The sequence below is a fragment of the Schistocerca serialis genome, chromosome 9 (assembly GCF_023864345.2).
Source record: "Schistocerca serialis cubense isolate TAMUIC-IGC-003099 chromosome 9, iqSchSeri2.2, whole genome shotgun sequence".
NCBI classification, from domain to species: domain Eukaryota; kingdom Metazoa; phylum Arthropoda; class Insecta; order Orthoptera; family Acrididae; genus Schistocerca; species Schistocerca serialis.
In genome coordinates, this window is record NC_064646.1 from 148,913,377 (window position 1) to 149,201,734 (window position 288,358).

Sequence of the window (288,358 nt, forward strand, 5' to 3'; positions counted from 1 at the left end):
TACACAAACAATTTTTGCAATAATAATGTCGGCTATAACAATCTCTAAAATTAATCTATGACTTAACCTAATATAAAATCAATTTTAACAAGCATCTTACTAAAATATGCAAACAGCATTAAAGATGGCCCTTTACATTTATAACTTCACCCTATCACGTAAATTCATGTAAACCATGGTAAGAGCACAACTTTAAACGGTGTACTTTCTGAAATAAATATTCACATTTACTTGATTAACGATACTGTTTGAAGTGCATTTGCTTTCATGAACATATTAAGGACCTTATCTGAGCTATAATTACGCACATCAACTTCAGATTTGTACTAATAGGTCCTGGTATGAACACGGCACACTGTACTATATGTGGCAGCCACGTTTATATCACTTGCGGCTGTTAAATGCACACATCTCGACAAAGCTGCCTTTAGCGAAATTAGCCTTTGTGAATTATGATAAGCAATATGCTTGCGTTTTGTATACATACCATTACTCACCACCCTAAAACACCTATTAGGTAATAAATTTTTCGGTGGATATCTGTTAAAGTGCCACTCATACCGTAACTTGACAGCTATATTGCATCATTGTACTGAAAAGCAATACATACTGCAAAACTCGAATCTATTGGCAACGTTTCCTATGATTGCGGTCCCATACAAGTATCAATGACTGACAAAGTGTCCTGTTGGCTGCTTAGAGAAGTACACTTCTATATAATTCAAGCTTACACTCCCTCTATTGTTTACAATAGATAAAATTGTATATAAGCTCCTTAAAGTTTTTACGAGACGTTGATAACGCGGAATGTACCGAAAATCAGATATGTAGCACTTGATTGCCGCTATTAAGAAGTCTAGCGGAGAGTAGTTTCATCATTTAATCCTCGCTATACGTGCATATTGCAATAAGCGACTTGCATTCGCAATCCTCATGTGAGTGTAGAAATGCTTTTACTTGTCGATCAGAGCACAGACGTGACGCTGTCACCGCAATCCAAAACGAGAGTGATAGCTACTTCTATACCATATAATAGCCGCAATGCGCAACATATTCGAATTCCAGTACTGTGACCAACGTTCTGCGAAAGCTGTGGGGCAGGTCTACATCAGTTCTGCAGCGCTGGCATACGGATCGTACTGATATGTGATTTGTAATAACTTCTGCCCACAGTAGCGCAGACAACTGGGCCGATAAATCCTTGGCTATGGATCGGTAGGTCGCAGTTTTCAATCCCATATCAGTCAGTCGTAGAATCTGTTTCTGTCACTTCTTTCATTTGTTGTAATGTTTCTTTGTGTAGGCTCAAATGTAGTATTATAAATCGAAGCCTAATAGTCAGGGCACTTTATAAACTCTGTATGTTGGCTATTAAATCGTAAATAGTGTCGTCGGAGTCCGTGTAAACGTTTTACACGTAATTTACAAGTAAGTTAACCTCAGAAAAATAAATGTTGGTTAAATAGAACTGTTTCAGAGGCTTTAAAAACTTGGCAAACTGGTTTCCAGCTTTAGATGAGTAATATGGTATTCTTATAACCCCATTGGTCACATTGTAGAACATTACACAAAATACTTGTTAGTATGAAAAATACCTAGCAACATCATAAAATTATAAACGACGGCTTAATACCGTGCTATTTGGTCAGCAAGACTTGTATTGGTATGTTTTATACACCTAAGATTGGTAAGGTGGTTACCTAAATCCAAACTCTAGAATTGTCATGTGAAGTAATGTGTATGGATATACGTCCCAATAGTGCTATGTTTTATCGCCAGAACACTTAGAAGATGTACTAAATCTACCAAAGACACTGCACACAACTAGAATTACCATTGTATGCATGCTGACGCTGAATGACGCAGCAGTGGCCATTTATGAGCCACGCGTATTTCTCTACTGCTGTAGAACAACTGAATTCTAATTGCAGTGCTATATATGTGTCTCATGCTCGAAATTTTTAGTAGGGAATGGTATAAATCTGTTCAGACCATTGTGTTTTCGTAAGACCTGCAGGATACAATTTTTTGTAGGAGCAAATCGCAGTATATATATATATGTAATATGTGTATTTGACAGTATTGTGGAGAAGAACTGAGAAAAGTATGTTACTCCAAGTTTTAATATCTTCTTCTTTCTTTTACTTGTGCCTTGTTCCCGCAATGACGCAGGGTCAGCATGTTTAATCGGAATTGGCAAGGTTAATTTAAGGGGTGGCTGGATGTCCTTCCTGCCGCCACCCCGTAACCCCTGGGAGAAGTAATGTACGGCAACTGTCTGTGTCTAGTGTAATCCATGGAATAGTGCGAATGTGTTCAGATGTCTGCGAGCTGTGTAACTGAGGCGGAACGTGGGGACCAGCCCGGTATTCACCTAGCGGGATGTGGAAAACCGCCTAAAAACCACATCCAAGCTGGCCGGCACGCCGGCCTCTGTCGTTAAGCCGCTGGGCGGATTCGATCCGAGGTCGGCGCGCCTACCCGAGTCCAGGAAGCAGCGCGTTGGCGCTCTCGGCTAGCCTGGCGGGTCAAGTTTTAATATCTCACATCTCTATAGTACTTATATCACCTTTGTTGGAGTCTATGGTAACTATCTCCACGTAGTTTACAGGTAAAGAATTAAAACTATATAGGCAGGCAGAACATAGTTTACAAACTTTGTTAGTTTATAATTTTGTTAGAACTGGCTGGGATGACATTGAGTGGAATATACGTGCCGGCTATATAAAGGTGAAATATCCAATGTCAACACTCAGAAGAACTGAAGTACGCACAGACAGCGAGATTATTGCGTCATGGTGTGTGAGAGTGGACGCCAAGAACCCCTGACTCACACAACAGTGCAGACCATACACAATGCTCCTCTATAAAGAGGCTACACGTAGTATCTCCTCTTAGGGATGACATAGGAACGCCTCTCAGGCCGCAAACTTTGCATAAAGGAACGCTCTGAAGCTCTGAAGTTACTGGGCCAACCAAGAGCGCTGACAGGCTCAGAAAACGGGAGCAGATCTGGTCACCCGTACTGGGGGAATCACATCATCGACTGCTATGAAACCTTCGATTTCTATCCATTCACACTCAGAGGCTATTCCATCTGCATCACGGAAACCGATGGAAAGTCAGCTCTACTAGTTGCAGGATGCTCTGGTGAATAAGACGCTGCTGCCACCTTGGAGTCTAGTGTTATGAGTCCGCAGCCATCTGCTGTAGAGAGAACATCGACTCTGTGAGCTGCTCTCCTGTCGGTCGCCATGGTGACTGATGGAAGATGAGGGCTGGGCTGATCTTCCGTGAATGAAGAATCGATCTGCCCGAGTTGTTAAACATGTGAGCAGGGAGCCTATCCCGCCACACCTGGCATTACTGGCTATGTGCCGAAATCACTTCTCGAGCTGCCTTCCATGTCAGTTTTGGGTCTTCCATCTACTCGCCAGTTCGACAACTGACAATAGAGGCATGCAGATTTCTGGGGCTGAGCTTAAGCACAGCTTTACGGAGCAATATCGGTGAGGCTCGAACAGACGTACAGTGCTGATCTGTAGTGATGTGCTGTCAACTGGACCATTCTACTGCAGCACGAGGCCGCAGCTCTGACCGCCAACAACGACCGTGCCTGCACCTGCAAATTCCTCACCAGGTGCTGACGTGATATTCTGAATATTTGTGGAATGAGGGCTCTGCGTGTCTGGTGCTAGGCAGAGCCACAAAGAAGACGGAGTGAATGTAAAACACTTGCTAATAAATGGTTGTTAATTGAAAGGTGTCTCATTAGTGCTCAGATGCTCAAAAGGACTCCACCACCGGACCGCTGCTAATCTATTCTAGAGCAAAGTAGGAGGCCGCATCTGGTGGTCTCCTACAGTATTAATAATGTGGTGTCACCGCCAGACACCACACTTGCTAGGTGGTAGCCTTTAAATCGGTCGCGGTCCGTCAGTATATGTCGAACCCGCGTGTCGCCACTATCAGTGATTACAGACCGAGCGCCGCCACACGGCAGGTCTAGTCTAGAGAGACTCACTAGCACTCGCCCGAGTTGTACAGCCGACTTTGCTAGCGATGGTTCACTGGCTACAGACGCTCTCAATTGCAGAGACGACAGTTTAGCATAGCCTTCACCTACGTCATTTGCTACGACCTAGCAAGGAGCCATATTCTTCAAGAATGTATTCTGAACAGATAATATTGTGAATCATGTACCGCCAAGAGCGACGTTGATGATTAATGGATTAAAGTTAAGTATGAAACTAATTACTTCCGCTTTCTGAATTCTCATTCCTTGTCATGTACCAGACCTCACGTCAGTATAGTTCTTCCCTCTTCACACCAGTCTGCGTGAGCTAAACGCGTGCATTTCGGCCTCCTCTAGTAACACGGTGTTGGCTCTTCTGCCAACACAACACATAAAGCCAACGAAACTGCAAAGAATCTTCTGGTGAATGAAGAACGGATTTAAACACATCGTTTACGAATCAAATAAAGAATTATGGCCTAAATGGCTCAGTACAGGCGTCAACATCTTGCATCAAAACTGTACGATAACCAGCGCATTTGCAGGAAATATTTCCTTACATCTGACTGTTCGTGCACAGAAAAATTCAGGTCGCCGTTCTCATTAAAAGTTTACACAAGCAGGTTGTAGTCACCAACCAATCTCTTTCACTGTCAACATGCCTCAGAGCAGCCATGCTTCCTCCTTACAAACCACACCACAGAATCAACAAAAAAAGTAAAAAAAAGCCTAGTTCCTCTTTCAAACACACAGGTGCACAAAATTCTCACTGGTATATCCTATTATGCCCCGAAATTAGATTCGACGTAGGAAAATTGATGCCCAGGTAGACTTATTAACAAATTTACTAACGAAAACGAAAAGCTTGTTATCTCCCTCTTCACAGCTTAATCCAGAAACATAGGAAGTACTCTACGCACCAGAATTAAAGTATCACTTTTTCGAACTCCCATGAGTCTCACCCATTGAGACACTTCAGTTTGAAATTTGCCTCGATGTACATACAACGTTCTTCTGAAACGTTGCAGCTGCGCGGGATTAGCCGAGCGGTCCAGGCCCCGCAGTCATGGACTGTGCGGCTGGTCCCGGCGGAGGTTCGAGTCCTCACTCGGGCATGGGTGTGTGTGTTGGCCCTTAGGACAATTTAGGTTAAGTAGTGTGTAAGCTTAGGGACTGCTGACCTTAGCAGTTAAGTCCCATAAGACTTCACACACATTTGAAGATTTTGAAACGTTGCAGAAGCGTAGCGCCCTACGACGTCAGCCTCCGGCTCGATGACGTTACACACAGCAAGGCGTCGACATATGCGGAAAAAAGGTCACAGTTCAAAAGTTCAAATGACGTGTAAAATGGATTAGTGATGTCACATTCCCAACATACTTCATTACAATTCTGTCTAATGCCACCTTGGACGTGTGACTCATCGTAAGGTCGTTACATCCTCACTTACCAACGTTTAACCTATTTTTTTGGCGCCTCTGCGACAGAGGTCAGAATAGCGACGCCCAGCGTTGAAATCAAGCGGTTTTCTATGAGGAGTCAGGAAAACGTTCCAGACAGACCACCCCTCAGAATCGGCACTAAAAGGCCGCAGAGGGTGGCAATGAAACAACCTCTTGATTCCCACACATTTCGCGGTCAAAAACGACAATTCACAATGCGTTGAGTAACAGGAAGACGCCCTTCACAATCTTTGACACTGTCGACACCTTCGGACGTTACACTCTCTAAGGACATTGTGAGCCTGCAGATTAGATTAGATTAGACTAGTTTTTCGTTCCATAAATCCGTGCTGAGGAGATCCTGGTGGATGTGCACCATGTCAATTTTTTTTTAAGCTGAAATATCAATACTAATAGTATGAATATATACAATACATCATTTGTTTCTATTGAAAAAGTCGTCAATGGAGTAGAAGGAGTTGGCCATTAGTAAGTCTTTCAGGCTCTTTTTAAACTGATGTTTATTTGTAACTAAATTTTTTATGTTTGCTGGCAAATTATTGAAGATGAGTGTTCCTGAGTAGTGGATCCCTTTTTGAACTAAAGTAAGTGCTTTTAAGTCCTTGTGCAGATCATTTTTGTTCTTGGTATTGTATGTATGAACTGAGCTGTTTATTGGAAAAACAGATATATTAATTAGAACAAATTTCATTAAGGAGTAAATATACTGAGAGGCAGTAGTTAGTATACCCAGTTCTTTGAAGAGGTTTCTACAGGACGTCCGTGAATTTACTCCACATATAATACGTATTATACGATTTTGGACTCTGAAAACTTTTGTTTGACTTGAAGAGTTAACCCAAAATATTATACCATATGACACTATAGAATGAAAGTAGGCAAAGTATGCAAGCTTTTTCATTTTTATGTCACCTGTGTCAGCTAACACTTGAATTGCAAATACAGATTTGTTAAGGCGTTTCTGCAGTTCTGTGGTGTGCTCCTCCCAACTGAATTGTAATCCGAGGAATTTAAGACTATCAACCTCTTCTATCTGCTCTTCTTCATACTTTATGCATATGCTGGGTGGAAACCTCTTACAGGTTCTGAATTGCATATAGTGAGTCTTTTCGAAGTTTAATGTCAGTGAGTTGGCTTTAAACCACTTATTAATATCCATGAAAATATCATTAGCAGATCTTTCTAGAACTACACTCGACATACTACTTATTGCAATACTTGTGTCATCTTCAAGTAAAACGAACTCTGCTTCTGGTAGTGTAACTAATGAGAGATCATTAATGTACAGAAAAAAAGCAATGGCCCTGAGATGGACCCTTGTGAGACACCATATGTAATTTCTTCCCATTCTGATGATGACTGATGACTTAATTCACTAGTCCCTTGCACTGACACCCTTTGTTTCCTGTTAGCGAGGTATGACTTGAACCATTTTGAAGCACTGCCCGTGACACCATAGAATTCTAATTTATTTAAAAGGATGTTGTGGTTCACACAATCAAATGCTTTTGACAAATCACAGAAAATACTTTCTGCTTGTAATTTGTTATTTAATGAATTAAGTACATTTTCACTGTAGCTGTAAATAACCTTCTCGATACCAGAACCCTTCAGAAATCCAACCGAGCGAGGTGGCGCAGTGGTTAGCACACTGGACTCGCATTCGGGAGGACGACGGTTCAATCCCGCGTCCGGGCATCCTGATTTAGGTTTTCCGTGATTTCCCTAAATCACTCCAGGCAAATGTCGGGATGGTTCCTTTGAAAGGGCACGGCCGACTTACTTCCGCGTCCTTCTCTAATACGATGAGACCGATGACCTCGCTGTTTGGTCTCTTCCCCCAAACAATCCAATCCAATCCAATCCAGAAATCCAAACTGTGTTCTTGATAATATGTTATTTGTCGTCAGATGGTTGAGAAGCTGCCTGTACGTTACTTTTTCTAAAATTTTTGAGAATGCTGGCAAAGGTGAAATCGGTCTGCAGTTTGATGGTATCTCTTTATATCCTTTCTTGAATAGAGGCTTAACATCTGCATATTTTAGCCAGTCAGGAAATGTCCCAGTTATAATTGACTGGTTACACAAGTAACTTAGAACTGGACTAAACTCACAAGAACATGCCTTAATTAACTTTGTTGATATTTCATCTTAACCACTAAAATGCTTTGTTTTTATAGATTTTATCATGGAAGTTATTTCTTTTGGTAAAGTGAGTGACATATTCATATACCTGAAGCTATTTGTAAAGGCATTACCATTGAAAGTGATCGCTCCGGTTTGGAGCGAAGCGAAACCGCTGTTTTTGCTGTCGTGTACAGATTGGAACCAATAGGGGCTGTGCAACACCATTCAGCGAAATTGGAACATGATCTTAAGCAGACGCCTTTTCAGCCCTTCTACTTTGTGCCATCCTGTGGCGTGGTACTGGGGGGATAAAACATTGCAACATGCATGAATACAACTGCGAAAGGCCCTTCTATAAGATTCTCCCCCCTACCCCCAGTTCGGTAAACCCTTTGTGGCATCTTGCGAACCATGGACGAAGGGTATCAGACGGATGCCATATTCCTTGACTTCCGGAAAGCGTTTGACTCGGTGCCCCACTGCAGACTCGTACCTAAGGTACGAACATATGGGATTGGTTCCCAAATATGTGAGTGGCTCGAAGACTTGTTAAGTAATAGAACCCAGTATGTTGTCCTCGGAGGTGAGGGTATCATCTGGAGTGCCCCAGGGAAATGTGGCAGGTCCGCTGTTATTTTCTATCTACATAAATGATCTTTTGGATAGGGTAGATAGCAATGTGCGGCTGTTTGCTGATGATGCTCTGCTGTACGAGAAGGTGTCATCGTTGAGTGACTGTAGGAGAATACAAGATGACTTGGACAGGATTTGTGATTGGTGTAAAGAGTGGCAGCTAACTCTAAATATAGATAAACGTAAATTAATGCAGATGAATAGGAAAAAGAATCCCGTAATGTTTGAATACTCCATTAGTAGTGTAGCGCTTGACACAGTCACGTCGATTACATATTTGGGAGTAACATTGCAGAGCGATATGAAGTGGGACAAGCATGTAATGGCAGTTGTGAGGAAGGCGGATAGTCGTCTTCGGTTCATTGGTAGAATTTTGGGAAGATGTGGTTCATCTGTAAAGGAAACCGCTTATAAAACACTAATACGACCTATTCTTGAGTACTGCTCGAGCGTTTGGGATCCCTATCAGGTCGGATTGAGGGAAGACATAGAAGCAATTCAGAGGCGGGTTGCTGGATTTGTTACTGGTAGGTTTGATCATCACGCGAGTGTTACGGAAATGCTTCACGAACTCGGGTGGGAGTCTCTGGAGGAAAGGAGACGTTCTTTTCGTGAATCGCTACTGAGGAAATTTAGAGAAACAGCATTTGAGGCTGACAGCAGTAAAATTTACTGCCGCCAACTTATATTTTGCGGAAAGACCACAAAGATAAGATAAGAGAAATTAAGGCTCGTACAGAGGCGAATAGGCAGTCATTTTTCGCTCGTTCTGTTTGGGAGTGGAACAGGGAGAGAAGATGCTAGTTGTGGTACGAGGTACCCTCCGCCACGCACCGTATGGTGGATTGCAGAGCATGTATGTAGATGTAGATGTAGATCTTTATTGAGAATTTTAAAAATATACCTGTAGAGACAGAAACCGTGATGAAGTCCTAGGCGCTTGCTGACCAGCAAGCCTTTCGACATTAGCCGGTTCCGGATGGCCTATTTTCAGGCGCAAGAGCTTCAGTGTTGTGACGAAAGACCATCACCATATCCCGCTTGCAGGGGCCTGGGATTCTCGTCACAGAGTCTGTCTGAACAACTACATTTTTAAGATGGTCAAGAAAGGGGTTTGGTTGGCCCCGAGGGTTTTGCCGAAAGAAGGGGGGTTCCTGGAAGGAACCTTTGTTGTTATATTCATGGATGTGGCAATGCCGCACCTAAAGGATGACGCGAAATAGGACGAATGTAAAACTGTAAGCTATCTTTGCTGCTTCGAATCACGCTCAAATTTCATTGAATGGTATTGAACGGTCCCTAGTTGTGCCAACCTGTGTACAAAAGCAAAAACTGCAGTCACGCTACGCTCCAAAGACCACGTTTAATAAGGATGCAGCCCCACAATGTCATTATAGAAGCGTTGAAAGGTCAGAGGGCGTCAGTAGTCTTGTGAGAATCAACGCTCCAGGGAAATGAGAGGCTCCATTGAGGTCTTTTCCACCTCCTGCGCCCCTTTCGTACCAAGTTTGAGCGACGGTGTGTCTGGAGTGTTTTACTGGCCACTCATTGGAAAGAGAATGATCTCAACTCTGGACGTCGTGGCTCTAACCTCCAGCGCAGAAGCGTCAGAAGAAGGTATGGCATGTTGCTAAGAAGTACTGTGACGACCTTCTCGTCGCGTGACACATCTACGACGACGTTAGGAAGAATTGTGGTAAAGTTTGGTGCGAATGTGACATCGTTCACCCACCCTACAAGTCATATGAAATTTCAAGCTGTAGCGTTTTTTGGCATCATTGTAGAGGAAGATTTTATGCATCTTTGAGGCAAATTTAAAACTTAAACGTCGCATGGGTGGGAATCATGGGGTTTAGAAGAAGGGATCCGTTGAAGAACAGTTTATTTCTCAATTAAGCCTCGGTCTTAAAGTGCGTGAGATCCAATAAGTCCAGTAAACCATCTACCACGAAAGACTCAATTCCATTTACTATCACTGCTCACTAATTGTCTCTGATGGCACAATCACCACGATGATCCATAACACTAAAGTCCGGAAGAGCCGCTGCGGAGGCCAAGTCTCAGTGTAGCATGGTCACGGCTGTTGAGAGTTCCACGAGGGGTTGACAGACTGACTGGCGCTAGGGAGCAGTCCACAGGACATTCCAGCTGACACGCACAGTTGACCCACGGCACCAACTGGCATGCAGTCCACAAAACGTGTCTGTAGAGAGCTTGTTGTGAATTTCGTTCCGTATCTGTGTACCAGCATAAACCTCGTCGTAGCACATGGGTATGGTGTGACCTACTTCCAAGCCCCTGACACACTGTAATACCGCAGTGCTCATGAACATGCGCCCTGCTCTCGGTGAGCCTGGAGCCTCCTATGGCGGCTACCGAAGATTCTGTGGATGACAAAACAGTCTCTTGGGTTCCTGTCCAAGATATTTACTAATTACTGATATGTAAGCTGGCTGCAGAGGGTGACACATGACACTTGGTACATAGTCACAACAGGGATGGCCCCGTCCCCCATCCAGGGAAGAGCGATCGAAGTCATTTTGGAGGAGACCAACAACCCAGTTTTCTTGCTAGCTGCTGAAAACGATGGCGGCGCCATCAGGAGACCGATGTCGCGGAACTATCGTGGCAGCTGACTGGAGAAAGCAGCTCAGCGAGACAGAGATCTCATCCAGCAGCCAGGTCTGCAGGCTGTGAGGCTGGTGTAGGCAGACTCCAAGCGGCTGGGCCAGCCAGGGAGCGAACTGTCAGAGCGAATATGCAAGGATAAAAGAAGTAGTAACAAGTGTACTGCTCCCAGAGGCCTGACAGTGGTGTGCGAGAACCTTTGAAATATACATACACTATTGGCCATTAAAATTGCTACACCATGAAGGTGACGTGCTACAGACGCGAAATTTAACCGATAGGAAGAAGATACTGTGATACGCAAATGATTAGCTTTGCAGAGCATTCACCGGTGGCGCCAACTACAACGTACTGACATGAGGAAAGTTTCCAACTGATTTCTCATACACTAACAGCAGTTGACCGGCTTTACCTGGTGAAACGTTGTTGTGATGCCTCGTGTAAGGAGGAGAAATGGGTACCATCACGTTTCCGACTTTGATAAAGGTCGGATTGTAGCCTATCGCGATTGAGGTTTATCGTATCGCGACATTGCTGCTCGCGTTGGTCCAGATCCAATGACTGTTTGCAGAATATGGAATCGGTGGGTTCAGGAGGGTAATACGGAACGCCGTGCTGGATCCCAACGGCCTCGTATCACTAGCACTCGAGATGACAGGCATCTTATCCGCATGGCTGTAACGGATCGTGCAGCCACGTCTCGATCCCTGAGTCAACAGATGGGTACGTTTGCAAGACAACAAGCATCTGCACGAACAGTTCGACGTCGTTTGCAGCAGCATGGACTATCAGCTCGGAGACCATGGCTGCGGTTATCCTTGACACTGCATCACAGACAGGAGCGCCTGCAATGGTGTACTCAACGACGAACTTGGGTGCACGAATGGCAAAACGTCATTTTTTCGGATGAATCCAGGTTCTGTTTACAGAATCATGATGGTCACATCCGTGTTTGGCGACATAGCGGTGAACGCACATTGGAAGCGTGTAATTGTCATCGCCATGCTGGCGTATCACCCGGCGTGATGTTGTGGGGTGCCACTGGTTACACGTCTCGGTCACCTCTTGTTCGCATTGACGCCACTTTGAACAGCGGATGCTACATTTCAGATGTGTTACGACCCGTGGGTCTACCCTTCATTCGATCCCTGCGAATCCTACATTTGAGCAGGATAATGCACGACCGCATGTTGGAGTTCCTGTACGGGCCTTTCTGGATACAGAAAATGTTCGACTGTTGCCCTGGCCAGCACATTCTCCAGATCTCTCACCAATTGAAAACGTCTGGTCAACGGTGGCCGAGCAACTGGCTCGACACAATACCCCAGTCACTACTCTTGATGAAGTGTGCTATCGTGTTGAAGCTGAATGGGCAGCTGTACCTGTACACGCCATCCAAGCTCTGTTTGACTCAATGCCCAGGCGTATCAAGTCCGTTATTACGGCCAGAGGTAGTTGTTCTGGGTACTTATTTCTCAGGATCTCTACACACAAACTGCGTGCAAATGTAATCACATGCCAACTCTAGTATAATATATTTGTCCAATGAATACCCGTTCGTCAACTGCATTTCTTCTTGGTGTAGCAATTTTAAATGGCCAGTAGTGTAGAATGATCGGAGGGTGGGGATTGTTTCAAGAGCACACACATGAGTGCGAACGCACCAGAGCAGTAAGAATATTGCGCCCCGAGAGCGTACAGGAATGCCAGAATACTAGAGGAATGTTCTACCTTGAGGGCGTGAATGGATGCAAGTGCTCTTGAAAAGTAGATATTTCGCACCTAGAGTGCGTAGATGAGCACAACAGCCTTTGAAAAGTAGAAGCGTTGCACCTAGTGGGTGTACATGAGTGCGGAAGCACTTGAGAAACAGGAAGTTTGCTCCTGGAGGGAGTAATGCATACTAGAACACTCGAAAAGTATATAAGTGTGGAAGCATTTGAGAAATTTCAGTATCATGCCCGGAGCGTGTATATTCGTACGAGAACATTTCAAATGTAGAAATGTTGTGTCCAGAGTGCGTATATGAATGCGTGGGCATTTGGGATGGGAAATTTGATAACGAGTGAGGATTAGTAGGGAGTCCTGGCATATCGGTAGTGACGCCTGTACCGACTGGGCAGAGCACGAAAAAGTGCATTAAAATGAGGCTCCAGGAAGAGGGTTGACAGCTGAGATCTCTTGATGACAGTTATCAGGAACATCGGGCGTAACAGCATCAGTGACTAAAGGCCATTAATGGATGTCACTCGAAGGTTCATACGTGATAAACTGCAGGAAGAAGCTCGGAGCAGAGGAGTACCATGGAGATAATGCTGCAACAAAATACACTACTGGCCATTAAAATTATTACACCAAGCAGAAATGCAGATGATCAACGGGTATTCATTGAACAAATACATTATACTAGAACTGACATCTAATTAAATTTTCGCGCAATTTGGGTGCTTAGATCCTGAGAAATCACTACCCAGAACAACCACCTCTGGCCGTAATAACGGCCTTTATACGCCTGGGCATTGAGTCAAACAAAGCTTGGATGGCGTGTATAGGTGCAGCTGCCCATGCAGCTTCAACACGATACCACAGTTCATCATGAGTAGCGACTGGCGTATTGTGACTCGCCAGTTGCTCGGCCACCGTTGACCAGACGTTTTCAATTGGTGAGAGATCTGGAGAATGTGCTGGCCAGGGCAACAGTCGAACATTTTCTGTATCCAGAAAGGCACGTACAGGACATGCAACATGCAGTCGTGCATTATCCTGCTGAAATGTAGGGTTTCGCAGGGATCGAATGAAGGGTAGAGCCACAGGACGCAAGACATCTGAAATGTAACGTCCACTGTTCAAAGTGGCGTCAATGCGAACAAGAGGTGACCGAGACCTGTAACCAATGGAATCCCATACCATCACGCCGGGTGATACGTCAGTATGGCGATGACGAATACACGCTTCCAATGTGCGTTCACCGCGATGTCGCCAAACACGGATGCGACCATCATGATGCTGTAAACAGAACCTGGAGTCATCCGAAAAAAATGACGCTTTGCCGTTCGTGCACCCAGGTTCGTCGTTGAGTACACCATCGCAGGCGCTCCTGTCAGTGATGCAGCGTCAAGGGTAACCGCAGCCATGGTCTCCGAGCTGATAGTCCATGCTGCTGCAAACGTCGGCGAACTGTTCGTGCAGATGGTTGTTGCCTTGCAAACGACACATCTGTTGACTCAGGGATCGAGACGTGGCTGCACGATCCGTTACAGCCATGAGGATAAGACGCCTGTCATCTCGACTGCTAGTGATACGTGGCAGTTGGGATCCAGCACGGCGTTCCGTATTACCCTCCTGAACCCACCGATTCCATATTCTGCTAACAGTCACTGGATCTCGACCAATGCGAGCAGCAATGTCGCGATACGATAAACCGCAATCGCGATAGGCTACAATCCGACCGTTATCAAAGACGGAAACGTGATGGTATGCATTTCTGCTCCTTACACGAGTCATCACAACAACGTTTCACCAGGCAACGCCGGTCAATTGCTGTTTGTGTATGAGAAATGGGTTGGTAACTTTCCTCATGTCAGCACATTGTAGGTGTCTCCACCGGCTCCAGGCTTGTGTGAATGCTCTGAAAAGCTAATCATTTGCATATCACAGCATCTTCTTCCTGTCGGTTAAATTTCGCGTCTGTAGCACGTCATCTTCGTGGTGTAGCAATTTTAATGGCCAGTAGTGCAGGTAGGTTCCCGTGGAACCACCCGGCGTCTACGGACCGAGGAGGCTCTTTACAGGACGTGGTTAGGTCCCTTTGGATCTGTGGAGATCACCACCAATCACAGTACTTACGTGTGGTGCTGCGTTGATGTAAAGCCTAGAGAAGTCGTCCATGCAGTTCTCTGTATGAATGGCTTTCTGTGCTTGTGCTCTGGCATAGACATGATCGCAGCACATCGATATGGTGCGACCTATTTGCAGGCACGTGACACCCGTAGGTGAAATATGGCCTGTGATGGCAGTGCCATGGTTGTGAATGCTCGTGCAGCTGTCAGCGAGACTGGCGCACTCGTGAACGCTGCTGAAGATTTTGTGGACTTGAGGCAAGCAATGGTCGGTGGTGGATTTGCTGACGTGTAAGCTGGCTAAAGAGGATGACGCCTGATGTTTGGTACCTGCGAGAGACGAGTGTGTGACTGGTTGCTGATGGTAGGCACGTAGTTGCAGGTACAGTAGAGCCACCGCTCACCCCAAAGAACTCCATCGGACCAAACCACCACAGGTGAGTCAGGAATTACTACTCCACAGATATGGCCCAGTGGACACAAATTATCATAGTAAAACTGCTCGCGAGTAAAACACGAGATACTGGAAGTTGACAGTTGTGACATGAAACTTTCTACTTCATTAAATATTGGACTTTGCGAGTGACTAATATCCTAATGTATCTGATCTTTGAGGCGGAGAATATGTGTGATTTAATCGTCATTTCTTTTTACGTCTTTCAAATTATATGTTACATGATATTTACAGGTCAAGTGAAAGTGAAGTGCTTCTAATTTACATCTGTATTCTTTATCGAAAGTGGTAAATAACACACTATTCGGTATTTCTTTGCACGGGAAATATCTTTTCTATTTAAATAGATGTACTAAAACACAGAAACACAGAATTTATCAAACGCTAGTCCTTGAGAATGCATGTAACTCATTGTATAGAACAAGAGCATTCTTATACTCCAACAGCTGAATGAGTAAGTCTATTACAAGTTTGTCCACTGCAGTAAGAGATAATTTAGCTTTTGGCTATGGATGACAAAAACTAAGAGCTGGATGTTATTGTGTAGTTATTTTACAAGTTATTTACCGCAATTCTAGACCGTGCGTATTCGATTCGACTTACTAGAACCAGGATAAGAGTGGACACCATGATTCACTGTTGTAGCGGTGTAGTCTCTCCGTGGTATTCTTTATCTTTGGGTAAAACATTGTGACTTTCTGTAAAGAGAAATTGCTGAGCGACGCAGTAAGGCAATTTAGGATTTACAGTGTTTGTTCTCTTCATAGGAGACATGGGCCCCACGAGTGGACCTCATCACGGTAGCTTCGTCAACGGCTTGCTCGATGGCGGTGATGGCGAATATGGTGTCACTGATGGCGCTGCTGAAGATGGTGATTTTGATGTTACAGGTGAGTGTTCACTTGTTTCTGCAGCACTTTATGAAAATGGTCCAGGGAAAACTTGAGGCGTTGCATCTAGTGAAATAACTGACAAGGGAACAGTCTAAACCAACTTGGAAACCTGCCCTGAAATATTTTATGCGTGCCGAATACACCGAAAGACACAAAATGTGAAAATTTTAACTCGTAAGACATGCTGCGAATGTTTTTAAAAAATGTTGAAAAACACCAACTTTAGGCAGCTGGAGAAATGTTCACCGCTGCGTTAACTGTAGCAGAGAGCGCATGTGGAACACGGGAGGCACATGTCCTTGGTTGACGGACATCAGTAAACGCATAACGCGACACAATGCGATCGTAATTTGTAGAGCGGCTGAAGGCCCATTGGTGGATGTCACTCAAAGGTCCATATGTGATAAACTGCAAGTAAAAGCGCGGAGTAGAGGAATACCAGGGAGCCAATGCTGCGCCGGAAGAGGCAGGCTCCAGAGCAACCACCCGGCGGCTGTGGAGATCCAGTATGTCGTCCCAAATGACAGTACTTGTGTGTGGTGCTGCATGATGCATGTTGTGCGCGAGAGACAGGAGTAGAACGCATGTTGGTGTCAATGATGAACGTACTCCAAAGAAAACAGGAAGTTATCATACAAAGTTATAGAAAAAGTAGGTCTTTTCTATGTGGTGAGTAGCGTAGAAGTCAGAGCAAGTTGACAAACTACTTTGCTACTAACTGAAGTGGGCCGAGATAATTGGAAAGTAACCACTGCTAGGGATGAAACTTTGAAACCCGCGAAGGCGTCGCCAATGGTGTGACGGAGCTTGAAGTCTTTGAAACCGTCTTCAGTGATAGGCTCAAATTTGAATAGTTACTCTGAAGAGAGCTGTAGTGCTTTAGCCAGTGAATTTATTTACCCTCATCGCCAATTGTTCTGGGACGAACGTCAAGTCGTAGCACTGGAACCAGCGGCGGCGCTGGAGCTGGTGAAAATAATCGTCCTCATCGGCAGTTGTTGTAGCCAAACAACATGTTCGACATGGGAAATTGATGCCCAATAGACTATGGATAGAAAGTTTTATTGACGAAAACATAAAAGCTTCTTTTCTCCTTCTTTAGAGCTTAATTACACAAACACAAGAAATAACGCTCAATCGAGTCTCAATATGAATGTGCTTGAGAGCCAAAAACATGGCGGATTGTCAGCCATGAAAAAGTGAATCACAGTTACTGAAATCGCTTTTAATGTCTCACATGGTGCACTGTCTCTGATTGCGTGGACACTACGACATGCGAATGTTCTCGAAGTCAGCACTAGCGGCTGTCTTGGTGTCCCAGACTCCCGCAGCTCCAATTAGTGATGTAGGCGAAGATCCAGCCAAACTCAGTAGACTGGCGGGCTTCAGAGAGCAAGTAGGAAGAGGTTCCACGAGAGACTGGTAGACGGACCGAGGCAGCGGTTGACATAAAGCCCAGAGAAATCGTCCTTGGAGTTCTCGGTGTGAATTTGCGTTTTGTGGTTGTGCCCTGGCATAAACATGGTCGCAGCACATGGATATGGTGCGACCTGTTTGCAGGCATGTGACACCCGGAGGTGCCATGGTTGTGAATGCATGTGCAACTGTCAGCGAGACTGTCACATCTCGCGAAGAGTTAGTGTACTTGAGGCAAGCACTGGTCAGTGGTGGAAATGCTGAGGTGTAAGCTGGCTGCAGAGGATGATGCCTGATGTTTGGCCAGCTGTGGAACGCTAGTGTGTTGCTGGTTACTATTTGTAGGCACGTAGTTGGTGCCAACGCTAACCCAAAGAACGCCATCGGATCAAACCACCACAGCTGAGTCAGGACTTACTACTCCACACATACGGTCAAGTGGGCACAAATTACCGTAGCAAAACCGCTCGCATGTCCACAGAAGAGTAAAACTGGAGAATCTGGAAGTTTACATTTATGACTGAAAATTTCCAACTTCATCGCATATTTGGGTTTGCGAGTGACTTACATCATAACGCATCTGATCTGCGAAGCGGAGAATCTATGTTTGAATCGTGATTTCTTTTTTCTACTTTTAAATGATATGTTGCAACATGATACTTACAGGTCAATTGGAAGTAAAGTGCAATCTTGTGTTATGATGACATGACTGGAGAACGTGGCTGGTATTTGAAGACAAATGTCGATGGTGTCGAGACAGTAACCAGCCACAAATTTATTTACAGTTCCTGTATTCAAAAGGTACCGCTACTGGCTTCGAATCATTACCATTCATCTTCAGACACATGTGAGAAAGATGCACTTGCATACAAGTCAAATAAACTGACAATGAAACAACTACAAACAAATAATACCCGCAAAAATACTGAACTTAATGATATGAAAAATATTAACAGCAAACTATCTGAAAGTAAAGCACTCATAGTAAAAGCTGATAAAGGAAATTCTTTAGTCGTAATTCATGAAAGAAAATACGTAGAGAAAACCTTGCAACTTTTCCATAGCAGCAATATTACTGAACTAAAATCTGATCCAAGAATAAAATTCCAAACTAAACTCCATAAGCAACTACAAAACTATAACTTTATACTGAACAAATATGAAATATGTAACTGCATAACAATGAATCCTTCAGCACGAAAACTACGTGCACAGCAAAATTTAATAAAGAAAATTGTCCCATTCGCCCGATTGTTAACTCAAGAAACAGCCCTGCATACTTCATAAGCCGTAAACTAAAAGACCTCATTACCAAATACTATACATTTGAAAAAACTACACCATACATAAGACACCTGAACTCATAAGCTTAATTAAAGACATCGCCATCCCACCAACAGCTGAATTAGCATTACCAGACATAGTCAACTTATACACGAACATCCCTTTCAAAGAGACTATTAACATTATAATAAACAATCTGCTAAAATAGAAGAAAATTAGTATTGCAGAGAAGTATGAACTCATAGAAATATATTAAAACAAATAAGCCCTCGGTCACAAACATTAAGTCAAAATTGACCAGGTTTCGACGCTACTATGAGCGTCGTCTTCAGAATTAAACTGTTCTAAAACATATTAGGTATATAATACGTTAATAAAATTAAAGTTTGTACTGACTGGAAAGAGATGCAGTACTTACAGGTCACATATTAAAAAATGTAACCCGGAAAGGCGACGTCATGAATAGTTGTAAATAAGATGGCGAGCCGCTAAGAGCTGCTCGTACTTGAGTGAACAAGGGTTGCAACACTTATTCTACAGCGTAATTACTTTAGCTTCAACAACAAACTGTACCAAGAATATGATGGTCTGGCAATGGGAAGTAGCTTAGCTGGGATATTGGCTGATATTTACATCAACCACATAGTACAAAAATTCTTCTCAACCAACCAGCACATCTCAAACAAAATAATATACTACAGAAGATATGTTGATAATACAGTTCTGCTTTTTGATGGTACAAACAATGAAATTGATACATTAGCAGCAGATCTAAGCAAAATGCACAAAAATATTAAATTCACAGTTGAACATGAAACTTATAAAAGCATTAACTTTCATGACCTGAAGATTTGCAATAGTAATTATAAACATCAATTTAGTATTTACAGAAAATCTGCCACCACAGATGTCAGTATTGACAACTCATCTTGCCACCCCCACCAACAAAAAATGGCATATTTCAGAGCCATGGTACACTGAATTAAAAAAGTACCAATGAGTAACACAGACCAACAAAATAAAATCAATATAATAAAACAGTTGCTCATAATAATGGATATAAACCCATAATAATAGAAAAACTCCACAACAAAATGCAAACAAAAACCATAGATCCACTTCACAGCAATCCACACAACATGCACTCCAAGCCAAATCAGTGTGCCACAGAAGCCAAACCTAAATATTCTACTCTCCCACACATAGGCCCACTATCATACCAAATAGCAAACTTACTTAAAAAGAATAATATCACAATCAGATTTTTCACAAATAATAAGTTACAACAGAAAGTAATTCATAATGTAAATACCTCCTAGAGTTCCTGTAGTAAATTAGGAATATTCAAACTCAAATGCGATACATGCCCAAAATTCTACGTTGGACAGACAGGTAGAAGTTTTGAAGTTAGATACAAAGAACACATTGATGCTATAAAGCTTGGAAAATTGAAAAAACCTGCATTTGATACCCATATTGCTGAAGAAAACCATTCAGTGAGAAACATTGATAATAACTTAAAAATTTTACATCCACCAGAAAAGGAGCCACTATGAACACATTAGAAAAAATAGAATTACACACATACAAAAACAGCACCCCCAACTATATCATTAATGAACAAACCGAGTTAGCTAACACCCCATTCCTGAAAAATTTCCAACAATTATTTTCCACCCTTCAAAGCAAATAATATTCCTACGCATATCTGCAGATCAAGTAGCAAATTTATAAGTAACTACAATTCTCATGATGCTAAACGTAAATAAATAATGTACTACACAGTACTATAAGAATGGAATAACTTTATAATTAATGTAAGAGTATTCGCTCTAAAACTCACTAAATCAATGAATCTCCGTACTAGTGTAAAAAGCGTTTCAGTTGCATACGTGATCTTTTTCCAAACATGGGACATCTATATAATGTTACGATATACCATAGCACTCATATGTTTGAAAGCACGTTGTATGTATCAAAACATTTGGTGAGTGTTAGAAATCTATTCTGTGACAAATCTAAAGTGTTCAGTGAGAAAAATTTACGTGTGCAACGATAAGAATGTAGTGGGAATGTATTCACATCTCTTAGACTATGAAAACAAAACACTACAAACCGCCACTTCACGTAAGTCACATCCAACGCAAATCTGCAACGCAACCATCTGTGTGGCGTGCTTATAATTATGTATTATTTATATTTTAGGACAACTGACCTGTAAAAAAACGCACCACATGTAATGAAAGCATGAAAACCGTCTGAATATGAATCGCAGTCATTCGAAACCGGTAACGGTACCTTTTGCATAAAGGAACTGAAAATAAATTTGTGGCCGGTTGCTGTTTCAACACCATCAACATTTGTCTTCGAAGTAAAGTGTTTGTAATTCACATCTGTATTCTTTATCGAAAATTGTAAATAACACATACACAATTCGGTATTTCTTTCCACTGGAAATATCTTTTCTATATAAAAATATGTACTAATATACAGAAACACAGATCCAGGTGTGAATTTATCAAACTCTATCTTGTCCTTGAGAATGCATATAACTTATTGTGTAGAACAACAGTATTCTTATACAGGTTACTCGAACAGCTGAATGACCAAGTCTATGACGTGTTTGTACACTACAGTTTTTAGCTTTTGGCTATGGATGCCAAAAATTAAGAGTTGGCTGTTATTGTGTAGTTATTTTACAAGTTATTTACTGCAATTCTAGACCATGCGTATTTGATTTGACATACTAAAACCAGGATAAGGGTGGACACCATTATTCACTATTGCAGCAGTGTAGTGTCTCCATGGTGTTCTATCTCTTTGAGTAAAACATTGTGACTTCGTGTAAAGAGAGACTGCTGAGCGACGCAGTAAGACAATTTAGGATTTACAGTGTTTGTTCTCTTCATAGGAGACATGGGCCCCACGAGTGGACCTCATCACGGTAGCTTCGTCAACGGCTTGCTCGATGGCGGTGATGGCGAATATGGTGTCACTGATGGCGCTGCTGACGGTGGTGATTTTGATATTACAGGTGAGTGTTCACTTGTTTCTGTAGCACTTTATGAAAATGATCCCAGGGAAAACTTGAGGCGTTGCATCTTGTGAAGTAACTGACAAGGGAACAGTCTAAACCAACTTGGAAACCTGCCCTGAAATATTTTATGCGTGACGAATACACCGAACGAAACACAATGCGAAAAATTTAAGCTCGAAAGACATGCTGCGTATGTTTTTAAAAAATGTTGAAAAATATCAACTTCAGGCAGCTGGAGAAATGTTCACCGCTGCTGTAGCTGTAGCAGATGGCGCATGTGGAACACTGGAGGCACATATCCTTGGTTGACGGACACCGGTAAACGGATAACACGACACAATGCGATCGTAATTTGTAGAGCGGCTGAAGGCCCATTGGTGGATATCACTCAAAGGTCCATATGTGATAAACTGCAAGTAAAAGCGCGGAGTAGAGGAATACCAGGGAGCCAATGCTGCGCCGGAAGAGGCAGGCTCCAGAGCAACCAACCGGCGGCTGTGGACCGGGCAGGCACTTTATGGAGGCTGTGGAGATCCAGTATGTCGTCCCAAATGACAGTACGTGTGTGTGGTGCTGCATAATGCATGTTGTGCACGAGGGACAGGAGTAGAACGCATGGTGGTGTCAATGATGAACGTACTCCAAAGAAAACAGGAAGTTATCACACAAAGTTATAGAAAAAGTAGGTCTTTTCTATGTGGTGAGTAGCGTAGAAGTCAGAGCAAGTTGACAAACTACTTTGCTACTAACTGAAGTGGGCCGAGATAATTGGAAAGTAACCACTGCTAGCGATGAAACTTTGAAACCCGCGATGGCGTCGCCAATGGTGTGACGGAGCTTGAAGTCTTTGAAACCGTCTTCAGTGATAGGCTCAAATTTGAATAGTTACTATGAAGAGAGCTGTAGTGCGTTAGCCAGTGAATTTATTTACCCTCATCGCCAACCGTTCTGGGACGAACGTTGAGTGTAGCGCTAGAACCAGAGGTGGAGCTGGAGCTGATGAAAATAATTGTCCTCATCGGCATTTGTTGTAGCCAAACAACATGTTCGACATGGAAAATAGATGGACAGTAGACTATGGATAAAATGTTTTGTTCACGAAAACATAAAATCTTCTTGAGGGCTGGTTTCTTAGGGTGGGGCAGAATAAGGTTACGATTATGGATAGGGTCGTTATCAGTTACCCTTGGTTGCATTAGCAGTTAAGTCATCACTCAACTTAAACATCCTGGGTTTGGTGTGCCACGAAGTCGTCGCTCTCGCAGGTACTCCTCCTTGACCTGGCCGTGGCAGCATGCCGCTAGCGGCCCCGGCTTGCCCACAAACTGCACAGACCTACTCGCTGCAGATCTGATGTCCTTTCGCAGCTCCCCGCTCCACACAACGCGGCCCAGAAATACTAGCGGTCGCTCCAAAGGTAGTACCACAGTACTCGTATGGATAAGCGCTTCTGCTGCCACTCACGGGCAGACAAGCTAGCAAACTTAGTGAATCCAGTTAATCAAATAAGAAACGGGATGCCATAACTGCAAAGACAAGATGCCAAGCAAGAAACGGCATAAACACGAGCCGCGCACGGCTCAACCTCCCACCCTCCCTCCCCCCAAACATCAACCCGAAGGTAGCCCTACTATTGGTCTAAGCCAACTTAACTATGCTAAGATGGACCCAGAATTGCTTTCCGGTGCGATTGTCCTTAACCAGAAGGTTAATAGGGCCTAAAATACGCATAACAGTATAGGGCCAGAGAAAACGGTTAGTGAATTTACCGAGGTTTCCAACACGCACCTCCCTCCCGGGAAAATTACGGACATACACCTGGTCTGCTGGCTTACCCATAAAGACTCGCCGATTACGATTATAGCGCACAGCCTACCTGTTGTGGGTCCTGAGAATATTGCGCCTGGCACAATTCCAATTTTTCCTGGCGATCTGAGGGGTAATATTCGCAGGGATTAGATCTTGAATTCCCCATAAGTTAGAAAGGGGGGAATTAACAGGATAAGTAAAGATCAAGGAGGCCGGAGTATCCTTCAGGGTCTCATGGCTGGCGGTATTGAAGGCGAGACTAAGCCAAGGGAGAATCCCACTTACTGGCCGTCTTCTGATGGGAAATTATCAATGCGGATTTGAGATTACGATTGACCGTCTCGGCAAAAGAGCCCTACGGGTAGCACGGTGTAGTGATCATTTGCTTGACACTGTTTTGAAAACAGAAAACCTTAATGGGAGCCGAAAGGAAGGCCGGGACATTATCACTAACGATTTGTTTAGGGAGCCCAAAAACACTGAAAACGTTAGTTAAATACGAGACAGTGGGACCAGCAGTTACGTTACGACTCGGAAGAAGCCAGGTAAACCTCGAAAACGCGTGAATAATAACCATTACGTACCGATGACCGCTCTTGGTGTGAGGTACAGGTCCCACATAATCGATATAAAGTTTGTGCCTGGGGCAGGTTTCGCGCTCAGAACTCAAGAAATCCTGTTGAGCAGTGTTCTTAGGTTTGGCCACACGACACAACCGGCACCGAGAAACCATCTCTCGAACGTCCCGGCGCATGGATGGCCAAGTCAAATGGCCCTTAATTTTTGCAAGGTCTTATAGGTTCCTGGCCCTGATGCTCGGCGACATCACCAAACCAATGAGGGTTTTCGCCTAACACGACACAACTAAGATCGCCTTCCTCCGTTACTTGGACGCGCTCATCCGGTGGGTGTTCGGTGAACATACTGCTGAGGACGTCCGCGAGTATGTTCTCAGTCCCTTTTATGCATTTAACCTCGAATTGAAACGCTGAAATGCGTACTGACCACCTGGCGATACAACCAGTTTTGCGCTGCCTGGCTAATACCCAGCTTAATGCTTGATTATCAGTTTCTAAAAGCGATACTTCTCCAGCGCAAACAAGACCGCCAATGACTCACATTCGTAAACGGAATATTTGAGTTCGGCACTGGTTAACGTACGAGACGCGTACGCTAATGGCTGCCTTTGACCTTCGGAATCTTGGAGGATGACGGCGAAATTCCCGCATTAGATGAGTCGGTTTGTACAATGAATTTTTTACTGAAATCCGACACTCTGAGAACTAGAGGGTTGGCTATAGCTGCCTTAATGTGCTCAAACGCGGCCTCCTGGGCAGGTCCCCATTCAAAACGCACCCCTTTCCGGCGCAGTTCATTCAAATGGTTCTGAGCACTATGGGACTTAACATCTATGGTCATCAGTCCCCTAGAACTTAGAACTACTTAAACCTAACTAACCTAAGGATATCACACAACACCCAGTCATCACGAGGCAGAGAAAATCCCTGACCCCGCCGGGAATCGAACCCGGGAACCCGGGGTAGTTCATTCAAAGGAGGCGCCAGCTGCGCGAAATTAGGAACAAAACGCCTAAAATAATTTGCCATGCCTATAAACCTGGCGATCCCACGTTTATCAGTAGGCGGCGGGAGAGCTCTCAATGCCTTAGTCCGCTCCTGGTCAGTGCGAAAGCCCTGGCTTGATACAAGGTGACCTAAGAAGGATACCTGCTGCCTGTATAATGTCAACTTACTTTGTTTAACAGTTAAACCGGCTCCCCGCAATCTAGCAAAAACTTGCTGAACGTGATCCAAACGCACCTGGAACGAACGGCTGTAAATCACTAAGTCGTCCAAATAACTATAAACAAAGACTAATTTCAAGTCTCCAAGAATATTATCCAGCAAACGAGTAAGAACGTCTGCGCCAGTGGCCAAGCCACAGGGAACCCTGTTAAACTCAGATTCCAATCAGTACAAAATGCAGTAATGTGCTTACATTCCTCAGTTAAGGGAATCTGATAATAGGCTTTATTCAAATCGAGCACAGTGAAACAATTAGCGCCGGCAAACCAAGTATAAGAGTTATGAAGATCAGGTAGAGGAACTGATTCGAAGACAACCTTGGTGTTCAGACGCCGGTAGTCAACAACAGGCCTAAAATCCCGCCCCTGATCTTTAGGAACAAGGAATATGGGGAAGGCATAAGCAGATGTAGAAAGCCTAATAATTCCTTGCTCAAGCATTTTAGGCCGTGAGAGGCGATACGGGGACTGCCTGACTGTAATATCATCAGAGAGACGGATATGGTAGTTAAGAGCACTTGACATTCCGCGCTGACCAGTTGCAGCTGTAGCGGCGCATCGAAAGCTAAGTACTAATTAATTGTTTGTGTATAGTGGTTTATTTAGGAACTTTAGTAGTCTTCAACCCGTGTTCTTAGTGTTTTCTGGTGAAATAATTTCAGAAGAACCTTTTGGGAACTGTTTACAGCTTCGTTACTGTGTCAGACGTTTGATTCTCTTTCTGTATTAGTCTTTTGTTATATTCACATCTGTTGTTTATTAACACTGTTAATAATAGTAGTTACTTCCCTTGTAGAGTAAGTTTGTGATTATTGTAGTCAGGTTTTTAACATCTTCTTATTGTAGTAGCGGAACTTAGAAAAAGTAAAATTTTACCATGAGTGAGAAGTGTGGGCTTTGCCGTAGGTTCGTGAGTAGTGGATTGCGGTGTGAGACTTGTTCGAAGTATTTTCACTGGGGGGAATGCAGTGGGGAAGCCAGTGGGCATTCTGGTGAGATCCTCTCCTGGAACTGCAGGTTATGTAGCAAGAGTAAATTGATAGAGGAGCAGGAGCGTAAGATCTGTGCCCTTCAGGTGCAGTTTAAAAACGCACAGGAGGAACTAGATAGGATGAGGAGGGAGAAGGGGGTTGGGGAATGGGAGCTGGCTGTTGGCAAGAGATCTGCTAGGAGAAGAAGATTTTCAGATAGTTTTGCTATTGGTGTTTACAATAGATATGACCAACTGTCAGAGTCTAGTGGAGAGGAATCTCTAGTAGCTGTAGATGTAGGAAGTATGCAGCAGACCTCAGTAGTTACTGTGCCTACAACAGTTGCAAAATCGAAGAGGAAGAAGAAGGTTTGCTGTTAGGTAGTTCTCATGGCAGAGGTGTAGGCCAGCAGTTGCAGGAAGTGCTGGGGAGTGAGTACCAGGTCACCAGCATTGTGAAGCCTAATGCAGGGTTGGCTCAGGTGACTGTTAACATAGGGGGGTTATGTATGGATTTTACTAAAGAGGATCAGGTAGTGATTGTGGGTGGGGCTGGTAATAGTATTGATAGGGATGGGGAGTATAACATAGATGGTGACCTGGAAAAGATAGCCACTCAGACTGGCAACACGAATGTGCATTTCGTGGAACTGTTTCAGCGTCACGATCGGCCTCATCTTAATACAGCCGTCAGGCGTAATAACATGAGACTTGGGCGTGCGCTGATGACAGAAAGCATGGGTCACATTTCAGTGGTGTCGGTGAGTCTATCAGCAGGACGGGTTTCACTAGAGACGGCCTGCACCTCAACAGGTATGGGAAGGGGAGGTTGGCAAAGCTTATAGGTGACAGCATAGGTGGGGTTGGTGGGATCACTCATGGGAAAATTCCTGCAGTAGTGGGTGTTAGAGCTGCACCTTTTTTAGATTGAAGTCAGCTGATAGGTATTCCTGCTTAAGGGAAGTCTCTCTAACAAGGGAATCACTTTTGACAAAGCTTAGGTATCCGAGTAATGAGGGAATTAGTATATTTCATCAAAATATACAAGGTATTAGAGATAAAGTTAGTGAACTGCTTATAGATGTTGACTCTGAAATTATTGGTATATCTGAACACTTCTTAAATAAGGAGATAATTCAGAGGCTTCCTTTACCAGGATACAGGTTGGCTGGCTGCTTTCCGAGGAGCTCTTTGCGGTGTGGGAGAGTAGCCATGTATGTGAAAAACGGCGTCGCATTTGAGTCAATTGATGTTTCAAAGTACTGCACTGAAAAGGTGTTTGAATGTTGTGCAGGTGTGGTTAAATTTAACGGAGCTAAACTTGTAACTGTTGTTATTTATAGATCCCCAGATTCCGATTTCACAACATTTTTGCTAAAACTAGAGGAGGTTCTTGGTTCACTTTATAGGAAATACAAAAAGTTAGTTATATGTGGTGACTTCAATATTAATTGTATAAGTGATTGTGCAAGGAAGAGGATGCTGGTAGACCTCTTTAATTCATATAATCTTATGCAAACCGTATTCTGTCCAACGAGATTGCAAGGGAACAGTAGAACAACCATAGATAACATTTTTGTTCATTCCTCATTACTAGAAGGGCATTCTGTTAGCAAAAAGGTGAATGGCCTTTCAGATCATGATGCGCAAATTTTAACTTTAAAAGATTTTTATGCTGCAACACGTGTTAAATATAGTCATCAGCTGTTCAGGAAAGCTGATCCAGTTGCTGTAGAGACCTTTGTAAACCTTATAAAGGAACAAGAGTGGCAAGATGTTTATAGCGCTGATACAGTAGACGATAAATATAATGCTTTTCTCAAGACTTTTCTGATGCTCTTTGAAAGTTGCTTTCCGTTAGAACGTTTAAAACAGGGTACTAGCACAAACAGGCAGCCTGGGTGGCTGACTAGAGGGATAAGAATATCTTGTAGAACAAAGTGGCAATTATATCAAAACGTCAGAAAAAGTCAAAATCTAAATGCAGCAGCCCATTACAAACAGTATTGTAAGGTGCTTAAAAATGTTATTAGGAAGGCAAAAAGTATGTGGTATGCAGATAGAATAGCTAAGTCTCAGGATAAAATTAAAACCATATGGTCAGTCGTAAAGGAAGTTGCTGGTCTGCAGAGACAGGTCGAGGATATAGAATTAGTGCGTAGTGGGAATGTCCGTGTTACTGATAAGTCGCAAATATGTACAGTATTTAACAATCACTTTCTGAATATAGCAGGTGAACTAAATAGAAACCTAGTCCCAACAGGGAATCATATAGCGCTCTTAGAAAAAAGTGTTCCGAGACTGTTGCCTGAAATGCTCCTCCATGATACTGACAAGAGGGAGATTGAGTTAATAATTAAATCACTAAATACCAAGAACTCTCATGGATATGACGGGGTATCTAGCAGAATACTGAAGTATTGTTCTATGTATGTTAGCCCAGTTCTCAGCCATATCTGTAACTTTTCCTTTATGAGTGGTCGGTTTCCTGACAGATTAAAGTACTCGGTAGTGAAGCCACTTTATAAAAATGGAGACATTGATAATGTTGACAATTTTAGACCTATTTCTATGCCATCGGTGTTTGCTAAAGTTATCGAGAAGGTTGTATATACAAAGTTACTGGAGCATTTAAATTCACATAATTTGCTGTCAAATGTTCAGTTTGGTTTTAGAAATGGTTTAACAACTGAAAATGCTATATTCTCTTTTCTCTATGAGGCTTTGGACGGATTAAATAAAAGGTTGCGAACGCTAGGTGTTTTCTTTGATTTAACGAAGGCTTTTGACTGTGTTGACCACAAAATATTACTGCAGAAGTTGGACCATTATGGAGTAAGGGGAGTAGCTTACAATTGGTTCGCCTCTTACTTTAAGAACAGAAAGCAGAGGGTAATTCTCCGCAATATTGAGAGTGGTAGTGATGTTCAGTCTCAATGGGGCACTGTTAAGTGGGGCGTTCCCAAAGGGTCAGTGCTGGGTCCACTGCTGTTTCTTATTTATATAAATGATATGAGTTCTAGTATTACAGGTGATTCAAAAATGTTTCTGTTTGCTGATGACATCAGCTTGATGGTGAAGGATCTTGTGTGTAATATTGAAACAGTAACAAATAATGTAGTTCATGAAATAAGTTCGTGGCTTGTGGAAAATAATTTGATGCTAAATCACAGTAAGACTCAGTTTTTACAGTTTTAACTCACAATTCAACAAGAACCGATATTTTGATCAGACAGAATGGGCATATTATAAGCGAGATGGAACAGTTCAAATTCCTAGGCGTTCGGATAGATAGTATGCTGTTGTGGAAAGCCCATGTCCAGGATCTTGTTCAGAAGCTAAATGCTGCTTTATTTACCATTAGAACAGTATCTGAAATAAGTGACACTTCAACACGAAAAGTAGTCTACTTCGTATATTTTCATACGCTTATGTCGTATGGTATTATTTTTTGGGGTAATTCTTCTGATTCAAAAAGGGTATTTTTGGCTCAAAAACGGGCTGTTCGAGCTATATGTGGTGTAAGTTCGAGAACCTCTTGTCGACCCCTATTAAAAAATCTGGGAATTCTGACATTGCCCTCACAGTATATATTTTCTTTAATGTCGTTTGTTGTTAGCAATATTCGCCTATTCCCAAGAGTTAGCAGCTTTCACTCAATTAATACTAGGAAGAAATCAAATCTGCATGTAGAATGCACTTCCTTGACTCTTGTGCAGAAAGGAGTGCAGTATTCTGCTGCATCCATTTTCAATAAGCTACCACAAGAACTCAAAAATCTTAGCAGTAGCCCAAACTCTTTTAAGTCTAAGCTGAAGAGTTTCCTCATGGCTCACTCCTTCTATTCTGCCGAGGAGCTCCTGGAAGAGCTAAAAAATTAAGCAAATTCCAGTGTTACATTGTTGATTGTCTTCATTTAAACTTACGACTTGTCACCTGAATATGTTTTTTTTATATTTCATTTTATCTGTTTCTAATATCGTGTTATAATTTCATGTATTGACTCGTTCCATGACCATCTACATCTACATCTACATCTACATTGATACTCCGCAAGCCACCCAACGGTGTGTGGCGGAGGGCACTTTACGTGCCACTGTCATTACCTCCCTTTCCTGTTCCAGTCGCGTATGGTTCGCGGGAAGAACGACTGTCTGAAAGCCTCCGTGCGCGCTCTAATCTCTCTAATTTTACATTCGTGATCTCCTCGGGAGGTATAAGTAGGGGGAAGCAATATATTCGATACCTCATCCAGAAACGCACCCTCTCGAAACCTGGCGAGCAAGCTACACCGCGATGCAGAGCGCCTCTCTTGCAGAGTCTGCCACTTGAGTTTATTAAACATCTCCGTAACGCTATCAAGGATACCAAATAACCCGGTGACGAAACGCGCCGCTCTTCTTTGGATCTTCTCTATCTCCTCCGTCAACCCGACCTGGTACGGATCCCACACTGATGAGCAATACTCAAGTATAGGTCGAACGAGTGTTTTGTAAGCCACCTCCTTTGTTGATGGACTACATTTTCTAAGCACTCTCCCAATGAATCTCAACCTGGTACCCGCCTTAAAACAATTAATTTTATATGATCATTCCACTTCAAATCGTTCCGCACGCATACTCCCAGATATTTTACAGGCGTAACTGCTACCAGTGTTTGTTCCGCTATCATATAATCATACAATAAAGGATCCTTCTTTCTATGTATTCGCAATACATTACATTTGTCTATGTTAAGGGTCAGTTGCCACTCCCTACACCAAGTGCCTATCCGCTGCAGATCTTCCTGCATTTCACTACAACCCAGAGTCTGCCACATGAGTTTATTAAACATCTCCGTAACGCTATCACGGTTACCAAATAACCCGGTGACGAAACGCGCCGCTCTTCTTTGGATCTTCTCTTCTCCTTAATTTGGTCCCACAGAACAATAAATAAATAAATAAAAAATAAATAAAAGTAACTCCCAGTCTATCACAGAGTAGCTCAGGGAACACCCGCAGCAAATCGCCTAATTCAGAGGCCAGCTGTGACGACAAATGAGTGAGATCAAACTTATTAGCATTAGCATCAACAGCTAACATTCCGCTATGCGCTGTACGCTTCGCACTTTCACAAAATCCAAACTTCTGAGCAGAAGCGAACTTGAAGAAGAAGATGTGCCCGGAATAATCCAAGACCAGACCGGTTTTATCGATAAAGTGACATCCCAAAATCAAGTCAACCGGCAGCTTCTTAATCGAAGCCAAAGACAAGAGCCAGCAGAAATCGCCAACCGAGATACTCCCTCCGACCCAACCATCCAGAGGCAACACCTGGTCCTTGGCAACTCGACATCTCATCACTGGAGAAGGGAGAGACCGAAGTCTCGCAAGATGAGCAATTTCAAGAAACCATTCCAAGCTCAACAACGAAAAAGAGCTACCAGAATCCAAAAGGGCACAAATAGGTTCGCCACCTACCCGAGAACAAATATAAGGCAGGGGCGGTGATGATGGGGTGACGACACCGGTACACCAATGCTTAAAGGCTCGATTCCGAAGGCTCTGCCCAGCCCGGCGTCAGTTATTGGCTCTGGGCGCGCGCGGCTGAAGGCAAGAACGAACTAAATGACCTGTCTGACCACACCTGAAACAACACCGCGGTTCCCTCGTAGCAGTCTCCGCCCATGTCGCTAATTCCGAGTTTTCCTTGACAACGCCCGCGGGCTGAAACTTAGCTTATGGCATCCCTCCTCCGCGAGCGGTAAAGCAGATGTCGCTGCAACAGCGGACGAAGTTCTTCCCAGGTTGAAGGACGATCACGAAAACAAAGCGCGACTTATCCACGGCGCGCATTCCCCTTAGGACAATAGAAACTAACTCCGTTTCTGGCAAATCAACGAACAAGGCCAAGCAGGCAGTCTTGATTCTGTCCACATATTCATGTAACTCCTCTTTCTCTTGTTGCATCTGCCAGATATAGCGACACCCGACCTGATGGTCACTCTTTCATTAATTACCGACTGCCTCAATTGCTGCAAAGAGAACCACTCTGCCATTGCTCGGGACACGGGGGTCCTCAATTCGCTTCTAGCTAACGGATAGAATAGCGACAAAACTACTTGATGCGAAATGCCAAAGGCAGCAGCGTGTTGCTCAAGGCGAACCAACTACCAAAATAAGATTTCAGTTTGCTCGAGTCGTTCTATAACTAATTCTGTGATGTCACGAAGGAGGTGCACCAGAGGGTTAGGCTACTTAGCAAACGCTGTGTCCAGCTTCTCGGAAGGCAAATTTCAAATGGCTCTGACCACTATGGGACTTAACTTCTGAGGTCATCAGTCCGCTAGAATTTAGTACTTAAACCTAACTAACCAAAGGACATCACACACACCCATGCCCGAGGCAGGATTCGAACCTGCGACCGTAGCGGTCGCGTGGTTCCAGACTGTAGCGCCTAGAAGCGCTCGGCCACCCCAGTCGGCTTCTCAGAACACGCAAAAGCATCACTCCCGGACTGGCTCCCACGCCACTTTGGAGATAGAGATTCCTGATCCTCAGTCCTTTTTCCATCAAGTTCTAAACATGTAAGCTTAAACTGAAAATCATTAACCAAGGACCCCAATTCGATGGTTGATTTCTTATAACGCTGCTCCAACCTGAACGCCGCTAAATCGGCTACCCAGTTAGTTAAATGCATTAACTGTGTCCGCACCCTGTCTAACTGACTGCCACTGGGTGGAGTGCCTTCCAAAACGCCTATGGTGTCGTCAAGGCCCCTAATGGCCTTAAACAAAAACTCAATAGCTGCTTCTGCCTCATCCACAACATCTGGCAAGACGTCAAACGGCTGAAGAACGGTAGCAAGAGGCTGATGCCTTATCGCCAGCTCAGAAATGAGGCGGTCCTTCCTCAACAGGCCGATCCTGCGGCACTGCCTGACAGCCATTGGAATTAGTCACCCAAAAGAACAAAATGCCAAAATAAATACCCAGTAACACTGTCAGAACTACAATTGTACCGAGAGTAACTGAAATGGGAATATCACAATCGTAAACACGCTGTGCTACCAGTTGAGAGCTGGTTTCTCACGATGGGGCAGGATACGGTTATGATTGTGGATGGCGCCGTGAATCAGTTATTCTTGGTTGCATTAGCAGTTAACTCTACACTCAACTTAAACGTCCAGGGTTCGGTGTACAACGAATTCGTTGCTCTCGCAGCTACCTCTCCTCGATCCGGCAGTGCCAGCATGCCGCCAGTGGCCCCGGCTTGCCCTCGCGCCGCACAGACCTGCCCGCTGCTGCGCCCCAACCGAACTGTTGTCCGTTCGCAATTCCCCGATTCACACAACACGACCCGCAAATACCAGCGATCGCTCCAAAGGTAATACCACGGTACTCGTATCGATAAGTGCTGCTGCTGCCACTCACGGGCAGGCAAGCCAACATCTTAGTGACGCCAGTAAATCGAATAAGAAACGAGATGCCATAACCGAAATGACAAGATGCCAAGCAATAAATGGCATGAACACGTGTGCAGCTCACTTTTTTTCTCCTTCCTTAGAGCTTAATTACACAAACACAAGAAATAGCGCTCAATCAAGTCTCTATATTAATGTGCGGGAAAGCTAAAACTATGGCGGATTGTCAGCCTTGAAAAAGTGATTCACAATTACTAAAATAGCATTTTATGTATCGCATGGTGCACTCTCTATGATTGCGTGGACACTACGACATACGAATGTTCTGGAACTCAGTACTAGCGGCTATCTTGGTGTCGCAGACTCCTGCAGCTTCAGTTAGTGATGCAGGCGAAGATCCAACCTCAGTAGACTGACTGGCGTCAGAGAGCAGGTAGCAAGAGGTTCCACGAAAGACTGGTCGATGGACCGAGACAGCGGTTGACATAAAGCCAAGAGAGGTCGTTCATGGAGTTCTCGGTGTGAATTGGCGCTTTGTGGTTGTGCTCTGGCTTAAACATGGTCGGAGAACATGGGTATGGTGCGACCTGTTTGCAGGCAGTGACACCCGGTGGTGCCATGGTTGTGAAAGCATGTGCAGCTGTCAGCGACAGTGGCACATCTTGCGATGGCTGCTGAAGAGTTAGTGTACTTGAGGCAAGCACTGGTCGGTAGTGGATTTGCTGACGTGTAAGCTGGCTACAGAGGATGATGTCTGATGTTTGGCCACCTGTGGAACGCCAGTGTATTACTGGTTGCTAGGGTATTTGTAGGCACGTAGTTGTAGCCACCGTTAACGCAAAGAACGCCATCGGATGAAAACCACCACAGCTGAGTCAGGAACAACTATTCCACAGCTATGGCCAAGTGGGCAAAAATTACCATAGCAAAATTGCTCGCGTGTTCACAGAAGAGTAAAACTGGAAAATTTGGGAGCTGTCAATTATGACTGAAAACTTTCAACTTCACTGCGTATTTGGCTCTGCGAGTGACTTACATCATAACTCATCTGATCTGTGAGGTGGAGAATCTACAGTTTAATCGTGATTTCTTTTTATGTCTTTCAAATGATATGTTACGACATGATACTTACAGGTCAAATTAAGGTGTTTCTAATTCACATATGTATTCTTTATCGAAAGTTGTCTGTAGCACTTACACAAATCGGTATTTCTTTCCACTGGAAATATCTTTCCTATATAAAAAGATGTACGAAAACACAGAAACACTGATCCTGGTGTGAATTTATCAAACGCTATCTTGTCCTTGAAAATGCATATAGAACAACAGTATTCTTATACAGGTTACTCGAACAGCTGAATGAGCAGGTCTATGACGTGTTCGTCCACTACAGTAAGAGATAATTTAGCTTTTGGCTATGGATTGCAAAAATTAAGAGTTGGATGTTATTGTGCACTTACACTACTGGCCATTACAATTGCTACACCAAGAAGAAATGCAGATGATAAACGGGTATTCATTGGACAAATATATTATACTAGAACTGACATGTGATAAACATTTTCACGCAGTATGGGTGCATAGATCCTGAGAAATCAGTACCCAGCACAACCACCTCTGGCCGGAATGACGGCCTTGATACACCTGGGTATTGAGTCAAACAGAGCTTGGATGGCGTGTACAGGTACAGCTGCCCATGCAGCTTCAACACGATACCACAGTTCATCAAGAGAAGTGATTTGCGTAATGTGACGAGCTAGTTGCTCGGCCACCATTGACCAGACGTTTTAAATTGGTGAAACATCTGGAGAACGTGCTGGCCAGGGCAACAGTCGAACATTTTCTGTATCCAGAAAGTCCCATACATGCGGTCGTTTCGCAGGGATCGAATGAAGGGTAGATAGAGTCACGGGTCATAACACATCTGAAATGTAACGTCCACTGTTCAAAGTGCCTTGATTGCGAACAAGAGGTGACCGAGACGTGTAGCCAATGGCACCCCATACGATCACGCCGGGTGATACGCCAGTATGGCGATGAAGAATACACCCTTCCAATGTGCGTTCACCGCGATGTCACCAAACACGGATGCGACCATCATGATGCTGTAAACAGGACATGGATTCATCCGAAAAAATGACGATTTTCCATTCGTGCACCCAGGTTCGTCGTTGAGTACAGCATCGCAGGCTCTCCTGTCTGTGATGCAGCGTCAAGGGTAACCGCAGCCATGGTCTTCGAGCTGATAGACCATGCTGCTGCAAACGTCGTCGAACTGTTCGTGCAGATGGTTGTTGTCTTGCACACGTCCCCATCTGTTGTCTGAGGGATCGTGACGTGGCTGCACGATCCGTTACAGCCATGCGGATAAGATGCCTGCCATATCGACTGCTAGTGATACGAGGCCGTTGGGATCCAGCACGGCGTTCCGTATTACCCTCCTGAACCCACCGATTCCACATTCTGCTAACAGTCCTTGGATATCGACCAACGCGAGCAGCAATGTTGCGATACAATAAACCGCAATCGCAATGGGCTACAATCCGACCTTTATTAAAGTCGGAAACGTGATAGTATCCTTTCACGATGCGTCACAACAACGTTTCATGAGGCAACGCCGGTCAACTGCTGTTTGTGTATGAGAAATCGGTTGGAAACTTTCCTCATGTCAGCACGTTGTAGGTGTTGCCACCGGCGCCAACCTTGTGTGAATGTTCTGAAAAGCTAATTATTTGCATATCACAGCATCTTCTTCCTGTCGGTTAAATTTCGCGTATTTAGCACGTCATCTTCGTGGTGTAGCAATTTTAATGGCCAGTAGGGAATTTCCAAGTTATTTACTGTAATTCTAGACCATGCGTATTTGATTTGATTTACTACAACCAGGATAAGGGTGGACACCATGGTTCGTTGTTGCAGCCGTGTAGTCTCTCAGTGGTATTCTTTCTCTTTGGGTAAAACATTGTGACTTTGTGTAAATTGCTGAACGAAGCAGTAAAAAGTTTTGGAAGTTTGTGGTAAGGTTTTTGTAGCAACCAAAACCAATCGCGGGAACGCCTTGGGCTGTGGATCGGAGCCGCCAGGCTGGGTAGCTGCCGGCGGTGGAGCATGCACCACCGGGTAAACACAAGGACGAGTTGGACGACAGACCAACGACAACTAGGACCGACACAACAAGGAAGAGATAAACAACGGAGGCTTGTGGAAACCACAACACCAAACACCACCAGTAAATCCAATCGGAACCAGAGCCAGGCAAATGTCAACAACGAGCAACGACCAGAACGCAGTACCGCCGAGATAGAAACGCAATCCAGAGCGAGTACCAGACTGCCTGGACTAGTTTCTTTTTTTTTCTTTATTGTATTTCAATTCCCCATCAGGGCGGGCTGGCAGCAGCATATGCGCTGCTCTTCAGCCGAAAGACATAGAACAAACAGTAGAAGACATTTAAAAATAACAAAGGAGAGAATATGGTGAACATAGATATAAAAAAGGGGAACATAATGGAAGGCAATAGAAAAAAAACAGGGTGACTGTAAAATGGAGATAAAAAAAAGCTGTTTAAAAATAGCACACACAAAAAGCCACACACTGCGACGATTAAAAGAACACAAGGCACAGTATGACTGGAGCATTAAAAGGTATCGATGGATGGCGTAGCACATAACAACCACTGATGGCGAACCTCAAGGCAGCACACAATTAAAATTACACCTCTTGACGCACAGGAGAAACAGCACTAAACACAACACTGACGTGGCACACTGATGATGATCAAAACGGAGGATCTGCCAGGCGCAAGGAGAGGAGGGAGACCTGAAGAACGGAGGGAGGGGAAGAGATGGGGGAGATGAGCGGGGGGTGCGCTGAAGAGGGCCAGGTAGGGAGGGATGTGGGAAGGACAGAGGCAAGTATGGGGTGCAGGGTCTCACGGGAGGGGGGATGGAGGAAAATCCGCTCTGGGAGAAGGAGGGAAGAGGAAAAAGGGGACCCTGGGGAGAGGGGGGGGGGGGGGGGGGAACAAGGCCAGGTTATAGTTGGAAGAAAGGGTAGATGTCACTGCGAAGTTCGTCATCCGGGAGGGGGAGGCATTGGAAATTGCCCTGATGAAGGAGATGGAGGGTGTGGAGGTGGAGAGAGGGAGGGATACAGCGATAGAGGCGCGGCAGCGTGCGGGGGGTGGAGAGGAAGGAGGAAACCAGAGGGTGGGGGGGATCAAGCCTGCGGACAATGTAAAGGATGTGGAGATGTTGGAGGAACAGGAGGAGGTGGGGGAAGGGGATCATTTCATACAGGAGCCGTGTGGGGAAAGGAAGGCGGATACGGAAGGCAAGGCGGAGTGCATGGCGTTCAAGGATTTGGAGGGCCTTGTAAAAGCGGGTGGGGGTGGAGATCCAGGCAACGCTGGCGTAACAGAGGATAGGACGGATGAGGGATTTGTAGGTGTGGAGCTGGACTAGGTTTTTCTTTCTTTATTGTTATTTTAAAACCTGTACAACAGGCAGGCTGTCAGCAGCACTCTACGCTGCTCTTCAGCCATAGAATACACAATGAGAAAAAACAGTGAGAAGACACATAAGTTACAGAATGGTGGGCAAGAAAACAGTAGACACATAAAGACAAACACGGAGCCGTTCACACTCGAGACGATAATCCACACTGCAAACTGTTGATACGACGCACAAACACTGAAGATGGCGATGGCGCAGGTGAACGATGGAGTGCGACGGTGAACACTAAACACTAAACACGACGGCACACACGAGACACTGATGGCGATGATCTCTGGCGCGCGAAAGTCCACGGAGCGTGTGCGAGTCCGGAGACCTGCCAAGAGAGGAGGAGGCGTGGAGGAAGAGGGAGAGGGGAGAGCAGAGATGCCATGGGCAGAGGAGATAGGGGGAAGGGAGGAAGGGGCAGGGGAAGCCCAGGGGAAGAGGGATGGAGGAAGGGGGATGGGGGGAAAAGGAGAGAGAAGGGAGGGAGGGTGCCTAAAGGAAAGGACACACGAAGTGGGGGGGAGAATCAAAGTTGATATGAGGGGTAGATGGAGGGGAGGAGGACATCATCAGGGAGGGGGAACTGGCGGAAGCCACCTTGGGAGAGGGTAAGGAGGGCGGATAGATGGAGACCGGGTGGGACGTGGGAATACAGGCGAGGCAGCGGGCGGGGGTGGGAGAGGATGGGTGAGAAAGCGGATGAGGAGGAGCGAGTTTGCGGGAAGTGTACAGGATCCGTATCCCTTCAAGGAAAAGAAGGAGGTGGGGGAAGGGGATGAGATCATACAGGATCCGCGTGGGGGAGGGGAGACGGATGCGATAGGCGAGACGGAGAGCATGGTGTTCAAGGAATTGTAGGGATTTATAAAAGGTAGGGGGAGCGGAGATCCAGGCCGGATGGGCGTAACAAAGGATAGGGCGGATGAGGGATTTATAGGTGTGGAGGATGGTGGAGGGGTCCAGACCCGACGTACGGCCAGAAAGGAGCTTGAGGAGACGGAGTTGGGAGCGTGCCTTGGCTTGGATTGTCCGGAGATGGGGAGTCCAGGAGAGGTGACGGTCGAGGGTGACGCCAAGGTACTTAAGGGTGGGAGTGAGGGCGATAGGACGGCCATAGACGGTGCGATAGATATCAAGGAGGCGGAAGGAAGGGGTGGTTTTGCCTACAATGATCGCCTGCTGGACTAGGTCTTTTTTTTTTTCCTTTGTTGTGATTTCATTTCCCTGGGCAGGGGAGAGCTGTCAGCAGCACAATCCGCCGCTCTTCAGCCGAGTGACACGACAACTAAAACAAGAATAAAATAATACATACATAAGGAGATAAAAAAGGGGAACATAAAACAGAGTAAGGGGAGAAAATGGAGGTAAAAAGACATGGACATGTAGACGTTCATGGGGGACAGTTAAAAAAGTCACCAGAAAGTTAAAAAACACAGTTGGCGATTCTTAAAACACAGAGAAGACACTGGATGCTCATGCACAGGTTAAAAGTTGGCCACAGTATTAAAAACACTCCGAAACAACACACTTAAAAACCCACTTGGAGACCACACGACGAAGAATAAAACTACCAGGTGGGACCTGCCGAGGGAAAGGTCAGAGAGGATGGAAAAGGAGGGGAGAGCATGGGGCAGCTGGGTAAGTGGCGGGATCTGGACTAGGTTTTTTTTTCTTTATTGAATTTCAATTCCCCCCGAAAGGGACGGGCTGGCAGCAGCTTAGTATGCCGCTCTTCAGCCTACAGACTTTGTTAGAAAGATGAAGAGAATAAATAATAAAAACAGGCGATAAAATCGGAGACTTAAAGAGTAAAATGGCGAAAAGAAATCGTGGACTTAAAACAAAGAACAGAGGGATGATGATGCTAATAAAATACATACGAAGCAGACAGGTAAAACAACAGACAGACAATTAAAAAACACGGCGACAGTCTGGATTCTGTTCGCAAAAGACATAAAATTCACACCTAGCGACAGCATGGTTTCTGTTCGCAACACAAGAAAGACGAACAACACTGAATAGTCACTGGAACACTGCACTAAAAAGTTGGCAAATGTGACATACCACAGTCGAGAGCAGGTGGGGGGAAACTGGACAGATGATGGGAAAACAAAAAAGGGGGGACTGGACTAGGGTAGAGCGGGTCCCTATATTCGAAAACGGAGAGAGCGGCTATTGGCCGCTGTTTGCACGTGACTTAGCGTTGGCGCCCTCGCTGCGCGAGAGCCGCTGCGCGGAATAGCCGCCGCGGAGGCGGAGCCCTCTATGGGCTGACCACGTCCATTTGTTCTGGCGCGTATTCGACTTCCGCAGCGGAAGGTACTAGAGTTTTATGGGACCAAATTGCCGAGGTCATCGGTCGCTAAGCTTACACACTTCTTAATCTAACTTAAACTAACTTACGATGAGGACAAAACACACACGCATGCCCGAAGGAGGACTCGAACCTCCGACGGGCGGAGCTGCGCAGACCGTGATAAGGCGCCCCAGACCACGCGGCTACCTCGCGCGGCATTTATGATTTACTGTCTTTCTATTCTTTATAGGGTACCAGGGCACCACGAGTGGACCTCATGATGGTAGCTTCGTCAACGGCATGGTCGATGGCGGCGATCAAGAATATGATGACAGTGATCACGATGCTGATGTCGGTGTCACAGAAAGAGATGATGTCGGCGACGCAGGGCTACACAGAGTACCAACCAGCGAATTTGATTTTACAGGTGAGTGTTCACTTGTTACTCCAGCGCGTAATGAAAATGATCCCATTGAAAACTTGAGGCGCTGCATCTTGTGAAGTGACGGACAGGGGAGCAACCTGACCCAACTCGTCGAAACCTGCCCTGAAATTTTTTATGTGGGAAGAATACAACGAAGGAAACACAATGTGAACATTTTAGCTCTTAAGACACACTGCAGGTGTTAGGAAAATTATTGAAAATTGCCAAATTTGTAGCTCTGCAGGCAGTCGTGCCGTAAGTATAGCAGACAGCGTGTGTGGAACACGGCAGGCAGATATCCCTGTCTGATGGACGTCGGCAAACGTTTAACACGACACAACGCTATCATAATTAGTAGAACGAATTCCAGTTTCCATTGACAGTTTCTGTGGCACAATTCTTCACAGTTGCTCTTCGCTCGAATTGGCAGCTCATTAAATATCCGTAATAGTTAGAAGTCGTTGCTAATAACATGTGTCTTTTGTGCGAATTCCAAGTAATACTTTCAACCTTGTAAAGACGAAATATGCAGAACTTTGTATGCAGTGAAACCAGCTACTGTTGCTGAATACATGTGTTCTTTATTAGTTAATTTCTAGAACATCAATTCGAATGATGTCGACATTTCGTTAGAAATTGTGGAAACATTAACAGGCACAGGAAATAACTAGGAAGATTCCGTGAACTGTGATTCGAATATGATTTTTTTGCTTATTAAGGTATAAAACAAAATTAAAGTAACATCCAAGCCCAAATAAATTGCTTTCAGTGACAACAATCTTTCGGTTAAACGAAGGAGGGAGAATGCGCTTAAACGTGAGCAGTGTGAAAGGTAAGTTTCGTTTCGCAAAATCAGACCATGAATTGTGTAAATGGAAGAAAGATTTACATGAAGCACGAAATATGCGCCAAAATGAAACTCAAAAAAGGGTGGAAAAAAACTGTTCGAAAGATTTAAAACTGCTCTTGAGAGTCAGAGCGCTAGTACCTAGGGAGATTTACGAAACTAGGCCCTCTGAATATGCAAGTGAGATGAACATCAATCGATGACTATCACTGACTGCTATTCGACTTGGTTTAGCCGATTCGGGAAATTATACGGAAAAGGAAGTCGCAAAATTACGACGTTTACCTGAATTAAACTTGTAGAGGAGATGCCATTAACAATTTATACTATAAGGAGATTCGTAGCTGACGTGAAGACGAAGCTTCTTGTTAGCGCTTAAAATGCTATGTATAAAGACAATAAGTCAGGTTACGTGCAAGAACTGCATGCAAACCGCACCTTATCATTTCGATCGAAAAAAAGACAAAGTCACTTGTCCAGTCGATGAATGCAGTTGTACATTCGTATTGACAATGCCAGTGATTTGTGTCTACATCTACATCTGCATCTATATTCCGCAAGCCACCCAACGGAGTGTGGAGGAGGACACTTTACATGTCACTGTCATTACCTCCCTTTCCTGTTCCAGTCGCGTATGGTTCGCGGGAAGAACGACTGCCGGAAAGCCTCCGTGCGCGCTCGAATCCATCTAATTTTACATTCGTGATCTCCTCGGGAGGTATAAGTAGGGGGAAGCTATATATTCGATACCTCATCCAGAAACACACCCTCTCGAAACCTGGACAGCAAGCTACACCGCGATGCAGAGCGCCTCTCTTGCAGAGTCTGCCACTTGAGTTTGTTAAACATCTCTGTAACGCTATCACGCTTACCAAATAACCCTGTGACGAAACGCGCCGCTCTTCTTTGGATCTTCTCTACCTCCTCTGTCAACCCGACCTGGTACGGATCCCACACTGATGAGCAATACTCAGGTATAGGTCGAACGAGTGTTTTGTAAGCCACTTCCTTTGTTGATGGACTACATTTTCTAAGGACTCTCCCAATGAATATCAACCTGGCACCCGCCTTACCAACAATTAATTTTATATGATCATTCCACTTCAAATCGTTCCGTACGCATACTCCCAGATATTTTACAGAAGTAACTGCTACCAGTGTTTGTTCCGCTATCATATGATCATACAATAAAGGATCCTACTTTCTATGTATTCGCAATACATTACATTTGTCTATGTTAAGGATCAGTTGCCACTCCCTGCACAATGTGCCTATCCGCTGCAGATCTTCTTGCATTTCGCTGAAATTTTCTAATGCTGCAACTTCTCTGTATACTACAACATCATCCGCGAAAAGCCGCATGGAACTTCCGGCACTATCTACTAGGTCATTTATATATACTGCGAAAAGCAATGGTCCCATAACACTCCCTTGTGGCACGCCAGAGGTTACTTTTGACGTCTGTGGACGTCTCTCCATTGAGAACAACATGCTGTGTTCTGTTTGTTAAAAACTCTTCAATCCAGCCACTCAGCTGGTCTGATATTCCGTAGGTTCTTATTTTGTTTATCAGGCGACAGTGCGGAACTGTATCGAACGCCTTCCGGAATTCAAGGAAAATGGCTTCTACCTGAGAGCCTGCATCTAATATTTTCTGGGTCTTATGCACAAATAAAGCGAGTTGAGTCTCACACGATCGCTGTTTCCGCAATCCATATTGATTCCTAGAGAGTAGATTCTGGGTTTCCAGAAATGAAATATACGCGAGCAAGAAACATGTACTAAAATTCTACAACAGATCGATGTCAGAGATATAGGCCTATAGTTTGTGCATCTGCTCGACGACCCTTCTTGAAGACTGGGACTACCTGTGCTCTTTTCCAATCATTTGAAACCTTCCGTTCCTCTAGAAACTTGCGGTACACGGCTGTTAGAAGGGGCGCAAGTTCTTTCGCGTACTCCCCCCGGTATGCACGCGGAGTGCACATTGGTTTTCTTTCCCTCCCTTGCAGCCGTATCCCTAAGGGGCCCCATTACGTGCCTGACGTTGGGGCTCCCAACTACCAGTAAGCCCACTCTCTGCGACTGCCCGGATATTGCAGACTGAGGAGCTACCTCTGGAACAAGACGAGCAGCCATGTCTGGGTGAAGATCAGTATCAGCCGGAGACAGAGCCTGAAACCGGTTCGTCAGACAAACTGGAGAGGCCTTCCGTTCAGCCCTCCAGAATTTCTTTCGCTCTTTGCCACACCTCGAGACGACCTCCCACTCTACAACAGGTGAGAGGTCAGCCTCAGTGTGGGCAGTATCTCGGGCAGCCACAGCCGTAGTATGATTGGGGGATGTGTGGGACGAGCTGGCCGTCCCCGACAAACCCCCGTCATGACCCCCACAGTGATGCCCATTGGCAACAGCCTCAAGCTGTGTGACCGAATCCAACACTGCCTGAAGCTGGGAGAGAAGGGATGCCAACGTAGCCTGCATCCGAACACAGCAGTCGCAGTCTCTATCCATGCTAAATACTGTTGTGCAAAGAACGTCTGAACTAATCTACAGACAGCAAGAATTATCATAAGAACTGTGCTACAGGAATTGTCATAAAACATGTCATCCAATTGAAGTCCCGACTGATGGAAGTCGTCTGTAATGAAATCGTACACTGCCCTTATTTTCTTTCCTGTGCTAGTAATTTGTGGAACAATTACATTTGAAATAGTTTAGTAGTCGAATGAATGATTTCAAACATTTTTCGTATGGTTAAAAGGCTTAAAATTCACGTGTGTGCACATCGGACTTCGAGCTAAGTGGCGCTACGTTCTCTTGTCATGGCCGTTGCAAGATAACACACACTAGAATGGACCGTAGGGTGCCGTGCACCTCTTTCTCGCAACACAATAAATAACTTTCCGACCGATTTTCCATCCAGATTAGCAGTCGGCATAATTGTATACGAATGCGTTAACGCATGGATGGTAGTAGATCTTGATACATTTTTCTTGGTACCTCTTAATTCCGGGGCTCCTTTCACATGCATTTCCTCTTCAAATCCCATTTGGTCGGAATTGAAAACAAACTCCGTACAGAATGATGGGATAAGTTTGTTTATCCCATCTATACATTTTCGAACCCATTCCGCAGTTTGCAATCGTCGAGTTGATACCTTGTTTGATATTTCGTTATCGTACATCTTCCATTTTTGTAGCAATGTTTGAAGTTTTACAACCATCGACTGCTTCCATTGAAATCACTGTAATGTATGTCGTGTGCAGTTTGATGTGCATAGTGTGATAGGTCGCTATCATACACATCCTGTAAACTGCACCGAGCATCCTTGAAACGCGCAAATATCAGTTTTTGTAACAAGTGCATCTTCTCCATCCTTGAATATCCGTAGGTTTTCTTAAACGCCATAGGGTCATATTGCTCCAGACTTATTCGATGTCTATTCATAATTGTTTGTTTAATATGCTGCGGATGATCTTGCATGTACGTAACTGTGTTTAGTACCTTCTCCTTGAACAGCGGTTGTCCTTTACTGTTTCATTGGGGACGGGGTTTGCGACCCCCTCTCCAAAAAGATGATGAACTACGTGGATCGGCACATGTTTCAGTATCACCTTCACTTGTTAAGCACGTCTCGTCATCATTGTACTCCTCATTTACATTGTCGGCACAGTCGGGCGTATACGACACCACTCATTCCACTGACTCATCTTTCAGAAACGTTGATGTTTCATCTTTCACTTCTTCCTGACTCAACAAAATTTCTTGGATTCGCTTTTGGCGAAACGTCAACTCCGGCAACTGTTGTTGTGCACTACTGGCCATTAAAATTGCTACACCAAGAAGAAATGCAGATGATAAACGGATATCCTTGGACAAATATATTATACTAGAACTGACATGTGATTACATTTTCACGCAGTTTGGGTGCATTGATCCTGAGAAATCACTACCCAGAACAACCACCTCTGGCCGTAATAACGGCCTTGATACGCCTGGGCATTGAGTCAAACAGAGCTTGGATGGCGTGTACAGGTACAGCTGCCCATGCAGCTTCAACACGATACCACACTTCATCAAGAGTAGTGACTGGCGTATTGTGACGAGCCAGTTGCTCGTGCACCATTGACCAGACGTTTTCAATTGGTGAGAGATCTGGAGAATGTGCTGGCCAGGGCAGAGTTCTAACATTTTCTGAATCAAGAAAGACCTGTACAGGACCTGCAACATGCGGTCATGCATTATCTTGCTGAAATGTAGGGTTTCGCAGGGATCGAATGAAGGGTAGAGACACATCTGAAATGTAACGTCCACTGTTCAAAGTGCCGTCAGTGCGAACAAGAGGTGACGGAGAAATGTAACCAATGGCACCTCATACCACCACTACGGGTGATACGGCAGTATGGCGATGACGAATACACGCTTCCAATGTGCGTTCACGGCGATGTCGCCAAACACGGATGTGACCATCATGATGCTGTAAACGGAACCTGGATTCATCCGAAAAAAATGACGTTTTGTCATTCGTGTACCCAGGTTCGTCGTTTTAGTACACCATCGCAGGCGCTCCTGTCAGTGATGCAGCGTCAAGGGTAACCGCAGCCATGATCTCCAAGCTGGTAGTCCACGCTGCTGCAAAACGTCGTCGAACTGTTCGTGCAGACGGTTGTTGTCTTGCAAACGTCCCCGTCTGTTGTCTCAGGGATCGAGACGTGGCTGCACGATACGTTACAGCCATGCGGATAAAATGCCGTCATCTCTACTGCTAGTGATACGAGGCCGTTGGGATCCAGGACGGTGTTCCGTATTACCCTCCTGAACCCACCGATTCCATATTCTGCTAACAGTCATTGGATCTCAACCAACGCGAGCAGCAATGTCGCGATACGATAAACCGCAATCGCGATAGGCTACAATCCGACCTTTATCAAAGTCGGAAACGTGATAGTACTCATTTCTCCTCCTTACACGAGGCATCACAACAACGTTTCACCAGGCAACGCCGGTCAAATGCTGTTTGTGTATGAGAAATCGGTTGGAAACTTTCCTCATATCAGCACGTTGTAGGTGTCGTCACCCGCGCCAACCTTGTGTGAATGCTCTGAAAAGCTAATCATTTGCATATCACAGCATCATCTTCCTGTCGGTTAAATTTCGCGTCTGTAGCGCGTCATCTTGGTGGTGTAGCAATTTTAATGGCCAGTTGTGTACATTCGATAAAATGAATATCACGATAGACTAATTTGACAGCGAGACACAAATCGAAGACATCAGCTGCCAGTGGGCATTAATTTATATCAGTGGGGCAAGTGGAAAATTTTAGAGGGACTGGGATTCAAACCCGGGTCTCCTGGTTGTCAGGCACATGCCTTGACCACAACGCCATTCGCACACGGTCTTCCCCACAACCTCACCGACTGCCGTAGTACGCCTCTCGTCAGACCCAAATTCTCAACTTACACCACACACTACTGACGAAGTGGGCCCGCCTATTAGCCTCATTACTTGCGGCATCTCGCCGATTCCAGTAAGAGTTCGAGCTTGGCGTGGATCTGCACATGTCCGAAAGAACAGAAACCACATATGTGTAATTTTGTACAGATTTAGCGAATGAGCAAGTAAAATTCCACTTTTAAAACCATTTTATTTGTAAAGGGAAACGAACCGACGCCCTGCGGTGGCGGTTTTAGGAGAATCATTCAGTACGTATAGGACGATTCAAAAATCATGTCCCATGGGAGAAATAGGTTGAATCAGAACACCACCGACAAATTTTCGGAGATGGTAGTACGGACTAAAACAAGAAAAAAAATCTAGTAAACATGGGTTTTAAAGTGTGTATCATAAGAGCTATGTGCACTTGTTCATCTTCGATATTGTAAAACCCTTTTTTTGCACTGAACAAGTACTTATAGCTCGTAAGGTACGCATTTTAGAGCTGATATTTGCTGGAGATTTCTATCTTATTTTGATCCTTACTATTACCTCTCAGAATATGGAAAGCAAAGTGCTTGCAATAGAAGAGATTTGTTTCACAGTATCGATGATGTTATCATATCCCATTAAGGTATGCATTTTAGAAGCCGTATAAAAACTAAACACCGTCCGAACAGGCCTTGGAAGGCCCAACGGCACCGACCGGCCGCCGTGTCATCCACAGCCCACAGGCGTCACTCGATGCGGATATGGAGGGGAATGTGGTCACCACACCGCTCTCCCGGCCGCATGTCACTTTACGAGACCGACAACCCATATTACTGGACTTTTTTCCTTGTTTTGGTTCATTACATCAGCTGTCAAAATATGGAATACTTTATATAACACGCTGCGTGGGGGTGTCGCTAAGACATAATATGCCTTTTATTTTATGAAACGATCAATATATCGGAACAATATTTCCGGAGTATGATAATATACAGAGGAGCCTGTATTTATGTCGAACGTCTGATCCTTTTAACTCTTGTGTCACTGCCAAGGGAACCATCAGACCCGTAAACTACTCATTTTGAGGAATCTGTAGTATGTAGTAGAGGATCCTGTCTTTAGTACCTCACTAGCGTATTTTCATGAGACGGCACCTAGTCTCAGAGAAAATCAAGTTGAACTTTCATGCGTACCTCCTATACCTGATATTTCAGAACTGTTGCAGGCAAGTGAGTAAGTGAGAGTAGCGCAACGGCTATATTTTACGGCTATCACGCTGGCGGTAAGAGTTCAGATCCCGCCCGTGTACGATTCTTCAATTTCACCATCACGTAGCAAATGTCATGCAAAACTATTCAAAAATAGGCATTTTCGCCGTAGTAATTTCATTAATAAATCAATCGTCACAGCAAACTTTCTGGAAATATGTATTACGTTCGTTACAGAATAGATTACACACTTGTCTTACTCGCTATCGATTTCATCGTTTGCTGTGTTAGATTTCCGGATGGAATTTGTAGCAGAAGCAGCCGAAACACAAATTAGTAGAGCACCGCGCATATATAATGAGAGCTACTACCTTGCAGGTACACGGATTTTTCGGAAGATAAATCCGAATTTTTAAATATTTTATTTGCTATTTTCTTTTAGTTTGTTGTCTATATAAAAGAACAGACCAAATGTTGCACATGAATTGGCATGAATATAGCACATAATATTTTAACATAATTTCAAACGTGTTAGTAGTAACTACGCATTTATGCTGCCGAAGAGGGAAAAAATCTAAACAGAATATCTGTATAGAAGAAAAATAATAATAATACCTTTATAAATGTCTACACACTATCATTTGGCCATTTGGCGCACAGATATCCAATCACCCGGAATCCTGAAGGCACACGCTACTCGTCTATTACACTATTCTGGACTACAATACTATGCAACGCTACACTACACTACATTACACTACTGTACTTGTTATCAGAACCAAGCTGGATTTCTCATTTGTGTGGATGGTTAGCCCCCGGTGTGCTGAGGTGCAACTCAGGATTCGCAGGGACTGCGCTCTTGTTCCACCCAAGGTGCGGAGATAGGGAGATGCCTTGTCAGGGTCTCAGGAAATCCTTCCTGGGCCTCTCCGAGGCTCATCTTCTCACTGCTTCCAGAAAATTGTTGCAGGTGTGTATTCTGCCATGGCGCGTCTCGTTACGCAGTTCATAGGCTGATACTTCAGCTGTCAGCGAGTTCAGATTATGCCACAGTTTTTCATTCCTTATTATCTCATAGACTGTTCCATTTCCAAATGCGTTTCTGTAACATCTCGTGTAACGGCACATTCCCATACCATGTGGTCCGCAATGCCGATAGCACTACATTCACAAGTGTCTGTGGTGCGCTGTCGTATTTTTAGTAACTAGCTGGGATACGGACCATGTCCCGACAGGTAGTGTATAGCTCCCTTGGTCGGAAGGAAGTATGTCATTCTAGTTCTTTCACGTATGTTAGGAAGGAAGTGGTAGGTTCTCCACCATGTTTCTGTCGTGTCCCAGATTTCTTGCCATTCTCTATCAATTCACCCCTTTATTTCCTTATTCCATACGGCTCTTGTGCCCAGTAATACCTATACCTTATCATATCCGCACTTTTTGAGCCAATGTCGTGCACCTTTCTTCCTTACTGCTAGGCCTAGATGTAGCAAACCACTAATATCAGCAGCAGCGCCTCAGTCGGCGTTGTTATACACTCGCCTAACAGGCTCACGAGTACATTCGTCAGTGCTCACCGTAGAGCCTGTGCTGTCCTTTCATTTAAGGCTCTATGAACCCAAACGCTCGACCGGTGGACCACAATAGCAACAGCAGTAGCAAATATCGGGAAAAACAGTTCGTTTCAATTCAAAACGATCGTGTTTTGTTCGAGCAGCTTTGATACGAACCACGAACCATCTCTCCTGTGAAAGCTGGTGCACTAAAGTGATGCAAAATTAAGGAGTGTATTTTTTATGGAACCTTCCCTCCTATCAATTACTCTGTTAGTCTTTAGCAAGTGAGGGGCATTTTGGATTTTCTCATGGAAATATTATCCTGTCTGTAAAAAATAAACATCGCAGGGTTGACAAATTGGAGTACATTTGGGTGGGTTAATTTTTACGGTGCAGGTGCGTGCTTCTCTGTCATCTACATGAATTTAATTGTAAGCTGTCTAATCGGTCTTGCCCTCCCAACGAATCAATAATATAAAAATATTTTTCTTGTCCAACGTATGGAAAAATGATAGATTTTAAGAACTCTTGGTATAGCTCTTTCGTGACCTTCCCTTCCGGTGTTACATGGGCCAAGAAGATTGGCTTACGCTACTAACGTAAGATAAAACAATTTTCCTCTTTACTTTACAAGACGTAGATATAGCGTCAGCTACAAGTCTTGTGAATGGAACTATACGCTCTATATGCTAACTTCTAAATTATCGAAATGTCCGCCGCCGTAGCTGACTGGACAGCGCGCCGGTTTGTCATGCCGGGAGGGGGGAGGGGTCCGGGTTCGATTCCCGTCTGGGTGTCTGTGTCGTCTTCATCATCCTCATTTCATCCACTTCGTCGCGCAAGTCGCCGAAGTGGCGTCACCTAAAAAGACTTGCACCAGGCGATCGGGCCTACCCTGATGGAGGCCCTCGCCACACGACATTTCATTTCAGGTACCAGAATGTGTGTACGTATTCATCTTTAAGTTCACTGGTTTTGTGGAAACAAATACACAATCTAAAGGTTTGGTACAGCGATGAACCCCCACTAAGCAGTGTTTACATGACAGTAGCTGAGTGGCGAGAGGACCTACTCGTCGTCACAGATTTCGTCCAAATTTATGGTGTACGCAGGTTGTGGCCAGAAATGAAAGTGACCGAAGTGGAGTTCTAGATGGCCAAACGTTTATAAAAATGTCGTTTTTAGAGCGGGTCATGTTAGGCGCCAGCCATTTATGTTAACGTAGTTTGCAGACAGCTGTTGGCTTAGCGGAGAGAGTGCTATGTGAGGCTCGTGAGATCGAGTCCCTCTACTGAATTTTTTTATTTGAAACTGCAAATAAACCAAAATAATGTTCATTATATACTGAGATTACGAAAGTCATGGGATACCCTCTAATGTCGTGTTGGACCTACTGCAAAAAAAAAAAAAAAAAAAAAAAAAAAAAAAAAAAAAAAAAAAAAAAAAAAAAAAGATTCAAATGGCTCTGAGCACTATGGGACTTAACAGTTATGGTCATCAGTCCCCTAGAACTTAGAACTACTTAAACCTAACTAACCTAAGGACATCACACAACACCGAGTCATCACGAGGCAGAGAAAATCCCTAACTCCGCCGGGAATCGAACCTGGGAACCCGGGCGTGGGAAGCGAGAACGCTACCGCACGACCACGAGCTGCGGACGGACCTACTGCACCTACATCTACATCTACGTGATTACTCGGCTATTCACAATAAATTGACGTCTATAGAGGCAGCATGGCTCAGTATTTCTGTAGGGGACTTCCAACGATTTGTTGAGCCCATGTCAAGTCCAGATGCTGCACTACTCCTGGCAATGAATTAGATAAGGTATCTGTATGGTGCGAAAAGTGGCAATTGACCCTGAATAATGAACCACCTTCAAGCTGTCTCTCTACCTTTCCACTCTCGGACGGCGCACGGGAAAAACGTGCACTTAAATTCTTCTGTACGAGCCATAATTTTTCTTATTTTGTAGTGACGATCATTTCTCCCTATGTAGACGGGTGCCAACATGATGTTTTCGCAATTGGAGGAGAAAACTGGTGACTGAAATTTCATGAGAAGATCCCGTCGCAACGAAAAACGCCTTTGTTTTAATGATTGCTACTCCAATTCACGTATAATGTCTGTGACACTATCTCCCCTATTTCGCGATAATACAAAACGAGCTTCCCTTCTTTGTACTTTTTCGATGTCATCCGTCAGTCCCACCTGATGCCGATCCCACACCGCACAGCAATACTCCAGAATAGGGCGGACAAGCGTGGTGTAAGCAGTTTCTTTAGTAGACCTGTTGCACCTCCTAAGTGTTCTGCCAATGAATCACAGTCTTTGGTTTACTCTACCCACAATATTATATATGTGATCGTTCCAATTTAGGTTATTTGTAATTGTAATCCCTAAGTATTTAGTTGAATTTACAGCCTTCAGATGTATGTGACTTATCGCTTAATCGAAATTCCGCGGAATTATCTTAGTGCTCATGTGAATAACTCCACACTTTTCCTTATTCAGGGTCAATTGCCACTTTTCGCTCCATACAGTTATCTAAATCATTGCCAGGAGTAGTGCAGCAACTGGACTTGGCATGGGCTCAACAAGTCGTTGGAAGTCCCCTACAAAAATACTGGGCCATGCAGCCTCTATAGACGTCCATAATTGCCAAAGTGTTACCGGTGCTGGATTCTGTGCACGAACACACCTCTCTATTATTTCCCATAAGTGATCAATGGGATTCATGTCGCGTTATCTGGATGACCAAATCATTCACTAGAATTGTCTAGATTAGCCTTCAAACCAATCGCGAACGACTGTAGCCCGGTGACATGGCACATGGTTATCCATAAAAATTCCATTGTTGTTTGGAGACGTGATTAGCATTCAAGTCTGCCTATAGTCTCCAAGTCAATGATCGTTTCCGTTGGACTAGAGAACCCAGTCCATTCCACGTGAACACAACCCACACCTTTATGGAGCCACCACGAGCTTTCAAATTGCCTTCTTGACAACTTGGATCCATGGCTTCGAGGGGTCTGCGCCACACTCTGCTACTGTTTAACAGTCGTCTAGGATCCAATCGATATGGTCACGAGCCCACGAGAGGCGCTACAAGTGACGTAGTGCTGTTAGCAAAGGCACTCGTGTAGATCGTCCGCTGCCATAGCCCACTAACGCCAAATTTCGCCACTCTGACGCATACATCCGACTTAAGTCCCACATTGATTTCTGCGATTATTTCACGCAGTATTAGTACTGACAACTATACGCAAGCACCGTAAAGGCCGTCGGCCAGTGAGTGCCTGAAATTTGGTATCCTCGGCAGACTGACGCTGTGGGTCTCGGAATTTTGAATTCCCTAACAATTTAGGAAATGGAATTCCGAAGCGTGTAGATCCATCTACCGTTCCTCGTTTAAAGTCTGTTGATTGCCATCGTGCGGGCATAGTCAGGTGGGAAACCTTTTCAAATGAATCACCCAAGTACAAATGAGAGCTCCGCCTACGCACTACCTTTTAAACCCCGTGCACGCGATACTACCATCACCTGTGTATGTGCACATCACTATCGCATGACTTTTGTCACATGAGTGTATTATATTTAGTAATATTTTCAAAAAAGACATGGAAAGGAGTGGAATGGCTAGCGAGGGACTGAGCTCCGAAGTCGTGACTAGCGCTGTCCCCAAGGGTCAATGGGCCTTTTTTATCTGCACCGGGAACCTATCGCTCGCGCTCAGCTACCGAGATCTGCTAGAAGATCAAAATGAAAATAACGGAATACGAAGTCCTGTACCCATTAATGTCAATCCCTTCTTGGAAAGTTATTTGCAGTGTCCTCGTAGACGTTGTCAGCACAATTCTTTCTTAGAAATTTACTTGCAATTCCTTGCCGCCTATTTAATGCCTTTTATGAAAATATTAGTACGATACATCGAACATTATTTCGGCATATTTGCAGTGTAAGTAACGTAAAAATTTGAAAAAACAAGTCTCCATCTATGGACTCAACCCCATGGGGCTGGAGTTACCTTTGTCTTCTTTTCCCGCTGTGCGAGCCACTACCTCGAAAACACACTGATATGAATAACTCCTACCTCACCCAGCCTGCGCCAGAAGTGTTATTTTTTCTATAGCTTAGCCATCTGGATGTCACACTTCTGTCACTTTCATTTCTGTCCAAGACCCGCATGCACCAGAAATTTGGACGAAACAGGTGGTGACGAGTAGGCGCGGTTTTACTCCGACTCCGGCAGCACTCCCTTTCTAGTTGAGAACATTTCCAGAAATCACTTGCAAAAAGTTCAACGCCAAAATTAACAAGCCCTATATAAGTGTAATCCTGTTTTTAAAAGGTTTCTGAATTACATTAAAAAAGTACGTTGCGTGAAAAAAATTTCTTCAGTATCGTGGTTGATGACATAGCTATGAGGCTTGAACAAAAGTACTTGTATCGCTAAATACTATCATTCTTCGAAAACCACATTTCAGTATCTTGAACCGTTCACGAAGTAAAAAGAATGTTACGTTTTACGTGATCTGTGCTGTATCTATACATTTTGTAAATTCAAGTCCCCGCAGCATGTTTCTATCTATATGTGGCGGCCAATCTTAGGAAGTGCTGTAGGGATTTTGTTATAGTTTGGGTACATAATTTGTTCAAAAAATGTTCAAATGTGTGTGAAATCTTATGGGATTTAACTGCTAACGTCATCAGTCCCTAAACTTACACACTACTTAACGTTAACTATACTAAGTACAAACACACACACCCATGTCCGAGGGAGGACTCGAACCTGCGCCGGAACCAGCCGCACAGTCCATGACTGCAGTGCCTGAGACCGCACGGCTAATCCCGCGCGGCATAATTTGTTGTTTATAGTATTGAAAAGTGCGTATAATATGTATCTTGTCTTTTCCATATTTAATTGGTGTCTGGAGCGATATTTAGTGACATTCATGGGAACTACGGAATGATCAGCTTGAGAGGGTGATGTTGTTGTTACGATCTTCAGTCCAGAGACTGATTTATTGCAGCAGCTCTCCATGCTACTGTATCCTGCGCAAGCCTCTTCATCTCCGAGTAACTACTGCAACCTACATCCTTCTTAATCTGCTTAGTGTATTCATCTCTTGCTCTCCCTCTACGATTTTTATCTTCCGCGCTTCCCTCGAGTACCAAATTGGTGATCCCTTGATGTCTCAGAACGTGTCCTATCAACCGATCCCTTCTTCTAGTCAAGTTGTGCCACAAGTTCCTCTTCTCCCCAATTCTATTCAGTACCTCCTCGTTAGTCACGTGAGCTACCCATATAATCTTCGGCATTCTTCTGCAGCATCGCATTTCGAAAGCTTCTATTCTCTTGTTGTATAAACTATTTATCGTCCATTTTTCACTGCCATACATAGCTACACTCCATACAAATACTTTCAGAAAAGACTACTTTATCATTTCTACGTTCAATGATTTTTTCATAATGCAGGGCCACAGTCATAATATATTTCTTTAAAGTCAGTATCGCCAATAAAAAAAAAAAAAGATTCAAGTGGCTCTGAGCACTATTGGACTTAACAGCGGAGGTCATCAGTCCCCTAGAACTTAGAACTACTTAAACCTAACTAACCTAAGGACATCATACACATCCATGCCCGAGGCAGGATTCGAACCTGCGACCGTAGCGGTCGCGCGGGTCCAGACTGAAGCGCCTAGAACCGCTCGGCCATTCCGGCCGGCAGTACCGCCAATAGACTGTTGTTTATTTACACTGTTACATTTACACTTACACAATCATGATTTCGGCTTCAGAGTGCCATTATATCAAGTGTTTTAGATATTATAAATTTCCAGGCAATTTATAACACTTAAAACACTTTGAGGCTGAAATCATGTTTGTGTAAGTGCCATTATATCAAGTGTTTTAAGTATTATACATTTCCAGGCAATTTATAACACTTGAAACACTTTGAAGCCGAAATCATGATTGCCGGCCGTCGGTGGCCGAGCGGTTCTAGGCGATTCAGTCTGGAACCGCGCGACCGCTACGGTCGCAGGTTCGAATCCTGCCTCGGGCATGGATATGTGTGATGTCCTTAGGTTAGTTAGGTTTAAGTAGTTCTAAGTTCTAGGGGACTGACGACCTGAGATGTTAAGTCCCATAGTGCTCAGAGCCATTTTTTCGAAATAATGATTGTGTAAGTGTAAATGCAACACAGTAAATAAACAACAATGTAATGACGGTACTGACTTTAAAGATTTCTATATTCGATTTTAACAAATTTCTCTTCTTCAAAAACGCTTTCCTTGCCATAGCCAGTCTACATTTTATATTCTCTCTACTTCGACTATCAGTTATTTTGCTTCCCAAATACCAAAACTCATCTACCAGTTTAAGTGTCTCATTTCCTAATCTAATTCCCTCAGAATCACCTGATTTAATTCGAGTACATTCTGTTATCCTCGTTTTGCTTTTTATTTATTTATTTATTGTTTCGTGGGACCAAATTAAGGAGAAGTCTGCACGGTCATGGAACGAGTCAATACATGAAATTATAACACGATAGTAGAAACAGATAAAATGAAATACAAGAAACGTATTCAGGCGACAATTCTTAAGTTTAAATAAAGAAAATCAACAATGTAACACTGGAATTTGCTTAATTTTTCAGCTCTTCCAGGAGTTCCTCGACAGAATAGAGGGAGTGATCCATGAGGAAACTTTTCAGTTTAGACTTAAAAGCGTTTGGGCTACTGCTAAGAATTTGAGTTCTTGTGGTAGCTTATTGAAAATGGATGCAGCAGAATAGTGCACTCCTTTCTGCACTAGAGTCAAGGAAGTACATTCCACATGCAGATTTGATTTCTGCCTAGTATTAACTGAGTAAAAGCTGCTAACTCTTGGGAATAAGCTAATACTGCAAACAACAAACGACATTAAAGAAAATATATACTGTGAGGGCAATGTCAGAATTCCCAGACTATTGAATAGGGGTTGACAAGAGGTTATCGAACTTACACCACGTATAGCTCGAACAGCCCGTTTTTATGCCAAAAATACCCTTTTTGAATTAGAAGAATTACCCCAAAAAATAATACCATATGACATAAGCGTATGAAAATATGCGAAGTAGACTACTTTTCGTGTTGAACTGTCACTTATTTCAGATACTGTTCTAATGGTAAATAAAGCAGCATTTAGTTTCTGAACAAGATCCTGAACATAGGCTTTCCACAACAGCTTACTATCTATCCGAACGCCTAGGAACTTGAACTGCTCCGTCTCGCTTATAATATGCCCATTCTGTCTGATCAAAATATCAGTTCTTGTTGAATTGTGAGTTAGAAACTGTAAAAACTGAGTCTTACTGTGATTTAGCATCAAATTATTTTCCACAAGCCACGAACTTATTTCATGAACTACATTAGTTGATAATGTTTCAATATTACACATGAGATCCTTCACTGCCAGGCTGGTGTCATCAGCAAAAAGAAATATTTTTGAATCACCTGTAATACTAGAAGGCATATTATTTATATAAATAAGAAACAGCAGTGGCCCTGCACCGACCCTTGGGGAACGCCCCACTTAACAGTGCCCCATTGGGACCGACCGTCACTACCACTCTCAATATTGCGGAGAATTACCTTCTGCTTTCTGTTCTTAAAGTAAGAGGCGAACCAATGTTGTTGATGTTCATTTACTTCCTGCCTTCAAGACACTGTCCATTCCGTTCAACTGCTCTTCCATGGTGAGGCATCTGACGGGAAACACAATAAACAGCCACAGCAACTCCAGGGCGTACTGAAGTCTCCTCGCCGTTTTACTGTCGGTATTTGAAGGCTAATCGCAGGAAGAGCTGCAGGGATTTTGACACGGTTTCACAAATATTAGGTTGGAACGTAAGGTCCCAACATTTTTGTTTTACATATTGATATTGTGGTTGCTATGGGGTTATTTGTCGACTGTCGTTTTTTATTTGTAGTCCACTATCGCATATATATTGTCATTTTGTCATTAGGAAGTAGTGACAGGAGCTGTGGACGCTAGAAAATGGAGTGCCAAGTGGAGAAATCGGAACAGCTCCAACATGTTCTTCAATTTAACTTCAATAGGGTGATAACAGCTGCACAGACAGCCAGAAACATTTGCGCCTTATATGGGGATAATTCCAGTGGTCAGAGAACGGCAAGACAAAAGATTTTCTCCTTTTATGGGAGATCGTTTTGTCATTAGTGACTTCCCACGTTCACTAAGACCCTAGGGGTTTGATGAAGATCCTTTAAATGTATTAATCCACAAGGGGGAAGGTTCAAAAATAAGGTGTACGGGAACCGCATGCTGTAAGCCAGAATCACAAAAATCAGCAGGTGGTCATATGAGCATCTCTACTTGCTTGTCATCAATTGAATCATGAAAATCGACCACCATTCTTTCCTGCGTCTTTACTGGTAACAAGAAATGGATCTTTATGTAAACATAAGGAAAAGAAAGGAATGGTTGAGTCCAAACAAAGAAGCAACTCGCCGTACGAAGATTTGTGCGCATACAAGATCATAATTTTTGCGTATTGTGGAACAGCGACGGCATGGTTTACTACGAATTTCTACCCCGATGGGTAACCGTCGCTGCTGACAGTTATTGTCGACAACTGAGATGTCTTACGTACGCAGTCTAAGAACAACAACCGGAAGACTGCGTGAAGTGATACTATTTCACTATAACGTCTGCCTGCTTTCTTCTAGACTCATAAAAACCCTTTACAGGAATTGGGTTGGGAAGTCGTTCCGCATCCACCTCATTCACCTGATCTTGTGCCCTCAGATTTTCGTCTTTTCCGCTCCCTATAGAACAACCTTCAAGGAACTTCCTTTCCTGATGAAAATTCGCGCCGAATATCGCTCGCCGAGTTCTTCTTCTCAAAAGCACGCGATTTCTACGGTCGCCGAATCGAAAAATTACCACAGCATTGGAAAGCTGTTGCAAATAGTGAAGGAGAATGTATTATTCACGACAAAAGTCTCTGTTACGTGTATCTGTTGTGTTTATTAAACTTATACAAACGCTACCAAGTACATCGACTGATTCACGAGGAAGGTTTGTGAGTATCACTACGAATTATAAACAAGTCGTCCGGCCGTAAAAAAAAAAAAAAAAAAAATGGTTCAAATGGCTCTGAGCACTATGGGACTTAACTACTGAGGTCATCAGTCCCCTAGGACTTAGAACTACTTAAACCTAACTAACCTAAGTACATCACACACATCCATGCCCGAGGCAGGATTCGAACCTGCGACCGTAGCGGTCACTTGGTTCCAACCTGAAGCGCTTAGATCCGCACGGCCACACCGGCCGTCCCGGCCGTAAATAGGAGGGCTATTCGTTTATTATCGTCAGATCGGCAGTGAATCGAAAACCAAAGTGAAAACAAAATTGTTTTATTTACAACATTTAACTTCTCTACAAAGTCCCAGCTCCGACTACATATTTGTCGTTAAATGCCGGCCGGAGTGGCCGAGCGGTTCTAGGCGCTACAGTCTGGAACCGCGCGACCGCTGCGGTCGCAGGTTCGAATCCAGCCTGGGGCATGGATGTGTGTGATGTCCTTAGGTTAGTTAGGTTTAACTAGTTCTAAGTTCTAGGGGACTGATGAGCTCAGAAGTTAAGTCCTATAGTGCTCAGAGCCATTTGAACCATTTTTTTGTCGTTAAATGGCAGCAACTTTCCAATACCCATAGAAGGGAGCCGCCCGTGCTTTCAACCAACACTCTGCTATGGTCTGCAGTTCGTTGTGAGTGCCAAAATGGTGTCTTCATAGCCAGCGGTCCATGTGAACAGAGCTGAACATCAGAAGGAGCCAAGTCCGGGCTTTATGGTGGACGATCCAGTACGCAGGAGCGTCTTTTGTTCATGCAGTTGCGCCGAGAATTGTCACGAAGAAGAAAATGCATGATAGTCTGATAGTCACGTTATGTGGGCTCGCATGAAATCATGCGAAATCCCTCGCCACACTCTCATCCATGGTGGGAGATACTATTTCCTAGACATCTTCACGTGATCACTGTGCGCTAAGAACTGAAAGGCGCGACGTGACGCTATAGACGGACGGCCCAGCACGCCTGTACAAAGTTTCATCGAGTTTTCGCTATTATTTCTGTTTCACGATCGATCGCGCCTTAAAAGCCCTCGTACTTAGCGATACCAGTGTGAAGCCGGGGGCAGGTTGCTAGTATGACGTAGGAAGGGCGCCTGTCCTAAGAGTCGTCAGATGCATTTTCTCCGGTGTTTCAGCAGATACTTGTGCTTTAACGTGTGCGCTGCATATCTATCATCAGCCCAAACAAGTAGTTGTCACTTCGTCTTTCATGCAACGCCCCTTGTCAATGGATATCGACGGTTTCTCTCCCGTCAGAAACAAAATGATTTTTCAAACAGAATTTCACGTGTCCATTCGATAGAGTGGTCCCTGCTTAGAGCGGTAAAACACGAAGATTAATCAATACTCGAGCAGAGAGTGAACCGCCCTCTCTCATGCTGATTGCAGCCACCATGCATGCAGAGCTACCGAGACGCTGTTGGATTGTTGTTTATCCTTCGTAGTGTTTTACTGTCCCTGTTAGTACATGTCGATAAAACGAGTACGGGACTAGACTAATTTTGAAGCGCTCTAGTATACGGGCACGAAAATGCCGATTTACAAATAATTTAGTTTGTAATGGGAAACAAACCGATGCTCTCTATTGAGACTGGGCGTCGCCTGAGAGACGTGACCAGTAGTAATTGTTTAGGCTGACTACAGCTAAAAAATGCGAAAAGCAAATTGCAGTTTCCTGCCAAAATACCAGAGAAAATGAGTCTGATCGCTCTTAAAAGGGACGCACTGCTCACAATTTCGCAGGCTTACGTTCAATCAGGTGCTGGAAGGTTTCTTGGGGAATGAAAGCCCATTCTTCACGGAGTGCTGCACTGAGGAGAAGTATCGATGTCGGTCGGCGAGGCTTGGCACGAAGTCGGCGTTACAAAACATCCCAAAAGTGTCCTATAGGATTCACACACCCAGCCCGAGGGAGGACTCGAACCTCAACGGGTGGAGTCGTACGGACAGTGTAAGGCGCCTTTGACCGCGCGGCTACCCTGCGCGGCGTGGTATGAACTCAAGAAATCGTTGCACGTCTCCTGCAGAAATATTTATCCATTCTGCCCCTATAGACGTCAATAACTGCGAAACAGTTGCGGTGCAGGATTTTGTGCACGAACTGACTTCTCGATTATTTCCCATAATGGTTCCACGCGATTCACGTCGGGCTATCTGCATGGCCAAATTATTCGCTCTAATGGCCCATTGTTGTTGTTGTTGTTGTGGTCTTCAGTCCTGAGACTGGTCTGATGCAGCTCTCCATGCTACTCTATCCTGTGCAAGCTTCTTCATCTCCCAGTACCTACTGCAACCTACATCCTTCTGAATCTGCTTAGTGTATTCATCTCTTGGTCACCCTCTACGATTTTTACCCTCCACGCTGCCCTCCAATGCTAAATTTGTGATCCCTTGATGCCTCAAAACATGTCCTACCAACCGATCCCTTCTTCTAGTCAAGTTGTGCCACAAACTTCTCTTCTCCCCAATCCTATTCAATACCTCCTCATTAGTTATATGATCTACCCACCTTATCTTCAGCATTCTTCTGTGGCACCACATTTCGAAAGCTTCTATTCTCTTCTTGTCCATGGCCCATAATGTTCTTCAAACCAATCGCACGGTGCACTGTCATCCGTAAAAATTGTTTGTGAAAATTGAAGTCCATGAATGGCTGAAAATTATTTCCAAGTAGCCAAACATAACCGTTTGCAGTCAGTGATCGGTTTAGTTGAACCAGAGGACTCAGTACGTTCCATGTAAACAGAGCTCACACCGTTATGGAGCCACCACTAACCTGCACAGAGGATTGTTGACATCGCTTCGTGGGCCCTGCGCCACTCTCCAAGCCTACCATGAACTCGCCAACTGAAATGGGACTCTGGGCCATCTGTCGCCGTACCCTATTAACGACAGATTTCTCCCCACTGTCCTAACGGATGCGTTCGTAGCACGTCCCACAGTGATTTCTGCGATTATTCCACGCAGTGTTGCCTGTCTGTTAGCACTGACAACTCTGCGCAGACGCCGCTGCTCTCGATTGTTAAGCGAGGGCCGTCGGCCACTGCGTTGCCCGTGGTGAGAGGTAATGAGTGAAATTTGCTATTATCGGCACTCTCTTGACACTGTGGATCGCGGAATATTGAATTCACTAACGATTTCGGAAATGAAATGTTCCATGCGTCTATCTCCAACTACTATTCTGCGTTCAAAGCCTGTTAATTTCCGTTGTGGGGCTGTAATCACGTCTGAAACATTTTCACGTGAATTACCTGAGTAGAAATGACAACTCCGCCAATGAATCGCTCTTTCATACCTTGTGTACGTGATCCTACCGTTATCTGTACGAGCGCATGCCGTTATCCCATGACTTCAGGCACCTTAGTGTATGCTGGCAAAATGGAGCGGAATATCGCAAATCAAGTGTCAACATGATCGCCAGAATAACTGGCATGTGTAAATCTCGCTACGATAGCAAAATCGAACAAATGAATATATGAAAATTAGAACCAATGCTGAGAGGTCACTAATAACAGCCAACATATGTTAACCGAACATCTTTATTTAAGCTCGTGGATATTCAGATCAAGATATGGTACACAAACTTATGTCACGCATTACAAAGTAAGTTGTACAAATGATACGTACCAAGTAACAAAGCCGCCCGGTGTGGCCGTGCGGTTCTAGGCGCTTCAGTCTGGAACCGCGTGACCGCTACGGGCGCAGGTTCGAATCCTGCCTCGGGCATGGATGTGTGTGATGTCCTTAGGTTGGTTAGGTTTAAGTAGTTCTAAGTTCTAGGGGACTGATGACCACAGATGTTAAGTCCCATAGTGATCAGAGCCATGTTGAACCAAGTGACAAAATTGATGGAATGATTTTAAAAATTGTAAGTGTAGCCCGTACAAAATCGCTGTTTTAAGCTACTAGTACGAAGCGAACAAGAACAACGTCGATTCACATTTGAAAGAAATATTGCCTACAAACATTAACATTAACAACTACACACACTAGATGGCGAGCTGACAAGCGGGTCTACATAAGCCCACGGAAGAATTTTTTTGTTTTTATTTAAATTAATTCATTAGATTTGTCTGCAAAATGCCGTGATTAATTGCAAAGAAACCAGGGAAACAACCATACAAGGGTGAATGGCAAACAACATACAGACGAGAAAAGTAGCTAAAACGGTGAAAACACTGCTATACAAGCCACCATCAGATGGCGTTAAAACTAAAAGACCAAGTACAATTTGCAAATTTATTTCTGTAAAAAATATATTGCAAAGAGATACAAACTAATAAAACCGGCAAAACAACAGGAATCTACCAAAACATAAATGAACACAGTCATATGTTACTTCCGCATATATACGGAAATGCGCTAAGGCTAAACATCTAGCGCATCATACAATTTCAGAACATCAGAACAATAGCAGCTGATGCAAATACATACCAAAAGGATTTTTTTGTTGTTGTTTTAAATATGACAATTACATATTTAAAATTGTCACACTAAGCTTGTTCTGTTATTCTAAAAGTTAGCATGCAGTTACATATAAAAAAAAATCGCAAATGAGCATATGTCTTCCACGAACAAAGCAGCAGCAAGATGAAAATACCATATGCGATCAAAAGTATCCGGATACCTATTCTCAGGAAATTTCACTCACCAGTTTTCTCCTCCGATTGCACCCACGTACACAGGAAGAAATTATCATCACGATAAAGTAAGAGAAATTCGGGCTTGCACAGAAAAATTTAAGTGCTCGTTTTTCCCACGGCCGTTCGAGAGCGGAATGGTAGAGAGACAGCTTGAAGATGGTTCATTGAATCCTCTGCCAGGCACTTTATTGTGAATAGCAGAGTAATTACGTAGATACAGATCTAGATGTAGTGGACATAAATAGGGGGTGTGTCCACACTTGGCCTTTATGACGACTTCAACTGTACTGGGGACACTTTCGTTCAGGTGTCTTTGGAAGAGTGGCAGCCCATTATTCCTCAAGAGCCGAAACCACAGAAGGTAGTGACGTTGGGCACCGAGGTCTGGGTCGAATTTGACGTTCTAACTCATCTTATACGTTTTCCATTAGGTTCAGATCGAGACTCTCGGCAGTCCAATCCATTTTAAGAATATTATACTCCACAAATGATTTCCTCACAGATTCCATCTTATGACAGGGTCCAGTATCATGCTACTACACTCGTCGTCTCCGAATTGTACCTCTGTTCTACGCATTACAGAACGCTGTAAAATCTCTTCATATCCTTCCGCATGTACAGTTTTTGTAAGCGCCATATGGAGATCGCAACTAAGCAGGAAAAGTACACCCATACTGCAAAACACTTCTCCGTATTTTACTCTCGGCACTACAAACGATGGCAGGTAACGTTCTCCAGGAATTCATCAAACCGAAATCCTTGCAACGGACTGGCACAGCGTGCGCGTGATTTTCCATTAGAGATCATTCATTTCCAGTCACCCACCATTCACTGGAGTCGCTCTTTATACCACCTGATGCGTCGCTTAGCATGCAGTACAGAAATATACAGGGTGGTCCATTGATCGTGACTGGGCCAAATATCTCACGAAATAAGCGTCAAACGAAAAAACTACAAAGAACGAAACTTGTCTAGCTTGAAGGGGGAAACCAGAAGGCGCTATGGTTGGCCCGCTAGATGACGCTGCCATAGGTCAAACGGATATCAACTGCGTTTTTTTTAAATAGGAATCCCCATTTTTTATTACATATTCGTATAGTACGTAAAGAAATATGAATGTTTTAGTTGGACCACATTTTTCGCTTTGTGATAAATGGCGCTGTAATAGTCGCAAACATATGGCTCACAATTTTAGACGAACAGTTGGTAACAGGTAGGTTTTTTAAATTAAAATACAGAACTTAGGTACGTTTGAACATTTTATTTCGGTTGTTCCAATGTGAACTTATCATTTCTGAGAACGCATGCTGTTACAGCGTGATTACCTGTAAATACCACATTAATGCAATAAATGCTCGAAGTAATGTCCGTCAACCTCAATGCATTTGCCAATACGTGTAACGACTTTCCTCCAAACAGCGAGTAGTTCGCCTTCTGTAATGTTCGGACATGCATTGACAATCTGCTGACGCATGTTGTCAGGCGTTGTCGGTGGATCACCATAGCAAATATCCTTCAACTTTCCCCACAGAAAGAAATCCGGCGACCTCAGATCCGGCGAACGTGCGGGCCATGGTATGGTGCTTCGACGACCAATCCACCTGTCATGAAATGTGCTATTGAATACCGCTTCAACCGCACGCGAGCTATGTGCCGGACATCCATCACGTGGGAAGTACATCGCCATTCTGTCATGCAGTGAAACATCTTGTAGTAACATCGGTAGAACATTACGTGGGAAATGAGCATACATTGCACCATTTAGATAGCCATCGATAAAATGGGTCTCTATGGTGTGCGTACTGTAAGACCTTCGGTACACACACCATCAGATTATTTGACTTGTCTCTCTAACGAAGTAGGCGAGTGTCAGCAATATGTCTCTTGGTCTTATCGTGGCGTATTTATCTTCTGCCGTTAGGTCAGACGATAGAAATGCACTTGCACGCTTAGAGTAGCAGATTGACAGTGACCAACTTTAAACAGAACTTGATTAGTGTTCACACACATTTATTAAAATAATAACAAGCATAAAAATAACTTAACTTGGTTCTGGATGCTATTTACAATTGACAATCTGAAGTTCCTTCGGTCTTGTTACGTTAATCTTATTCTCACATATCTGTGATACTTGACAAAGTGTCTATTCATTTATCTTCATGGTTATGTACAGGAATATGGCAATCTTATTAGGTGCAGACTGAAACTTGACTACAGACTAATGCAGACTAATGCAGACTGACTACTCGGACGTCTGTACACTCGTTATAATACCTCACGCGTTCAGGTATCACTGCGCGAGTGTGATTCGCGAGGAGAAAAGGTTCTATGTTAGCAGCAATCTCATTGGCTGCGTTACATATCAATACGCGGATCGGCGGAAGCAGAATTTGGTCCGTCTCTAAGACAGCGCCATCTCGTAGTGCGGAGATGGACGAGCGCTGCGCCTGCGCTGTTGTGCTTAGCGGGGCACGCTCTATTGCGAAAGTTGTGTACGCGCTAACTACGCGGAACTATGTACACAACAGGGGGCCAATTATCCTTCCTCCCATAATGCCGCACCATACATTAACCCACCAAGGTCGCAAATGTTCCACTTGTCACAGCCATCGTGGATTTTTCGTTGCCCAGTATTGAATTTATCCCGGTTTACGTTACCGCTGTTGGTGAATGACGCTTCGTCGCTAAATAGAACGCGTGCAAAAAATCTGTCATCGCCCCGTAATTTCTCTTGTGCCCAGTGGCAGAACTGTACACGACGTTCAAAGTCGTCGCCATGCAATTCCTGGTGCATAGAAATATGGTGGGGCTGCAATCGATGATGATGTAGCATTCTCAACACCGACGTTTTTGAGATTCCCAATTCTCGCGCAATTTGTCTGCTGCTGATGTGCGGATTAGCCGCGACAGCAGCTAAAACACCTACTTGGGCATCATCATTTGTTGCAGGTCGTGGTTGACGTTTCACATGTGGCTGAACACTTCCTGTTTCCTTAAATAACGTAACTATCCGGCGAACATTCCGAACATTTGGATGATGTCGTCCAGGGTACCGGGCAGCATACATAGCACGCGCCCGTTGGGCATTTTGATCACACGATATCGTCCTTTACCGCAATTGGTAAACGGTCCATTTTAACACGGGTAATATATCACGAAGCAAATACCGTCCGCACTGGCGGAATGTTAGTGATACCACGTACTTATGCGTTTGTGACTATTACAGAGCTATCTATCACAAAGCGAAAAAGGTGGTCCAACTAAAACATTCATATTTCTTTACATACTTCACGAATATGTAAAAAATGGGGGTTCCTATTTTAAAAAACGCAGTTGATATTCATTTGACCTATGGCAGCGCCATCTAGCGGGCCAACCGTAGCGCCATCTGGTTTCCCCTTTCAAGCTAGACGAGTTTCGTTCTTTGTAGTTTTTTCGTTTGATGCTTATTTCGAGAGCTATTTGGCCCAGTCACTATCAATGGACTAACCTGTACAGCCCAGGAGGAGCTCTTCGACCATTGTACGACATTATTTTAACTCCCTGCATACAGCTATCAGCGCTGGTAGCACTTTGGAACTCTTGAGTCCGCAGCTTATGATCTAGTGGCTAGTGTTCCTGCCACTGGGTCACGGAATCCCAGGTTCGGTTCCCGGCCGGGTTGGGGATTCTCTCTGCCTGAGGACTGGGTGTCTCTGTTGTCCTCATCATATCATAATCATCATCATCATCATCATCATCATCATCATCATCATTCGTGGCAGTGGCTAGATTGGACTGTGAACAAATTGGACTGTGTACAAAGTGGGACCTCGTACGGGCGCTGATGACCGCGCAGTTGTGCGCCTCACAAACCAAACATTGGAACTCACGATTGATTCTTTCGTTGATTTCACGTAATGTTTTACAACCATCCTCCACAGTGTTCGACGGTTCCTGTCCGACAGCACTTGAGGACTGCCTTGTCTTGGAATTCCCGTGGTTGCTCCTTGGCGTTCCCACTTCATAGTCACATCACCAGCAGTCGGCTTGGGCAGTACTTGAGGATTAGCTTGTTCTGTGGTTGTTCCCTCTCGTTTCCACTGAACAACCGCAATGCCAAGAGTTGACTACGGCAGTTTTTCAAGGGTTCAAATGTCCTGATGGAATTGTTACTCTGGTTACATCCAATGGCTATACTGTGTTTATCATAAAAATATATCTGATGTGAACATTACACTATTATTCTTCCGCGTTTGCTGGAATCTCATTGGATCTCGTTTCAAGTGGGGTGGAAGCCCAGCTGTCTTCAGTACAGTCACAACGATAATAAGGATACGTTGTACGCTGTGCGTTACCCGCACGTCGACTGAGATACAATACGGCACGATAGCTTTACCGGTGCATTTAACTTGAACAGCAGTGGCTAGCCAGGTGGCCCAGTTAACCTGCAGTGATGTGAGCAGTTGCAGTTAAGACGTAAAAAGAGAAGAATTCCTAACTTAAACACTGTGTAATTTTTCTGAGCTAGCTATGTGGGACGTAAATGCGTATTGCAGGGAATTCACCTTAAATACTGAAGCTGCTGAAGCTGTTACTTACAGCCAGTCGTCTAGTAATCCCTGAACTCCTTCCATATCCGAATCCGAGACACAACTAATTAACGAAAGGCATTTAGAAATTTAGTGCACAACATACCAGGGGGAAAAAAATTGAACGTCACGAGTAATGACACAAAGAACATAATAAAAATTAACAAAACCGCAATAATTTAAAACACACAACCAATCACAACTGTATGACAATTACCTAATTGAAGTTATTATGTTTTCATACGATCAACAACCTTCTGAGGTCGCCTGGGCAGACACAGGAACAGGATGCAACAACAGGAGGCTGAACCGAGTCCGATACAGAAACAGCAAGACAGAAACACAAGCAGGAAGCGAATCAGTCACAAATGTTACGCTCACAGCGGGGAGCAAGATCGGTCTTTACGAATGCCACGTGGTCTTGGTGTCAAAGCAACGAGCTAAAAGTAATTCGCCGAGCATCCAAAGCCGCTGTGCGGTGACAAACAGTGGGAAAGCTTGGAGCCGCTAGGAATGCAAGACGACGACCCCACCCCTGTTTCAAAATCTTGTCGGCCAAAGGAATAACATGTCAACTTACGTTTCTGAGCACGTGACCTGAACCTCACACGGGTGACAGAACAAACAGTCAGCCCGTTGCCCGGCAGATCTGGGACATCCGTGCCGCTTCACTCACGGCCTCAACGGCACTCGCAGTTAACGTGCCACGCCCCCTTCACGACAAAGATCGTGTTCCAAGAGACGTGGCGCGAGCTGCCAATCGCGCAATTCAGGAAGTATCACATCATACCCTGATAGGAGGTGGTTATATTTTCGTTATTGGTTGTATTTACTACCGTTTCAAAGCTGACCACCTCACTGCCTGTTAGAAGAATTTGCAATGAGTTAAGAGTGCGAATTACGATTGCTCATTTCAGGTTCGAAATGCGTACCTCCACATTACTGAGAGGTGGATACTACACTCCTGGAAATGGAAAAAAGAACACATTGACACCGGTGTGTCAGACCCACCATACTTGCTCCGGACACTGCGAGAGGGCTGTACAAGCAATGATCACACGCACGGCACAGCGGACACACCAAGAACCGCGGTGTTGGCCGTCGAATGGCGCTAGCTGCGCAGCATTTGTGCACCGCCGCCGTCAGTGTCAGCCAGTTTGCCGTGGCATACGGAGCTCCATCGCAGTCTTTAACACTGGTAGCATGCCGCGACAGCGTGGACGTGAACCGTATGTGCAGTTGACGGACTTTGAGCGAGGGCGTATAGTGGGCATGCGGGAGGCCGGGTGGACGTACCGCCGAATTGCTCAACACGTGGGGCGTGAGGTCTCCACAGTACATCGATGTTGTCGCCAGTGGTCGGCGGAAGGTGCACGGGCCCGTCGACCTGGGACCGGACCGCAGCGACGCACGGATGCACGCTAAGACCGTAGGATCCTACGCAGTGCCGTAGGGGACCGCACCGCCACTTCCCAGCAAATAAGGGACACTGTTGCTCCTGGGGTATCGGCGAGGACCATTCGCAACCGTCTCCATGAAGCTGGGCTACGGTCCCGCACACCGTTAGGCCGTCTTCCGCTCACGCCCCAACATCATGCAGCCCGCCTCCAGTGGCGTCGCGACAGGCGTGAATGGAGGGACGAATGGAGACGTGTCGTCTTCAGCGATGAGAGTCGCTTCTGCCTTGGTGCCAATGATGGTCGTATGCGTGTTTGGCGCCGTGCAGGTGAGCGCCACAATCAGGACTGCATACGACCGAGGCACACAGGGCCAACACCCGGCATCATGGTGTGGGGAGCGATCTCCTACACTGGCTGTACACCACTGGTGATCGTCGAGGGGACACTGAATAGTGCACGGTACATCCAAACCGTCATCGAACCCATCGTTCTACCATTCCTAGACCGGCAAGGGAACTTGCTGTTCCAACAGGACAATGCACGTCCGCATGTATCCCGTGCCACCCAACGTGCTCTAGAAGGTGTACGTCAACTACCCTGGCCAGCAAGATCTCCGGATCTGTCCCCCATTGAGCATGTTTGGGACTGGATGAAGCGTCGTCTCACGCGGTCTGCACGTCCAGCACGAACGCTGGTCCAACTGAGGCGCCAGGTGGAAATGGCATGGCAAGCCGTTCCACAGGACTACATCCAGCATCTCTACGATCGTCTCCATGGGAGAATAGCAGCCTGCATTGCTGCGAAAGGTGGATATACACTGTACTAGTGCCGACATTGTGCATGCTCTGTTGCCTGTGTCTATGTGCCTGTGGTTCTGTCAGTGTGATCATGTGATGTATCTGACCCCAGGAATGTGTCAATAAAGTTTGCCCTTCCTGGGACAATGAATTCACGGTGTTCTTATTTCAATTTCCAGGAGTGTAGGTTAAGTAGGTTGAAAGGCAGAGTGAAAAAAAGTGACCCAGTCAGTATTCGACAGCTCAACCTTTCGATTTCCAGCCACAAACTCTACTTCTTCGCTGTGCCAATCGCGAACCGCATCACCCTTGCAGCGTTTTCCAGCCACTGCAGATGTCTAGAGTTCGCTAGGTGAAGATGGCACCGTTTTCACTACTTAAATTTAATTCATCATAATTCAGATACTATTTACGAAATGCACTGACGTAAAAAAACAGCACACCAAGAATTAGTTGCGCGACATAAACGAAAGTCGATAGGCGTGTTTCTCCATCTGAGAGATGATGTCTATTCAAATTTCGCGCCAGTCGAATAAGAGAATAAGAGTGGTGCTAGTAGCTAAATAGACGCTGCAACGGTCGTGAGAGTTAGTTACCTTTGAGATTGAACGTGGCGAGCTGATATTGGTCAAGAACGCCTCTCGAGTGATAAAAACGCCATTATCAACACCTGAGTTTAAACGAGGTCATGTAATATGGATACGAGAAGCTCGCTGTACCTTCTGCGATACTACAGAAATACGAGGGTCACTCGAGAAGAAATGTACACTATTTTTTAAAAATCCATCTTTTATTCTACATGTTTGGAAGTTTTATAGTGTGTAGATAGATCCTTTAGGAACAATATTTTCATTTCTCCACATAATTTCCATCCCTCTCAACTGCCTTACGCCGTCTTGGAACCAGCGCCTGTATACCCGCACTGTAAAATTCTGGAACAACCTGCTGGAGCCACTGTTTGGCAGTGTGCAGAAGAGAGTCATCATCTTCAAACCTTGTTCCACGAAGAGAGTCTTTCAGTTTCTCAAAGAGATGATAGTCACGTGGAGCCAGGTCAAGACTGTGAGACGGGTGTTTCAGTGTTGTCCATCTGAGTTTTGTGATCGCTTCCGTGGTTTTATGACTGACATATGGCCGTGAATTGTCGTGCAACAGCTAAACTACTTGCTTTTGCCGATGTGGTCGAACACGACTCACTCGAGCTTGAAGTTTCTTCAGTGTCATCACATATGCATCAGAATTTATGGTGGTTCCACTTGGCATAATCTCCACAAGCAAGAGTCCTTCGGAATCGGAAAACACCGTAGCCGTAACTTTTCCAGCAGAAGGTGTGGTTTTGATTTTTTTTCTTGGGTGAATTTGCATGTCACTCCATTGATTGTCTCTTCGACTCTGGTGAAAAATGATGGAGCCATGTTTCATCACCTGTCACAATTCTTCCAAGAAATTCATCTCCACCATTCTCGTACTGTTCCAAAAGTTCGCTGCATACCGTTTTTCTTGTTTCTTTGTGAGCCACTGTCAACATACTGGGAACCCACCTGGCACAAACCTTTTTTAACGCCAACACTTTCAGTATTCTGCAAACACTTCCTTCCCCTATCCTAACGTAGCGTGACAATTCGTTCACTGTGATGCGTCTGTCAGCAGTCACCAATTCGTAAACTCTCTGCACATTGTCTAGAGTGTGTGCAGTACGAGGCCTGCCGCTGCGAGGACAATCCTCAATATTGCCGTGCCCGCTTTCATCACGTAACCTGCTTGTCTGACGACTAACTGTACTGCGATCGACAGCAGCATCTCCATACACCTTTTTCAACCTCTTGTGGATGTTTCCCACTGTCTCGTTTTCACAGCCCAGGAATCCTATGAGAGCACGTTTCTTCTGACGAACGTCAAGTGCAGCAGCCATCTTAAAGACATGCTGTGATGGCGCAACTCACGGGAACAGGTTGAGCTAAGTTTGAAAACAAGCGGGAAGGATGTATCTACACACTGTAAAACTTTCACACATGCAGAAGGACAACTGTATTTTTACAAAAATAGTGTGCATTTCTTTTGGAGTAACCCTCGTACTTGGCAGGAATGTAGCCTCTGTACATTACTGCTGGCAACGACGCTCATGAGAATGTAAGGTGGGAAGAAGACCGTGGTCTGAGCGGTCACGTGACAGTACCGAGAGGGAAGACCATAGTGCTCGGCTTATGGCTGTGGCTCGTCGTACATCATCTGCATAAGCAATTTGTGCAGCTGTTGGCACCAGAGTGACACAACGAACTGTCACAAATTAGTTACTTCAAGGACAGTTGCGAGCCAGACGCCCTGTAAAGTCCATTCAACTGACCCAAAATCACCACCGTTAGGGACTTTAGAGATTTCAAGCTAGAGCTCATTGGAGGGCAGGGAGGAAGTCTGTTGTGTTTTCTGATGAAAGCTGGTTCTGCCTCGGTGCCAGGAATGGTCGCGTGTCGTTTAGCACGAGACCACTTTAGGACCTGCAATCAACCTGCCTGTGTGACAGACACAGTTTACGTACACATGGAGTTATGGTCCGGGGTGCGGACTCCTATCGCACCAGGAACACTCTCCTGATTATCCCACGCAACGTGACTGCAAATTGGTTCGTCAGTCTAGTAATTCGTCCTGTTCTGTTCCCATTGATGGTCAGCATTCCAGGGGGTGTTTTCCAACAGGACAACGCTCGCGCACATACCGCTGTTGTGACGCAGCATGCTCAACACAGTGCCGAAATGTTGCCTTGGCTTGCTCCGTCACCAGATCTGTCTCTGGTGGTGACGTGTGAGGCATCATCGAACGACAGCTCCAGCGTCGTCAACAGCCAGCGTTAACCGTCCCTGCATTGACCGACCAAGTGTAACAGGCGTGGAACTCCATCCAGCAAACTGACATCAGGCAGCTGTACAAGACAATGCACACACATCTGAGTGTTTGAATTCAACATCCTGGCGGTTACATCGGCTACTATTGTTCCAGAATTTCACATTTGCCATAGTTTGTCTCTCGCTTACATTAATCTGTGATCGTGCAATGTTAATCACTTAAATATTTACCTAGAGAAATGAATTCCCGAAATTTCATTACTCTACATTAATTATTTTTTGCTATTGCCATTCTTTTTTCCATCTGTGTATTTTATAAATTATATATAAAAATTTTCTTCGTAAACCAGTGTAACTATTAGTCAAAACTGAATGAAAATTCCTGTCGCAGTTCTTGAGATAAGTCTGCGTGTACAGACGGACGGTATCAAGCGACTTCAGTTCATAGAAACACAGATATGCAGAGCGGGTAAAGTCCTGTTATTTGCTAGTCATTCTGGGATTGTAATTTTAGCCGGCCGCTGTGCACGAGTGGTTCTAGGCGCTTCAGTCCGGAACCGCGCTGCTGCTACTGTCGCAGGTTCGAATCTTGCCTCGGGCATGGATGTTTGTAATGTCCTTAGGTTACCAGAATGAAATTTTCACTCTGCAGTGGAGTGTGCGCTGATATGAAACTTCCTGGCAGGTTAAAACTGTGTGCCCGACCGAGACTCGAACTCGGGACCTTTGCCTTTCGCGGGCAAGTGCTCTACAATCTGAGCTACCGAAGCACGGCTCACGCCCGGTACTCACAGCTTTACTTCTGCCAGTATCTCGTCTCCTACCTTCCAAACTTTACAGAAGCTCTCCTGCGAACCTTGCAGAACTAGCACTTCCGAAAGAAAGGATATTGCGGAGACATGGCTTAGCCACAGCCTGTGGGATGTTTCCAGAATGAAATTTTCACTCTGCAGCGGAGTCTGCGCTGATATGAAACTTCCTGGCAGATTAAAACTGTGCAGGAAGTTTCATATCAGCGCACACTCCGCTGCAGAGTGAAAATCTCATTCTGGAAACATCCCCCAGGATGTGGCTAAGCCATGTCTCCGCTGTATCCTTTCTTTCAAGAGTGCTAGTTCTGCAAGGTTCGCAGGAGAGCTTCTGTAAAGTTTGGAAGGTAGGAGACGAGATACGGGCAGTAGTAAAGCTGTGTGTACCGGGCGTGAGCCGTGCTTCGGTAGCTCAGATGGTAGAGCACTTGCCCGCGAAAGGCAAAGGTCCCGAGTTAGAGTCTCGGTCGGGCACACAGTTTTAATCTGCCAGGAAGGTCCTTAGGTTAGGTAGGTTAAAGTAGTTCTAAGCCTAGAGGCCTGATGATCTCAGATGTTAAGTCCCATAGTACTTAGAGCCTTTTGAACCATTTGATTGTAATTTTAACGGCCAATATTGTAGGAAGTAATGTGTAAGAACTTGGAAGAGCAGTTGAATGGAATGGACAGGGTCTTGAAAGGAGAATATAAGATGAACATCAACAAAAGCAAAATGAGGATAATGGAATGTAGTCGAATTAAGCCGGGTGATGCTGAGGGAATTAGATTAGGAAATGAGACACTTAAAGTAGTAAAGGAGTTTTGCTATTTGGGGAGCAAAATAATTGATGATGGTCGAAGTAGAGAGGACATAAAATGTAGACTGGCAATGGCAAGAAAAGCGTTTCTGAAGAAGAGGAATTTGTCAACATCGAGTATAGATTTAAGTGTCAGAAAGTCATTTCTGAAAGTATTTGTATGGTGTGTAGCCATGTATGGAAGTGAAACATGGACGATAAATAGTTTGGACAAGAAGAGAATAGAAGCTTTCGAAATGTGGTGCTACAGAAGAATGCTGAAGATTAGATGGGTAGATCACATAACTAATGAGGAGGTACTGAATAGAATTGGGGAGCAGAGGAATTCGTGGCACAACTTGACAAGAAGGAGGGACCGGGTGGTAGGACATGTTCTGAGGCATCAAGGGATCACAAATTTAGCATTGGAAGGTAGCGTGGAGGGTAAAAATCGTAGAGGGAGACCAAGAGAAGAATACACTAAGCAGTTTCAGAAGGATGTAGGTTGCAGTAAGTACTGGGAGATAAAGAAGCTTGCACAGGATAGAATAGCATGGTGAGCTGCACCAAACCAGTGTCAGGACTGAAGACCACAACAACAACAATGTAGTAAGTACATAATATACACTACTGGCCATTAAAATTGCTACACCACGAAGATGACGTGCTACAGACGCGAAATTTAACCGACAGGAAGAAGATGCTCTGATATGCAGATGATTAGCTTCTCAGAGCATTCACACAAGGTTGGCGCCGGTGGCGACACCTACAACGTGCTAACATGAAGAACATTTCCAACCGATTTCTCATACACAAACAGCAGTTGACCGGCGTTGCCTGGTGAAACGTTGTTGTGATGCCTTGTGTAAGGAGGAGAAATGCGTACCATCACGTTTCCGACTTCGATTAAGGTCGGATTGTAGCCTATCGCGATTGCGGTTTATTGTATCGCGGCATTGCTGCTCGCGTTGTCCGAGATCCAATGACTGTTAGCAGAATATGGAATCGGTGCGTTCAGGAGGGTAATACGGAACGCCGTGCTGGGTCCCAATTGCCTCGTATCACTAGCAGTAGAGATGACAGGCATCTTGTCTGCATGGCTGTAGCGCATTGTACATCTACGTCTCGATCCCTGAGTCAATAGATGGGGACGTTTGCAAGACACCAACCATCTGCACTAACAGTTCGACAACGTTTGCAGCAGAATGGACTATCAGCTGGGAGACCTTGGCTGCGGTTACCCTCGACGCTGCATCACAGACAGGAGCGACTGCGATGATGTACTCAACGACGAACCTGGGTGCACGAATAGCAGAACGTCATTTTTTCGGATGAATCCAGGTTCTGTTTACAGCATCATGATGGACGCATCCGTGTTTGGCGACATCGCGGTGAACACACATTGGAAGCGTGTATTCGTCATCGCCATTTTGGTGTATCACCCGGCGTGATGGTATGGAGTGCCATTGGTGACACGTCTCGGTCACCTCTTGTTCGCATTGACGGCACTTTGACCAGTGGACGTTACATTTCAGATCCCTGCGAAACCCTACATTTCAGCAGAATAATGCATGGCCGCATGTTGCAGGCCCTGTACGGGCCTCTCTGGATACAGAAAATGTTTGGCTGCTGCCATGGCCAGCACATTCTCCAGATCTCTCACCAATTGAAAACATCTGGTCAATGGTGGCCGAGCAACTGTCTCGTCACAATACGCCAGTCACTACTCTTGATGAACTGTGGTATCGTGTTGAAGCTGCATGGACAGCTGTACCTGTGCACGCCATCCAAGCTGTGTTTTACTCAGTGCACAGGAGTATCAAACGGCCAGAGGTGGTTGTTCTGGATTCTGATTTTTCAGGATCTATGCACCCAAATTGCGTGAAAATGTAATCAAAAAAACGTTCAAATGGCTCTGAGCACTACGGGTCTTAACATCTGAGGTCATCAGTCCCCTAGAACTTAGAACTACTTACACCTAACTAACCTAAGGACATCACACACATCCATGCCCGAGGCAGGATTCGAACCTGTAACCGTAGCAGTCGCGCGGTACCCGACTGAAGCGCCTAGAACCGCTTGGCCACCACGGCCGGCAAAATGTAATCAGATGTTAGTTCTAGTATAATAAATTTGTCCAATGAATACCCGTTTGTCATCTGCATTTCGTCTTGGTGTAGCAATTTTAATGGCCAGTAGTGTATTTCAGACAACCAGCTTCAGGAATGACATGTTTTATACTAATTCATCTATAAATGCAAACATTCAGAGTATGCTTCTCATCGGTGAACGAAGCTGGTGATAATGAATCGAAAGTGTCGCTGTTTGTGATAGTAGTCCGATTTCCGTAGTGGCTAAAAATGTTACAAATTTTGGTAGTATTCTTTCAGGTTGCGAATATCAGATGTCATTATATCAAAATACAGTTGGAAAGATGATCTTAAATTACATTTAGCAGATTTCTGAAGAACACTGAACGAATGGCGTTTCATTTTCAGATCTCACCAAACCTGTGGAATGTAGGCGAATGTCGATTAGCGTGCGAGGTAAGTATCTTAAGCATCTTTATAACAAACTAAATTTTGTTTGCAGTGAAAATATTACCGTTTGCTTAATTTTAATGAAAATTTAATTGATATTTCTTGAATCATAGACACAGGCAGATAGGGTGAACGCTGTATCTTGAAACATTCGAAAGAAGTTTTACACATTATTCACGCATTTGTTTATTTAGTTATTGTTATAAATTTATGAAAAGTTGCTTAGATACTATGACGGAGAAACATTCAATGAATAAGACGTAAATGTACAGTCTGGTCCGAAGACCTATCACCCGCCTTTTTTCTGGTCATGATATTTACTTATTTATTTTCTTATTTCGAGCGTGTCATGTGTGAAATTATTATTATTAACAAAGGTCATAATTTTGTAGGGTGTACTCATCCATTTATCTGGTGCTGCATCAGGCTCATGTAGTCGACTGCTACATGCTTGTTACAGCATGATTGAATAATACATACATTTAGTTTCAGAAATGTTTATTCTAAGATATTTTATGATTGTACAGACATGCTTACAACACTTACATCTTCTTTAAGTCATTATATGCTTCTTGTACGAAATCTGATAAAATACTGCTTCTCTATGCCAACATGGCTGCCCCTTTATATACAAATCCGAACAATACTTGTTATATAGGGTTATTTAATAAATTTACAATTAAAACTGTTGTCTTAACTTAAATGACAAGTATCATGTTGCACTAGCATTTATAGAACGAACACATTTATCGAACTTTAACCATTTAACATTTTATAAATGTGAGAATACTCAAATATGAAATATTAACAATGCTTTCACTATTCTTATAATATGCAAAAGATACAGGGAAAATGTTTCTACCGTCATAAATGTTTCCTAGTCACCTATTGAGTGTGGCGATATAAGTCTTTCACTTATTATTGACAAAATATTAAAGAACTAGCTATGTTTACACGCCACTTGACATTTTCGCTAATTACATTTTAATTTTCTAACCAATTCTGATGCTCTCAGTAGTTTTTTTATTTAAATACAACAGAATTTAATTTAGTTGATGTTTTGACACAAATCCATCTCAGTTCCAATGAAATGACTTTGACCAATGTCACCTAATTACGTTAATCCTAAATGCTTCTACCAATTACAGGACTTATATACTTTAAATGGGTTTCAATGGACTGTTACGTCTCACATGCCAGACGTATGATAAAAGAAATGCTTTACATTCCAGCTTGTTTAGTGACCAAGAACATCAGTATGCGCACCATCATCGTCGTGGCAGCAAATGAGGCGGTGCCAGGTGCTGTGTGAAGTTTTCCGAAGCATTGGCATTGTGATTTCCCTGAACGCCTCCTTAACAGCTTGCTTCCCGTCATCAGTTGTCTGGTATCGTTGTTTCGTGACACGCTGCTTCATTATTCCCTACAGGTAATTGCTGCATGATGTCAGATAAGGACTCCTCAGAGGCCACTCTATCGGCTCTGGCAGATGCACTGATCCTCTCCCTATCCACCTCTGGGGTAACTCTTCATCCAAGAACTTCCGATCACGGAGGGCGTAGTGAGCAGGAGCCCCATCTTATTGAAGCCAACTGTCACCAATAACGTTTAATCTCTGGAGATCTGGAATAAAACATTCACGTAACATTTGCAAGTAAGAAAGTTAATTCACTGCACCTTTAAAGAAATACGTCCCTGTGACATGCCAACGAGTGGGGGATTATTCTCTAACTCTTCATAATAACATGAGTTTTACTTCCTCCAGAGAAAAAATACCGCTAGGGGACAAGACCGATAAATTGTACATTCGTCTGAGAAGAAAATTTTGCCATGCTGTGGGACCGTCAGAAACACATCGAGTAATCTTGAGCAAGCTTCTTGTGTTCGCTACATGTCCTCAACACTCAAGTCATTTCCGGATGTTGGCCGACAAGACTTTAATTACAGATCTTTTTTATGTGTGTCAGCATATCGTTGTTTGAATTCCATGTTCAGCAGATCTTTTCCGCAATGCTTTAATAGGAGTCCTGGTCACGGAATCCGCCGGTACTGAATATATTTACTGTCCTGACCTTCCTCTTTCTACCCAAATGGATCCGGTTGTGATGGCCTCCTGTTGCCATCGCAGTATCGTTCGGTTTGGTGGAGCTTCTGTATGGAATCGTGCAGCAAACTCCCCTTGCACATCTCTTACGGTTTTCCCCGTGTGTGCACGTTCATGAGCCCATGCACTTGCCAGAACACTTTTTTTCACACTGTAGGTGCTTATGTGCGCCATCTGAGAAGAAAAAAAAAACATAGGAGGTGTACACTGATTAGACAGGGCATTATGACTACCAACCTTATATCCTTTGGCACGGATAACAGCTGCGACGCTTGGTGGCATGGAAGCTGTGAGGCCTTGGTAAGTCGCTGGAGGGAGTTGGTACCACATCTGCACGCACAAGTCACTGGCGTGGGGGAGAAGAGCTCTGACGTCACGTTCAATTACATCCCAGATGTGTTCGATCAGATTTAGATCTGGCGATTTGGGGGACCAGCACATCAAATGGAACTCGCCACTGAGTTCCTGAAACCATGCCCTCACACTCCTGGCCTTGTGACATGGCACATTATCTTGTTGAAAAATGCCATTGGCGTCGAGAGACACGATCGTCATGAAGGGGTGTACGTGGTCTGCAACCAATGTACCATGCTCCTCGGCCATCAGGATGCCTTCCATGCGATCCACTGGACACATGAATGTTTCCCGGAGCATAATGGAGCCGCCGCCAGCTTGTCTCTGTCCCACAGTACAGGTGTCAAGGTGCTGTTCTCTTGGAGGACGACGGATTCACGCCCTCCTATCGGCACGATGAAGAAGGTATCGGGATTCATCAGACCGTGCAACTCTCTGCCACTGCGCCAAAGTCCATTGCCAATGCTCACGTGCCATTTCATTTGTAGTTTCATTGGCATGTGCATGCATTGTCGGCTGCGTAGACCCATCATTAGAAGTGTTCGGTGCTCTGTATTCAGTCTCACTTGTGATCTGACCACCATTTAAATCTGATGTTAGTTCTGCCACAGTTCGCCACCTGTCGTGTTTTAAGAGCCTGAGAGGTGGCCTGCCATTAGATGCACACAGCGACTTGCCCCCTCTCCTATTTATATCTTACTCTGAGTAATTCGATTTGGGGAAGTATAGCCGAGTATTGTCATTACAAGGCTAGTATTGAGAAGTCAGAAGATATGAATATTTTCCTCTCTAATTGCATGTGGTGAAAAGATTTTATTGCTTCACATGCCGACTTCCCACGCAGCGTCTCTCGTCACCTGGGTGGTCCGGTGACAGGCAGGTTCTGCTGATCTAGAAAGGGTTATGCCGACGGGTGTGTGGATGCTTTCCAGATGCCGTCATTGTCATAGAACGGGGGCAAGACCCCCACAGGGGCCTGAAGGAGCGGCTGGGCTAGAGATTCCGTTACTTCGCCGAAACGTAGTGAAAACACTTTCTGACGGGCTACCAGAGAGGCATGGGAATGACTTGTGTTCCCAAGCAGTCTTGGCGGGCGAATTCCCGCGCTTTCTGCAAAATCATAACTGTGATTGGCTTCCTCAGGGGATAGCTCCGTGACGTAGCAAAATCGGCGCAGAAATTGGCGCCAAGTATCTCCATTGGTGGAATAGTAGTGCTTCGATAATAGAGTGGAATTTTTCCGCCGGTTTTCGAGTTGCTGATTGGGAAGTTTTAACCACAGCCACTGTCGTGGGGGCGGTAATGTTCTGTGTTCGGCTTGTATGGGTGCTCTAGAGAGAGTCGGCTCTCGCCTTTCGGTCAGAGTAGGTTACAAGACTGAGCTCTCGCTGCTCTGGACAGCCTGCCTTCCGTTTGCTGTCTAATATACTTTCATTTAATTGTAACTGTTCGACGAAGTTGCAGAAGTTTCGACTTCAACGTAAATTTCCGAGTGCAGTTGGCAATTGAACGTTCTGCGTACAAGCGGCCTATGTTGTCCGTCTTGAGCAGTTTTGGCTAAAGTTGACTGTATAGGAGTTACTGTGTGACTTCACTTGTTAAAATCAATCACTGTACCATCAGTGATTGTGTAGCGAGCCTTCTTCGTCTCCCTCTGAGGCGCATTTGTGTTGCTAGGAAGTCTTTAGTCTGGAACAACCAGACCAGGATAATTTGTTTCGGGCTATACTCGTGATATTATCATCACCACGATGGGACGTCGAAGCAACCAGACATCACCTCCAGTATGCCAGATCGTGTCCTTGCAGTTAAGAAGACAGCTTGGTAATGTGTGTCCACAGCACCGGCAGATTAGGGACTTAGCTATGTGACAATCAGGGCTCAGCAGAGCGCGCCTCTTCCCGTCTTTTCTAACATGGTTCTGTCTTGGGTGTTCATTGTCTTAGTTCTCGCTAATGTAGTAGTAATTAATGTTGGGTTGGCTGGGTGTTTCTCTTAAGATTTGAGTTGCAAGGAATTGGCTCCACGTACCACTTGGTCATAAATGTCACAATCTAGTTTATGGACAACTCCATCTTCACAGCATTTATTTGAGTATCCAATTTGACGTATTGTAAATGTTTCATGTGTTTTGTTTATTTTGAGTTTAGTCATAATAAATCAAATTGTTATTTTGGACAGAACTTTAATTCTTTTGATCGGTACAGCAACCCTTTCATTTCTTACTACGTTAATGAAACTTTCGTTTATCAAATTAATTTATATCAAATTAAATTACTGCAGGTGCCAAACTCTTTTCTACTCCACTTGCAGGATCGATTACAGTCAGTTCTCGTTTCTTCTTAATCCATGTGCAACAGCAAAAGTCGGAGTTAGAAAAGGGGGTGGGGGGCTCAGAGCATCATTTCCATATGAAGATTCTAGAAGAATTTAGTGTTAAATACACTGCTAGCCCCAGCACCTTGCATGGCCAGCACATCAAATGGAACTCGCCACTGAGTTCCTCAAACCAAGGCGTCACACCCCTGGCCTTCTGACATGGCACATTATCTTGTTGAAAAATGCCATTGGCGTCGGGAGACACGATCGTCATGAAGGGGTGTACGTGGTCTGCAACCAATGTACCATACTCCTCGGCCGTCAGGATGCCTTGCACGCGCTCCACTCGACACATGGATGGCCACATGAATATTCCCAGAGCATAATCGAGTCGCCGCCAGGTTGTCTCCGTCACACTGCACAGGTGTCAAGGTGCTGTTCTCTTGGAGGACGACGGATTCACACCCTCCTATCGGCACGATGGAGAAGCTATCGGGATTCATCAGACTGTGCAACTCTCTGCCACTGCGCCAACGTCCAGTGCCGATGGGCACGTGGCATTTCGTTCGTAGTTTCCGATATTATGGTGCTAACATTGGCACGTGCATGCATCGGTGGCTGCGTAGACCCATCGTTAGAAGTGTTCGGTGCTCTGTATTCAGTCTCACTTGTGCTCTGACCACCATTTAAGTCTGATGTTAGTTCTGCCACAGTTCGCCACCTGTCGTGTTTGAAGGGCCTGCCCAGTCTACGACGTCCTACATCTGCAACGAGGGATGGCTGCGCAACCCCACGACGTCTGGATGTGGTTGCACCTTGGTTTCGCCACGTGTCGAAAACTCTCACCCGACAAATCGTGCAGTTACCAAAATGCTCATGCCGAGCGTCCGAGCCATCACAACTTGCCCTCGGTCAAACTTACATAGGTCGCGCGCCTTCCCCATTGTACGAGTACATTCGGACAGCACGCTCACAGATGCTACATGCACGTGCGTGTGTCTGACTAGCAGTCTTTCCTCGCCATGTGACGCTGATATCGCCTGGACGAGTTTATATCGACAGTAGGTCGTTGGTCTCAATGTTGTGGCTGATCAGTGTAGATATACATCACGACCAAGGAAGAAGGGAGTAACAGAAATTTCGGACCGTACTGCACAACCTTAATTTGAAGAATAATCAAGCACTCCGTCTTCAGGCCACGAGTGGCCTACCGGGACCATCCAACCGCCGTGTCATCCTCGGTGGAGGGTGCGGATAGGAGCGGCGTGGGGTCAGCACACCGTTCTCCCGGTCGTAAGATGGTATTCTTCACGGGAGCCGCTACTATTCGGTCGAGTAGCTCCTCAATTGGCATCACGAGGCTGAGTGCACCCCGAAAAATGGCAACAGCGCATGGCGGCCTAGATGGTCACCCATCCAAGTGCCGACCACGCCCGACTTCGGTGATCTCACGGGAACCGGTGTATCCGCTGCGGCAAGGCCGTTGCAATTTGAAGAATAATATCACATAAAATTATTACCTACAATGACATTTAGATTTTATAAAGTAACTTGTATGTACAATAACAATTTGCGTAGTAACATCTCTGCTTATGTAGTGTCATCGTTCTGAGCTTCACTCCGAAGACTGGTTTGTATGTAACATAAAAATTCGTATAATAACATCTCTGCTTATGTACTGTTGTCATTGTGACCAGCCCGAAGGCTAATGTGAAACAGTTTTCCACGCTAATCTATCCTGAGCAATCTTCTTTGTATCTACATAGCTACTGCACCCTGCATCCATTTCAGTCTGCTTGCTGTATTGAGTTTTGGCCTCTCTCTACAATGTCCAACCGCAGATTTCCCACCGCTACCAAATCGACGTTTCTCCTCCATAGCAAGCAGGGGAAATGAAATTTCTCAGAGCAGTTAAGGGAAAAACAAGAATGGACAGAGTAAGGAATGTAGAGATTAGAATGGACCTTAAACAAGAAAGTATGAGGGAAGAAAGTGAAAGAAAGAGATTAAGATGGTATGGACATGTTAAGACTCCCCAAAATTATGAAAGGACTAAAGATGGATGGGAAAAGACCTAGAGGGCGCCCAAGAATACGGTGGAAAATGAGAGTGAGAATATCTGTAGAAAGGAGAGGTGTGACCTGGCAGCAAATGGAGGAAGAAAAGTGGTGGGAGGATCGTGCCAAATGGAGTGGACTCATCAGCACCCAGACCCGGCAGTAGCTGGAGCGGGATTCGGATATAGATAGACCAAATCGACGATTCGTTGAGACCTTCTATCAACTGCTCCCTTCTTTTAGGCAAGCTGTGGCGTAATTTTATTCTCTGCCCATTAAGATTCAATACCTCTTCATTGTTTATCAGATCTTCCCATTTAATCTTCAGTATTCTCCCGTTGCGGCACATTTCAAAAGCTTCTATTCTCTTTAGGTCTGAACTGCTTGTATATATAGATTTCATTTCCTTTCGATGTTACTCTCCAGACAAATTCTTTCACAAAAAACTTACTAATGCCAAAATTTATACTTACTAGATCCAAAAAAGTTTTCTTTCTCACAAACGCTTTTCCTGAAATGCCGGGGTACGTCTTACATCCTCTCTGCTTCGGTTGTCATCCCTTATTTTGTTACCCAAGTTCTAATCTCGTCTACTGCTTTTAGCGTCTCATTTCTTAATGTAATACCGCCATACTACATTCCATTATTCAAGATGCTACTCTAGGCGGGTGTAAAATAAATGTGCGCAACGGAAAATAATAAACGCTAAAATGATGATTTGGCCCTGTCTGACTATCCCTTGAAGCAGATTTTAGGATCTCTTCATTCTCTTTTTATATATAAATTACAATCTAAACATAAATGTATGATGAAGGCAATTAATACTACTAAATGATAAACGTTGTTGATCAATATATATTTATTATAGATTAAAATCAACCCTTTAAGTACAATTCTCTGTATTTCCTAACTAAAATTATTAATCAATTGCCCAACTCTGCCCCTTATTATGACTGCGCGATCTAATATCAATAACGCGAAATTGCTCACATCATCTACGTACCAAACACTAGAAGACACTACTTTCAAAGATTATCTACGCTGGTGTGGAACCTCAGTGGAAATAAACTAACTTGATCACAGTTGTTTAGCTTTATAGCCCTAATAAGCCGAAGCAATTTGCGATACCACCGTATGTACTGCGTCCGCTGTGTCGAAGCGATGGTTTTCGTACTCGTCTGCGACTATGGAAAAACTCCAGCCACAAATAAACTCTTTCAAACACTAGGACGGCAGAAGGCGGTCCTCTGACTAATATACTCTAATACAGTCTTCTCCTCTCTCTGTTCTACAGACGAGAAACGCGAACTCCCAGCCACAAGGACGGTGTTCAGATAACGTCTCAACGTAAGTATAGGCAGAGGAAGTGCTCTCAATTACTGAACGCTGCGTACCCAGCGACGACTTCCAACTTGGAGGTGAAGTCCAGAATCGTATAGGTTCGCAACAGTACAGTGCCTAACTGTTCTTACTATAAACTCTCCTGAGAGCAAAGACAGCAAGTCCGTCTGTACCAACAAAGCTGACATCGAGCGACCGTCACACACGGGTGCTCACAACAGAAGACCACGTCTCTCCACCGCTGGCTTCCCAGCAAGGTTCGGCTCCCCACCCTCTTAATTCCGAAAACGAATCATATTCCCGAAACCACGGAATATTCTCCCTCTCTACAGATTCTTCTGTACGCCCACCAACCATATTTTAGTCTTTTGTCGTCCAACGCGGGTAGTTTGCGAGGAAATACCTATTCTCGTACAATGGTGCGCTTCTGAGTAAAACTGCTTGGAAATAACCCAGCCTGCGTGATTTCCGAGGTGACACTTCTTCGTTCTTCTCAGCTGCGTCCAAGCTTTCTAGAGTTCGGAAGTATTATCCGGTTATCCTTCCGGCCCTACTACCACAGCGGCCGGCGGGCTCCGTATTGTGTCTTCGCGCTCAGGTGTCCAGACTGTCCATCTTGGCACTTCCTGTATGGAGATGGACCACCACACCTGCGTGGGCCTTCCACGCAAAGCTTGAGTTCCGCCTGCCATTTCATTTCCACTGTCGTTCCAACTTCTACGAGTACAGGCAATCATTCATTAGGCAGTTATGGTAATAAAGACACTCCGTCACCTTTCATGCAGTAAGCTTTAGCAATTATTTACAAGGCGTGCGTGTCAATGTCAGTCTCCTTTATATATTCATATGTACGATGTACAACCTAGCAGCAGTCCGGAACCGCGCGACTGCTACGGTCGCAGGTTCGAATCCTGCCTCGGGCATGGATGTGTGACGTCCTTAGGTTAGTTAGGTTTAAGTGGTTCTATGTTCTAGGGGACTGATGACTACAGATGTTAAGTCCCATAGTGCTCAGAGCCATTTGAACCATTTTGAACAACCTAGCACATGATACCTAATTGTGTTTTTGGATCACGGCAAAGTATGTGAATGAGTGCTTGTAAGGTGCGAAATTTTAGCCACCTTACATTTACCCTTGTTCTACTTTCGTGGACATTCATTCTACAATCTTTTTTTCAAGACATAATACATCCTGCTTGACATGTGTTGCAAGTGCTGTGATGTCTCCGCCAGAATTACGTTGCCATGGATAAATTCAAAACTTATAATTCCTCAACATGAAAGTTAATTTCCTCACAGATTTTCTCCTTAGTTACATTTACAGACTGTTCAGTGTACAGATTGAACAACAACAGACGTAGGCTGAAGCCATGACCCACTACCTTCTCAACTAATGTTTGCCTGTCACCTCCCTTTGCTTACGTACCACGCGACCCACTACCGTTTAAACTAAAAAAAACTATAAGCTATTAAGGAACTGAAATGTTTGATAGAAAATGTGATTCAATGCTATTTTTGTACGGAAATATTCATCACGTTACTCACTTTAATAGTAGTACATATTTGTATAAAAATTATCTATAAATGAAAATACATAATATTCTGTTTTTTTCATTTTCTTTCTATTTCTTTTTTCAAATCTTTCTTCTCGTATAACAAGTGCTTTAGATATCGTATTCGTCTGCTGACTAATACTGTCTGTTGGTTGGTCCTGTGTTGTGCATGTGATAACGTCGTGAACGAAAACTTTAAGTGAAATACCGACTTTGAAATAATGAAAATTAATTCAATTAAATCCAAATATAAACTATTAGTATACTTAGTGAAAAATAATTAACTGTATTTCATTACTGAAGTACGTTATGAAAGTTGCGTAACGTGACGTGCGAAGTTTGACTTGAAATATCCACGAAATAAAATACCACTCGACTCGGTAGAAAATAACTGTTAAATGTTACCTTCACTGTTCACTGTAAATTAGTGTCCTTAATAAGCATAATACCTGAAAATTCTGACTGTGCTCTGTTTGGTCACGAGAATGGAAAGTGAGATAAAAGTCTTATGTCTGATGTACTGAGGTTCTCGAACGCAAACAGAAAACACGAAATCCTGTAGCTAAAGAGAAACAACGTACTAACTACAAAATTTGTGTTTTATGCTTGTCAGAAAAAAATCTGTGTTTTCGTGTGGCGTAAGGTGCAATGCACACACGATAAAATGTGCAAAACGTTACTGAAAGTGATGGAGGAGAGATTTACTTTAAAGAAAGTCGTTCCTGAAAAATAAATTATGATTATTATCAGAAAATACAACATAAGCAGACTGTTATTACTAAAAAAAATTACAGACATTTAAGCTAACTGCGCTACTTGTGGCATAATGCAACCAAAGAGATCAAATTAACATTAATCGTAAATATTATTAGTTAATTGATGGACAAATATTTCCTTCAATTAATACTTCTGACAAACAAACGTTTCATTAATGCACATGCGTTGTTTACGCCGAAAAATTCTCCAAAATATGTTCTTCATCAATAGAAACGATAAGATAGGTTTACAAACCAAGTTTTCATCTACATAATTAATTATTCCAGATAATTTCTCTGAGATCTTCTCTAAAAATCAACTACTTGCTACTATGCCTCAAATAAGAATGCCCCAGCCCTGCGCAACTGACTGGCGATCCACATCACAGATTAAATTCAACACAGAGTCAAGGATCTTATTCACTGCTCATCCAGCGCGCTCATACATCTTTGCCCCAGTACAGTGAAGGTGAATATCTAGAACGGCAGAAAACATATGAAAACCTTACAATAAATGTAACTAAAAGACAGTCAGAGTAAAGGTGAAGAGTTAGCGATAAGGTTACCACGGCAGCCCTTTGGTGACTTGACCTGAGAATATACATCGAGCGTAGCCCCACGTCTTCCCGCCTCCACAGCAAAGACTGGAACGGGGTGCGCTCAGTATCGTGAGGTCGACCGATTAGAAACGGTTCCAGGGTCGAGAAACTCGACATTGGCCGGGAGAGCGGTGTGGTGACCACGTGTCCCTTCAAACTGCAGGACACATTTAGTTAGGTGTCAAAGAGTATGTAGTGAAATAGTTGGCCATTCTTGCTCAGCAGCTGAAACCAGAGAAGGTGGTGATGTTTGACCGTAGGGCCTCGAGCGATGTCGGCGTTCTAACTCATCCAAAAATGTTTCATTGAGTGAAGGTCGGGACTCTGGGCAGAACAGTTAATTTCAGGAATGGTTTGTTCACAAACTAGTGCCTCACAGATGCTGCTTTCTAACAGAACACGCTCCCGTGTTAACACAAACAAACATGCTCTCTGAACTGTTTCTCCGCTGTAGGCAGTGTTGTAAAAAGGGTTCATGTCCTTCCATAGTTACCGTCTTCTTAAGATAACAACGAATTACACCCCTTGCCTCAACACCATTCTTCTGTACTTCACTATTGCCACTACACATGATGGCAGGTAAAGTTCTCCACGCTTCGCTAACCTGAAACCCTACCATCGGATTACTACAGCGTGATTGAAGACTCCAAAGGACCTACTATTCAGGTTTATACCACTTCTCTTCTACATCTACATCTACATCTACATCTACATCCATACTCTGGAAGCCACCTGACGGCGTGTGGCGGAGGATACTTTGAGTACGTCTATCGTTTCTCCCCTCTATTCCAGTCTCGTATTGTTCGTGGAAAGGAAGATTGTCGGTATGCCTCTGTGTGGGATTTAATCTTTCTGATTTTATCCTCATGGTCTCTTCGCGAGATATACGTAGGAAGGAGCAATATACTGCTTGATTCCTCGGTGAAGGTATGTTCTCGGCACTTCAACAAAAGCCCGTACCGAGCTACTGAGCGTCTCTCCTGCAGAGTCTTACACTGGAGTTTACCATCTCCGTGACGCTTTCGCGATTACTAAATGATCCTGTAACGAAGCGCGCTGCTCTCCGTTGGATCTTCTCTATCTCTTCTATCAACCCTATCTGGTATGAATCCCACGCTGGTGAGCAGTATTCAAGCAGTGGGCAAACAAGTGTACTGTAACCTACTTCTTTTGTTTTCGGATTGCATTTCCTTAGGATTCTTCTGATTAATCTCAGTGTGGCATCTGCTTTACCGACGATCAACTTTATATGATCATTCCATTTTAAACCACTCCTAATGCCTACTCCCAGATAATTTATGGAATTAATTGCTTCCAGTTGCTGACCTGCTATATTGTAGCTAAATGATAAAGGATCTTTCTTTCTATGTATTCGCAGCACATTACACTTGTCTACATTGAGATTATATTGCTGTTCCCTGCTGCACCATGCGTCAATTCGTTGCAGATCCTCCTGCATTTCAGTACAATTTTCCGTTGTTACGACCTCTCGATATACTACAGCATCATCCGCAAAAAGCGTCAGTGAACTTCCGATGTTATCCACAAGGTCATTTATGTATATTGTGAATAGCAACGGCCCTACAACACTCCCCTGCGGCACACCTGAAATCACTCTTACTTCGGAAGACTTCTCTCCATTGAGAATGACATGCTGCGTTCTGTTATCTAGGAACTTTTCGCCCAATAACACAATTGGTTTGATAGTCAATATGCTCTGACTTTGTTCATTAAGGCCGGCCGGAGTGGCCGTGCGGTTCTAGACGCTACAGTCTGGAGCCGAGCGACCGCTACGGTCGCAGGTTCGAATCCTGCCTCAGGCATGGATGTGTGTGATGTCCTTAGGTTAATAAGGTTTAATTAGTTCTAAGTTCTAGGCGACTGATGACCTCAGATGTTAAGTCTCATAGTGCTCAGAGCCATTTGAACCACTTTTTTGTTCATTAAACGACTGTGGGGAACTGTATCGAGCGCCTTGCGGAAGTCAAGAAACACGGCATCTACCTGGGAAACGGTGTCTTTGGCCCTCTGAGTCTCGTGAACGAATAGCGCGAGCTGGGTTTCACACGATCCTCTTTTTCGAAACCCATGCTGATTCCTACAGAGTAGATTTCTAGTCTCCAGAAAAGTCATTATACTCCAACATAATACGTGTTGCAAAATTCTACCACTAATCGACGTTAGAGATATAGGTCTATAGTTCTGCACATCTGTTTGACGTCCCTTCTTGAAAACGGGGATGACCTGTGCCTTTTTCCAATCCTTTGGAACGGTACGCTCTTCTAGAGACCTACGGTACACCGCTTCAAGAAGGGGGGCAAGTTCCTTCGCGTACTCTGTGTAAAATCGAACTGGTATCCCATCAGGTCCAGCGGCTTTTCCTCTTTTGAGCGATTTTAATCGTTTTTCTATCCCTATGTCATCTATTTCGATATCTACCATTTTGTCATCTGTGCGACAATCTAGAGAAGGAACTAAAGTGCAGTGTTCTTCTGTGAAACAGCTTTGGAAAAAGGCATTTAGTATTTCGGCCTTTAGTCTGTCATCCTCTGTTTCAGTACTATTTTGGTCACAGAGTATCTGGACATTTTGTTTTGATCCACCTACCGCTTTGACATATGGTCAAAATATCTTGGGATTATCTGCCAAGTCAATACATAGAACTTTACTTTCGAATTCGTTGAACGCCTCTCGCATAGCCCTCCTCACACTACATTTCGCTTCACGTAATTTTCGTTTGTCTGCAAGGCTTTGGCTATGTTTATGTTAGCTGTGAAATTCCCTTTGCTTCCGCAGCAGTTTTCTAACTCGGTTGTTGTACCGCGGTGGCTCTTTTCCTTCTCTTAACGTTGGCTACAGCAATGTTCAATTTACAAGGTGTTTCTCGACTAATGTACTCTCTTCTTCTTAACCCCCTACACACAGTCATTGTACTAAATGTGCTGTTGGTAGCAGTTTGGAACTCATGCGTGATTCCTTTCGCTAACTTCATATGATTTCCTACAACCAGTTCTCGCAATGCTCAGCGGCCATAGTCCGTCAGTACATGATGTCTGCCTGGTCTTGGTTTAGCTGTAGTCTTTACTTTGTGTTTTCACTTCACAGTTTGAAATGTCCTTAGTAGATTTTTTTAGTCGGGTGACATCCAATGACTAGTCCACGTTCGAAGTCAATGTGCTTTCCAAACCAATGTATTTTGTTGTTACTGCTTCCCTGCTGACGACACAGTACCCCCTGCCACCCACTAAACCGGTGGGTCTGCCTTTTGTGGACATCTCGTAATCGATTCCACATTACATTAGGGTGTCCAGATACTCTTTATCAGCGTAAATATTTCTTGCTAGCATAACTCGTGCTGCCTAATGTCATGTTTCCTATGTTCCCTAGTATAGGAGCCTGGCCTCATACAGTCGTCAGGGAAGAGCCGACCGGGATGCAGTAGGAACAGCCTAGTTACTTATATTCACAAAGAATGTAGCAACCAGTCACAGAAACATAATTTATTTATATTGTTGCAAATCGATTTCGACTGACGTCAGTCATCATCGGTGCATTTCTATCATGATAGAAATCTGCCATGGACAGTACTTCTACTTACGGCATGTATCGGTTAGAAAAATGCACCGATGATGACTGATATCAGTCCGCTGCAGAGAACAGATTTTTTAATGAAGAATAAACTGCGTCCTCGCTACTACAAATTCTGATTGTAGTCGCAAATTTCTTTTGATTCCCCACCTGACAGTAGGTAAACGGAATGTAAGGTACCGCGTTCTGGTACTAGACGGCCCTATGGATCTGACCGATCGCCGTGTCATCCTTACCTATGACGTCACAGGATGCGTTATGATGGAGGGACATCTGGTCAGCACACCATTCTTCCGGTCTTTGGCGTGTTTCTTGGCCTTGGAACCGCTACTAATTGGTCGAGTAATTCCTCAGTTGGCTTCACGAGGCTGACTACACACCGTACCAGTTCTCCCGCCAAGGAAAAATCTGTGACAGTACAGGGAATTGAACCCGGGTCTTCCGCATGTCAATCCGCACTGGCTATGGAGGCAGATCATCTGACAGTGTTTCCGTTGACAAGCGTTGCTGTGGCGCTTTCGAAAGACAAGAAATACTGCTTTCGTGTGATTTCCTTGAAACGTGGCTCCGAGGACATGGTGTGAGAAAGGTGGCGCATGACCAATGGTTTCGGAATCCATGCTGGTTGATATGAAGCAGGCGATTCAGTCCGAGATATCTCATTATCTTTCACCTCAGCATATGTTCTAGGAGTCTACAGCAGACAGATGTCACTGACATTAGATATTATTTTTCTGGATCATTTCTATTGTCCCTGTTGTAGATGTGTGTAACCAGCAGTTTCTTCGAACTACTAGGCGCAGTGGTTTGTTCAAAGAAGTTTAAAGGCAGCTTGCAACAAACCTCAAATTGGAATCAAGTAGATATGCAACTTTGCCTTGCAGTACAACTCCACAAGGCAAGTAAGATTAACGCCAACTAAATTATACAGGATGTTTAAAAATTACTTTTACAGACTTTTGGTAACACGTTCCTTGCATCAATATAAGAAAAACTGGTAATATAAACATACGTCCGAAATTCCTACGTTTTCGGGGTATCAAGTACTGATGAACTTTGATGTTTAACGGCTCTCCGACACGCACCTTCTGTTTCACTTATATATGCACTCGTTTGAATCATTATATTCTAGATGGCGTTGTGTTGCCAGGGAGATTGTTTACATTTGTCATCCGTTTGTCTTCAACGTGTACATCTACTACATGTAGTGAGTTAACTGAAAGTGTTCCGTTCAGACATGGCAGGATATTTATTTCGTGAGCAGGCAGACGTGATTTTTGTGTACTGCCTCGCGAATAGGAGGCATTTTTATTTAAGCTTCCTGTGTAAAGAATTTTATGGCTTCTCGTCGCGCCAAATTAGAGCAAAAAATTTGGATTTTCGGCGATAACCTGCATCGTCTTCTTCAGGAACAACTAAGATTATCAGACGGCACCGCTATTGGTCCTCCTTTACTGTCCGACTCAAGAAAACAGCACGGGAGAAATAACGGTCCGTATGCCTCGCAGATGCAGTAATACCTGTCATTGTGTTTTTATGTGACTTATACGAGGTAAACGACGCAAGCATTAGATTCGTTTAAGTGTTCCCCCAATATAGGTTCTTTAAGCTTGCCAATAACATCTTCTGCCAAAGGTCCGTGAGGATCTCCATAATTGTACTGAACCAGCAAAATGCATTGATATGAGTGTGCTTCCGGATTTCTTCGACCTTCTCCTCTATTCCGAACTGGTTCGGATCCCAAACAATCAGTGAATAATGATGTGGAGGACAATTCGTGCCCCCATCGTGCACATCTTGTGAACCTTCAGGATAGCGACATCGCTTGGCTAGAGTGGCCAGTATGTTCTCCAGACACGAACCCTATCGAACATGCCTGGGATAGATTGAACAGGGCTATTTACGGACGACGTGACACACCAACCACTCTGAGGGATCTACGCCGAATCTCCGTTGAGAAGTGGGACAATCTGGACCAACAGTGCCTTGATGAACTTGTGGATGGTATGCCACGACGAATACAGGCATGCATCATTGCAAGAGGACGTGATACTGGTTATTAGAGGTACCGGTGCATGCAGCAGTCTGGACTACAATCTCTGAAGGTCTCGCTGTATGGTGGTACAACATCCAGTGTGTGGTTTTCATGAGAAATAAAAAGGGCGGAACTAATGTTTGTGTTGATCTCTATTCTAATTTTCCATATAGGTTCCGGAACTCTCAAAACCGAGGTGATGCAAAACTTTTTTGATGTGTGTATATTCATCACTTTTACGGCGCATAGTTTATCTGTCAGCTTATAAGGAACGATCAAAAAGTTTCCATTCGAAGGCCGTGCAGTCCTGAGACTGTATGCCATTCAGACAAAATCACTGTGAGTATTGAGGCAATCATTAAAACGCCGTGTCCTGCTGGGTAAAGAAATCCGTAAGTGCCTGCTACACATCCTCGTCCAGCAAGAATAGTCGACGTTCAGGACCTGTTTTAAGGCAGCGAATCCATCATAGTTGCATGGGGAGAGATCAGGACTCTAGGGCATTTGCGTTATGGGGACGTGCGATATGATGAAGCAGCAGCATCGCTTGGCGTAGCCTTCCCGGACGGTGACATCCGGCAGACATGCCGCCCCATACACATTCTTCATTCTCCGGTGCATATCTGTCGGTGTTTGTTCTTGTACAGCCAAGAAAAGAATAACAGCTTGTTGGTCCTGTTTGGACGAAGTTGGTAATTATGTCGCCATAGTTTACGTTTCCGCATTTACCGCAACCACGTCGTAAAACACGAATGCCTCACTAATCCCTTTCCATAATACCGGTGCTTATATACTCGCATCAGAGTCGCGCTATGTTGCATATACGCTGCAGCAACGCCCTCAAACGCAAACGTTTTGATTGTCCCTTATAATTTTGAACCTTCTTCGATGATACCATGTTTCAAATGTATCCAGTTAATTGCTCTCCAGATTTCAGGTTTTCCACTTTTCACTTTTATAGAATAAAATTTCAGGAACCTCCTCCACGTTTCCATAGCAATATCTGATATCAGTGGATACGTCTACAATGAAGAAATATTCTTTCGCTAGAGACAATCTACCTAACGTGTTAAATGTACAGAGATTCTGAATGAAATGCTTGCGGCTGTCAAGCATGAAGCCTTCAACGACTACAGTAGTAGCAGACCTTTAATAAAATCCAAAAAATTCTGGTCATATATGAAGGCTGTTAATGGCTCCGAAGTTAATGTTCAGACACTCGTAGAAGAGAGAGGAACTGAAATTAAGGAAGCAAAGCAAAATCACGAAAGCTAAACGCCCCATTTAAGGCTCGCAGCACTAAAAAATGAACGACTAAGGTATTAGTGCCAGTGCTGTTGAGAACAAAATCGCAAAAAGTGAACGGCGCTCCAGGGCCTGATAGAATCCTTATCAGATTCCTTAGCGAGTTAGCGGCTGGGTTAGGTTTTCTTTTAACCACAGTATCCATAGAGCCTTCGAACAATACACCTTGCTCAACAGCTGGGAGAAAACACAAGTCAAACAGGTCCGCAAGAAAGACAGCAAAAGTGATCCACAAAACTTCTGTCGAATAGCCTTGACATCCATTTGTTGTAGAGTCTAAGAACATATTCTGGACTCAAATGCAATGAGGTATCTAGAACGGAAAGACGTCCTATATGCAAACAAGCATGGATTCCGAACACATCCATCATGTGGAACCCAATTCGCACTTTTCCCACCTGACACCCTGAAAGCCAAGGACCAAGGTAGCCAGGGAAATCCAGTATTTATTGATATCCAAAAAGCATTTGACTCGGTAAAAAACCTACTATTACCATAAAAATACGGGGTATTTAGAGAAATTTGTGACTAAATACCGGATTTGTTGGCAGGAAGAATGTAGCGTATTATTTTGGATGGAGAGTCATCGATGGATCCAGAAGCTTCAGGTGTGCCGCAGGCAAGTGTATTGGGACCTTTGGTGTTCATCATGTATGCTAGTGCTTTGCAGAGAACATTAATAGTAACCTGAGACTTTTCACCGAGGATGCTGTTAAATGTCTGAAAAAAGCTGCACCAATATTTAGTAGGAGTGGATAAGATTTCAGAGTGGTGCAAAGATTGGCCACGCGTTTTAAATGTTCAGTAATGTGAAATTAATACATTTCGGAAAACGAAGAAACATAATATCCTTTCACTACAGTATCAGTGAGTCACAACTGTAATCGGCCAACTCCAGCAATATCTTGGTGTAAAAATATTGTGGAGGAGGGGGGGGGGGGGGGAAGATTTCAAACGGGACGGTGACATAGTCATAGGTAAAGCAGGTGTAGACCTCGGTCCACTGATATGATGTTAGGGAAATACAGTCAGTCTTCATTGAAGAATGCTTACAAAACACTGGTGCGATACGCCCTAGAATATTGCTCAAGTATGTTGGACCCATACCAAAAAGGATTAACATATTGAATGTATACAGAACAGGGCAACACGAATGATCACAGGTTTATTAGACCCGTGGGAGAGTGTCACGTAGATGCTGAAGAAATTGAACTGGCAGACTCTTGAAAATATATATAAAGTATCCCGAGAAAGCCTACTTACAAAGTTTCAGGAATCGGTTGCATAGGGATCGGGAGGACAAGATTAAATTAATTACATCACACACAGAGGAATCTGAACAATCATTCTTCCCGCACTCTATTCGTGAATGGAACGGAAAGGAGGAGGTGTTAGGGAAGGATGTGGAAGGCATCGGCCGTGATCTTTCAAAAGAGCCATCCTGGCATTTGTCTTAAATAATTTAGGGAAACCAGGGGAAACCTAAATCAGGATGGCCAGCTATGGGTTTCAACTATCGTCCTCCCGAATGCGAGTCCAGTGTGCTAACCACTGCGCTGCCTCGCTCAGTGAGAGGGAAAGGAGTCCTAATAACGGGTAAAATTAGAAAATACCTTCTGCCATGCACTTCACCGTTGTTTGCTGGGTGTGGGTATGGATGTACATGCGATACGTTCCTTACTTCATCAATCCGGTGGAACCTGGTTTCGTAAGTGGGAGAATGGTTTTACTTCTTCTGCTGATGTGTCTCATATGGATTGTGAGCATCTTATTCCATTTTACGTTATCGGAGTCCACAAATTATTGAGCACAATGCCAGATTTGCTTGTCTCATGCCTTTTCCCTCCCAGAAACCAAACGGATCTTCATCCAGTATTTTCCATATCGACAGTAAATGTGTTTGTACCTGCAGATTTAAAAAAAAATTACAATGCACTAAGTGTTACCCACGGTATAGCAGTACTTTTACTGTGATGAGTGATGCTAAGTAAGCTGTTTTACGTGTGATAACATCAGCTGCACTCACTTGTCTGCCTGTTCAGGTACACACAGCTTGTAATGTGACGCCCCCTCCCCAAGCTGCCCCAAACCATGACGTGGTGGCACACGCAGTATAGCTGCCGAGCAATGTGTGGGGAGGGTACGCATCTGTTAATTTTGCGGTTGAAGTAACGACACATTATGCAACAGATTTAAAGTTTTTTTAACATGGTTTATGTTCTCTGATGTAGAACAAGTTGTTTCATTGGCTATTTCACACTATAAGCGTCGACTCCTTTTTAAGTTTCTACTGTAGCTTACGTTGTTCCTCTATCCATATACATCTCCATTGCAAATTTAATAGAAATTGGTTCAGCGGTTTAGTCGTGAAAACGTAGCAGAGTTACTCTTGCATTAATGGTATTATTATGGAACTATCGATTAAACGCTTTGATAATTCTGAATGCATTGTAGTCACAACGTCGCTTCGCGTTATGTACGACATATCGGCCAATAAAAGCATTTTCACAAATTGACGGTGTTCATAAGTCAGAGAGTACACAACTTTTTGAAAAATACTTACCTATTTCACGCTACATTCTTCACACCAATAAATGTTTTGTGCTACACATTTTCTAAATTAGCCTCTGTTCTTCCTCAAATTTCAAGCTATCTCCATACCAAATTTCATCAAAACTGAGTCGCTTAGTCGCGAAAATAAAACAAAAATAATTTCTCATTTATAATATTAGTATGGATTTTAAAGGAATGTGGTAAATGTAGTGATTTAGGAAGCTTTTGGTGTTGTACGTATAAATAATCAACAGCATCTGTAAAAGTATGATATGACTCCACGTACACTGAAAGATGACCAGGTAGGATTCGGAGAGCTGCCTGGATTACTGAATCAAATGAAAAGAAATGTGAGTAAGAACAACATGCATTTATCACTGAAACTTCCCGACAGATTAACACTGTGTGCCAGGCTGCGATTCGAACCCGAAACCGTGCTTTCTGCGGACAATGTTCTTGCCGCCTGAGCTATCCAGACCCTCGAGCAACCCTCACCGGTTCTCTCTCATCTGTACCTCTCTTATTTTTTCTGTTTAAATGTGTGTTAATGGAGTTTGATAACTGTAAACATCTATAGATCCACAAAGCATTATCTGTCCAAAGCCACAATGTTTCTTTGTTTTGTTACAGACCAGTTCCAGATACTGAAAGAGCGACGTGGACTTATCGCCAGGGCCCTGCATTCAAGAACTGCACAAAATCAGAGTAAGTGTTCCTATACAGCCTACAGTGCCAGGTCCAGCAGAGGAATTCTGAGCTTTTCCTGGCACCACTATCTCACAATTAGTAAGCATATACGTGAGCTGCAGCTGAAACGCGACACTGCTTGGTATTTTTTACTTCTATATACTGCCTGACAAAAAAAGTGAAATTCCCGGAAGGGAGGAAGAAGCGAAATGAAACTTTAGGGAGCTATGTGATACTATTGAAGTAACTAGAAAATAGAGTCACATTTAGAAATATCATGGCAGTGTGAGAGGTAACACGAGAGATCGCGGGTTGTCCGTATGTGCCACTGTGACCTCAGAGTTCCTTCAGTGCGTACCAGCGGTGACCTGAACTCATGACAGGTGGCCCCTGTACACCGTGGTGCCAGGAGCAACACCGCGGTACGTCTCCAAAACATTACGACAATGTGACCGATCTGTCACCGGGTCGCCGCCATACTCGCAGACGATCGTCACATGGGTAACGCAGAAACACAATCCATCGCCGAACACAAATGTGACGCCAGTTATCAGCAGTCCACCTTTCTAGTCACGGGACCACGTCAAACCCAGCAGTTTGTGTAGCGGTGTTAATATTTGCGATCTTTGTACACATATCAAAAAAAGTTTTGTATCACCTCGGTTCTGAGAGTTCCGGAACCTGTACGGAAAATGGGAATAGAGATCAACATAAACATCATTTTCGCCCTTGTTATTGCTCATGAAAACAACGCATTGCATGATGTACCACCATACAGCGAGACCTTCAGAGGTGGTGGTCTAGATTGCTGTACACATCGGAACCTTTAATACCCAGTAGCACGTCCTCTTGCATTGATGTATGCCTATGTTCGTCGTGGCATACTATCTACAAGTTCATCAAGGCAATGTTGGTCCAGGCCGGCCGAAGTGGCCGTGCGGTTAAAGGCGCTGCAGTCTGGAACCGCAAGATCGCTACGGTCGCAGGTTCGAATCCTGCCTCGGGCATGGATGTTTGTGATGTCCTTAGGTTAGTTAGGTTTAACTAGTTCTAAGTTCTAGGGGACTAATGACCGCAGCAGTTGAGTCCCATAGTGCTCAGAGCCAATGTTGGTCCAGATTATCCCACTCCTCAACGGCGATTCGGCGTAGATCCCTCAGAGTGGTTGGTGGGTCACGTCGTCCATAGACAGCCCTTTCCAATCTATCCCAATCATGTCCGATACGGTTCATGTCTGGAGAACATGCTGGCCACTCTAGTGGAGCGATGTCGTTGTCCTGAAGGGAGTCATTCACAAGATGTGCACGATGGGGGCACTAATAGTCGTCCATGAAGACGAATGCCTCGCCAGTATGCTACCGATATGGTTGTACTATCGGTCGGAGGATGACATTCACGTATCGTACAGCCATTATGGCGCCTTGAGTGACCACCAGCGGCGTACGTCGGCCCCATATAATGCCACCCCAAAACAGCAGGGAACCTCCACTTTACTGCACTCGCTGGACAGTGTGTCTAAGGCGTTCAGCCCGACCGGGTTGCCTCCAAAATACGTCTCCGACGATTGTCTGGTTGAAGGCATATGCGACACTCATCTTTGAAGAGAACGTGATGCCAATCCTGAGCTGTCCGTTCAGCACGTTGTTGGGCCCATCTGTATCGCGCTGCTTGGTGTCGTGATTGCAAAGATGGACCTCGCCATAGACGTCGGGAGTGAAGTTGCGCATCATGTCGCCTATTTCGCAGAGTTTGAGTCGTAACACGACTTCCTGTTGCTGCACGAAAAGCATTATTCAACATGGTGGCGTTGCTGTCAGGGTTCCACCGAGCCATAATCCGTAGCTAGCGGTCATTTACTGCGGTAGTAGTCCTTGGGTAATGCATGGTTGTTTACATGTCTGGGCGGGTTTAGTGATATCTATGAACAGTCAAAGGGACTATGTCTACGATACGATATCCACAGTCAACGTCTATCTTCAGGAGTACTGGGAACCGTGGTGATGCAAAACTTTTTTTGATGTGTGTACATTACCAGAGTGCAGCCGTCTGCTCTGAGTGAAATCTAAGAGGGAACCTAGACAATCTAATAGGGCTTTTTGTGCCGTTATGATGTTAACAATAACAAGCCACCGGTGTCAGCGATTTCTGTCCGGGCCGTAGCGTTATTTTTCTGTTCAGCCGAGCTTTGGTATTCACTCGAAACAAGCGCAGATGTCTTACGCATCTTCCGGTGTAGCAATCAGCATTTCCTTGCGCTACTCCCTCCTTGAGCGCCGAGTTCATAATTATACCACATACTAATATTTGACGGAGATTTTACTTTCTTTTCGTGTTTACTGCTTAATTTTCTGGTGCCGATTGTGAATATACTGCCTGGTTATAATTAAAGTGCAGCTAAACGCGGAGGTCCAGCGTGGCAACGTTCTGAATTTGCTCTTACGCTTCTGGCACAGATCGAAGTTGATGACACATGGCCGGGAAATATTCTGTGGAGTAACGAGACACATTATACACTAGAGGGTGCAGTGAATAGACAGAACTGCCGAATTTAGGGTACTGTAAAATCGCGTGTTGTGTACGAAGAGCCGTGTGTGACTGTGTGGTGTGGATTCACAAGTATCTTTACTGTCGGTCCATTCTACTTTGAAGAGAATATACCCAGGGGTCATGTCGGGGGTACCGTGACGTGTGCATGTTGTCGAGCCTCCTTGAACAGCAAGTGGCTGATCTGAAAGCCAGTATACAGGAATACGTCTCTTCGATTCCACCGAAACTGCTGCGAGCAACTATTCATCACGTAGTTTTACGGATGCTGCATTCGTCATCTCCGGTGCTCACATTAAAAAATTTTTGTAAGTGGTAGTTACTAATGAACTCAAAATTATGCCTTTCTCACCTGACTGACCTTTCCTGCTTTGGAACAGCACAGCTGTGTGGAAGCCACTGTTCACGCGACATTTGACAACAAGTCATGTCTCTCGTCCCAGTGAAAGATCTGCTTCATGCAAACTTCCACGAAAGTGTTTTCTCCGCAGATTTTCCAGATGCATGGCCTGCAAGGTCACCTGACTCCATGTGAATTTTGGCTCTAGAGACATCTAAAAGTACGTATTTAACGGACACATTCGGTCTCTACCTGATCTGAAAGCCAGTATACAGGAATACGTCTCTTCGATTCCACCGAAACTGCTGCGAGCAACTATTCATCACGTAGTTTTACGGATGCTGCATTCGTCATCTCCGGTGCTCACATTAAAAAATTTTTGTAAGTGGTAGTTACTAATGAACTCAAAATTATGCCTTTCTCTCCTGACTGACCTTTCCTGCTCACGTCCCGTTCCTAATCCACTACATATGGAAAACAAATTCTGTACGTCTTTCTTGCATGAACAATGCCGGATTTGCACCTGGCGGCCAAAATTGAAACTATTTCTTTTCCGCCGCAAATCGGTTCCATACGACAACTGCAGCTTACACTGTACCTCTCTGAGTAGCTGCACTTTAATTATAACCAGCTGGTGTAAGTAGTTTTTCGTAAGTGTCAATATTATGGATGTTGTAATTATTTTTTTTCTATTTTCTTAAGAGCTACTAATATTGCACGCTTATTTAATATGACTAGAGTCCTGTAGAAGAAATGTAAGAAGAATTGCTGGGGATAAGTGCAAAAACATTGAATAACACCGAATCTTCATACAACAATGGTGAGATTAAAAAATATTCGTTTGATCGACTTTTCCTCTTATCTTCTTCTGACCCCTCCGATCGGACTTTCCCCCACACGTAGTCTCCCTTCGTAGCACAGTCTCAACGTCCCTGATACCTCCCTTCTATGCAGTGAATATCTTGGCGCAAGCGTTTGCTGTCTTCTTCACTTACAGCTCCTAAATCAGACCTAAGGAAACCTGTAAGAGAAAACAAACAGTGCACTTTCACCGCCGTTCTACACCTAAATACACGATAACTCTGTATCAAATTTTGTATCAGTTGCAAGTAGTTCTCACTTCTGTCGTTGACCATAAACTGTAGCAGCGCTATTTTTAAAGCATCCCAAGCATTTCGTTCATCAAGAGCCATTGTATATACAGGTTCTTTTCATTCACGGGAATGTGAGGTGGCCGGCCGGAGTGGCCGAGCGGTTGTAGGCGCTACAGTTTGGAACCACGCGACCGCTACGGTCGCAGGTTCGAATCCTGCCTTGGGCATGGATGTGTGTGATGTCCTTAGGTTATATAAGTTTAAGTAGTTCTAAGTTCTAGGGAACTCATTACGTCAGTAGTTAAGTACCATAGTCCTCAGAGCCATTTGAACCATTTGAATGTGAGATTTGGTGAAGATTCCATCGTTTAATTTTTGCTTCAGATAATGTGGCGAACATTTGTCTCATGAGGTTCAGAGCCTCAATGTTTCTATCTAAACATTTGATCTTTTGTTTAGCAAGGCCATGTTTGATATGAAATGGTGGTAACAGAGTATTCTACATAGACACATGGTGTTCCCCTCTTACGTTGTGGGCACTTGGAACGAGTTCTTTGCTGGCCATTCTTTCTTGCTGTAATGCTGACCATCTCCTCTGCTATCCTACAGGCAAAGGAAGCAAGATTATTAGGTATAGCCACCTTGAAGTCCCAGAATATATCCCAAAATCGTCAGAAACATCTCATTTGTTACATCCAGATTTTAGTTTTCCCGAGAGCAGCTTAACATTTTCGTAAGTCTCTTTAAGTGGTAGAGTCGACTACTGGTATGAAAACTGGTCTCCATAGTGAAGTAGGACAGCTTTGAGACGTCTACTTGAACTGTCTGTAAAAGTACGCCATTGATATGGTTATTGAGGAAGAAACCATTAACATCACAACCAAAGCACATCACTACAAAAACAAAGATTTCCTTACGTTTGGTACAAGCATACAAATCCTCATGGCGTACCATATATTTTGTTATGTTATAGGATTTTTCGACCAAGTTATAATGCTTATAGTGCTTAAGTGCAAGAAGTTCAGTCTTTGGTTTGGTTGCTTGCAACTTCCTAACAAGATCATCCAACTTCGCCTGATTTAAGAGCCACAGTTCTATATTCTCTCATCATTTAAACTGAAATCACTGAAACTGAAATCACTGTCATGAGGTGAATTTGTCTCTACCTCGTTTTCACTAGTATGCTCTTTCGGCGGTGGTGGAATTAGCAGCTCTGCACTACTGGGTACTGGAGCAACAGACGACGGTACGCTAGGATATTGAATATATTTTTCTGGTATTGGTGCTTCTGTAATGTGTAACATCCACCACACGGAAATAACTGTTGTCTTAATTCGTAGGCTACTCGTCATGTTCGAGGAATTGCAGATCGTATACATTTTCTTCTTTCACATAGCCAACCCTCCAGAGCAGACCGGAAGCTACCGGAAGTCGCATAGGAAACCAATGTTCCATGTTGGTCTTGAACATGACACTGAAATAGGCGCGCTGCGCCTCACAGAGCTTCGTACCAGGCGTAACTTTATGTCTCATTTGTTAAGATCCAATGTAATGTCCACAAGCGTAACAAACGTGTCTGCTGGCAATTTAAAATTAATGGATGTTGACATTCTACGTTAGAAGACCACAGTGAACTTTACTTATAGTCACACAATTATATCTACATTAACAAACGATAATATCGATATACATCGATACATGCAATAGCCCTTTTAAATGAGTCGATGTATTGAACCTAGCCGCAAGTATACCAATAAAGTCAGTACGCCGAATTAGAGCGACGTAGTGATGATCACGCTGAATAACTACGTTTTGTAATATATTCCGTAGCTTGCTGAACTATTCTGTTAAGGTAGACTGATAAATTGCTCACTGGCGGGGTATATTACAAGAGTTGCAGAGGGAAAGGAAAAGACTTCGAATGTTTTAAAAATAGGATCTGGTGGTATAAAATTCCGCACTGTAGCTGATTCTGCGCGTATTACCGTTTACTTTAACTTTGTGTTGAGGAGACAGGAGCAGAATTCACTTTTGGAGAGCGGTAAGTTGGGTGATGTGCAGTCGCGTAAAATTACAGTACAGAAAGGAGAAATGTACCACACTGGATCGCAGGAAAAACAGACTTCGAATGCAAGGCAAATCAGACAGCATATTCTAAAACAAATGAAGTAATTATTCATGTCATAGCACGCGGATGGCGCTTAGTCATCGCATCACCGAACCTATACTTCATGGGGGAAACATAAGGCTGCAACAAAAAGTGAGATCACACAAAGAGTTAAAAATACAGGACAGGTACGAGCGTATGAAATGAACATGGGCTCAAAATGTGCCAAAATTGTGTAATTGTTAGCATTTAACTTAAGAGTAACAACATAGATGTAATACAGTTATGACAGTCGACGAAATAGAGACGCTTCTGAAGGACTCGGGCACTTATAGCTTTTTTTTTTGTTTTTTGACGAATGAAATGAGTGATTGTTTCATAATCGAACCAATGGAAATATGTTATAGTTTGCCAGAAAAACTAGTAAATTAACATTTTTTCAAAAATCGTTTAAATGTTCAAAAGTATCGACATTTGAGAAAGACAGACGCTATATTCGAGCTCAGCACGTCGATTTTATGCAATAAACGCAAAGAAAAGAACATAAATAGTTTTTTGTTAATAGTCTTATGAATCTGTGAACACATGAAAGAGAAATTAAAAAAACTGTACATAAAAATTATTACCCGTTCGAGCCGCATAAATATCTACTATTTTGCATGAATTATATTTTAATTGAGTTCAAACATCTGTCGAAAAGAAAAATGTCTACTGTACCCTCACAAGCATTATCGTACACTAGCGGTTTGCAGTATTCGTGATTCGAGAGTGAGCCGAAAAGCAATGCTTCCGATTTCGTATATGGAAAATCTCTAAGCTTTAGAAATAATTTTTCATGTCTCGACATTTATCTCTCAACATAGTCACTCTGGCGACGAATGAATTTCTCCCAACGAGAGACCAGTTTGTTGATTCAAATGGTTAAAATGGCTCTGAGCACTATGGATCTTAACTGCTGTGGTCATCAGTCCCGTAGAACTTAGAACTACTTAAACCTAACTAACCTAAGAACATCACACACATCCATGCCCGAGGCAGGATCGAACCTGCGACCGTAGCGGTCACGCGGTTCCGGACTGTAGCGCCTAGAACCGCACGGCCACTCCGGCCGGCAGTTTGTTGATACTTCGCTGTAGAATATCTGACCTTTTTCACAGACCTACAACCTCACGTCTGCTGGCACCGCTTCATCACTATCAAAATGAAGCCCTCGGTGTTCCTTAAGTGTTGGAAACACATGAAAATCGTATAGGGCCAAGTTGAGACTGTATGGAGAATGATCAATGATAGGGAACCCAAGGCATCGTATCGTTGTAGGTGCCGTGGGGCACGCATTTGGTCTTGCATTGTCATGCTGATGGAGAGAGTGCTCTGTATGTGGAAGAGTTCTTCTGCAGTCAGAAACTCTATTATAGCACGCCGTTTCTCACGCACCGACATAATTTCGTTGCACAGTTCGGTGCCCTCTAGCGATAGATGGCTGAAAATACATAGCTATGATGAATAAAGATATAGAATATTAATAACGTTTGTTTTATTTAGAAATTTTTAAGACTTTTCACATAAAAAGGCATTGCCTTCGAGCACTTCCTGGTATTAGTATGACTAGCAAACTGCGCGGCTATTTATACGAGGTGTGACCAAGAAGTAAGGAGAGTTTTTGTTTTTCTTAAAGAATCATTATTCATCAACATCAACTTTGCCTCCTTCAATTTAATCCCTGTCAGGTATAACAGACTTGCGTCAGCGCTTTTTTCAATCTTCGAAGCATTTCTGGAACTCACTTTTCGTTTCGATTCTCTTCAGCCTCGGAAATAGAAAGAAGTCGCAGTGGGCCATGTCTGGCGAATACGATGGCAGATACAACATAACGGTTTTGTTTTCGCCAAAACATCACGAACAAGCATTAATGTGTGAGCGGGAGCACCATCGTGATGCAATTTCCACGAGTGGCTTTGCCAAAATTCTGCTTGTTCTCTTCGTAGTGCTTCACGCAAACGGCGCATAGCTTCCAAGTAGTATTCCTTATTGACCGTACGACCATAAGACAGAAACTCATGCCCATTGCAATCGAAGAAAACATTGTGAACAACCTTCACATTTGATCTAACTTGTCGAATGTTTTTCGATCTTGGTTCTGCAGGCTATTTCCGTTGGGATCATTGGGCGTGTTTCGACGTTGCATCCCCGTACTCACGTTTAGTCACCTGTTACAAGCTTCTTCAGAAGTTCTGGATCGTTGTCGACTTCATTCAGCAATTCCTGAGCGATGTCTACGCGACGTTATTTGTTTCGGAACTAACTTTACGGCTACGCCTTTTATGCCTAAAACATCCGAGAAGCGGTTAATATGAGCTAACGTAAATGCCGACGTCATCAGCAATCCCTCTGATGGTGGTGATTTGCCGATTTTCCAGAACCATTTTCTTTACTTCATCTACACTGTCGTTAGTAACTGGTTTGATAGGGCGTCGAGGGCGGAACCGCTACGGTCGCAGGTTCGAATCCTGCCTCGGGCATGGATGTGAGTGATGTCTTTAGGTTAGTTAGGTTGAAGTAGTTCTAAGTTCTAGGGGACTGATGACCTCAGATGTTAAGTCCCATAGAGCTCAGAGCCATTTTTTTGCTGTTCCTTATTTATATAAAAGATTTGGGAGACAATCTGAGCAGCTGTCTTCGATTGTTTGCAGATGACGCTGTCGTTTATCGACTAATAAAGTCATCAGAAGATCAAAACAAACTGTAAAACGATTTAGAAGAAATATCTGAATGATGCGAAAAATGGCAGTTGACCTTCAATAACGAAAAGTGTGAGGTCATCCACATGAGTACTAAAAGGAACGCGTTAAACTTCGGTTACACGATAAACCAGTATAATCTAAAAGCCGTAAATACAACTAAATACCTAGGTATTACAATTATGAACAATTTAAATTGGAAAGAACACACAGAAAGTGTTGTGGGGAAGGCGAACCAAAGACTGCGTTTTATTGGCAGGACACTTAGGAAATGTAACAGATCTACTAAGGAGACCGCCTACACTACGCTTGTCCGTTCACTTTTAGAATACTGTTGCACGGTGTGGGATCCTTACCAGTTAGGGCTGACTGAGTACATCGAAAAAGTTCAAAGAAAGGCAGCACGTTTTGTATTATAGCGAAATATGGGAAAGAGTGTCACAGAAATGATACAGGATTTGGAATGGACATCATTAAAACAAAGGCGTTTTACGTTGTGACAGAATCTTTTCACGAATTTCCAGTCACCAACTTTCTCCTCCGAATGCGAAAATATTTTAATGACACCGACTTACATAGGTAGGAACGATCACCAAGATAAAATAAGGGAAATCAGAGCTTGTACAGAAAGATATAGGTGTTCATTCTTCCCGCACACTATACGAGACTGGAGTAATAGAGAATTGTGAAGATGGTTCAGATGGTTCAAATGGCTCTAGGCACTATGGGACTTAACATCGGACGTTATCAGTCCCCTAGACTTAGAACTACTTCAACCTAAGGACATCACACACACCCACGCCCAGGGCATGAGTCGAAACTGCGACCATAGCAGCCGCGTGGCTCCGGACTGAAGCGCCTAGAACCGCTCGGCTAGAAGATGGTTCGATGAACCCTCTGCCAGGCACTTAAATGTGATTTGCAGAGTATCCATGTTGTTGTGTACATAGTTCCGCGTAGTCAGCGCGTACACAACTTTCCCAATAGAACGCGCCCCGCTAAGCACAACAGCGCAGGCGCAGCGCTCGTCCGTCTTCGCACTACGAGATGGCGCTGTCTTAGAGACGGACCAAATTCTGCGTCCGCCGATCCGCGTATTAATATGTAATGCAGCCAATGAGATTGCTGCTAACGTAGAACCTTTTCTCTTCACGGATCACACTCGCGCAGTGATACCTGAACGTGCGAGGTATTATAACGAGTGTACAGACCTCCGATTAGTCAGTCTGCATTAGTCTGTATCAGTCTGCATTAGTCTGTACCAGTCTATAGTCAAGTTTCAGTCTGCGTCTAATAATATTATCATATTCCTGTACATAGCCATGAGGAGAAATGTATAGACACTTTGTCAAGTATCAGAGATATGTGAGAATAAGATTAACGTACCAAGACCAAAGGAACTTCAGATTGTCAATTGTAAACAGCACCCAGAATCAAGTTACGTAATATCTATGCCTTTTTATTATTTTAATAAATATGTGTGAAAATTAATCAAGTTTTGTTTAAAGTTGGTCACCATCGATCTGCTACTCTAGGCGTGCAAGTGGCATTTCTATCGTCCGACCTAACGGCAGAAGATAAACACGCCATGCTAAGACCACGAGACAGATTGCTGATACTCGCCTACTTCGTTAGAGCGACAAGTCAAATAATCTGATGGTGTGTGTTCCGAAGGTCTTACTGTACGCACACCACACTTGTAGATGTAGATGTAGTTGAATAAGATGTATAAAGCCCGTGAGGTTAAAAAAATTCCCGTTACTTTCTGATCGCGCCTCGTGCGTTCCCGCTGCAGGTCAGCTGGCGACGTTTCCGATACACGGAGGGCGCGCCGTCAACGCCAGGGAGACGGCGCCCGGCCAGTTCCCGTACCACACGCTGGTGCTCGCCGACAACAGAGTCCTCTGCGGCGGAGCTCTGCTTTCGGTGTCCGTCGTGCTGACCGCCGCCCAGTGTGTGTTTCGGTGAGTTGTGCTCATCCTCAGGCAGAAGCTAGCCGACTCACAGTACCCGCAGAACGCTACAGTCCATTCAGTTACTTTCTGACTGACGCTGCAGCACCGTGTGTAATCACAGGCCCTTCCTGGGTCTAAAAATGGGCATAGACTCATTGTTCGGACCTGGGCGAAGGTGGCTTCTCAGTTTGTAACTACCCCTCTAACCAAACAGAATTTGCTGTTAATTTTTCTTTTAAGGTACCACTGATACATTAGTGAAAATTACAATAAAATACACTACTGGCTATTAAAATTGCTACACCAAGAAGAAATGCAGATGATAAACGGATATTCATTGGACAAATATCTTTTCATTTCCCCCGCCCCTCTGGCTCTGACCTTGAGTCTTGTTACTGCAAACGAAATCTTGATTGGGAAATGAAGTCACTTGCAGTGAGTGGGTAAATTGATTGGGATCATTAATACAAGGGATACCGGAGAGACCTCTTCACCTGTTGGATCTGTGAGGATGGTAGCCTGAATGACACTATTTGTCATAGCTTTAATCTCTGAACGTACAGGACTGCAAAGTATCGGATGATTTCATTTCCATAGTAGTAGTGTCATCATAACTAGATAAGCCATAAACACAACACTCCTTCTCCTCTTAGAACTGGCTGCAACATAGGAAAAAACAGCACATTGCTGTGTGTAGAAGATTTGTTAAAAAATATGTATGAGGAGAAAGAATATATCTAGGACAAACAATTTGTTTAGTGGTTTAAGTGCCCTGACATCTAACCTAAAACTGACTGTGAGAAAGGAAACGAAACCGTACATGTTCACTGCACAATATTTACTTTCTCGCAGTTTTTAACATAAAATTTGCACTCTGTTATTTAAAAACATATAGCGTATGTCCCTCTGAACTGTTTTACTTACCATATATATTTACAATATACGTATTCTATGTTCATCCGAAGGTTTATTATAGTACCTATTTTCAAAAAGTAAACAATCGGTCAAGGATTTTTGGTGATTTTTGCTAACAATGTTTCCCCTTTATGTATTAGAATATATCTAGATACCATATACAGGGTGTCCAATTTATATTGAACACCCTAAATAACTGTGTGTCCAGATTCAAATTACAAAATGTTTCAAGCAAATGTTCTTTATCCGTCAGGGGACATCAATCAGCATGTTTGGTTTCGTTGTAGCTTTGTTTTTTACAAAGATATGAACAGCGGTATGACTTTTTAAAATGGCACCCTGTATTTTTTATTCGGCAATTCATTTCCTCTCCTAAAGACCTATTCAAAACTGTATCACAGTGTACCATGCACTGAAAACAATGTTATTAATTACTTAAAACAACATTGACTTAGAGCCCAGGATCACAAACTCGTCCACTTGCTGGAGTTGTCAGAAAACAAATGAAAACCAAGTAAAAACATTACACAAAATTGACTTTGACTCTTCGGTACCCTTGCCCAGGAGTAGAACATTCAAAGGTGCTCAAGTGGTGACCCTGGACACCGATACACTGGTGCACTCGTTGAATGCAAGAATTATTTACTGCTTCCAGTGTTGCCTGCTGAAGAGAATTACAAGCAAGCACGATACGTTCCTGCATGTCCTCTGGAGTTGTTGGAATATCGCGACAGACAACGTCTTCAATGCATCTCCAAAGAAAAAAAGTCCAAAGGATTTAAATAAGGAGACCTAGCAGGCCAAGGAACTGTTCCTCCTCGTCCAATTCATCTGACAGGATACCTTCGGCTCAGAACACGACGTGCACGCAAGGCATTATGTGATGGACATCCATCATGTTGATACCACATAAGGATTCTGGTTTTTACCGGCACTTCATTCAGAAGAGGAGGAAGAATTCGTCTGAGGGAGCTCGCATACACTGTGGCGTTTAGACTACCATTGATGAAGTAAGCGCCAATAATTGTAGTAACAAGCATCCCACACCAGACATTAACTATCCATTGACGCTGATGATCCACCTGTCTAAGCCATTGTGCGTTGTCGCTGTACCAATAATGCATGTTCCTTGTATTTACCTGTCCTCTGTTTAAGAAGGAAGATTCGTCGGTAAATAGAACATTGGAGATGAAGTTCGGGTTGGCGAGGATTTGCTGCTGTACCCACTGACAGAACTGTACACCATTCTGGAAATCATTCCCATGCAATTCTTGATGTATTTGTACATGGTAAGAATGGAACCGGTGACGTGTAAGTGTACGATGTACACTAGTTTTAGGAATGCCAATCTCGTGTTCAAACTTTCGTGTGCTCACATGTGGATTCGTAACAACGGAAGCGAGAACAGTAACTTCGGCAGCTTCGTCTGTGCGAGTGCTACACGATTGCGTTGTCGTGGGGTGAAACGTCTCGTTTCCTGAAGCGTCGCAACAAGACGAGAAAACATCCGTCGGGAAGGTGGGTTCTTCTTGGGATATCGTTCTCTATACAGTTCCGCTGCCTGCATAGCATTTCGCCTACCTTCAACAACAATGATAAAAGAAACGGTATGTCGATGCAGTTTGTAGAAGGACTGCCTTTAAAGTATGCCTACTCCACGCAACAGTATTTAAAAGGACTAAACTGCTGTACTAAATGTAACCGTCATAAATATTACAATTACTGTTCTGCTAACTTACATTCCCCATATATGAGTAGCATTTCTACCTTCTCTTCGTTAATGTATATACTACTCACACAACTCTTCAAGTGACGATGGTTGACGGAATGACGGTTGTTCATTCTGCTTGTGTTTACATTTGTCCTCTGACAACGTCAGCACGTGGATATGTTCCATTACCCAGAGTACCTGCACTAAGCGCTGGGAGCGTCAACGTAAATGTTGTGTTATGTAATTAATAACGTTGTGTTTCAGTGAATGGTACACTGGGATACATTTTGGAATAGATCTTTAGGGGCGGAAATGAATTACCGAATAAAAGATACAGGGTGCTATTTAAAAAAGTCATATCGCTGTTCATATCTTTGTAAAAAACAAAGCTATAACGAAGGCAATCACGCTGATTGATGTCTCCATAATGGCTAAAGAACATTTGCTTGAAACGATAAATGTGACACCCTGGATATTAAAAATTTGTAGCCCACGTGCTTCCGAATTTTATTAGAGTATCATCTAAAAATTTGAAGTTAATCGATCAAAAACTATTCGAGATTCTAGGTAACAACGTTAAACATAAACTTATTTTGATATGGTAGTATAAGTATAGGTTTTTATAGACCGTATATATTTTAAAATGTGTAGTCTGTGTTCGTCCGAATATGTATTAGAAAATCATGTAAAAATTTGTAGTAAATCGGTCAGGAACATTTCGAGTTTTTTGCTAACTAAATTTCCTCTTTATGTAGTGTCTATTCATATACCACAATATCAGGAATATGTAACCTGTGTCTGTCTGAACGTTTATTCGAGTATCGTGTAAAAATCTGAAGTAAACTTATCAAGAAGGTTTGGAGGATTTTGATGACAACATTTCTTTTTTATATTACGAGGGTAATCCCAAATGTAAGGTCTCCTATTTTTTTGTAAGTACATAGACCTGTTTATTTCTACAATGGTTTCAATCAGTTTGCAGCTTGAACATTTAGCTATTTTTCGAAATAATCACCATTTCTGTCGGTGCATTTTTGTAGACGCTGTCGCAGTTTTTGTATGCCCATGTCATACCAGCTCGCCGCCATGCTGTTCAGAAAGTTATGAACCTCTTCTTTCACCTTGTCGTTCTTAATGTAGTGTCTCGTGATATGGATGCTACTTATAACGATACAGTATTGTGTGACAATACTGCCCACGGACATACCGGAATAGCCACGTAATTGCTGGGCACTTATCCGTGGGTTGTGGTGCAGTGCCGTTAGTACAGCTACGCAGGCTATTTGGAAAGTAAGGAACGATAGGTCGCAAAATGGAAACCACAGTGAAAATCAAAACTGTTTTATTTGCAACGGTTAGCTACACCTTCCAGCTACTTCTCTACACAGTCACCGCTCAGACTTAGACATCTGTCGTAGCGTTGTACCAAAATTTCAATTCCCACGTTATAGAAGACAGTCGCCAGTACTTTTCGACAATTTTCCACTCGGGACGGCAGCTTGTTGTCTGTGTCAAAAATTGCCTTCATAGCCAGCGGTTCATTTGAGCAGAGATGAACCTCAGGGGTTGCCAATAACGGGCTGTATTGTGGGTGATCAAACACTTCCTATCGAAAACGCTGCAGGAGCACCTTCATTTCGCTGCAGAGTACGGCCGAGAATTTTCGTGTACAACGAACCGCATGGCAGTTGTGTTATGTGGATTGCATAGCTGCAGGCGAAATCTTTTGCCAGGCCCTTATACTTGGCGGGAGACGCTAATTTCTAGCCATATTTACGTTCGCACTCTGAGCTCAGAACCGAAAAGAGCGATATGATGTGATCGACGGGTGTACTAGACACAGTGCCCAACGCAAAAAAAAAAACAAACAAAAAAAAAACCTTGGAATTATAACTTATCTTGATCCGATGTGTAGTTTTCGAGATCTTTCAATGTCTTCCTATCTACTTCAGTATTGGTGTTACTAGGAGTATGTGCAGCTGTTAAGCCTGACATTGGAGCTTTCACAGCAGAATCCGTGTATGGTGGACCACTCAGGATCCCTTTGGAAGTTTTCGAGCAACAACGTGACCACCCGCCACAAAAACTTTCGCTCGTACTTCAGCAAATCAAAATTCCATCATTAAATTTCTCCCGTCTCCGATATATAGACCGGGAAACCATTGCACACAGTGATTTACGGATGTGTTCTTGGGTCATGTTGCGTACAGACTCTCTCAAATCCTGTTGTATCCCCTATGAAATTCATTCGGCGACGTGAGGTCAATCAACGTCCCTTCTACGTTTTTGTTGACGACACTGATTCTGAATTCCTTGACTTACCCTACCACATAGCAATGAAGTGGCTGAGCTGTGGCAGAGTCCTGTTCCATTCTTACAAGCTCCGAAATGAAATAGATGATTTTCTCAGTGGAAAGAAAGTTGATTCACGGATACCGCGTTCGACAACGTGTGCAGTGGCCTGGCCCTCAAAGTCGTCATTTTTGGTCGACTTCACATCCGCCTGAATGACCAGAACTTGAAAATTCAGGGAAAGAATAATCTCGTATTCTCTACAAAGTCATCAAAATATTTCTGAGGAAGTTATTATTGTTTGAAAGGAAGCTGTAAGATGAAAACTTTTCTTATTTTCACTTCTAAGAGTTTTGCGCTAATAAGATGTCAACCTTGACTTTCGGAAAAAATATTCGTGAGGCACTTTTATTTTCCAGCGGTTTTCAGATCTTGACAACATTGAGAGTGACATTCTTGTATTCCAGAAACTGTTTGACTATAACCTTTATGATGCAGCAGTTGATCTACGGTCAGAGCTCACTGATTTGCAAACAAATGTCCTGTTCCAATAGAAGCACTGTCTAAGAACACTCGTTGAATGTTACCACTGTTTATCTGATATGAATATCTGAAACTGAAGAAATTTGCCACTGTTATTACACACATCAAAAAAAAGTTTTGCATCACCTCGTTTCCGAGAGTTCAGTAACCTATATGGAAAATTGGAATAGAGATCAACATAACCATCATTTATGCCCTCTTTATTGCTCATGAAAACCTTCAGGGGTGGTGATCCAGATTTCTGTACACACTGGTACCTCTAATACCCAGTAGCACGTCCTCTTGGATTGATGCACCACTGTACTCGTCGTGACATACTATCCACAAGTTCATCAAGGCACTGTTGGTCCAGATTGTCCCACTCCTCAATGGCGATTCGGCGTAGATCCCTCAGAGTGGTTGGTGGGTCATGTCGTCCATAAACAGTACTTTTCAATCTATTCCAGGCATGTTTCTATAGGGTTCATGTCTGGAGAACTTGCTGGCCACTCAAGTCGAGCGATGTCGTTATCCCGAAGGAAGTCATGCAAAAGATGTGCACGATGAGGACGCGAATTGTCGTCCATGAAGACGAATGCTGTGCACTATGAGGGCGCGAATTGTCGTCCATGAAGACGAATGCCTCGCCAATATGCTGCCGATGTGGTTGCACTATCGGTCGGAGGATGGCATTTACCTATCAGACAGCCGTTACGGCGCCTTCCATGACCACCAGCGCCGTACGTCGCCCCCACATAATGCCACCCCAAAACAGCAGGACAGTGTGTCTAAGGCGTTCAGCCTGACGAGGTTGCCCCCAAGCACGTAACCTACGACTGTCTGGTTGAAGGCATATGCGACACTCATTGGTGAAGAGAACATGATGCCAGTCCTGAGAGGTCCATTCGGCATGTTGTTCGGCCCATCTGTATCGCGCTGTACGGTCTCGTGGTTGCAGAGTTGGACCTCGCCATGGACGTCGGGAGTGAAGTTGCGCATCGTGCAACCTATGGCGCACAGTTTGAGTCGTAACACGACGTCCTGTGGCGGCACGAAAAGCATTATTCAACATGGTGGCGTTGCTGTCAGGGTTCCTCCGAGCCATAATCAGTGGGTAGCGGTCATCCACTGCAGTAGTAGTCCTTGGGTGGCGTGAGTGAGGCATGTTACCGACAAGTCCTGTTTCTCTGTATCTGCTCCATGTCCAAAGAATATCGCTTTTCTTCACTCCGAGACGCCAGGACACTTTTCTTGTTGATCCCTTCCTGGCAAAATGTAGACGCGATCGAACAACGATATTGACCGTCTAGGCATGGTTGAACTACAGACAACACTAGCCGTGTATCTCCTTCCTGGTGGAACTGATCTGCTGTCAGAGCCCTTCTGCCTCATAGACGCTGCTCATGCATGGTTGTTTACATATTTGGGCGGGTTTAGTGACATCTCTGAACAGTCAAAGGGACTGTGTCTGTGATACAACATCCACAATCTACTTCTATCTCCAGGAGTTCTGGGACCGGGGTGATGCAAAACTTTTTTGATGTGCGAACATCAGTATTCTGAAAACTTACGTCGGTGACCAGCCATTTTCAGAAATAAAGTACTTGGAGTCAATATATCGAACGATATTGACTAATGTGCATTTGAAACTAACTGCCTTGATTGCATGCAGCAATACCAAACCAACGATATCTAGAAAGCGATGTTCAGCAGCCTTGATGTATATGCTTGACACTGTCATGGGGAGGCCGTGTCTATCATAAGAAAGAAATTCCATCTAAGATGCTTTTGTTGAGTGTACTACAAAGTCTGTTCCAACATGATGATATTTGTAAGATTTTGTGTTAATCTTTCCCCTATGACACTAGGAATGATTTGATAACCTAAATGTAACAACGTTGTTGGTTTGAAAACCGTTATTATTTTTTTCTTTGGAAGGACTAACGATTATTCCAGGGTGTTTATCGGAGCACAAGTGCTGTGGCGTAGTTTCCTCCTCGCTGCATCTGTGGACCCTTTCTTGACGACTGGGCAGAAAATTTCATTAAAGTATAGGGGATATGATCTATTGCTGGGCTCCTGTGTTGAGACACGATTTTTTTATATCTTCTAGTACTTCTTCGAATACTGGCTTTAACAAAACAGTAGTATTTTAGTGTGGCGATTATACGTGCAGTAACGAAACGAATATGCTTTTTTGTACCACAGACGGTTGTGCACCATACAGCCACTGGAAGTGATCTTTTACTTCCACCTGGCTAACATATTCATAAGGTCAGTTCCTCAAACATTATTATCATTTTCCATCTGTTAGATACTTACATTTTAAATCTTTAGTGTTCATAAAATCTTTGATAGCAACAGAAACAGCAAAACAGAGCTATGTATATTTAGAGCAGGATAAAATCAGTTCCTCGAATATCATTATTATTTCCATCTGTTACATACATACATTGTTGATCACTAGTGCATGTAGATGCTTTGATAGTTGCAGTTGATCAGTATTTCGTACATTACTTTCATCTTGTTTCTTTAGAGTAGAGTACATATGAAGGTATACAAGTTATAGTTGGACTGTATTTCGAAAATACAAATGAATGCCATTTTTATGATCAAAGAGTGATGTTTCTTTGTAAGAATCAGTAGGCAGAAAGGTGTGTTCAAGATATATAAATTCAGAACTCCGCCTCCGCTCCATCCATGTGTGTCTTTTAGCAGAATTTATTGCACACAATGTATTCTTGTGTCTTCTTTTGAACAGACTAAGTGATAGTTTCTTTACTCGTTGAATTATTAGTATTATTTGTATTTGATTCTTTTGACAGTTCATAATATTGTGTAAAAGAAAGAAATAAAGTTTTTTATGTAGCATCTCGACGTCCCGCTGTCTAGCGTATGCTGTAGTGAATTGAAGGTTGGCCTTCGCAATTAGCATTGTGTGTTGATGGAGGTCTGTTTTTCTGGGTTGATATCTGGTGATATCTGGAGAAAGAAGAAGAAAAAAAAGAAGAATAAGAATAAGGGGAACATCTGCACCTGCAGCTACTTTTTAGATTCTCTTTGGCTTGTTGGGGAATTCATAGCACTGTTGAATGCTGAAGAAACTTGCTGATTTACACAAATAATATGGAAAAATATGGAGAATGTAGAAAATACTTAAAAGTACGGAAAATACGAAAAAATATGGAAAATGTGGTTGATGAGCGAATACTGAAACTTGTATTCACATTGCCGTTACGTTACTTCCCCCTGTTGAGAGATAAGTAGCATCCATAAGTACTACTAAGATGTGTGGGAGCTTTAGCTCAGCTGGTGGGGTGCTAGATAGGTCAAATTTTAGTATGATTACATTATTATCTTAACACTACCATCGAAGAAACTGAGCTACAATAAGGAATCATGACATTAGTGCCAAAAAGTAGAACTAATCGGCAATAGATCTGTTTGTCGACACCGATTGTCTTCCACAAGATTAAAAAGGTGTCATTTTATTCCTCGCATAATACTACTGCTAAAACATTCAGGTCTGTATCATCTGGTAACAAGTGCTATGTGATATTGGGACAGCCAGCCATGACTAAGCTAGTAACAACTCGATGTTTTGTGGACGTGTATTGCACGAAAAAATATCTGATTCTGTCACCATACAGACCATCCGTGACATTTCAGTCATAATTCGTAGCCTACACTGATTAATAGATATGCGTAGAAAAAGCGGTACACAGAGGGAGTAGTTCAAGTTTACTGTAGGCAACAGATATAGGAGACGGACGAGACCACATATGGTGTGCTTTAATAGTGGAATGACAGGACATCTAGAGACTCGGTGTCAAGAGGAAACTGCCATATTCTTCCACATGTGGTCAATACTGTGGAAACTGACAAGGAAGCGCTGGAAATACTTAACACCTGAGGCTACATCATAAAATGTGGAGTTGGTCAACGTTAAAATAGACTATTGTAAGAGTTTCGCATAGGCGATAATTAGCTTACGGATTTGGATGTGACGCAAGATACTGGTAACGATTTTTAACAAAATAGAGATGTGTGACTACCTAAGTTCAAACTACAACTTCTGTGTGCAAGAGGAAGACTACTAGGGAAGCGGCAGTGTTATTACAAACAACAATAGTACTGTTACATTTTCGTTGGCTAAAGATCATATTATTAACATACTTGAAGCTACATTCGAGCTATGGAATGGACTGTGTATTTGGCACTGTGAAAGCCTGTCTAAATATACGAGGGTTGTCCAGAACGTAAGTTCCGATCGGTCGCGAAATGGAAACCACTGGGAAAATCCGGTAAAGCTTTGCACAGATGTGTTGGACAGTGTCTCTAGGATGCCCGCCGACCAGGTCGCGTCGCTCTTTTCAGTTTTGACTGAACAATGAGCACTTAAAGATGCGTAGAAAAAAGCGACTCCCACCTAGTATGAGGGCCTGGTTAGAGATTTCACCTGTGCCATGCAGCCCACATAACACAACTGTCGAGCAGTTCCTTCTTCATGCCAATTCTCGGCCGCACACTGCAGGGGCAATGAAGACGCTCCTGCAGCGTTTCGAGATGAGAAGTGTTTGATCACCCACAATACAGTCCGTAATTGGTTCCTCCTGAGTCTCATCTCTGCTTACAAGAACCGCTGGCTATGAAGACGTTTTTTCGCCACAGAAAACGATCTGCAGACCAGTGCGGATAACTGCCCGAAAGCACAGGCGGCTGCTTTCTATGACAAGGATATTGGAAAGTTGATACAACACTACGACAAAACTCGAAGTTGGAGAAGTAGAGAAGTAGGTGGAAGGTATACCTAACTGTTGCAAATAAAACGTTTCTGGTTTTCACTGTGGTTTCCATTTCAAGACCGATCAGAACGTACTTTCTGGACAAACCTCGTATTAAATTTCTTTACGGAATATTGCGTCGGTTCTTGGAGGAACATAGACATATTAATAACATGAATACAAAATATTAATGTTCCATAATAATATTTATTAGTTCGTTATGAACCAGCTTTCGGCTTCTTAACCCATTGTCAGATAGCTTAATGCTAAACAGGTAGTCCACACAACTTCAGCGAGAATTCATAGCTGTGCAAAGAATGCTGTACAAAGATATGTGACATTTTATGATTATATCGACAGCATGATACTGAACAAATAAACATAATATTACATCATGACTAAACAAACACAGGAGCCTAGTAATAGACCGTATTCCCTACAATTTACACTACTGGCCATTTAAATTGCTACACCACGAAGATGACGTGCTACAGACGCATAATTTAACCGACAGAAAGAAGATGCTGTGATATGCAAATGATTAGCTTTACAGAGCAATCACACAAAGTTGGCGCCGGTGGCGACACTTACAACGTGCTGACATGAGGAAAGTTCCCAACCGATTTCTCACACACAAACAGCAGTTGACCGGCGTTGCCTGGTGAAACGTTGTTGTGATGCCTTGTGTAAGGAGGAGAAATGCGTACCATCACGTTTCCGACTTTGATAAAGGTCGGTTTGTAGCCTATCGCGATTGCGGCTTATCGTATCGCGACATTGCTGCTCGTGTTGGTCGAGATCCAATGACTGTTAGCAGAATATGGAATCGGTGGGTTCAAGAGGGTAATACGGAACGCCGTGCTGGTTCCCAACGGCCTCGTATCACTACCAGTCGAGATGACAGGCATCTTATCCGCATGGCTGTAACGGATTGTGCAGCCACGTCTCGATCCCTGAGTCAACAGATGGGGACGTTTGCAAGACAACAATCATCTGCAAGAACAGTTCGACAACGTTTGCAGCAGCATGGACTATCAGCTTGGAGACCATGGCTGCGGTTATCCTTGACGCTGCATCAGAGACAGGAGCGCCTGTGATGGCGTACTCAACGACGAACCTGGGTGCACGAATGGCAAAACGTCAATTTTTCGGATGAATCCAGGTTCTGTTTACAGCATCATGATGGTCGCATCCGTGTTTGGTGACATCGCGGTGAACGCACATTGGAAGTGTGTATTCGTCATCGCCATACTGGCGTATCACCCGGCGTGATGGTATGGAGTTTCATTGGTTACACGTCTCGGTCACCTCTTGTTCGCATTGACGGCACTTTGAATAGTGGACGTTACATTTCAGATGTGTTACGACACGTGGCTCTACCCTTCATTCGATCCCTGTGGAACCCTACATTAGAGCAGGATAATGCACGACCGCATGTTGCAGGTCCTGTACGGGCCTTTCTAGATCTGTTACCAACTGAAAACGTCTGGTCAATGGTGGCCGAGCAACTGGCTCGTCACAATACGCCAGTCACTACTCTTGATGAACTGTGGTATCGTGTTGAAGCTGCATGGGCAGCTGTACCTGTACACGCCATCCAAGCTGTGTTAGACTCAATGTCCAGGCGTATCAAGGCCGTTATTGCGGCCACAGGCGGTTGTTCTGGGTACTGATTTCTCAGGATCTATGCACCCAAACTGCGTGAAAATGTGATTACATGTTAGTTCTAGTATAATATATTTGTCCAATGAATACCCGCTTATCATCTGAAATTCTTCTTGGTGTAGCAATTTTAATGGCCGGTAGTGTAGTTAAACGTTCTGTCCAGTCATCAAGAAGGAGTTACGGAAGTAACGAGGAAGAAACAACGATGCAAACACCTGTACGCTGATAAATAACGCAGATTATTCGAACTTCTTCCCAGTTACAAAAGAAAAAGAGTAACGGATTCCAACCCAATAACGCTGTTATGCGTAGACTCGCAACTGATATCTCGTGTCGTAGAGGCAATATTAAAACAAATCCTTCCAGACATCCCCTGACTGGAACAGACGTGTAGTGGACTCAACGAAACTATACAGATCGAATTTCTTCCTTACGAAGTACAAGTCTTTGTTATGATTGTGTTAGACATATTTTGTACATTCCAGACGATGAACGTTGCTTTAGAGGAAGCCTTCAGTAAAGTTAGCCATCGATAACTGAGGAGTTTGTTATAACATTTCAGGTTTCCATAAGCAACAATAATTTCCTGCTATCAAGTCAATACTGAATTGTTTCCACCAAAGAAATGGCAGAATATTAGTAAGTGCTCTGATAACGAAGAGTAAAAGTATTCGGAATATCATTTAAAGGACTGAAGGCGTCAACATACTGGCGCCTTCTAAAATGTGGTGTGTTACGCGAGTCAGACCATTGACAAAAAACATATAGCACATAAAAAATGCATACGTCGGTTCATTTGGAAAGATATTTTGTTTCATGTCGTAAGAGATTAGGTAACAAAGTTACCTACAGAAGATAACACAGATCTAACAGATTGGGAGACAGGCTGTTCAGTCCTTATGAAAATCTTATAAAGCACTGAATCCTGTCTACAAGTAGGTTGGATTTACTAAGGACTGCATGGGGTATCGTGGGTGACGGTGTATGTTACAGTGGATGCCGGCATCTATATCTCGGCCCTTACAAACCGCAATGCGTGTATTAGACTACATCCCTAAAGAAACGTGTTATACGACAAAGTCAGTAGTCGGAAAAGTTCAGAGGTAAATTTCGTGTGCTCCTGTTTGCCACATTAAGCACAAAGCCTGAAATTGGAAGTCGGTATGAACAAATCTCGCCGACTAATCCATCAGCTCACAGAAATGTTTAAAAATGATCTCATCCCGACCGTATCACGTCAACAACAAAACTGACGAGACACCCACACTGCCAGCGCTGCGGTATCTTTGACACAAAACAACAGGTCTGTGGAGTAGGAGAAAGTTTAATTCGGTGAGATAGTTACGAACGAGTATTATCGAGATAAATAGCAAGGAACAGCCAACATAAGACCACATACATGGCTTATGTGTCCTTTCATAAGAATGTTTACATAATGGAAACGGCGGCAACGAATAATTACGTAGTTTTATTGACAGATTTTCGATCGACACCCATTGCAGAATGACACGAAATGCAATGAGCAGGCAACGTCAGTTGTAGGAACAGTGATGGTCTATTTCGATTTATTGAGAGAGTCCTAGGAAAATTTAGCTCATCTATAAAGAAGATCTCGTACAGAACACCCATACAAGTTGAGTGTTGCTCTTGTGCTTGGAACGGCCACAACGTCGTTGTAAAGGAAGACATTGAAGTAATTCAGAGATGTGCTGCTAGATTTACAGCCGGTAGTTTGTACCACCACATGAGTATTACAGAAATGCTCCGTGAACTCAAATGGGAATCCCTGGAGGGAAGAAGAAGTTATTTTTGGGGAGCACTATTGAAAAAATTTAGAGAACCGGTATTTACGACAAGTTATGGAATGATCCTACTTCATCATTCTACAAGGGACGGTCAATAAGTAATGCATCACATATTTTTTTAAGAAAGCAAGTTGATTTTATTAAGGATTCCATTACACCATATTATTCGCCAATCTTCCGACTGTGAAACCCTAAGTAGGAGACGAGGTACTGGTGAAAGTAAAGCTGTGATGACGGGGCGTGAGTCGTGCTTGGGTAGCTCAGATGGTAGAGCACTCGCCCGCGAAAGGCAAAGGTCCCGATTTCGAGTCTGGGTCGGGCACACAGTTTTAATCTGTCAGGAAGTTTCATAAAACCCTATTATTCAACACAATCTCCGTTTGACGCGACAGCCTTACGCCATCTTACTGGAGGACGTCTGTGCCCACATCGAGCCACTTTACTCATCGACATCATAACCAGCATCTTGTTGCGTCAATAACCTCCCCATCCTGCACGTACTGCTTCCTATGGAGTGCATACTTCTTTGGGCGTAACAGTTGGAAGTCGGAAGGTGCGAGATACTGACTCCAGTGTGATGGGGAAGAACAGTCGAATGTAGTTTCTTGAGCTCCTCTTGGGTGCGTGGCCTTGTGCGAGGCCTTGTGTTGTCATGAATAATGAGAAGTTCGTTTGCATCATCTCAAATGAGAATCTCCGCACGTTCCAACATTGCAGGAGTCACAGCTATGTGTGGCGGGCTGGCACGCGGAAGATTGGACAGGTTTGTGCGACCTCGTTCTAATGATAATAAACGTCTCGCTGAATGCCTCACCGTGCTTTTGTTCACTGCTGAGTCTCTGTAGACATTCTGCAAGCGTCTATGAATATCTGTGATGCTCTCATTTTCCGCCAAAAGAAACTCAGTGACAGTTCTCTGTTTGGAACGCACCTCCATTACAGACCACGTTTTCAAGGCTACATATAGTGCTGCCATCTATCAGAACGGTATGAAACGTAATTGGCTGAAATGGTAATATTCCACGATGTGTCACAACAAATTCCACATTTTGTGACCGAAGTTGGCCGAATTACTTAGTAAACACCTCTCACACATCTCGCTTAAATAAGTCGAAGGCAAAATAAGAGAAATTAGGTTTTGTACAGAAGCATGTAAAAAGTCCTTTTTCCCTCGCTCCATTAGCGAGTGGAAGAGGAACCGTTTTTAAATGATAGTAATAGCAAAGGTTTGGTCTTCGGGACGATGTCTAAGTAACGTTTTTTTTTCTAAATTAACTGTTTTTTGCTACCTCCAGTCATGATTTTTCTTTCTGAATATGGTGTATCTTTAGACTGGAAGACAAACCCAATATCAATGTCTGCTAGTATGTAGGTTCTAGCTACTTTTGATCAAATAGGCGGGCACGCTGTTAGTAGATAGGTTATCTATGTCCTGGACCAAATGCCAAAATCAGCTATTTAAACCCTATTTTATGGCTATTTTTAGACCATTTTACATCGAAATCAGCTATTGTTCATATTTTTAGAATGATACAACCACAAAATTAGGGAAATGGCAAAATGAGACACTTTTATAATTTTTAACTGTTGATAGCAATGAAAAATCTAAACAATATATAAAACTATAGATAGTGTTTATATAGTAAATATAATATATAACAACTAATAATTATGTACATATTCATATATACAATTACAAATAATTATGTTTACATAATATATACATATATACAATATTTACAACAAACTATAATGTCCAAGTGGTAATGTATTTATTCCGTCATTCAGAATGTGTCTTTTATCGTCATTTGCAGTTAATGCTATTTTATTTAATTTTACTGTATGTATTTCATGTTTATAGCTTCTAATTAAATTCATTGATCTATATAATTCGCGATTATTAAATAAGCAGTCTTTATAGTCATCCATTGCTATTTTATTCATTACTACTGATTTCTTAACACCTTTAGATTTTTTATTTTCTTTTTCACCAACACAATATGCATACATTTTAGCTCTCAAACCAACAAATTCAGTCATTATTTTACCATTACAGTCATCTTTCATTTTACCTAGTTCCTTTTTGTTCATTTGTGGTATATTGTACACATTATTTGTTGCATAATCACTTGTATCAAAATGTTCAATCATATTTTTCATATCTTCATAAAAGTCATCTGTTTTTATATTGTATATATAACTATCAGTATCTTGATAACATAACTCAAAATTTGTACCACATTTAGGTTTCATTACATCATAATGGAAACTATACATTAATTCTTTTGATAAATCTAATATACTCATTCCAACATAAATTGGTTTATTAAATTTAATTTCAGTTTTATTCATGTGAATAGCTACCAGATTTTCAGTAAATATTGTTCTATGTTTGAAATTTGGTTTAGCTATTAATTTATCACACCTTTTACCATCTGATACTAATTTTATATTAACTCTGTTTCTTATATTTTCCATTGTTTTTCCAAACGCACTATTATTCATTAGTTTAAAGAAATCTTTTTCAAAATCATTTTTAGCTTTTGTTCTCATTTCTGTATTTAAGTCAATGTACTTTTTCAACCAATCACTTTGTCTGAATTTTAGTGCACGATGTATTTTTGTTAATTTCAATCTTAATTTTAAATACTGTTTCAAATTTCTGTAATGTACAACATATTTATGTTTATTATTTAATGTTGTTAATAATTTATGTCCATTTTCTGGTGCTAATGGTAAATCTTTATGTTTGTCATGTAATTCAATTGGATATTCTAAATCAACTTCTAATATATATCCATATTCAGATTTATCTGGGATGTTCATTACATCAATATCTAAATTATTTTCCCATTCAAATCCACCATATGGTAAATATTGTGACATTGCATATCCATATAAATTATTAGCATCTAAATACATTAAATAGTTTGATTTCTTATTTTTATTGTAATCTTTCATGTATTTATTATTTGCTTTAACATATCTTTTACAACATTGTGCTATACCACCTCTAATGCCCTTTTCAACCATTAATATCATATCATAATCATTCAAGTGGTAGTTTAGTCATTTTTAACATTGCATCCCATGATAAACCAGGTGCTCTATAATACCATGCTGGATCTAAATCATATGATTTCATACATGTATCTCTAAAGTTCTCAACTACATCAGCTAATAATAACACATCTGTTTTCAAATATAAATCATGGTATTCACCCATACTTTTTATATTAAATTAATTCCATACTAATTTTGCATGCTCATAATCATCATCACTTATATTACATTCATTTATCTTACTATAGAATTCATTTTTAGGTGGTAATTGTGTTTCATTGAAGCAATCCCAATTATCCATATAATCATATGGGTAAACACCTTTTCTAATAACTAGATCTACTTTATCTTTTTGAAAGAATAATTCAATATTTATCATTTTATCTTTTGACAAATTAGATAATAGTTTATCTAATGATGATGCCATGAATCTAAATGTATCAATAAATCTCATTTTTAAGTTATTTGTTTGTTTACCAAAACTTATAAATTTTTCCTCATTATTTGGTATCAATTCTATTTCCTTATCATCACAACCAAGTTTTTCTATAAACAAATGCGAATCATAATCAGTTAGATTGTGTAAGAATATAGGCACAAATGTTGGTTGTTGAAGTTTGAGATTACATTCATTACATAATGGTGCTATATAATTACCAGTCAAATGATCATGATGATGGACTTTTTTATTATTTGGTGTATATGGTGATTCACATAATGTACATCTTTTAGATAGGTTATGTATTTTTATTTGATCATGTGTTAACTGTTTCATTGGTTCTATTTGCGAATATATATGTCCTATTTCTTCAACTTCATTTTTAATCATCTCAATAAATTTAGTTTTAGCATTTGGTCCTCTATAAACAACAGGATCTTTATAATGATTATGAATATATTTCACATAGTAACATAATCCAGATGGCTCATGTTTTTGATATTTCATTGTGTACAATTCTTTTGGATTTGGTTCACCTGTGTCCATTTTCAATAATAAGCTTTCAAAATCAGCATATATAACAAATGGAACAGGCATTGTATGTTTATAATTCTTAAATGTTATGTATTCATCTTTATTTGGTATTCTAATTTTAACTGATTCATTTTTAGAACAATCTTCTTTATGTGTATTTAGTTTACTTTCTGAATTAAAGTGTTGTAGGCACATTTTACATAGATGAATATTTTCAGTGTGTTTTGTACACTGAGATCTAATTAATCGAGATAGATTTTTAATCCAACAATAATGTGAGTTATTATTATTTTTCATGTATAATAAATTAATATGTGTTGATTTTTCATCTTTAGTTATCTTTAATGGATATATTTCATACTTTTCATCATACGCATACACATTAATCGATATATTAAGTTTACATTCATATTTAGGTATATTATCAATTTTAACTGGATATTCTATTTGACCAATTTTAGTTTCTAATTGTTTCATACATTCTATATAGTTACTAGTTCGATCGACATGTTTATCAACTGGATTTAATGCTGATGCTATAGACCACAAGAAACACTTTTCATCATTATTCTTAACATTTATACATGCTTTTTTATCTTTTATTGTTTATGGTAGTTCAACATATGATGAACCATTAAGTGGTGTATATTTGTTAATTCCTAATTGTAAACCAGTTACACTGTTTAACATCCAGCCTGATCCTCTATCTTGAAAATTTTACATGTGTGTTAATATATGTTGTTTACCTTTTGTATAAAATTTATTTAGATCTTTTTCATTTGTGATTGTATAGTTGTATGTTGAGAATCTAAATTCTTTTATTTCATTAGTAGTATTAAATTTGAATTCACAGTACAATATTAGATTAATTTTCAATCCATTGTATGTTTTAAGATTATCCTTTATTAACTGACGTACAATAGGTTTTGCTGATGTCATAATGTGTTGTGGATCTATAATTTTTAAGTTGTTTTGGAATGCTTTTTCAGTTGAGTGATAAACATGAATCTTTCGTTCTTTAGGATGTTCAAATATATCTGTAGCAAATTAAAATAGTGTTTGACTATTTTTAATTAAATTCAATAGATCACTTTTACGTAATTTAGAATATCCACTTAGATTTAAATGTTGAGCTATAGTTTTATGTTCATTAATATTCATTGTTGATGGATCTTTATCTTATATATCAGCAATAGATACATTTTTAGATCTTATTTTTCTTTTTGGTTTGTTATTATCATCAAATATATCTTTAGCATATGGAAATAGTGTTTGAAATTGAATATGCTCTATCAACTCATTTTTACATAGTTTAGAGTATTGTTTCAGATTTAAACTCTTGGCTAAGGCCTTGAGTTCATTAAGCTTCATCGATTGTAGCTCCATTTGTTAAGGATAAAAACTATTATTTTTGTTGTCTATATTTGTTGTGTTTTTTTATAGACAATATTCAGTTAGATGTTTATATTTATGCACATATTTATTATTCAGAATATTTAGTAGCAACTAGATGTACATTTTTATATATATAATTATTATTCCGAATTTTAAGTGCCATGATATTGTTATAAATTAATGTGTCTAAATGTCTTTTTAATACACGTTTAACTAATGATCTACCACATTCACATGCTGCTTTTTCCAAAATTTTATCCTTATTGCTACCATAATATTTTTTACTATAATAATATGCACACTGATTACATACTGTACGATGTCCATCTTTTTGAAATTTATCATTATGAAATTCATTAATATTTTTTACATTTTTACATCTACTACACTTTTTGATAGTATCCATTTATTATAGATAAAATTATTCAATTATTGGTGTCTAAATTCCAATACGTGTACCTTTTTATCTGATCTGTCAATCATTCCTTTATATACAATATTACAACCAATTATAGTTGTACAATCATCCCAACCAATCATTTTTGCATATCTATCTGGTAATATTATATTAAATTCATTATTAAGTTCAATAAATGTTTTAAAACCTAATTTAGTATTTTTGATTTCTACATTTGTAATATGATACACTTTATCCACTTCAATGTCACATAATTTCACCAATGGTGTATTTTTATTAACACTATTAGGTCTAGTTAATGGCTCCATTTATATAGTAGAAAAATATTCAAGTTTATGTAATGTGTTGTTTAGTACATCTATTAGTTCTGATATTATTGCACAGTCTATTCCAAATAACGACAAATCAGTTGTACCTGCTCTTATTACCTTCTTCGTGAATTCATTGTATTCATAAAATGTCTCATCTTTGAAAAAATACAATATTCCATTAATGTACCTAAATACTGAAGTTATACCTGCTGGTAATCCTGAAAATTGTCTGCTTGTTATACCACGTACTTTATATTTAAAATTGCATTCATCCAACTCAGCATAGAAAATTCATTAAAGAATAAAAATGTTCTACCTGAATATGTGTTGACTATACCATTTAATTTGAAATTATTACGTAATCCTGTGCTAGATGATGGTTTTGGATATCCTGTAATTAATTTGAATGTATCTAAATTCATCATATAGATCATATTGCCAACAAATATTACAACTTCACCACCAGGTCTTTGAAATAGCCCATTCACATTTTGTAAATCTTGTGGTAAGAAGTTTAACCAGTTGTTTATTAATTTCGGTTTCATATCATCACCAATCCATACCCATTTCTGATAAAATGTATATAACATTCCATTTGCGAACAGTAAGTGATCGAAATGTTTAATTTCACATAATGATTCAGCTGGGTGAATTGGTGTAGTAGGTTTAGGTATTTTTAAACTTATTTTTGGTGTAGTAGTTTGTTGTGATATTTTACCATATAAATTTTGAATAGCATCAATATCATCTTGAGATAGTTCTAAATGCAATCCATTATAGTATGCATACATTATTGAACCATAATCATCTGAATGTCATAAACCTAATGTATGACCAATTTCATGCACTAACACTTCAAATAGATTCGTTTGATATTTTGGTGTATTTCCATCAATTTCCAAGTACCACAATTCATCATCATCCATATGTATTTCTACAGGATTATTATTCATATCTGGAAAAAATGCATGACCTAACACATTACCTTTACCATCTAAATCCTTTGAACAATGTATACTTTTATCAATTTCAAATTTATGTTTTTGTCTTTTATTTGTAATTAAGATATCAGGATTATTAAATGCTGCTTCTGCTACATGTAATACTTTTTTAGTAGCACCTTTATAATGCCACTTGATATGTTTCTTATTCCATTTATACAAACTAGTTCTATAGCTACCAAATTCATCTTTTACACCACATCTAGGCATGCTCATAAAATTTAGAGTATCATCACTTAATTCACCACTTATTTCAAAATTATATGTTAACTGAAATAACATTAATGCTTCTCTAAATGCATCATCACTTACTTTACTATTTTCATTATCTGGAATATCCAAGTAACCATAATCATTTAAATACTTTATTGCTTTACTCTTATCACTGGCATATATAATTTTTAACAACAATAAGAATATTATAATTTTCATTTATATAGAGTTAAAAAATTAAATCTTAAAATTCTCATTCTTATCACTAAAATATAAATCAATAATATGGTTATGTATAGTTGAAGAAAATTCCCAATATGATGATGTAATTGATTCTTTAAAATTTAGAAATACCTTTTCATCATAATTATAAATAATGATTCTATAAGTCGTATACAACATTTTTTTAATATTTAATATAACCAATCCTAAGATTATTATGTAAATAAAAATCAATATTTAATTCTTCAAGTTTAGATATGACTTCTATCAGCCTGATTTATTATATAAAAAATTTATTTGTACCAATGGACCACAATCCATAATAAATTTTTTATATATAAATGGAGTCAGTTGCAGATATCATAAACAACAAACTTACATACAATAATAAACAAGTGCATGTTTTTGTTGACAAAGAAAGTAATCCATGGTTTAAAGGTAAAGATGTGGCTGAAATATTAGAATATAAGAAGTCTGATAAAGCATTAAAACATATTGATGATGATGATAAAACTATATTAGAAAATTTAGGACCCTCCAATTTGGAGGGTCTTACATACAATGAAAAACAAACCATATTTATCAATGAATCAGGATTATATTCACTTATTTTATCATCTAAGAAGGATGAAGCTAAAAAGTTTAAAAAATGGGTATCTAGTGATGTGTTACCATCAATTAGAAGACATGGTGAATATAAATTGCAGAAACAAAATGAACAATTACAACAACAACTTAAACAAAAAGATGAAGAATGTTTACAACTAAGAAATATAATATCTGATGTAGTAGAAATGAAAAAAGATCAAACCATATATATTGCTACATCTAACGTATATGCTAGAAAAATTACTTCAAAATTGGAGGTGTAATATCTAAATGGCATCTACAAGGTAGATTTTCTACGTATAATAGTGGTAGGCCAGATGATGATAAATTATTTTATATTTTTATTCACGAATGTTACGATTACAAACTAATTGAATGTATAGTTGAGAAATATTTAGGTGTACATCGAATTGATAAAAATAAAGAAATGTATCAAATACATTTTAATGATTTATCTCAGTATATTAAACTATTTTGTCAGGATACAGATAAATATGTTGATATGATAAATTCATATAGAAGTACTATATACATCAATATTTTAACTAAACCACCAATCTATTTTGATCCAACTGCTATTGAACAAGAAATTATACTACAGTTACAGATTGGAAATAAAATGCATAAAATAAAACCTATAGTGTTAGATGACTTAAATCGAGATCAACTAGTTCTGATAATTTCTGAATTGTGTGAAGAATATCCTAACAAAGCAAATGTAATTAGGAAATCATTTCAAAAATTAATTGAATCAAAAGGATATAAAATTAAATCAAAGAAGAAGATATGGAATGCATCAATTGATATTCTAAGAGGAATAAATTAAGATATAGTTTTCCAGTACTAGGAAAACAAATATCAACTAAATAAAAATGTATGTTAGATATATCAATCAGCCTCATTTACTAAATTCAAAAATAAACAGTTTGTTTCTTAAAATATTCATAAACAACACATATTTCCTCACCATTCAGATCATATACATAATTCAAAGATTCGTCATTTAACTGATTAATGAATATAGATACATCATCATCATGATAACAGACAGATAGAAAAAACAGAAGTGCAAACTTCTTCATCTATATATATAAAAATTATTCACGTAATTATGTTGTCCTTACTGACCCAACTATTATGTGAATTATCAAATCCTAACCATTTAACATATACTTTATCACCTTTTTTCCTTAATACTTTTCCAATAAGATATACATCTGGATAACTTGTTTTCTGTATCTCATGTTCATAAAAATTTCCTTTAATATCTTTCAATTTGTATGTAATTAGATATAAATATATAACATCCTCAATTTCAAATAATTCTGTAGACCAATTAGCAGTATATCCTTTTTCAAATATTCCTTTTAGTTTGCTTATTCTAACTTTATCACCAATAGAATATTTTGTTTTATTTGGATGTATAACAGTTACGTTAGGTTTATAATTTTTATCATTAACATCGATTAGTTTCATTTTTATAGTTCGATGTATTGTATTATTATATTCATCAACTAATTTTAAGACAATTTCTATCCTCTTATAATTCCCTTGAAGGCAAAATTTTTTCCACGTTTTGTTCTTTTAATGTCCTATTGAATCTTTCTACAACAGATGCTTTTAATTCACTAAATGTCGAATAATGATTGATATTACATTCTTTCATTAGTTCTTGAAAATCTTTATTATAAAATTCTTTTCCAATATCTGTTTGTAAATTTTTTGGAGTTCTGTATTTAAATATTTTTTCGAAAGCATCAGCCACTTTTTTACCTGATAGCCCAAGCATATTTAGAAAACACATCAATTACAGTCAATAAATACTTATAGTCTTTATTTATTTTTGATATTCCTTTCAGATTTCCTGAATCCATTTCAACTAAATCAGCTTGCCATAAATCGTCAATCCCAAATGATACTACTTTTCTTCTATTGTAATTCTTTCTCATAGGTTTATGTAATTCATTTATTATTTCTTCACGAACATTAGGTTTTATTCCTTCACCTACAAATTTTTTTTAACAAATTTACTCTTTTTAGTTTTACATACTGTGCGAAGACCTTCAATTCTTAGTTGTCCATTTTTTGTTGTTACTGTATGAGGATAATGGGTTTCTGTAAATTTTTTGCACTTTAAACAATATAAGTGATCATTCATTTATATAGTGGGAAAATGTTATGCTACTATCTGTCATCTTCACATAAATCCAACAGTTCACCAAATAAAAATATCTTTACATGTACTGGAACTGTTTTAATTGTTTGATTCATAGATATCAGCATTTTATCCCTCCATTTCATTTCATGTACTTTATCTAGTTGATCAGTATATACATTTTGTATCTTATCATTAGATCTTTTAATTTTTACTGTAAAGTTATCAGGATACACTTCACCATTTATATTGGCTCCAGATATAATAATTTTCTTAATTTTTACATCGTACTCGAACTGATGTTCTATTACTTCATTACCAGTCAGAAAAGTAAATTCAATTGTTTGTTTATCACAGATTTTATTTTCAAGATTATTTATTTAATTATGTATGGGGATATATCTGACTTTGAGAAATAATCTGAAAAAGCCTTTTCAATCTCCTTTTTTGTGAAGAAATTCTTAAAAGTGTTGTAGTTATCTTGATGAATAAGATTAATTTTTTCAATACATTTTGTATTGGTAACATAGTTATTAAATTGTGTTAAAAAAGACATGAATTCAGGTTTCGTAACATATTCTTTCTCTAAATACTGTTTTGTAACTGCATCGTAACCACCAATTGGATCTTTTATATTTACTAATCGTCTACCTTTAAAACTAATATAAGTTTTTGTAACTTTAAAAATCTTAATCAAATCTTTTTGAAATTCCTTAACTAAATTATTTATTTTTCCAGTTTGTTTCCAAAAATGTCCATTTATTAGATTCAAAATATCACTGAATTTATAACCATCTGATAGTAGTTTTAACATAAATATACATAAATGACCACATACTACTTCATTAAAATTTTGGATTCTTTGATTATTGTAGTATAGATCATCTATCCCCAAATATTTAACTAGCTGTTTAGGTACATTACCACCAAATGAATCAAACACGAATTTCTTACCATTATTCTTATAGTAACAAATCCAATGTGTACCAAGATGATCAGATGTGTCTAGATTAACTATACCACATTCTACAATTTGTGGTTTATTTGGTAATTCGTCAATCATGAAGACACCTCTAAAGTGTTTAATGTTTAAATGTTTTGCAAGTTTTTCGATGTCAAAGTTACTTAATGCATTTGGATACTAATCGACTACTTTTTGGAACATTTTTTTAACCCTGTACCTTTCTTTTCCATTTCTGTATTGTGTCTTTTCTGTTCTTCTAATTCAGCATCATTTTTCTTTTTATTCAGAATTGCAGTTGCTACAGCAGCTGTTCCACCAGCTAGTGTACCAATACTAGCTAAATATGGCAATGCTGCTAATAATAGTGGTAAAAATCCACCTTCATGTTGTGTTAATCCTTTGCCTTCTTTCTTTTTTGTTAGATATTCAATAATCTTTTTTACAACTGGAATACCTAGTGTAATAAGTAAATTACCACCAGTTTTTTCTCTTTCTTTCGTTTCTAAACATCAGTTAAAAACTGATCAATACTATTTAGTTGATCATTATTGGCTTTAATTTTAAGTGCTTTTGGTTTAATTTTTCCACTAGGTAGTAAAGTATAGTCAATACTAAATGTATTCATTAATATAGAATTAAAGTCCCATCTATCTCAACAAGATAAAGTCCCGTTCCTAATTTCCGTTTTCCATACATTATTCCTCTAACAGCTGTTGCTGCAACTTTTTCACCAAATGAAGCATCAGAAGTATGCATTCTTTCTTTTGCAGCTAATTGAAGTTGTTTATCTGCTTCGTGTCTTTTTTCTAAATCTTTGTGATCACAATAGGCAATGTCATGTTGTTTGCAAGTTTCATCTAATTTATTTATTCCTTCATCACCACGTGCTAATCTTTCATCTAATTTGGTTCCTGGACTTCAAAATCTATATCCTGGGAGATGCATTTCAAATGGAAGTTTGTTAATCAAAGTGTTGACTAATCCTTTACCATATTTTTCACTTTGCCAGAAAGTGTGTGGTAAATTGTTCAGGAATCGAATCAAGTATAGAATTCCTTTTGGATTGTTGATGATGAAATCACTAAATTTGTTTGTTAACATCTGTGTTATGCCAACTTTTTCATTATGATAATTTTTATTTCCAGCTAATTCTTCACGATGAATTACTGCTAATCTATCGATTAATTCACGTACATCATTCATCCAAACATATTCAACTGGTTTTTCAGTATATTTTTTAACAAATTTTTTGCCTGTTTTTTCAGGTGAACTATCTATAGTTAGTTTTCTTAAACTTGGGAAATAAACATCAACAATTTCTTTTATCAAATTATTGTATTTAACACCTTTACTTGATTTGATTTTATTAGGATTTTTATCGGAATATAGTGCATTTGATTCGTATAGTATATCTGCATAATTTGATAAATCAACAGAATCAAATTTATCATTCAAATCATCCATAGTAACATGTTTTTTAGTTAAAAGTGTCATCAATCCATCTGTTCCTTCATATTCCTTTCCACCAATAATTAATTTATTTCCATCAAATTTTACTGGTAAATTACCAATGTACTTAAACATTCCAACAGGTCTTAATCCAAAAACTGTATCTTCATTATTATTGATATATTTTAACATTCTTTCACTTACATCTAGAAGCATTCTTTTATTTTTTTATCATCATTCTGATTAAGCATTTTTTATTTTTTATTTCTTCATCATATTGAGTTAAAACATCTCGTATTTCAGATTCACTTAATGTAGAATCATTAATTGGTGCTATGTCATGATGGTGATGATATGGAATCATTTGTTTTTCTACCTCTCTATTTTCTTCAATAGCTTTCAGAACATTATCACCTATTCCTTCAAGCCCTTGTTTTACTTGTTCTATAGCATCAATAACAGGTTGATCTTCTTTTTTATGTTTTTCATATTCTGTTCTTGGTTGTTTTTTCCACGTTTTAAATTGTTCTTTTAATTTTTCTACTTTTTTCTATTACGTTTACCTTGTTTAACTGTAGCTGGATCATATTTTGTAAACATTTATTTAGATTGAAAATGTTTTTATGTTGATGTTTGTGTTGACATTTATGTTTATGATGTTGATGTTTGTGTTGACATTTAACGTTTATGCTTATGTTTATGTTAGCATTTATGTTTATGTTTAACATTTATGTTTTATGTTTATGTTAACATTTATGTTTAAGTTTCTGTTTAAAGTGAAAGATTCGTTACCCTTATGTTCTTATGAAATGTTGTATTTTATTTCCATATTTTCCATTATTACATTTTCTAATTATATATATTGTTATAATACCAAATTCATCATTCCAACATTTACTACATATTTCTTTAAATTCATTAAATTTTAAATCATCACCAACAAATTCATTAGAAACATGATGTAGATTTGTATCATCCTGTCTAAATATATTTAAGAAATTCAGATTATCTCTGACTAACTGTTTAGGTATTTTTGAGTAAGTTTGAGCTAAATAAAAACAATCAATTCCTTTATGTCTACCTCTAGTAAAATATTCTCTTACTATATCTTGATTTTCTAGTATAAAATCATCAATTATTACAATTGAATTATCATCACAATCATCTAATGGTACAATGTGATCATTGCTACTAATAAATGATTCTAATGAATCACCTGTTATATCTTCAAGTTTATTACATTTTTTAATTAGTTGTTCATATTTTGATTGATCTAAGCTTTTAGAATAAATATATACATGGTTTATTTTATCCCAATTTAACCAGCCTGGTGCTAATAAATAGTTATCAATCATTAATGTTGTTTTACCACATCTACTTGGTCCTATAATTGCACATCTAATTGAATTAGGTAACAGTTTACCATGTTTATTTTTTACCTTTTTCTCTGGTATTCTAATTTTTGGTTCCTAATCAATTTTGTTCATTTAATTAATAATAAATGAGTAGAATAATTCAACTAAGTGATAATTCATCAGTACTCAAAAAACGATTAGCTGTTCCTATGGGAAACAACTTTAAAAGTGTAGCATTGGTTGGATTTTATACTACATTTTTAACTCCAAATGTTACAACAAAAAATAATAAATTATACTCTGATGGTGAAACAATAATTATTCCAACTGGGCAATATACTCTGGCAAGTTTGGAAAAATATATTCATACAAAGAACCCTAATTTCCATATTAAAGCAGATTAAAATTTAAATAGAGTTACAATTGAGAGCGATGTAAAATTGTATATGGATATAAAAGATAGTGTTGCAAGTATGCTTGGTTTTAGTAATCAGACCATTAACGCAAAACGAAAAGACTGTTGCTAAAGACGTTCCTAATATTATTCCATTTGAATTAATAAATGTAAATTTTAATCTAGCTGATGGAATGTATGTAAAGCATAATGATCATTTTCATTGTGAAACAAATATTATCACTTCATTTAAGCCAAATGTTGAATTTGGTGCGTCAATAATTTGTGAGCCCTACCATCCTTTATTTGTTCCAATTCATGATAAAATTCAGGATTTAGTGGTAACTATAACAGATGAAATGATAATCTAATCGATTTCGGTGTTGCTAGTGTAACTGTCATTCTAGAATTTTATTCTTAATAAATGAGGAAAATTGAAAGCTACCAATTTCATTCATTCCCAGTGAATGAGAAAACAAAAAATAACCTAAATATTCCCAATAAGGATATAGAAATTAATATACATGTTGGTGATGGATGGATGCATCCTAATATGGCTCAATTGTACATGAATTTTAGTATTATCAAAAATGATGGAACTAATTATCCAACATATGATGGAAAATCCAATAAGATGCTAATTGATAACTATGTAGCAAAACTATTTGACTTTATAACCATAAAAAAGGGCAATCATGTTTTATCTAGAATCGAACATCCATTTGTTTCATCATCAGTTCTGTTGCATTTAACATCATGTGTTACTGGTAAAATAATTATGGAAGGACATATAGTTAACAATGGAAAATTAAGAAAGAAGAAAAATGAAGTATTATATCCATTGGAAATGTTAGGCGGATTTTTTAAAGATTACGAAGAAATGATGTTTGAAGGTGATCTTACTGTATGTTTCGCATGGTCATCAAGTGCAAATGATTGTATTTTGAGATGGGCTGATTATAATGATGCTGGAGTTGAAATTAAAGATACACTTCCAAGTGAAGGTAAAATCATAGTTGAGAATATGGAAATTCGTGCACCTGTTGTTAAATTTGAACCTAATTATGAACTTGAACTACGAGAAAATATACTGAAAAATCCAAAAATTCTGATATCATTCTATGAATTGCAAACTGTAGAAGTAGCTGGATTAAATGGTAAGGAAAAATTCCAATTAGACATCACAAATTATTATAACTCAATGGAATTTGACATGCCTTACTTTATATTTGTTGTATTTCAAACTAATCGTAAAAATAATCAATTGCTTGATTCATCATTATACGATCATGTTATGTTACAAAACTTATATCTGAAAAATGGAAGAAATGAAGTATTTCCTCAAGAAATGTGGAATTTAGATCCACCATACGATTATTTGAAAGCTTATGATTCATTTCGTGATTTTAAAAGGCTAAAACAAAATGGAGATGGAAATGTTGATATTAATCCATATAATTATATAACAAATTATCCTATTTATGTAATTAATATGGTACATAGAAAACATACAGTAGTTACACAAAAAACAACTATGAAGTTATGTGCTACTTTTAAGGATAAAATACCTGATAATCACTAGCCTACATAGTCATGTATGGAAAGAAAAATCTCACTTATGATGCACAACACAGAATGCTGACAGAGAACTTTTAATCCCATATATCAATATCTTCATCTTCTTGTTTCTTTTTCTCATTTAAAAATTGTTCCCATATACTAATATTACGTTTTGTGTTTTGTATTTTTATTTGATGTTCAATATTTAATAGTTCAGCTATTTTTGCAATTATATATTTGTATGGTAATGACTTACCTTTGTAATAGTAATAGTAATCAAACATTTCATCTTCTTGTTTCTTTTTCTCATTTAAAAATTGTTCCCATATACTAATATTACGTTTTGTGTTTTGTATTTTTATTTGATGTTCAATATTTAATAGTTCAGCTATTTTTGCAATTATATATTTGTATGGTAATGACTTACCTTTGTAATAGTAATAGTAATCAAACATTTCAAATAACTCTATAATACGATTCTTTTCATAACCAGTAAACATATCTACTATTGCACCATTTTCTATAGTTATACGTGAGTTCATTAAATGTTTATTAAAATATTTAAATCTATATTTTTTATTATTATGAACATGTACTTTATTAGGATTACAAGTATAACATCTTGTACCATCAATACTCCTTTGTAAACAATTTTGACAATATTCAGGTGCATAACATTCAGATGGATAATGTATATTATCAGGTATATCAATTTGAACTGCTTTTTCGAATTGTTGAACTAGTCTACTATCATCATATTTTTCATTATTTTGAATGTTACTGGTTTTCTTTGGATGATATCTATTTTTTCTATCTTAATTAATACATTTCTTACATATAGATCTCGGTTTACCTTATTTAAGTCCATATTCAGATATATCTTTTATCATCTCACATTTAGTACATTTTTGTACTGTTTCATTTTGAATGTTACTAGTGTTCTTTGAATAATATCTACTTTTTCTATCTTGATTTACACATATCTTACATATACATCTCGGTTTACCTAATTTAAGTCCATATTCAGGTATATCTTTTATCATATCATATTTAGTACACTTCTTTGATATGTTGTCCATTTATTATAGAAAAAACTGTAAGTATTTGTTGTCCACTATTTGTTGTCTATGTTTTGTATGTGTAAATATGTTGTGTAATATTGTTTCATCATCATTCATTGTATATATGTATATATTTAGATTAAAAACACCATCTATAGTTTTATATATTGTTTAGATTTTTCATTGCTATCAACAGATAAAAATTATAAAAGTGTCTCATTTTGGCATTTCCCTAATTTTGTGGTTGTATCATTGTAAAAATATGAACAATAGCTAATTTCGATGTAAAATGGTCTAAAAATAGCCATAAAATAGGGTTTAAATAGCTGATTTTGGCATTTGGTCCAGAACATACATAACCTATCTACTGCTGTTGATGGGATGGTAGAAATGTGTTTTATGCATTGTACACTACTGGCCATTAAAATTGCTACACCATGAAGATGACGGGAAATTTAACCGACAGGAAGAAGATGCTGTGATATGCAAATGATTAGCTTTTCAGAGCATTCACACAAGGTTGGCGCCGGTGGCGACACCTACAACGTGCTGACATGAGGAAAGTTTCCAACCGATTTCTCATATACACAAACAGCAGTTGACCGGTGTTGCCTGGTGAAACGTTGTTGTGATCCCTCGTGTAAGGAGGAGAAATGCGTACCATCACGTTTCCGACTTTGATAAAGGTCGGATTGTAGCCTATCGCGATAGCGGTTTATCGTATCGCGACATTGCTGCTTGCGTTAGGCGAGATCCAATCATTGTTAGCAGAATATGGAATCGGTGGGTTCAGGAGGTTAATATGGATCGCTATGCTGGATCCCAACGGACTCATATCACTAGTAGTCGAGATGACAGGCATCTTATCCGCCACGTCTCGATCCCGGAGTCAACAGATGGGGACGTTTGCAAGACAACAACCATCTGCACGAACAGTTCGACGACGTTTGCAGCAGCATGGACTATCAGCTGGGAGACCATGGCTGCGATTATCATTGACGCTACATCACAGACAGGAGCGCCTGCGATGGTGTACTCCACGACGAACCTGGGTGCACGAATGGCAAAACGTCATTTTTTTGGATGAATCCGGGTTCTATTTACAGCATTATGATGGTCGTATCCGTGTTTGGCGACATCGCAGTGAACGCACATTGGAAGCGTGTATTCGTCACCCTTCGTGATGGTATGGGGTGCCATTGGTTAAACGTTTCGGTCACCTCTTGTTCGCAGTGACGGCACTTTGAATAGTGGACGTTACATTTCAGATGTGTTATGACCCGTGGCTCTACCCTTCATTCGATCCCTACGAAACCCTAAATTTGAGCAGGATAATGGACGACCGCATGTTGCAGGTCCTGTACGGGTCTTTCTGGATACAGAAAATGTTCGACTGCTGCCCTGGCCAGCACATTCTCCAGATCTGTCACCAACTGAAAACGTCTGATCAATGGTGGCGGAGCAACTGGCTCGTCACAATACGCCAGTCATTACTCTTGATGAACTGTGGTATCGTGTTGAAGCTGCATGGGCATCTGTACCTATACACGCCATCCAAGCTCTTTTTGACTCAATGCCCAGGCGTATCAAGGCCGTTATTATGACCGGAAGTGGTTGTTCTGGGTAGGATCTATGCACGCGAATTGCGTGAAAATGTTATTTCATGTCAGTTCTAGTATAATATATTTGTCCAATGAATACCCGCTTATCATCTGCATTTCTTCTTGATGCAGCAATTTTAATGGCCAGTAATGTATCTCATTCGCTACTCAGCTGACAGAGATAGACTGGTGGAAAGATGTGCTAATATCTAACACTGCACTTTGTTACGCTGGAGTACTAGCAGTGTGTTGTGTTTTTTAATGCACCTATTAATATATGTCAAATGTAAAACAGCAAAAAGCTGTATAATTGGAAAGATAGGTAAGATGTAGAATGCATAAATGGGAAAGAGCTAATTGATGGGATGCAGGTGCTGCGATGCAGTTAGGACTGCAGCGAGATAGAGGAAATATGACATGGGTACTTCATTTCTTGTGAAAGGAGTAGCGTGGCCAATGGGTGATAGGGGGAGTTTTGGAGGTAAAGATGTTTAAACTTACTCTGTGAACGGATGTGGTGCATTAGAGGGAAGGTGGGACTTAGCTGACAGAAACGCGGAAGGAAGCCAGAGATCAGGAGGACGATCAGTGCAGTGGGGTGTTGGAAGACAATCTTACGGGAACTGTGTGGCTGGAGGAGGTGCTTTCGAGGTCTGAGGATACAAAGTTTCTAGAGATATGTCTCTTTCGTAACTAGTTCGGACAGTACATTATGAGGGATGTAGGCATAAAGCTTTATTAATCACCTTGAAAAATAAATCTGCAACTGCGGACTGGTGATTGCATGCGCCCCTCTCTATAGACAACATGTTTCTTTGCCGCGCAGGATTAGCCGAGCGGTCTAGGCGCCGCAGTCATGCACTGTGTGGCTGATCCCGGCGGAGGTTCGAGTCCTCCCTCGGGCATGGGTGTGTGTGTTTGTCCTTAGGATAATTTAGGTTAAGTAGTGAGTAAGCTTAGGGACTGATGACCTTAGCAGTTAAGTCCCATAAGATTTCACACACTTTTGAACATTTTTTTGAACATGTTTCTTTTGTTTTTTTTAAGTGTCGTGTACGCTTACAGGAGGCAGTATTGGTCAAAACCAGAAAAAAAAGTTCCTGTAAAAATATGGCCAGAAACCAATACCTTCTAGATATGAGTCAATCTGTTCTCTCACTCCCACCCTTAAGTTAGATAGGAGTAAACAGTAATTTGAAACTGGCGTCCGAATTTCGAGAAATATACACTTTTTTCAGAGATCCTGACAGATACGCTATACTTCCAGAGATCATTGCATAAAATTTGAATAGTTCCGCAGAATTTCACGAAAAAAATTATGATTGCAGTTCTGAGCAGCCCACAAGAGCTCAAAATACTAGGAATACTTTTGTGCCCATAGTAGTTTATGAGATAATTGCAGTATACATATACATTTATACTCCCCAAGCCACCCAACGCTGTGTGGCGGAGGGCACTTTACGTGTCACTGTCATTACCACCCTTTTCTGTTCCAGTCGCGTATGGTTCGCGGGAAGAACGACTGCCGGAAAGCCTCCGTGCGCGCTCGAATCTCTCTAATTTTACATTTGTGATCTCCTCGGGAGGTATAAGTAGGGGGGGAGCAATATATTCGATACCTCATCCCGAAACGCACCCTCTCAAAACCTGGACAGCAAGCTACACCGCGATGCAGAGCGCCTCTCTTGCTGACTCTGCCACTTGAGTTTGCTAAACATCTCCGTAACGCTATCACGTTTACCAAATAACCCTGTGACGAAACGCGCCGCTCTTCTTTGGATCTTCTCTATCTCCTCTGTCAACCCGACCTGGTACGGATCCCACACTGATGGGCAATACTCAAGTATAGGTCGAACGAGTGTTTTGTAAGCCACCTCATTTGTTGATGGACTACATTTTCTAAGGAGTGTCCCAATGAATCTCAACCTGGTACCCGCCTTTTATATGATCATTCCACTTCAAATCGTTCCATACGCATACTCCCAGATATTTTACAGAAGTAACTGCTACCAGTGTTTGTTCCGCTATCATATGCAATAAAGATTCCTTCTTTCTATGTATTCGCAATACATTACATTTGTGTATGTCAAGGGTCAGTTGCCACTCACTGCACCAAGTGCCTATCCGCTGCAGATCTACTACAGCATGATCCGCGAAAAGCAGCATGAAACTTCCGACACTATCTACTAGGTCATTTATATATATTGTGAAAAGAAATGGTCCCATAACACTCCCCTGTGGCACGCCAGAGGTTAGTTTAACGTCTGTAGACGTCTCTCCATTGAGAACAACATGCTGTGTTCTGTTTGCTAAAAACTCTTCAATCCAGCCACACAGCTGGTCTGATATTCTGTAGGCTCTTACTTTGTTTATCAAGCGACAGTGCGGAACTGTATCGAACGCCTTCCGGAAGTGAAGGTAAATGGCATCTACCTGGGAGCCTGTATCTAATATTTTCTGGGTCTCATGAACAAAAAAAGCGAGTTGGGTGTCACACGATCGCTGTTTCCGGAATCCATGTTGATTCCTATAGAGTAGATTCTGGGTTTCCAGAAATGACATGATACGCGAGCATAAAACATGTTCTAGAATTCTACAACAGATCGAAGTCAGAGATATAGGCCTATAGTTTTTCGCAAGTGCTCGACGACCCTTCTTGAAAACTGGAACTACCTGTGCTCTTTTCCAATCATTTGGAACCTTCCGTTCCTCTAGAGACTTGCGGTACCTGACTGTCAGACGGGGGCAAGTTCTTTCACGTACTATGTGTAGAATCGGATTGGTATCCCGTCATGTCCAGTGGACATTCCTCTGTTGAGTGATTTCAGTTGCTTTTCTATTCCTTGGACACTTATTTCGATGTCAGCCATTTTTTTCGTTCTTGCGAGGAATTAAGGGATGAACTGCAATGCGGTCTTCCTCTGTGAAACAGCTTTGGAAAAAAGGTGTTTAGTATTTCAGCTTTACGCATGTCATCCTCTGTTTCAATGCCATTATCATCCCAGATTGTCACACATTAATGAGGGATCCATCATCATTACACAAACTTACGAAATCGGGCTGGAGTTCCGATGACAGTTCTGATGACAGCTCTGTTCAAAGCTCTGGATAGCACCACAAGAGTTCTGTCGAAAACCCTAACGTAATATTTTGTGAAGAAAATTCTTGTTTCGTAACTGCAATGACGTGGGTCCACTCCAATAACATACTAACTACATACTAACACAGCGAGGTGAGCGTTGTTGCGTATACTCCTCACATCCTTCTTATTTGACGTGTTCTTTGTTGTCTGATTGTTGGTGTGTTGTTATGCCGTCCTCCGAACGTGAAAATAAATTTTTCACTCCTCCAGTAAATAAATGATACGATCACCTGAATTCCTGCCTCAGCATCTCCTTAGTACTTCAGATCCCAGAACGCTTCGCATAACAAATTAAATTTGCGTTACTACTGTCATTACAAGCATCACGAAGTTATAATTTAAATGGCTAACTTAAAATAGATGGAGAAAAAATTCGGCTTGTAATCTTGCACAGATGGCTAACCAGTTAGCGGTCGGACGTCTCTGTCACCGGAGTACAAAGTTCTTAAATTTCGAGCAAGGATTTAACCTACCATTTTCGGCAGTACTCTTGGGGTACTATTCAGAACTGTGATCAGAACTGTTGTTCGATTTTTTAAAATTTAATGTAAGTGGGTCCCCGATTATCTCAGTTACCTCATGAACTATTACTTGCACAAAAAAGTCATTAGGGTTTTCAATAAAAATGTTTGGGCGCTATCCAGAGCTGTCATCAGAACTATAGGGCGATTTTGCATATTTTATGTAGTGAGAATGGGATCCTCATTATTGCAATTATCTCATAAACTATTATCTGTTCAATAAATGTGTGTGTCATGGTGGTTTCCTGTAGAACTCTTGGGGAGCTATCCAGAATTGTGGTCATATTTTTTTGGCAGATTGGTAAATATATTTTTTTACCAGATCAAATTTTTCCTTAGTACTATTGTTTTTTTCGCGAAATTCTGTAGAACTATTCAAATTTTTGTACAGAGAACTCTAGAATCATAGAATACCTATCAAGACCTCTGAAAAAATGTTTATTTTTAGAAAATCGGCTGCCAACTTCACTAGACTGAAGCAGACACTGTAGGTAGCCCTGCGGGTGATTACCGTGTGCTCTGGCGCACACTTCGGACCTTCTTCACAGTGAATCACCCACTCCTTCAAATGCAACTGGCTCCATTCGGATAGCATTACATGCATAGGCCATATGCTCCTCTAACGTTTGCACGTTATCGTCGGGTTGGGAACTCACTGGTGCCTTTAAGCGTCCCCATAGCCAGAAACCCTCCCGTGGAATGGGAAGTCGTGCTCCTGGACCTCCACCTCGACTAATCCGTCGCCCAAGAAAAGTTATAGAGAGGTACTGCCGCACGATCCGTGGAAAACGAGATGGTACCCTGTGGTGCATAATCCACAGTCACTGTCTTTCTGAATGAGTGGCGTTCTCCAGAAGCTGTGATAATTCACTGCACTGAAATCGGTGTTATTAGCATCTCTTAAGTGTTTGGTTAAATGTATTGCTCTATGAATTTGTCGCGGAAAGTTCCTGCCAACGCACTAATACTGAAGCGATAAAGATGTCTCATTTCCACTATTGCTCGCGCTTTTGTATCTGCCCACATGTCAATATTGCTGTGATGTACTACGCGATTCCTTGTGATTCCTGGCAACACCACGGAATATTACACATTACTCATTACAAGTAAACTGTGGTGTCGGTTCCCGGACGTTTCATTTTAGGAACTTTCCATCTACTTCTGACCAATACTTCCTCTACATGAACACCTCACACTTCTTTTAAACACCCTCAATTCACCATTTAGTGCGATATTTTTCCCAAGAATAGATGACTCGGCAGTGATCTTGGTTGCAGATGTCTGAAGTTTGGCTTCTCAGGAAATGTTCCACCTGGAAAACTATCCGTGCTCATACTGCAAGTATCCGCCACGCGATTGTACTTTCATTTGAGGAAACTTGAAGAAATCACTATATGCTATGCAACAAGAATGTCGAGTGGCTGAGGCGAAATTTGGTAGCCCTTAGAAGCAGCGTGCGTCACTGTTCTGTGCAGTACGAGTCGGGTTGTTGTCATGTAGAAAAAAAGACTGGCTTGGACAGCTTCATCTTGACAGCTTCCCCTAACCTTCTCTGGAGATTTTGGTAGTGTGCTATTTGACGGTCTGCTCTTTACTAGCATCATCTGTTAGAATTTCACCATGACACACTCATAAAGTACTACTGCGCTGATTGCGTTACACCAGTCTCCGAGCTCCAGGTCCTCCAGTTCTCTAGCGATACCTGGTTCTTCGTTATTCAGGCTCAGCTGACCACACTGGAAGCACCTGCGCCACCTCAGAACTGTACAGTATTGTTTTTTTTTTTGGTACATTTTTGCCGTGAATTCTAGCAACTCAGCACGGGTTGTTGCAGCATTGTTCCCCTTCAACTGCAGAAAAAGAATTATCGTACGGTACTCCATTTTATCAGTTAGATGCACCATTTTGTTTTGGCTTGTCTAATAGTGTGCTGTGGTGCTATTGCGATCCAGGAGGTTGTCCTGACTTTTCATCCCGGCCGATGTGGCCGAGCGGTTCTAGGCGCTTCAGTCCGGAACAGAGCGCCTGCTACGGTAGCAGGTTCGAATCCTGCCTCGGGCATGGATGTGTGTGATGTCCTTAGGTTAGTTAGGTTTAAGTAGTTATAAGCCTAGGGGACTGATGACCTCAGATGTTAACTCCCGTAGTGCTTAGAGCCATTTCAATCATTTGACTATTTGTGCGGGGGCCGAGCAAGGATTGTGGGAATGTGATCCGGAGAAACACCCAGAGGCGTTAAAAAAACAGTCCTATCTACAATGAGGTGAAAAAAAAATGGGATAGCGATATGTAGATATACAGATGACTGTAACATCACGTACACAAGGAATAAAAGTGCAGTGCATTGGCGGAGCTGTCATTTGTGCTCAGATGATTTATGTGAAAAGGTGTCCGATGTGATTACGGCTGCACAACTGGAAGTAACAGACACTGAACACGAAATGGTAATTGGAGCTAGACGCTTGGGACATTCCATTTCGGAAATTGTTAGGGATTCACTATTCTCAGATCCACAGTGTGAAAAGAGTGCCGAGAATACCAAATCTCATCCATTACATCACACCACAAACGACTCAGTGGACGATGGCCTTCACTTAACGACCGAGAGCCGCGGCGCTTGCGTAGAGTTATCAGTGCTAATAGACAAGCAAAACTGCCTGAAATAATAGCACAATTCAATGTGAGATATATGCTGAATGTGTCCGTTAGGAGAGGGAGGTGAAATGTGGAGTTAATGGCCTCTGGCAGCCGACGAGTAACGCGAGTGCTATAGCTAACAACACGACCTCACCTGCAGCACTTATCCTGGGCTCGTGACCACATTGGTTTCAACCTAGACGATTGGAAAACCGTGGTCTGGTCAGAGGGGTCTTTGTTTCATTTGGTAAGAGCTGGTAGTAGGGTCCCAGTCTGGCGCATACCCCACGAAGCCAAAACGCACTGAGCAAGCTGGTGGTGGCTCCATAATGGTAGGAGCCTCTGGTCCAAATGAACCGATCGTTGACTGGAAATGGTATTTTCGGCTACTTTGAGACCATTTGCAGCCTTTCATGGACTTCATACTTCCAAACAACGATAGAATTTTCGCTGGGCCCAATTGTTCGTGTTCGGTTTGAGGGACATTCTGGACAGTTCGAGCGAATGATTTGTCTACTCAATACCCCGACATGAATCCTATTGATTTTTATGGGACATAACCGAAAGGTTAGTTCATCCACAAAATCCTGCAGCACAACACCTTCGCAATTATGAACGGTTATAGAGGCAGCCCGGCTCAATGTTTCTGCAGAGACTTCCAGCGACTTGTTGAGTACAACAAGCATGTGCCGTGAGGATGTACTTAGGCGCCTCAGCATCGAGTTGTGATGTCGGAAGCGCAGGTCAGTTCTCCGTGGCCAGTGTGTTGTGTTGCCGGCGGCAGCATTGACATGTGCAGGCTTGGCCTGCTTCAGCCGATCTGTGCTTCAGCGCGGCCCCACACTCAACGTTCTCGCAGAGTGCCAGTGGCGTGTTTAGGTGAGAATGGGTGACTGTGTGTTCCAGGATGTTGGTTGTTGTGAAGATTAGGCCCTGGTAACACACCATGGGTCGACCAGGACCGCAGCAAATCTTCACGAGTTGATGGGGGGAGGGGAGGGGGGCTTCGTGAATGCGTCCCATTTGGGCGGTGTATAGAAGACAGCTCGGAGGTCGCCTGCGAATGACCCTCGTTGGAGGAGCGCTGGCAGCACAGCCATTATCTCCTCATCTGTGATGTCCCAATAGGCAAACCACAGCTGTAGTTGGCTGCGTCTTGACTTTGAGGTCAGCAAGCAGCTAGCAGGCAGACCGTTGTCGAAACTCAATGGACCATCATTCGCCCTGATTATGGCGACACCGACAGAATGGCGACACAGCTGAATGAGTCCTCAGGCTACGAAAGTGTTTTTATTTAGAGTAGCACCCACACCTAAGGCGCGGTGGCTCTGGGTGCATGAGCGACTACAGACATTTACCAGTAAACCATCTACACTACTGGCCATTAAAATTGCTACACCAAGAAGAAATGCAGATGATAAGCGGGTATTCATTGGACAAATATATTATACTAGAACTGACACGTGATTACATTTTCACGCAGTTTGGGTGCATACATCCTGAGATATCAGTACCCAGAACAACCACCTCTGGCCGTAATAACGGCCTTGATACGCCTGGGCATTGACTCAAACAGAGCTTGGATGGCGTGTACAGGTACAGTTGCCCATGCAGCTTTAACACGATACCACAGTTTATCAAGAGTAGTGACTGGCGTATTGTGACGAGCCAGAAGCTCGGCCACCATTGGCCAGACGTTTGTAATTGGTGAGAGATCTGGAGAATGTGCTGGCCAGGGCAGCAGTCGAACATTTTCTGTATCCAGAAAGGCCCGTACAGGACTTGCAACATGCGGTCGTGCATTGTTCTGCTGAAATGTAGGGTTTCGCAGGGATCGAATGAAGGGTAGATCCACGGGCCGTAACACATCTGAAATGTAACGTCCACTGTTCAAAGTGCCGTCAATGCGAACAAGAGGTGACCGAGACGTGTAACCAATGGCACCGCGTACCATCATGCCGGGTGATACGCCAGTATGGCTATGACGAATACACTCTTCTAATATGCGTTCACCACAATGTCGCCAAACACGGATGCGACCATCATGATGCTGCAAACAGAACCTGGATTCATCCGAAAAAATGACGTTTAGCCATTCGTGCACCCAGGTTCGTCGTTGAGTGCACTATTGCAGGCGCTGCTGCTGTGATGCAGCGTCAAGGATAACCGCAGCCATAGTCTCCGAGCTGATAGTCCATGCTGCTGCAAACGTCGTCCAACTGTTCGTGCAGATGGTACACATTTCTCCTCCTTACACGATGCATTAGAACAACGTTTCACGGGGCAACGCTGGTCAACTGCTGTTTGTGTATGAGAAATCGGTTGGAAACGTTCCTCATGCCAGCACGTTGTAGGTGTCGCCACCTGCACCAACCTTGTGTGAATGCTCTGAAAAGCTAATCATTTGCATATCACAGCATCTTCTTCCTGTCGGCTAAATTTCGCATCTGTAGCACGTCACCTTCGTGGTGTAGCAATTTTAATGGCCAGTAGTGTAAAAACTATGCAACTTCATTTTAGTTTGGAGGTGATAATTAGAACTATATAGCTATTCGTACGTGTATGCAAATTACATTAATCGAATTAACCTTACTTCCAGTCACCATTTTCCCATAACATCCTGTTCAGTTTCTGAAATTCGGATGTAGCCTCTACGAGTGTGCACTAAATTACACAGGAACTAACGAACGTTAACGATGTAGATACTTGACAGTTGCTGTCAATGTAGAAGATACTTCAAATTTAACAAAAGTTCGTCTCTCTCTACTTCAGGTACAAAACGTGGCTGGTACAACTGGGAAGCGTGGAGCTGCTAGTCCAGAACCCCCACAGGCAGCTCATCGAGGGCAAGAGGGTGAAAACTCATCCTCTTTATTCCGACAAGCGCACCAATGACGATATAGCTGTCGTATTTCTGAAAACTTCCGCAGTTCTCAACTGTGAGTCACTTATATGTCTCTCCGTTTAGATGCAACTGACACTCACACACACACGAACGCACTAAAAGAGAAAGAGAGGGAGAGAGAGCGAGAGAGAGAGAGAGAGAGAGAGAGAGAGAGAGAGAGAGAGAAGGAGATGACCGTTTCGAAGCTGATGGCTTCTACTTGTTTTCATAGCAACTGCAACAAACACAGAAAGGACAATAACACACTTAAATAGAGCAAAATTTCAGCTACATACTTTCATTTTACCATATAGTCACCCACCATTCGTTGTGCACCTTCTCCAACAATGAACAACAGCCTGGAGCTGCGTACGTAAAAACTTGAACTAGCTAAGACAAACCACTAGGTTCTAGCTTTGACGACAGAGTGTGAGCCTGGAAAATTTTGCGCAACAATTTAAAACGATTCTCGCTGTCTGATTCTGGGAATTTATTATTTTAGCCGTTTGTTCTGCAACCTTTTTAGAATTAAATTAAACTAGTAAACTGACCCCTGATATATTAATCAGTCAAACAGATAATTACTAGGTTGAACATATACTATGTGATCAAAAGTATCCGAACACCCCGAGAAACATGCTTTTTTCATATTAGGCTCATTGTGCTCTCACATACTGCCAGGTACTCCATATCAGCGACCTCACTAGTCATTAGACATCGTGAGAGAGCAGAATGGGGCGCTCCGCGGAACTCACGGACTTGGAAGGTGTTCAGTGATTGGGTGTCACTTGTGTCGTACGTTTGTACGCGAGATTTCCACACTCCTAAACATCACTTGGTCCACAGTATCCGATGTGATAGTGAAGTGGGAACGTGAAGCGAAACGTACAGCACAAAAGCGTACAGGCCGACCTCGTCTGTTGACTGACAGACACCGCCGACAGTTGAAGAGGGTCGTAATGTTTAATAGGCAGACATCTATCCAGACCATAACACAGAAATTGCATCAGAATCCACTGCACGTAGTATGACAGACTGGAGGTGGGGAAACTTAGATTTCATGGCCGAGCGGCTGTTCATAAGCCACACATCACGCCGGTAAATGCCAAAGTACGCCTCGCTTGGTATTAGGAGCGTAAATATTGGACGATTTAACAGTAGAAAAATGTCGTGTGGAGTGACGAATCTCGGTCTACAATGTGTAAGTAGGCTGTTCAGGTTTTTACAGGGTGTTTCAGAAATGACCGGTATATTTAAAACGGCAATAAAAACTAAACGAGCAGCGATAGAAATACACCGTTTGTTGCAATATGCTTGGGACAACAGTACATTTTCAGGCAGACAAACTTTCGAAATTACACTAGTTACAATTTTCAACAACAGATGGCGCTGCGGTCTGGGAAACTCTATAGTACGATATTTTCCACATATCCACCATGCGTAGCAATAATATGGCTTAGTCTCTGAACGAAATTACCCGAAACCTTTGCCAACGTGTCTGGCGGAATGGCTTCACATGCAGATGAGATGTACTGCTTCAGCTGTTCAATTGTTTCTGGATTCTGGCGGTACACCTGGTCTTTCAAGTGTCGCCACAGAGAGAAGTCACAGGGGTTCATGTCTGGCGAATAGGGAGGCCAATCCACGCCGCCGCCTGTATGTTTCGGATAGCCCAAAGCAATCACACGATCATCGAAATATTCATTCAGGAAATTAAAGACGTCGGCCGTGCGATGTGGCCGGGCACCATCTTGCATAAACCACGAGGTGTTCGCAGTGTCGTCTAAGGCAGTTTGTACCGCCACAAATTCACGAAGAATGTCCAGATAGCGTGATGCAGTAATCGTTTCGGATCTGAAAAATGGGCCAATGATTCCTTTGGAAGAAATGGCGGCCCAGACCACTACTTTTTGAGGATGCAGGGACGATGGGACTGCAACATGGGGCTTTTCGGTTCCCCATATGCGCCAGTTCTGTTTATTGATGAAGCCGTCCAGGCAAAAATAAGCTTTGTCAGTAAACCAAATGCTGCCCACATGAATTTCGCCGTCATCAATCCTGTGCACTATATCGTTAGCGAATGTCTCTCATGCAGCAATGGTAGCGGCGCTGAGGGGTTCCCACTTTTGTATTTTGTATGGATAGAGGTGTAAACTCTGGCGCATGAGACGATACGTGGACGTTGGCGTCATTTGGACCGCAGCTGCAACTCGGCGAACGGAAACCCGAGGCCGCTGCTGGATCACCTGCTGCACTAGCTGCGCGTTGCCCTCTGTGGTTGCCATACGCGGTCGCCCTACCTTTCCAGCACGTTCATCCGTCACGTTCCCAGTCCGTTGAAATCTTTCAAACAGATCCTTTACTGTATCGCTTTTCGGTCCTTTGGTTACATTAAACCTCCGTTGAAAACTTCGTCTTGTTGCAACAACACTGTGTTCTAGGCGGTGGAATTCCAACACCAGAAAAATCCTCTGTTCTAAGGAATAAACCATGTTGTCTACAGCACACTTGCACGTTGTGAACAGCACACGCTTACAGCAGAAAGACGATGTACAGAATGGCGCACCCACAGACTGCGTTGTCTTCTATATCTTTCACATCACTTGCAGCGCCATCTGTTGTTGAAAATTGTAACTACTGTAATTTCGAAAGTTTGTCCGCCTGAAAATGGACTGTTGTCCCAAGCATATTGCAACAAACGGTGTATTGCTATCGCTGCTCGTTTAGTTTTTATTGCCGTTTCAAATACGCTGGTCATTTTTGAAACACCCTGTATATTGGTAACGCCACGTAGCGCTCTGTATGAAAATCACTGGCTGTGCTGTGTGCAGTCTGTAGCTGGTTTGCATTGTTGTTGGGTATTGTAGTGTTGCGCAGCTGGATGTGAACAGTGCGTAGCGTTGCGTAGTTGGAGGTGAGCCGCCAGCAGTGGTGGATGTGGGGAGAGAGATGGCGGAGTTTTGAAATTTGTAAGACTGGATGTCATGAACTGCTATATGTATTATGACTATTAAGGTAAATATATCATTTGTTCTCTATCAAAATCTTTCATTTGCTAACTATGCCTATCAGCAGTTAGTGCCTTCAGTAGTTTGAATCTTTTATTTAGCTGGCAGTAGTTGAACTCGCTGTATTGCAGTAGTGCGAGTAACGAAGATTTTTGGTGAGGTAAGTGGTTTGTGAAAGGTATAGGTTAATGTTAGTCAGGGCCATTCTTTTGTAGGGATTATTTAAAGTCAGATTGCGTTGCGCTAAAAATATTGTGTGTCAGTTTAAGGACAGTCATGTATAATTGTTCTAAGGGGACGTTTCATATGGCGACCCTGCCATGATTCGAACCTGGAATCTTCTGATTTTTTCTTGTAGTTTGTGTAATTAGTGTAGCTGTAGTTTATTGCTAGCATGTAATTGTAGAGAGAATCTCCTTTGTAATTGCAGTCTTCATTGTTGTACAGTAAAACAGTTGTGGCATGCATGTAAATTTGCATCAAGTATTTCGCAGCTGCGCTTTCAATTAACTAGATATTTTTTTTTTCAGTGCTACATTAATGTGTTCTCTTATTTTTGCTCTTCAAATTGTGCTTTTCTGTGTTATCGTGTGAAATATTGTGACAATAATGGTGTGTGAAAAACGTAACACTAAGCTCCAAAGTAAACTGATAAATAATAGTGACGACGAGCGTAGCTTATCAGCACCACTGTGTAATGAATTAACAGACATTCAGAGTAGCAATTTGGTAATTGTGCATAGGGAAATGGAGCGGGCGGCAAATAATGGTGTAGACAGTGAAACAATTAGTGAACAGGGAAGCATTATCGATCGATCGGTCGGCAACAGCTCGCCTCAGGATTCCGAAATGACAGGACACAATATTGCAAATACTGTAGACTCAGGTTTTGGGTTCTCACCGTTTTCTCAAAAGAGTCAAGACACATTTTCCGCTTGTCAAAATGTGAATGTTGCTGGTGCAAATTCACTGCCGAAAAGCACTGAAGAACATGTTTCAGACACCAGTGCATTGTTATTACAGTTAATGCAACAAATGGGACAAAGGCTACAAAAGTTAGACACAATGGGACAAAATCTTCAAAAGTTAGACACAACGCTTGAACAAAATCAGAAACAAGTGAGACAAAATCTTCAAAAGTTAGACGCAATGGAACAAAATCTTCACACCACGCTTGAACAAACACGTGAAGATTTAACTACTGAGTTACATAAAATCGAATCGAAATGTCAAAAAGTCTGTAACGACGTAAAAACACAAATTTATGAGCATTTCCAACCTATTTTTTCGCGTCATGAAAATGCATTACAGAATCACGAAGCAGCCATAAAGGAACTGCAAACTACTGTTCATGAAAATCACGACATCTTGCAAGCTAAAATTGACTCAGCTGCATATACTGATTCGGTTATGCAACTTGCAAAAACTCAGGAAAACTTAAAAGACACAGTAGATACGATTTCAACACAAATGGACACTCTGAAACTTGGTTCAGAAAAACACACGGAGGTAATAATTTCACTAACGGATAAAGTAGCCGAACTTTCAGATCAGTTCACTAACTTATCTATAAAGGTAGATGATGATCTGAATGACACAAGACCTGTAGCTTTCACGGACACTGAAGAGTATGAACAAATTAGAAAATTCAAACAAAATCAAAATCAAATCAATACACAGCATAAAAGAGAAATCCGGGAAGTACAAGATCAGTTGGCACAAGTAATACAAGAATTACATATTTCAGAGGACACTCGCGCTCCAGTACAGGAAGAGGGACATAGAAATACGGAACAACCACAAAATAATAACACAGGACACTTCGGAAATTATGAAAGAAATTGGCAAGGCGCATTAGATTTTGAGATGGAACCGCCGAAACGAAGTAACAATGAGCGATGTGCGACTCACCGACACCATGATTTTGACTATAAGCTGTTCATTACTACACATAAATTCAAAACATTTAAGAATTCTGACAACGACATTCATCCACAAGCATGGCTTCATAAATTCTCTCATTGTTTTCCTCCCAACTGGTCATTGGAGCACAGGTTAGAATTTATGTGTGGCTATTTAGAGTATGAACCAGCTGTAAGAATGCGATCGGTCATTCACGATTGCCACAGTGAAGGAGAATTTTATCATGCCTTCCTCTCAGCGTATTGGTCTCAAGCTACACAAGACCGAGTAAAACATAGCATCATAATGATGAAACGTTTCGAACAATCTGAATTTTCCAGTCTTATGAAATATTTTGAAGACATGTTGCATAAGAATCAGTATCTTTCGAACCCATACAGCCCCTCAGAACTCATCCGCATTTGCTTAATCAAATTGCCTGAACATTTACGACATATTATGTTAGCAGGATGTTGCAAAGACGACATTGAAGCTTTTCAGGGACTGTTACAAGAACTGGAAATTGACACTGACAATCGCGGAATGCGAAAACAGGAGCACAACAATTACAGGTCACATCTGTCACAATTCCGCGATGACAGAAACAATACACGACAAGGCTATTCTTACAACGTCAATCGTGACCAAAACAGACACCACCCATATGACAACCGTTGGCAGAGTAGTAATAATTACAGGGAAAGATCACTTCCCGCAGTAATGACTATCACAGAGACAATCAGAGAAACAGACAATATGGGAACCAAAATAATTATTATCAAGGGAGAAAGAATAACTTTAGATGCAACGGTCCAGCGTGCAGTTACGATTCAGGGAGAAATTCTCCACCACGTGACCGACAAGAAAGAAACTATGGAATCTACCGACATGACGGCAGACGATATGATCGTAACGACAGACCTGAATTGCATCAGAACTGGCGGGATTCAAACAGAGCAGGGCCTTCTCGACAAGGTGAATATGTAGAAGATAGGTCTCCAAATCCCAATAACGACGAGCGCCAACAAAGACACAATAGGCAATGACTCATATCGCTGGCAGCCACAAAAAGTACTTATGAAACTGACGACGCAGCTGCCGTAGCTAGTAATTACGTAAGAATGGAAGACATTAGGGACATCTTACTCCAGGAACATGACGTAAAACATAACAACATTCCATATCCTGTGATTCACATTACAGTAAATGACGTAAAATTTATGGCAGTACTTGACTCTGGTAGTCCCATTTCAGTGATTAGTGAAACAGCCTTTAGCAAATGTTACAAATCGAACGATTGCCCCACACTTCCGTTACGTAAGATTGAATTACAAGGTGCAATCTTTGGAAAAAGTGTAGATGTACGGCAACAAACCAACTTAGAATTCTGTTGTCAAAGCCACAGCTTCTCCATGAACTTTCTTATTGTCCCATTATTGTCGACGGAAATTATATTGGGAGTAGACTTTTTTAATGAATACAAAGCAATCTTAAACTTTCACGATGCTGAAATAAGTTTAGAGAAAGAAGGTAAGTCAATAGCTTTGAAGTTTGAAGATTGGCTCTCAAACCATGACGAGGAAATTAATCGGCTTTACCTTCTTTTAGACAACAGTTCGGAATTTTCTACGGAACTAGACACTAACAATCACTGTGCAAGTACTGACAGGGATGATATCGACGGCATATTTGAAAGTAATGAGTTAATTCAGAATAAAATTCAAACAATTGACAATTGTAGTGACAGTGATAGGCAGGACCTTTTTGGGATTTTACAAACACATTCCACAGTTTTTACTCGCAAAACAGGAACAATCAAGGGATTTCAATGCCAATTTCGTGTTCGTGAGCATACGAAATTTTGTGTTAGACCATACGTAATTCCGGCGCATTATAGGGACCGTGTTAGAACAGAAGTACAATCTATGCTTGACGAGGGCATTATTGAGCCTGCAGTAAGCTCATACAACAATCCATTACATTACATTAACTTTGTCTTTGTCATATAACTTTTCACTTTACATTACTAGTATGCTTTGTCAGACTTAGAATCTGTTAATATGCAACAATGTTTGAAGTTAAATATCCAGTCAAGAACCAAGAGAACATATTTAAACAGAAATTACGAATGCATTGTTATTGTGAACAGACGACACAGTGTTATTGTGTGTGTACATTCTTGCTTGTTAGTTGCACGATTACGTAACTACTGTAAGGCCCACATACTTAGAACATTTACCAGTACTGCTAATGAGATTTTAATGCAACATTTTGGTTTACTTGAAAATACATTCTGGATTTAAAGTACTTTCTGTGAGATACCAGATGACACAGTGGTTAGTTTATGTGACAGCTACACGATTTTATCACGACGCTACTAATGAGTGACGATTTACAATGTTGTTTTTGCGGTGTATCTGTTTTATATCTGCACAGGTTTTCTGAATTCTTCTGGAATGTAAAACATGTTTTAGTAGTAACTTTTGTGGTATAGCTACAATGAGACAGCCTTTTTCGTAGCACAACAATACGTTACATTATAGTACTTTCTTCATCACGACAATAAGCATAATAACTGCGATATCTATACGTAAAGCATCTCACTTTTGTTTATGATGAGGTGAGTACATTGACTTCAGCAGAACTTTGCTTACAGAGGACGATAACTACGACACTTCAACAGAATTATCTTACAGCAAGACGCATATTTAGCTCTACAGGACACGCATTTCAGTGATTAATTTTGTACTTAAAACATTTATTTTCGAAGATTTTTGAATTGCAAAGAAAGTTTTCCGTGATACATTTCATTCCATTGCTGTAATCTGTAACACCTGAGGGTATAATTATATTAATCCTCAGGGGGGTACACGTTAATTTGTGTACCATGTGTTTGGCAAGCACAAGGAGCCCTAGCTAATATGGTATTTGCTTATACAACTTTACACATCAGTACCATATCTCTCTAACACACAAATTACACAGCTATCTGATCATTTAACTGAGAGATAAACATTTTTTTTACTACATCAGTGACACATGTTTACGCAATTTCACAGTTGGATAACTTCACACTTATGAAATTCTATTTTGTCTGTACTTTGTGAACTGTTCATATTTTTTTGGAAGCATTGTGATACTATGAGAGCTTTGAATGATGTATTTGGTAAGGGAACATGATTTTAAAGTACGTTTGAGGTAGATGACACTACTATCACAGCTATCTGATCATTTAACTGAGAGATAAACATTTTTTTTACTACATCAGTGACACATGTTTACGCAATTTCACAGTTGGATAACTTCACACTTATGAAATTCTATTTTGTCTGTACTTTGTGAACTGTTCATATTTTTTTGGAAGCATTGTGATACTATGAGAGCTTTGAATGATGTATTTGGTAAGGGAACATGATTTTAAAGTACGTTTGAGGTAGATGACACTATTGAAATGAGCAGAGAATTTTTTTAGGTTTTGAAATTATTGCAGAAAGCTACGACATTTTTGAGATTTGGCAGAGGTTTTATGATGTTATGATGACGATGTGTATTACGCTGTTGCAGTATGTTTATAATCAATAAGCTGATGCTATATGAGGAATTTGATTATGCTACATATTTATTATCATGAAATATTGAAGAAGTGTCGACGAATATGTATATGTGTAATAAAAAATAAGGAATAATGAGTAGTGGTTAGGGACTCTGACTTGTGAAAAAGTATGTTGGAAACCAAGAATCGTACTTTAAGAGTTATGAAATGTGTCTAAATGCATGAATGTATCACAATGCCAACGAATATTTTTTGGACACTGTTATATTTACAGGATTTTGTTTCTACAGATTTGTAATGCAAATTCTAGACCTGTGAAATTTTTTATATGAGACTGTCACTGTAGTGCAAACTGGTGTCGTAAATATTTCGGTAAGAAAGCCAAGTGACCTTGACGTAATGCGTCTTGAGTGGCCAGCTGTGTCAGACATCTGGAGAAAAAGCCATTAGTGTGTGCCTTTTCAGAGGCACAGGTAAAAAAAAAAGGGAGGCCATTATCCTCGCTATTGACATTCCTTTGTAGAAAGTATCGTAAATACGACACCCTCAAAGTTGAAAACATGATTACACTGTAGAGTTCTTAATTTATGATATTTACTGAACTGAAATGATGAGAAACATTTCATGTCTATTGTCTTGCTAGTTGAAAGATTGTTTACTGCATTATGAAATGCCATATAGGTAGTGAATGACGTCTCACGCCTTGCTTTGCCTGTTTTGCTTAATATCTAGTTTCTACCTGCACTGCAGCGTTGGTTAAAATAAAATTTTATAGATGTACTAATATAAATATTTTTTGCCTACAGATCCAGTAAAAAAATAACTTTATGATGGATGTACTCCAAAAAAATGAGGAAGCACAAAGACATTTCCCTTCACAGGAACTGCATACATAATTTACTTTTCAAGTACTTGGTAATTTTTATGGTAGAATAAGTTGTGGTGCACCACTTTAATTACATAGACATTTAGATGTGAATAGACATTTCCCTTATCTGCATTGTTGTCTTTAGTGTAATATTTTTCTGCTTGAACTTTTTCATGATTAGATATAAGTTATTGCATTTGCTGCTGCTGTTTGCCAGGCATAGTGTTATTAAATTTCACTTTGTATTACTCTGTTAATCTAATTTTACTACTGATTTATTTTTCTTGTTTGCTGCGCATTGCCTTATATTAGTTGTAATGTTCCATTGCTTGGTAATTTAGATTTACTGCAGCTTGCTTTGACAATTTCCATTTTTTCATTGCTGTTTGTATTAATTGTTTTATGCTGCTTCATTGCATCGTCCCTTAGTTTAGCATCTGAGCTCAGTAGATTTAAGTTAGCTTAAGATGGGATAGGCTATGTGAGAGAAAGAGTTGTGATGAATTGGAAGAAATGCATTGAGAAGCTATAAGAAAATAGTTTGGCCAAAAAAGAATTTTGAAAGAGGATGTCAACAGAATACAGAAAGCAGGCTTGGATAGGACTTTTTGAGAATAATGATGAACGAAGGGAGATCTCCATGCAAAATACTGCAGTAAAACAAACCCTGTCGAACTTTTGTCTTATCCCTCTATGTGTTTGTGTACCCTTGTGTATTTGTGTTTTCCCTGTCTTTATGTGTTTAGCTGATGTTGTTATGTTGTAGAATTTTTCTAATACTATGTTATTTACATTGTAAAGATGTTTAGACATTATTTGTTCTGTTTTGTTTTAATGCTCATGTGTGAAGTTGATGTTTCGAAAGTTATTCTGATCTTTTATGTATGTACTTATGTCATAATTCTTGTAACACTGATGTGCATGTTTATTTCTATTCTTTTGTAAAGCCTGTTTTACTACAAATGTTATCTGTACTATTATGTTCTTTAATGATGTATTTTGTACCTTTGTTATTGTATTCTTATGTTATAAAATTGTAATTGACACCAGTTCATCAAATTAAGTAACTTGTAAGTTACATTTCACTGCACACGTTTCTGTTGGTCATAGTATATGGACAATATGTGAGAAGTAGGGACTGTTAGTGTTTGCACATGTGTTAATAATTCAGCAAGGGACTGGATAACAGCATTGCTGGTTCTAAGGACAATTCCAAAAACTGTGTGAGTGCACAAGCGGTGGTTTATGGACTTGCTATATTCTCCGCAAGACTCTTTGATGGTGATTGTGCACCTGCACAGTCGCAGCAGATGGCTGCTGGCCATCTCTACAAGGACTACAGTGGGTCTACACCTTTGATGATCCATCAATACCATTATTTCTACAAGGACTGCAGTGGGTCTGCACCTCTGGTGGCCCACCAATACCGTAATCTCTACCAGGACTACGGTGGGTCTACTCTGTGATGACCTGCCTACTAATATTCTTCAAAACTTCGACTGACTCTGCGGTGGGTTCGCTCTGTTGTGGCCCATTACCTGTCTGCATGTCAAGAGTCAGCACTGCCTTTTGATTGGAAGGACAATACTACCTCTTCAAGACTGCATGGAAATACACTACTTCCGTGTGCATTTTCTTCTACTGCTCAGACTTTGAGAAAAATACTGCTATTTTACTATGATGAACGATCAGGACTGTCTTTATGGACTGTGAGAAAATTTGAGCTTTTGACCAACATTGTATCAATAAGTGTGTGCATTTGATTTCTTTGTTATTGTAATTATGAAAAATTTTATCAAATCATTATTGGCCACTGCCCAAAACAATTTGTAATTTTTTTTGTGGGGAGCATGGGGGCTAATGTGGCGATCCCATGGCAGGATGTGGGTGTGGCGAATTCCCGGTGAACGTCATCTGCCAGCGTGTGTAGTGCCGACAGTAAAATTCGGAGGCCATGGTGTTATGTTGTGGTCGTGTTTTTCTCGGAGGGGTCTTGCACCCCTTGTTGTCCTGCGTGGCACTATCACAGCACAGGCCTACACTGATGTTTAAAGCACCTTCTTGCTTCCCACAGAGCAATTCGGGGATGGTGATTGCACCTTTCAACACGATCGAGCACCTGTTCATAATGCACGGCCTCTGGCGGAGTGGTTACACGAGAATAACATCCCTTTAACGGACTGCCCTGCACAGAGGCCTTACCTGAATCCTATAGAACACCTTTGGGATGCTTTGGAACGCCGACGCCGACTTCGTGCCAGGCCTCACCGACCGGCGTCGATACCTCTCTTCAGTACAGCACTCCGTGAAGAATGGGCTGCCATTCCCCAAGAAACATCCCAGCACCTCATTGAACGTATGCCTGCGAGAGTGGTAGCTGTCATCTAGGCTAATGGTGGGCCAACACCATATTGAATTCCAGTATTACCGTTGGAGGTCGCCACGAACTTGTAAGCCTTTTTCAGCCAGGTGTCCGGATACTTTTGATCACATAGTGTAGGTGTACCAACGTTAAGTAACACACCCCAACTACAATATTTAAATTTTAACTAAAATTGTTTATTGTTTTAGTATTCGCTCGTTAAACTTTCTACCACAAGGCGGTGGCGCATCCAACTAGTCTTGTTTGTTTTCGTTGGCACGGGAGGAGGAGGAGGATGGAGGAGGTCACTGTTTAACGTCCCGTCTACAACGAGGTCATTAGAGACGAAGCACAAGCTCGGGTTAGGGAAGGAAATCTTTCGTGCCCTTTGAAAGGAACCATCCTGGCATTTACCTGAAGCGATTTAGGAAAATGACGGAAAACTTGAATCTGGATGGCCGGACGTGGGTTTGAACCGTCGTCCCCCTGAATGCGAGTTCGTTTTCACAGGAATCAACGGTAGAGTGCGCTAGTTTGTGTTATGTTTGTAGACTAAATGAACCTGATTTATAAGGGAAAAACAGTTTTTTAGCTACATCTCATATAGGACAGGGTTTTTTGGCATGAGATCTGGAATTCAACTTGTGGCAAGAAGGTTAATTCGTAGGATGTTGAGAGCAGCTACGTGATTAAATGATTTGCAAACAGTTCGAGCCTCCAGTATAGTGGTTAGTAGCTACACTAAAGACCATACACATTATAAAAGTGTGTGTGAGTGTGTTCCACATTTCCTCATAAACCACTGAATCGATTTCAACCAAACTAGGTATACATTTAGCTTAGCATGAGGCATCAATCGCTATGGGGTTAAGAGTCACTTACTTGTCAAGGGGATCGAGGTGGCGGTGAAAATGAAGTCTACCCCTCGACACGTGAATTCCCAGAATTTGTCAACCCGGTATTTAAGAAGGAGAGCACTTAGAGACTTGCAACAAACTTTACACATAATTTTAAGACTTAATGAAGTCTTTTCTCTCTGACAACCCCTATAAAATGTGAAAGAAAAGATGTTTATCGCTAACTACTTTTTCGCCGTTCATGCAGTTAAGTTACCACCTGAGGCATGACGCTATAATTTATTACTTCTTTACTACCAACTGTTATCGTTAGACATTTTTCAGACAGTATGTACATATATCACTGAATGTAAGTGCAAAATTATATCATTATACGGTACATAGTTCAGGAGACATAAGCCATAAACAATGAAATGCATGAACAATTTGCATTAAAAACTACCGCATCAAGCATGACGTTTAAATTTATTAAGTTTTTGCTATTAACTCTGTTCGCAATAATTTCCACTGAATGTATCTACATCTCTCTATTGTTGTACGACATATAGTTCAGGAGATATGACGTCATAAAAAGTGAGATATGCATGACGTTTAATTTTGTTACTTCGTTGCTACTAACTCTATTCCCAACACATTTTGCAGACAATATCCAAATATGTTGCTGAATGAACTGTAGAACTCAAATTTCAGGAGATACGTCTTCATAAACATTAAGCTCGAGGCCAAATTGCGTTGTACAGGCGTTGATGCATAGCTATAAATGCCTGGGCAACGCCGGTTTTCTACGCTGGTAATCAATAAAAATGGCCGAAAAACACAGTGTTCACAGCAAAAGTCTAACAGAAGCAAAACTCTACGCTAACTCATATATGTAACCGATACACAAACAATGTACTAAACTAAGTGTAGATTAACAGCCACTCCTTGCTAACTGTGTTAAAGCTCAGACAGAGTGCACAGATCAAACTCACATGCAGAAATGTGCGTTCTGCTCAAAAACTGGCAGAAACAAATCAGAGTCCCGACTACTGCTTAGAAAATGTAAGTCTGCAACGAACTAGTGCCAATAATTTTAAGTGTCGCGACCAGCGGCTTGGAAAATTTCTGTCACCGAAAATGTGCACATCATTGCGACCAGCGTATATCTTGTCTCTACTAGCTCGTACCAAACTGTGAGAGACTGTAAGATGGCTGCTGCCATTTTAGAGCCTCCCTTCCAAGGTAACACTCAGCCTCTACATCATTTTTACCTCCACCAGCCTGACCCAAAACTTATACACATAAATGATATCTTAAATCTGATGGTGCCATCAGCTGTTCGGTAGAATTATGATCAAAAATTGGTACGACACACATAATTTTATGTGCAGTAGTTAGACCAAAAATTAAACAAATGCAAAGCTTTGTTGCAGCACTAAAAATCAGTTACAGTCTCGGTGCTATCCAATATTACAAGGAATATGAATGTGGTACTTCCAGAATGAGATTTTCACTCTGCAGCGGAGTGTGCGCTGATATGAAACTTCCTAGCAGACTAAAACTGTGTGCCGGGCCGAGACTCGAACTCGGAACCTTTGCCTTTCGCGGGCAAGTGCTCTATCAACTTTTTTTTTTTTTTTAATTTTTCTCTCATTTCGTTCTATATTGTTCGTTGAATTTGTTCAGGGCGGACGTACGATGACACCCGTTCAGGTTCTTCGTTGAATCGTTCACTCAGTTTTTTTATTACAGAGGATAGCTAACCCTTTGACCGAACACGCTGAGCTACCATGCCGGCAAAATGAGATGGAGCCAACAGCACTTCCAACTGAGCTACCCAAGCACGACTCAGGCCCCGTCCTCACAGCCTTATTTCTGCCAGTACCTCGTCCCCTACCTTCCAAACTTTACAGAAGCTCTCCTGCGAACCTTGCAGAACTAGCACTCCTGAAAGAAAGGATATTGCGGAGACATGGCTTAGCCACAGCCTAGGGGATGTTTACAGAATGAGAATTTCACTCTGCAGCGAAGTGTGCGCTGATATGAAACTTCCTGGCAGATTAAAACCGTATGCCGGACCGAGACTCGAACTCGGGGCCTTTGCCTTTCGCGGGCAAGTGCTCTACCCAGGTTCTGCAAGGTTCGCAGAAGAGCTTCTGTAATGTCTGGAAGGTAGGAGACGAGGTACTGGCAGAAATAAAGCTGTGAGGACGGGGCGTGAGTCGTACTTGGGTAGCTCAGTTGGTAGAGCACTTGCCGCGAAAGGCAAAAGTCCTGAGTTCCAGTCTCGGTCCGGCAAACAATTTTAATCTGCCAGGAAGTTTCGATGTGATACTTCTTTATTATTGGATTTTTTCTCCTATTTGCAAAGACGTAATCAAAATAATGATATCTGTAATAATAGTATTTAAATTACGATCGAAACCATGCAATTTATAAGAAATTAATTAAAAAACAATAAAAATATAGACCTTTTTAACTAAATATTTGGTGTGGTGTGTAACAACGGCCACCAATGCATACTGCTTTGTTTATTGGGCATCTTCTAATAAATTATACACTTCTGGAAATTGAAATAAGAACACCGTGAATTCATTTTCCCAGGAAGGGGAAACTTTATTGATACATTCCTGGGGTCAGATACATCACATGATCACACTGACAGAACCACAGGCACATAGACACAGGCAACAGGGCATGCACAATGTCGGCAGTAGTACAGTGTATATCCACCTTTCGCAGCAATGCAGGCAGCTATTCTCCCATGGAGACGATCGTACAGATGCTGGATGTAGTCCTGTGGAACGGCTTGCCATGCCATTTCCACCTGGCGCCTCAGTTGGACCAGCGTTCGTGCTGGACGTGCAGACCGCGTGAGACGACGCTTCATCCAGTCCCAAACATGCTCAATGGGGGACAGATCCGGAGATCTTGCTGGCCAGGGTAGTTGACTTCCACCTTCTAGAGCACGTTGGGTGGCACGGGATACATGCGGACGTGCATTGTCCTGTTGGAACAGCAAGTTCCCTTGCCGGTCTAGGAATGGTAGAACGATGGGTTCGATGACGGTTTGGATGTACCGTGCACTATTCAGTGTCCCCTCGACGATCACCAGTGGTGTACGGCCAGTGTAGGAGATCGCTCCCCACACCATGATGCCGGGTGTTGGCCCTGTGTGCCTCGGTCGTATGCAGTCCTGATTGTGGCGCTCACCTGCACGGCGCCAAACACGCATACGACCATAATTGGCACCAAGGCTGAAGCGACTCTCATCGCTGAAGACGACACGTCTCCATTCGTCCCTCCATTCACGCCTGTCGCGACACCACTGGAGGCGGGCTGCACGATGTTGGGGCGTGAGCGGAAGACGGCCTAACGGTGTGCGGGACCATAGCCCAGCTTCATGGAGACGGTTGCGAATGGTCCTCGCCGATACCCCAGGAGCAGCAGTGTCCCTAATTTGCTGGGAAGTGGCGGTGCGGTCCCCTACGGCACTGCGTAGGATCCTACGGTCTTGGCGTGCATCCGTGCGTCGCTGCGGTCCGGTCCCAGGTCGACGGGCACGTGCACCTTCCGCCGACCACTGGCGACAACATCGATGTACTGTGGAGACCTCACGCCCCACGTGTTGAGCAATTCGGCGGCACGTCCACCCGGCCTCCCGCATGCCCACTATACGCCCTCGCTCAAAGTCCGTCAACTGCACATACGGTTCACGTCCACGCTGTCGCGGCATGCTGCCAGTGTTAAAGACTGCGATGGAGCTCCCGTATTCCACGGCAAACTGGCTGACACTGACGGTGGCGGTGCACAAATGCTGCGCAGCTAGCGCCATTCGACGGCCAACACCGCGGTTCCTGGTGTGTCCGCTGTGCCGTGCGTGTGATCATTGCTTGTACAGCCCTCTCGCAGTGTCCGGAGCAAGTATGGTGGGTCTGACACACCGGTGTCAATGTGTTCTTTTTTCCATTTCCAGGAGTGTATATTGAATTTTAATTAAAATTCAATTGAAAAGCGTCTAATTTCTAAATTATGTTAGAAAACGTATGGGTAATTTAGTCAGTGTGCATCGCTGAGAGCTATACTTACAACGGTTGATCTCTTTTCTTCCACAAATACTGGGGAGCCTTCAATAAGTAATGCAACACATTTTTTTTCTGAACGCAGGTTGGTTTTATTCAGGATTCTAATTCGCAATGTTATTTCCTACTATTTTGGGTAAGAAACCCTACTTTTCAACATAATCTCCGTTCAATGTGACACGCTAACGCCACGTTCTGGGAGGGCCTGTACGTTCGCATGCTACCACTCTACTAGTCGACGTCAGAGCCAACGTCTCGCTGTATAAACAACCTCCCCATGATCCACGTACTGCTTACCGCGGACTGCATGCTTCACTGGGCCAAACAGATGGAAGTCGGAGGGTGCGAGATCCGGACTGTAGGGTGGATCGGGAAAAACAGTCCAATGAAGTTTTGTGAGCTCATCTCTAGTGCGCAGAATTGTGTGAGTCCTTGCGTTGTCGTGGCCAAGAAGAAGTTTGTCAGCATTTTTGTGGCGATAAACACGCCGATACCGCTTCTTCAGTTTTCTTGAGGGTATCACAATAAACTTCAGAGTTGATCGTTGCACCGTGAGGGAGGAAATCAAACAAAATTATCCCTTCAGAGTCTCAGAAGACCGCCGCCACAAATCATCCAGCTGAGGATGCAGCTTTGAACTTTTCTTCGGAGGAGAGGTGGTGTGGCACTTCTGCATGAATTTCCGTTTTGTTTCCGGTTCAAAGTGATGATCCTAATATGGTTGGGAGCAGGATACAGGGGCTGCTGAGGTCTAAGACTGAGCAACAAATTGAGGATAGAATATAAATTTTAATTTATTGCGCAAGATAAGTCATGTAAGGTACTGGTAACAACATATTGACATATAACTTGTTCAATTTAAATGTACATCAGTTGATTTAACAGGAATCATCAACAAGGTATCTAACATCAAACAATATGGAACTATGAGATTTAAACCTTTCCTAAAATTGCAATGCGTGTAAAATGTTATCACGAAGCACAGAAAATTACTAAACTGGTCACTGTATTTAAGCCTTACATAACCTAATGGGCACAATGAGTTACAGGAAATAATATCACAGACGTATAGCAATATCTGTCCACTACAGTACTGTCTTACGTGACCTTGTGTGCTACAATGATTCACAGAACCAACTCATATAGTTAAATGGTAAACATTACCCTCAATGGCGCTTGAGTTGTAATCTTACGTAGCACACCGATGTATCAAGACAATGCAATTAATGCCAAGTACAGTCTGGTCGAGAATAACGAGTGCCCTACCACTGATTAAACTACTCAGAATCAGTAATGAACTGTTTTACAAGGCACGCGCATTCAGTTCAGACAAGGTAACAAGGCAGTGCCTCCATTTGAATTTTACCACACAAATCCATCAACAGTCGTTGGCCAACAGGTAAACAGTGGTATCACAGTAGACTTAAACTTTACTTGATGACTAGTGTGACAATTTGGGCGTCCCTTAACTGACATAAGTTCAGTGACGAACTGAAATGCAATTTAAAAACACTCAAGTAAGGGTATTGCGAAACACTTCAACAAATTAAGCAAACACGCCCACATAGGCACTCCAATTCATACGTAAATCAACCAGGGCACAAGTCAGTATTTCGACACGCGACGTGGGAACACTCACTGCTCAGCTGCGCAAGCCAGAATACGGCGGAAAGAAGTCTCGCTGTAACTCCACCAGATGAAGATGCACCAAACTAACAGCTTAACAATATTAATCCAAATGCCGCTAATAAAGTAATGGCCAGAATAACACCACCCCGTAGCCACAGCGTGAGGAAGGTTGAACTCGTAAACAGAACGAACGACAGCGAGTCACAGTAGCACCTCCAGTTCGGCTGCTCGGCCGGCCCCAATGCAACTGCCACACTCACACCACTTGCCGACGCGACTTCCGCGGTCTTCCGGCGTCGCTCCGCCCAGACCCGCTCGTCTCACTCACTCTCCCTCTCTGTGTCTCTCTCTCTCTCTCTGCCCGAGACTCCCTTTCGGCTTGCCGCACGGAATCCCAGAGGGCGCACCAACCCGCGCGCCGCAAAGCGAATCGAAAGAGAGCGAACACACTACACCGGAACAATCAAATCGCAGGAGCACATGGCACAGAACCCATGTTTCATCGCCTGTGACGACGTACGAAAAATAAAGATCAGCCTCGTAACGCGCAAGCAATACTGCACAGATGGACCTTCGTTGCTCTTTATGGTCTTACGTTAGGCGCCGAGGAACCGATCGTGCACACACCTTTGAGTACCCTAACTGGTAGAGGAGAGTGTCAGCACTGCCAACAGAGACGTCCAGATGAACAGGGAGGTGTCTGATTGTGATCTATCGATCACCACGAACGAGGTTGCCCGCTCATTCCAATGCTGGAGAAGTCAGAGTTGTGTACAGTCGACAGACACGCAGGCTTGTGCGATGATGATGACAGGTGTCTTGCCTAACGACTCAGCGTGCTTTTGTTCACTGCCAGTTGTCCGTAGACATTCTGCAAGAGCCCACGAATCTGCGATTCTCTGATTTTCCACCAAAAAAACTCAATGACAGCTATCGGTTTGGTATGGCCCTCCGTTGCAGACGCCATTTTTGAAGGGTATATATGGCTTCGCTACGTATCGGAATATTATGGAACTATCCGAACAAATTCAGCATTTTTCAATCGAAATTGCCTGAGAAGAAAAGGGTGTGGCATTACTTACTGAACGCACCTCGTGTTTCAAAATTTATTAAAGATCTACCGAATTTTACTTACAAAAATCCTCTCGGTGCTGTAGATTCTATTAATCACAAATTAATTGATTACAAATATATCTGCATACTGGCAGAATTGTTTTTCTCTCCTCTTTAATTTGACGTATCGTCCTGCACTGCATTTTTTACTGTCTGCGCTGTAGGTGGGCAAACGTGAACGATATAAAATATGCTGTTGTGCACGCTAGCGGCGGAACTGACGTCACATCCGCTAGTTTGAATTTGACACGTTCACATGGCCGCGCCAACATGGCCGCCACAGTTGTGCCTGGGGTCTCCCCGTTGCGAACCGAGTGCCGCTTGCGACCAGAAGCTGCCATCGATGCTCAAATACAGTCCCTCATGTCACAGTTGATCACATAGTTCATCTTACATAGGCCCAAAGAGATGGAAGTCTGGAGGTGCTAAACCAGGACAGATTGGAGGTTGTGATAGCAAAGTCCAATAATATTTGGCAATGAGTATTATGGTCGCTAAACTATTGTGAAGCCTTACGTCATCGTGTAGCAAGCGGAAGTACCGGGTGATCAAAAAGTCAGTATAAATTTGAAAACTGAATAAATCACGGAATAATGTAGATAGAGAGGTACAAATTGACACACATGCTTGGAATGACATGGGGTTTTATTAGAACAAAAAAAATACAAAAGTTCAAAAAATGCCCCACAGATGGCGCTTCATCTGATCAAAATAGCAATAATTAGCATAACACAGAAAGACAAAGATTGTGTTCTTTACAGGAAATGCTCAATATGTCCACCATCATTCCTCAACAATAGCTGTAGTCGAGGAATAATGTTGTGAACAGCCCTGTAAAGCATGGTCGGAGTTATGGTGAGGCATTGGCGTCGGATGTTGTCTTCCAGCATCCCTAGAGATGTCGGTCGATCACGATACACTTGCGACTTTAGGTAACCACAAAGCCAATAATCGCACGGACTGCGGCATGGGGAACTGGGAGGCCAAGAATGACGAAAGTGGCGGCTGAGCACACAATCATCACCAAACGACGCGCGCAAGAGATCAAATAGCTCTGAGCACTATGGGACTTAACTTCTAAGGTCATCACTCCCCTAGAACTTAGAACTACATAAACCTAACTAACCTAAGGACATCACACACATCCATGCCCGAGGCAGGATTCGAACCTGCGGTCGTAGCGGTCGCACGGTTCCAGACCGTAGCGCCTAGAACCGCTCGGCCACTACGGCCGGCGCGCAAGGTATCTTTCACGCGTCTAGCAATATGGGATGGAGCGCCTTGCTGCATAAACTTCGTACGTTCCAGCAGGTGTTTATCAGCCAGGCTGGGGATGATGCGATTCTGTAACATATCGGCGTACCTCTCACCCGTCACGGTAGCAGTCACAAAACGTTTTGCTGTCCAGCGCCATCTGTCTGGCATTTTCTGAACTTTGTTTTTTTTTTTGGCTCTAATAAAACCCCATGTCATTCCAAGCATATGTGTCAATTTTTACCTCTCTGTCTACATTATTCCGTGGTTTATTAAGTTTTCCAATTTATACTGACTTTTTGATCTCCCGGTATGTCATCTTCTCAGGACTCACTGGAAATTTGTGCTTTCGGCGTAATCGGTGTCGTCCCATAGCACTCTGGTTTGACAGTCGCTTTATGCCCCAAGACATCCAAAAGAACGACATCTTGTACATCCCAGAAGACGGTGTACATCACTATGGCTGCATATAGCTGTGTCTTGCTCTTCTTCTTTGTTGGAGAATTTGCAGTTTGTCACCCAGTGAATTTTCTTTTGGTTTTCAGCTTATTGTGGTGACACGACTCCCGTCTCTGGTGATGACTATGTTTACAAAACAGTCGCGTTTAACTTTGCATTGGTGAAGATGGACGCGAAAAATTTCCATTGCTGATGTAGTATAAGCACCAGCGGTACACATCTCGCACACACTTGCGATCATCAAATTTGTGTAATATCTTATATGACGCATTACAGCCGGTATTAAGTTCTGCACACATCTCCATGATTATAGCCCGCCGATCATAGCGCTGATCATTATAAGGGATGGTATCGGAGAAGAGTCCACTAGGACGTGACTTGTCGTACATGTGTTTTTCACTACTACTCAAACGCATACCCTTTGCCTCATACTACTCCAATCTTCTGTATCGTCTCCACCAGTGTTTGCATGGATGTACTGATTCAATAGTTGGGGCGAAAGACTACATCCGCTTCTTATACACTTTTTAATTCACGCACTTCGTTCTTGGTCGTCCACTTATTACTCCCTCTTGGTTCTTGCACATACTGTATCTCTCCCTATGCTTTTTCCAGATCGACAAATCCTATGAACTTCTCTTGATTTTCCTTTAGTCTTGCTTCTATTATCCACCCCAACTTCAGAATTGCCTCCCTGATGCCTTTACCTTTCCTAAAGCCAAAATGATCATCATCTAACACATCCTCAATTTTCTTTTCCATTATTCTGTATATTATTCTTGTCAGCAACTTGGATGCTTGAGCTGTTAAGCTGACTGTGCTGTAATTGTCAGCTCTCGAAGCTTCTGAGTTGGGTCGATGGTATTTTTCCGCGAAAGTCATATGTTCTACCTATCAACCTGAATAGTCGTTTTGTTACCACTTCTCCGAATCATTTTAGTGATTGTAATGGAATATTATCTATCCCTTCTGTCTTATTTGATCTTAAGTCTTCCAATTCTATTTTGAAATCTGTTTCTAATACTGGATCCCCTATCTCTTCTAAATCGACTCTTGTTTCTTCTTCTTTCACATCAGGCAAAGATTTCCCCAAATAGAGGCCTTCAGTGTACTCTTTCCACCTATCCGATCTTTCCTCTGCATTTAACAGTGGAACTCCAGTTGCACTCTTAATATTACACCCTTACCTTTAATTTCACCGCCGGCCGGGGTGGCCGAGCGGTTCTAGGCGCCACAGGCTGGAACTGCGCGTCCGCTACGGTCGCAGGTTCGAATCCTGCCTCGGGCATGGATGTGTGTGATGCCCTTAGGTTAGTTAGGTTTAAGTAGTTCTAAGTTCTATGGGACTGATAACCTTAGAAGTTAAGTCCCATAGAGCTCAGAGCCATTTGAACCATTTTTTTTAATTTCACCCAAGGTTGTTTTTACTTTCCTACATGTTGAGTCAGTCCTTCCGATAAACACTTCTTTTTTGATTTCTTCATATTTTTGATGCAGCCATTTCGTTTTAGCTTCTCTACACTTCCTGTTTATTTCATTCCTCAGCTATTTGTATTTCTGCGTTCCTGAATTTACTTGAACATTTTTGTACTTCCTTCTTTCATCGATTAACTGAAGTATTTCTTCTTTTACCCATGGTTTCTTTGCAGTTACCTTCTTTGTATCTATGTTTGTCTTTCTAACTTCTGTGACTGACCTTTTTTAAAGGTGTCCATTCCTGCTACTGTGCTGCCTACTGAGCTATTCCTTATTGCAGTATCTATAGCCTTAGAGAACATCAAGCTTATCTCGTCATTCCTTTGTAGCTCGATATCCCACTTATTTGCGTATTGATTCTACCTGACTGACCTGCTAAACATCAGCCCTTTTTTCATCACTACTACATTGCGATCTGAGTCTGTATCTGCTCCTGACGAGGCGTTACAGGCCAGTATCTGATTTCGGAATCTCCGTCTGACCGTGATGTAATCTAACGGAATTTTCCTATAACACCCGGCCTTTTCCAAGTATTCCTCCCCTCTTGTGTTTCTTGAATGGAGTATTTGCTGTTACTAGCTGAAATTAATTACAGAACTTAATTAGTCTTCCTCCTCTCTCATTCCTTGTACCAAGCCCATAGTCTCGCATAACCCTTTCTTCTACACCTTCCCCTACAACTGCATTCTTGTCCCCCATGACTATTACATTTTCATCTCCCTTTACGAGCTGTATTACCATTTCAGTATTCTCATATACTTTCTCTATCTCTTGATCTTCTGCTTGCGACGTCGACATGTATACCAGAACTGTCGTTGTCGGTGTTTCTTTGCTGCCGATTCTGATGAGAACAGTATGCATGCATGCATGCAACCGGTGGTGGCGTGTTTGTCGCTGTTAGTAGTAGTTTATCCTGTAGTTAATTAGAAGTGGATAGTTCCTGTGAATTATTATGGGTGGAGGTTGTACTCAACAACCGAGCTAGGTTAATAATTGGCTCCTTTTACCGACCCCCCGACTTAGCAGCATTAGTGGCAGAACAACTGAGGGAAAATCTGGAATACATTTCACATACATTTCCTCAGCATGTTATAGTCTTAATGTGGAGATTTCAATTTACCAGATATAGACTGGAACACTCAGATGTTTAGGACGGGTGGTAGGGACAGAGCATCGAGTGACATTATACTGAGTGCACTATCCGAAAATTACCTCGAGCAATTAAACAGAGAACCGACTCGTGGAGATAACATCTTGGACCTGCTGATAACAAACAGACCCGAACTTTTCGACTCTGTAAGCGCAGAATAGGGAATCAGTGATCATAAGGCCGTTGCAGCATCCCTGAACATGGAAGTAAATAGGAATATAAAAAAAGGGGAGGTAGGTTTATCTTTTTAGCAAGAGTAATAGGAGGCAGATTTCAGACTACCTAACAGATCCAAATGAAAATTTCTGTACCGACACTGACAATCGTAAAATACGTTTTAGACAGGTACGTGCCGAGTAAAACTGTGAGGGACGGGAAAAACCCTTCGTGGTTCAACAAAAAAATTAGGATACTACTGCGAAAGCAAAGAGAGCTTCACTGCAAGTTTAAACGCAGCCAAAACCTCTCACACAAACAGAAGCTAAACGATGTCAAAGTTAGCGTAAGGAGGGCTGTGCGTGAAGCGTTCAGGGAATTCGAAAGTAAAATTCTATGACCGACTTGACAGAAAATCCTAGGAAGTTCTGGTCTTACATTATATCAGTAAATAGGTCGAATCAGCATATCCAGACACTCTGGGATGGTAATGGCATTGAAACAGAGGACGACACGCGTAAAGCTGAAATACTAAACACCTTTTTCCAAAGCTGTTTCACAGAGGAAGACCGTACTGCAGTTCCTTCTCTAAATCCTCGCACGAACGAAAAAATGGCTGACATCGAAATAAGTGTCCAAGGAATAGAAAAGCAACTGAAATCACTCAACAGAGGAAAGTCCACTGGACCTGACGCAAGTCTCTAGAAGAACGAAAGGTTCCAAATGATTGGAAAAGAGCATAGGTCGTTCCAGTTTTCAAGAAGGGTCGTCGAGCAGATGCGTAAAACTATAGGCCTATATCTCTGTCACCGATCTGTTGTAGAATTTTAGAAGATGTTTTTTGCTCGCGTATCATGTCATTTCTGGAAACCCAGAATCTACTCTGAAGGATTCAACATGGATTCCGGAAACAGCGATCGTGTGAGAGCCAACTCGCTTTTTTTGTTCATGAGACCCAGAAAATATTAGATACAGGCTCCCAGGTAGATGCCATTTTCCTTCACTTCCGGAAGGCATTCGATACAGTTCCGCACTGTCGCCTGATAAACAAAGTAAGAGCCTACGGAATATCAGACCAGCTGCGTGGCTGGATTGAAGAGTTTTTAGCAAACAGAACACAGCATGTTGTTCTCAATGGAGTGACGTCTACATACGTTAAACTAACCTCTGGCGTGCCACAGGGGAGTGTTACGGGACCATTGCTTTTCACAACATATATAAATGACCTAGTAGATATTGTCGGAGTTCCATGCGGCTTTTCGCAGATGATGCTGTAGTGTACAGAGAAGTTGCAGCATTAGAAAATTGTAGCAAAATGCAGGAAGATCTGCAGCTGATAGGCACTTGGAACAGTGAGTGGCAACTGACTCTTAACATAGACAAATGTAATGTATTGCGAATACATAGAAAGAAGGATCCTTTATTGTATGATTATATGATAGTGGAACAAACACTGGTAGCAGTTACTTCCGTAAAATATCTGGGAGTATGCGTGCGGAACGATTTGAAGTGGAATGATCATATAAAATTAATTGTTGGTAAGTCGGGTCCCAGGTTGCGATGCAACAAAGGAGGTGGCTTACAAAACACTCGTTCGACCTATACTTGAGTATTGCTCATCAGTGTGGGATCCGTACCAGGTCGGGTTGGCAGAGCAGATAGAGAAGATCCAAAGAAGAGCGGCGCGTTTCGTCACAGGGTTATTTGGTAAGCGTGATAGCGTTACGGAGATGTTTAGCAAACTCAAGTGGCAGACACTGCAAAAGAGGTGCTCTGCATCGCGGTGTAGCTTGCTGTCCAGGTTTCGAGAGGGTGCGTTTCTGGATGAGGTATCGAATATACTGCTTATCCCCACTTATACCTCCCGAGGAGATCACGAATGTAAAATTAGAGAGATTCGAGCGCACGGAGGCTTTCCGGCAGTCGTTCTTCCCGCGAACCATAAGCGACTGGAACAGGAAAGGGAGGTAATGACAGTGGCACGTAAAGTGCCCTCCGCTACACACCGTTGGGTGGCTTGCGGAGAATAAATGTAGATGTAGATGTAGATCGCTGAACTGACAACAGTAACAGACTCTCTGCGCTGCGTTCCTATTAATAACGAATCCTACTCCCGTTGTACCACTTTCTGCTGCTGTTGATATTACCCTATACTCATCTGACCAGAAATCCTTGTTTTCTTTCCATTTTCGGTATACCCAGTAATATCAAAACCGTTTGGTGGTAATAAAACCTCTCACAAATTCAGTGAAAACATTTATTGAAAAAAATGCAGCATCATAAAAGCGTAACTATAAGGAAAGGAAAACCGATTTTGTAAAGGGCTCTCTGTACTGCAATAACGTAAAGCCAGTTTCACATAAAATGCTTGCATATATATCATACACAATAAATTTATTTATGTCTCATCTGAACTGGAGCATTACTCATCGAAGAAAAGAATTTCTCATCATAAAAAATGATCTTCTCCAGTAAAAAGCAATGTTGTCTTCCAAAAGCCATATCGTCGTTCTTTTGATTACTAGGCAAGAGTTGCTTCGTAGCAGCTCTTAGGCATAAAAGTCCATTATCGTTCAAGCACCTCCTCACAGTTGTTGCACTGCTGGGAAATTCAGAAATCCTGGGTGTGGCAACTGAGGAACGGGTTGGGCTACGTTGTCGAGCAGAAGTCGGTCTCTCACAGGACACGCAGGGTCGTCCACTCCCAGTTTTACGGGCGGTGCGGCCAGTGGAGACATATTCTCTCCAGCAACACCTCTCCGTCACTTTTTGAACGTCACATCCCTAACCCGCTCGGACCGGCAGTAACGCCTATCCTTGATCAGTGCGACGACTCGAATTCTCATCTCGTGATTCCGAAAAGCTGCCATGATGACTGAAACCTATGTAGTGTAATGCACCCTTTATACAGTGTGCGTTTAGGGCGCCACGGGCAACATTACAGGGTGTTTCAGAAAGGACTTTACAACTTTGAAAATTCATATAAATTAATTCATAATGCCTGCAATGGTGAGTGAAGTGTCAATTTGGATATGTTCGCTAGTGCCGAATGTCACCTTAAGGAGCGCCAGCGGCAGTTGCGTTAAAGATGGCTGCCTTCACTGGACCCGAGGGTGCTAGTTGTGTGTTTTGGTTTGAAGAATCGAAGTCAGCGACAACAGTTCAGCGTAATTTCCGTACCAAGTACGCTAAAGATCCTTCTAGTAGGCCTACAATTTATGAGTGGCATAAATGTTTTGTAGAAACAGGGTGCTTAGTAAGACATGGGAAATCGTCAGATCATCCAAGCACATCATCACATTGAGCGAGTGAGACTACGTTTTGCCAACAGCCCTACGAAATCGGCGTGCATCTTGCGAACTGCAAATCCCACATACGACTGTTTGGCGTGTGTTGAGACACTGTTTGCATTTGAAACCGTACAGGTTAACGATCGTACAAGAAATAAAAGATACTGATAAAATTACTCACACGAAATTCTGTGTGGATATGTTAAATGGATTACATGAGGATGAACATTTCTTAGAAAAATTCATCTTTTCTGGCGAGTCGACTTTTCACTTGAGTGGCAAGTTTAATACACATATCTGTAGGATTTGGGGCAGTAAAAATCTACTTCAAACATTGCAACATGTTTGTGATAGCCCTAAACTGAAAGTTTTTTGTGCAGTGAGCAAGAACAAAGAATACGGTCCCTTTTATTCCGTGAGAGAACCATCAATGGGATAGTGTACCTGGATGTGTTACAACAATTTTAGTGCCACAGATCGAAGATAATAAATAAGAACGACATGTTTACTTCATGCAAGATGGTGCACCACCCCACTACCTGGCTGACGTCCGGGATTTTCTCAGTGGCCTCTTTCCAGGTCAATGGATTGGATGTGATGCGCCAATTGCATGGGCCCCACGTTCAACAAACCTGACACCACTCAATTTTTTTTTTTTTTATGGGGATTCATCAAGGATGTCGTATTTGTACTTTCTGTGCCGACATCTCTATCTGAACTTAGAGAAAGAATTTACTCTGCCACTGAGCAAGTTACACCTGCAATGCTACAGCGAGTTTGGGAAGAAATTGACTTCCTATGGCATGTGTGCATGATAACCAACGGAAACCACAAACGGACATCTTCGGTTTAGGGTAAAAAAACGTAATGTGTTTCCCTCCAAGTAACAATAAACGCAGCTCAATATCTTCTTTCAATAAACTAGTAAGAATTTTTAATGCTGTAAAGTCCTTTCTGAAACACCCTTTATAAGTGGCTTCACTCGAAACGAAAGACCTTTCACTACTCATAGGAGGAAAACAAAAATTTATTAAAAAAAAGTTTTTTAAGGTATTTAGTGACTAGGAAAAGATGTCTGGTACAGTATTTCATAAATACATATCATTATGAGGTACAATTAATGAGACAACGCAAATGGCAGTAAATATCAGTACAAAGTATTTTACTGTGACGGAAAACTACAAAATTAATATTTACCCGACCCTTGTCCTGCACATTACGACGACTATGTGGAATAATTATGTCTAAATCAGTGGTAGATTTAGCGGTGAAATAGTGTAATGTCATAAACCACTCATCCAGTTTACCATGGATGCAGAGGAAATGTGGGATGCCAAAAATGCAAGAGAACAAGTGACTTAAAAGAGTGTATCACACTACAGAAACAGAAGAATGTCAGAATTGCAATGCATTACAAAGAATACTGCAAAATACTGAAGCAAGTAATCCAGAAATCGAAGCAGCTTTATTATGAGAAAAAGATCAGGAAGCAAAATAAGAACTGTATAATAATAATAAGTTTATTGCAGCCAAATAGCCATACAAATTCAATGTACAGTGATAACAAGATAAATTAGAAATTGCACATGTTGTGATTTGCATAGTCCCTTATCGTTCGTGTTCTTTTGGTACAGAGCTCTGTATTGTAACGTTTGCAAATTTGGTGACACAGTTTACACTCACACATTTCGTTTGGTTCATGATATGACGTGTTGTTGCAAATAAGGTGGTGGAAACCATGGACTGCCAATCTGGTGATCACGTGTCTCATTTCGAAGTTTTCCTTTGTCCATGTTCGGTCAATCATGGCACCTGTGCTGTAAAATTCTGGAGGTATGTCTTCCCTTTTTTCCTTCAATGTTTTGAGTAGACTTTCCAAGGCGCTGCTAATGGGTAGCATCAGGATTGTCCGAAGGTCTTCAACGAGGAAGGGTTCCCTCGCCTATATGGCATGTAGTGAAGACAGAGGCAGGTGAGGCTAAAAAGGAAGAGGAACAAATAGCTCTAAAAATAAATGAGACTTTAGTAAGGAGTAGGGTTGCAAACCTCTTAAACAGGAATTTTATTTCTGTTACTGAGAACTTGGGGTTATCAGGTCCAGCGAACAGTGCAATGGATTCTCTGAGAACAATCTTTAAAAATAACTTCAGTAAAATGGAAATGACAACACACATCTCCCAAAGAAGTAGCATCCATCATAAAATCCTTAAAATCTAAGTATTCCAGTGGGTATGATAACATAGCAATGAAGGTAATCAAAGAGTACTCATGCAAGCTGACTTCTGTCTTAAGTTATTTGTGTAATCAGTCTCTTATCAGTGAAACATTCCCAGACTGGTTAAAAAATGCTGAAATTAAGCCTCTTTACAAGAAGGGCGATTAAGAGATACTATCAGACTATCGACAAATTTCACTTTTGCCAGATTTCTCAAAAACATTTGAAAAGGTTGTGTTCAAGAGTCTCTTTAAACATCTAACTGCAAATAATAATTGTCCAAGTCACAGTTTGGATTTCTTAAGGGCTGATACAGAGAAAGCTATTTACACTTACAGTGAGAGTGTATTTAATTCATTAGATAATAAATTAGAGGCTGCTGGCATTTTTTGTGACCTGTCGAAAGGCTTTGACTGTGTGAACCACTGCATTCTCTTAAGTAAATTAGAATATTATGGTGTCACTGGCCATGCTGCGAAATGGTTTGAGTCTTATCTACCAAACTGGAAACAAAGAGTGTCATTGCAAAATACCTGTTCAGTAAGCAGTCAGTCATCATCTGATTGGGAATTAATTTCATGTGGTGTTTCTCAAGGTTCCAACTTGGGTCTATTGCTTTTTCTTGTGTACGTTAATGACCTCCCGTCTGTTACATAGGCAGACGCTAAGTTTGTTTCGTTTGCGAATGATACAAACATTGCAATAAGTAGCAAGTCAAGTACAGATTTAGAAATACCTGCTAATCAAATTTTCACTAACATTAATAAATGGTTTAAAGCTAAGTCACTGTCATAACACTTTGAGAAGACCCACTATATGCCGTTTAGAACCCGTAAGATATTTCCTTCCAGCACATGTATAACATATCAAGATGTGCAGATCGAAGAGGTTGACAGTGTTAAATTTCCCAGATTACAACTCGATGATAAATTCAGTTGTGAAGGGTATGCCACAGAATTGCTTAAGTGCCTAAACAAATCTGTATTTGCAGTGAGAATAATGTCAGATGTAGGAGATATAAATATAAAAGAACTTGCATACTTTGCTTACTTTCCTTCTGTTATGTCATATAGGATCATATTCTGGGGTAACTCATCAAACTGAGTAAAAGTTTTTAGGGTGCAAAAGCGTGTGATAAGAATCATTTGTGGTGTATCTTCAAGAACATCATGTAGAAACCTGTTCAAGGAACTTGGTATTCTGACCACTTCTTCTCAGTATATTTATTTCTTAATGAAATTTGTTGCAAGTAATATATCTTTATTCCCAACCAACAGCTCAATACATAGTATCAATACTCAGAATAAGAACGATCTACTTAAAGACCTAAAATCACTTACCTTGGTCCAAGAAGGTGTTCAGTATTCAGGAGCACACATTTTCAATAAATTGCTAGCAATGATTAAAAATTTGGTTTCAGATAAAGTACTGTTTAAACAGAGTTTTGATAGGCAACTTCTTCTACTCTATAGATGAGTGTCTGAACAGAGCGTGTTAAGCCAGCTTAAGTAAAAATGTCGGGCGGCGGAGGGGTGAAGTGGACTACGGTAGTCATCGTGGGGTTGTGGACCAATGCGGCTGCGGCGGGGACGGAGCCTCTCCGTCGTTTCTAGGTCTCCTGTTAACATACAATACGACACAATACAACAATCTTCATTATCCACAAACGCCTGATGATAAGCAAAACATGCTTGAAATGAGTCGCAATACATTAAATTAAACACACATAAATAATTGTAACAGCTAATTTCTACCTTAGCTTGTACTAAAGCAATGAGGGAATGTTCACGTTGTCGACAATATCTCACTAAGTGTGTGCTGTTGCAACAGTAGCCATACATTCAAATCTCACTACAAACGTATGTTTAAAGCTAGACGTTTTTCCTCTTCCTCTATTTTAATCGATGAAACACTTGAGAACGTAATCATCAGATGACTGATGGAGTTTGCTACGTTTCGCCAGTTACTTCTATAATATCGTTTATCAGTCCTAGGCGCATTTATGTCGCTCATTTTCACTGCATTTTGATTGGTGAAACTGGTATAACGGAGACTTTGAATGTTCATCACAATAAAATATTAGTATTTACCTTATGTATTTATCTTCAGAGTAACAGCAGAATAACCACTCAAAAAATCTGACAACAAGAAGCTGGTAAAATAGAAAAGAATCTGCATCATGTGTCATATTTTAAGAAATATCCATGGTTGTTGTGGCTGGGTGGGGGAGGGGGGGAGAGTGGTTGACAGTTGTGTTGTGGTAGAATGTAACAATTGTTTATCGCTCCCATAACGAGGTGACAGTCTACTGCAAAAGAAGGAAACAGAAAAAAAAAAAGATGATACCAGAGAGACGCAAGTGTATGGCATTTCATTGCGATTAACTGACATACACTCCTGGAAATGGAAAAAAGAACACATTGACACCGGTGTGTCAGACCCACCATACTTGCTCCGGACACTGCGAGAGGGCTGTACAAGCAATGATCACACGCACGGCACAGCGGACACACCAGGAACCGCGGTGTTGGCCGTCGAATGGCGCTAGCTGCGCAGCATTTGTGCACCGCCGCCGTCAGTGTCAGCCAGTTTGCAGTGGCATACGGAGCTCCATCGCAGTCTTTAACACTGGTAGCTGCCGCGACAGCGTGGACGTGAACCGTATGTGCAGTTGACGGACTTTGAGCGAGGGCGTATAGTGGGCATGCGGGAGGCCGGGTGGACGTACCGCCGAATTGCTCAACACGTGGGGCGTGAGGTCTCCACAGTACATCGATGTTGTCGCCAGTGGTCGGCGGAAGGTGCACGTGCCCGTTGACCTGGGACCGGACCGCAGCGACGCACGGATGCACGCCAAGACCGTAGGATCCTACGCAGTGCCGTAGGGGACCGCACCGCCACTTCCCAGCAAATTAGGGACACTGTTGCTCCTGGGGTATCGGCGAGGACCATTCGCAACCGTCTCCATGAAGCTGGGCTACGGTCCCGCACACCGTTAGGCCGTCTTCCGCTCACGCCCCAACATCGTGCAGCCCGCCTCCAGTGGTGTCGCGACGTGCGTGAATGGCGGGACGAATGGAGACGTGTCGTCTTCAGCGATGAGAGTCGCTTCTGTCTTGGTGCCAATGATGGTCGTATGCGTGTTTGGCGCCGTGCAGGTGAGCGCCACAATCAGGACTGCATACGACCGAGGCACACAGGGCCAACACCCGGCATCATGGTGTGGGGATCGATCTCCTACACTGGCCGTACACCACTGGTGATCGTCGAGGGGACACTGAATAGTGCACGGTACATCCAAACCGTCATCGAACCCATCGTTCTACCATTCCTAGACCGGCAAGGGAACTTGCTGTTCCAACAGGACAATGCACGTCCGCATGTATCCCGTGCCACCCAACGTGCTCTAGAAGGTGTAAGTCAACCACCCTGGCCAGCAAGATCTCCGGATCTGTCCCCTATTGAGCATGTTTGGGACTGGATGAAGCGTCGTCTCACGCGGTCTGCACGTCCAGCACGAACGCTGGTCCAACTGAGGCGCCAGGTGGAAATGGCATGGCAAGCCGTTCCACAGGACTACATCCAGCATCTCTACGATCGTCTCCATGGGAGAATAGCAGCCTGCATTGCTGCGAAAGGTGGATATACACTGTACTAGTGCCGACATTGTGCATGCTCTGTTGCCTGTGTCTATGTGCCTGTGGTTCTGTCAGTGTGATCATGTGATGTATCTGACCCCAGGAATGTGTCAATAAAGTTTCCCCTTCCTGGGACAATGAATTCACGGTGTTCTTATTTCAATTTCCAGGAGTGTATTATGTTACGTTTGGGGTGCCAAAGTGCGAATGCTATTCACCCACTGCTGAGCAACTCTTTCATGAGCAGAAAATGAGTCTGAGCTACAAGCCAAAGTAGTGGTAGTATTGCGTCGTGAATCAGCAGTGTATAGATAGTCTCTGCAAGAAGTACTAGAACTGTCTGTCTATCTGCGCCGTCGTATTACACCCTGTTAATTCTCATATGAGTATTTTGGTAAGATAGAGGCGCCGTCGTAAGTGATATCATCAGGGACTCTTTAATAACACCTTGCACCGACAGTGAAGCACTGCGTAGAAGATCAGGACAACGCTCTGCATGGTTAACGTACTGTTATCTCGGTATCTCCCTGTCTTAAGCACAGTGCAAGTTGAAAAGCTCTTCAAAATGGATGTTCTTCGCTTTGACTGACGAAACATCAGCAGTGGTTGTAATGTAATCATTATGAGTAGATGTCTTTCTTTCAGTATTTATGCGCTTCATGACAGCTTTGCTTAAGGGATGACGTATTTCAGACATTACCGTCTGCATTTCTCGTTCCTTAATCTTTGTGCTGCTGACAATCGCTTCTCCTTTCACCTTTGCAGCAGCTCGAGTCGAACTAACACTACGCATGTTCGCTGGTGATAGTTTTTACAAACTTTTTTGAGCCCGCTCTTCAGCTAATTTTTGGTTTGGAATGTAACGTTATTCGTAGCTCATGGTGCCTCTCCTCGGATGTTCACATTTTACAATGGAAGCTAAGCTGTCTTTTCAATTTGTATTCTTCTGTTTCGGGGATGGTGCCAATGACAGAATTTATAAGAAAAAAATTTTCAGTGTCTGCAACGAAACATTTTCAAAGAAGGTAACAATCAAAGGACGTGTTACTTTCTCATAACGTACGCAGTAGAACCAATCTAGACGCTCCAGACATGTGGATCACATTTGGTGAATTAACCTTTCAGTTTTGAATGTGTTTACGACACAGAAACAGGAATCATTGTGACAGTTACTGGTTTATGACGTTTAATCTGCACTCGGAGCATCTGAGTATCATTAGTAACTACACTTTAGTTCAGAAACGCTAATAAAATCTATTAGCATATTCTTTTGGTATTGAGGCCCTCATTTCCCGTATCTTTCATAGACTAGAACGCTTACTTCCGCGCCAGGCTTCACATTGTCTGGTGAAACGAATTCTTCCTGTTCGTAGTATAACTGATAACTTGGCAACAACGTAGAATATGTTTGGCAACGGTGTGACCGCCGAGTTACTTCCTTTATGATAATAAATATGCTGACAAATTCACTTGATATTTCATTGTCAGTTTGATCGAATCATCTGAGTTATTTCCTTTAATGGTGTGCCATCAGCGTATCAGTTCTTTGTGCTCTGAAGTCCATGGAGGTCATTCCACGCGGAAACTGAATCTAATCATTTCTTTTACGGTGCAGTTTATCTGTTATAGCTGCCACTGGGACAGTAAGGAATGGACAATCACCGCAGCTCCTTATTGGCGCTAAGGTAACGTGTTTGCTCCTGAAGTGAGGGCTGCTTTGGATCACGCTTCCAGTCTCGTTGAAAGACAGATTTTTCAGCACTTTAGTGACAGAACTACAGTCAGTCAGATCCAAAATAAGTAAATAAATTATAATTATGAAATGCCAAGTTTGAATACTGTTTCAATTTAACATAGGACAGGAAATAAACACACGACGGCTCGAAGTCCAGAATGAGTTATACCTTATTCATATGTGCTGTTATTGGGACGCCTCTGTTATAGTACTTTCTGCTTTATTAAAATAGTATTTCATCGTAATGTTACCAAGTTGTTGTTGTTGTGGTCTTCAGTCCTGAGACTGGTTTGATGCAGCTCTCCATGCTACTCTATCCTGTGCAAGCTTCTTCATCTCCCAGTACCTACTGCAACCTACATCCTTCTGAATCTGCTTAGTGTACTGATCTCTTGGTCTCCCTCTACGCTTTTTACCCTCCACACTGCCCTCCAATGCTAAATTTGTGATCCCTTGATGCCTCAAAACATGTCCTACCAACCGATCCCTTCTTCTAGTCAAGTTGTGCCACAAACTTCTCTTCTCCCCAATCCTGTTCAATACCTCCTCATTAGTTACGTGATCTACCCACCTTATCTTCAGCATTCTTCTGTAGCACCACATTTCGAAAGCTTCTATTCTCTTCTTGTCCAAACTGGTTATTGTCCATGTTTCACTTCCATACATGGCTACACTCCATACAAATACTTTCAGAAACGACTTCCTGACACTTAAATCTATACTCGATGTTAACAAATTTCTCTTCTTCAGAAACGATTTCCTTGCCATTGCCAGTCTACCTTTTACATCCTCTCTACTTCGACCATCATCAGTTATTTTACTCCCTAAATAGCAAAACTCCTTTACCACTTTAAGTGTCTCATTTCCTAATCTAATCCCCTCAGCATCACCCGATTTAATTTGACTACATTCCATTATCCTCGTTTTGCTTTTGTTGATGTTCATCTTATATCCTCCTTTCAAGACACTGTCCATTCCGTTCAACTGCTCTTCCAAGTCCTTTGCTGTCTCTGACAGAATTACAATGTCATCGGCGAACCTCAAAGTTTTTACTTCTTCTCCATGAATTTTAATACCTACTCCGAATTTTTCTTTTGTTTCCTTTACTGCTTGCTCAATATACAGATTGAATAACATCGGGGAGAGGCTACAGCCCTGTCTCACTCCCTTCCCAACCACTACTTCCCTTTCATGCCCCTCGACTCTTATAACTGCCATCTGGTTTCTGTACAAATTGTAAATAGCCTTTCGCTCCCTGTATTTTACCCCTGCCACCTTCAGAATTTGAAAGAGAGTATTCCAGTTAACGTTGTCAAAAGCTTTCTCTAAGTCTACAAATGCTAGAAACGTAGGTTTGCCTTTTCTTAATCTTTCTTCTAAGATAAGTCGTAAGGTTAGTATTGCCTCACGTGTTCCAACATTTCTACGGAATCCAAACTGATCTTCCCCGAGGTCCGCTTCTACCAGTTTTTCCATTCGTCTGTAAAGAATTCGCGTTAGTATTTTGTTACCATAGTATGCTGAATTACAGTTCTTAGTTGTTGGCAACAAACACCACCTGCGATAGAACCGATCCTGGGGAGGGTTTCGTAGTGCACAACCCTTCTTATTTAGCCACCGGCTGCAAAATATTATGGTCCCACTGCCATTTGTTCGAGGAGATGTCTTTTCTTACGGCTCAGCCATCAATTTTTTGTTACGATAAAGACGTCATAGCTAGACACAAATAACAATACTATGTGCGAATTCTCAATGCGTGATAAGATGTTCAAGCTAAAATGCAGTAATAGTCATCCCTTTGTTTTTTGTTGCTTTCAGTTAGAGCCTGTTATACTTCTACACCCGACTACTGAACTTTGTCTATTGAATGCTAATGGCGTACTACGGTTAAATCGTGGCTGTTCATGACATTTCTCAGTTATCGAGTCTTTCTGGATGTAGAAAATGAGTCATGATAGAACGAACAACTTGTCGTGAAACAGTAAAATCCTTTGCTGTTTTGCCCAAAAGCACTCGCTCTACACGCGGTGGGAGAGTTCCGAGCTGCCTTGCTGCCTTCACGCCTCAGAGTAAACAGTATGTTGCAAATACACTACTGGCCATTAGAATTGCTACACCACGAAGATGACGTACTACAGACGCGAAATTTAACCGACAGGAAGAAGACGCTGTGATATGCAAATGATTCGATTTTCAGAGCATTCACACAAGGTTGGCGCTGGAGGCGACACCTACAATGTGCTGACATGAGCAAAGTTTCCAGCAGATTTCTGATACACAAACAGCAGTTGACAGGCGTTGACTGGTGAAACGTTGTTGTGATGCCTCGTGTAAGGATGAGATATGCGTACCATCACGTTCCCGACTTTGATAAAGGTCGGACTGTACCCTATCACAATTGCGGTTTATCGTATCGCGACATTGCTGCTCGCGTTAGTCGAGATCCAAAGACTGTTAGCAGAATATGGAATCGGTGGATTCAGGAGGGTAATACGGAACGCCGTGCTGGATACCATTGCTCTAACGGATCGTGCAGGCACGTCTCGATCCCGGAGTCAACAGATGGGGACGTTTGCAAGACAACAACCATGTGCACGAACAGTTCGACGACGTTTGCAGCAGCATGAAACTATCAGCTCGGAGACCATGACTGCGGTTACCCTTGACGCTGCATAACTGACAGGAGCACCTGCAATGGTGTACTCAACGACGAACCTGGGTGCATGAATGGCAAATCGTAATTTTTTAGGGTCAATCCAGCTTCTGTTTACAGCATCATGATGGTCGCATCCGTGTTTGGCGACATCGCGGCGAACACACGTTGGATGCGTGTATTCGTCATCGCCATACTGGCGTATCACTCGGCGTGATGGTATGTGGTGCCATTGGTTACACGTCTCTGTCAACTCTTGTTCGCATTGACGGCACTTTGAACAATGGCCGTTACATTTCATTAGTGTTACGACCCGTGGCTCTACCCTTATTTCGATCCCTGCGAAACAGAACACTTCAGCAGGATAATGCACGACCGCATGTTGCAGGTGCTGTACGGGCCTTTCTGGATACAGAAAATGTTCGACTGCTGCCCTGGCCAGCACATTCTCCAGATCTCTCACGAATTGAAAACGTCTGTTCAATGGTGGCCGAGCAACCGGTTCGTCACAATACGCCAGTCACTACTCTTGATGAACTTCGGTATCGTGTTGAAGCTGCATGGGCAGCTGTACTTGTACACGCCATCCAAGCTCTGTTTGACTCAATGCCCAGGTGTATCAAGGCCGTCATTACGGCTTGAGGTGGTTGTTCTGGGCACTGATTTCTCAGGATCTACGCACCCAAATTGCGTGAAAATATAATCACATGTCGGTTCTAGTATAATATATTTGTCAAATGAATACCCGTTTTTTCATCTGTATTTCTTCATGATTAAGCAGTTTTAATGACCAGTTGTGTATTAGACTTTCTCCAACTTGCGACACTATTTTACAACCTTTGAACAACGTTCATAAATTTCGAGCACGCAGTATTCAATATGTAACTGCAAGATAAAAGAACTTCAAATTAGAAAATGACAGTTGATTAATACAATCATAGAGCCGCAATCACCTGGTCGTCCGACACGTGACGATATTGGCGAGTGGTGTGTGGCCAGTAGCCGCCTGCTGGGGGCCGCTGTAGGGTAAGGAAACACTGGAGTATAAACTTGGTCGTGACACAACGGTGACCTGTGTGGTGGAATTGTTGTGAAGATTTCTGGTATTACAGGTGGGTTAGAAAGTGAATGGAACTATTTTTGAGGTCCATCAGCTTGACTACCTTCGGGGACACCCGAAATCCGACTAAGAAAAAGGGATAGAGTGGATTCGGTCTCACGACTTCGTGGCTACCTTGTGCGATGTTTACCAGTCGGCCAGGAGCAGTTATAGCCTTGCAGTCTCTCTAGGAAGCGACCTCCAGACACTTCCGCACTTTTCAGTGTTGCCAGTGCGCGCATGTCAACGTCCTTAGAATTCTAAGGGGTGACTGACTTCATTGGCTATCTTAAGTGAACGACTCGGTCTTAGCCTCTGCGGCGGCCGGCAGATGATCAATTTTTCTGTCTAAGACTGTATCTCATTCTCCTCCCTCCATCATCATAGTTATCTGACGTTCGGTTCGAACGAGTCTGTCACCACAGGAAGTTCTAACTCAAAAGGCGTTGTTGAAGATCGCAAATCCATGAATTCAGAGGCAAAACACAACTTCATCCACGCCAGGAAGACTCCCAGTGATCACATCGATCGTCTACCTAACGGTGTAGCACACCCCACTGGAAAAGTCGCGATAAACCCAAGAAGAAAATTTAAAAAAAACCAAAGGAAGCCAGAGAACAGTGTGAGGAAGTCGTCTTCCCATGACCCTCTCCAGACAGTCATCCAAATGAATGCAGTGATTTAACAACAATGCTGTTTCTTGAGCATTTTTGTCTTGAGGTCTCTCATACTTTCAACTTTCTTTTCACATAATAAACGTCTTATTTCACTTGAACAGTCCGCCTCCGAAGCGCAGCGGTAGCGTTACTGCCTACCATGCATGGGGCCCCGGGTTCGATTCCTGGCAGGGGACTGAGTGTTGTGTGCCCTTCATCACCATTTTCACCATCACTGACACGTAAGTCGCCGAAGTGGCATCAACTAAAAAGACTTGCAATACGGCGGCCGAACCATGAAGGGGATATCCCAGCCAATAAATGCCATACGATCATTTCATTTCATTTTTCACTTGAACAGTGTTCGTTTGTTAGAAAAGCCTTTGCTTTTCCATAATTCATTCGAAAAAGCCAAAGAAAACTGACTTTATATAATTAAATTTTACTTGAGACATTTGAGTCTCATTTTTATCTATAATATCGATAGAAGCCGAAGAAATTTGTTAAAATACGTCCAACAGCCGTGACTTGAACCTGGGGCTCCTTGTTTACTAGGCAGGCGTGGTAGGCATGACACAGCTGCAGCAGTACAGCTAACATACCTGCACAGAATACTCTACTCGAATGCCATCCCTCACACCACTTCATGTCTATAGCTTATTTTAATCTACTTAGATAGTCCCTATTGTCGAGGCTCTCCGGTATTGCAATAGCGCCCCAGCATTGGATGTAGTGTGGAAATCCTGCCAGTACCTCAGGTGTAGGTGATCTACAGATGACACTCAAATATCACAAGGAAAATTTAATTATATCAAGTCAGTTGTCAAGAAATATGACGACAAGTCGTATGCAGTGCAACTGCATTGTAATTCTAGTATACTATATTTGTCCAATAATTACCCGTTAATCATCTGCATTTCTTCTTGGTGTAGCAATTATAATGGCCAGTAGTGTACTTAAACCTAACCAACCTAAGGACATCACATACATCCATTCCCGAGGCAGGATTCGAATCTGCGACCGTAGCGGTCGCGCGGTTTCAGACTGAAGCGCCTAGAACCGCTCGGACACACCGGCCGGCCAGCGTGGCGTAGTCGTGTGGGAAGTGTGCATCTAGGTGGGAAAGGTATGGCATGAAAGCAAGAACATTACTCGCATGCAGAAACTTTTCCGTTCCTAAGTTAGAATGTAGACTTCGCGCCGCAGTCCCCAGCGTTCAACAGCACTACTGGTTTCGGCTCTTGAGGAAGAATGGGCCGCGATTCCTCCACAGACATCCAGACACCTCATTAAATGTGTCTCCAGCAGAGTTTAAGTTGTCATAAAGGTGAAGCGTCGATCATCCCATTTTAATGTCCACTAATGTTTGGAAAAATTGAATCACCGAGACCGAGAGATGTGATCACAATGAAATTTATTCCAACGATTAGGGACATGACACTTCACAGATGATTACCATTTCAGACCTGTACATGCTCTGTGACTGTGGAAATTCACTGAGGAGTAGCGCCACCGCATGCTGCAATGAGAGCCGCTAGTCCTCGTGGCATGGAATCAAAGAGGTGATGGGAATACTTCGCTATGTGGGTTGCAGGCGTGTCCACAAAGCATCAGCCGTTGCTGCAGGGGGACTTGAACGAAAGTGTTGCCGATAGACATTATCTCAGACATGTTCGATGGGCGACATGTCAGGCGAATAGGCAGGCCAGGGAATCAGTAGTGCCAGTCACATTTCTAGCGACATGTGGCCAGGTGTTGTCCAACTGAAATATGTCATGTCTAATTGCCAGCAGGAAGAGCTGTAAAACCTCCCGTGCTGTAGTGTTCCAGTGCAGTCCAACCTCAGTCCAAAGTCACATCTGATTGTTCCATAAATCTGAATATTGCATGATTGGATCATCTGAACAACTGAGACCAATAATGAGGTCCCTTTCAAACTCTGTCAAATGTTCATAGATCTGTCTCTCAGTGGTACGTGGCATCTCTGTCTCCTCCACAGCGATCACTCGATATCTGACCATGTTCACGCCCCTTATACACCCAACAAGGCCTGGTAACAGCAGTGAATAGGAACAACACTAATACACTCTAATTGGAGTTCTACCTGTAATAGAGAATCGGAGCTCTAATCATGTACTCGCCGATGGTGTGTGTATATACACATACATCAAAAAAAGTTTTGCATCACCTCGGTTCCGAGAGTTCCGGAACCTGTACAGAAAAATGGAATAGGAGATCAACATAAACATCATTTCCGCCCTTTTTATTGCTCATGAAAACCACACATTGCATGTCGTACCACAATACGGCGAGGCTTTTAGTGGTGTTGGTCCAGATTGCTGCACCTATAATACTCAGCAGCACGCTCTCTTGCACTGATGCATGCCTGTACTCGTCGTGGTTGGTGGGTCACGTCGTCCACAAACAGCCCAGGCATGTTCGATAGGTTTCATGTCTGGAGAACATTCTAGCCACTCTAGACGAGCGCTGTCTTTATCCTTAGGGATGTCATTCACAAGATGTGCACGATGGGGGCGCGAACTGTCGTCCATGAAGGCGAATGCCTCGCCAATATGCTGTCGATATGGTTGCACTAACGGTCGGAGGATGACATTCACGTTTCGTACAGCCGTTACAGCGCCTTCCATGATCACCAGCGGCGTACGTCGGTGACACCCCAAAACAGCGGGGAATCTCCACCTTGCTGCACTCGCTTTACAGTGTGTATAAGGAGTTCTGCCTGACCGGGTTGCCTCCAAAGGCGTCTCCGACGATTGTCTGGTTGAAGGCATATGCGACACTCATCGGTGAAGACAACGTGATGCCAGTCCTGAACGGTCCGTTTTGCATGTCGTTGGGCCCATCTGTACCTCGCTGCATGGTGTCGTGGTTGCAAAGATAGACCTCACCATGGACGTCGGGAGTGAATTTGTTCATCATACAGCATATTGCGCACAGTTTGAATCGTAAGATGACGTCCTGTGGCTGCACGAAAAGCATTAATCAACATGGTGGCGTTGCTGTCAGGGTTCCTCCGAGCCATAATCCGTAGTTAGTAGTCATCCACTGCAGTAGTAGCCCTTGGGCGGATTGAGCGAGGAATGTCATCGACAGTTCGTGCATCTAGGTATCTCCTTCATGTCCGAAGAACATCGCTTTGGTTCACCCCGAGACGCCTGGACACTTCCCTTGTTGAGAGCCCTCCCTGGCACAAAGTAACAAAGCGGACGCGATCCAGCCGCTATATTGACCGTGTAGGCATTGTTGAACTACAAACAACACGATCGGTGTACCTCTTTCCTGGTGGAATGACTGGAACTGATCGGCTGTCCGACCCCATCCGTCTAATAGTCGCTGCTCATGCATGGTTGTTTCATATTTGGGCGGGTTTAGTGACATCTCTTAACAGTCAACGGAACTGTGTCTGTGATATAATATCCACTGTCAATGTCTATCTCCTGGAGTTCTGGGAATCGGGGTGATGCAAAAATTTTGTGATGTGTGTATATGAAGTTACATTCACATATGACTATGTCTTGCAGGTGCTTAACTTTCTTGTCAGGATATGTATTACTACGAAAATAACTTGTATGTGAAGGAGGCACATTCTTTTATAACATATGCAATATATCGCCTCTCCAAAATCATAAATCAACTAATGTTTGGTAAATCGTAAGCTTATCTCAACTTTGGTCGCTAATATAATAAATGAAGATAGACCCCTTGTCACGAAATCCTACACTGAATAGATCGACACTCACAGTAAAAACTATTCAAGTAGAAAATAAGTACTTGATTGTCGACGCTTGACGCCTGACATTCGATTCGTCACATGTGGTTAAGACAACGTTCAGTTTTCGGCTAATTACGTAATATTCACGAGCTCTCCTCCATTTACAATGGGAAAATCTAAAGAAGGATTTGCTATTTATGTTATCTCTCCCTCATTTTATTATTTGTCTTGTGTTGCAGCCTACGTCAAGACCGTGAGGCTACCAACTGATATGATGAGAGAAGATCTTGTGGGTAGAATGGGCATCGTCGCCGGATGGGGGAGGACACATGTTCGTAAGTTCACTTCCTACTTGCTAATATAATAAGCTTATTGGTATAAATCTTAAGCACCAGAAATTCCACATAAAATCACCAATCTTAAGTCTGAGCGTTTGGTGGTCGTCATATAAAAAATGGGATGTTAAAGTTGGTAAATATCTATGGAACAGCGGCAAATTAAGTTAGCCTTTACGACTGTTATTTAACATTTACTCCGTAGCATTATTGTTAAAATTTTCAAACAGACTGCTCAGAGAGAGATTTTGCGTAACTTTGATAAATTGCTTATTTTGTGTTTTTTTTATCGTGAACTACTTTCTCATCACTCTTTTGAACATATGAAATCGCTACGAACTGCAACCTTTGTAACTGAGGTAGTATGTAACCTCTCACTGTTTCTTGTGTATGCTGTTCCACTGCCTCAACAAATTGTAAGAAACGCCTACTTTTGTAATAATAATCCACCAACCCCCCCCCCCCCCCCCTCCTTGAACCATGGACCTTGCCGTTGGTGGGGAGGCTTGCATGCCTCTGAGATACATATAGCCGTATGGTGGGTACAACCACAACGGAGGGGTATCTGTTGAGAGATCAGACAAACGTGTGGTCTCTGAAGAGGTGCAGCAGCCTTTTCAGTAGTTGCAGGGACAACAGTCTGCTGGTACTGTGAACGGCTGAAAGCAAGGGGAAACTACAGCCATAATTTTTCCCGAGGGCATGCAGCTTTACTGTATGGTTAAATGATGATGGCGTCATCTTGGGTAAAGTATTCTGGAGATAAAATAGTCCCCCATTTGGATGAAGATGTGTGTGAAATCCTATGGGATTTGACTGCTAAGGTCATCAGTCCCTAAGCTTACACACTACTTAAGCTAAATTATCCTGAGGACAAACACACACACCCATGCCCGAGGGAGGACTCGAACCTCCGCCGGGACCAGCCGCACAGTCCAGGACCGCAGCGCCTTCGACCGCTCAGCTAATCCCGCACGGCTCCCCATTTGGATCTCTGGGTGGGGACTACTCAGGAGGACTTCGTTATAAGGAGAAAGAAAACTGGCGTTCTATGGATCGGAGCGTGGACTGTCAGATCCCTTAATCGGGCAGGTAGGTTAGAAAATTTAAAAAGGGAAATGGATAGGTTAAAGTTAGATATAGTGGGAATTAGTGAAGTTCGGAGGCAGGAGGAACAAGACCTCTGGTCAGGGGAATACAGGGTTATAAATACAAAATCAAATAGGGATAATGCAGGAGTAGGTTTAATAATGAATAAAAAAATAGGAATGCGGGTAAGCTACTATAAACAGCATAGTGAACGCATTATTGTGGCCGAGATAGAGACGAAGCCCACGCCTAATTCAGTAGTACAAGTTTATATGCCAACTAGCTCTGCAGATGACGAAGAGATTGATGAAATGTATGATGAGATAAAAGAAATTATTCAGGTAGTGAAGGGAGACGGTAATTTAATAGTCATGGGTGACTGGAATTCGAGAGTAGGAAAAGGGAGAGAAGGAAACATAGTAGGTGAATATGGATTGGGGGTAAGAAATGAAAAAGGAAGCTGTCTGGTAGAATTTTGCATAGAGCATAATCATAGTCAACACTTGGTTCAAGAATCATAAAAGAAGGTTTTATACATGGAAGAAGCCTGGAGATACTAAAAGGTATCAGATACATTATATAATGGTAAGACAGAGATTTAGGAACCAGATTTTTAATTGTAAGACATTTCCAGGGGCAGACGTGGACTCTGACCACAATCTTTGGTTATGAACTGTAGATTAAAACTGAAGAAACTGCAAAATGGTGGGTCTTTAAGGAGATGGGACCTGGATAAACTGACTAAACCAGAGGTTGTACAGAGTTTCAGAGAGAGCATAAGGGAGCAATTGACAGGAATGGGGGAAAGAAATACAGTAGAAGAAGAATGGATAGCTCTGAGGGATAAAGTAGTGAAGCCGGCAGAGGATCAAGTAGGTAAAAAGACGAGGGCTAATGCAAATCCTTGGGTAACAGAAGAGATATTGAATTTAATTGATGAAAGGAGAAAATACAAAAATGCAGTAAATGAAGCAGGCAAAAAGGAATAGAAACGTCTCAAAAATGAGATAAACAGGAAGCGCAAAATGGCTAAGCAGGGATGGCTACAGGACAAATATAAGGATGTAGAGGCTTATCTCACTAGGGGTAAGATAGATACCGCCTACAGGAAAATTAAAGAGACCTTTGGAGGAAAGAGAACCACTTGTATGAATATCAAGAGCTCAGATGGAAACCCAGTTCTAAGCAAAGAAGAAGGGAAAGCAGAAAAGTGGAAGAAGTATATAGAGGGTCTATACAAGGGCGATGTACTTGAGGAAATTATTATGGAAATAGAAGAGGATGTAGATGAAGATGAAATGGGACGTAAGAGACTGCATCAAGAGTTTGACAGAGCACGGAAAGACCTAAGTCGAATCAAGGTCCCAGGAGTAGACAACATTCCACTAGAACTACTGATAGAGTTGGGAGAGACAGCCCTGACAAAACTCTACCATCTGGTGAGCAAGATGTATGAGACAGGCGAAATACCCTCAGACTTCAAGAAGAAAATAATAAATCCAATACCAAAGAAAGCAGGTGTTGACGGATGTGAAAATTACCGAGCTGTCAGTTTAATAAGTCATGGCTGCATAATACTGACACGAATTCTTTGCAGACGAATGGAAAAACTGGTAGAAGCTCACCTCGGGGAAGATCAGTTTGGATTCCGTAGAAATGTTGGAACACGTGAGGCAATACTGACCATGCGATTTATCTTAGAAAACAGATTAAGGAAAGGCAAACCTACGTTTTTAGCATTTGCAGACTTAGAGAAAGCTTTTGACAATGTTGACTGGAATACTCTCTTTCATATTCTGAAGGTGGCAGGGGTAAAATACAGGGAGCGAAAGGCTATTTACAATTTGTACAGAAACCAGATTGCAGTTATAAGAGTCGAAGGGCATGAAAGGGAAGCAGTGGTTGGAAAGGGAGTGTGACAGGGTTGTAGCCTATCCCAGATGTTATTCGATCTGTATATTGAGCAAGCAATAAAGGAAACAAAAGAAAAATTTGGAGTAGGAATTAAAATCCATGGAGAAGAAATAAAAACTTTGAAGTTCGCCGATGACATTGTAATTCTGTCAGAGACAGCAAAGGACTTGGAAGAGCAGTTGAACGGAATGGACAGTGTCTTGAGAGGAGGATATAAGATGAACATCAACAAAAGCAAAACGAGGATAATGAGATGTAGTCGAGTTAACTCGGGTGATGCTGAGGGAATTAGATTAGGAAATGAGACACTTAAAGTAGTAAAGGAGTTTTGCTATTTGGGAAGCAAAATAACTGATGATGGTTGAAGTAGAGAGGATATAAAATGTAGACTGGCAATGGCAAGGAAAGCGTTTCTGAAGAAGAGAAATTTGTTAACATCGGGTATAGATTTAAGTGTAAGGAAGTCGTTTCTGAAAGTATTTGTATGGAGTGTAGCCACGTATGGAAGTGAAACATTGATGATAAATAATTTGGAAAAGAAGAGAATAGAAGCTTTCGAAATGTGGTGCTACAAAAGAATGCTGAAGATTAGACGGGTAGATCACATAACTAATGAGGAGGTATTGAATGAAATTGCGGAGCAGAGAAATTTGTGTCTGAACTTGACTAGAAGAAGGGATCGGTTGGTAGAACATATTCTAATTCATCAAGGGATCATAAATGTAGTATTGGAGGGCAGCGTGGAGGGTAAAAATCGTAGAGAGAGACCAAGAGATGAATACACTAAACAGATTGAGAAGGATGTAGGTTGCAGTAGGTCCAGGGAGATGAAGAAGCTTGCACAGGATAGAGTACGATCTAGAGCTGCATCAAACCAGTTTCTGGACTGAAGACTACAACAGCAACAATCCACCAAAGGTCTCTTTACTATAGAAAAGATTCAGACTGAATGGATACAATTAAAACTGTGACCGCAAATAACAACGGCAGTCCTAATATAATTAAATGACTCTATATGGTTCTAGAGACCTTTTCAAGTCTCAAACACCCATTTATGAGTGTCAGGGAGGATCGCCCGTTTCATTCCATGCTGAGGCGCTAGTCCAATACAGCTGAAGAGCCTCTGCAATGCTTTTCGAGTTTAGGTGGAATATCGAGAGGGTTGAGGCGTGAATGGGAATTTTGGTTGAGAAGGGAGGCGTGCTAACAGAGTCTGCGCAGTTCTGTAAAGCCATTGTGCTAAGGTGGCTTAGTGGTTAGTGCATCTTCCCAGCGATCATGAGATCCAAGATCCAAATGGTAGAAATTTTCGTTAGTTGCATCAAACTGCAAATATAAATCCTAATATTGTTGATGAAACATCGAGAAGGAAAATCAGGGGAAAATGTGCAAACGATAATAAGCGAAATAAGATTAGAGAAAGAAGAAAAAAAAAGAGAAATGCGTTACGTTAACATATGTGGGAAATATTTCTCAAAAAAGTAAATAATACGTGTCGTAGTATTAATGTTAAAATTAGCTTCTCCACAGAGAAGAAGCTAGGTACGATGACAATACACAGAACAGTGAAAGCTCAAAACTACGACCAAAGAAGAATACGTAACATTAAGTGTAGCGACGGTGACATTTTGCACATTGAATAACCAGGACGAAGGACTACTATAAGATACAAGGAACATATAACAAACAACCTCTTCCCATTTACTATGTGTCTTCCAGAAAATCGACACACTGCATTTGACGTACGCACAAATCTTTCCAGTCTTCATCGAGCCGAAAAAGGATACTACATATGCATCCTGAAGAAATAGAAATCTATACACATCTGATAAAAAATCCGAATGACCTCTTAAAGAAGGAACAGAACTTTAAAAAAAATGTTGAGATGTTCGTCAAAATTCTTATAGGTGACGGACAATTGAGAACAAGAGATAATACTAAATTTTATGTACACTATTAACTGATTGTCATAAAAGTTATAAACTTAAGAGCGAACCATATCTCTGCCACGTAAATCGAAGATGGTCTAAAACTGTGTACAGCGGGTGACAGAATCCGCGAAACTCCCCGCCTTACTGTTATGGTCAATTGCACAGCTTTACTCTGCCTCTCAGAGCATAATACGCAAGGACACGGACTGCTACCAGCATGTTGTATACAGCCATGAAGTCGAGACACTATCTGAGCATTGTCAGAGTACCACGAAGGTATACAAATGTAGAAGTAGAAGTAGATGCATAGCGAAATCTCAGTAATAACTCTTTCAGCGCCACAAGTAAGTCAATGTAATTGGAAAAGAACGAAAAAAAGCAAGCATTACGAGTGTGCAATTCTGCAAGTTTTTCACAATTAGATCTACACTGAAGCGGCAAGGAAACTGTTATAGGCATGCGTATTCAAATACAGAGATATGTAGATAGGCAAAATATGATGCTGCGGACGGCAATGCCTATGTAAGACAACAAGTGTCTGCGCAGTTGTTAGATTGGTTATTGCTGCTACAATGGCAGGTTATCGAGTTGTATGTGAGTTTGAACGTAGCGCTATAGTCGGCGCCCGAACAATGGGACACAGCATCTACGAGGTAGCGATGAAATGGGGATTTTCCCGTACGTACATTTCACGAGTGTACCGTGAATATCCGGAATCCGGTAAAACATCAAATCTCCGACACCGCTGGGGCCAGAAAATGATCCAGCAAGAACGAGACCAACGACGACTGAAGAGAATCGTTCAAGGTGACGGAAGTGCAACCTTTCAGCAAATTGCTGGAGATTTCAATGCTGGGCCGTTCAACGAACCATCATCGATATGGGCTTTCGGAACTCAAGGCCCACTCATGTACCCTTGATGACTGAACGAGACAAACCTTTATGCCTCGTCTGGCCCCGTCAACAACGACTTTGGACTGTTGATGACTGGAAATATGTTACCTGGTAGGACGAGTATCGTTTCAAATTGTATCGAGCGGATAGATGTCTACGGGTATGGAGACAATTTCATGGACCTACATGTCAGCAGGGACTGTTAAAGATGGTGGAGGCTCTGTAATGGTGTGGGGCGTGTGCAGTAGGACCGATATGTGACCGACTGCTGATACGTCTAGATAGGACTCTGACAGCTGACACGTAAGTAAACATTCTATCACCTGCATCCATTCATGTCCATTGTGCATTCCGATGGACTTGGGCAATTTCAACACGACAATGCGACACCCCACACGTCCAGAGTAGCTACAGAGTGGCTCCAGGAAAACTCTTCTGAGTTTAAACACTTGTGTTGGCCACCAAGCTCCCCAGGGATGATGGTTATTGAGCATATCTGGGATGCCTTGTAGCGTGGTGTTCAGAAGAGAACTCTACCCCGCCATACTCTTACGAATTTGTGAACAGGCCTGCAGGATTCGTAGGTCAGTTCCCTCCGTGACTACTTCAGACAATAGTGGAGTCCATGCCACGCCGTGTTGGGGAACATCTGCGCGCTTACTGGGATCCTACACGATATTAGGCAGTTGTACCAGTTTCTTTGTCTCTTCAGTGTAGAAAGTGCAGATCTAATGTAGCAACAAAACTAAGGTGAATGAGTTAAGATTTATTTACTAATTGTCGGTCTGTCAGCTAGTAGTTCTTTCACAGAAAGCGTAAAAATCTTGTCTCCTGTGAGATTAGAACCGAAAATTAACGCAGTCTTTCCCTTGAAAGGCACTCACTAGAGCGCTAAGCTAGCGTGCAACTGTAGCAGACAGTCCTCGTTTTACGAATTCCGCCTAAGATAGAGAGTTCGTAACATAAATATTCAGAATACTTAATGTGAATGAGAGGAAAATGTACTATGATGATGTTAGACTTGTTAAAGTAAGATTATTGATTCCATGAATCTTGTGTTTTATTTCCTGTGACTTGTGAACTTCTTATTCTTCATTTTTGACTCCATTCCTGAAACTAGAACATCGTTGAATTTTTAGATAAAATTGTCGTTTGCTCTTTGGGGTTGCATCGCACCGGGACTGAATGACGATAGTACCGGGTGGTGAACACTCACCACTGCATCCTGTAGTTACCAAAGTATTTGAAACGACTCGAAGCGATCTTCAGTGACACGTGTTTGGCCTTTGCTATATGTGTAGGAGCGAGTTGAGAACGGAAATATTTATGACGGCTATGATTTACGTTTGATCTCGAAATGCTGAATTTATTTCATCAATCTCATTTCATTTTAATTCGTTGCCTTACAAGTTGTCTTAGCCCGATGTGGGTTGCAACACGCTTACTCAGATCCTCACGCTCAGATCAAAGGTGACGCGGGGTCTGAGGTCATGCACTCGCAGGAATGGCATTTTTCAGGTCTCTGTGGCTGGAGACAGCACAGAACGACATGAATATTAGCTACGGAAGTAGATGTGGTGATGATAAGAAAATTAGACTCTGCTTTGTCTTACTAGCCTGCTTTTTATTGGTTCTTCACTTGTTTCCAATGAACATACAGGAGAGCACAAACACTAGTATATAACTTCAGTAAGTGTAAACCATAGATTTGGCTTACTAGGTATTCTGTTAGCGTTTGATTCGTTCTTTCTTGAATCTTCTCCGTCTTCAGTAATCGACAAAGCCTCTTTAGGACGTCACTTAGAAAGTTTTTCCCTTCGAGACTTAATAATACTGATGGTATTCCATAACTGCAAATATTCTCTGTATTAAGATTCGTGCTATTGTGTCAGAATTCTGTTGTGATAATACGCTCTGCCACAACGAAATTTTCAAGGACACCCTGAAACATTAGGATGTATTATTCCCTTTCTCCGTTATCTAAAGTAATGTGATTACGTGTATATCACAATGAACTAATACCTGGTTAGGCATTTCGGCCAGCACCAACGGCTCACCTTTGGGGTGTCCGCCCCGACAGCTGAATGGTCAGCGTGACGGACTGCCGTCCTAAGGGGCCTGGGTTCGATTCCCGACTTTGTTGGGGATTTTCTCCGCTCAGGTACTGGGTGTCGTGTTGTCTTCATCATCATTTCATCCCCATCCGGTTCGCAGGTTGCCCAATGTGGCATCGAATGTAATAAGACCTGTATCAAGGCGGTCGGACCTGCCCCGTAAGGGGCCTCTCAGCCAATGACGCCAAACACTCATTTCCATTTACCTTTAGGCTGTGGGTCATAAGGACACATCGAAATGACAATAGTAATCCGTTGTAGTTGCCACACATTTCTTTATTCAATCACAAAGCATTTATCAAATCACAATCACACTAATAAAGGCGATTGTGTAATAAAGCCAGATCACTTGGATAAATAACGAACAAGTGTCTTTAACTAGAACAAGACCCACAAAAACTTGAAAATTGAATACAACTATTTAAACTAACTCAGATCATTACTTAGATGGAACTAATATCTACATGATTCCTATCAGAACTCTAATTACTTCCAATCAGCTAAAGAATACCTTAAGTGATAGAACACAGACCATGTAAGATTTGGCTAGCCAACTTTCCTAAATAAAACACTATTCCTAAAAGCTTTATTACAATAAAAATCACTTCCACAACTAAGGAGGTACTTTAATTTGACCAAACACATTTTCAAGTTTACTTAATTCAGTTGATTAATCAACAATGTGGTTAAAATCATTACTACTGGAACACGACCATATGACAATAGCCCCTAAAATGAGGCCACTTCAATACTGCGTGTGAATTAGTGATAGACGCGAGCACACCAAAGGATTTTAAGCAATACAAGAGATCCACGAGACAGCAAATGAAATAGAAATGTACTCAACTTTGCACTGCAATTGAACTTCAGACACCATAACTCTTCACGGGAAGGATGGAATCACAAGACAGTATCAACATAACCCGAGTTGTAATGGGGGGCAGGGGGGACAGGGCCTTAAATATCATTCTGCCACCGTGGTACTTTGCTCCCAGTTTGCTCGCGTCGACCACTGCCAATTATTTGCAACACAAAACACGTCAGTGCGGGACAGTATTCTGAGGAATGAGAGACACAATCATGTCTAGAGAACAGGTGATCAATACTTTCAATGAAATCAGCCTCCGCGAGTTACTTGGCCAGTCACGGCTCTTAAAATTTCATTAACCAATTCCCAAAAGGACTACTAAAATAATGTCCTAAAGGAAAAATGACAAGAATTATCTCGGCACACATTTAAACGCCGAACTACAATAATGAACTACAAAGTAGAATGGAAGAAATATCTCAGCATGGTTTGGAATGCCAGACACCGACTTACGCACTACTCGTTGCGCTTCTAGCTACGTATTTAGGCATGCTTCATGTCGGTTTGTTGGACGTAGCCACACTTCTTTAACTGCCATCAAGTATCAAGTCACGACACCGAGTAGCGTGATACACAACTAGAACAATTCCAAATAGTTTTTAGTACACTGGCTTGTTCACTTAAGATGCACGCAACCCCCCGAAGCAACTCGACGACTCCAATTCATTCGGCCTGTGTAGCTTGTAACAGACTCAAAAGTCCACTACTGGGCGTTAAAATTGCTACACCAAGAACAAATGCTGATGATAAACGGGTATTCATTGCACAAATATATTATACTAGAACTGACATGTGATTACATTTTCACGCAATTTGGGTTTAACTATCCTGAGAAATCAGTACCCAGAACAACCATCTCTGGCCGTAATAACGACCATCATACGCCTGGGCATTGAGTCAAACAGAGCTTGGATGGCGTGGACAGGTACAGCTGCCCATGCAGCTTCAACACGATACCACAGTTCATCAAGAGTAGTGACTGGCGTATTGTGAAGAGGTAGTTGCTCGGCCACCATTGACCAGACGTTTTCAATTGGTGAGAGATCTGGAGAACGTGCTGGCCAGGGCAGCAGTCGAACATTTTCTGTACCCAGAAAGGACCGTACAGGAGCAGCAACACGCGGTCGTGCATTATCCTGCTGAAATGTAGGGTTTCGCAAGGATCGAATGAAGGGTAGAGCCACGGGTCGTAACACATCTGAAATGTACTGTCCACTGTTCAAAGTGCCGTCAATGCCAACAAGAGGTGACCGAGACGTGTAACCAATGGCAACCCATACCATCAAACCGGGTGATGACGAATAAAGGCTTCCAATGTGCGTTCACCACGATGTCGCCAAACACAGATGCGACCATCATGATGCTGTAAACAGAACCTGGATTCATCGGAAAAAATGACGTTTTGCCATTCGTGCACTCAGGTTCGTCGTTGAGTACACCATCGCAGACGCTCCTGTCTGTGATGTGGCGTCAAGGGTAACCGCAGCCATGGTCTCCGAGCTGATAGTCCATGCTGCTGCAAACGTCGTCGAACTGTTCGTGCAGATGGTTGTTGTCTTGCAAATGTCTCCATCTGTTGACTCAGGGATCGAGACGTGGCTGTACGATCCGTTACAGCCATGCGGATAAGATGCCTGTCATCTCGACTGCTAGTGATACGAGGCCGTTGGGATCCATCACGGCGTTCCGTATTACCCTCGTGAACCCACGGAGTCCATATTCTGCTAACAGTCATTGGATCTCGACCAACAGGAGCAGCAATGTCGCGATACGATAAAGCGCAATCGTGATAGGCTACAGTCCGACCTTTATCAAAGTCGGAAGCGTGATGGTATGCATTTCTCCTCCTTACACGAAGCATCACAACAACGTTTCACCAGGCAACGCCGGTCAACTGCTGTTTGTGTATGAGAAATCGTTTGGAAACTTTCTTCATGTCAGCTAGTTGTAGGTGTCGCCACCGGCGCCAACCTTGTGTGAATGCTCTGAAAAGTTAATCATTTGCATATCACAGCATCTTCTTCGTGTCGGTTAAATTTCGCGTCTGTAGCACGTCATCTTCGTGGTGTAGCAGTTTTAATGGCCAGTAGTGTACTTGTCCTTCTAACCTCAAGGAAAACCGAATCACCATGGGCAATGGATCGGCGTTGCACGATTCAACACGCCGTAGTGGCTGGCACTCTCCTTCGTCGTGACAGCTACGCCTCTCTACGTGCTACCTCCGTACATAGTCCCACGTCACTGCATCTCACACTGCGGATAGCCCCACAAGAGTCTCAGCAGAACGCACGCGCTGCAGTTAAATGCTTGCCGCCAAGGGTATGAAGAAGAGCAATCAACATCGAAGTCGACTCAAAGATGAAAATGAGAATCGATGACAACTGGCGCCAGAAACGCGCCAGCTCAACCCTATTCTGCTAAACTTGTCCTGTCAGTTCTCGCAACTTCGACAATCTGAGACAAGTCCACCGATCAATTCGGCCAATCACCCGTGAGATAAACGCACTTCTAGCAGAACGGCGCCCTGGTAGAGAAGGCTGACGAGGAGCGCCGGCCGGAGTGGCCGAACGGTTCTAGGCGCTATAGTCCGGAACCGCTCGACCGCTACGGTCGCAGGTTCGAATCCTGCCTCGGGCATGGATGTGTGTGATGTCCTTAGGTTAGTTAGGTTTAAGTAGTTCTAAGTTCTAGGGGACTGATTACCTCAGATGTTAAGTTCCATAGTGCTCAGAGCCATTTGAACCATTTTTTTTGACGAGGAGCAGGCGGCGCGGCATCTGGCCGTGATCGGCGGAGTGGTCAGCTGGCATCAGGAAGCTAATAACTGAGACGAAGCTGCTGGCGGAGCCGCTACCGTGACCCTAAATACGCTGCGCTAGCGGCGGATGCATACAGGATTCCTATTGGTGGTGCAATGTGTTTGCGGAAATACGGACTTCGCCAATGAAGCAGTTGGTGAGCGCACGTCCTCCAAGCCGAGGGGTCCATCTGCCGGCGGCCGTTAAACTTTGCCGGCTGGCATGCTGCAGGGGTCCGGTAGTAGGCTACCCGCCATGCTAATCCGGGGGTCTGGCGTCGGCGCATACTCGCGACACGCCACAAACAACTACACTCATATTCAGAAAAAAAAACAGGACACCTTGAACGACTAAGACAGGACATTCATATTCTCAGAACATGTCCACTCATGCTCATAAATTAAGTATAATGCTAATACATGGTGAAACAAAGCTCTAGCGGGCGGTTTGCGGGTTTAAATCACCTCGGGGTATGACCATGCGGTGTATTTGACCTGCGGTCGTCGCACGGTGGCGCTGGAAGCAGTCCACTTACGCAGAGGTGTGTTGGTGCATGTCAGAGTACGGCGCAGCGAGTAAGTGTGCAGACGTTTTCAGACGTGCTAATGGTGACTTTGTGTACTGGGGCTACTGGAGGCTGGTCAAACACAGCAGGTCGTAGCACGGGCCCTCCGTGTGCCACAAAGTGTGATCTCAAGATCATGACAACGATTACAGCAGCCAGGAAACGTGTCCAGGCGCTACAGTAGGGGACGTCCACAGTGTACAACACCACAGGAAGACCGATATCTCACCATCAGTGCCCGCAGAGGCCACGGAGTACTGCAGGTAGCCTTGCTCGGTATCTTACCGCAGCCACTGGAACAGGTGTCTCCAGACACACAGTCTACAGACGAGTGAACAGACGTGGTTTATACGCCTGGAGACCTGCAAGATGCATTCCACTGACCCCTGGTCACAGGAGAGCCTGTGAAGCCTGGTGTCAAGAACACAGTACATAGTCATTGGAACAATGGTCCCAGGTTATGCTCACGGACGAGTTTAGGTATAGTCTGAACAGTGATTCTCGCCGGGGTTTCATCTGGCGTGAACCAGGGACCAGATACCAACCCCTTAATGTCCTTGAAGGGGACCTGTATGGAGGTCGTCGTTTTATGGTGTGGTGTGGGATTATCATTGGTGCGCGTACAACCCTGCATGCCTTTAACAGAGGAACTGTAACAGGTCAGGTGTATTGGGACGTCATTTTGCACCAGTATGTCCGCGTTCTCAGGGCTACAATGGGTCCTACCTTCCTACTGATGGATGATAACGCATGGCCCAACCGAGCTGCCATCGTGGAGGAGTACCTTCAAACAGAAGATATCAGAGGAATGGAGTGGCCTGCCCGTTCTCCAGACCTAAACCCCATCGAGCACGTTTGGGATGCTCTCTGTCGACGTGTCGCTGCACGTCTTCAAACCCCTAAGACACTTCAGGAATTCTGACAGGCACTGGTGCAAGAACGGGAGGCTATACCCCAGCAGGTGCTCGACCACCTGATCCAGAGTATGCCAACCCGTTGTGCGGCCTGTGTACGTGTGCATGGTGATCGTATCCTATTCTGATGTCGGGGTACATGCGCAGGAAACAGTGGCGTTTTGTAGCAGATTGTGTTTCGGGGCGGTTTTCTCAACTTATCACCAATACCTTGGGCTTACAGATCTGTGTCGTGTGTGTTCCCTATGTGCCTATGCTATTAGCGTCAGTTTTGTGTAGTGGCACGTTGTGTGGCACCACATTCTGCAATTATCCTTAATTTATGAGCATGAGTATACATTAGAATGTTCTGCAGAAATGGTTAGCATTCTGTCAACTCGGTTCAGCATGTGTCCTGTTCGCTAGTAGGCACAGAGTCCGCCATTGCACCTGGTAACCTGTTCCCTGAGTGATGATACTGACGTGTATCAGGCGCGAATGGCGTCCTATGGTAAAGTCATCCACGCTGCATTCACCTGGTTCCACACTTCATCTGTGATGCTTGGCACTGGGTCAGAGCCCTGCACAAATCATTTCACCATATCCCACACATTTTCGACTGGCGACATGTATGATGATCTGGCGGGCCAGGGCAAAAGCCTGATATCCTGTGACAACATGAAGGGACGTGTTCGTGATGCAGCACGTGGTCGTGCATTGTCTTGCTGAAGAAAAAAGGCGTCTGGGGTGTTTTACAGAAAGGGTATGGGTATTGGTCGCAGGCTGTAGTTCATGTAGGTCACACTGGTCTGAGTGCCCTGGACATGCACCAACTGTGATTTGCCATTTTATCAAATGGCATTCCACATCATGAGGCCTCGAGCTGGCGCTGTATGTCTTGTGCGAATGCAATCAATGGTGCTCCCCAAAATGTGGTCATCATTTTCAAAGAAACAGAACCTGGATTCGTCAAAAAACGCTATCTGATGCCATTCCTGACCCCAGTGACGTCGTTATATACACCATTGCCGTCTATTATTTCTGCACATTCGTCAGAAGTGGACTTCGCACATGTAACCCATGCCGTAATAAATGGCGACGGACTGTCACCCCTGCTAGTGAATCATGTGTTACACCGTCTTATTGTTGCCTGAAGCCGAGGAGAACGCAAATATGTCCTAAGCGCTATTCGGATGAGGTGTCGGTCTTCTCGGGGGGAGGGGGGGGGGGGGGCGACCATTCAACACACATCCGCTGCACTGCCGAAACACTTCGTCCCACATGAGCAGCATTTTCCCGGGTGGGTGCATCATATTCTCTCATGTCAATAATGCGCACTCTCCCAAACTCGTCCGCAGTTTGTGGTCTAATGGTTCGCGTTGCTGCCCCTGGATCCCTGGGTGCCAGGTTCGATTCGATTCTTGGCCGCGTCGGGGATTTTTTCCTCCCGGAACTGGGTGTTTGTGTTGTTCTCATCATTTAGGAAAAATGAGGAGACAGGACAGTGAAAAGATTTGGAATTTGTACAGGTGGTGATAACCACGCTGTTGAGCGCCGCACAAACCAAAGTCATCGTCATCATCATCTTTCAAACTCATTAATTTCATAGTAGAGTTCGCGCATACGTCTGCGATTCATCGTGAACGTCTGCTTAAGTCACACTGATCCATTACCCTCCATTTATAGCGACAACGAGAGCAGCAGGCACATTCCTGCAGAACGCACTAATGTACATAATTAGAATAATGTTAATACCTTCAGCTGCTGACGGGCGTTGATATATATCAACGGGGACAGGTGAAAATGTGTGCCCCGACCGGGACTCGTACCCGGGATCCCCTGTTTACCGGGCAGAAGCTCTATCTATCTGAGCCACCGAGGGCACGCAGGATAGCGCGACTGCAGGGACTATCTCGCGCACGCCTCCCGCGAGACCCACATTCTCACCTTGTATGTCCACACACTACATTCGTAGTGTCCCACCCCACTAATGTACATGTCCTGTGAATATGAATGTCTTATTTGTAGTCGTTAAATTGCTCTTTTTTTCTGAGCATGAGTGTACACTGCTGGCCACCGTAAATGCAACACCAAGAACGACAAGAGGTAGCACAACAAAATTTATTTTGTAGATAACATGTTGACCAAGTATCAAATGATTACGTTTACAGACGTCTGTGACATGTGGTTCCTGCCAGAATCAGTAGCCAGAGTAGCCGCCATTGTTGGAGATCACCGCTGCCACACGTCTCGGCATTGAGTCAAAGAGACGTTGGATATGTTCCTGGGGTACAGCAGCCCAAGCAGCTTCCACACGTTGCCAAAGATCATCTGGTGTGGCAGCTGGGGATGTAATCTGGGTCACTCGTTGAGCAACCATGGACCACATGTTTTTTATCGGCGAAAGATCCGGAGAGCGAGCCGGCCAGGGAAGCAATTCAATCTGGTTATTGACGAAGAAACTTTGGACAATGCGTGCCACGTGTGGTCGCGCATTATCCTGTTGAAATATGGCTGTGGCCGAGCCCTGCAGGTAAGGAAGGACAACTGGCTCCAGCACCTCGGATATGTAGCGCCGGCTATTTAAAGTACCGGCAATGCGTACTAGAGGCGTGCGAGAGTAATATCCAATACCGCCCCATACCATAATACCCGATGCAAGACCAGTGTGGCGGTGCATAATGCAGCTGTCCAGCATCCTCTCTCCACGGTGTCTCCACACTCCAATCCGACCATCGTGGTGCTGCAGACAGAAGCGTGCCTCGTCAGTAAAGACAACGTCATTCCATTCTGCCGTCCACATCCGTCTGTCATCACACCATTGGCGACAGAGACGTCTGTGGTTCTGCATCAATGGTAGACGAAGCAATGGACGTCTTGCGGACAGACTACTCTGCTGTAAACGGCGTCGAATGGTACGCGCAGACACTTGATGATGCGTTACAGACGCAATGTGCTGTGCTATGGTTCGGGATGTCACTGAGCGATCCGTCACTGCCATGCGCACAATTTGCCTATCAGCACGTGCAGTGGTGCACCAAGGCGAATGCGATCGACCACGTCGGTCCGTCGTACACTCCTGCATCCAACGGTCGCATATCCGCATTACAGTTGTTTGGTTTCGTCCAACACGACTAGCGACTCTCTATGATAATCCACAATCTCGGTAAGCCACTATCCTTCCTCTGTCGAACTCGGATACTTGATCAAACGATGTTCGCTGTTCTCTACGAGGCATAACTGATCGTCTTGTGAAACAACCACAAGGTAAACACACGTGCCGAACGTACACTCGTCGAAATCGGCAAGCGTTAAATGGCGCTATGAGGTGGCGCCACAGGCGCGCGTGATGTGCGTCTGCGCTGAAATTCTAATTAGTTGAATATCTCATCGCTGCAAACTCATGGTGTAAATTTCACTTGATTCGGATGCTTCCTTCAGGGTGTTGCATTTACGGTGGCCAGCAGTGTATTTCGGCGGTGTGGCGTCGGCGCATAGTCGCGACACGCCGCATACTACTACTTTCTAAACCTTTGTTAACGAATGCGTGATGGTTTCACTTGATACACAGGGGTGGTGAATGACATTTTATATCAACAATGGCCAGCAGTGCAGCAGAGCCTCACTAGTGTTGGTGAAATCCCTTCACCGCGTCACCATGCAAAGCTCAAGTGAAACGCGGAAATGCTGATGAACAAATTATCTCTCCGGAAACACAAAACAAGAAACGCTTAGTGTACAGTGTCACGAAAAAACGCTTTCACGATTACTGCGGGGATGAATCTGCAATTCTCGTCAGATCACCAGTGAAGTGTTCCGCATTATTTAGCTTACGAGAAACGAAATTTGAAAAATACAGAATCAGAGGATCGCTACGGTAATATGTGTCGAATTATCATAAGAGCAGTGGATATGTGCCCGCATAACCTACGGCCAGATGAGAGGAAAAACAGATTTTGGCAAGACAAAAGAGTGACAGTAAAAATTATGCTGTCTTTCAAGTCTGTGAGTATAAGTACAAGCAGAAATGTATTTAACAGGAAAAGTCCGCTAAAGCTGCGTTTAGTATAAATGGCGAACGAGTGTGGTGCGTAATAAATATTATATTGCAACGAGAAAAAGGCGCTTTGAGATTATAAAACGAACAGTTTGATTGATTTTTTCCTTCCGCGATTGCTTCTCTCATGAAGGATGATGCTCTGATTTCAGTGTCACGCTGTTCCCAAGTGCTGCTGTATATGCCACTGGTCGTGGATTCCAACGCTAACTGCAAAGCCTACTTTCCCAACTACAACGCTAGAACCTCTTTCTGCGCTGGAGGAGTATATGGAGCAAGCATATGCAACGTGAGTAACCCAGCATACACACACACACACACACACACAAACACACACACTGTGCTTGTTGTACCTCTCGCTCTCATTCGATTTTTCGTAGCTTGAAAGAAGCTTAGCACCTATCATTTCTGCAGAACGTGCTAATGTTCATGGCCTGTGAATATGAACGTCCTATCTCTAGTCGTTGAAGGTGTTCTGTTTTCTTTCAATACATAGTTGAGAGTATTTATTACTTATTTTCTACACACTTCATCGAATAAATAGAAGAATTCATGTAAATTAAACTCCTTTTGTTCATATGATAAATTTTGCGGGTTCTTCATATTTTCGGCAAAAATTTCAAATTATTCGAAGACGTTTACCACAGGGTCTTTCCCTGCGCTAAGCTTAATTTTGATGCTATCTTCAATCTCGCATGAAGTATGGTTAGTTGTCTTCAGACGCACAGCCAGTGCTGTACGACTGCAACTTAAAAACCAGTGTTCTTTATGAAGTACACACATCAATAAAAGTTTTGCATCACTTCTGTTCCGAGCGTTCCGAAACCTTTACAGAAAAATGGAATAGAGATCAACATAAACATCATTTCCGCCCATGAAAACCACACATTGCATGTTGTGCCACCATTCAGCGAGACCTTCAGAGGTGGTGGTCCAGATTGCTGTACACACCGGTACCTCTAATACTCAGTAGCATGTTCTCTTGCATTGATGCATGCCTCTATTCGTCGTGGCATACTATCCACAAGCTCATCAAGGCCCTGTTGGTCCAGATTGTCCCACTCCTCAACGGTGGTTCCTCAACGTGGTTGGTGAGTCACGTCGTCCGTAAACAGCCCTTTTCAATCTATCCCAGGCATGTTCGATAGGCATGTCTGGAGACAAGCTGGCCACTATAGTCGAGCGATGTCGTTATATTGAAGGAACTCATTCACAAGATGTCCACGATGGGGGCGCGAATTGTCGTTTATGAAGACGAATGCCTCGCCCATATGCTGCCGATATGGTTGCACTATCGGTTGGAGGATGACATTCACGTAACGCAGAACCGTTACGGCGCTTTCCATGACCACCAGCGGCTACCGTCGGCCCCCCATGATGTCACCCTATAACAGGAGGGAACCTTCACCTGGCTGCATTCGCTGGACAGAGTGTCTAAGGCTTTCAATATTACCGTCTCCGACGATTGTATGGTTAAATGGATATGCGACACTCTTCGGCGAAGAGAACGTGATGCCAATCCTGAGCGGTCCATGCGGCATGTTGTTCGGCCCATCTCCGCGGCGCTGCATGGTGTCGTGGTTTGGTTGCAAAGATGGATCTCGCCATGGACGTCGGCAGTGAAGTTGCGCATCATGCTGCCTATCGCGCACAGTTTGAGTCGTAGCACGACGTTCTGTGACTGCACGAAAAGCATTATTCAACGTGGTGGAGTTGCTGTCAGGGTTCCTCCGAGCCATAATCCGTAGATAGCGGTCATCGACTGCCGTAGTAGTCTTTGGGCGGCCTGAGCGAGGCATGTCATCGACAGTTACTGTCTCTCTGTATCTCCCCCATGTCCGAAAAACATCGCTTTGGTTCACTCCGGGACTCCTGGGCACTTCCCTTGTTGCAGCCCTTCCTGGCACAAAGTAACAATTCGGACGCGATCGAACAGCGGTATTGACCGTCTAGGCATGATTGAACTACAGACAACACCAGCCGTGTACCTCCTTCCTGGTGGAATGACTGGAACTGATCGGCTGTCGGACCCCCTCCGTCTAATAGGCACTGCACATGCATGGTTGTTTACATATTTGGGCGGGTTTAGTGACGTCTCTGAACACTGAAGGAGACTGTATCTGTGACACAATATCCAAAGTCAATCTCTATCTTCAGGAGTTCTGGGAACCGGGGTGATGCAAAACTTTTTTTGATGTGTGTATTCTAAACGGTTTTCATGTTCGGCCAATATACATGCGCTGACAATTCTGACAATGTATTTTATATACTTCTGAATTACCGTATTTGTCCTTATGTGCATGCACCTTTTTACAGTGCTTGCTAGGGGAAGTGATTGTCCGAAATTCGGGGATAACCTTTCGATCCTTGGAAAATCTCATAATATGGTCTTTTACAGGACTTTTATATGAGAGTGTGAGGGTGAACTCATGGCGGATTAACGAGCGTGTACTCTTACACAGGCCGCCCTGAGTGAGGTTTTTAAACGGTTTCCTTCGCTTATTTATTGAAATACTGGGGTAGTCGCTACACTTCGCCGTAGTGAATGCGACACAAAAGCATTTAATATACGACAGGTGGACGAGCCGGTCCAGTGTTCCATTATTGTTATCAACGAAATATCTGTTCGGCCCAAAACTCAAGTAGTAATCTCAAAACCCTGCAGTTACTCTTACTGTAATATAATGGAAAGTCGCAGACTGATTCGTGACTCGCTCATACAGTGTAGCAAAAACTATAATATTGTAAAGCTCTATATCGATGGTCAGAGCAAATCAGTTTCCAATAAGGCAAGAACATATTCAGGAAACAAATGCAATGAAGACGTAAAAAACAGGAAACCACAACATGACGCAACAAAGAAGAAAATAAGAGCCCACTGATAATGCTGACATTTCACTTCACTTCGGCGAAACTGGCTGGGAATTAGAAGAAACGATGAAGTTGTGGTTTGCTCAAGGTGGATCTCCTCCAGAAACAAGTCTGTCTATAAGCAAACACGGACACAAGAGCTTCAACCTCAAGATGGTTATTACTTTCATAAATCGCTGTAAGTTAGCTGACACATGCTGCGCACTGCCGCGTCTCATGTGTAGATTTAGTTCTGTAAATCTCGAAACGAATGAAAACTTCAGGAATGTTGAAAGTGAAGGTAAGACATACACGCGTCAAGCGAACTAATAACAATAATAATTGTACTTATTCATCATATGAAAATTTTGTACAATGATATAGATAAGTTCTTTCTAAGGGGCAGGGAATGAAAAAGTACGAGTACATATGTCATGACTGTTTACGAAAAGTGGTCTAGAATGATCAAAATAACAAAGTTACTGACAGCGATCTGTTTTATTCATTATAATATTGTGTTTCACAAAACATACTGTTACAGTGCCACATCTTAAAAAAAACTGTACTGTACATCCCGTTGCGTAAATTATCTTCCTAATTACATAATCATATATTTCACCAATATGTGACTTCTTTTAGTTACCTACTGTGTCTGTTTTCAAAACTTATGGCTTTCTGGGTCTAAGGATCCAGCCCTACTGGGTCCAAGAAGTGTCAGTCTGGTTTAAATATGTAGTTGTTTGTGATAGTTACTATGCAACTAATATAAGTTAATAAATACTGTTAGAAAAATGATGTGATTAAGGAATTGAAAAACATAAACTACACTACTGGCCATTAAAATTGCTACACCACGAAAATGACGTGCTACAGACGCCAAATTTAACCGATAGGAAGAAGATTCTGTGATATGCAAATGATTAGCTTTTCAGAGCATTCACACAAGGTTGGCGCCGGTGGCGACACCTACAACGTGCTGTCATGAAGAAAGTTTCCAACCGATTTCTCATACACAAATAGCAGCTGACAGGTGTTGCCTGATGAAACGTTGCTGGGATGCCCCGTGTAAGGAGGAGAAAAGCGTACCATCACGTTTCCGACTTTGATAAAGGTCGGATTGTAGCCTATCGCCATTGCGGTTTATCGTATCGCGACATTGCTGCTCGCGTTGGTCGAGATCCAATGACTGTTAGCAGAATATGGACTCGGTGGATTCAGGAGGGTAATAAGGAAAGCCATACTGGATCCCAACGGCCTCGTATCACTAGCAGTCGAGATGACAGGCATCTTATCCGCCACGTCTCGATCCCCGAGTCAACAGATGGGGACGTTTGCAAGACAACAACCATCTGCACGAACAGTTCGGCGACGTTTGCAGCAGCATGGACTATCAGCTCGGAGACCATGGCTGCGGTTACCCTTGACGCTGCATCACAGCACATTGGAAGCGTGTATTCGTTATCGCCATACTGGCATATCATCCAGCGTGATGGTATGGGGTGCCATTGGTTACACGTCTCGGTCACCTCTTGATCGCATTGACGGTTCTTTGAACAGTGGACGTTACATTTCAGATGTGTTACGACCCGTGGCTCTACCCTTCATTCGATCCCTGCGAAACCCTACATTTCACCAGGATAATTCACGACCGCATGTTGCAGGTCCTTACAGCCCTTTCTGGATACAAAAAATGTTCGACTGCTGCCCTGGCCAGCACATTCTCCAGATCTCTCACCAAATGAAAACGTCTGGTCTATGGTGGCCGAGCAACTGGCCCGTCACAATACGCCAGTCACTACTCTTGATGAACTGTGGTATCGTGTTGAAGCTGCATGGGCAGCTGTCCTTGTACACGAGATCCAAGCTCTGTTTGACTCAATGCCCAGGCGTATGATGGCCGTTGTTATGGCCAGAGGTGCTTGTTTTGGGTACTGATTTCTCGGGATGTAAGCACCCAAATTGCGTGAAAATGTAATCACATGTCAGTTATAGTATAATATATTCCTCCAATGAATACCCGTTTATCATCTGCCATTCTTCTTGGTGTAGCAATTTTAATGGCCATGATTTATTTTAAAACATTTAATGTTTTTTGCAGTCTTTCTTTTTGGTTTCTGCACTTGTGCCGTAACATATGTTACGTCCTCGCCAATGGACGCAACCAGAGCCGGCACACTGAAGCAGTTTCCGATAGGGGCAATGGACAAGGCTTTGAAGTTCGCCCCTGACCACAAGTGCGGCCCAATCAGCAACCTCCACGCCGCCGCCAACGAGATGGACTTCCGCGCTTTCATAAGCGGCGGCCTCAGGCAGCAACGGTGGTTCATGTTTGGTGTTGGTTGACTCAAATGGCTCTGAGCACTACGGGACTTAACATCTGTGGTCATCAGTCCCCTAGAACGTAGAACTACTTAAACCTAACTAACCTAAGGACATCACACACATCCATGCCCGAGGCAGGATTCGAACCTGCGACCGTAGCGGTCACGCGGTTCCAGACTGAAGCGCCTAGAACCGCTCGGCCACCCGTCCGGTTTGGTGTTGGTGTGCGACAGTTATAGTACGGAGTGCCAGAGTGGCAGTTCGTAGCTGCAGTTCGTAGTGGAGATCATCCTGCGAGACTTACTCTACAAGTAGAGTCGCCTAGAGCCTTCGCATAGGGATAGATGTTTGCTACAGTCATTGACAGTGTGGCGCCCAGAACGGACATAGTCTTGTTGACGAACGACTTGACAGCCCACTGCTTTGTTGTACCTATTCGCAAGCACGTGCAAAAAATGCAAATGGCTGTGAGCACTATGCGACTTAACTTCTGAGGTCATCAGTCGCCTAGAATTTAGAACTAATTGAACCTAACTAACCTAAGGACATCACACACATCCATGCCCGAGGCAGGATTCGAACCTGCGACCGCAGTGGTCGCTCGGCTCCAGACTGTAGCGCCTAGAACCGCACGGCAACTCCGGCCGGCAAGCACGTGCAACAAGCGGCTGTACAACTTAGGTGTAGCAGCTCAATAAAGCATACAGGGTGGTCCATTGATAGTGACCGGGCCATCTCACGAAATAAGCATCAAACGAAAAGACTACAAAGAACGAAACTCGTCTAGCTTGAAGGGGGAAACCAGATGGCGCTATGGTTGGCCCGCTATTGCCATAGGTCAAACGTATATCAACTGCGTATTTTAAAAAATAGGAACCCCCATTTTTTATTACATATTCGTGTAGTACGTAAAGAAATATGAATGTTTTAGTTGGACCACTTTCTTCGCTTTGTGATAGATGGCGCTGTAATAGCCACAAAGTATAAGTACGTGGTATCACGTAACATTCCGCCAGTGCGGACGGTATTTGCTTCGTGATACATTACCCGTATTAAAATGGACCGTTTACCAATTGCGAAAAAGGTCGATATCGTGTTGATGTATGGCTATTGTCATCAAAATGCCCAACGGGCGTGTGCTATATATGCTGCTGGGTATCCTGGACGACATCATCCAAGTGTCCGGAGCGTTCGCCCAATAGTTACGTTATTTAAGGAAACAGGAAGTGTTCAGCCACATGTGAAATGTCAACCACGACCTGCAACAAATGATGATGCCCAAGTAGGTGTTTTAGCTTCTGTCGCTTGTAATCCGTACATCAGTAGCAGACAAATTGCGCGAGAATCGGGTATCTCAAAAACGTCGGTGTTGAGAATGCTACATCAACATCGATTGCACCCGTACCATAATTCTATGCACCAGTAATTGCATCGCGACGACTTTGAACGTCGTGTACAGATCTGGCACAGGGCACAAGAGAAAATACGGGACGATGGCAGATTTTTTGCACGCGTTCCATTTAGCGACGTAGCCTCATTCAACAACAGCGGGGACGTAAACCGGCATAATATGCGCTATTGGGCAACGGAAAATCCTTTATGGCTGCGACAAGTGGAACTTCAGCGACCTTGGCCGGTTAATGTATGATGCAGCATTGTGGGAGGAATGACAATTGGCCCCCATTTTATCGATGGCAATCTAAATGGTGCAATGTATGCTGATATCCTACGTAATGTTCCACCGATGTTACTACAAGATATTTCACTGCATGGCGGAATGGCGATGTACTTTCAACATGATGGATGTCCGGCACATAACTCGCGTGCGGTTGAAACGGTATTGAATAGCATATTTCATGACAGGTGGATTGGTCGTCGAAGCACCATGCCATGGCCCGCACGTTCACCGGATCTGACGTCCCCGGATTTCTTTCTGTGGGGAAAATTGAAGGATATTTGCTATCGTGATCCACCGACAACGCCTGACAACATGCGTCAGTGCATTGTCAATGCATGTGCGAACATTACGGAAGGCAAACTACTCGCTGTTGAGAGGAATGTCGTTACACGTACTGTCAAATGCATTGAGGTTGACGGACATCATTTTGAGCATTTATTGCATTAATGTGGTATTTACATGTAATCACTCTGTAACAGCATGCGTTCTGAGAAGTCATAAGTTCACAAAGGTACATGTATCACATTAGAACAACCGAAATAAAATGTTCAAACGTACCTAGGTTCTGTATTTTAATTTAAAAAACCTACCTGTTGCCAACTCTTCGTCTAATATTGTGAGCCATATGTTTGTGACTATTACAGCGCCATCTATCACAAAGTGAAAAAGCTGGTCCAACTGAAACATTCATATTTCTTTACGTACTACACGAATAAGTAATAAAAAATGGGAGTTCCTATTTGAAAAACGCAGTTGATATCCGTTAGACGCATGGCAGCGCCATCTAGCGGGCCAACCATAGCGCCATCTGGTTTCCCCCTTCAAGCTAGACGAGTTTCGTTCTTTGTAGTTTTTTCTTTTGACGCTTATTTCGTGAGATATCTGGCCCGGTCACGATCAATGGACCACCCTGTGTATTTGTGTGTCATTAATCCGTTTGCACTGTCACAGTTGCTCCGTCCACGCAAGCCGTTCTATCCAGACGACTTATACTCGTGAACCTGTAGGCTACGTTTTTCTCCGGCAGGCGGAAAGTGGTATCTATGAGACACAGAGCCACGCACAGATGGGCTAATATCCTTCATTTCTATGTTTGTAGCTGTTGAGGTCTTCTCTTTGTTCATTAAAAGAAAAGACCCCTCCGAAAAGTGCTAGTCTTAAAGTATTTAAGTGATAGAGATAATAAGTTTAATGTAGTTAGAGCCGATGTGTTGCATATAAAAAGTACATGAAGCTTCACAATTCCCAAACGCAGAAAGACGAAATTATAGAGCTACAGAAGTGATGAACTATTCGTGAGGTGGTGAGAGCTACAGAGGTACTGAATTGTCTTTGAGAAACTGTGCCTGCCCGGCCTATATACATGGTGACTTGTTCCCGTAGCACAGACTACAACGTGCATGCTGCTCCAAGGTCCATCGCTAAATCTATGGAACACATCACTCTCGAAAACTGGTGTGTCCTTGTCACGCCTACCATCACCAACATGCTCAGGACGCAAACTCCCTGTTTCTTCTAAAACATCCTACATCGCTTAGAGACAGTCGTCCTTATGGTTTTACAATTGAAAACCTCTCTATCAGCTAGTGGGAATAAACGATCGACCACTGAAGCTGTTATATACAGGGTGTTTAGGACCTCACCGACAAACTTTGAGGGATGATACTGCAATCTGGTGTTTCGGAGCACAAAGCGGATCAGGTTGTGGATAGGGGCCAAGGTCAATTACTGTTAATTATACAAGAACACACAACTTTATTCCTCAAACCAATGCACAGTTTTCTCTTTAAAACAACAAGATCAATTCACGGCTGAGGGCCCAAGTAACTTCTCCAGAATAAGTTTAAATGATTCCTTTTAAAACTCCAGGATTTAGAATAACGGCTAAAGGCCGAAATAATATTTCAGATCAGCTAAGGAAATTCTTTAAAACCAAAGCATTTACAAATTCCGGTTAAAGGCCATATTAAGGAAAATTCAAATTAGTTCTTCAGTTGAAAGCCTAACAAAATTTTTTTTCATGATAAAAGAGAAGCTTTAGAGATGAGCTCTTACACAGTTGGCTGAAGGCCCAAACAATTACTCAAGAATAATTAGAGACCACCTTCAGATAAACATTTACAGAACACGGCTGAAAGCAGTTTCAAGAATTCAAGATAATTAAAGAGAAACCTCACAGACAACGATTTACATCTTAAAGCCACAGATTCTGAAACAAACTCGGCTGAAGGCCTAAATACAGATCAACAAGAATTTTAATCAAAACACGGCTGAAGGCCTTATTTCAAAATAGTTGTCAAGAAGTTCGGCTGAAGGCCATATACTAAACATAAAACAGATAATATTAATACACGGCTGAAGGCCTGCCACAATACCTGCGACCAAATAAAATGACAATCACAAACAATAGTGTTCCAAGGGTCGGTCTGGGTAGGAAACTCTAACCACAGTTTAGGTGAGACAGACAGCCAAGCGTAACACTGAACAATCGGGTGGCAACACGAAGAACCAACCTTGAGCTGAAGAACCAACCAACAGCCTAATTAATTCTCTTCACCTCACGCTGCGGAGACTTCCTCGTTGCTCTGTCGCAACCGACCGACTGGCTACTCCAGTACGCAGACAGCATTCATCTGCTCAGCGGAAATCACAGAAGCTACACACAGTTCCACGGAAACACTTGCACCAAGAACTCCGACAATCCTAAAACCAATCACAGTGGAACAACAAGGAGAAATGACAAGTCCCACACACAGAGAGTTTCCATAAACGGTCGGTGAGCAAATACACGTCGTCCAATGAGACGACCGACCGAACGACCAACCAGGGTCGTCCTCACTCAAATTATGAGTGTCGGCAACGGACGGGCGAGACTTGGCTGTCCGGAGCTCACTGCAGCTCCTACCCGACTCAACTCGATGTCCGTTCGGAATTCGGAGACACGGCGACCCGGGCACACTGGCTCGGACCTACCCATGCAGAGGTAACTCTTGCCCATCGGCGACGACATCTCTGCACGAGGAAGGAACTGACCCATGTCCGGCAAGATGACGAACTGACGAGGCCCAGAAACGGTCAAAAGACCAAATAGACGTCACCCAATAGGACGACCAACCGGCTGTCGTTCTCGCTCCAATCTCCTTCCGTCGGACAGTTGATGCGTGTGGCCAGCGATAGGCTAGTACTGGCTACCCGCGTCTCACTGGTCCTCCGTTCCCGTCTCTCCTCTGTCCCCGACCGCTGCTCCGTCCCGACTGCTGCTCCGTGCCCGACTGACTTCCAGACACACGACGACCCAAGAATACTATCGGTCGCTCCAGAGATAGTACAACATAGCACTTATCGATAAGCGCTGCTGCTGCCACTCATGGGCAGGTAAGGCAGGAAGTTAGTGACGCCAGTAAATGGAATAAGATAACGAGGCAGCAGTAGGGTAAGAGAAGATGACCAACAATAAACGGAATGGACACGAGCCGGGCACGGCTTACATAAATCTCTTTTTGTCGAGGAACATGTACGTTCTGGTCTGCTGTTTATGAGCTAGGCGCATGGTCATGCTGCTGATACTACCAGCCATTAAAATTGCTACACCAAGAAGAAACGCACATGATAAACGGGTATTCATTGGACAAATATATTATACTAGAACTGACATGTGATTACATTTTTATGCAATTTGGATGCATAGATCCCGAGAAATCAGTATCCAGAACAAACACCTCTGGCCGTAATAACGGCCTTGATACGCCTGGGCATTGAATAAAACAGAGCTTGGATGGCGTTTACAGGTACAGCTGCCCATGCAATTCAGCACGATACCACAGTTCATCAAGAGTAGTGACTGGCGTATTGTGACGAGCCAGTTGCTCGCCCACCATTGACCAGACGTTTTCAGTTGGTGAGAGATCTGGAGAATGTGATGGCCAGGGCAGCAGTCGAACATTTTCTGTATCCAGAAAGGCCCGTCCAGGACCTGCAACATGCGGTCGTGCATTATCCTGCTGAAATGTAGGGTTACGCAGGGATCGAATGGTTGAAATGGCTCTGAGCACTATGGGACTTAACATCTGTGGTCATCAGTCCTCTAGAACTTAGAACTACTTAAACCTAACTAACCTAAGGATTCGAACCAGCGACCGTAGCGGTCACGCGGTTTCAGACTGAAGCGCCTAGAACCGCGCAGCGATCGAATGAAGGGTTGAGCCACGCGTCGTAACACATCTGAAATGTAACGTCCACTGTTCAAAGTGCCGACAATGCGAACAAGAGGTGACCGAGACGTGTAACGAAAGGCACCCCATACCATCACGCCGGGTGATACACCAGTATGGCGATGACGAATACACGCTTCCAATGTGCGTTCACCGCGATGTCGCCAAACGTGGATGGGACCATCATCATGCTGCAAACAGAACCTGGATTCATCCGAAAAAATGACATTTTGCCATTCGTGCACCCAGGTTCGTCGTTGAGTACACCATCGCAGGCGCTCCTGTCTGTGATGCAGCGTCGAGGGTAACAGCAGCCACGGTCTCCGAGCTTATAGTCCATGTTGCTGCAAACGTCGTCGAACTGTTCGTGCAGATGGTTGTTGTGGTGCCACCGCCAGACACCACACTTGCTAGGTGGTAGCCTTTAAATCGGCCGCGGTCCGGTAGTATACGTCGGATCCGCATGTCGCCACTATCAGTGATTGCAGACTGAGCGCCGCCACACGGCAGGTCTAGAGAGTCTTCCTAGCACTCGCCCCAGTTGTACAGCCGACTTTGCTAGCGATGGTTCACTGACAAAATACGCTCTCATTTGCCGAGACGATAGTTAGCATAGCCTTCAGCTACGTCATTTGCTACGACCTAGCAAGGCGCCATTACCAGTTACTATTGATGCTGTAAAACATGTACCGTCAAGAGGGATGTTCACCAGTTATGGATTAAAGTTAAGTATTCCAGCAGCTATGTACGTTTTTTGCTAGTCTAATTTCCTTGACCTTTTCCAGACCTCACGCCAGCCTGCGTGAGATAAAATGCATGCCTTTTGGCTTCCTCTCATAGGGGGTTGGTGCTCTTGCCAATCCACAACATTTGGCGACGAGGCCAATTCGCGATCATAACTATACTGCCCTGATTTACTTGTGTAATATCTTCGCCACAATCTCCAGATGTACTGTCCGAAGTTTATCGCTTACAGAACCAGCAGACGCAGGCCTTGCTGGATGCTCTTGGACAGCTCGTCCAGGGTCAACGTGCAATGCAAAACGATGCGGCGGCCGCCGCTCCACCGCTCACGCAGCCACAACACACAGTTGCACCAACTTTTCAACCTTTTGATGCTGCACTGGAAAGCTGGACGGAGTGGTCACACCAATTTGGATTCCATCTCGCCACCTACAGAATTCAAGGTAACGAGCGGCAGCCTTTTTTGTTAGCATCCGTCGGGGTGCACACATACCGTGTGATAGTCAAATTATTTCCCCCATGCGACGTAGCAACTCTGTCCTACGAAGAAATTTTGTCTGCATTAGATGCATATTTCAAAGAATCAGTCAGTGTAGTTGCCAAAAGGTATACCTTCTTTCGTACAAAACGTATGGCCAGACAGACTAATCGGGAGTGGGTTGCAACCTTGCAAGGCCTTACTAGGGATTGTGCTTTTGAGTGTCAATGTGGACTCCCTTATTCAGATGCTATGGTACGTGATGCAATTGCACAGAACGTTTCTGACACACTTGACTTTGCTCAGGAATCATTTGAAACTTCGCCACCCATGTGTCAGGTTAACCGGCCCGCCGGGCGAGCTGCACGGAACAGTAAACAGTCCTCGCGCCCGGCCGCGCCAAAGCCGCCAGGCTCTCAGCCACATGTATCGCTCCGGCAAGCAAATGCAGTGCTGAAATCATGCCCGCGGTGTGCTACTAGACATTCGCGTGAGAATTACCCATCACGCCAGGCTATTTGCTTTTTCTGTAATAAAAAAGGACATGTTCAGAGCGTTTGCCAGAAAAGCTCAGATCGGACACTCACAACCATTCCAGGCCCTTTGCTTCACGCTGGAATCGGAATCGAACCAAGGATACTCCGGCTCGTGAAACTTCCCCCATGGAAATTCATGTAGTTCATTCCACTCCGCCCAGTGCCACTCTCTCTAACAGTGACTGTGTTCGTCCCACAAATAGTGTGCGTCGACATCGACGGAAATCCCGTCAAGTCGCAAGTGATTATGTACCAGTGTCAGTTCACATTGCACGAGACAGTCACTCATGTCGTCAGCAGGACAATAAACTTTTTGTAGATTTGGACATTAACGGCAAAGTGATACCGTTACAGCTCGATACCGGAGCTGCAGTTTCACTGATCAATCAAGACACATACAAACAGCTGGGCACACCTCCGTTGCGTGCCGCAAATGTTAAGCTCAGTAGCTATTCAGGAAAAGCAATCCCTGTGTTAGGACAGTGCAGCCTTCTGGCAACATACAAGGAACAAACAAAACTTGTGTCATTTTACGTCCTTCGTTCTTCTTCTGCAGTGAACTTGTTTGGTTTCGATTTATTTCAGTTGTTTAACTTGTCTATAGTAAATCAGGGTCTATCAGTGAACCAGACTGTGCCTTCGGACAGTGTTTCTCGTCTATGTGAAGAATTTACAGACATTTTTGCACCGGGCCTTGGTTGCGCTAAGAACTATAAAGCACATTTGGAACTGAAAGTAAACGCGCAACCGAAATTTTTCAGAGCGCGCAATGTTCCCCACGCATTGCGTGATGAGGTTGCAAAAACATTAGACGATTTGGAATCACAAGGTGTAATTGAATGTGTGCAGGCTTCTCTCTGGGCATCACCTTAGTAATTTTGCAAAAACCTTCCGGAAAATTGAGACTTTGCGTGGACTTCAAGGCAACAGTGAATCCACAACTAGTGACTGCAACTTTTCCTTTACCCCGCCCGGAAGATCTTTTTGACCAACTGTGCCCGGGTAAATATTTTTCGAAGTTGGACCTAGCAGATGCGTACTTGCAAATACCGGTGGACGAAGAATCCCAGCGCGTTTTGGTGGTTAACACGCATCTTGGTTTGTATCGCTTCAAACGACTGCCACTCGGGTGTGCATCCGCCCCTGCATTGTTTCAGCAATATCTACAAACTGTTTGTGCGTCGGTCCCTACTGCAGCAAACTATCTGGACGATATTGTGATCTCCGGAAAGACGGAGGAAAAACATTTAGTCAATCTCAGAACATTATTTCAGGTCTTGCGACAAAATGGTCTTCGCTTGCGGAAGGACAAATGTATGTTTTTTGCTCGTGACTTACCCTATATGGAACATGTACTCAATGCCCAAGGCATACATCCCAGTCCAGACCACCTCCGTGCCATTCAAGACTTGCCTTCGCCGCAGAATTTGAAGCAGCTACAGAGTGTGCTGGGAAAAATAAATTACTATAACAAATATGTTCCTCATGCCTCTTCCATTTCAGCTCCGCTTCATCGCTTACGCCGTAAAGGTGTTCCGTTCGTCTGGACGACGGAATGCGAACGCGCCTTTCGCCAGTTGAAATCGGCGTTGCTTTCCAATACTTGCCTTACGCCATTCGGTCCCCGGAAGCCCCTTTAGTTGATGGTGGATGCATCGGATTTCGGGATCGGTGCTGTGCTTGCGCACAAAGATGGTTCACACGATCTCCCTATTGCCTTTGCGTCCAAATTGTTCTCGTCTGCACAAAGAAATTATTCACAGATCGAGAAAGAAGCATTGGCTCTCGTATTTGGTGTTACAAAGTTTCATGATTTCTTGTATGGTCGTCACTTTACCATCATCACAGACCACAAACCTTTGACATCGCTTTTTCATCCGACCAAGCCTGTACCTCCACGTACAGCGCAGAAATTCATTCGCTGGTCTATTTTCCTCTCGCAGTACCGCTACGATATCTTGTATCGGTCCACTGCTAAGCACGGAAACGCCGATGCGTTGTCCCGTTTGCCTGTTGCTGAGGACAGAGCATTCGATTCCTCCGAACTTGCTTGCATGTTCATTGATTCGGAAAACGATGACGTGGTCGGCTCGTTTCCGATTGATTTTCGTCGTGTAGCTACAGCCACAGCTGCCGATCCTGTCCTGGCTACCGTTTTGCGTTTCATTGCTACTCAATGGCCCTTGTCAAAGTCACGGATCGGGGATCCGTTGGTTCGCCGATATTTTGCTCACAAGGAGAGACTTTTTGTACTACGTGGTGTTTTGCTGTTGCGTTCTGATAATGATCAGTCCAGGGTCGTGGTCCCACGTTCGTTACAGTCCTCTGTCTTACGGCTTCTCCACCAAGGACATTGGGGTATAGTGAGAACAAAACAACTTGCTCGTCAGCACTGTACTTGGTTCGGAATCGATGCCGCGATTACGAATATGTGCTCTTCTTGCATGGTGTGTGCCGAACAACAATCAGCACCACCGCGGAAATTCTTTGCATGGCCAAAAGCCACTTCCCTTTGGCAACGCTTACACATCGATTTTGCTGGTCCATTCTGGAATGCTCGATGGTTGGTTGTGGTAGATTCATTCAGTAATTTTCCTTTTGTTGTCCGGACGTCTTCCACGACGTCATCTGCCACCATCCAAGCGTTATCCGCTATCTTTTGCATTGAAGGTCTTCCACAGACTATTGTTTCCGACAATGGCTCACAATTCATGTCCGCAGAATTTCAGTCATTCTGCAAGGCCAATGGTATTCAACATCTGACGTCCGCGCCGTTTTTGCCACAGTCAAACGGTGCCGCTGAACGTTTGGTCAGGACTTTCAAGTCACAGATGTTGAAGTTGAAAGCGTCGCATTCTCGGGAGGGCGCGTTATTGCTCTTTTTGTCCTCGTATCGCTCTCAGCCCCGAGATGGTCGCTCGCCGGCTTAGTTGCTGCACGGTCGCCCTCATCGCACCTTGATATCTTTGCTACAACCGCCGCATCAGGTTCCTGTGCAGCGGCAGACACCTGCTTTTGCTCCAGGCGACGTTGTCTACTATCGCAACTATCGAGGTTCACGGCGTTGGCTCGATGGGCGCATTCTTCGCTGTCTCGGCCGCGCTATGTATCTGGCTTTGGGGGCCTCTGGTGAGGTGCGTCGGCATCTCAATCAGCTGCGCCTCTGTCGTCGCACGGGATCTGCCGCTCCCCGTCTGCTTTCAGCGACGGTGCCGTCCGGTCAGCGCCCTGGAGACCCATCTACTGGCTCGCCTCAGCCCCAGGTGTTACCGACGCTGCCTTCCATTTTGACCCATGGCGACGCGCCGCCGCCGCCGCCGTCGCCTGTTCTCCCGCCGGCGACGCCCGCAGTGGACGCGTCGCTGCAACCACCGGGCGCCTCCCTCGGTCACGCGCCGCCGATCGCTTCCCGTGACCACTTGTCCTCCGACATGGACCTCTTGCCCGCTCCGGACCATATGGCGTCTTCGCCCGTCGGGTGCCCCGGCCCGATGGAGGTCGACCCTTCGGCCCCTCCTGTCTCTCTGGCGGCGCATACACCGCATGTTGGTGTGCACCCTGGAGCAGGTTTTCAGGCGTTTCCTAGCTCCCCTCAGACCGAATGGCAGGGTGAGGGTGGCACAGCCTCGCCTGTTGTTAGGCTCCCCACCTCATCGCATACGTCAACATGGGGTCCTCCCCACGGCGGGCGGAAGCCTTATAACACAACCGTACGCCGATTTGCGGGGGAGGAATGTGGTGTCACCGCCAGACACCACACTTGCTAGGTGGTAGCCTTTAAATCGGCCGCGGTCCGGTAGTATACGTAGGACCCGCATGTCGCCACTATCAGTGATTGCAGACCGAGAGCCGCCACACGGCAGGTCTAGAGAGACTTCCTAGCACTCGCCCCAGTTGTACAGCCGACTTTGCTAGCGATGGTTCACTGACAAAATACGCTCTCATTTGCCGAGACGATAGTTAGCATAGCCTTCAGCTACGTCATTTGCTACGACCTAGCAAGGCGCCATTACCAGTTACTATTGATGCTGTAAAACATGTACCGTCAAGAGCGATGTTCACCAATTATGGATTAAAGTTAAGTATTCCAGCAGCTACGTACGTTTCTTGCTAGTCTAATTTCCTTGACCTTTTCCATACCTCACGCCAGCCTGCGTGAGCTAAAACACGTGCCTTTCGGCTTCCTCTCATAGTGGGTTGGCGCTCTTTCCAATCCACAACAATTGTTGTCTTGCAAACGTCCCACCCTGTTGACTCAGGGATCGAGAAGTGGCTGCACGATCCGTTACAGCCATGCCGATAAAATGCCTCTCATCTCGACTGCTAGTGACACAAGACCGTTGGTATCCAGCACGGCGTTCCGTATTACCCTCCAGAACCCACCGATTCCATATTCTGCTAACAGTCATTGGATCTCGACCAACTCGAGCAGCAATGTCGCGATACGATAAACCGCAATCGCGATAGGCTACAATCCGACCTTTATAAAAGTCGGAAACGTGATGGTACGCATTTCTTCTCCTTACACGAGGCATCACAACAACGTTTCACCAGGCAACGCCGGTCAACTGGTGTTTGTGTATGAGAAATCGGTTGAAAATTTTCCTCATGTCAGCACGTTGTAGCTGTCGCCACCGGCGCCAATCTTGTGGGAAGGCTCTGAAAAGGTAATCATTTGCATATCACAGGATATTCTTGCCGTCGGTTAAATTTTGATTCTGTCATCTTCGTGGTGTAGGAATTTTAATGGCCAGTAGCGTAATAAATGGCAATTTTTGTGCAATGTATACATTCATTATTATGACCTTAAGGATTCATTTAAGAGAATATGTTGATTAGTAAAAATGGTCCATTTTGTGTAAGCTACACTGAAACACCAAAGAAACTGGTATGGGGATGAGTATTCAAATACAGAGGTATCTAAAAAGGTAGAATACGGCGCTGCCGTGGGCAACACCTATATAACACGTGTCTGGAGCATTTGTTAGATCGGTTACTGCTGCTACAATGGCAGGTTATGAAGATTTAAGTGAGTTTGAACCTGGTGTTTTAGTCGGCGCACCGGCGATGGGACACCGCATCTCCGAGGTGGGGATGAAGAGGGGATTTTCTCGTACGACCATTTCACGAGTGTACCGTGAATATCAGGAATCCGGTAAAACATCAAATCTCCGACATCGCTGCGGCCGGAAAAAGACCGTGCCAGAAAGGGACGAATGACGACTGTAGAGAATCGTTCAGCGTGACAGAAGTGCAACCTTTCCGCAAATTGCTGCAGATTTCAATGCTGGGCCATCAGCAAGTGTCAGCGCGCGAACTATTCAGCGAAACATCATCGATATGGGCTTTCGCAGCCGAAGGACCACTCGTGTACCCTTGATGACTGCATGTCACAAAACTTTACGCTTCGCCTGGGCCCGTCATACCCGCAATTGGACTGTTGATGACTGGAAACCTGTTGCCTGGTCGGACGAGTCTCGTTTCAATTTGAATCGAACGGATGAACGTGTACGGGTGTGGAGATAAACTCAAGAAACGATGGACCATGCATCTCGTGAGGGGACTGCTCAAGCTGGTGGAGGCTCTGTAATGGTGTGGTGCGTGTGCAGCTGGAGTGGTATGGGACATCTGATACGTCTAGATACGATTCTGACAGGTGACACTACGTAAGCATCCTGTCTGATCACCTGCATCCATTCATGTCCATTGTACATTCCGACGGACTTTGGCATTTCCAGTAGGACAATGTGGCACCCCACACGTCCAGAGTAGCTACACGAGTGGCTCCAGGAACACTCTTCTAAGTTTAAACACTTCCGATGGCCACCAAACTCCCCAGACATGCACATTATTGAGCATATTTGTGATGCCTTGCAACGTACTGTTCAGAAGAAATATCTACCCCCTCGTTCTCTTACGGATTTATGAATTATGGTGTCAGTTCCCTCCAGCACTGCTTCAGACATTAGTCGAGTCCTTTCCACGTCGTGTTGCGGCACTACTTCGTACTCGCGGTGGTCTTACACGGTATTAGGCAGGTGTACCAATTTCTTTGGCTCTACAGTGTATAATTCCTGAAAGGTCGTCGTTGAGGTCCTGAAACACCGTATATATTCTGTGGAAGTGTTGGTTCTTCTTTATCTACTTCATTGTTCGTCAGGTTTTACGTTCCTAGCGAGTTGCTGAACAAAAAATTAACACTATATGTAGACATTGAATTCTCCTATAAAACTGGTGACCCCAATATAAATGTTGTTCCACTCTGCACATATACACTCCTGGAAATTGAAATAAGAACACCGTGAATTCATTGTCCCAGGAAGGGGAAACTTTATTGACACATTCCTGGGGTCAGATACATCACATGATCACACTGACAGAACCACAGGCACATAGACACAGGCAACAGAGCATGCACAATGTCGGCACTAGTACAGTGTATATCCACCTTTCGCAGCAATGCAGGCTGCTATTCTCCCATGGAGACGATCGTAGAGATGCTGGATGTAGTCCTGTGGAACGGCTTGCCATGCCATTTCCACCTGGCGCCTCAGTTGGACCAGCGTTCGTGCTGGACGTGCAGACCGCGTGAGACGACGCTTCATCCAGTCCCAAACATGCTCAATGGGGGACAGATCCGGAGATCTTGCTAGCCAGGGTAGTTGACTTACAACTTGTAGAGCACGTTGGGTGGCACGGGATACATGCGGACGTGCATTGTCCTGTTGAAACAGCAAGTTCCCGTGCCCGTCTAGGAATGGTAGAACGATGGGTTCGATGACGGTTTGGATGTACCGTGCACTATTCAGTGTCCCCTCGACGATCACCAGTGGTGTACGGCCAGTGTAGGAGATCGCTCCCCACACCATGATGCCGGGTGTTGGCCCTGTGTGCCTCGGTCGTATGCAGTCCTGATTGTGGCGCTCACCTGCACGGCGCCAAACACGCATACGACCATCATTGGCACCAAGGCGGAAGCGACTCTCATCGCTGAAGACGACACGTCTCCATTCGTCCTTCCATTCACGCCTGTCGCGACACCACTGGAGGCGGGCTGCACGATGTTGGGGCGTGAGCGGAAGACGGCCTAACGGCGTGCGGGACCGTAGCCGAGCTTCATGGAGACGGTTGCGAATGGTCCTCGCCGATACCCCAGGAGCAACAGTGTCCCTAATTTGCTGGGAAGTGGCGGTGCGGTCCCCTACGGCACTGCGTAGGATCCTACGGTCTTGGCGTGCATCCGTGCGTCGCTGCGGTCCGGTCCCAGGTCGACGGGCACGTGCACCTTCCGCCGACCACTGGCGACAACATCGATGTACTGTGGAGACCTCACGCCCCACGTGTTGAGCAATTCGGCGGTACGTCCACCCGGCCTCCCGCATGCCCACTATACGCCCTCGCTCAAAGTCCGTCAACTGCACATACGGTTCACGTCCACGCTGTCGCGGCATGCTACCAGTGTTAAAGACTGCGATGGAGCTCCGTATGCCACGGCAAACTGGCTGACACTGACGGCGGCGGTGCACAAATGCTGCGCAGCTAGCGCCATTCGACGGCCAACACCGCGGTTCTTGGTGTGTCCGCTGTGCCGTGCGTGTGATCCTTGCTTGTACAGCCCTCTCGCAGTGTCCGGAGCAAGTATGGTGGGTCTGACACACCGGTGTCAATGTGTTCTTTTTTCCATTTCCAGGAGTGTATTTCCCGCGTTCCGTGTAATGGTCGCGGAGGACGCGCACGATATGCTACACGCAATAGGCAGCGATGTCGAGCATCTCCAGCAAGGCATTGTTTTGGAGCTATCATCATCTGTGCAACGATCGATGAACACCGAGCTACGTGCAAATCTGACTTTGGATCAAGTGCAATCAAATGCGTCCGATACACCTGCCACGCCATGAGGTACCATCAAGGTTACCAGTTCCGGTGCTCTGATCCGCTTGACGATCGCACAGATGAGAGAAGTTTTCTCACCGGCTCCTGTAGCTCTTCCGCGTCGCCTAATATTATGAACCCCGTCGCATATGCTTGCAGGACCTGTCGTTTTCACGTCAGAATCCCCGCAAATAACAAGGTTTCTGCCTTTTAGTCATTGTTGACAACTACGCACAGCTATGTGCAAAATTGAATGTAATATTTCTACACTTCACTTACCTAAAGCGCATCATATTTGCATGATAGGTGAGTACAGGAGTGCAGTTAAGAAAGTGCAACACGCTAGTAACTGTAAATGAGTCACTGTTTGGCTTTCAAGTTGGAACGGATCTACAGCTTGCACTGTGAAAAGATTCTGCATTCGCAAATCCTCTGCTGTTCAGTTTACCGAATGAACGAATACGTTCGTACGTAAGCAACACCGTGCCCGGGCCGAGCTGTTAGTGAGAAGCGGCTACCGCACGGGATGGCTACGACACACCTTTCCAAAGAAACGAAGACATTGCAGGTGCGGGAGTAAAACCCTGATTGCGTAATAGGCTGTGAGATGGATCACTGAGGCTGCCCATCACAGTGGCAAGGCGTAAATGTTTCTGAATAAAAACACGTGAAATAAAATTACGCGAGCTTTTTGTCAGGCACTCCTTAGCCATTGTCAAGTGGTATGACTGGCAGAGGGCTGGTGGTACACCCCTTGCACTAGCTGCCTGCTGTGACGTCACTGGAGCTCGCAGTATTCACTGGATCCCATAGTGCGCAGAGCTGCAGGCCACCGTCTCTGGCAGTCGTACCATTTGACAATGGTCAAGGAGTGCTTGGCCGAAAGCTCGTATAATATGAACCACTTGACGCAGCTGGAAACCCGGTAACTTTTTAGTCAATGTCACCATCGCGAGACTCTGAATCCTTGCAAAAGCGGTATTGATTTGTCTAAAATTACTGATCGTTCAACACCAAGCGGAAACGCGTTGTAATAAAACTGAAAACTTTTCTCATTTTCAACCAGATATGAGATGAATAATATAGATTATCTTTTTTGGTGGTGAATCTTACGTCACTTGAAAATGTACTGACTTCCAGCTTTGAATGTGTTATCTGCTTGTAAATATGACTTAGCAATAGTGTGCTTTATTAGTTACGTTAAATATCAACTGTACGTTAAATATCACCCATGCATTAAATATCACCCATCCGCAGTATGCCGAGAGACTGATTGTTTCGCTCAACACTGGATGAGGATTACTCATAAGGTTTCTCTTCTTCCTCATAGGGCGACAACGGCAGTCCTTTTACGTTTGGGACCACCACGGGCTATGTGGTGATTGGCGTGGCCAGCTTTGTGTTCTCAGAACACTGCCTGACCGACTTCCCAACTGGCTTCACGCGCGTCACCAACTACCTCACATGGATCTCTAAAACCTCCAGGATCAAGCTGACCTGATGTCCACGCTTCCACTTCACAATACAAAGCCGTCTATAATGCTCCCCGAACCACCTTCTCATAGACATTAACAACCACTATGTAGTGAAATTTCGAACATAATTAAACATTTCAGCTGAATCGTAAATGTGTGTTCGACTATCACTACACACTACCTTAGCCATTAAAGTGCCATACAAGGTTCAAGAACAGAATAACATGGATCACAGTCAGCAACTGCTGCGACTGGGGACACGATACACCGTGTTGGCTTGTACAAGTCTTCATTATGTGATTGTGGTCAAGAAGAAGATGGCAACCACAAGTTCTTAGGCTGCCCGAACAGATACGAAAGTACAAGTCAACTATTACCCTTATCACAATGCTGATACACGGCTAAAGGACTGCAGAGCAAATATCCCTTAAGCGAAATATGGTGGTCTTCTAATATGGTGCCACATTGCAGGTGAGTGAAAAGTCTTTTCTCGATTAGGAAATTTATTTCTGGTTTATGTGGAACTCTGATAGATAAAGCTATGCGTTTTATTGCAAAAAATGGTTCAAATGGCTCTCAGCACTGTGGGACTTAACTTCTGAAGTCATCAAACTTAGAACTACTTAAACCTAACTAACCTAAGGACATCACAAACATCCAGGCTCGAGGCAGGATTCGAACCTGCGACCGTAGTGGTCGCGCTGTTCCAGACTTTAGCGCCTAGAACCGCTCAGCCACCCCAACCGGCTTTTTATTGCAAATGGTAGCTTCACTCATAAAGAGTTTAATGGCATGTTGAAGGACGTGATTGACGAGTGGCTCACTGAGGTTTTTGTGACAGAGTATGTTGTGCTAACGGAATCTCTTTTAATTAATCTTTCCATTTAAAAGCACACAATTTTTGACCTTCGGAATCTACACAGAATTTCGACCTTCCAGCGTCTAGAGAATGAAGCCTGCAACAGTAGTGGGGAAAAGTGCATATGGGATAAATGGTACCACTGTTCTCCTTACTTAAATAAACTGGCCACTTGGCCTACCATATTTATGTAAACAAACTCGTAAATTTATGACCATAATATATACATACTGCTCACTTGTGTTCTTAGACATGTTTATTTAGTATCAAACTCGTTTAGTTTAATGACTAAACTTGCTAGGTCTCCGTAGCCATTCTACAACTGCCTATGAATATCTGTGTTACTCTGTTTTTCCACCAAAAGAAACTCAATGAGATGTTTCTACTCTGAACACACCTCCATTACAGACGCCATTTTGAAGTTTATTTATAGCAGCGCCACTTGTTAGAACTTCATGAAACTATAATGGCTGAAGTGCGAATATTCCATGATATCCCACAACAAATTCTGCATTTTTCCAACTGGAACTGGCAGAGAAAGAAATCCATGGCATTATTTATTGAAGGATACTTCAGAGAAAATCAGTTTTAATCTCGAAAAATGAAGGACATCCAGGTGACACAATAATATTTCAATACTACAAAATTTAATAACTTCAAGGGAATAAATACACTCCTGGAAATTGAAATAACAACACCGTGAATTCATTGTCCCAGGAAGGGGAAACTTTATTGACACATTCCTGGGGTCAGATACATCACATGATCACACTGACAGAACCACAGGCACATAGACACAGGCAACAGAGCATGCACAATGTCGGCACTAGTACAGTGTATATCCACCTTTCGCAGCAATGCAGGCTGCTATTCTCATATGGAGACGATCGTAGAGATACTGGATGTAGTCCTGTGGAACGGCTTGCCATGCCATTTCCACCTGGCGCCTCAGTTGGACCAGCGTTCGTGCTGGACGTGCAGACCGCGTGAGGCGACGCTTCATCCAGTCCCAAACATGCTCAATGGGGGACAGATCCGGAGATCTTGCTGGCCAGGGTAGTTGACTTACACCTTCTAGAGCACGTTGGGTGGCACGGGATACATGCGGACGTGCATTGTCCTGTTGGAACAGCAAGTTCCCTTGCCGGTCTAGGAATGGTAGAACGATGGGTTCGATGACGGTTTGGATGTACCGTGCACTATTCAGTGTCCCCTCGACGATCACCAGTGGTGTACGGCCAGTGTAGGAGATCGCTCCCCACACCATGATGCCGGGTGTTGGCCCTGTGTGCCTCGGTCGTATGCAGTCCTGATTGTGGCGCTCACCTGCACGGCGCCAAACACGCATACGACCATCATTGGCACCAAGGCAGAAGCGACTCTCATCGCTGAAGACGACACGTCTCCATTCGTCCCTCCATTCACGCCTGTCGCGACACCACTGGAGGCGGGCTGCACGATGTTGGGGCGTGAGCGGAAGACGGCCTAACGGTGTGCGGGACCGTAGCCCAGCTTCATGGAGACGGTTGCGAATGGTCCTCGCCGATACCCCAGGAGCGACAGTGTCCCTTATTTGCTGGGAAGTGGCGGTGCGGTCCCCTACGGCACTGCGTAGGATCCTACGGTCTTGGCGTGCATCCGTGCGTCGCTGCGGTCCGGTCCCAGGTCGACGGGCACGTGCACCTTCCGCCGACCACTGGCGACAACATCGATGTACTGTGGAGACCTCACGCCCCACGTGTTGAGCAATTCGGCGGTACGTCCACCCGGCCTCCCGCATGCCCACTATACGCCCTCGCTCAAAGTCCGTCAACTGCACATACGGTTCACGTCCACGCTGTCGCGGCATGCTACCAGTGTTAAAGACTGCGATGGAGCTCCGTATGCCACGGCAAACTAGCTGACACTGACGGCGGCGGTGCACAAATGCTGCGCAGCTAGCGCCATTCGACGGCCAACACCGCGGTTCCTGGTGTGTCCGCTGTGCCGTGCGTGTGATCATTGCTTGTACAGCCCTCTCGCAGTGTCCGGAGCAAGTATGGTGGGTCTGACACACCGGTGTCAATGTGTTCTTTTTTCCATTTCCAGGAGCGTATTTTGTACAATGAACCTACATCTACATCCACGTGATTACTCTGCTATTCACAATAAACTGCCTGTTAGGGGTTTCAATGAACCACCTTCAAGCTGTCTCTCTACCGTTCCACTCTCGAACGGCGCACGGGAAAAACGTGCACTTAAATTCTTCTGTACGAGCCCTGATTTATCTTATTTTATAGTGACGATCATTTCTCCCTGTGTAGGCGGGTGCCAACAGGATGTTTTCGCAATCAGAGGAGAAAACTGGTGATTGAAATTTCATGAGAAGACCCCATCGAAACGAAAAACTCCTTCGTTTAATGACTGCCATTCCTGTTCACGTATAATGTCTGTGTCACTATCTCCCCTATTTTGCGATAATACAAAACGAGCTGCCCTTCTTTGAACTTTTTCGATGTCATCCGTCAGTCCCACCTGATGCAGATCCCACACCGCACAGCAATACTCCAGAATAGGGCGGACAAGCGTGGTGTAAGCTGTCCCCTTAGTAGACCTGTTGCAACCTCTAAGTGTTCGGCCAATGAATTGCACTACCCAGAAGATTATCTATGTGAACGTTCCAATTTAGGTTATTTGTAACTGTCAATCCCTAAGGATTTAGTTGAATTTACAGCCTTCAGATTTGTGCGACTTATCGCGTAATCGAAATTTAGCGGATTTCTTTTAGTACTCATGTGAATAACTTCACACTTTTCTTTATTCAGGGTCAATTGCCACTTTTCGAACCATACAGATATATTATCTAAATCATTTTGCAATTCGTTTTGATCATATTATGACTTTACAAGACGGTAAATGACAGCATCATCTGCAAACAATCTAAGAGGGCAACTGAGATTGTCTCCTATGTCGTTAATATAGATCAGGAACAATAGAAGGCCTATATCACTTCCTTGGGGAACGCAGGATATTACTTCTGTTTAACTCGATGACTTTCCGTCGATTACTACGAACTGTGACCTTTCTGATAGGAAATCACGAATCCAGTCGCACAACTGAGGCGATATTCCATAGGCACGCAGTTTGGTTGGAAGACGCCTGTGAGGAACGGTGTCGAAAGCCTTCTGGAAATCTAAAAATATGGAATCAATTTGACATCCCCTGTCAATAGCACTCATTACTTCACGATTATAAAGAGCTAGTTGTGTTTCACGAGAACAATATTTTCTGAATCCGTGCTGACTATGTGTCAATAAACCGTTTTCTTCAAGGTAATTCATAATGTTCGAACACAGCATATGTTCCAAAACCCTACTGCAAATCGACTTTAGTGATATGAACCTGTAATTCAGCGGATGAATCCTATTTCCATTTTTGGGTATTGGTGTAACCTGATAGTTTTCCATTCTTTAGGTATGGATCTTTCTGTGAGCGAGCGGTTGTATATAATTGCTTTATATGGAGCTATTGTACCAGCGTACTCCGAAAGGAGCCTGACGCGTATTCAATCTGGACTGGAGGCCTTGCCTTTATTAAGTGATTTAAGCTGCTTTGCTACACCGAGGATATCTACTTCTATGTTTCTCATCTTGGGAGTTGTTCTTGATTGGAATTCAAGAATATTTACATCGTCGTCTTTGGTGAAGGAGTTTCGGAAAACTGTGTTTGATAACTCTGCTTTAGTGGCGCTGTCATCAGTGACTTCACCGTTGTTATCGCGCAGTGAAGGTACTGAATACGTCTTGCCACTGGTGTGCATTATGTATGACCAGAAATTCTTTGGGTTATCTACCAGGTTCCGAGACAGAGTTTCGTTGTGGAAATTGTTAAAAGCATCTCGCACTGAAGCACGCGATGTATTTCGAACTTCTGCAAAACTTTGCCAATCTCGGGGATTTTGCGTTCTCTTAAATTTGGCATGCTTCTTTCGTTGCTTCTGCAACAGCGATCTGACCCGTTTTGTGTATCACGGGGGATCAGTACCACGCTTAATAATTTATGTTGTTTATATCTCTCCATTGTCGTCGATACTATCTCTTTGAAATCATCCCACATCTTTTCTACGCTCACATGATCAGATCGGAAGGAGTGAAGATTGTCTCTTGAAAAGGCGTTAACGGCCTTTTTATCAGCTTTTTTTAAATAGATGTACTATGCGTGTCTGTTTGGTGGTAGTGGGCGCTACGGCATTCAGCCTAGCAGCAACTGCCTTTTGGTAACTAATCCCTGTATCCGTCACGATACTCACTATTTGTCCAGGATTATTTGTTGCTAAGAGGTCAAGTATGTTTTCGCAGCCATTCACGCTTCGAGTGGACTCATGAACTAATTGTTCTAAACAATTTTCTGAAAAAGCATTCAGTACAATTTCGGATGATATTTTATGCCTGCCGCCGGCTTTAAGTATAATTTTTCCAGCATACCGAGGGTAGATTAAAGTCACCATCGACTATAATTGTATGAGTCGGATACCTATTTAAAATGAGACTCAAGTTTTTTTGAACTGTTCAGCAAATATATCTTCTGACTCTGGGGGTGAGTCGGTAAAACGATCCAATTAATAGCTTAGTTCTACCCATACTATTTCGCAGGAACTACCTATTTCAATTTCACTACAAGGTAAGCTACTTCTGACAGCAATAAATACTCCACCACCAACTGTATTTAATCTATCCGTCCTGAACACTGTTAGGTCGTTTGAAAAAATTTCGGCTGAACTTATTTTCAGCTTTAGCCTGCTTTCCGTAGCTGTAACTATTTGAGCTTCAGTGCTTTCTATTAGGGCTTGGAGCTCTAGTTCTTTCACAACACAGCTACGACAATTTACAACTACAATACTGATTGTTGCTACAACTACCTTGCTGTCTTTCACTTGCCTCCTTTTAGACAACGCCCTTTCTGTGGTTTCCTGAGACCCAGTAACCTAAAAAATCGCGTAGTCCCTTCTACACAGCTACCGCTACTCTTGTTGCCGCTTCCTGTGTGTAGTGGACTCCTGCCCTATTAAGTGGAACACGGAAACCCGCCACCCGATGTAGAAAGTCAAGGAATCTGCAGCCTACACGGTCACAGAACATTCAGACCCTCCACTCAGCTCTGCGTCAAAGGACCACAGTCGGTTCTATCGACCATGCTGCAGATGGTAAGCTCCGCCTTAATCTGGCAAGCAAGACTGGCAGCCTTTACCATTTCCGCTAGCCACCCGAAACCAGAGAGAATCTCCTCTAATCCACAGCGACACACGCCATTGGTACCGACATGAGCCACCACCTGCACTTGGCTACACCCTGTTCTCTTCATGGCATCCGGAAGCACCCTTTCCACATACGGAATGACTCTCCCCGGTATGCACACGGAGTGCACACTGACTTTCTTGCCCTCCTTGGAAGCCGTGTTCCTAAGGGGCCCCATTACGTGCCTAACGTTGGAGCTCCCAACTACCAGCAAACCCACCCTCTGTGAATGCCCAGACTTTTCGGGCCGAGAAGCTTCCCCTGGAACACGTTGAACGACTGCATCTGTCTTAGAGACTTTATCAGCCACTGATAACTGGTACAGGCTAGAGTTTTACAAATGAACAAGTGGGCAGTGTTTACACCTTGTGTTACTCACAGCTTGAACTTGGCCCTTGGAGCGATGGACAAATGTAGTACGGAGGCAATGACATTTTTCGGCATAATACAGCGATTGTGCGCTCTGTTTTCGGCATCTATATAGAGATGGAATATTCTCACTGAGATCTGTACTGAACTAACTTTTAAGACACATACAGATGTTAGCTGGGACTCTCGTGTTGATAACGTCAAACCAGTCAGCTGGGGAAAGCTCCTGAAGCGCTCGAGAGTATTGCCCAAACAACAAAGGATTCTGATCTGAGGCACTGTCTGTAGTAAATCATTCCTCAGTTCCTTCGAATCTGTTTTGGCTCTTACCATGTGCAGCGACCTCCTAAACGCCGTCAATGAGGCCAGTAAAGTTGTTCCAGCTGAAGATATGCAGTTAGACGTCGCCCTACAAGAAATAAATGGATTTAATGACTTCCTAAAAAAACTAAAGAGAGATTGGGTTCACATCTGCTTTGTTAACTGCGAAAGAATTGGAGGCAGATTTAGGATGGGACACAAAGTTTTCATCTCATCGCCAAAAGAAGCGCAAACAATTTTTCGATGCGACTGAAGAACGATCCCGACATTGTCGCCGACGAGACCCCAAAGCAGCATGAAGCCGAAGAAAGATTTAGAATCGAATCCTGCTTGGCGTTTATTGATGGAGCCTTGAAAGGCATGAGATGAAAGTTCAAAGAGCTGACTAATTATTCCGAATACTTCGGATTTCTCTTTCAGCCGTCCAACATGCAAAATGAGGAAACTGAAAAGAGTTGACAGGAGCTAGCGAGTTATGTGCAATACGAGGAAAAAGCTGATGTAGACAAATCTGCTCGTCCCAGAAGTAAAACTGATACGGGTTACGAGTCCTCCTACAGTGAAGACAGCGCAGGACGCACTTAAGTGCTTAGGGCCGCTCAGAGAATCACCACAGCCTATCGCATTTTGCTGACGATACCTGCCACAGAGCTCTCTGGAGAAAGAATTTTTTTCAAAATTGAACCTAAATAATACCTAAGATCTACTGCGATGCAAGATCGCCTTAAACGGCTGACTATTCTTTCAATCGAAAGCGGGAAGAAGAAAGAAGACATGATACGTAAAGTTCTACACTTGCAAGCTTACGCAAGGGCAATTGCGTAGTTTTCGGCTGTCAAGGTTTAATTTGCTGACTGCCAAATAATTTACATACTGTACCTGTTTTTGCGTTCGCCGCTATCTTTATTGAGATTTAAGATGTGGTTAACGTTATTGATAAGAACTCTATATGCGTGCAAATAAAGCGTTTTACGACGTTAAGGCAACGAAAAATGCTAGCACAGTCACCGCCTGTCTCGTTTACCCCTTTAACTTTTTGTACTCCCCCCACGCCCGGCCCCCTCCCCCGCTCCCACCTCCACGGCCAGGCGCTTGGCTTCACTGCAGGACTCGCAAGCCCTAGCGACGAGCCTGCATGCGGGTATTAAAATCATTACAGGAATAGAATGAGATTTTCACTGTGCAGCGGAGTGTGCGCTGATATGAAACTTCCTGGCAGATTAAAATAGTGTGCCGGACCCATAGTCGAAGTCGGGACCTTTGCCTTCGGTGGACAAGTGCTCTACCAACAGAGCTACCCAAACACGACTCACGACCCGTCCTCACAGCTTCAATTCCGCCAGTACCTCGCCTCCTACCTTCCAAACTTCACAGAAGCTCTTATGTGAACCTTGCAGTTTGTGAAGTTTTTAAGGTAGGAGACAAAGTACTGGCGGAATTGAAGCTGCGATGACGGATCATGAGTCGTGGTTGGGCAGCTCAGTTCGTAGAGCACTTGCTCGCGAAAGGCAAAGGTCCTGACTTCGAGTCTCGGTCCGGCACACAGTTTTAATCTGTCAGGAAGTTTCATTACGGGAATACGTTAATACCTATGACGGGGTCTTCGGTTCGAAGCTACTGCGCTCCAGCCCAGAAGAAATCTGTCGTTTCTGGTAAGTCCGTGTAAAGAGATATAGCTAATCCAATGGAGACGTTTTAATATTAATGAAGTTTCTAGCGGAAGAAGTAGACAGAGCGCCAATTGCTCAGAAGATCTGCGGAGACATACTACCAAATTCAAACGCGCTACCCTCGGCTTCAGCTCTCAATATACAGACTAAACCAGTGGTAGTCAACTTGGTCCCTACCGCCGACTATTGGGCCTTCCAGCTTTCATGGTGGTAGGCGATAGAGAGTTCACAAAAATTTTCATTAGGTTTTCATAAAATTCTGACATAAAGTATTTGTTAAGTAATAATTATTATATGCTTTAACTTGCTGTAACTCTGGTTTATAAGTTATTTCAAAATAAAGTTTGATCCATATTTTGTAAATCACCATTACTGTGGAACAACTTGATAGTTAGAAATTTTTTTCTACTAACAAAGATACAAAAGTGAACGGTAGCTTAATAAGACTAACTACTTTTGGTGTACGCAAACTCGCTCTAAACACATAATAGGCGGCCTTCAGAACCGTACGCCGTGCGCCCATTGGGCTCAGGACTGCCAATCCGTATTAGAAGTACAAGAGTGTCTCAGAAATTTTGACGACATAGTCTACTGAGAGCAGCGACCTGAAATTATAATTACGTTAAAATAAACAGTCGACATCGATATATATTTTTTATTTTTATTTTATTTTATTGACCGGTTTCGGCTTATATACAAGCCATCTTCAGAATTTCTTGGCCATGTAAGGGTAGGAACAGCAAAGGTACAAGCTACACTATTACATATTTTAAACTTTTTCGGAACATTATTTGAACCCAAGGATGCTGCTTTGCTCTTCAAATTGCGATTCATGCTACATTCTCTGTCTTAGCTTGTTTTAATGAAAATTAATTATTTTACCTCTTTTTTTACGTGTCTCACATGTGTGTTAACGCCACTTAGTTTTGAGCAAGCTTCTTATTTCACATAATATTCGTTTTATTGTGTACTTTGGGTTCATCTCAGTTAAAATGTACTGGCCCATAGCTACCTCTTTAATGTTTTGTGTTTCCATTCCTGTAAATTAGTAGAATAACTTTAATGTATCCCAATGCTATTAAGATCTATACAGCCTTCATTATCATATTACTAACGACACGATGTCATATATGTATTCAAGTTTTTAGACGCCAATGCCATCAAAACGTCCACACTGAACTACCACTCTGTCTCTATGGCACCTTCACAACGGCAGCTGCTCTCGTGGGGATTGGAAATTTGGTAATTTGTGGTAAGTTTTATGGGACCAAACTACTGAGGTCATCGGTTCCTAGGCTTACATACTACTTACTCTAGCTTAAACTAACTTACGCTAAGGACAACACACACACCCATGCCCGAGGGAGGACTCGAACTTCCGATGGGGGGAGCTCTTGGTGATGTGTCACCATATGGTCTCAGTAATGACGCTGGAAAATATTAAGTAACTTTTTTACGGCATTTATTCATGAGTTGACGGTACAAACGTCTTTGATGATATCCTCCCAAATCAACACCTTGACCGTAAGCGGCGTCCCCAGGCGTACTTCTTTGGTTTTTTGGCTGCCACTTTGGCCATTACGTTACCATAACACTTCTATGATATCATGGCGGCCACCTCAACTTTACGTTGTCTAGGCAACGGCGTCGTCTTAAACCCCTACCAGAGGGCACTGCCTAGTAAATATACACGGCTCGTATATATTCTAATGGCTGTATCTTTTAATATATTTTTATCTCTCATTATCTCTTTATGCAATATCTATTTGCATATAATTACGACTCTTTTGTTTATTCGTTTATTGACAAAATATTGTAAGAACGATGTGTTTGCCTATCACACCAGTGTTAATAGATTACCCTGCTTCTTCTGCTGTTTAGTAAGTTTACGTGTTGTATTTTAACATAAATAACTACCTGCCTTATGCTTGATAATGTTTTAACATCTTATGTACTCATACGCTGGTTACGCGAGCTTACTGTGCAAACTGCATGCAGCTCTTGTGAAGCGTCTACCATTGGATGGTAATGACGTGGGCCACAGTCGGCGCGTGAATTGCACACTTGTAAGTAGGCTGTTTAGGTTGTTATGAGGTAACGTCACGTAGCGCTCTGTATGAAAATGCTGTGTGCAGTCTGTGGCTGGTTGGCATTGTTGGAATATTCGCTATTGTAGTGTTGGGCAGTTGGATGTGAACAGCGCGCCGCGTTGCGCAGTTGGAGGTGAGCCGCCTGTAGTGGTGGATGTGGGAAGAGAGATGTCAGAGTTTTGAGAGCGGACGATCTGGACGTGTGTCCGTCAGAAAAACGAAATTTTTAAGACTGGATGTCATGACCTGATATATATATATATATATATATATATATATATATATATAATGAATTTTGAACACTATTAAGGTAAATACATTGTTTGTTCTCTATCAAAATCTTTCATTTGCTAACTGTGTCTATCAGTAGTTAGTGCCTTCAGTAGTTAGAGTCTTTTACTTAGCTGGCAGTATTGGAGCTCGCTGTATTACAGTAGTTCGAATAACGAAGATTTTTGTGAGGTAAGTGATTCATGAAAGGTATAGGTTATTGTTAGTCACGGCCATTCTTTTGTAGGGATTATTGAAAGTCAGATTACGTTGCGCTAAAAATATTGTGTGTCAGTTTAGTGTAGAACATAATAAGTAAAGAGAGAAATGTCTGAGTACGTTCATTTCTGCTCAGCTGTTTGAAAATCAAATAACGTAAGAGGTTTATCAGCACAGTAATTCATAAATTTTTCTAAGGGGACGTTTCATACTATTTAACCCGTGTCTCCACAGACGATATACGATCGTTGTGCCACGAGATTCCGAGGTGCCGTCAGCGCCAGCCGTAGGGGTAAACTCTATAACTTTTCTCTATTTTTAACGCTTTATACAATAGTACTGTTTATTTTTACTAGAGATTGTCTGTATCTTATTTTAAGACCATATCTAATATTGTAGCTTGTAGCTTCGCTGTTCCTATCCTTTCAGGGCGAAGAAATTCTGAAGATGGCTTGTATATAAGCCGAAACTGGTCAATAAAAAAAAATATTGCGGCCACGACTGTTCATTTTAACGTAAAGAGCGTCTCAGATACGGAAGTCGTGTAACTGCTGGTTTCTTGAGAAAAGGTAACGTTTCCTGAATAGACAATCGTCACACATCGTAACATTTGCGTCTTCTAGAGCACAAACGAATTCTAGTCCAGTGAAAAATGATTATGTAAACACATGCCAACGCGGCTTCACTTATCTGCAGACAGCACACGTTTGTGTTACGGGGCCCACAGTCGAGACAAAACTTATGTAATATTGTACTCCGGAACTGGCCGCCAGTCCACTTTCGTTAACAGATCTTTGATTGCCGCTGTCATTGTACAAATGATAATTGCTCGGGTCCTGAAGCTCTACCATTTGAATTCAAGGTTACTGCATCTGGATTACGCAAGTTTGTCCATCTGAGTTTGAGAAGTATGTGCAACTACATTTGCGTCTTCTAGAGCACAAACGAATTCTAGTCCAGTGAAAAATGATTACGTAAACACAGGCCAACGCGGCTTTACTTATCTGCAGACAGCACACGTTTGTGTTACGGGGCCCACAGTCGAGACAAAACTTATGTAATATTGTACTCCGGAACTGGCCGCCAGTCCACTTTCGTTAACAGATCTTTGATTGCCGCTGTCATTGTACAAATGATAATTGCTCGGGTCCTGAAGCTCTACCATTTGAATTCAAGGTTACTACATCTGAATTACGCAAGTTTGTCCATCTGAGTTTGAGAAGTATGTGCAACTACTATCAGATTAGCATTACAAAAGACCGAGCGTAGACACCGCTCAGTGAAGTCAGGACAGCGTTTTGGATCCTGTGGAGCGTCAATGAAGCCAGTAATACATTACTGAAGTTGCTTATTCGCTGTGTTTACAAGCCGTTTTTCTTCCGCACCAGCCTCCATCACTCAGCAGCGTGATGGATTCTAGCTGACGTCTGTCGAGTCAGATCAGCGGCTGGTCGCCCAGGAGAAGAGTGAGCGACCCTTGCGCCGCGGCGGGTTGCCAGTGAGGAGGTGAGGCCGGTTGGGGCTGGCTGCTGGAGTGTACTCGGTCCCACTCAGAATTCTACGATAAATGTTGATGACCCATGTACCTGGAACCGGTAGCCATATGGTCGGTTGATCAGAGGCAGGAGGCGCCTGAGTGTTGAACAAGAACATGGACTCCAAGAGGTCCCATTGTTGGCTACCGCGTTGAAATCTGATGCTGGTAGCAGTCTACGATGTGGTGTCGGAAGACAGACAGTTGCTCCATCAGTAGGTGGTAGGCTGCGAGCAGCATGAAGTTCAAGCCATATTTAGATTACATCTTCGGCTAGTTCATAGGCTGTGCTGGAGCGTCTAGGACAGTACAGAATATTAATCATGGAATCGAGTGCCATTACTGTGAATGCCATCGATTCCTATGCCAATGGTCAACTTACGACGAGAGCTGGAGAAATGGAGCATTTAAAGGGAACCGACGTGAAGCTATAACGCAAGACTCGGTTCGTAATTACTGCATGTGTCCTTCTCAATCTGCTATATTCAATTACCAGGCGTTAACCGTAGTGTCGGTCTATCGCTATGTGCTCCATTGACAGAGACAGAATCTCTTGCAGTACATCTCAGGGATTAACTAATATGCTAGTCGCAGTTCCTCTGGTTTTCTGCCACAGTCTACTTCCTGCTGAAAGCATATCAGTACTCGGGAAACAGTGTCATCGACCTGACCCACTTACTACATGCTTCTTCACTTTCTGATCTGCTTCTGTCTCTGGCATGACTTTAATTTTCACATGGCAGTGTGAGTTTCAGTAAATTTTTTTCTAGTTTTCTTCTAATTTCTACCCTTAATATTTTGTGCCATGACAATATCAACGGCTTTGAGAGTTTACATTACTTCAGCAGCCACCTGTCTGTTCCAAAAGATGTCACGACTGTCCAACACGCATGTAACCTGTCCCTGGCCGATCCTATAGACAAACATGCGGATGTTCCCATTGAGCTGTTTACAGGAGACGATGAGTTCTGGAAAACTGTTCGTGATGCATCGCCCATATGAATATCTCCGTCTCTAGCCTTAATGTCTTCGAAGTTCGGCTAGATACTTAGCGGAAGTCGGCCAGACGTCTATGAGATCCACACCACTGTTATCCTTCTTAACCTCATGTTACAAGAGTCACAGATGATAACATCGGTAGTTCGTGGGATTTGAAATCCATGGTATTAGTTCTGGACAGGAACTGTCAATGAGCAGAACAGACTCCGCACGTCTGAGACAGTTCATTGCATCTTACATGATCTAAGAGAGATGCGACATTGCAAAAATGTCCAGAAAAACACAATGAAGTGAGTGAGCCATGTTGCGGCTCGCCTTGATGCCGTTCGTAGGTTGGCATCATGTAATAGCGATAGTGACGTCTCGTTTTCTTCTTGTGTTTACTGGTGCCACTGTGTGTGCTAGCGTTGTCTGTCCACGAGTGTCAGCAGCAGCGGTTATCGATACCTAGTACCATGCTACTATCTTTGGAAGGACGTCAAGTGTTTTCTGGGTCGGAGTGTGTTGGGTAGTTCGGTTGGGAGGGAGCAGCAGTGAGGTCTGGCACTGCGAGGACATGCCGGGACCGCTGGGAGCACGCAGGCACTGCTGGATCGAGGGGCTGTAGTGGCGAGGGCCGCAACCTCGTTGTCCATCGGAACCAGGATGTTTGAGTTGAGTGAACATTCACCCAGTAGTGAAACCTCCACTATTTTGAGATCTTCGCGTGTTGCTGCTCGCAGGGTCACTGAGATGAAGAGCAACGAGTGGAGTGTCTGGAGTTGGCAAAATTGGTTAGCCGTCCTCCACTTCTTATTATTAATCATTGAATTCCTTGTGCGTATTGCTGCAACTCAATCAGTGGTATTTTTCTGCCTAGTGGCCGCTAACTTCCCAGTTACCTGCCCGAGAGGTTAGCGTATTTGTGCGGCAGTGTACTTTTCCTCACCTTGCCGCTCTTGCATGGTAAGGTGTATAGTTAGACAGCCTCATTGATTGTGGTTCGGACATGTTGTTTCTGTTGGACTGCTTTGGAATGTAGTGGTTCCTTCTCCTTCTGAATATTCTAAACGCCGGAGTCTGAAAGCGCAGTACAAACTGCCGGTTTAACCTTGCCTGGGTTATTTCGTGGTTGTATTGGTTATCAGACGCTAGGTAGATTTTGCAAGAGTGTTCGTCTGCGTAAACTATCACTAGTTTTAGTTGCTATCTGGTTAAGTGAATATAACTCTTGGCTGCCTGTCTCAACAATTACGAGTTGATCCACTTTCCCAGGCCGACCCTTGGAGCGCTGTCTGAGGTGCACTTATCTCTTCGTTTGATCAGATTGTGATGATTTTTTTAATTTTTAATTTTGAGTTATTACTATTGGGGCCTTCAGTCGACAAATAATTTGAATTTCTGGTCATTAAGGCCTTCAGCTGTGAGTGCAACTTGTTTAAGAATTCCTTTTATAGAGATTGTGTCATAAGTCAAATTTGATAATTGTTCCTTATTGTCAACCTTATTTGCAATTGGTTCCAAATAAAGTGTACGTGATTAAAAAAAGAAAGGAAACTGAGCAACCAACGGTAACTGAGTAAGGCCCCGTCCACACTGAATCCTGCCTCTCCCTGAGTCCCACGTCTCACTGAGAGACTCCTACAACTCGCACGTGTTAGAGTACATGAGACAAAACCATGTGAAATTGGCTCCTTCTGAGGCACATACAGACATCCTTTATTGTAACATCACATGGCAAAGTAAGAAAGACAAGAAACTATAAAACGGCGAGTTGTGTATGATGGAGCAGTTCACACATAAGGCCCACTACCACTTGGTGAAGTTTTAGAAATTGGTCCTAACGTCTAACATTCTGCGTGGTTTCTGTTGTTCTATGTCGTGTCTCCCTACCACTTTCGCGCAACGACGCTCTGAGCATGTTTTTTAGGGAATTGACTAGTTTGAACCTGGGATCTGCTGCTGGTAAGGAGACGCCAGACCACACATGACATGTAGAATTCAGAAGAGTTCAGTGAAACTAGCGATGATATAACCAAATACTTAATGATCTCAGCGTCAGCTCCACTGCACTCCCTGTAAAAGAATCTTAATACTTACTAAATTTAATGGAAGGGGTTCAAGGCTTTACTATTTTTAGTTAGCTGGTAAAATAACGTCGAAAAAGCAGTTAAGTTTATCATTGTAAATTTTATTCTACTCACAAAACATTGTTTATAAATTGCACTACTGATAAAAGGACATGTTTTAATACAGGATGAAAGAAACCAACTGCGTTCAACAAAAATGTGAACGAATATTCCCTGAATGGGTTTCCAAGTACTACAATGGATCGAAGGATGACCTATTCCATATCACATCTATAATCTACGTTTAAATTAAGTTTCACAAAAGAGAAAACTATCAAAATGGTCTATAGTGACCCTCAATTTTCTTTAATTACTTATGTAACTTGTCGTAAACTACAGTGACTGATGTGGCTTCTCAATAATTATATAACAGAAAAATCATCGCGCTTCAGATTTTAACTTACGTAGCAAATGTGAATACCATGAGCTTTAATTGACATTCGACACTAGTATTACGCAAAACGGGGGTGTAACAGATGAGACTTCTGCAGTTCTGAGTGAAGCTTTATGCGCTGTTATGCGGCATCGCGTGCGTTCATTACCTTGTCGTTGGTTAGGCAGCGTCAGGGGGGCAGCGGGCGGCGCAGCTCCACCTTCGCCGTCTCGGAAGCAACTCTTTTCTTATTTCTCCTTACTACAATTTACCGAAGTTGGTTTTAAAAAAAACTATCTGGCTGTGTTTTCATCTGACCAATCAGGGTCTCAATGGTAACCTTAAGCTCCACCTACGAAAATTCTGTCTATCCAATTAGAAACGTTATACTTTTCGTGGTGGGGCAATGTTTCTAAGGTTCGCAATGTAACAGAGACGCGAAAAAGTCTCACGCTAAAACTTGCAGCTGGTGTGGCTCTTTTAGTGTTATCGTAAGATCTATAGTGTTCTTCTGGAGTGCTCTACCTTTTAACATGGGCTGGGGGGTGGTCCTGTCGGTTACTTTTCGTGGTGGGGCAATGTTTTCAACGTTTGCAACGTAAAAGAGACGCGAAAAAATCTCACGCTAAAACTTGCGGCTGGTGTGGCCCTTTTATCGTAAGATCTATACTGTTCTTCTGGAGGGCTCTAGCTTTTAACATGGGCTGGGGGTGGTCCTGTCGGTTAGCTGGCGACGTGGGCGTTCGTCCCTTATCGTAGGGCCTTCTAGCTTAACACGGTTCTGCTCTCGGCTTCTGTTCTCGTTTCTCCCCTCAGAACTGCGTCTGTCTCACGGTGGGAAGGTATGACATGCATTTAGGCATTCTTGTGTTAGTCTGTGGTATTCCATTTGCTCACTCGTTACTCGTATTACTTTGGTTAATTTAATGTCACGATTTATTCGGAGCTATGTGACATACTACTGGATTTGCTTATCATGTCAGGGTTTTCATGGAAGGTGTTGGATTTGCCTGACACCTTCCAAACGTCTAGCAGAAGTTGTAGCTGTGCTTCTATGATTCCACCTACTACGTTCCCCATTATAGCCAATATAACGGAAGACATCTTTCAGCTTTCTCTTCACTCGGATCAAATCACACAAGCGAGAATGCTTCGGATGCTTTCCTTTCGAACCTTCATACAGCCTCTTTCTGTTATGGGCGTCTCTCAGGGAACTGGCAATCACCTGCAAGTCACAATATCCCTCGCCTGCTGCCTTCATACATAAGAATGTGTGCATGGATGACGTGATGGCTCGAATCGAAGAACAAGACGGACTGGCGTCTCTCTGCTATGAGCTGATCTCTTCCATGCAACAAATTCGGTTGACATCGTCAAAATGGGCGACAAATTCATCACGTTTACCGAAATACGGAAGATCCAATACAAGGCATAAAAGCGAATCCTACAGTATTGAGTGCATTATGTGATACAACAAAAATGGTTTCAGTCGGCTATCACTGCCAAAAAATTAGACATGATAGCAACCGAAAGAAATTTGTTACGAGTTACTGCAAGATTTTATTAGCCTCAGGGTTTAGTGTCACCAGTATCCATAGCAGCAAAGATTTTAATCCAGGATGCGTGGCTACCAGGACTGTGTCGGAATGAAAGTCTGTCTCAAGATACCACGGATCTGTCTGATAATCTACACACATCAAAAGATGTTTAACATCACCCAGGTTCCCAGATCTGAAGATAGACGTTGATGTGGATGTTGTATTACAGACACAGTCCCTTTGACTGTTCAGAAGCGTCACTAAACCCGCCCAAAGATGTAAACAATCATGCATGAGTGTCGCATATGCCTCCAACCAGAAAATCGTCGGTGACGTGTTTGGAGGCAACCCGGTCAGGCCGAACGCCTTAGACATCCTGTCCAGCGAGTGCAGCTAGGTGGAATTTGATAATATTCTTCTCGGGTATGCAGCCGGATCATAACGTCTTCATGACACAATATTTCCGCGGTCCAACTGGCCGCCATCTTCAGGTGAGAGCGCTGGTGCACAATCTCGCCGGAACTGACTTCCCAGCGCAAGCGGCAGCCCCTATATAGGCCGCAGAAGACCCACAATGCGTGCGCGAGAAGGTGCCGTAGCTGCCCTCTAGCACAGTAAACATGCCGCGCCGCCAGTGGTGGAAAGAGGCGAAATCGAGATATCGCTGTCAAAAATAAAAGAAATTTTAAAATTTTTATTCCGACGATTGAAAAACAGACCGTTGTTTTTTTAATGTCAGATAACACCGGGTCCCAAGCCTTACTTAAAAGATAACCCTTGTCTCTATTAATAAGATTGTCAGATAAACGAATCTCTATGGATTCTTTTAAAACACAGTCCAAATAGCGAGATGCAGGGGCAACCATTTGTGTCGCACCATATAGCATTCTGTGTCCCTCGGTGAGACAGTGCTCCGCCACTGCAGATTTCTCAGGTTGAAGCAGCCGTATGTGCCGCTGATCATCGGTCCCGAATGGTCCCGATTGTCTGACCAATATAAGCCTTCCCACAGTGGCAGGGGATCTTGTACACACCGGGCTTCCTCAAACCCAAGTCATCCTTAACAGGGCCAAGAAGCGCTCTAATCTTGGCTGGCGGACGAAAAATACTTTTTAGAATTCTTCCTATCTTCGAGGAAATGCTCCCAGCAAAAGGCAGAAAAGCCACCGATTTGCAGGTATCTTCTGGTGGTTCAGGCGATGGTCCAAGCTGGAAAGCACGACGGATCTGTTTATCTGTATAGCCATTCTGCTCGAACACAACCTTAAGGTGGTCCAATTCTTGTGTCAAGTTTTCTACATCTGAAATGGCATAAGCTCTTCTCGCCAACGTCCGCAAGACCCCCGTACGCTGTAACGATGGATGTCAGCTAGAAGCATGCAGGTAACGGTCCGTGTGCGTAGGCTTTCGATAAACACTGTGTCCCAGTGTCCCATCATCCTTTCTGTACACCAGAACATCCAGAAACGGAAGCTTTCCATCACTTTCCACCTCCATGGTAAACTTGATGCTAGGATGCAGGGAATTAAAATGATCTAGGAGGCGGTCAAGAGCTTCTCTCCCATGAGGCCACACCATTTTTAAAATTTCTTTTATTTTTGACAGCGATATCTCGATTTCGTCTCTTTCCACCACTGGCGGCGCGGCATGTTTACTGCTCTAGAGGGCAGCTACGGTACCTTCTCGCGCACGCGGTCTTCTGCGGCCTATATAGGGGCTGCCGCTTGCGCTGAGAAGTCAGTTCCGGCGAGATTGTGCACCAGCGCTCTCACCTGAAAATGGCGGCCAGTTGGACCGCGGAAATATTGTGTCATCAAGACGTTATGATCCGGCTGCATACCCGAAAAGAATATTATCAATTATTAAGCCGGAAAAGCCTTCGTAGTCACAAGGTGGAGTTTCTTTGCCGTTTTGGAGTGGCATTATGTGGGGCCGACGTATGCCGCTGGTGGCAATGGAAGGCGCCGTAACGGCTGTACAATACGTAAATGGCATCCTCCGACTGATAGTGCAACCATATCGACAGCATATTGGCGAGGTATTCCTTTTCGTGGATGACAATTCCTGCCCCCATCGTGCACGTCTTGTGAATGACTTCCTTCAGGGTAACGGCATCTCTCGACTACAGTGGCCAGCACGTTGTCCAGATATGAACCCTATCGGGCATGCGTGGGATAGAATGAAAAGGGCTGTTTATGGACGATGTGACCCACCAACCACGCTGAGGAATCGGACAATCTGGACCAACAACGCCTTGATGAACTTGTGGATAGTATGCCACGACGAGTACAGTCATGCATCAGTGCAAAAAGCACTGGGTATTAGAGGTACCGGTGAGTAGAACAATCTGGACCACCACCTCTGAAATTCTCGCTGCATGGTGGTACAATATGTAATGTGTGCTTTTCATGAGCAATAAAAAGGGCGGAAATGATTTTTATGTTGACCCCTATTCCAATTTTCTGTACAGGTTCCGGAACTCTCGGAACCGAGGTGATGCAAAACTTTTTTTGATGTGTGTATACCCAGCTCTGGGAGCAGGGGTTCGCGCATTCACGTTTTCTGTGACGCTTGTGACCACGTATGTGGTAATGTCTTGTACGTCGCGTCTGAGGAGAATGGAAACACTTATACCCACCTAATGTCCAGTAAAAACAGTTTATCACGTGTCAAGAGAGTGTGACTGCCGACTTCGTCTTTAATGGATGAGTGCACGACCACATCTAACAGTGCAGATGAAAGAGCTCTACGAAGGACAGGATTTCTGCTAATGGCCTGGACCGCCCATTGCCCTGACGTATATCTCATAGAACACGTGCAGGATGCGTTGGAGAGATGTATTGTATCTCACCAACGACCATCCAGCAAATTTCAACCGCGCTGATGAAGGAATGGAACACCCTACCAGAAGAACACCTTACCAACGTCGTGGGTAACATGGAAGGACGTTGCAGAGCATTCACTGCCATCCGCAGTAATCACACATCCTACCAAGAACCATTCACAGGATTTCTGCTAATGGCCTGGACCGCCCATTGCCCTGACGTATATCTCATAGAACACGTGCAGGATGCGTTGGAGAGATGTATTGTATCTCGTCCTCATACACCAACGACCATCCAGCAAATTTCAACCGCGCTGATGAAGGAATGGAACACCCTACCAGAAGAACACCTTACCAACGTCGTGGGTAACATGGAAGGACGTTGCAGAGCATTCACTGCCATCCGTAGTAATCACACATCCTACCAAGAACCATTCACAGGATTTCTGCTAATGGCCTGGACCGCCCATTGCCCTGACGTATATCCCATAGAACACGTGCAGGATGCGTTGGAGAGATGTATTGTATCTCGTCCTCATTATGAATGACGGTGACTTCAGTGTAATTATTGTCTTTGAATAAAAGTGTCATTTGCCTTATTACGTATTTCTTTCAGTTACCTTCCGTACTATGTTCGCTTCTGTAGGTGAGTGGTCACCTTAGATGGCTGCCATATGAAGGACCCGGATTTTTTCTTGGTTGGAGGGGTACACTCAGCCTCATGATGCCAATTCAGGATCTAATTGACCGAACCGTAGCGGATCAGAGGTCTGTCAAGTCTGAAAAATACCGGCAGAGCAGTGTGCTGACCACTGCTCCTCCATACCACATCAGCACGTTGCTGTGAAGCCGAGGATGACACCCTGATCAGTAGACATCCCTCGTGCTTTCACGAACTGACGATGAGCTCGTTTTCACCTTTTGTGTTCGGTCTAAGTTTCATTGTGTTATGTTACTTAGCAGTGACTCAGCATCAGAAAGTCACTTTCGTCCTTAATTCTTGCACATCAAAGTATTTAACGGCTAAAGCGGGCACACATGCATGTAATTTGGGCCAGCCAACGGAGCTTATCTAGCAGACGCCAACACGTTTTTGTTGGCGTTGGAATGGCACTCTCGCCGTAAACGACTCAGGTGGAAATTACACATCATACACTCCTGGAAATTGAAATAAGAACACTGTGAATTCATTGTCCCAGGAAGGGGAAACTTTATTGACACATTCCTGGGGTCAGATACATCACATGATCACACTGACAGAACCACAGGCACATAGACACAGGCAACAGAGCATGCACAATGTCGGCACTAGTACAGTGTATATCCACCTTTCGCAGCAATGCAGGCTGCTATTCTCCCATGGAGACGATCGTAGAGATGCTGGATGTAGTCCTGTGGAACGGCTTGCCATGCCATTTCCACCTGGCGCCTCAGTTGGACCAGCGTTCGTGCTGGACGTGCAGACCGCGTGAGACGACGCTTCATCCAGTCCCAAACATGCTCAATGGGGGACAGATCCGGAGATCTTGCTGGCCAGGGTAGTTGACTTACACCTTCTAGAGCACGTTGGGTGGCACGTGATACATGCGGACGTGCATTGTCCTGTTGGAACAGCAAGATCCCTTGCCGGTCTAGGAATGGTAGAACGATGGGTTCGATGACGGTTTGGATGTACCGCGCACTATTCAGTGTCCCCTCGACGATCACCAGTGGTGTACGGCCAGTGTAGGAGATCGCTCCCCACACCATGATGCCGGGTGTTGGCCCTGTGTGCCTCGGTCGTATGCAGTCCTGATTGTGGCGCTCACCTGCACGGCGCCAAACACGCATACGACCATCATTGGCACCAAGGCAGAAGCGACTCTCATCACTGAAGACGACACGTCTCCATTCGTCCCTCCATTCACGCCTGTCGCGACACCACTGGAGGCGGGCTGCACGATGTTGGGGCGTGAGCGGAAGACGGCCTAACGGTGTGCGGGACCGTAGCCCAGCTTCATGGAGACGGTTGCGAATGGTCCTCGCCGATACCCCAGGAGCAACAGTGTCCCTAATTTGCTGGGAAGTGGCGGTGCGGTCCCCTACGGCACTGCGTAGGATCCTACGGTCTTGGCGTGCATCCGTGCGTCGCTGCGGTCCGGTCCCAGGTCGACGGGCACGTGCACCTTCCGCCGACCACTGGGGACAACATCGATGTACTGTGGAGACCTCACGCCCCACGTGTTGAGCAATTCGGCGGTACGTCCACCCGGCCTCCCGCATGCCCACTATACGCCCTCGCTCAAAGTCCGTCAACTGCACATACGGTTCACGTCCACGCTGTCGCGGCATGCTACCAGTGTTAAAGGCTGCGATGGAGCTCCGTATGCCACGGCAAACTGGCTGACACTGACGGCGGCGGTGCACAAATGCTGCGCAGCTAGCGCCATTCGACGGCCAACACCGCGGTTCCTGGTGTGTCCGCTGTGCCGTGCGTGTGATCATTGCTTGTACAGCCCTCTCGCAGTGTCCGGAGCAAGTATGGTGGGTCTGACACACTGGTGTCAATGTGTTCTTTTTTCCATTTCCAGGAGTGTACTTACAGATGCTTAAACCAGATCTTGCAAAGTTAGTTCACATTATTTTCTAAACTTACGCATCCTTTTCAGTATTAAAAAGTGCAGAATAGTTATGTCTTTGGGTATCAGTAGAATATTCGTGTTTAAGTTTTTGAGAAGTTATTCATTTTAAATGTATACCATATGGTGTAATTTTCATCAGTGCTGGAACACTACTTTCTACAAAGGTCCTTCTATTAATGTTCAGTCCAAGTGTAATGCATATCACTAGAATAAAGTGACATTGTAAGGAACAGACAATAATGGTAGCGAGCAGGAAGCAAGCTAAAAGAAATAATGCTAGTCATAGTCAGACAGTTGGCCTTGAAGAGCGTCATGACGCTCGCAGCCTGACACTTTTTATTCTTCTGATATGTAGATAATATTCGACACTAATTGAAGTCGAGTGTAGGCAGAGTATAGGTCAAGCCATGCTTATTACTCATTTTACCATCTGAAAATTGAGAATTGAATGTAGTATTTTTACCAACAAACCAAGGCCCTGATCAGCCAGCATTAACAGAAAATGAGGGGCACTAAAAATGGAGGCTGTATTTCACATTTTTGGCAATGTTGAGTTTTCCTCGGAATAAAGTGATGCATCACGTGAGACTTGTTACCATAGCAATGGATATAGTTTTCTCTTTTTGCAAGATGAGCCATTTCTAGTTATGAGGTTGACCATCCTGTAAGTACGCTGTGGATGTGGATGATATAACTTTTAATTCAAACAATGTTATGTCGTTAAATAATAACATAGAAAGAAAAATACATCCATCAAATTGCAAGTAGAATGCCAAGATACGTAGGGGGAAGAAGGCTAAATCTTGCGTTTCTCTAACTGTTAAAGAAGTGCTTGAAAAACACTAAATCAAAAGTGGTTCACACAAGAGTGTTTTACATTATAACTTAAAAATTGTACACTAGAATAATTTCTTTGGTTCGACCACTGGTTTGGTCAAAACAACAACAGGACGTTGATACGTTTGTACAAGTTCCTTGCTTTCACATGATATTTTACAACAGTAGAGCAAACGTTTATTGTTTTGGGGGCATAGCTTTCTGCTCTGAGACCATCCTTTTGCGTTAATCAGCAAAAGAGTAGAGTGATGTACCTCATGATCACCTATGAGTGGAGGTATGTCATACCTGAAGCTTGTTTAAGTATACCTTTCATTATAAAGGAAATGAGCGTGACTCACTTTGTAGCTGTCAGTGTTCTTAAAGTGATTATAAAGTGTGACCCAAACTGGAAAATTAATTGTTACATGGCTGAGTATCAATGCAGAGGAGCCAAATGCAGTGTGTCTACATCTTAGTCACAACGTAATTCAGTCTTGGGTACGTCATTCTCTGCTAAAAATAAAAGAGAAAATCGACCTCAGGTTAACGTCCTATACCTGTTATGAGGTTTCCTTTGCTGTGTAAAGAGCTTCTTCCGTCGATGGAAGAGAAAATTACGGACTTGTTGATGTGTGTAAATACCTTGACGTACAATACAAGAATTTTGTATGAACTTACCATCTGAGTGAACAGTTCACTATATTTTTCCTCCGTTTAATTTTTACTTTGTACCGTTTCTTAGCCTACATGAAATTATCTTTTTTAGTTTGCAGGTTAATTTAATACATACATTGTATTATTTCAGTACAATGTTCTGTAAATACTTCCATTATTTTGGCCATTGTAAAAGAAAACATGTTGTTTTAATATACAACCTTATTTCACAACATACTTTTGTAGGATATTCAACTTTCGTACATGGAAAGATGCATGAAAATTAAGATAACTTTCGGAATACTGCATAATAAGCTAAACACATGTTGTTGTTCTACAATAAAAACTGTATCACTTATTATATATAATAAACGTATAAATAAGTAGTATCAAGGGAAATAAGTATTATTTTTACTTTCTGAAAAATTATGACTTTTTGATATACAACCTTCTCCGAAGCAGGTCTTTAAATACAGCCTGTGGAGACTTAACTCCTGCAGTAATAAATGTTTTACAATATGTACCTCCCGGCAATGCACTTTCTGCAATGGGCATTCTGCACTGGCCAGCAAGTCTGTGTAAGACAGGGAAAACTTTTCTGTCCCATAATCATGAAAGCTTCGTTTTGGATGTCCTAAAAAAGACAGCTAAGAAGCGAAGGTCACTGAGCATTTTCAAAATTTTGTTGAGAGGAGACCACCGATTGGTAATTGGAGAAATGGGGCTCTGACATAGGCCCGCTTCCTCGTAGTCATCAAAATAGTGCATGTCAGAAGACGGACAATTGGAGGACGGTACAGATCTCCTTTCGTTCTTCATCCACAATTACCTTGTATGGCATCATAGATGGGACCATAGATCTTTCAAAGTGCCTTGCTCTCGAAGGCACAGATTGCTTCTTCAGTTCACTTAGCACAAAAACTTACTCTTCACTTAGAAAAACAGCCTAACTCAAGAAACTTATTAATAAGTACCAGTAAGTGCTACGGTGATGAGAATATAAGTTACTTTCACCACTGCTTGAGCAAAGAAAACCGAGAAAAAATATATAGATCTTCAAACAGTGATGACAAATTCGTTAGCTTCATTAGCAACTTACTTATTACTTTGACCTCTGTTTCCATCTCAAAAAGAAGAAAATACAAAAAGTAAAAGTAAGAAATAATTAGATTACCATTGGAATACAAATACCTCCAAAATAAAAAAAAAGGTTACTTCACTAAACGTCCTAACGGCACACATCTCCAGAGTCTGATATGTATTTCAAACCCTACAAGAAAACCCTCAGCAGGATCATAAAACAGCAGGAAAAATAACAAATGACAAATAAATAAAAGGCACTGAAAATAAAATAAAAGCTTGTTGAATAATGTAAGAAGAGAAAGAGCATAACATCCAGAATTTCAAAATATTTGCCTATCAGAAAGCTGAGCTGTATTTTCAGAGCTGCTCAGGATTAGCCGAGCGGTCAAGGCCGCTACAGTCATGGACTGTGCGGCTGGTCTCGGCGGAGGTTCGAGTCCTCCCTCGGGCATGGGTGTGTGTGTTTTTCCTTAGGATAATTTAGGTTAAGTAGTGTGTAACCTTAGGGACTGCTGACCTTAGCAGTTAAGTCCCATAAGATCTCACACACATTTGAACATTTTTTTGTATTGTCATACCCTACAAAAATTGCAAATAAACTTAATTTTTGCTTCACGCAGGTAGCAGAAAACCTCCTACATCAAAAATTACAGTGTATACTGATGAATCAGTTTAAATGTATGTCTACTGATAAAACTCTCTTTCTGTACCTGACTAATGAGAAGGGAATTCTAGACACTATTAATGAATTCAAATCAAACCACTCCTCTGGTATAGATAATATATCTGACTTTATTATAAAGAAATGGGCTCCCTTCATAGAGAAGCTTTAAGTCGACATCTGCAACTGCTCGCTCTCAGAGGGTGCATTCCCAGAGAAATTGAAAACAGCCAAAGTAAAGCCCCTCTACGATAAAAGGATAAAACGGTTGTATCCAACTATAGGCTCATATTACTCCTATCTGAGTTTCAGAAAATAATGAAGAAAATCTACTATAAGATAATAAAGTTTGTAGAAAAAACAACTATTTCTGAGACTCTCAGCATGGTTTTTGTAAATCCGTATCTACTGAGACTGCCATCTTTGCGGTCCTAAATGAAGCTTTAAACGCAACTGTTAAAAGTGAGCATATGTCTGTAACTTTTCTAGACCTCTCACAGCCATTTGAAGTCGCAACATCTTGCGTACCAGACTGGAGTGTGTAGGTATTATGGGACCAACTCATGAGTGGATAGAATCTTACCTATAAAATAGAGAGTAAATAGTCGACTTTACACTCCAAGAAGGGAATAACGTGAAGATCTGTCACTCACAAAAACTGTATATTGAATATGATGTGCCACAATGCTCCATTCTGGGATCAGTCTTGTTTTTGATATACATAAATCACCTGGAACCAACTAGCCCACATCACATATTAATTGTGCTGATGACACAAATATTTAGTCAAAGGAAAGACTGAACAAGAGTTTTTGGAATGAAACCAATTCCCCTCACACATTAGAAATTGGTTCTTTGCAAACAGTCTAATAGTAGATACCCAAAAACGGTTACTATGAATATACACACAGTACAGAAAAAACATCATTTAGCCCCATGTGTAGAGTTATTTATCAAAAACTTAGAAAATTTAAATACTACAAAATGTCTGGCAATATGGATACAGGTGGATCTGAGATGGGGTGAAACTACAAAATATCTAATCAATAAACCGAACACCATCTGTTACTGCATCAAAACTCTTTCAAGGTGCACATAAAAGCAAACAATAAAAAATGTGTACTTTGTCGAAGCGAAATCCCTATTGTTACACAGGGTATAAGCTTCTGGGGAAACTCGAGTGCTAGAAAAAGTTGTTTCACAGCCCAAAAGAGTACTGCGCATGCAATGGAAATGGCGGCTTCAGAAGCCCGTGCAAGCATTTGTTCAAAAAACTTCAAGTCCTTCCATTGCCTTGTTTATACATTTTGAAAATAACGCTTCTCGTAAGGAAAACCTTAGGTGATAAAAACCAACTTGTAGTTGAAAACAAGGGTATTCAGCACATATCACAAGTAGAAATCATGATGCACATGTCCAATATTCAAATACATCACTGATACATAATGGGTCACTCCAAGCAGGGGACAGCTGTACAATAAACTACTTTGTGAGACCAAAATAATCAAAAATTTTTCACAATTTAAAGTAGCTGTTCATAGCCACATACTTAGTGCAGATTTGTTAATGTCTACATTATTATTGTAGTAAATAGTGATAGTGGAGAATTTGCGTACATTGTGTTAAGTGTGAAACAGTAAACACAAACTGCAAAATTCAAAGACCTGTACACAAATTTTTGGAACACAACCTACGACCAGCTTAGAGACAAAAGTGATAATATTTTCTGCAAGAACTGACCATCATTTTGCAAGACAATGCTCAAGCATGTGAATTGCAGGCTGTTACTGATTGGTTTGAGTGATGGGGCTGCTGACTGCTGTTCCACCTACTGCATTCCCCTGACTTATGCTCCCGTGAGTTCAACTCGATTTCTAAACTGAAGGGAACACTTCACGGCATTCGCTTCAGAACTGCTACAAATTCGTCATTAAAGAGACCGCGCCACTCGAAATGTCAACACAACTTGCACTGCTAAGAGTATCCTACGACTTCAACATCGCTGGCAACTGGTTATACACAATGCTGGTGACTACTTTGATGGTCAGTAAAACTTTGAAACATATCTATTTTGTACGAGTTGTAAATAAATAGTTACCACTATTAAAGTTCCAACCCTCGTATGTCACCTAACCCTGTACTGTGCGAGATGGGGGCACCATCTCAATTGTCATTTGACCTGTTGCATGAAAGTCCACTGAAACATTGCAAGTGTCCTCTCTTGGTAAATAAAGCATTCACCACATTGTTTTCATCAAGTCTTTTAAGGTTGTAGTACCGAGGTCGAGGACTGACCAAAAAAGGATTAGTTTTATTTCAGGCTTCATACAAGGGAAAGCCACCGTTTCAGCCTCTGAGATTTCAGAGAATAATCAAGATTATTTGCAATTTGAGCGAGTACTTTTGACAAAGTATTGATCTTGGTATGTCCCAAAAAGACTCCGAAACGAGGTCTTCAGTCTGGAGCACTTTAATAATACACACGGTAGCCTCTGCAATTACTGTGAAAAATAACTAAATGAAACGAGTTACTGGGATGAGCCCGTATCTAATCACGACGTTCTCAGGAAAAATAGGCTCAACTGCCATTAGATCTCAGGAGCAGATTGGTCCATGTGTCTGAGAATGACTTGAACATGTTCTGTCTGTGCTCGACTCACTTGACTTCTTATAAAAGAACGCTAAATTGAGTAATGATAACAATAAGAGTACAGCACAGTCCTCTCCACCGTACATACAGCGGTATAGCTCCAGTGGCACAAGATAGAATCTCGCAAATTATGTCATGCAGCTGGCTCAACCTCCCAGGCACAATGCACAACGCGCACATAGATCACAGTCTGCCGGACTCACGTAGAAAGAGATGGAATGACAACTGCTGTCATCCAGGTTGTTATGGTAATAGTAGTGGCCATTGGCTGAAACAGAATAAAAAGCACACCAGCAACAATAGGCGGAATTCCCACAGGTTAAATCACAAACACTAGTCCATGCATAACGATGACAGTATGCATGATGAAGTTGCAATACAAAATAGAACAGCTGAAGATGACTAGTGAATACAAAACCACACTGTAAACATCAGACTAAGTCTAACTGCATTGCACCCTCAGATGGTGACTGTAGGGGTGGCAAGGGGACAACAAAGACAATACGCTAAATTTATTGTGTTACCATGTTGATGCAAACATCAGAGAGAAAAAGACTACTGACTATTATAAATGTAATGTTCAGAAGAAAGACACCATCAAGCCACAAAACACACTATAGTGGGGAAAAATCTGAATACAGTTGTATTATATGCAGGAGCTGTTGTGAGTGTTACATCATCTAAATTGTTCAATAAAATACATGAGGCCACAAAAGAACCGACATATTCTGTAAAAAACTTTAAAATCATCGAAGGTATTGGTGTTAAATCACGTAATGCGAAGATGTGAAATCAGGTGGGTGTTAAAATAGGAAATAGACAGATAAAATGCGTTACTGAGTACAAATGAACTGGTGGTACAATGCATTCTTGGTGCTCATTTTCTACAAGAAAAGCATGTGTAAAATTAATTCTCTTGAGATAAAAGCTTTTTAAACATCGATAGCCAGAAGGTTTTAGTATATTCAATAAAAACGAGCTTAGAGCATGTATATGCCGCCAGGACTCAAGAGGATAATTAGTTAAGACAATGATAACATACACCAGTAACACACCTTCACGGTTTAGTCGGGTTGAAGATATTGAAATCTAGTGAAAGATAAGATAGATGTTTCCATTGGCTGAAACAGAATGAAAAGCACACCAGCAACAATAGGCGGAATTCCCACAGGTTAAATCACAAACGCTAGTCCATGCATAACGATGACAGTATGCATGATGAAGTTGCAATACAAAATAGAACAAGCAGAATTAAAAGCATTCTTATTATAGTATGTGCAAGTATTTGGAAGCAAGCCTGGTACTGTCAACACATACCAGTATGAAATGGAAGTTTGCAACGATGAAATCTATTGTCACAACATTTGTTGCATCTCATGTGCCAAGAGGCAGCCATTACTATTGAGATAAGACAAATGCTTGGATGGGGAATGACTGAACCTTTCCTGTCACAACATTATAGTCAACTATTAGCTGTGGCAAAACCTGATGGGAATGTTCATCTAGTTTTCGATGTGAGGGCCATCAATAAGTTCATTATTCCTGTAAGAGCCCAACTTGAAAACTTGGATATGCAGTTACTGATGTTCATCAGAGGTAAATACTTTACTAGCATAGATTTGATACTTCATCCTGGCAGGTAAGTCTCTCTAAGAAAACTAGAAAGAATACTCCTCTGACTTTGGAGGTAGAAGCTACCAATTTTGTGTATTATCATGTCTTCCAAATCTGAATTGTGGTGTGTTCATAACTGGCATGAACTACTTAAGAGAGGCCTGTTATATAATAGTAGCCACTCACACCTGGGAAGAGCACATAGACTGGCTAGAAAAGACATGATGTGGACTTTCTGAAGCAGGGCTTACCAAAAATTTCAGAAAGTTGAAGCATGTGAGGAACAAAATTAAGTTTCTTGCACACATAATTCCATCTACAGTAATCACCCCAACCTAGAAAAAATCAGCACAATAAAACATTTCGCTTATCCCAGGATGAAAATACAGCTTAAAGCATTTTTCGGCAGAGGTTCATTTGTTTGAAGGATTTTGCCAAATCAGCTCTTAAATAATACTGTTCTATTAAGTCTATTGAAGAAAAATGGCCTGTTGGGTGTGGACCAGCAAATGAAAAAGAGATTTTGATGTAATAAAAGATGCCTTAGTTAACATGGACATTTTACACCATCCAGATGTGGCCAAAGATTTTTGAATAGTTCTAGCCTAGTAACCTATCTATTTCAAGTAAATGAAAAAGATAGAAATCAAAATATTCATTTTGTTAGTTTTGCTAGTCGGGTGTTGTAGCGATGTGAATATGACTACCCAGCCATAGAGTTGGAAACTCCAGCAGTAGTATGGGCATTTAAAAATTGAATTACAGTAGTATGGGCATTTAAAAATTGAATTACTATTTACGAGAAGAATATTTAAGTTTACTGTGATCGTCAGGCACTGACATTTCTTTTGTCCAGCAAATTACTCTATCTGTGCTTAGCACATTAGTCTTCATTTTATAGGAATACAATTTTAGGATCATTCACTTTGGGACCATCAGGCAAAGACAACAATGTGGCAGATGCTCTGGCACACCTACCACAGGGCCTGTCAGAATACACATAGCTTCTTGGTTTCACTGAGATAAGATAGCAATTACTGCCAGTATTACTCAGATATACAGTAACATGGTACATCTACAAAATGAAGACCAGTGTGACTGTGGTGAACTCGAGAAATTATACTGTCACATCAGATACCGTGAACAGTACCAATAAGGTGGCCCCACGGTGGGCACCAACATGTAATGAGCTCGTGAAATTATTTTTTGACATCAGATACCGGTCGCCCCATGTTGGGTTCCAGAAATGTAGTGAACAGTGAATTCTTCTCTCTGGTGTCGGACGTGAAATGACGAGCAGATTACTGATAAGATTGACCCACGTTAGGAGCCAACAATTAAGTCAATAATTAAAGGGAATCAAACACTAAGGGTACAAAATTAAGGAGTTCATTTATGAATGTAAAAGATTGCCTATATGATCAAAACATGAAAGAAATGTATTTATTTTCGTGCTGTTTAGACAAAACAAAAAAAATTATAAATCTCAGGGCCGATTTGACTGGGCGTAGACACGACTCAGTTATCAAGGGGAAGTAGGAGGGAACGAATCGCCTCACCATTCTTCGTTATCGTTCGTCGTATACTGCTGTCGGCGGCAGGCGTTGCGTCGGTGCGCGGCGTCGCGTCGGAGCTGTTCCGCATGGATTGGCTGCCCTCATCAACAATCGCGGCTTTGCGGCGTGTCCCAGGTACAATCTCCGCGATGTCTGCCCGTTGTCGGTGGTGTGGCCAAAACTGTGCTATCGCGGTGTCGGAAGGCGGATGATCCCGCTGGGTGGAAGAGCGCCAATGTCTTCCCACTTCCGCAGTTTCTCCACGACCCTCCCTTTCTCGCTTCTCCTCCATCTCTCAGCTCAACTCCTCTTCGATACATTTTTCGGCGTTATCATTGGCGGACGAAATTTTCGCTGCAACCTAATGACAGATCGCCGTTTCATCGCCACGCTTCTCTGTGCGGAGCGGAAATTTCCTATCTGGTGTGGGCTGGCATGTGGCTCGTGAATCGGCATCTTTCTCGCGATTTCACCTTCTTAAGATGTTTTCCTGCATTCCGAGGCTGTTAGGAGAGCAGCTACACGACACTTCTTTACAACTGCTCTCTCCACATGAGCCCTGGACATACTCATGTTTGGGCTCTGTCTCAAAATCTGTGGCGTCCGTAGTTTGTAAGGAATGTCCTCAATGTTGAGAAAAAAACCTTAAGAATTTTGGCTTCTTTCACGCGCCTCCCTGCCCCAATTCCCCACGCTTTTTGTACGCTCCTCCCTGTGGTCCTCGGGTGCTGGAATTGTCGGCACATCCCTGCCTCTTAAAGCAGGTAAAGTGACTGCTACCAGGCCAGAAGAACTCAGACGCTTTCCACGTACGTTTTGGCGTTGTGTCCTAATGGCTGCAGGTGTCCATCAGCTCTCGCCACGCTTCTCGTTGTCAGACCGGCCTTCGCATCGTGTCCCATCTTGAGCAAAGCAAGGACGTTAGCCCAACTTCCTGCTGTGTGTTTGCTGTGTCCCTCTTCTTGGGGGCTCGTCCCGGGGGTCCAGCTTCTTCCTCCTCCTCGGCCACTCGCGGCGCGTTGGCGAAAGTGGCTGCTGTCCGACTTATTACATTACTTTCATTAAATCCTTCAGAGAAGATAAAACAACAGTACAGGATACAGAATTATGTCCTACATTATAGAATCAATACACGATTTGGCACATAACGTGTTTGTATTCCAGCTACTTGTGACGATGTATGAATTTGGTATACACATAATGGTTGTGGTCATTATGGTGCATTTCTGTGTTGCAGTAAGACCAGTTCATATTGCTACCACACATGTATCTATTATCAAAACCTTAATACACGTACAACAATTATAAAAACCTATCTCATATGCCAAAAAACAAAGCCCACAAACAAATGCTGTCATCGAGAATTACATTCTATAATAGCAACCAATTACATACGAACAGTTAACAATGTTGCTGCTTTGCTGTCAGATTTACGCTTCTAACTTCACTTGTCTTACATGGAAACATTTCTGCATGAACATGGCATCAAACATATAATAATATCACTCTTTAATCCTCAAGGAAATCCCATTGATGTATCTTTAGGGAATTTAATAGGTGCATTAGGACCAGTGCACATGGGAGTCAAACTAAACGGGTAGAATGCTTAGAGATTTTTGAACAAATAATGAACAATAAGTCACTGGACAACACTCAGTTCACTCCAACTGAACTCATAAGTACGACAAAAGAAAAGAATAAATCGATGAATTCTCTACTACATCTATGCAGAGAACAGTGTTCCTGGGAAGAGAAGATAAGAGGAATTTCAGCCTCATTCACTGAGCAGGGATGCCTGAGAACAATCTGCTATGATAGATGATTCACAAAAAAGCGTCAGGTAGAAGAATATACTCTTTAGAAGACTCACCCAATATACTCACTTCTTTGTTAACCTGTAAAGGACAACTTTTGAGACTGTGAGGATTTCACACAAGGGAAGATATCTCCTCACTTATAATAAAAACAGTAAGATTGAGGGATTATACGCCCACCAAGACTTGAAGAAATATTCACATAAATGAATGGATTTACTTATATTTTATGTGATGTTTTATAATTAAATGAAATAATTATTATTTGTAATCTGCTTCTAGTATAACCAATGTTATCAGTAGAAATGTTAGTGCTGTATGTGAGAAGGATATTTGTATGAACTCTAGAAATGCTTGGAAGATTGATTTTAGGTTACGATTCATCATCAGACAGTTTTTTCATGCTATAATCAAAACAAATTATACACTTATTTCCTGTGAGTTGCCCTGGATAAAAATTAATTCACAATTACAGACATGTAACCAAAATGGTTGCGCTACTTATTTGTGTTGGAATGCAACGTACGCTAAGTGTCCATCTGGCGCATTTGTTTTTGCAGTTTTCGTTCAACGAAATACATTCTCAAAGGTATTTGTATTTACACAGTCACAAACGTTGAACTACATTGTCAGCCACTTTCGTTTGGTCACAAAACGAAGTTTCAGCGTGCAATACATGTTTTGATTTACAACATTTCGTTGAAGACAACATTTTAAATTTTGCCACTTTTATATAACTCAATAAAATATAATATGTTAAATGAAGTATTTTCACGTACCTCATTGTTCACATAAAGTATAAAGAACAATCGGTCAAAGTAACATATAACTTTTTATTATAAATTACATGTGGCAACCATACTCAGCGATCAGCACGCACACCCACACATGCCAAGTTTGAAAGCCATTGTTATTAAGATGTACCTGCCCTTATCTTTACAACTCTCTTTTCCTTTCGTGTCCCAATGACAGCAGTAGTTATGCATTAACGTTATAAGCTCGGTTATGTTACTTTTTATTTGAGGAATAAAAAGCTTGAATAACTGATGCTTTGGTGGAGCTTTACATCTTGTCTTACATAAACGGTTCACTAGTGTCACAATACTTCATTTCTGTTGCCTGCCTTCGGGTCTTGTCTTTTCGCTTTCTGCTCTAAATTGGCTTCTTTACCAAGAAACATAACTTAAGCTGTGTTAAAAAAATAATGCGCTCTTGTGTAAGGGTATTATTTTTGTGGATATATCCACATATACATCATATATGGTGGGAGTAAGGGCTGCTGCCTGGGGTAATGGAGCACTCCGATCAAAAATTATCAAGGCGGATGAAGATGCACGCAGCCTTCTCAGCTGGATAGAATTTTTGGAGAAGAAATCCTACAGTGATACTGTGCGAAAAGGGTTGGTAGATCAGTCCCCATAAAAAAATTGTTCTACTTTTGGTTAAAAATAAAGTATCGGAATTGGATAGACCCTCTTAATATGACACAGCAATGAACTGAAAAGTGGAATTTACAACAGGATTGTAGACCAACAGAAGATAACTACTAGGAATGTGAGAAGGGTTTCGAGCAGAGAACTAGAATTAACAAAACTATTTGAGGGAAAAAAGGTAAACATAGGTGTAATGGGAGAAACTAAGAGGAAGCAAAAAGGATAAAAGTATGTAGCAAAGCATTTGTATATTTTCTCAATCGTCAATACTTAATCATTCATCAAGAACAGTAAGAGTAGTTACATTTTATTTCGATACGAATTGGAAAAATGGTGGGAAGATTGTAATCGGTCAAAAGCAAAAAAACTGCGGAGTCCAATATGTTGAAAGCTGATTGTTGATTTGAAACACTTCGAGAAGGCCTGTCAGCAAGCGGATAGGAATGTTTGTTTGACGTGCGACCCAAAATATAAATACCTAAGTACAGGAGATATCGAGATTATCATAAGCCTTTTTAAGAATTCAACTGTAGTACCACCAGGCCACTTCAGAATTATGTGTGAACATGTACTATCAAATCGTTCATCCACATTCCGAAAATTGTGACTAATGCACTTCCATCGAGAAATATCCATCCGCTGGTTTGGAAAACTGCAGGATTGACTGTCTCCAGACGGCGGTGAGTAGCATCACCGAACGCGAATCGTGTATTCACGAGTGAACATCCAGGAACGTAAACAAACAACTCATTCTACAGTCACAAACGTCGATTAGGATAACTTAACTGCAGCTCAAACCATAGCTTTCCAGCGTGCGGTCGCCTAACCAGGTGAAAGCCGTGACTTGCTACAACAGTACAGCATTTCCCAATGGTCGATTATCCAGTCGCCATCTTTTTCATAAGGCAAATTTCTTTTCAATGGTGAATTCCAGTAGGTGCGAATGTTCAGTGAAAGAATTGATGCGTGAACGATGGACGAATTGCTCTCAGGGAAGGATAGCAGTCACCAAATCGAGTGGTTGACTAGACTGTATAGTTTTGGCTGTTAAATGCAACTGTAATGAGAGTTAGCTTTTTTGCTGTTGTTATCAACAATCAGGTAACATAAAGTTTGTTTTAAAGTCTGTGTCAGACGTCAAGGGGTGGTAGATAACGTCCTTGAGAACAACTTCTTATAGAGACAAAATGTTTACTGATACTTCCTGGCAATGTTCTTCTATTGGTTATGCCCCTGAGAAGCAGGGCATAGGCATCCTGCAGCGTGCATATGCAATATGCGTTGCCTATAATCCAGTCATCTGTTCTGGATGAAAGGTGGCTGAGCAAAATTACTAAAAGTTCCTGATGTGCTTTCTACATATAGAGACAATCTTTCGTTAGGTTTTCTTGTTGAAAATAACTGTATCAATTTACTGGGATGCATAATATTCAGCAGACCTGCTATTGGACCTTGTTAGTTCAGCAATATCTCGTCTTTCCAGTCCAGGTGAATACTAAACGATGTCTATCATCACCATGCTGTGGCACTGAACGTTTTTCCCCTAACAACAGCTGTTCCCCAAGATGTGATCTATCACCCCTAGACGTTTGATGTAAAACTTTGAAACACTGAACTGGAACAAACCAAAAGTGCCGCTGTTTCGGCATCATCCATTTGTCATTTACTGTTGATTAAATACCTCCTTCAACTTCTCCATACATTACAACGTTATGTCATATACATCCACGTTGTCTCTGCATGTATTTTAACGTGGTCTATATCTGGAATTCAGCGAAGAAATTTTCTGGTTCATGTAGCATTCATAAGCCATGTTACACTTCTCGCACACTTCCATTTCATTCTCATCACGGTAATAAATTCCTCTTTCCAGTCTTTTCCCACTTCCTGTCTCTTCCTACAACTTTAACAAGCATCTTACTTGTGCATTAGTGACATACATTCAGTCATTATTATTCAATTTTTCTCGATGTATCTGCATGATTAATATTGACGTACTAGTACATGATGTTGATTGAAGGTTGCAACAGGTAATGTGGTGAGGCCGTTTCATGAAACTATCGAGTTTCTAATATGAACTAACTTTTATATTAATTACTTTTCGATAATTGAGACGGCTTGTGTGATATAGGGATGTCCATTAATTACGTGAGCTCAAATTGGGGATGGGAGTTGAGGGGTCTGGTAAAATCTCACCAAAGCTCATTTAAAGGGGATGGGGGCATTGAAAATCTCCCGTTAACTTTTTAATTCAGAGAATATGCATTATTATAATGCATAGCATTGTGTTTTATAAAATTAATCCCGAGCACAGACAATATTAAAATGCCCACGAATCTTTATGATCTCTCCGAACTGAATCAAACGCGTTACACGAATGAATGCTTGGGATTCCTTGATTTGAATGAAGTGTCGCACTACTGTCAGATCTCATTCGGGGCGCCGGTCGAAATCACTGCGTGTAATCAGTGAGTCAGTCGTGAAATTCTGCAACGCGTTAAAAGCCCATGTTTTTGTGTTCAGCTTGAATTTATATTAACACTTTTACAATGTGCACTGAAACAAGTAGAAACACACGCGAGAACAACAAGTTAATCGTTTGTGAATGACAGCTACGATGAATTTCAGCCACAAGAATTCTCTTAGTGATCATGTGAATCAAGAGATAGAAAAGCTACGTAGTCATTCGGTTCAAAGGAAGATACAAGGTCTTTCATCTGCAAAGTATGTACAGATTTGATGACATTTAATATATATAAAATATCAGTTTAATGGATCCTTCAAAATGGTTAATATTATTTTCGTGGTGCGTTTTTGTCCGTTTGTCTGTGTCTGTCTGTCCGTCCGAATACTACTTGGGGTTGGCATTTTTAAAATAAAGTATTTTCAGTCAAGTCTTAAAAACAATGCTTTATGAACAATTTAAATGAAATATTTTTTATTGATGTGTTTTAATCAATGTTCAAAACAAATTAAAAAATTCATTTTTATGTATTTTTACTCGATTAAGGGACAAACCTCACATGAGGGATATTACTAATATTACTGACATTATCACTTCGAAGTTTAATAAATATTGAGGCGTATAGTTGAATTGTCGTTCATTTGAGAGAGATGGTTTAATAGCTAACAACCCTACTCTGCCCAGGCTGTTGGTGGTAACTGATTTCTCTCCCGAGGGGTGCTTCTCGTTCTGCGACCAGAGAGTATCTCTTCAGGAGTTATGGGCTCCACAGAGATTTTTTTTGTTACCATCTTCTGGAGATCTCGTAGATAAAGCTGCGCTACCTCGTCTTCACAGTAACAGTCTCTATAGACATCGACCACTACAAAATTTGTGTGACATTCCTTTTTCAGCTGTTAGAAACACTGGACCTCATGATGTCTCATCAAACTTTTTGTGGGCGTGTGCCGTATCGTAATACTTGATGCAAAACAACATTTCGTTTCCTGTTTTCATGAATTAATTTCTATGAATCTCCCTCAGGTAGTATGGTGGCAAATGTAGCCGATACATCGGCTTATGTTGTATATGAAACTGTCGTCACAAGTAGAAAGTAGGTTTACTGGATATAGACCTGTTCCCGAAACAAAAGGCTGGTGCACTCGTAAATATGCCCTCATTTATGTCATAAGCGACTTTTATTGAAACTCTGGTTGACAACGGATTGCTTCTTTATGTTGATTTAACCAGTGTCTAGAGTGAATAGCTACCTTGACATTTCGTTATCTCTGAACAGCAGATGTTTGTAATGGAAGTATAAAGGACAGCTATCGAAAGATAATTCTTTTAGTATCACGATCATAGCTTTTAATTATAATCAGAGCAGTTATTATGGATTTTTTATCAACACTTCGATGAGACGAAACGCGTCCGTTAACATTTGCTTCTACCAGTAATTATTCATCTCATTGCATCATTTACGAATTCTTGTAGAATTAGAAACGGTATTTGACAAAAGGCAAACTTTTGGAGTTACTGAGTTGAGGATAATTAATAAAGGTAGTTTTAGTTTCATTTTATTTGTCATCTAAATCACAAATGTCGCCCAGTGGAAAAGTAGAAATGGGTATAGTAATATATTTTGGTGCTTGAGAAAGCGTGGAAAAAATTTAAGAAACATAGACACGTAATTATGAAGTCTTTCCGACTCTGACGATTAGATCTGTACCTTCTCACACACCTCAACACATGATGTACAGAGCGCATTCAACTGAGAGTGATGAGGTCGGTAGGGCTAAAGATAAACGGCAGTAAGTCAAGATTAGAAACCCAGCTCTAGATGTCACCTTATTGCGGGGAAAAATAGCCTGCAGTAGTACAAATAAAGTTATCTGTCCACCCGCAGAGTGTAATTATGAAATGAGTTGCATAAGACGTGTGTAAAGCTAACTTGGCTCATTTTTTCCATTCATTTACTCCAGTTTACATTTTTTTATTTCGTAATTTGTAGAAGTGCTTCTCATGTATCGTGATGTCTTTTTTATCTAGTCAATATTATTTTACTACTATGGAACTCTCATATCCTCTGTCTGAGGGCTCTTTAGTTGTTACATATTTCTCATTTCCCGAAATGAATTATCACTCTGCAACGGAATGTCCCAGCAGATTGGCACTGAGTGCCAGACCGGGAATCGAGCCTGGGACATCTGCTTTTCGCAGGCAAGTCCTCTACCGACTGAGCTCCACCCGCCCTCACTTACTCTGTTACCTACATTAATGAGGAAAGAGTCGAGGTGCTACGAGATTCCAATCCTGCCTACTTCAGTTACATGTGTTTTCAACTTCCTGGTTTGTCAGTATAAGGTATGTTAATTTATCGTTGGAAATCAACGCTATGGTGATATCACTGCACAATTTTCACGCAGAGTGTGTCTAATGCAGTGGATGACCAGTTTTGTAAATCCCTTATTGCGAAGTGAGCTATGGTGTTTTATTCAAGCCAGATTTCAATAACTTATTTTCACTCATTCACTGCATCTGCTGTATGTCTTGATATCGTGAAGTTCATTTGAAAAGCACAGGTTGATCGTCTGACATGCCGGTCTAGGACTGAACTGATATGTTGTTGTCTTCTGAAAATTGTATGACGAACGTGGACGCTTGGATCAGTGGTATCAGCATTGGTACACAGCAGAAATCTAATCTTCAGAAGCACCACCAAGCCTATTGCGGGGCTAAGACAGCACATCGCTGAATATTCTTCCACTGTGCAAACTTTGCTCGTGTACACAACGATGGCATGTCTACACTGGTTATCAAACGAAAACGAATACTACACACTCATTAGACCGTACTTTTTTTTTTAAATCTGTTTCTGAGTCCATCCAAGACAATTTGTTTGCCCTCTCACCCTGTCATACACAACTGAAGTACAAGTAAAGCCTACTGAACGTTTATAAATTTTGAAAGGAAAATTATTGGTAAAAGGAATAAGAAGGAAATAATGGTTGAAGATCTATTGGAAGTAACAAAGTGTTGAGAAATGAAGAAGACACCGTCAGACAGCGGAGAATTGTTGGAGCAACAAAGTATAGCGTTTAGAAGAAGATGATGAAGAAGAAGAAGCAGAAAAAGAAGAAGAAGATAAAGAGGAAGACGCTTTTGCAAAATCCCGATTGGGTAAATGCTGTTAACTATTTCGTGAAAGGTTAGAGATATTTCGAAGTTACTATCTGGGTTCTCTACTAAATCGTAATAGGTAATCTGGTCGGCAGAAACGTTTGTAGGTACGCTGCACAGGGTCAAAACATTCTTCATTACACAGTCGCTGTAAGCATTCTGAGAAGATTTCTTCATACCTCGGATGATGGCGAGTTGCGAATGATCTTGTTTAGAAATGTTGCGAAACAGTTAAGTAACTGACTCCCAGAGATTCTTATCTGTATCTCTATTACATCGCATGTGGAAATTGAAAAAAAAAAAAAAACTATTCAGTTAATGGTGAGTAAACACTGAGGTGTAGCAGTTATCTGATATCGCACTTACCATGCTCATTTCCTAACGCTACTGTTATATAATAGAGTAAGTAGAGTAACAGAGGAATTCATTGTGGCAGATATCGTAAATATATTATTTGCTTGATTTTCAAGCTATTGGTGCAAGACTCATCTTACAATCTGACGTGTGGATCATTCCACATTTTAATTTTGATTGAGCAAACCCAAGCTTTTGTACCTTCATTAGTTCGTGGCTCCCTTCACGAACTATATATATATATATATATATATATATATATATATATATATATATATATGTGTGTGTGTGTATAGGTTACCGTTCAAGAACTGAAATTATTAGTAACAAAAGATATTTTCTTCTTTCGCCAAGGTCTTGATATATATATACATACACACACACACACACACACACACACACACACACACACACACATATATATATATATATATATATATATATATATATATATATATAGTGACAGGCACTGACAAAAACCCATTCTCGCAAACATGGGGTGTTACAAGAGGCAAAATACCTTCATTGTTTTCTTGTTCACACTTGGAAAGTCTTTTCTTACTATACTATATTCACTTTTGGTGAAGAATCTTATGAAAGTTCAATAAACTTTTCCTCTTCTGCAGTACTGAAGTCTGAAGGAGAATCATTATTGAAGGGTTATTCTCAACCATAATGGGTATGTTTGTGAACAGTGACTGCATGGGATAATTATATATTTCTAATTTCTACTACAATTCACTTTTTTATTTTATGTTTAATCTAAGATAATACAACGCGTTTCGAACATGTTCTGTTCATCTTCAGGCGTTTATACATACATACACGCAGAGAAATGCTACTTAAAAATAAACAGACTTAGACTAGATTAATCTAGAGCTCTTTGTCCATTGTTTGTTACCATAGCAGCTGGTGTGGCGTTTGGGGGAGGGGGGATGAGGGGGACAGTGGATGGATAGAAATCGAAACCTGTGATGTCTTCTGCTGGTTTTCTTCCTTGTGGTTAACTATGTATGATATCACAGTCTGTATAGGATGCAGATAGATTTGCATCAGTTATGTGTTACGAAAGTAGTGTGAAAGGCTTTTATATGACAGGTGATCACTTATGATTTCATCATCTTGCTGCATCACTGCTTAATGGCGGAGCTGTTGATTAACATTACACTATTGCACATTGTATTTTGTCACTGATTGTCAACGTAACTCACTGCACAAATTGCTTCAACAAACATGTAAACATTATGCACACAACACAAAATGGCAGACTGTAGCATGTGAGTTAGTATCGATTATCAAGGTTTCATATCGATATTCTTGTTACTGACAGATTTGTAGTTAATTATTTACATTGACACATCTTGAATCTGTTGCGTTAGAATTGGCTTAAGACTGTTGAAGAATTTTTAGTTTTGAATTCGGTTATATCATTAAAAATGTTATCTCCATGTTTTGTATCATGTATGAAAATTCCCACTTCTTCCATGATATCCATTCTTCTACTTTTTCCTGTTTTGTGTATAATTTCGAGGTTGTCTTCAATTTCTTTTGGAACAGTATCTGACAAATTAGCAAGACTAGTCAAAAACACAGAAGTAAATATCAGCATCACCACCAACAACAGCCTCAGTAGGAAGTTTATTCACAACATAAAACCACCAGATATAAGTCTTGATGCATGTGGCACTTATTTAAAAGCCTTTCACACTATTTTCGTAACACATAACAGATGCAAATCTATCTGCATCATATACAGGCTGTGATATCACACATAGTCAACCACAAGGAAGAAAACCAGCAGAAGACATCACGGATTTCGATCTCTATCCATCCTCTGCCCCCCACCTCCCCCCCCCCCCCCCAAATGACAAACAGCCGCTGTAGTAACAAACAATGGACAAAGAGTTGTAGATTAATCTAATTTAAGACTATTCATTTTTATGTAACATCTCTCTGTATGTTTGTATGTATGTATAAACGCCTTAAGATGAACAGAACATGTTTGAAATACACTGTATTATGTTGGATTAAACATAAAATAAAAATGTAAATCGTAGCAGAAATTAGAAATAAATGATTCTTGAAGGGATTCTGAACCCACTGAAACGTATCACTGTTTCCAGGAAAGTATTTTTCTAAATGAATACAAAGTTTAGATAAATGTCCTTCAATCATGTGAAAAAATATCTGCATTAACCTGTATCTCATTTTCGTTTAAAACTGCTGCAAACATGGAAAGTAGTCATTCCTCTTCCAAAGGTTAAGCTTCTTTTTGATGGCCATAGCTTTGTCAATAAGCTTCACTTCCAGAATGAGATTTTTACTCTGTAGCGGAGTGTGCACTGATATGAAACCTCCTGGCAGATTAAAACCGTGTGCCGGGCCGAGACTCAAACACAGGACAATTGCGTTTCGGGGGCAAGTGCTCTACAGACTGAGCTACCCAAGCACGACTCACGGCTCCTCCTCACAGCTTCATTTCTGCCAGTTCCTCGTCTCCTACCCTCCACTTGGTCGCGAAATGCAAAGGTCCCGAGATCGAGTCTCGGTTCAGCACACAGTTTTAATCTGCCAGGATGTTTCATATCAGCACGCATTCCGCTGCAGAGTGGAAATCTCATTCTGGAAACATCCTCCAGGCTATGGCTAAGCCAGATCCCGGCAATATCCTTTCTCCCAGAAGGCTAGTTTGGTAAGGTCCGCAGAAGAGCTTCTGTGAATTTTGGAATGTAGGAGACGAGGTACTGGCAGAATTGAAGCTGTGAGGACGAGTCGCGAGTCGTGCTTGGGTAGCTCAGATGGTAGAGCACTTGCCCGCGAAAGACATTGGTCCCGAGTTCGAGTCTGGGTCCGGCACACAGTTTTAATCTGCCAGGAAGTTTCATGAGCTTGTAACGTTCTACGCTCGGGCGTACGTTAACTCTTTAAAGCCTGTACTATGGTAAGTTGACGGGCTTCACCTTATAAGAAAGGATTTTAGCAATTATGTTGACCGCGTGTACCTGAATGGAGGCAAAATCAGACTTACATCCACTCAGTAACAACAATGATACGTCAAGCAAATCTAAAGTGCAACTACACGTTAGGACGGGCAAGAAACATACACAGCAGATGCTACCAATTGTTAATAATATGGTCGCCAGTCTAATTAGGCATTAAGTGAGGTTTTTTTTTTTTTTTTTGTACAAGTGGGTGTACGTACAAGCATAACAACACGTAGTAATACTGCATTATTTGGTAAATTTTAGAACCAGAAAAATCTGCTGAACTAATACTTTCCCTTTCTGTACTAATTTGGACAAGCTATAAATACACAACATTACACTATAATAATTACTACAGACTGCCAGACTGCGTTTTGTCTATTGATCCGACTGAAATCGGGCATAGGTTACTCTAGAAATAGCACTTTTGAGACACACATACAATGTCAATTTTAATAATGGTAAAACACTCATAAATTTAGGTTTTATATTGACTTTAACTTTGCTGGTCAAATCAGTTCAGTCACTTCAGAATTTAAATGAATAGAAAAGAAAAGAGTGAAAGAAGGGGGGGGGGGGGGGTAACCCTGAAACTGTTATGATCACGGTGTTGAAACCATTAACTATTGGAATCATTAAGTACTCAAGATTTACAAAATATGAGTTATTACTCTTATTGTCCAATTACTTCCTCATTTAACTACCATTATTTTTGTCTCAAATTAATTAAGCTTCCTTACTAAACCAATTCCAAAATTATCTTACAACTTTGTCAGACCTTTGCTCTTTACTTATATTTTCATTAACCATAAAGCTCCTTAAAATTCATTCTAGCATAAATAGGTCTGCAGGTAATTCTTATTAACATAAACTTTAAATCTTCATTTCGGGACACTCGGATTGCACAACATGTGGAAAGGACCCTATCTAGGTTAGTGATGAGGATAATTCATTGATAGGACAAATCTGGTAAAAGTTAAGTTATTATTGAACAGTCAGGAACAAAATTAACACTGGTCCACACGAATACAATTCTAAAGATTCAACCTGTGAGAGTCGATGCGGCGGTTGGCGGGTGGCGAGATGGCGAGGCGCACAGCACACATACAATCACAGCTATGGCTTTTGCTGTATCGGCACTTTGCTTCTTCTTAGCGTCGCAATCCTTTTCAATTCAGTGCCTACAGAATATAGCCATGCTGTATAGTCGTCGGAAACGGCACATCCGAGGCTCAATGAAACCACTTTTTCCAGGATAGCCTCCTCGATCCGGAACGTGTTCCTCAGACCGATGCCCAACTCCGACTATTGCTGCTGAGCCCGTTATGCCGTGCCGCGCCCGTGTGCATTTTCCCGCGCTCGCCTGCCATCCACCTTTTACCGCTCCCCTACAGATAGGGTATTCACCAAAGGTTTTACATTCCACATATCCCAATACATTGCCTACGCATGGACTAGGCGCACAATTACAATTTCAAACATGTTACAATAGATTCAACAAGGGTTACACTTCAATTTTGTTACAGCATTGCTTGAAATCTGACATAAATATTAATATTCACATCTAATGTTGCTTACATTTTCTTTAAGATAATGACACGAAAAGAAAAAGAAGTGAAATCAAAACATTGCTTACACTAATTTATCGAAAATCCGAAGAAAAAATTATTATATGTACAGTTGTTGTTGTTACAAGCTTCACTCCCTTGCAGAGACTTTTTCAGTGAGTTTAACTTCTTATATATATCACACGAGTATGAAAGCGTGAACAGAAACTCAGTCTCTAGAAAGCACTTTGCACTGATATGATTTTCTTCTTCCAAGTATTTGATTTTTCATTTAATTTCACAAATGCTCGCTTATACAGTTCCCTCGGAAATCCAACGAGTGCTGGTATAAAATAAGAGAGCCGTATGTTCAGCTCCAATATCGTGATACGTTTGTCTAAAAATCTAGCTTTCTGAGGGCGAGATTTAATAAATTTCATCATATTTGTAAGAATTTGGAACACGTGATTCAGATCAACGTTCAAATGTTGCGTAGCAAGTGCTACTCTATGGATAATACTACGGGTCTACAGAATATTAGGAGCGCTGCCGAGCCGGCCTGAGTGGCCGAGCGGTTCTAGGCGCTTCAGTCTGGAACCGCGTGATCGCTACGGTCGTAGGTTCGAATCCTCCCTCGGGCATGGATGAGTGTGTTGTCCTTAGGTTAGTTAGGTTTAAGTAGTTCTAAGTTCTAGGGGACTGATGACCTCAGATGTTAAGTCCCATAGTGCTCATAGCCATTTGACCCCTTTTTTTTTATTTTTTATTTTTTATTTTTTTTGAGCTCTACTGCGTGTATGTGCTTGTAGACTACTGCAACGCCCCGACATGGATCACGCTCCATCAGTACGCACTCACTAACACAGTGAGCCCAGTTAATTTGATTTTATGTCGCGAAGTTGTCGAATATTTAGAACTAAACGTTTGCCTGTCGTACTTGCATTTATTTCCCTAGAAAAAAATGTTGCACATTTTGGTACTTTTTCATCAACAAAACGCACGTAGCGCATGAAATGGGCATCGCTAATGCTATCAATCGACTGCAAAGCAAAATCCCTTCCTCTAATGTTTTCCGTAATTTGTTTTCGAAGATTCTCTCCAAAATCTTGAATTTGACGAGTAATTGTAGTGTCAGACATAGCTATAGCAGAAGCTGTTTTGCTGTGGATTCTCCATGTGTGGTGGACACAATGTCAATAGTACATGGTAAAATTAGTTCCTCTGCAATCGTGTGGGCTTATGACATTTCGCTACTTGGTTAATTACGTTCTAGGACGCTAGAAGTGCTTAAGTCGAGATTCCCGTCTGCTTAAAAAATGATGATTTTTGTTTTTTCATTTGACTCAGAAAAGTATTCTCTTGATTTTACTACGTCATTCTTATGGGCACTTTCTAAATAACGCTTGAATTTGCAAGATAGCGTACATTCAAAAGAAAATACTTTCGAACACAAAAGGTACTGTGGACGCTCTTCATCGTTCACAACGGTGCATATGAAACCAAAATATAAGTAGCTATCGTTGCATTCTCTGTACTTCCGATTCCTATCTTCATAACCACTTATCTTTTTTCCTCAACCGATTCTCGCCTTTTCTTTCCATTTGGAAAATTTAAATTTTTTTCCATAGTTTATCGCCTTTAACATCTTTATAACAAAGTCACAACATAATAAACACTTGTTGAAAACATAACAATCATGGCTGCTGCTTTAGTGTAAAGCGTGATAGTTCAGCTTCGAGACTATGACTGCTTATCCAGGCTGACCAACAGCAACACCAAATTCAACTGAGGCACACAGTATGACAACAGATATGAAATTGTCCGCAACTGTCTTCTTTGCCACTAACTACGAAACATATCGACGGCACTCCTGGCGGTCATTCATGACGCACGGACTAGATACCACTGGAGAAAGCGCACCAGAATCTGCTGGAGTGTGCAACGGACATGTCCGACCATTATCGCTAATGAAGCTGCCAAGCGCACAGTAAAATTGCTAACTCATTGGGAGCGAAGCATAGGGAAGGTTCCGGAGTCTTGGTACAGGACTTCTACCAGAAAAACGTAAAAGTGAACTTCAGTTGAGTTTTTTTTTTTTGGGAGGGGGGGGGGGGGGAGGGGGGAGAGTCACCCCTTAACAACTGGCGGTTGGACTCGTCTCAAGCGCAAAAGTTAGGACAAGCAGAAGTAGTCCATCCAGAAAAATACGTTTTGCCGATGACAGCACTATTACAAAATAAATTCAAGCAGTGTTACTCGAGAGTTGGTAATGGAGAGAACACTCTGTAGCAATATGCACTACTAGCCATTAAAATTGCTACACCAAGAAGAAATCCAGATGATAAACGGGTATTCATTGGACAAATATATTATACTAGAACTGACATGTGATTACATTTTCACGCAGTTTGGATGCATGGATCCTGAGAAATCAGTACCCAGAACAACCATCTCTGGCCGTAATAACGGATTTGATACGCCTGGACATTGAGTAAAATAAAGCTTGGATGACGTGAACACGTACAGCTGCCCATGCAGCTTCAACACGATACCACAGTTCATCAAGAATAGTGGCTGGCGTATTGTGACGAGCCAGTTGCTCCGCCACCATTGACCAGACGTTTTCAATTGGTGAGAGATCTGGAGAATGTGCTGGTCAGGGCAGCAGTCGAACATTTTCTGTATCCAGATAGGCCCGTACAGGACCTGCAACATGCGGCTTTGCATTATACTGCTGAAATGTAGGGTTCCGCAGGGATCGAATGAAGGGTAGAGCCACGGGTCGTAACACATCTGAAATGTAACTTCTACTGTTCAAAGTGCCGTCAATGCGAACAAGAGGTGACCGAGACGTGTAACCAGTGGCACCCCATACCATCACGCTGGGTGATACGCCAGTATGGCGACGACGAATACACGCTTCCAATGTGCGTTAACCGCGATGTCGCCAAACACGGATGCGACCATCATGATGCTGCAAACAGAACCTGGATTCAGCCGAAAAAATGACGTTTTGCCATTCGTGCACCCATGTTCGTCGTGGCTGCACGATCCGTTACAGCCATGCGGATAAGATGCCTGTCATCTAGATTGCTAGTGATATGAGGCCGTTGGAATCCAGCACGGCGTTCCGTATTACCCTCCTGAATCCACCGATTCCATATTCTGCTAACAGTCATTGGATCTCGACCAAAGCGAGCAGCAATGTCGCGATACGATAAACCGCAATCGCGATAGGCTACAATCCGACCTTTATCAAAGTCGGAAACGTGATGGTACGCATTTCTCCTCGTTGCACAAGGCTTCACAACAACATTTCAGCGGGCAGCGCCGGTCAACTGGTGTTTGTGTATGAGAAATCGTTGGAAACTTTCCTCATGTCAGCACGTTGTAGGTGTCGCCACCGGCGCCAACCTCGTGTGAATGCTCTGAAAAGCATATCACAGGATCTTCTTCCTGTCGGTTAAATTTCGTGTCTGTAGCACGTCATATTCGTGGTGTAGCAATTTTAATGGCCAGTGGTGTATTAGGAAAAGTGAGGTGTCTGACATAAAAGTCAGCTAAAAAGTTATGAATGGGGTTCAAATGGTTTAAATGGCTCTGAGCACTATGGGACTTAACTTCTGAGGTCATCAGTCCCCTGTAACTTAGGACTACTTACACCTAACTAACCTAAGGACATCACACACATCCATGCCCGAGGTAGGATTCAAACCTGCGACCGTAGCGGTCACGCGGTTCCAGACTGTAGAGCCTAGAATCGCTCGGTCACTCCGGCCGGCTATGAATGGGGCTTGCACACCCTTGTTAGGGGCAGAACACGACGGGCGTTGACTGAAGACGGTTCTGTAGCTGATGACAGTTTCAACACTGTGACCCAATAAGATTTTTGTTGTGTATTTTCATGACTGCAATGTAAAAATATTAACAGTAGCGTAGGAGGTCACTTTAATTGGGTGAACGAGGCTTTAGCCATTGGTAACTGAGACGAACAATGTTTACGCCGCATTTTTATGTCATCTCTCACCTTGCTGAGTGCTGCAGAATAATTGCGATCTTAGACTGGAGACGCTAAAGAGGCAAATTTAAGTATGATTATTATCGGCAGGGATTAACGCATTTATGCTAGTCTCTGTATTGTTGCACTGTATGCCAGACTAATCGCAAGACACATGATCTCGACAATATAGCGTGTTTTTACCAGAGTAGCGTGTTACTTTTTTAATAGTGCACGAACCTCTTCCTGCGTTGTTTTTGTTAACGCGAAGAGTCACTATGACACACCCTTTCGAGTGCAGCGTTAGAACGAATGCAGGCAATGTAAGGAAAGTTAGGTTTTAACTTGTACATGAAATGTATCTGCAGTTGCAGATACGAACATCCTTCAGGTATATAAGGCAATGATGACAATGAAAATTAGTTCTGGACTGGGACTCGCTTTAAGCGAGCGGTCGTCTTAACCGCTTTGTCTGTCCGTGCACAATTCATGGTTAGACCCAAACTTCCATATGTCGTCGTTCCTGCGTCACAGTCTGAACACGTACACACGTTATGTAATTCCCACACAGTGGAGGACATTTTGAATGAAAGTCGCTGCCTGCAAGTATGTCCAAGGGAACATTCCACCATTACTGTTAACAACACAGCAACTGCAATACGTTATCGTTTGAACTTGTGGATGACTTCTGGAAAGACAACAAATGAGTAGAGTCAGCAGGTAGCTTTCTGCTATCACTGGATGACGTACCCCTATTATTACGTCGCATTCGGGAGGACGACGGTTCAATCCCGCGTCCGGCCATCCTGATTTAGGTTTTCCGTGATTTCCCTAAATCACTCCAGGCAAATGCCGGGATGGTTCCCCTGAAAGGGCACGGCCGACTTCCTTCCCCATCCTTCCCTAATCCGATTAGACCGATGACCACGCTGTCTGGTCTTCTTCCCCAAAAACAACCAACCAACCTATTATTACGCCACTCACAGCTGCCTACAGTTCATTCTAAAATAGGCTGCTATCTTGTTTTTGTCGTCTTCATCTTACCTGTTCGATGTCGATGCACTTGTTATTAATGGGTACGGACGCTTGATGTTGCCACCTGTCTCACCAATACTGTTTGATCAGTTATTCCCTTTTAGGAAACTATCATAACCTTGCGATTCCAAGAATTGCAAAATGTTATTAGGTGAACTCTGAAAGCTTAAAAACAATACTTAGTTAATCATCTTGTGGTGCAGTTATTCTTGTTATGCCCGTGCTTGCTACGAAAATGGGATAAGAAATTCCGCCTTATGCAAGACACTTTGTTCTGTTTTGTTTCACCCATACATGTTTCTGCACTTTTGTGCTATCTTCAGTGGGTTTAATTTTTATTATTAACTGTAAAATTGTTATTACATATCAACATTTGTTTTTTGCTTACAACATTATGTCAAAGTTCCATTTAAAGATTAATGGCGAAAAGAGGCTGTATGCATTACTTGACATACCTTTCAAGATGCTATTGTGCATTTATTTTGGTAACTATTCTGCTACTCAATATACAACTTGTCATCTGCAAACAGAAAAATGTAATTTATTTTTCTGTTTGTTATTCATTTACGAGCGGAAAAGAGTCTGTATCACGTTTTTTGTAAGTAACTCACAGTTTTGAAATTGTGGAGCTTCCTCCTGTGTTGTTGGTGAAGTAAATAGGCTTACTTCGTGACCTATGGTCACTTGGCGCTGCACTTTTTCGATTTCTCAAAACATAGGCAGAGTTTTCACTGCCATTATGTGCTGTTGTGGCTGTTGTTTTCATTTGTTTCGTAGCTTGTTTGGCTGGGTGAAGCACACGAGTTTGAATTGTATTTGGCGTCAGTGGTGTATGGTTTGTGTGGGCGTGCGTGTGTGTGTTGAGGACTGCGGCAGAGAGAGAGAGAGAGAGAGAGAGAGAGAGAGAGAGAGAGAGAGAAAGAGAGAGAGAGAGAGACAGAGAGGGGGAGGGAGAGAGAAAGTTTTTTTTTCTCCCGTGAGTAGTTTCGGTGTGGATGTTATTTGCATAGTTTTTCTATTGTGGCAAAGAGGGTTTTGTAGCACAGTGATGTGTATTCATTGAATACTTTCTTTCCTCGGGCTACTGATTTTTGGATGTGATACTTTTCTTCCATAGTTAATTTTTGGTGTAAGCTGCTACTAGTTTTTCGGATGTGTAAGTCAGTTTCAATGTTTGTTGGGTGGTGATTGTGTGCTATCAGGTGGTCTGCAAATGTTGAGCGTGAGTTATTGCTTTTCAGTGTTCTGAGGAGTTCTGTATACATGGTTCTGAAATTCCTACGTGTTTGGCCCACATATGCAGATTGACAGCAGTTGCAAGTAAGTTGGTATATACTGGACTGGCTGTATTTGTCAGTGTTAGTGATATTTCTTCCAAGTCTGCTTTGTATTGTGTTGTTGGTTTTGTATGCGATGTGGAGTCCTTGTTTCTTTAGTATATTACCCACACAGTGTGTGACTTTGTTGTTGTAAGTCATTATGTGCTGTTTGTTACTTACTGTCTGCTGATTTGTTGTGTGTTGTGTTATGTTTGTTTGCATGTGTGTTTCATGGTTATGTGTTGTTTGTTTTTGTATTTTGTGGTTTATTTTGTCTTCCAAACCCTCACTGCATGCAAAGTCGCTTGCTAAGTCGGGAAGCAAGGAGGGTAAAAGAGAAGTCCGCTGTCCCCCAAACGGGGCACGCAGCCCCCCCCCCCCCCCCCCTGCCCAACAGCAACACTGGCCTGACCCACACTCCACAACACATTCCCTGGTGTACACAAAACTAATAAAGATGTAGTGATGAATATGCTTGAAAAAATTGAAATGTTTGCAATTTTAAACAGTATCCACATAATACACTAAATGAATAAAGAGATTTAAGAAACAAGAATTTCCTGGGAAATTCCTCTTATATTTTATAATTACTTACTAATTTCACAACTTCCCTTACGATCCCCCCTCTCTCCTACTCTCATTTTCAAGTGTTAACACCCCTTCCCCTTGGCTCCCTCCTCTTAATTCTTACTCTCATTTTTAAGTGTTAACCTAAAGTTGGATTATCAAAATGTCATATCTGGGTACTACTGTATTTCATGTACTGATATGCCACTCAGCCTTTCCATGTTTTAATAATGTAAATATATCCGTGTGTGTAGACATATGCTTTTATTTTACACATGGTTCTTCTTTACAGAATTATGAAATATTTAATAAACAAATGAGACAACTACTTCCCATTAGTTGTACATTTATCTCAATATCTTACATCACACTGTATTTCTCTATTTGATTCTGCACCTTTGATTGTGTGCAAATTGTCATTTTTGATCCAGTATAATTCTTATCATGTTTATAGGCTCTGGTCCTCTGAGATTTGTAATGATTAGCGTTATCTGAATATAAGTCTATGATTGTATGTAACTTTTACCCACTACACATGATTAAGTTTAAGACTGTAAGTTTTGTAACAACATGTGATTCACTGAGGATTATGGGCATAAGGAGATTTGTTGCCAAAGTCTGCCAGTTTGCTTCTTTTCTTGTAGACCATTGTTCTACACCTAGTTCCTATACACTGCACTTTATATATTTGCCAGTATTCAGTTTACCTATACCACAGGCCTGCACCCTTCGTGTATCTGTAACAAATGTTCATGTTTCATTGTGTTCACCACTATATATATTTAGACTGGATGTTATATGATACTATGGGCAACCCTGTTTAGATACAACATTATGTGGTTTAATTTTATGTAGCACTGAGATCTTAAGCATTTACAGCCAATTATGCCTGTACAGTGTTGGATAGGGCTTATTTTATTGTTTTAACACTACGTTTATTTATATACTCAGTGTGCCAGCTTCATTTCAGATTTACATCTTAAACATGAGTAATGTTCAGCACACTAATTCTTGACAGTTGTGTACCTATACATTCAAAAGGAATGGTGTATAGCCCAATATCTACATATATGTTCACACTGTATACTTAACATTGTCAGCTAATATACTTTCCCATGCTGTCATCTTGTGTTAACACGATTATGACTTTAGTATTATATTTTAGTACCTTCTATGAAATATTATACTCTACTTTCTTCTCTCATTTTCTACACATGCTTACCCTGACTTCTGTGGTCTAAGTACCTTGAAATGATGGTCACATTTTACATGGAATCATGGGCCAAATCGACTTAGTTATTTTAGCCATTCTGTACTGGCATGTAAGAAACTACTTGAATCTTTTTTCAATCCCTGTGCAACCTTATTTTGTGTATTTTGCAAGGTTTGCTTATCATAGTCAGCTGTGATATATTTACATTATGAGTTACATGTTACTTCCACAGTTTTCTTGCACACTGAACATGATGCATATATAGTCATACTTGATAGGTTATTAAGTTCCACCATTATGATCATTTTTCATTGCTTGTTATGTGATAATGTCAATACTGATGACATACACTGTCACTAGCGCTGTAGTCATTCTATTAAGACATTGTTAGTACAGACATTTTGTTTACCTTTTTTCAATTGATACAAAGTTTGCTGTTAAAAAGATGTGCTATTACTGCTAGCAGATGTAGGCCTATCCCAGGCATTATCTGTGAAGGAATGCTAAAGATGGTTTTGTTTGCTTGTTTCATGCATATACATTCCTCAATGATACTTTGTCTCTTTGGCATTAATCACTGTGATGTATGTTTGGTATTACTCTAAGTGCTGTATTTGACTTATGATTGTGGATCCTCGCTGTGATGGCTTTGAGGCTGTATCAGCCTAAA

General features: G+C 42.7%; 1 protein-coding gene across 1 annotated transcript; it reads left to right on the plus strand.

The window, feature by feature from the left end:
* The first annotated feature begins 15,930 nt into the window (after nucleotides 1-15,930).
* On the plus strand, nucleotides 15,931-194,437 carry LOC126419430 (venom prothrombin activator vestarin-D1-like). Its single transcript, XM_050086619.1, has 8 exons — nucleotides 15,931-16,048; nucleotides 21,663-21,785; nucleotides 40,823-40,999; nucleotides 78,789-78,857; nucleotides 98,750-98,824; nucleotides 109,425-109,593; nucleotides 151,095-151,261; nucleotides 194,313-194,437. Exons 1-8 carry the CDS (start codon nucleotides 15,931-15,933, stop codon nucleotides 194,435-194,437), a joined length of 1,023 nt encoding a protein of 340 aa, XP_049942576.1.
* The last annotated feature ends 93,921 nt before the right edge of the window (nucleotides 194,438-288,358 follow it).

Bases quoted from the DNA above. Each gene is read 5' to 3' on its own strand.
- LOC126419430 (XM_050086619.1), top strand. From the start codon at position 15,931: ATGGGCCCCACGAGTGGACCTCATCACGGTAGCTTCGTCAACGGCTTG. The intron at 21,786-40,822 runs GTGAGTGTTCAC...TATTCTTTATAG, and splicing joins TGGTGATTTTGATATTACAG to GGTACCAGGGCACCACGAGT. The intron at 78,858-98,749 runs GTGCTGTGTGAA...GTTTTGTTACAG, and splicing joins AGCAAATGAGGCGGTGCCAG to ACCAGTTCCAGATACTGAAA.